Raw genomic sequence first — 287,641 nt, forward strand, 5'->3', positions numbered from 1 at the left:
ACACTGGGGGGTCCTTCATCCTCTCTTGCTGAGGATAGGCTCTGCCTGGATTTCTCTAGCATTGGGAGGGGAGGAATTCCCAGTCCTGAGACAGGATCCTGAGGTGGGAAGAAAGATAAACCTGCTTTTACAGAGGTAGAAAGCCTGATTGCTAGTCTGAAGCTGCTGATGAAAGAGGGCTATTCACTCTGCAATGCCATGCCCCAGGACGCACACAATCAGCTCTTTTATAGCTTCTCAGGTATGGTGTTGTTTTTTTTTATTTGCTCAGTTATTAATTTTTTCCTGCTTCTGAAATCTGACAGTAAGAAAAAAAGGCTGCGGCTGGCTCTGGAGTTGCTGGAGGCATCCAAGAAGGGTGGCCTTGTGCCCACATTGGGTAGGAACTTCCTCTGGTGACACCACAGAGCCAGGAGGTACCTTAACACCCATTCCAACACTCCTACCGCCCGTCAAATACAGAAAGGCACAGCCATTTGGGTTTGGATATTCTGTCCAGTGATTCACAGCACATAGAAAAGAGCCCTATGACAGTGGGTTACGGTCTCCCGTCCCTACCCAACAGCCCATCACTCTGAGGCTGCTGCTCTCAATACAGTAAAATTGCCAATTGTTTTGCTAATCTCCTTTGCCAGTGACTCAGAGGGGTGATGACAGGCGATAAGCATCGAATGACCCACCCAGCCGGCTCAGTTTCACTTTCAGGAGGTTAATATCTAAATTCACCTTCTTAAATTCCCTGCATTCCTCTCCCCACCTGTTCCTACCACCTCCCTCTGTATCTGGGCCCAGCATAATCCAGTCCAGCTCCAGTGATCACCTCTGCTACCTCACTGGGAGGCTCATGTAGGATTGAGTTTTACAGGTCCAAATGCCCTGTTCCCTTCCCCTGCATCACCATGCCAAACTTGGTGAAAATCCACAGGGTGGTTCCAGTCTGAACATCCGGATCCTGGTCACCCTAGCAAGTCCTGAGCTCTGGGGTACAGGAGACCTCTCCCCGCCATCATTTCTGTCTTAATAAAGTCTGTTGTTCATTCTGTCCTGATCTGAGGAAGGGGGTTATAGTTCCTGAAAGCAAGACAAAGCATGTATTATGTTAGTGCAATTACCAGCTATCCTTGTATAGTCTTCCTTTTGTTTGTTTTGGGTTTTTTGTTTTATCCTTCATTTCTCTTAACACTTTCATTGCCCCCAAATCCTGAGGGCAGAGCTTTTTCTCATCCATAACCAATTCGCAGAGTGTTCCGAGACCCTTGAAGACCTTCCACATGGGCAGCCCAGATCTTCTGGAAAGGGGCCAGATTTGGCACCTGAACGTGCTCACACCTGTTTGTTTGTTGTTGTTTTTTTAATATGAAAGGCAGAGAGTTGGTCGGGTAAGTCTCTCCTAACTGTACCCTTCTCCTCTACTGCCAGCTCCAGACTCTGTCTGTTCTATCTTGCTGCACCATAGGCCTGGAGCAGACTACCTGAGTCGCTACGTCACACTCCATCTCTGGCAGTGTTCATATCCAGGCTAAAAGCCCACTTATAAAGCACCCAAGGCTATTTTGTCACTCCTTCTGTAGTTCCCTACCTCAACTATCCTTTTTGATCAGATTGTAAGCTCTGTTGAGCAGGGATTGTCTCTTCCTGGTTAATGTAATGTACAGCGCAAGGTGCATTTGGCAGCGCTATAGAAATGATAACTAGCAGCAGTAGGAGTAGAATTGGCGCTAGCCGGGAAAGACCATTTTTTCACTCTTAGATTTCCCATGATCACAGTTTCCATCATTAGCTACTGTCATAGCTGAATGTCCTCCGAAAGTGAGCCCTTCATCTGGAGGCTGCTTGCCATCTTCCCAGAGTCATGGCTGATCTTTAGGGACCTTCAAGATCCCAACCAGAGCACCTGACAGAGAATGTGTCAGCCAGGAGGACTCAAAAAAAAAAAATCTTATATGCAAATGCATCTTCTCGCCAAAATGTCATGAAGGTCTTTAATCTCAAGTCTGTTGCAAAATTGGACATTCTTTAGCTGTGACTCATTTCAAGGGATTGTTTTCCTCCTCTGTGCTCAAGGAGAAAGCTGCTACTTGCCAGGAAAGTGAAGAGCCCTTCGAACCTCCCAAGGATTGTTATAATCAAGCAGAGTCCACCCAGTTCAAATCCTGGTCACTTTCTAGGATGGGCCTGATGTTAGTGCGACGCAGAAGCCCTGGAGGCTTTGGACTGAGACATCTACATATGCTAGCCCCCGGATAAGAATAGCAAGGGGTGGGGACCAGGCAGGACTGAAGTACGTCACCAGGTCTGCGATGAGGAGAATATCATTACTGGAACAGCAGAGGTTAGGGTAGGCCAGCAGTGAGGGGCGTTGTCAGGTCTGTGATGGGAGAGGAGCTAGTGCAGGGCAGGAGTGAGGAACCCTGCTCCTTTCTCTTGTGGCCTCCACTGCCATTCTGCTATCGGTCAGCATACCTCAAGGCTCTGTTCTGGGACCTCTTTTTTTTCCATCTACACTTCTTCTCTGGGAGCTTTAATCTCCTTCCACGGCTTCCAGTACCATCTAAGTTTCCACGTTTTATTAAGATTTGTTTAAATGCCTATCAAAAATTCTAAGCGTTTTACAGTATTAAATAAATGGGGGGACGTACAATAGACAGGACATAATAAGGACGTACAATAAAACAAAAGGTAAGTTAGGTGAAATACAATATTTAAAAGAAAAGCAGACGTAGAAAGGGAAAAAAGGCAAAATGGTGGCAACGTGTCAGCAGCCAGAAAGCTGTGTTCCGTCGCACCTTACAATCTTAAACTAAACTAAACCTTAGGCTTATATACCGCATCTTCTCTATAACAATAGAGCTCTGCACGGTTTACAAAAATTAGAAAAGAGAACAAGTACAATATGAATTTGGAATCGTATGGAGAGGAGCGGAATTTACAACTTTGAAAATAGCCAGGTTTTCAGAAAAATGAGAAACAAAGATCTGGAAGGTTGGTTCGACACCGAGCTAGGAACAGTGAAACGGGAATTACGAAAACTTGAGAGACAATGGTTGAAATCAGGTGACAGTAAGGAGAGAGCAAATTGGAGACAAAAATTAAAAGAATACAAAAAATCTAATTACAGAAAAACGCACTAATTTCTACGCACAAAAAATTGATTCGCCAAACAGCAACATCAAAAATCTTTTTAAACTAGTCAACAATCTCTATGATATACAGTCCTTTTCCGCCCTACCTTAGACTCTCCACCATCGGCCGATGCGCTGGCTGAGTTTTTCAACAACAAAATTATCAACCTGAGATCCATCCTTTCGGTCACTACAACCAATCATTCGAACTACCCAGTTGCTCAACACATAGTCGAACCTAGGATAGACATGTTCTGGAATAATTTTAACACCCCCACCTGGCTTCAATTCTGCAAATTTTATTCAAAATACACTGACTCCTACTGCAAATTAGACTGTTGCCCACCAAACATTATGAAAGTTGCTCCAGTCACCTTTAAAGCCAAATTACATATTTGGCTTTCCTCTCTACTACTGTCAAGCACTTTTCCTGAAGCCTTAGGCCAAATTCTGATCACTCCGATCGTGAAAACCCCAAGGAATCCATTAAGTTGATCACGAACTACAGACCCACCGCGAGCATTCCGTTTTTTATAAAGTTGATGGAAGGCCTGGTTAACCAGGACTTAGTAACTTACCTGGATAAATTCAGCATACTACACAACAACCAATCAGGTTTACGTCCTGGGTTTAGCACGGAAACAGTTACTGTCTCTCTACTAGATTCCCTCCACAGCTTATTTAGTCAGGGTACAAATGCTCTAGTCCTGCAATTCGACTTAAGTAACGCTTTCGACCTAGTCGATCATGACATCCTCCTACTCGAATGTCTGGAGTCAATTGGCCTTTCAGGTAATGTCCTAAAATGGTTCCAGGGTTTTTTAAGGAAACGTTCATACCAAGTTTATAGTGACAACGATCATTCCTATTGCTGGGTCAACTCATGTGGAGTCCCACAAGGTTCCCCCCTTTCCCCTACACTATTTAACATCTACTTAGGAACCTACTGCAAAGCTTAAAAGTCAAATTTTACATTTATGCAGACGACATCACTTTAGTTTTTCCCCTAACAAACCTATCTCCTGAGACAAAGATCCACCTGGCATCCATATTAAAGCAAATCGATCAATGGATGGCCCAATTCAAACTGAAACTCAACTCAGAAAAACCCAAATTCTTCCTAGCTAGCCCGAATGACAAACTCAAAGACTCTTCAACTTCCTTGAATGGTCAAGTCTACCCTCCATAAAAATTCTGGGAGTATCTCTGGACCGTTACCTTACTCTTGAAGCGCACACTGAGCTATTGATTAGAAAAGGCTTCTCGACTCTATGGAAACTAAGAACCATGAGAAAGTACTTCGATGCAACATCATTCCGTTTATTGGTTCAAGCCTCCATACTAAGCATACTCGACTACTGCAACATCATTTATCTGGGGTCTTTCAAGAAAACCATTCAAAGACTCCGAATCAACCAAAACTCAGCCGTCCGACTGATTTTTGGCATAAAAAAATGGGACCACATAACCCCCTATTACCAAAAACTTTATTGGCTGCCCCTGGAAGCAAGAGTCCTGTTCAAATTTGCCTGTCTTTGTTTTAAATCTATACTTGGCGTGGCCCCCACATACCTGGTCACACATTTCAACTTGGACTGCCCCAGCAGACCTACACGTAGAGTCCACATGTTCACCCATTCATCAATAAAGGCCTGCCGATACAAAAGATACCTAGACAGGACACTTGCTTCACTCTTCATCCTATCTAAGTTTTAGAAAACTAGTAAAAACAATCTTGTTCAACCGATTTGTAACCTAAACGCTCCCTTTGCCCTATCGCTTTACTCCATCTGATGTTTACCATGATCTCTCTTTCCCGCTCTGTTCTCTGCCTACATGTATTGATGACTGTCCAGTGCACCTATTCTCGCAGATTGTTTGCAGCATGTTCCAGCCCTCTTTCCCTGTATCCGCTTCATGTACTTTCAAAGCTTACTTTGTACCTATCTTCGCTGATTGTCCAGCTCCTCCTATTGTAAACTGCCTCAAACTACTATGGCTTTGGCGGTATATAAGAATAAAATTATTATTATTATTATGTTTTCAAAATAGTTGGAAAGAGTCCAGATCGCGCAATTGAACAGAAAAATTCTTCCCCAACTCAGTAATTTTGATAAGTAGAGATTTCCCTAGTTTGCCAATGTAGATAACACCTTTCGAAGTTGGAAAAGGACAATTTAAATTTTTGAGTAGATCTAGTGATGGTACAACTAAGAGGTTTTGTGACATAGAGCGAAGAGATTTAGAGGTAATAATGAGGAGTAAGAAAGAAGTCTGTCGATAAACTCAGGTTGACTGTATGAACGAGTAGTGAAGGTTAATAGTAAAATTTTATAACTAATTCTATGTTCGATAGGCAGACAATGAGCGTCGATTAAAAGTGGAGAGACATGATCGTATTTCTTTGCACCAAAAATGATCTTAATAGCAGTATTTTGTACTATCTGGAGATGTCTTATTTCTTTTTTCGTAATGCCCTTATAAAGGCTTTGTAAACGAGGCCGTTAATCTTAGAGTATTGAATGTCCCTAAATCCTCTACTACTATGCCTATTGAGATGTTTAAAAAACATATCTGATTGAGAATCTAAAATTTCCTATGGATTCAATTCCTCCCATCAGTAAGACTTACTTATCTTCCAAAGAAAGCTGAGATTCCTTTTCTGATATTCAGTCTAAGAGAGACACAACCTATTGACGTACACGATTTAACTGCTATATTGGAAAACTCCCAAGAAGAAATTGAATATCGGGGTACAGTGATATCCTTTGTCTTTGAGCAAGATCTTAATGCAATAATGAGAATATTCTTCCGGCATTCTCAAAGTTTGTTGATATGTCATAGCATTTGGATCTTCCCTGACGTGACAAAATCCACCCAAGACCAGAGGAAGTTGGTTCTTGCCCATGAGGGAAGAAGTGAAAAGTTTGGGAGCTACTTTCCTGCTTAGTTATCCCTGTAAATGTTTGATAAGATACACTGGGATTAAATATGGAATTTTTTTTTTTTTTTTGCTCCCAAGCAGCTTTGTACTTAATTTTAAATGTCAGGCAAAATGGTCGGCCCTCGCGCATGTTCACTTCATCAAGTCTGGCCCTCTTTGAAAAAAGTTTGGACACCACTGGACTACTGCAACATTGTTCATCTTGCTGGTACCCAGAAAAACCTTCGTAGAGTGCGCATAATTCAGAACGCAGCAGTCGGATTGATTTTCAATGTACAGAGGTAGGATCATGTCACTGATTTTTATCGTCGATTGCACTGGCTTCCAGTTGAGGCACGGGTTAAATTTAAGCTCGGCTAAGGGACTGACGGCTCAATTCCTGAGTATCTTATGGAATCTTTTATCATTACAAACTCTGAGCATCCTAGAAAATCTCATTCATTATTTTCATTCCCTTTTGTAAAGGGATGTAAATATAAGAAATTTCAGGAACGACTGCTATCTTTTCAGGCAGCCTTATGGACTAGGGATTTCACTTATATATTCTTTCTAAATTCGTATCAACAGTTTCGACGTGCCTTAAAAACATATCTTTTTGGGGAATCTTTCGGACGTTAGATATTGGATGTTTATTCATTTGTATTACTAGTCTTTGTGAACCGCATAGAGTTTAATGGTATTTGCGGTATGCAAGTGAGTTTTATGTTATGTTATTATTTGTTTAAATTTTATTTTTTAGTTTGGGCGATCGTTTTCTTTTCTACTTACTCTGATTTGACGTAACAAGTGGATTCTTGTGAATTTATTTGAACGTGCATAAATAAAAAAGGGGAGGGGGAAGGGAAGGGCCTCTTTATGGAGACGAAACAACAGAAATGTAAACGGCTGAAAGTGGAGAACATTACTCAAAGGCGTCTTTGAAAAGAAAACATTTTAGGCCTCCTTTGAACTTTTCCAGGTTTTCTTCTGCCCTGGTAGTGAATTCCAGATTATAGGGGCTGTTACAGAGAAGATGGCATCCCGGTGGGTGCCTATGATTTTTAAAGAGGGCACGTGAACAAGATGTTGAGTGGTGGATCTCAGAGCTCTAGGCGGATAGTGGGGAATATTTGTTTTCTGTTCCCTCTCTACCTCTTCTCCCTTTATTTCTCTACATGAGCAGCATATATTGATTCTCATTTTTGTCCTGTGCGTCTGTCGTAATTAGATTGTAAGCTCTTTCAAGCAGGGACCATCTCTTGCATGTTTAACGTACAGCACTATGTTCATCTGGTAGCGCTATAGAAATAATAAAAAGTAGTAGTGTGTCAGGGGACTGGATGCGTGGCCACTGTTTGATGGTTTGTTTAAACAAGACGTCAGATGGAGGACCTTATCGGGTGGGAAATGTGCCAGCACTTCGCACCTTTTTTGTCAACATTTGGAAATCAAGTTCATTTGGACCAGGAAGTTGTGAAAGGTGGAGGGAGAGTCTTGTCTGATGGTACCCTGTGGTTGCCTGTCTACAGTGGAAAGGTGGAAGTCACAGCTGTTTCTGTGCAGTGGATTTCTGTGTATAGATGTTTGTAAATTAACAGAAAGGATGGTGGATGCATGGAACAGTCTCCCAGAGGAGGTGGTGGAGACAGAGACTGTGAATTCAAGAAGGTGTAGGATCTCTTAGAGAGAGAGGAAGAGATAGTTACTGCGGATAGGCAGACTGGATGGGCCATTTGGCCTTTATCTGCCATCATGTTTCTATGTCTCTTTAACCGTAAAGCTCTATGACTTCACAATGCAGGTGTAAAGAGCCTTAGCCAATAGGGAGAGGAGATGCAAATGTTAAGAGCCTTAACCAATAGGGAGAGGAGATGCAAATGTTAAGAGGCTTAGCCAATAGGGAGAGGAGGAGATAGTGAATGTTGCAGATGGGCAGACTGGAAGGGCCATTTGGCCTTTATCTGCCATCATGTTTCTATGTAACTTTGGTCCAATGATAGGTATCAAGACTCAAGGTGAATCCTTCAAATTCAGAACACCCTGGAAAAATGCATGGACAGGACTGGTGCTAGGCAAGCAGGAGCCCAGGGCAGAAAATGGGGAGGGGCCCATGGCATTGTTCTGTTTGCCATTCTCTAAAGCTGACTCTGTTCACTGAGCAGAGACCCAGCCCTGCAGAAGTTGAGATCCAGCCCCTGCTCTTGGAACAAACCCAAGGGCAACTCATAGTATGTAACTTGACTTCTTCACTCATTATCAGACACAGTCCTGCTGCAGCCGTCTCTCTTCTGCAGTTTTCCCTCCCTTCTCTAAGACATTTCACCAGCCTCCACCTCAGCTCTGAAAACAACCCTCCCCCCCTCAGTCTAATGCAATCAAGGACCTACTTGATATGTGTGCTGAGCTCCCCAACAGCATATCACACAAGCATGAAGCCGTGAAGGTCTGTCCACAGCTTGTGTGCATAATTTTATTCACAGGAAGCAAAGTCTGGTGTTAGGCCTCACATCCCACTGCCTCGGGATCTTCTGTCAGTCCCGGGCTTTCCTCTGCCAGGAGGCCCTTTCATGTACCACCCACCTATTTCCATGAAGAAGTATTTTCAGATGCGGCTCCTTGGGAACCTCTTGGCCTGATCTTGTGTTCTAGGCTAGTCTTGGCTCTGAAGAAGGTTTCCTCATGGTATATTACTGTAAGTAAGATTTTTCAGGTAGCTGACCATCTCTGCCAGAGGTAGGCCACTGGAACATTGACCCCCCCTCACCACCACCAAGGTTTTGCCTAACCCAATATCTGCAACTAGGGAGAGCTGGGTAGAGGAGCAGAGCTGGCTGTGTTTGACTCCTGCGGCCCAAAAAGCTGTTGCATTTCCCTGGTCCCTGTGCTCTCTTCAGGGGGATACATAGCTACACTCTTCAGTCTCGTTTTGAAGGAGTCTGGAACTGGTTTTCCTGAGTCTTGAACTAAGTTTTCTCCTTAATAAAATGCTGAATTATGTTTAATTGCAGACCTGACTTCTCTCATGTTCTAGCCTGCCTACATTGGGTGTTGTAGCTTGGACGTTTTAGCTTCTTATGGTTATCTCAGCATACACAGTATTGTATTCCGCCCTCCTGGACATGTAACAGAAAGACTGCAGGGCTTAGATAAGTGACCTGCTTAGGGCCAATGATTGTTAAGAAAAGTAACACATGAGAAGTTTTTTCTAGCATTCGGTTTTTTAGCCAGAAAATGTATAAATATCACTGTAACTTCCTGGTTTCGGGACTTCTGAAGCTGCCAGCTTGGGGCTCAGGAGTCCCCATATGCTGAATAAAACATCTGTGCTTTCTTCAAGTCTTCAAGTTTTGTGGCTGACCAAAGTGACCTTTCAGTCTCACAGGCCTTGTTTTGATCCCCAGTCCTGCACCATTTCGGAACTCTTCTCTGGACTCAGTCTCTGCCAGAGATGGGACTATAACTAGGCCTGGCAACGAGGGAAGCACAGAAACCTGAGTAAGGTAGATCTTTGCGCATTTTGCAAAGCACGGGGATGCACATGAGGAGTTTTTCAACAAGATTTTAGATACTCGTATATAGAGAGAATAAATTTATTTATAGTTACTACAGATCATACATTAAAAGAATTAAAAAAAAAAAAACCTCCTGTACACAATAGGAGTACAAATTGCTGTAAAATAAATACAACAGGCATGTCTTGCTGTACATATTGCATATGATTCAGATGGCCACCTCACCCACATCACGCCAGAGACGGAGGCAATGACGGAGGCATCCTCAACCCACCTCCAGGGGTGACTGGGTTGAGGATCTATGTACAAGCCTGACACATGGCAGATGTTTTCCGTCAGCTCTCCTGCAGCACAAATAACACAAGGCCTGAAACCACTTCCCTGACGGGACTCAGAGGCTGCGCTTCTTGGTTCCTGGCCTAGTCCTTGTAGAGTATAAATATAATCGAACACGTCTCTAGACTTTCTGAGAGTTCTGGCTTTGTTTCCCAAATAAGAAAAGCAGAATTATGAACCAGGCCTAAGAATGGAAGCCCCCTTCCTCCTGACTGGCTCAGTGCCACTCCAGTTGAAGTCCTCCAAGCCTCCAGAGTTTTAACCTAGATGGGCATCTGTTGGCATTTTTGATGGGATCTTCTGCAGTTTCAGCACCTGAGAATCCATGTAATACTTCTAAGCCTCCTGGATATGCCAGCATATCTCTGAGGAATCTCTAATGTGGCCTTCTGGAACATCTCAGGTTGTCGTGGCGCTTAGTTGGCACCTTGTCCAGGTCTAGAGGTGCTTAGCCTTTGTCATTTCAAGAGTCACTGAGACACAGCTGATTTCCACAGTTTCTGAAACCTGCAGGATCCATGGTAGACACAGATGGCCACCTGCAACTTGTAAACTATGGGAATAGGCATACCTTCTGCCCAACTCTAAAAGCTGGACAGTCCAGGAGGGCCTCATCATTCCCGGGATTTCTTCTTAATTCTGCTTTTCTCCTTTCTTAATCTGTGAATCATGTGGTTTCTTCAAATAGCTTAAGATTAAACCATAATATACTGCTTTCTCTGACCATATGAGGAGGAAGAAGACAGGTTCCTTCATGTACCCAGTACTGAAGCACTATTGGTTCCTCCAGATCACTGCCTCTTTCCAAAGAACCAACCAGAACTCATCAAGGAAAACTAGGTTAGGACCAGTCGTTTTATTTAGCAAGGATATGGTCACCTCCTTATTACTGGATCACCTACCACAACACACGAGAGTGCTATTTTAATGACACTGGGAAATGAGGCGTGAAGACATAGCACATCTTACCTCAAGCTCTTGTTTTATCCTTGACAGAGTCTTTTTTGTCTTGATCTAGCACAAATTAAGATGGACATTTGCTAGCATTCAAAAGAAAACCATAGTGAAACATTAGAAGGGTGGCAAAACAGAACGGAAAAAGAAGCCATCACCACCTACAACATAATTTCTAACTGAAGGCCAGCGTTGAGCGTGATTTGGTAAAGTGCTGCTTCAGTTGACGTGTTGAGTCATCGCTGTTAATGAGGATCCATGATGGCGAATGACTGCCCTGAAATGAAGATGTGATCTTGAAGATTAGGCCATGTTTAGGAGGTCTGCAGCTCTTGTGATGCTGAGACACGTTATAAAGGATGAGACAGCCAGTCCTGGCTTTGTCCTGTTGCATTAGTACTTGAAGGCATGTGGTAACCACAGGGATTGTGGGTAGAAATCTTTCTTTAAATGAAGAGAGTTTAAGAACAGTCTGTACATCTTGAGGTTGAAGGTCCTCAGAGTAATTGGTAATGAGTCACATGGTCTAACTTCTCCCTCCATAGACCTGAAAAAATAAGCTTTTTATGTTCATCCTTACTTTGATCATGGGGGATGGATAGGAGGTCAACTGTTTTACATTCTGGTGTGTCAGAGAAACCCACGTAGGTTCCATAGGGGCAGCTTTCTGCAGGTTGTCCAATGAGATTTTTCAACACGTCCCATCTACAGTTTATTGGTGGCCATGGCTGGATTTGAGTAGGAGAACCTGCTGTTGGCACCATTTCCTGAAACCTAAAAGAGAGAGGGAGAAAGATGAGTATTGCTGTTGAGACCATTATCAGGTTTCAAATTTATTTAAAATTTGTTATATCGTCTAATCAGGCTTCTAGGCAGTGTACATTACAACAAAATACATACCGGTACATTTTAGTTAAAATTGACAAATATAGACAGCACAGGGAGCTTATTGTATGATGGAGTAGTACATTTCGGATGTACATAAACATAAGGAAAAAGGGGAGAACTACAATCTTATGAGAAAAGAACATAAAAGGGAGAAAGTAAAGGCATTAAAGAAGTTATAAAGATTTTAAGAAATAAAGCACTATTCTCTACTGAAATTCAAAAGGGCATTTTTACACATGTATTTCTTAATAAAATGCTTCTACAAAGCTACAACTCTCCGCTACAACTACTGCGCAAATCACAAAGCGATCTACGGTGAGAGCTCAGAAGTACCGGTAATATCGGCTGGCATTAAAGGTCCACGTTCCTTCTTCAACTCACATGCTAAGCAACGCTACAAACTGTCCTCCCCATCTCTTCCACAAGTATGGCGAAAGAAGATATTTGAAGCTACCTTCAACTACCAAGGACCTCTCATTTGGAACAAACCACCAATAAGCCTAAGACAACCCAACAACTACCTTGAATTCCGGAAGAAACCTAAGACAAACCTATTTTCACTATAGTCCATTTCCTATCCTTACCCCTTCCTTCTCCTAAACCAATGCTGCTGCAAAGAATGTAACCGATGAACATGTTCTAAATCTTATCGTAAACCGCAGTGATTCCTTGCATCTTCTCTCACATCAGGCTGCTCTATGGGGTAAAGACCTAGAACAACTCTTATTGCCCACCACTTATGAGGTATTCAGGCTGAAATACCTAGACAGCTGACCCACTTCCCTCCTTCCCCTCTCTTGCCCTTTCTCCCCATTGTTCCCACATCCCTTAAGTTAACTCAACTTGTACGTAAACTCAACTTGTACTCCACTAATCTTCTGTAAACCGCATAGAACTTAACGGTATTGCGGTATATAAACTGTTGTTATTATTATTATTATTATATAAGACAGTGTATTATATTGTATTGTGCTGTCCTCTGGGAGGACATTCCACTCATCCACCACTCTTTCCACGGCAAAGTATTTCCTTTGATTTGTCCCGAGTTGACCCTGTTCACGTTCATTTCATGCCTCCTTGTTCCAGAGGTTCCTTTCGATGGAAAGAGGCTTCTGTGCATTATGTCATGAAGGTATTTAAAAGCCTCCCTTCTTACAAAAAAAAAAAAAAAAAAAGTTTGGTATAGAGTGACGCAGAAGAGAACTGTTCTCAGGAACAATAGCTCTCTCCACGCCTGGCTGCTGCCTCAAGATGTACCTGACTTCTTAACTAATTACACTGTGAAAAATATGTCTTGAAGCCCTTCCAAGTCAACCAGAAAGACCTAAAAAAAAGCAGTACTAGGTGGAATTCTCTACTTAAGTCATGTGAACAAAGAGCAGAACTATCCGATGGTGAAAATCAGAGAGACAGTGAATCTCTCTCCCCAAACCCATCAGGGCCCCTATCCTCACCTGAACCCAGGAAAAGCCAAATGAAACCTATCGTTTATTGGATTTGCTAATCTGCACAGGACTAAACAGGGTACAATCTCAAAGCCGAAAAGAAGGGAGCGTCAGATATCAGACAAGAAAGATAAATTCATTTACACAAAGGCTACCTGTTGACTGCTCACTGGACCACTCCCAGGGTGGTGTACCCCAAGCCTAACTCTCACAAAGTTCTAAAAAAAAAAAAAAGTTTCTTAACTAAATAAGTTTTCAACAGTGTCTTGAATTCTGCATGAACAGAAGTAGGGAATAGTTTCCTGGTAGAGGGGGTGGAGACAAAGACTGTGTCTGAATTCAAGAAAGCGTGGGACAGGCAGGTGGGATCTCTTAGGGAGAGGAGGAGATAGTGGATGCTGCGGATGGGCAGACTGGACTCTAGGTGGATATTCAGCTTGGATTAACAAAGCAAGATGGTTGAAGCCTGGTTAGAGCACGCTGACCAGACTGAGAGCGGATACTTGGTGACGTTTAACCTGAGTGCCACTAAATCTCTGCTTGGACTGCCACGGCACTCTCAGGGATGGAGTAGAGGCCAGCAGAGGAGATTTCCAGGCCCTGTAGCCAGATATTTATCTGGTTAACTTATGACAGCTAAATTTTAGCAGTATCGGGTATCTCCCGGCAGCCACCCCATACCTGACTATTCACTGCTAGTAGCTATCCAGGTCAGCATTTAAAAACACCAGTCCCTTTCCCTACCTATTGTTTTACCCCTAAGTGTGCTTTATTCAAATATTGTAGTTCAGTCCCTCTTTCCCAATTGTGTGACGTTAGTATATGTGTTCTACTGTTGAAAGGTCACTTGGACACACAAAGTCAGAGGCGTGAAGAAAGTACAAGAGATTTATTACGGTATACCGGACTCTAGTGCAGTTAATAGCCTGCCTACTAGAGTGTCAGAAACAGGAAATACACGGACTTTTATGCCCTTTTCGCAAACTAATATATGCAAAAACTACAATTTTCATTTGTTACTTCTATAACTTTCTACAATTATTATTGATCCTAAGCTCATACTAGCAGGTCACTTATCTAACTCTTACAGTTCTAAATGTTAAATGTACAGAAGGACAGGGTACCATCATGGCTCAAACTCTTATCTATTTAGCTTACAATGTGGTAAGGCAGGGACATACATTTTAGGCAGATGAAGTCAATAGATTGTAAACTTTCTTCAGCTATTTAGGCCAGAGCAATATTTTAAACAACAGTTAACCATTTCATGACCCTACACTGTAAATGTCTACTAATTTAATACTGTTTTGTATAATTATTTTAACCCTAATTTGTTTTTGTTTTTTTTAAGATATCTCTTTTATTATTGCTGTACACCGCCTAGAAAATTTGAATAAGCGGTATAAAACTTTTTTAATAAACTTGAAACTTCCCCCATGTCTCTCTCAATAACAGACTATGGACTTTTCCTCCAGGAACTTACCCAAACATTAACTGCTGTTACCACGACCTCTGGCGATGCGTTCTAGAGCTTAACTATTCTCTGAGTGGAAACAAAAATTCCTCCTATTGGTTTTAAAAGTATTTACCTGTAACTTCATCGAGTGTCTCCTAGTTTTTGTACTTTTTGACAGTGTGAAAAGTTGCAGCTTGACTAGAAATCCCAAAAGCTCTGCCCTCTGGCACCGTGACCCACAGTCGTGATGCCTCCTCCCTGCTCTGGTCTATGTCTGATGCAGCACAAGTTGCCACGTGTTTGCGGGAGCCCAGCCAGTGATTTCCTGCTGTAATGTTTACCAGGCAGCTCAAGGTCTTCAGTGCCATCTGGAGCCGGTCTTGGTTTTATTAGCAGCCTGCCCTTGGAGAAACAAGTCTGCAAGTGCCCAAGGGCTGAAAGCAGGATGAGCCAGCTGGCCCCATAAACCTGGCATGTGTTGGCACCTTCCCTCTCACCCTGTTTCTGAAATGTGCTATGAGGTGCAAGTTATATCCTGATCCACCTGCCGCATGCCTGCATCCAATCAATAGTACACCTAACTGAGGCTGGTGTGGGGTTTCTAGTGCCCCCTGCTGGCATGGGGAGAGGAAATGGGCTTCTTCTCTATTCTATGTCTGAGTAGGATGGCTTTGAATGCTCCTGAGGCCGCCTTGAAGGATGCTGGCTGGCTGGGCTCCAGCTCTGTACAGGAAGCATCAGGATTGGATGGTTTTACTTGAAGACATGAGATGGGGGTAGACTGACCATTGGGACGAGGGCTGTGCCCGAAGACTTGCAAAATTGGAATGCTCTTCCGGGATATCTTACAGAGGAATCAAATATTGACAAATTTAAAGGTGACATAAAAAAGCTTCTTATTTAAGGACACATTCAGCTTATAATCCGCTATCAATAAAAATATTATCTGCCTTATTCTCCTGGCTCCTATTCAGACCTCCCTCCGATCATTTTTTTTCCCCCTTAAATGTTTTCTTTTCTATAAAAATAATGTATTTCTGCCTCCTTTCCTTATGTCCCGGTCAGTCTCTGTAATGTTGTTACCAGTATTTACGTCCAATTGATTATAGTTCATGTTAACTGATTTTAATTTTTCTGTACATCCGATTAGTAATTTGCGATAAGCGATTGAAGTGTTTTGGAAGTACATCAGGTTGAACTGGGGTCAGAGAAATTTGTCAAAGAAATAAGTTTTTATCGACTTCCTAAATGTTTGGTACCTCAGGGATTCCCCTTAATATTCCAATGCCATCTTTTGAGTCAGTCTATCTGAACTAGGTGTGTCCTTAACCTATGCAGATGAGATTTTGTTCTATATCTAGCATCATCTGATTGTTCTGGGACAGAAATGACTTTTCCCCAACCATTGGACAATTAAGATTTTGGACGAGTCTACCATCTTCCAACCCTTACCAAGCAGCTAAGATCTATAATATGTTCCCATTGACTCTAAGAACCAAGACAAATGACTTCATAATTCGTCGCCTTCAAAAATCTTATCTTCTTACTAGATTCTTAGATGGCTCGGGTATTTAAAAATCTCAAACTTCTAGGGAATCTGTGATGACTTTGTTAAATCACAATTTCTAAGGGCTCCTTTTATCAAGGTGCGCTACGGGGGCTATCGCGTCGGACATTTCATGACCCGCTAACCCCCGCGGCAAGCCAAAAAACTAACGCCTCCTCAATGGAGGCGCGGTATTCCGCGTGTTAAACCCCCCTACCACACCTTGATAAAAGGAGCCCTAAATCACAGCTCTAAATAATTTAATAAAATAAATTAATAAAATAAAACCACCTCTACCAGGCATAGAAAAACACCCCCCCAATTCACTTACCCCCCCAATCAAAGAAGTAAAAAGGAAAAAAATTATACAACGGACTACTGGCCACTCAGGCAGCGAAGATAGACAACCAAGTCTCCAACCTATTGACAACAACCCCAGACGACAAGATGTTCAGAAAGGAAATAAAAACTATACTCTTCAAGAAATCCCTTAATAAAGCTTAATACCATGATAAAGCTTAACCCCCCTCTTACCATCCCCTCCCTAACCCCAGATCCTACTTTTCCCTCTCTTGGAAACCTTCTCTGATCTAACGTTGTAACCCTTCTTCCATAACTCTTTTTGTAATCCGCTTTGAACCGAAAGGCAATGGCGGAATAGAAATCTGTAATGTAATGTAATGTAAAGTGCTCTGGCCAATCCTTGATTTTAAAGTTTTCTCAACTTTGGAACGATCTTCCGTTCCCCATAAGAAGTTCTGGTTCTCTCTTATTTTTTTCGTAAGTTTTTGAAACTACTTTATTCACCAAACACTTTAGAAATTAATGCTTTTCGAAATCTTTCTTTTATGGCTCTCTTTTTTTATTATTATTTTTTAAGTTAACTACTGTAAACCGAGTCGAACTTTCTTAGAATGAAGGCTCGGTATATAAAGCCAAATATTAGATTAGAAGTATGATTAAGCGATTAATCCAATTTTAAATAAAACTTGAAACTTGAACTACCCTCTGTAGTTCTCTACTCCAATGTCCAGTTTGTCTGTCTGATTAGATTGCGAGCTCTGTTGAGCAGGGGTTGTGTCTTCGGGGTTAACGTGCTGCTTGCATCTGGCAGTGCTGTAGAAATGATAAGAGCATGGCTTTTCTTATGTTCCTTTGTTCCTGTCACTTTCACATGTGCTTCTCTCTTTCCTGTGCCGAGAATCAGATGCATTCTATTATGCCAAGTCTTCACGGAAATGAAGGCTCTACAAATATCTACCTGAGCCTTTCGGCAAACATGAGAAACAGAGAAAAGGAAGAGAAGGAAACGGAGGCCAATAAGGACGGACAGACATCGCTCCCATCTACGAGCCGGGGACATCGCCAGCCACTACTGTCTCTAGACTTTGCTCCTCCTTGAAAAAAACTCCCAGGCCTGGTCCTTAACATAAGAACATAAAAATTGCCACTGCTGAGTCAGACCAGTGGTCCATCGTGCCCAGAAGTCTAAGACCAGCGCCCTAACTGAGACTAGCCCTACCAGCGCACGTTCTTGTTCAGCAGAAACTTGTCTAACTTTGTCTTGAATCCTTGGAGGGTGTTTTCCCCTATAACAGCCTCCGGAAGAGCGTTCCAGCTTTCTACCACTCTCTGGGTGAAGAAGAACTTCCTTACGTTCGTACAGAATCTGTCCCCTTTCAACTTTAGAGAGTGCCCTCTCGTTCTCCCTACCTTGAAGAGGGTGAACAACCTGTCCTTATCTACTAAGTCTGTCCCCTTCAGTACCTTGAATGTTTCGATCATGTCCCCTCTCAATCTCCTCTGTTCGAGGGAGAAGAGGCCCAGTTTCTCTAATCTTTCGCTGTACGGCAGCTCCTCCAGCCCCTTAACCATCTTAGTCGCTCTTCTCTGGACCCTTTCGAGTAGTACCGTGTCCTTCTTCATGTACGGCGACCAGTGCTGGACGCAGTACTCCAGGTGAGGGCGTACCATGGCCTGACGCAATATAAAGTATGCTCCTGTTCGTTTTAAAATTATTGAGAGAAACCAAAAAACACTGTGGAGTGACGATGTTCCTGAAATGGACTTTATTGAAAATTTAAAAGTTCCAAAAGTCAACGTGAGTAATCTACATAAAAGTAAAGTAATTTCAAGGACTGTCCCCTCATCTTTGTACTTTTGGAAAGAGTAAACAATTGAATCCCTACGGCGGGCTCCGTCTCTGACCCAGCTAAAAGCCCACCTCTTCAAGACTGCCTTCGACTCCTAACTCTCTTTCCTTGGGTTCCACATCTGTAACCCTATACGTCATGTCTGTCTGTCCAAGTTAGATTGTAAGCTCTTCTGAGCAGGGACCATCTATTAAAAGTCAAACTGTACAGTGTTGCATATGCCTTTCAGCGCTATATAAGTGATAAAGAGTAGTGGTAGATTTACATTTTAGCCAGTCTACTCCACCCAGTATTTTGTGGACCTCATTCACGTCTCCTCTCAGCCGTCTCTTTTCCAACCCGCAAGACCAGCTATTCAGTAGTTGCACCCGCATTATGGAACCGTAGCCCTGAGACAGGAAACTAACCCAAATAACTTCAAGTCCAGCCTCAAAACATTTCTCTTTAAAGACGCCTACGAGATTTAGACAGAGGGTTAAATGCATATGAGATTCAGAAAAAGGGCATATTCTAGATCCTCGCCATTCCCCTTTCTTTTTCTTTTTAAGTCATGTAATCCCAGCCATTTCCCTTTTGTACCATGTCTCGTCAGTAGTATCTTTCTGCAAATCTCATCTCCTGATGTGATCAAAGAATAACTCCTGGCCTGAGTGTTGCATTTTGATTATCCCGGCTGAGGGTTTACATCAGGGCAGGAATACTGTCCACACATCTGATTTTTGGAACAGCCCGCTCAGTCTCGTCCTGTCCAACAGCAGGGACAAAGCCTACGTGGTTTTACCAAAGCTTTCCCTTCCCATCACGCTTTAAGCAACACACGGACAGAAGGAGAAGAGAGCGCAGGAGGGAGATATTTCCAAGGCCTGAGACTGCAGTGATGCATGACAGCACAGTGAACCCCAGACTGTGCCCTGAGAGTTCGCACATACCCAATAAACCTGGTATCGATGGATTCTGGAGACTGATGACTGAGCCCTGGCCTGATGTACAGTGTGGTTCATCCTCTTTCTATTAGCCCGTCAACTCCGACTGGAATCTTCTCCATTACATGAATCCTTCCCTCCTCCCTATATCCATCCTCCCTGCTCAATCTTCCCCTGCCCCCCCCCCCCATCTTCTGCCTGAAACACCCTTCCACCCTACTTTTCTGCCACTAAATCTCATCCCTCCCACTCCCCCTTATCCTTCCCTCCTCCCTATATCCATCCTCCCTGCTCAATCTTCCCCTGCCCCCCCCCATCTTCTGCCTGAAACACCCTTCCACCCTACTTTTCTGCCACTAAATCTCATCCCTCCCACTCCCCCTTATCCTTCCCTCCTCCCTATATCCATCCTCCCTGCTCAATCTTCCCCTGCCCCCCCCCATCTTCTGCCTGAAACACCCTTCCACCCTACTTTTCTGCCACTAAATCTCATCCCTCCCACTCCCCCTTATCCTTCCCTCCCTTGATATACCAGTCTCCAAATCCTACCTGAATCTTCATACCCTTTTCCCAACCCTCCTTCCCTCTTATCGTTCCCTCCAAACCTATTAATTTCAAAGACCAGCATATTCCTGAAAATAAAATATTACCTTCCTATTGTACATTCTTGTATATTCCTGTACATTCCTGTACATTCCTTGTACATTCTTGTATTTTCCTACCAACTTCATTGACCACGACATTCCTAAAATATTAACTCAAATGATCTCTCCGTTGTAATCTTAATTAATTGCTGTGAACCGCCTAGAACTCTCTTGGTATGGCGGTATACAAAATAAAGTTATTATTATTATTTCCCCTTCCCTCTGCTCTCTCTCATCGTTGACCCTTTCTATGTCTCCGAGTCCCTGTTCTCTCCTTTTCTGCACTAAGGCAATGACAGCCCTCTCAGTCTGGGTTCTGGCAACCTTATTTTTTTTTTTTTTAGAATTTCCAGGTTAGAGCAGCAGAAGACAACTTTTAGGAAAAGGGCTGGTTGAGATATCCAAGGGCTGTCACCACTGGCATAGAGCTGACCCAGTGAAGGGACGAACAGGGGGAATGGTGGCCCCCAGTTACACGAATGGCCATCCAGAGACTGTGAGTTTATAGTTACTGGGACTGGCTGAACCTCTGGGTGCTTACGGGCAGCACAAGGTTAGCGCTGTACATGTCTCAGTGACTGGAGGCAGAACATTTGTTTATTCATTCACTTCCTCAGGTTTTTTTTTTTTTTAGCCCGTCCTCCCAAAACAGCCCAGAACAGGTTACAAATCCACATGCACAATATAAATCAACAACAGAATAACACAAACTCTTTACACATGACAGAGAGACAAACGCAATGAATATTGCTGCCCAGTCCCAACTGCGATGACTCCCTCCCTCGCGAAGGTCATAAATTGTCATCGCTGGGGTCTGTCTGTCCTTTCCTCCCACCATCAACACAGTCAGATGCACCCCCCCCCCTTCCCTGCAACCCCTTCTCCCATCGCCAGTTGGAAACGACAGAAGCAGATGAACAATGATGCCTTGGCCCACATAGAACCTGAGGAATGTATTAGATTAATACCTGACAGTTCTGGCTCTGAACTATAGAGGAAGAGACGGAGCAAGCCATCCATGCTCTAATCAGTCTCCTGCCAGATCTGATCAGCCACAGCAGTGGTGGAGCAGTATTGCGCTTTTTATGTAGAACTGTTTTTTTTGGAGGGGGGGGGGGAGAGGGAAGGTGCTAGCTAAGAGGCAGGGAATCCATTGGAGGAGGACACTTCTGTTCTTAGAAACCACCTCATGTGCAAACAGACATGTCTCTGCCCTTTCCTCTTGCTTTGGCCTGGCGGCTGTTTTCACACCAGCTGCCACCGACCTTTCTTCTTCTTCTCGTGTTTAATGATTAACCCAAGGAAGGACAAATAGTGCAGCAGTGAGAAGGGAATCATGGCACAGTCAATGCCAGGCCCGTGTGCCTCTTACCTCATCGTATGGATTGGGTTTGGTGACTGGAGCCATGAACCTTCCGTGTGTATGATAGGTGGGGTAGTCACTCATTGGGTGGTAGGAGCCCCGGGAAGTGAAGATCTCCAGGTTTCCATTTTGTCTCCGTCGACAGGCCATGATTAACTAAAACGGAGAGAATAGGAAGAATAATTCAGTGGCTCAGAGGTTAGGATTGTATCTGGACTTTTAGGAGGACATGGTAAAGGGCAGTCAACACAATGTAAAGTGAAGACAGACAGACAGCTGGGCGAGAAAGACAGAGTGAGAGAAATGCGAGGAGACAGCACTCCACAGGTTTCTTACCAGCAAGATCAGGAAAATGAGGAGGAGGAGGAGGATGATGCAGGCCAAGACCAGTAGACCAATCCCCCAACCAGGCACTGGTGATTCAGACGTTGGACTAGGAGTTGACTGGAAGGTAGACACTGAAAGGCAAAGATTGTCATTGCAGGAGGAACCTGTCTTCTTTCATACAGGGAGAGAGGGGATATACGTAGGAAAGTCCATGCCCGGTGCTGCTGCCGCCCCATTACATGATGGGATTTGTAGTTGTAATTTCTCGAGGGATACCAAGGAACTACAGTACAAGTTCACAGATGCAGTGGGATGATGCCTGAACCAGATGAGGCTGTCGGAGTTCACTTGGATTAGGTGGAGGCCTTAGGAAGATCCCACCTGACTCCAGGTCATGAGAAACCGATGAGTCAGGCCTGGGTTTTCAGGTCTTGTTTCAAAGCAGCCTTTACCCATCTTATTCTTGGGACCTGGAGCCCACTGAGAAATCTTGTACTGATAAATATATTGGACTATGCCACAGAATTATAGGGAATAAGGCAGACAGGAAGTATTGTTGGGATTCCTAGGTCTCAACAAGGAAGAACAAAGCTATGTTCATAGTTTCCTCTACCTAGGGTTGCCAGATTTTCTTTTTGGAAAATCTGGACGCTCCAGCCCCGCTCCCATGGCCGCCTAGTTATGCCCACACTACCCTAATTCTGCCCCAAGCCCCCCCCCCCCCGCTGCCTGCTCTTGTCGGCACGACATCATCTTGTCGGCATGACATCATCGCGTGATGGCCATGCACGTGTGGACTTCCTCCCTGCCCGAGACAACTTTTCAAAACCCGGACAAAGTGTCAGTTTTGAAAATCCCTCCGGGGAAATCCGGACGTCTGATAGCCCTACCTCTATCCTTCTCTCATCAAGCCATGGCAGGGGCATCTTCCCACACCAACAGATGCCATCAAACATGAAGATTAGAACTGCATGCGGGGGGGGGGGGGGGTGTGCTTACCTCTAATGTCATTCAGATCAAGGCCGTTTATGGTATTGCCAACGAGTTTATCCTGAAACTGTTGTGCGAGACTCGGAGCTGATACAGAGGTACTGTTGAAGCTGAGTTTGACCTCTGTGATGACCGATCCTTGGCTGCAATTCAGAGCAAAGCAATATCTCACATTACAGACCTGCCACGTTCCCCATGCCACAGCCCAGCATCGTTTAAGATAATGTACGATTGTACAATAAAAGGAAGCAGAGTGAGGCTGAAACTCGGTCTCCACCCAAAACCATTCATCTTCTCAAGTAGAAGTGTCCCTTTCTGCTTCACAGACAAGCACATTAACGGGCTCTTGCAGTTTAAATGCACAGAATACTAACCCTGACCTAAGTGTTATTTTATATTGGTGCACGTAAGTGGCATTTGTGTAAATAATGCAACGAGAAGTACCTAAGGGAGATGTGGGCGGAGCTCTCACTGACATGCTTAAAGAGGCAAGGGACTTGATATACTGCTTCTTCTTTGTGGTTTACACAATCAAAGTGGTTTACTTGGGGGCAATAAAGTGTGAATGTGACTTGACCAGAGTCACAAGGAGCTGCAGTGGGAATCAAGCTCGCAACCTGAGGATGCTGAGGCAGCTGCTCTAGCCACTAGGCCACGCCTCCATTCCAGAATACTAATTGTTATGGGTGTTCCTGCTGAATTTACACGCCCACTGTAATGGAATCTGGGCACCTATATGCCGCTATAGAGGCTCTCGGAAAAAACCGCAGAGACGATGTGCAAAGTGTCAGGCTCCTTCGTCTCTGCAGTTTTTTTCCTTCGCTTCGCTCGACTGTTCACTGCCGACTGGTTGGATTGTTTTTTTTTTGGTTTTGACTATAGAGGCTCTCACCACATGGCATCAGGCACCTTAATAGACGTGCCCAGTTATAGAACTGCCCCTATTGTGCTACAAACAATGCCTCCATTCTGTTAAGCAGATTTCTGTAGTAATATCTAGAACCTGAAACAATGATGCCCCTAGAACGCAATGTGCTATTGTGGTAATGTCCAGACTGCCCCCTTTCATCCCTGCAGCTTGCTCAAGACATGACCACTGCCTGCCTGACCCTCGACACCTCGGGCTCCTTTTACTAAGCTAGCGGTTTTAGTGCACGCCAAATTGTCGTGCGCGCAAGACGCTAATGCCACCATTGAGCTGGCGTTAGTTTTTGGCGCATAGAGCCGGGTTAGCGCGCGCTAAAAACGCTACCACAGCTTAGTAAAAAGAGCCCTTAGTCAAACTGCAAAAGAAGGACTGTAATATTTTAGCGTTGCTGATTGGTGGTCAGCGGCATTCAATGTTTCTGAAGCAGTGGTGTTTAAAGGATCCAAAGGAGGGACTTGGCCGGTCTGGAAAGCACACAGACTGACCAACAAAAGGTTGCTAGAAATTGCAGAGGCTCTAATATTCAAGATAAAATCAGTCCCAGACTGCCCTGAAGCTCCAAGCGTGACATCTCCATCTCGGGATATTTGTTGCTCAGTGTGGTTACCAGGAGGGTGTGTTCTATGGCAAGTTCTCTCACTTTATCAGGAAATGTTTTTCATGCGATAGCCTTTAAAATTGATATTTCAAGTGTAGACTGGCTAGGCGCTTCACTTCTGACCCTCTATTTTGGTTACAAAATGAATTTTCTGTTGACATGCTCTGTACATCTAGCAGAGTGTTTGAGGGCCGTCTGTCCTATCCAAGATGTTACAATCACAACTGTACCTGAAGACGATCCACTCAATGCCTTGATAGGTATTCTGAGTTGCACATTGTGAACACTTGTAGACCTGGTCACACTGAAAAGAAACAATGAGATTGTGATAAGATTAGGACTTCAACCTTTCTATCCCAATGAATTGCAAAGCATAGGGAAGGCGTTAATAACCCCCCACCCCACCCCCTTCATTCCCAGCATCTGCTTATCACATATTAAGACCTTTCACAGAAACATGACGGCAGATAAAGGCCAAATGGACCATCTAGTCTGCTCATCCGCAGCAACCATTATCTCTTTCTCTCTCCGAGAGATCCCACTTGCCTATCCCAGGCCCTCTTGAATTCAGACACAGTCTCTGTCTCCACCACCTCTTCCGGGAGATTGTCCCACACATATACCACCCTTTCCGTAAAAATGTATTTCCTCAGATTACTCTGGAGCCTATCGCCTCTTAACTTCATCCTATGTCCTCTCATTCCAGAGCTTCCTTTCAAATGAAAGAGGATCGACTCATGTGCACGTAGGTATGTAAACGTCTCTCATAGGTCCCCTCTCCCGCCTTTCCTCCAACGTATACAGATTGAGATCTTCAAGTCTGCCTCCATGCGCCTTTCCTCTACATTAACTCAAATAACATGGCAGCAAGCTCTGGAACTCCCTTCCGCTATATCTGCGCACAGAAAAATTTCTTAAATCATTTAAGTCACACTTGAAAACCTATTATTTCAAACTGGAATTTGACCCTAGTTCTTAACGCTTCAGTTTAGTTCTTCCTTTGCTTTCTTCTTTTTGCATTTTTTTTCCCCTTATCCTCCTGTTTTTACTTTATTTGTTCTTTCCTCTTGATATTGTAAACCTTTCCTGTCCTTGATTGTCATTTTGTGTCTAAATTTTGGGACATAAATCAACCCCTGGTCTTCCGTAGATTTCGTTGATTTAAGTAAAAGTTCTCGCTGGGCATATGTATGCTGATTTTATAACAGGATTTAGATATCCTCATAACGTGAATCTCTGCCATAGAAATTTTGTTTGACGATTATGCCAATAATATGCATTATCAATGACGGGAGAAGCATGGCTACATCCCAAGACTAAAGAAGAAGCTTATACTACTTTCAATACATCATGCACTACAACTAATGTGGTTTACATAATCCGATGTCCCTGCGAGAAGATCTATGTAAGGTGGACATATAGGTCCATTAAAGTGAGGCTTACAGAATATAAATGTAGGGTAAATACCAACACCAAGACTGCACCAATTGCGAACCATTGGAAAAAAATGGATCTAAAATGGAGAATCATAGACACAATACAAGTTGGGAGGGAGGGCAGGAATTACAAAAAAGTATTAAGTATAAAGGAACAAAAATGGATTTTTCATTTGAATTCACTAGCCCTGGGGGGGGGTCTCAATGAAGAAATTGATTGGATGTCGTTGATTGAACAACTGTCCTTATCTCTACTTTGGAGTACATAAGATCTACCATATATTAGTAGGGAGTTTTTCCTCCCTAATTCATTATTTCCCCAGAATGCTTCAACTATTGTGGCGGGAAAATTGACGTTTCAACACTGCCGGCGTCAGCTGTTTAGAAAAAATTAATGTAACCGGAAACTATGTCAGATGCCACCAGTTCTGAACGAACTTCTGTAGAACGCAGTACAAAGCGACAAATCAGTAAGTGCTAGCTAACATTCTGGTTATAATTTCGATTTACTAAAGTTTAAAAGAAGATCCAATTAGGCTGTATGAAAGGACTCTTTACTCTTATATACACATAGAAAACTAAACTTCTATAGGTTATATTTTTAGAATGCTGCAACAGGAGCCTCGACCCTGAAGAAAAAAATAATGAAACACGGTCATGTTGGTGGAGACGCTCTCTAATTAGAATTGTCTACTAAAAAGATAAGATATTATTTTAAGGATTCACTTTAAGATGATAATCACATAAAAAGATATAAATATATATATATTTTAAAAAAAACGATCCAATGAGAGAATAATGGCTTAAGCGATCTCTAAATGAAATGCATAAAAGAGAATATCAAGCCTACAGAGGATCCCAAAAAATTGTTCACACATTAATTGTTGTCTGGGTTTGTTGAATATTGATAGAGAGAATTTATCTCCCAGGCTTTAATAGCCAGATATTACAGATATTTGGTGTACGAATACCAACATGTTAGTGTTCTATAAGGGAAACTGAGCACCCAGAGGCTTTACAGAATTTGCACTTAGTTCCAGCATTTTTGCATTTTTTAAAACACTTCATACCATTGTCCCCTGGGTGGAAAGTGCCAAGCATTCCTTTGCACAACAAAGTTGAGAAATATCCAAGCTTTCCCTTCCCCCTCCGCTCCTGTTGTCCTGATTATCTGCATATTTGAGAAAAAGGAGCCTCCAGCAAATCCAATACAAGTCAATTAATTCCCAATAATAATATTTTTGAGATGATGCGCAGAAATTGACTGAAGACTGAAAAATGTTATTATCATCCTCGTGAAAATCTTAATTTACAAATAACCGGAGGGTATTGGAACAAAATATTTCCCCAAAAATTTTCATCAGGAAGAAGAAACAACATTGCACCCAACACAGAAACTGTAATTTAAAGTAGGAAATGAGGGGGGGGGGGAAACCCCAACTTACCATCACAGTAACTTTATTTTCCATGAATTTGAAGTAGGATGAATTCTTGTTTCTAAGGCTTTCGTTGTAGTTGAAGTTAGTAATACGACAGTGTAGATAAAAATAGCTTACAGCAGGTGCTGTTGGGATGGTGGTAGGTTTGAAGGTATTAGGTGGTTTAGTAATTATGGAACTAGAAGAATTCTGGAAGACAGTTGTGTTTACATTGGAAGTGGTACTAGTGGAGGGTGTAGGAGTGACAGATGTACCATTAGAGGAGATTGTTTGATTGACAGTCGTATTATCAGGAGAAGGTGTAGGGGTGACTGTTGTACCATTTGAGGAGGTTGTATGATTGACAGTCGTATTGTCAGGAGAGGGCGAAGGGGTGACTGTTGTACCATTTGAGGAGGTTGTATGATTGACAGTCGTATTGTCAGGAGAGGGCGAAGGGGTGACTGTTGTACCATTTGAGGAGGTTGTATGATTGACAGTCGTATTGTCAGGAGAGGGCGAAGGGGTGACTGTTGTACCATTTGAGGAGGTTGTATGATTGACAGTCGTATTGTCAGGAGAGGGCGAAGGGGTGACTGTTGTACCATTTGAGGAGGTTGTATGATTGACAGTCGTATTGTCAGGAGAGGGCGAAGGGGTGACGGATGTATCGTTAGAGGAGATTGTATGATTGACAGTCGTATTGTCAGGAGAGGGCGAAGGGGTGACGGATGTATCGTTAGAGGAGATTGTATGATTGACAGTCGTATTGTCAGGAGAGGGTGAAGGGGTGACGGATGTATCGTTAGAGGAGATTGTATGATTGACAGTCGTATTGTCAGGAGAGGGCGAAGGGGTGACGGATGTATCGTTAGAGGAGATTGTATGATTGACAGTCGTATTGTCAGGAGAGGGCGAAGGGGTGACGGATGTATCGTTAGAGGAGATTGTATGATTGACAGTCGTATTGTCAGGAGAGGGCGAAGGGGTGACGGATGTATCGTTAGAGGAGATTGTATGATTGACAGTCGTATTGTCAGGAGAGGGCGAAGGGGTGACGGATGTATCGTTAGAGGAGATTGTATGATTGACAGTCGTATTGTCAGGAGAGGGCGAAGGGGTGACGGATGTATCGTTAGAGGAGATTGTATGATTGACAGTCGTATTGTCAGGAGAGGGCGAAGGGGTGACGGATGTATCGTTAGAGGAGATTGTATGATTGACAGTCGTATTGTCAGGAGAGGGCGAAGGGGTGACGGATGTATCGTTAGAGGAGATTGTATGATTGACAGTCGTATTGTCAGGAGAGGGCGAAGGGGTGACGGATGTATCGTTAGAGGAGATTGTATGATTGACAGTCGTATTGTCAGGAGAGGGCGAAGGGGTGACGGATGTATCGTTAGAGGAGATTGTATGATTGACAGTCGTATTGTCAGGAGAGGGGGAAGGGGTGACGGATGTATCGTTAGAGGAGATTGTATGATTGACAGTCGTATTGTCAGGAGAGGGGGAAGGGGTGACGGATGTATCGTTAGAGGAGATTGTATGATTGACAGTCGTATTGTCAGGAGAGGGCGAAGGGGTGACGGATGTATCGTTAGAGGAGATTGTATGATTGACAGTCGTATTGTCAGGAGAGGGAGAAGGGGTGACGGATGTATCGTTAGAGGAGATTGTATGATTGACAGTCGTATTATCAGGAGAGGGGGAAGGGGTGACGGATGTATCGTTAGAGGAGATTGTATGATTGACAGTCGTATTGTCAGGAGAGGGCGAAGGGGTGACGGATGTATCGTTAGAGGAGATTGTATGATTGACAGTCGTATTGTCAGGAGAGGGGGAAGGGGTGACGGATGTATCGTTAGAGGAGATTGTATGATTGACAGTCGTATTGTCAGGAGAGGGGGAAGGGGTGACGGATGTATCGTTAGAGGAGATTGTATGATTGACAGTTGTATTGTTGTCAGGGGAGGATGTATAAGTGACAGTTGTATTATCAGGGGAGAGTGTAGTAGTGACAGGGCTGTAATTGCTTGAAGCCTCTTGATGTGAAACTTGACCTGAAATGAGATGATTCAGACAAAACAAGATTTTGGTGCGGAAACACAACGCTTCCTGTATGTTTGTTAAAGAATGCAAGTAGAACAGATTTTCTGGTTTTGCGGCTTCCTATCCTTCCTCCCACACCAGTCTCTTCAAGTCCAGCCCAGTCTCATTTCTAGGGCTCTGCCTTTAACACCAGAAATCCCCCCATAGGCCAACAGTTTCTTCGCTGCAGAGGATAAAAGGTCAGAGATGAGCATCATGAAGGTCACATCCCAAACCTTGGTAACTGAGGTAGGTCTCTCTCATCTCCTCCCTTATTGACAGAGTAACACCTTCACAAGAGGGCCTGGGCCTGTGTAGCCATGCCGTGATGTATAACCAGTATCTTCACATCACTCTAGCAGTCAAACTATTACGGGCAAGAGAACATCTATAAAATACTGTACCACACTAGCATTGGGGGGGGGGGGAAGGTGTTTTATTATCATTGGCTGCCAGAGGGGGTCAGAATCATTTTCAAACTTGCATGTTTGTGCTACAAAACACTTACAGGACTTGCTCCCATTTATCTTGTCAGCCATCTTGTATTCTCTACAGACCTTTGACCCATGCGGAGAATTTCTCTATGCTCTTTTCCTGGACAAAACTTTTGCTTACCAGGCTAGCGTCTGAAGAAATACCTTAAGTGCCCTACTTGGGAATTCATTGTCTTATCAAACGTGAAATCTTATTTGTATGACAAATTTGTTTGTGAAATCTCTTTCATATGACAATTTTGGCCAAAGAAACCCAACCATGCACGTTCTATAATTCCATTTGTCTTTCATCTGTCCTGAACTGTTAAGGTATAGCGGGTTATAAATCAATAATAATTATTATCTCAGTGATTCCTACAGACCAATTTTCATGGGAGACCGAGCATCTGATCTAAAGTTTCAAGTTTCAAGTTTATTTAATGGCTTGATTAACCGCCTTAAACAAAGTTTCTAAGCGGTGTACATTTAAAAAGTTACATAGATTGGGTAACAAAACAGTCCATACAATTAATAAATAAACTTATTATGCTAAAAATTAACATTGTTAAACACAAGGTAAGGAGGGATGAAATACAATTTGTAAAGTAAAGAGGAGACATCAAAGGAAAATACAAAAGGGATAATAAGACATTTGAGGGGAATAAAATAAACAAAACAATAAGATAAAAGATTAACTTGCAAATGCATCTCTAAAAAGGAAAGTTTTTAACTCGTTTTTAAATTTTATAAACTCTTTCTCCTCCCGTAAAAACATAGGGAGGGCGTTCCATGTCTGCGGTGCCGTACAAGAGAAGATAAATTGTCTCCTTGTATTGATAATTTTTAGAGAGGGAACAGATAAAAGATTTTGTTTGCTAGATCTCAAGGTTCTCTTTGCAGAATAAGGGATAAGTAATCTAAATAAAAATGCTGGGGTCTTATTATATAAAGTTTTAAAAATAATTGTACATAATTTATGAGTAATTCTATGCATAACGGGAAGTCAGTGAGCCTTTTTAAGGAGTGGTGTTACATGATCAAACTTTTTGGATTTAGATATTAATTTAATTGATGCATTCTGAATAATTTGTAGTCGTTTTATTTCTTGTAAATTAATCCCTTTAAATAGGGAATTACAATAATCGATTTTAGATATCACCAGAGAATGAATAAGTATATTTAGTGCTTTAGGACAGAGAAATTTAGAAATTTGACGTGTCTAAAGTTACGGAGAAATGGATGTTTATGGAGCAGCGTCCACATGGCAAGAACTTTCAATTTTCCAAAAATAAACATCTAGAAAATATCATCAGGATAAAAAGAGGACCATGAATGTCCCTGTGGCAAGTTTTCAAGTTTCAAGTTTTATTTAAAATTTGATATACTGCTTTAAATTTTTTTAATATAAGTCTTTATTGATTTTCCATTACTAACAAAAAGTGCAACACAATATTCATATCAGTAACAACTAAGCCCTAAAATGTGATCAATAGCATTGCAACAATATCAGCCTAAGGAATCACACTAAAGATATATCCCTCCGCCGCCCCCTACCCCCCAAATGTGTTTGAATTATACCAGCAAAAAGAAGGATAAAAGAACTATAACAATTGTACAAAAGACGTCAACCCTAACCCAAAATAAGTTAAATATCTTAGAATGTCCTAGTATGTCGGCATCATTTTCTCGTACCTATAGCTTAAATATAAGCTCGCCCACCAAAAAGAAAAATTAAGTCGATCACAATTTTTCCAATTGCGAGTTATCATCTGCATGGCTACCCCAGTCATAATCAGATTTATAACGGTCCATGGGGGGTTTAATATACAGTAATGTTCCACATATTACTACCTCATAAGTCAATGGAATTGTAGATTCCAATATGAGATTAATCTATCCCCATATAGACTTCCAAAAGTTAAACTGCTTTAAAAAAAATTGCCTAAGCGGTGTACAATGTGATAATTATTAAAAACAAAGGGATAACATTAAAACCAAAAGACGTTAATGACATATAGAGACATAATAATAAGAGGAGAAATACAATCTATGATAGGAAAGGAAGACATAAATGGTGGAGGGGGTCGGGAGATGCTTTTCCTTGTGTCTAAGGTCTGATATCTACTTGTCATAAGCATCCTTAAAGAGAAAGGTCTTTAGATTGGCTTTAAGGGTAATTCCTCCCGAAGATGTAGAGGTAAAGAATTCCATGTTATTGGTGCTGTTACGGAAAAAAATCTTCTTTCTGGTTGTGTCGTAAAATAGGTGTCGTGGGGATGGAATTTCCAGAAGATGCCGGTTACTCAATCGTAGTGTTCTACTTGGACAGTGTGGAATAAGCAGTCTGTCTATGAATCACTTATATGGCACCAGCAGCAAAGAAGACATGCTGTACCTACTGAGAAAAGTCAAAGTCATAATATGGAATTAGAACTGAACATAAAGAAGAGAAAGATCAGAACCACGGAAAATGATGAAGATTTTGAGCTTCAAGGCGATAAAATAAAAGTTGTAAAGGATTTCAATCTCCTGTCTTCTTTCGTAAACAAAGAAGCAACTGAGGAGAAACAAGATGGTGGCAGTGTGATAGCAGCTAGGAACTCAAGTTCCACCTACCTTGCTATTCTATACCATCCTTTCTAGACTGGACTACTGCAACTCCATCTATATAAGCCTAACAAAGAAAAACCTCCATAGACTTCAGCTAATTCAAAACGCCGCGGCCAAGCTTATTTTCGCAAAAGGCAAGTTCGACCACGTTTCCCCACTCCTCTCCAAGCTTCACTGGCTCCCAGTTTACTCCAGAGTCCTCTATAAATGTGCCTGCATAGCCTTCAAGATTCTACATGGCGTCCTTCCTCCTGTTATCCCACTCTTCTGGAACTCCTCAAACCCGCTCTCGACTAGATCCTCCCAAAAACTGAAACTATCTTTCCCTTCTATAAAAGGTATATCCCGCGCAGGAAAACTTGGAACATCCCTCCCCTTTAGAACCACAGAACTCTGGAACAACCTTTCATCCCCGCTCAGAAATTCTAGCTCCTTCCAATCCTTCCGCAAACACTTGAAAACTTGGCTCTTTTCAAAAACCTAATCACCTCCCGTGCTCTAGTATCCTGTCCCCCTCTATCTCCTCAGTCCCTCTCCTATATCCTTTCCTTGTAGTTCCTTTCCTCTCAACCTCTGTAAACCGTGCCGAGCTCTGCGCACGCGGAGATGGTGCGGTATACAAACCTAAGGTTTAGTTTAGTTTAGTTTATTCTTGCTATTCTCAAGTTCCACCTACCTTGCTATTCTTAAGTTCCACCTACCTTGCTATTCTTAAGTTCCACCTACCTTGCTATTCTTGCTATTCTCAAGTTCTACCTACCTTGCTATTCTTAAGTTCCACCTACCTTGCTATTCTTCAGGCTGAGCATTTGCTTGCCAGCTTTTCTCCTTGGGAGATTCTATTATGCAAAAAGTCCATATACAGGAATCTGAGAGGAAACGATCAAATTCTAAGTCCGATACCTCTCTCACAATGATTTCAAAATTTTAACATAGACACTATTTCATTGAACAATTCATTTGCATCAAAAATATCACTGTTACTTACATGCTTCAAATTATGCTAGGGGAGAGCCTAAGATCCCCGTGCGTTACTAATTGATAGAATGGCTTTGGAAAGGGAATAATTCCTCACTGCCCCATACTAAACGCAAGGGGAATGTCCGACCGGACCTTCCTACAACCGGGGGCACTCCGCGATGGACCAGTTCCTGACAAGCTCACCGGCCAGAGAGAGGGGGGGAATAATCCTTGCAGGCGCTCCGGTGGAGGGAGACATTGGAGCCTTAGGACTGGAAACATCTCTTCCCCCCCCCCGCAGCTCGTTGACGGCGGGAACGCTGAGGACCTCACGTACCTGATGCCAACTGGAGAAGGGCCTCACGCAGTCCTAGGAGCCCAGATGACATCGATTGGCGGAGCGGAGGGAACCGACTCCTCGCAGGCAACTTTGTCCAACATATGGAGAACGCTCCAAAAACTAGAAACTGCAGCAACTCAATCAGCTGACCAATTCTCTAAAATAGTGAGTTAATTGGATGAACTTCCTACTTAAAACTGAAACGGACTCTAAATTTGATCAAATGACTAAGGAAATAGCATCCCTACAAAAAATATCTACAACTGTTGTCAAAGATAGAGTCTATTTTCAGAGGAAAATTGAACAATTGGAGAATCACAATTTTCCTAAATTACAATTAACTAATTCTTTAGATTTGTTTAAAAAAATACTTAATGGAAATTATTTACCTAAAAAAAGAGAGAATTCACATGATAATCGACAAGAAATGGAACAACGAATTGACCTGAATAATTTAACTGATTTATTCGAAAATTCTCAGGAGGAAATCGAATATCGAAGAACTTTGGGGATTTCATTGGTTTTTGAGCAGGACCTGAATTTAATTATGAAGGCCTTTTTTCGATTTCCCCAAAGTTTGTTTATGGGACCAAAAATTAGGATATTCCCAGATGTTACAAAAGTAACTCAGAACCGCAGAAAGCTATTTTTAATTATGCGGGAAGAAGCTGTTAAAATAGGAGCAAATTTCTTGTTAAGTTACCCATATAAATGTCAGATAAAATATGTCAACAACAAACAAAAAAGGAACAATATTTAGAGTTATTGAAACTTAACTTGGATGGCGCTCAGAATCCAAAGGTGGAATAAGAAAGCTCAACATGGGGAAAAACCCCTATAGAGACTTTCACAGACTCAATCATTGCACCATCTTGTTAGATAGAAGAAAGTGTTCAAAATAACTTCATGAATAATAAGTGTTTCTTAAATCTCCATATCGTGAAAATAATGTCCAAAGTCTTATAAATACAAAAATGGTGTAAACAAAAAGACTTAACTTGAATGTCTCTGCAGCGGTGATCCAGCGGCATAAAATATGTCGGCATAAAATATGTCTTCTTTGAACCAGAGCAGCTTCAAACTTTATTGGATGCTAAAAAATTAATGCAATAGAACTGTAAAAGAAAGAAAGGCCGGTTTGAATCGCGTTAAGCCTTTTCCCGTATTTAATTTTGTTATTGAAAGAGATCACCTTATCTTTTCCTACTTGTTTCTCCTCAGCGGATGGGGGGTCTAAGGAAGAGTTTTAGATAATATGTTAATGTTCATATGATGTGTTGTTTCTTTTGCTTTTCTTCAAACTTTTTGTTGATAAATCATATATAAGAACATAACATAAGAACATAAGCAATGCCTCCGCTGGGTCAGACCTGAGGTCCATCGTGCCCAGCAGTCCGCTCACGTGGCGCCCCAACAGGTCCAGGACCTGTGCAGTAATCCTCTATCTATACCCCTCTATCCCCTTTTCCAGCAGGAAATTGTCCAATCCTTTCTTAAACCCCAATACTCTGCCCTATTACGTCCTCTGGAAGCACATTCCAGGTGTCCACCACTCGTTGGGTAAAGAAGAACTTCCTAGCATTCGTTTTGAATCTGTCCCCTTTCAACTTTTCCGAATGCCCTCTTGTTCTTTTATTTTTCAAAAGTTTGAAGAATCTGTCCCTCTCTACTCTCTCTATGCCCTTCATGATCTTGTAAGTCTCTATCATATCCCCTCTACGTCTCCTCTTCTCCAGGGAAAAGGGACCCAGTTTCTCCAATCTTTCTCTCTCTCTCTCTCTATTTCTCTCTGTCTCTCTTTCTGTCCCTCTCTACTCTCTCTATGTCCTTCATGATCTTGTAAGTCTCTATCATATCCCCTCTAAGTCTCCTCTTCTCCAGGGAAAAGGGACCCAGTTTCTCCAATCTTTCTCTATCTCTCTCTCTTTCTGTGTCTCTCCCTTTCTCTCTCTCTCTCTATTTCTCTCTGTCTCTCTCTCTTTCTGTCCCTCTCTACTCTCTCTATGCCCTTCATGATCTTGTAAGTCTCTATCATATCCCCTCTAAGTCTCCTCTTCTCCAGGGAAAAGAGACCCAGTTTCTCCAATCTCTCAGCGTATGAGAGGTTTTCCATCCCTTTTATCAAACGTGTCGCTCTCCTCTGAACCCTCTTGAGTAACGCCATATCCTTCTTAAGGTACGGAGACCAATATTGGACGCAGTGTTCTTTAATAATAGTGCTTTGTATTCCTGTAACAAGAGGATTCTTGTATTCAATTTGAAATGCAAATAATTAATTAATTATAAAAGAAGTAACCAGCAGGGATAGAAATGCCCCTCAAGATAGCACTGGGTCGCTCTTCAATGATGGCTCTCGACCAAGTATTCAAAGGCGAACGAAGATCAGACTTGTCCACGTGCTCATTTTCTCAGTGGTCAGTTACGGATTCAAAAGCTGGACAGTACGGAAACAAGATATAGAAGACTGACTCATTTGAGCTTCGGTGCTGGAGAAGTATTTTAGACGTGCCGCAGACCGCCAGAAGAACCAGCAAATCGATTCTGGAAGAGATCAAAGCGGCTATGTCACTTGAAGCCCAAACGATGAAGTTACGACTGTCTTATTTGGGGCACCACCATCAGAAGAGAAAGATCATCGGAGAAGGACATCATGTTTGGGGAAGATCAAAGGAGCCAGGCGAAGAGGGCGGCCTGCAATCAGATGGCTGGACGTGTTGAAAACAACCATGGGGATGACGCTGGAGGACCTTTCCAGACTAGCACAAAACCAATTCCTTTTTAGATTCGCAGTTCATCAAGTCGCTAGGACTCGAGCACCGGGTCGACGGCACCTAACAACAGTGCTGGAAAGCGTAAGCAGCGCTGTACATTTTGACATGTAATAGACAGTCCCTGCTCAGAAGAGCTAACAATCTAACTCGGACAGACGGACGTGACATAGAGGGTTAAAGATGTTGGAACCCAAGGTGAAAGGAGTTAGGCGTCGAAGGCAGTCTTGAAGACGTGTGCTCTTAACTGGGCCCTGAACACTGCCGGCGACGGAGCCCTGCAAACCGGCGCAGAAAGAAAAAGCACTGCCTCACGTGAACAATTTATGTTACGAAATAACAGTACAAATGGAAATGTCAGCCATGGTAGAAACATAAAGGTTCTTTTGTCCAGAAGCTGTCTCCAAGTCCCGTTTCACTTACCAGTTTCTGCTTTCAGGGTAGAAGAGAATGACGGCAGTGCCCTCTACTCCCTCTAGTGGGCGCTGCTCACTAGGAGTGGGTGGCTGAAACCTAGATGTCTCTGGTAGCAGGCGTAATTTTCCATGCCCATCTTTTTGGATATAGATCTTCATTCCCCTCCTGAAATGGGATACGAGTGTCTATGTATTGGGCCTGCCCTAGCCCTACCCATAACAAGCCCAGACCACACCCTGTCCCACTTGGACATTCTTCAGTTACGGACACATATCTCAGCTTTGTAAAACTGGGGATTTAGACATTCACGCACTATGAACATCTAAATGCCAGTTTATGGATGTGTAAAGTGCTTCGTAGAATATTTGGCTAATTACTTCAGGAGAAATTCATTATCCTGTGAAAGAATCACAGGATAGGAAGCATGTCTCCATTCCAAGTCCCCTTGTTGTTTTCACCGCAGTCTCATCTTCTTCCAGTGCTTCGCCCATTCCAGCCTCCCGGGAAACGAAGTCTGCCTCCTCGGGCTGGCTACTCTCCCGTGGAGAGCTAGCACGCTGCGGCTGAGGGGGCGGGGTTCTAGCATCGGGGCTCAGAGTCGACTCCAGCCCAGGGAAGCCCATGGAGCAAGGTTTCCAGAGAGAGAGGACTGCCACTGTAGTGGAAGCTGGGACAATGCAAGCAAGTATATTCTCTGTTCCTAAACCCATGAATGTTACCCTAGACTCAATTTGGGACTTGGTAATTACTCTGGGACAAACATTGTCACCACAAATTAAAGTATTAGAAGAGAAATATTTAGAACAAAGAAATGAAATAAATGGACTTAAACAGGAAAATATATCGATGAAAAATAATGTGGAAAAAATAGATAAAAAGATAATTGAAGTAACTCAAATCCAAACGACACTGATTAAGGATAATCTTAACCTTAGGAGAAAGGTGGAAATGATGGAAAATAATATGCGATTGAATAACCTTAGATTTTTGAACTTTCCAAAGATTCCTTCTTTATCAGCAAAAGAAGTTTTGAAAAAGTACTTTTGTGAAGTTCTTAATGTTCCTAATGATGCCTTTCCTCCCTTTTCCAAAATTTATTATTTGCCAACATCAAAAAATTTGGAAGAACAGCGACCATCAGAACAACAGGGTCAGGGTGAACAAATGGATATAACATTATTATTGGAATCTTCAATGAGGGAGGTAGCTATTCCAGCTACCCTATTAGCTACGGTGGTTTTATCACCAGATAAAAATTGGATATTACAGCTTTACTTTAAGAACAGACATAAAGAATTTCTTGGACATAAAATTCAAATATTTCCAGATGTGACAAGGGAGTCTCAGAAACGAAGGAAAGAATTTTTGCTTCTTAAGCCTGGGGTCACTGCAATGGGGGCATCATTTCTTTTACGATATCCTTGTAAATGCATTGTAAAATATAAATCTTGCAATTATATTTTCTTTGAGCCCTCTCAGTTGACAGGATTTCTCTCTAGGAAGGGCCTTGAAGGGGATAAAAAAGATCTCAATGTATAAATTTACTCTTGGTCCACTCTCATCTGACCGCCTAATTGCAATTTGAATTTATTCTTTTTCTTTTAATAATTCTCACTCAGGAACATCTTGGATCTCAATTTAATTTTGGGACTTTAATTATGATGAGTAAATAGTAATTTTGTCATATAACTGTTACTTCATTTGTTTTATATTATGTTGACTCACTCATATTCTGTACAAGAAGATTATTCTTGATAATATGTTTAAAATTTAAATAAAGATTAAAAAAAAAAAAAAAAAAAAAAAAAAGGAAGCATGTCTTCTTGTGGTTTGCAAACTACCTTTTTGTAGTTACACCTTCAAAGCAGTATTTATTTTGTACCCGGGGCAATGGAGGAGTAAATGATTACAGCTACAGCCTCAGCACCCTGAGGTTGTGGGTTCAAACCCCATGCTGCTCCTTGTGACCATGAGCAAGTCACTTAATCCTCCACTGTCCCCAAGTACATGAGTTAGGCTGTGAGTCCACTGAGACGGAGAGGGGAAAAATGCTTGAGTACATGACCTGAAGCCTGTTCTCAGCTCCTTTGAGAGGATAAGCTAAAACAACAAATTGGTTTACATATTTGGATTGCATTATAAGTCGTCTGTCACGGCATTTTCACTCAGCACAATTGAGTTCTAGAATTTGTCACCAGAGGGTGTATTAAAAGCAGTTTAATATGTCCCGGATTTAAAAAGGGTCTGGACAGGAAGAAAAGTCCATAAATATGCAGTATTATTTAGGTAGATCTGGGCAAGCCGCTGCTTATTCCCGTGGCAAGTTACATGGAGTCTTGCTACTTTAGGGGATTTTGACAGGTACTTGTGACCTGGATTGGCCTCTGTTAAAAACAGGAGACTGTGCTTGATGGACACGGTGCTACTACTTGAAAGGGTCCAGAGAGCATAAGAACATAAGCAATGCCTCTGCTGGGTCAGACCCGAGGTCCGTCGCGCACAGCAGTCCGCTCTCGCGGCGGCCCAACAGGTCCAGGACCTGTGCAGTCATCCTCTATCTATACATCTCTATCCCCTTTTCCAGAAGAGCGACTAAGATGGTTAAGGGGCTGGAGGAGTTGCCGTACGGCGAAAGATTAGAGAAACTGGGCCTCTTCTCCCTCGAACAGAGGAGACTGAGAGGGGACATGATCGAAACATTCAAGGTACTGAAGGGGATAGACTTAGTAGATAAGGACAGGTTGTTCACCCTCTCCCAGGTAGGGAGAACGAGAGGGCACTCTCTAAAGTTGAAAGGGGATCGATTCCGTACGAACGTAAGGAAGTTCTTCTTCACCCAGAGAGTGGTGGAAAACTGGAACGCTCTTCCGGAGGCTGTTATAGGGGAAAACACCCTCCAGGGATTCAAGACAAAGTAGATAAAGACAGGTTGTTCACTCTCTCCAAGGTAGAGAGAACGAGAGGGCACTCTCTAAAGTTGAAAGGGGATCGATTCCGTACAAACGTAAGGAAGTTCTTCTTCACCCAGAGTGGTAGAAAACTGGAACGCTCTTCCGGAGGCTGTTATAGGGGAAAACACCCTCCAGGGATTCAAGACAAAGTAGATAAAGACAGGTTGTTCACTCTCTCCAAGGTAGAGAGAACGAGAGGGCACTCTCTAAAGTTGAAAGGGGATAGATTCCGTACAAACGTAAGGAAGTTCTTCTTCACCCAGAGAGTGGTAGAAAACTGGAACGCTCTTCCGGAGGCTGTTATAGGGGGAAAACACCCTCCAAGGATTCAAGACAAAGTTGGACAAGTTCCTGCTGAACAAGGACATATGCTGATAGGGCTAATCTCGGTTAGGGCGCTGGTCTTTGACCGGAGGGCCGTAGCGTGAGCGGACTGCTGGGCACGATGGACCACTGGTCTGACCCATATGGCAGTTTTTAGGTTTGTATGTACTTTTCAAGCCCTGGCTCCACCCACCTCTTAGGAGCCCAGACATAGGTACTCAGCCTTAGTTAAGTTTCGAGGGGCAAAATTAGATGCCCAAAGCAAGTCTGGCATTGAAACAACGTTGAAAATTGAGTGTTAGAGGGCTGGAAAGTGACGTGTTCTCTATCCTTCTGTGTTTGTGAAAACTGTGCTTTATACTTTCACGCTGTGGCAAAAAACCAGTTTTAGAACTCTCCTTCCCCTGATCTCCTCCCATTCCTGTGTAGCGGGGATGCTGGCTCTGTGCGGATTTCACAGAAAGTGTGACTGTTGCATCCTTGTGACAGAGGATGTTTGCCCCAGGCATTTTCTAGCTCTGACGGCATCACATTTCAGGTGGTTTTTCCAGTTGGTGAATGCAAATCTGGCTTTTATTTCCAGAATATAAATCACCTGACTCCAAGAAAATGTAAAAGATCACCTGAAAAAAAAAACCCACCTTTCCAAACCAGCTTGCCATAGACATAGAAACATGACGGCAGATAAAGGCCAAATAGCCCATCCAGTCTGCCCATCCACAGTAACCATTATCTCTCTCTCTCTCTGAGAGATCCCACGTGCCTATCCCATGCCCTTTTGAATTCAGACACAGTCTCTGTTTCTTCCAGGAAACTGTTCCACCATCTACCACCCTTTCCGTAAAAGGATATTTCCTCAGATTACTCCAGAGCCTATAACAGACTATTAAGACTTAGCCAAAAGGAAAGATTTATAGACTATAAAGAGTTTTACCTCACGCAAAATTGTCATTTCTTTAATTAGACATTAACTAATTTTTCTGAGGCCTTCAAGTACCTCCAAATCCAAAATGTGGCCCTGCAAAGGGTTGGAGTTGGAGACCACTGGCTTAACTGTATCCATGACATCCTGTTTGTCTTTGGGAAGCCGAGCTGAGATTGTGATGTCATAATGCCTCATTCCACCAATAAGAGCCAGCCTCATCAGTGATGTCACAATGGCTTGATTGGCCTGTGCTCCCCTCTGCCCTCCAACCCAGCCAGCAGATTAACTGTTCCCCTTAACTCAGTGGTCTCAAACTCGCGGCCCGCCAGGTCCTATTTTGAGGCCCTCGGTATGTTTATCCTAATCACAAAAGTAAAATAGAACAGCTTCTTGATCATACGTCTCTTTAGCTATAAATTGCAATATTATCAAAAGGAAAAATTTATCAACTATAAAGAGTTTTACCTCACGCAAAATTGTCATTTCTTTAATAAGACATTAACTATTTTTTCTGCGGTCCTCCAAGTACCTACAAATCCAAAATGTGGCCCTGCAAAGGGTTGGAGTTGGAGACCACAGAGCTAGTGGAACATAAAGAGAGAGAGATATATTTATATGCATAGATGCAATTTTGATGTTAATGTGATTTTGTCATTGATTCTCCTATTGTGCTCTATTTTCATGAGTTTATTTTGGGTTTTTTGTGACATTTTTTATGGGTTTTTTAAAAAAAATATGGTTGGTTTGTTTTTTACAACAAGATCAATAAATGATTTGTCAGGAAATCAATTACAGCCCACAGCAGAGAAGGAAGAGAAGCTCACACAAGGAAATAATTGTATGTAAGACCTGGAGACGGACTAAAGCAAGGCATTTCTTTCTTTTACCCGCCTATCTTCACATTTCTTCGCTTCTCTATCTAGTAAGAGTCTTTCTAACTGATCCGGCTCAAAGGCAACTCAGAGTCTGAAATAGTGACGACTCATTTCAATGTTTATCTCCCTCGTCTATGGTTTACTCCTGGCGTAGCTTGAGGGCAAAACAAATGTATTTTTAGGTTTTAGATGTGTGCTTCCTGTAATCTATTCAGCCAGCAGTGAGGACTATATGGCCCAAACTCAGTAAAAAAAAAAAAAAAAAAACGCTGTTAAAACAAAGTTTGTAACCGAGTTTCAAGGCATCTACCGGCACTTAAAATCAGCGCTGGAATCGCACCTTTGTGGGTGCTTCAGGCCGTCTAACGCCACCTTGGGTGTGGCTAAGGCTGGAAAACCCTGGCACCTACCTTTGCTGGAGGTGCGATTCTGCGCCCGGCCACTGTCGCGCGATCAACAGCGCTGGTTACGGAATCCGGGCCTTTTTTAACTAAAATAGACCCCATAGCCAATGCCAGGCTAAGTCCGGGCAGTAGCTTGATACCCAGAAGTTCCGTGGGTTCGACCAACATTCACCCACATATCTAACCGGGCAAAGTTAGAACCAACTGTCCGGTTAGACGTGTAGCCAACAGCATCAAATATCGCTGGTGCCCACAGAACTTCCGGGACCGCCTTAACTCTACCCCGGACTAGGGTTACCATATGGCTTCAGAAAAAAAAGAGGACAGAGTGACACATCCGGGTTTTGCTTTCATTTGGAAGCAAAACCCGGATGTCTCAATCCATCCTCCTTTTTCTGGAGCGATATGGTAACCCTACTGGCCTGGACCACTCTGACACTGCCCAGACAACGCCCCAGCACTCAGGGCTGATGTTCGGCGGCAGTCTCTGGCTAAGTCCTGCGGAATTATGGGCAGCCAGCCAGCTCAGCATGGTTGAAGCAGGCCTGGCCACTTGAACCACGCTAAATATCGATCCTCATATGTATTTGCAGTCCCATCCCGGGCCCGTGCTCTCCCCACTGTACATATAAGCCGGGGTGGTCCCCCAACCCTGTCCTGGAGGACCACCAGGCCAATCGGGTTTTCAGGCATGGAGCAGATTTGCATGCCTGTCACTTCCATTATATGCAAATCACTCTCAAACCCGATTGGCCTGGTGGTCCTCCAGGACAGGGTTGGGGACCAGGTAAAGATTGCCGTTTAAAAATCCATTTCAAAACAAAAATGTGTCTTAGAGTGGCTGAGGTCGAAGTAGGCGTGGAAACGGCCTTTGGCGCCTCTGTAGGCGCAGCTCAACAAAGGCGCTGGGAATGTGCACCCCGAAAGCCCTTGTCTATAGTCTGAGAGGTAACCGTGATTCCGCCAACGGCGCCGTTGCGCGACTGATCCACAAATCTGCGGCCGTCGAATGCCCCTGAGTTTATGAAAATCGCATACACGGACCGTGCATATCGGTATTAGATCCCCTAGTATGTGTCGAATTAGGATAAAACCTGTATGAGAAAAACTTGTAAGAATTGCCGCTGCCGGGTCCGACCCGTGGTCCATCGTGACCAGCAGTCCGCTCACGCGGCGGCCCTCTGGTCAAAGGCCAGCGCCCTAACTGAGACTGGCCCTACCTGCGTACGTTCCGGTTCTGTAACTATGGCAAATTGTAACCTATTAACTGTATAGTATGTTAACCTGTAACCCGTTCCGAGCTTTTTGTGGAGAACAGATGGAAAACAAATGGAATAATAATGAAATATTTGAAAAGTATTTGTCATAAGCTAAGAACAAAACATCCTGACCAAAATACAGCAGAAAGAAAATCCACCGTGTGGTTTCTTCACGGAGACTTAAAAAGACATCTCAACTAACCAAAGAAATCCCCCCCCGCCCCAACCCATCCCCTCTTCCCGCCCCTCCCAGCACTCCACCGACCCACCCCGCCCCTTTTTGACATCCAAATATTTCAAACTTTAACAAAGTAAACAGTTCGTCGTGCCACATTTTAGCAGTAGGCACCTCATCCTGCCTCCACAATAGGAGGATACGTTTCCGAGCCGATAAAGAAGCCTTTTGCAATAACAGGTGGCCCCCACCCCCAGATAAGCCCAAAGCAGTGACCTCTGAGAAAAGCAAAACGGGAATCCTCCTGTGCGTAGAACGCTACAAAAGACCAAAACGTCTGCAAACGCTCAAAGTCCCAAAAACCTATGGAGCAACCCCAAAATGTCTGATTATGGATAACGTCTTCAGATTTCATCAAGAAGCATCTGGCATGCCAAACCTGGCGCTGCCCCTTTAATATCCAGCTGATTGTTTTCCTGTTACTCCTGCAACTCTTAGCCTCCCCCTACGAGCTGCCACCCTAGGCAAGCGCCTGATATGTGGAATGGTTAGCTCTTTGGGGACAACGGCGTAGAAAATGAATTAAATAAATTAACCAGCCCTCAACAGAGAAATCCTGGATTGCAGATCTCAGGCCATCCCTCCCCCATTCCCACCCTTTCCAATAAGAGAAAGAGCAATTTAATATCTCCCCCCCCCCCCATCAGAAAAGAGCAGGGTGGGAGGGAAGGAAGGAAGAGAGTTCAGGAGTAGAGAATGGCACGGGGACAAATTTTTCCCCGTCCCCGCGGGAAATCAGTTTCCCGTCCCATCCCGTCGAGTTATTTTCCTGTCCCTGCCCCATTGCTATAAGCTCAGCCTTAACCACACAAACCTCAAACACTTATGATTTGAAAGTGTTTGAGGCTTGAGCAGACGAGGACGGAGCTTAGGCATTGGTGGAATGAGGCATTATGACATCACAGTCTGAGCTCTAGAATGTTTCTACTTAGGATTTGAAAGGGTTTGAGGCTTGTGCAGACAAGGACGGAGCTTAGGCATTGGTGGAACGAGGCATTATGACATCACAAGCTGAGCTCTAGAATGTTGCTACATAGGATTTGAAAGGGTTTGAGGCTTGTGCAGACGAGGACGGAGCTTAGGCATTGGTGGAACGAGGCATTATGACATCACAGTCTGAGCTCTAGAATGTTGCTACTTATGATTTGAAAGGGTTTGAGGCTTGTGCAGACGAGGACGGAGCTTAGGCATTGGTGGAATGAGGCATTATGACATCACAGTCTGAGCTCTAGAATGTTGCTACTTAGGATTTGAAAGGGTTTGAGGCTTGTGCAGACGAGGACGGAGCTTAGGCATTGGTGGAAGGAGGCATTATGACATCACAGTCTGAGCTCTAGAATGTTGCTACTTAGGATTTGAAAGGGTTTGAGGCTTGTGCAGACGAGGACGGAGCTTAGGCATTGGTGGAACGAGGCATTATGACATCACAGTCTGAGCTCTAGAATGTTGCTTCTTATGATTTTAAAGGGTTTGAGGCTTGGGAACATCTTGCAGAAATGGGGCAGGGACAGAAAAAGAACTTGCGGGGATGGGACGGGAAAATGAATTCTTGCGGGGACGGGAAAAAATTTGTCCCCATGTCATTCTCTATTCAGGAGCAGAGAAACAGGCCAGAGGAGGGCATCTTTCCAAATTAGTAAAGTCTCTGAGTAGTGATCACAACCCCCAGGGTCTCAAGCAGGAAAATTTCTGCACTTGGGTGTTACTTTTGCGTTCATTTGCTAAATGCTAAATTAGGTATACTTGTATTTTCCTTCCTAAAAATAAAGCCTTTTCTAGCCTGTCCAATTAATGGACTTTGCTCCCTTTAATGTAGGTGGGGTTGGGGAGATCTTAATGATCGGTGCTCGAAAGGGGGAATAGAAAACAGGGAAAAGGCAAGAGGCTGGGGTGAGAGGGATCGTGGAAGAGGGGCATGGAGAAGGAATTTCAGGCAGGAGAGAGGGAGGGATCAGAAAGAAGAGATCCTGGATCCGGGAAGAGGATTTGGGGAACAGGAAACGTTCCCTTACAGCCCCTTCTCCATCCCCTTACTCAGCTCTGGCCCAGCACAGCAAGAACTTTAAATCTCTCCCCTTAAGCCCAAAGCCCCCCATCTCCCCCATGCTGATTGAGGGACAGAAAGGACCCCCCCCCCAAACTCCATTTTAATCCTCAAGGGTAGAGGGAGGAGGATGGCCTTTGGGAATAATTCTCAGGACTTTGGTATGACATTGAAGCGAGCAGCAATCACATCTGGAGACTTAAATCTCTGGGGCTGGACCCCCCCCCCCACCCCACTCACCTCCCAGCAGAAGCAGCAGGAGGGCTGCGCTCAAGCCCCGGGCTCCCATCCTGTCCGCGGCTCCAGGCACTGGCTCGCTGCCTCGGTCGCTTTTGGTGCTGTCCAGCAACTGTAGCAGGGTACTGGGAGGCTTCCAGCTCTTGTCTCCAGCTTTATAACGAGAGCACCTGAGAGCAGGTAGAGCCCAGGACACACCCAGGCCCCCTCCCCCCTCCGGAGAAAGGGGCTGGTGTTAAACCTGCCTGTAAATGCGGGCTAGGCACTTTCTTCAGGAGGTGAAGAACTGGTGGTAAGCAGGTGCAGATGGGGAGGGGGGGGGGTGCATTCGTGGCAGGTGGCAAAGCCGCACAATTTGTCAGGAGGTGATAAGGTCTTTTTCACGCTTGTGCCTCTCATTTGCTCATCAACGGGACCTTCCATTGCCCGCAGAGCCATTACTATGGTCCCTAAGAGCAGGACAAAAGGAATGAGGAGCCCCTTCCTGCCCAGTTCACCAGTTGGAGTTAATGCGAGGGGTGACGGAGAGAGAATTTGGGTGCTGGGGGGGGGGGGGAGTGAATACTAAGCTGTTCCAGAGGTGCTCAGGGGATCAGCAAAATTGCTCCAGGGCACAGTGGCTGTAAGCAACCCTCCTCTCCCTCGCTGTTGGCTGGAAACATCTGGCACATCCGGATTCTGCTCTGCTCACTATGTACCCCCCCCCCCCAAATTACAAAAGGAAGAAGGACTGTACACTGAGCCCAGACACAGACTGGGAACCAGTAAGAGCAGAATGATTCTAGGCTCATGGGCAAGTTTGGAGCTTTTCCAGGCTCAAGTGATCAACTTTCCCCTTTTATTAACCTGAACGCCAAGCCCTGAGCCGAAGTCTAACTCTCCCCTTTCCTGAATCCTCAGACAGAACCCTGGAGGCGGAGGAACCCCCCCCCTCCCCGTGCAACTCTGTTACTGGGGGACCCCCAAAATGGCTCATTTCCAGCCCAAAACACCAGCGCTGAGGAGTGAGGCAGGAAATTCATTTTCAGCTATGTTGCTGGATACCGGTGGGATTTGGAGACAGAAAACCTTGGGTCAGAGTTTAAGCCAGCACATCACCGGACTCAAGTGCTGGACATTTCATTTGCACCAGCCTGAGAACCAGGGGAAGCAGCGCCTTGTGACCCTCCATTGCCCCAGGTATAAAATCCTGTACATACCTGTGCTAAAACGTGCTCGGCCCAACCAACTAGCTTCCAAAATTCTGAGCGCTATTTTGCCACTGCAGCTGAAAAGAGGGTTATCTTATTTTCGTTAAGCGCCAATTTACAGAAACGCAATTCTCTGTTTTGACATTTTTTTCAGATCATCGACTGAACCCTATCCACGTCAATCTCTTCTTGGTTGGGCTGAGAACTTTTCGGCAGCCCCTGGTAGAGTGAAGAGCTTCAGTCTCTGGTCACCAGAGCCGATACTGTGATGTCATAATGGCTCATTCCACCAATAAGAGCCAACCTGATCAGTGATGTCACAAGGGCTTCATTGTCCTATACTTGGCTCACTTTTATTACATAGGAGGGGGTGCTGAAAAGTTCTCAGCCCGACCACCCAACTTCCTATATTCTGAGCGTTATTTTGCCACTGTAATTGAAAGGAACGCTATCTTATTTTCGTTAAGTGCCAATCTGCAGAAACCAAATTTTGACATTGTTTCAGATCATCGACTGAACCCTATCCACGCCATTCTCTTCTTGGTTGGGCTGAGAACTTTTCGGCAGCCCCTGGTAGAGTGAAGAGCTTCAGTCTCTGGTCACCAGAGCCGATACTGTGATGTCATAATGCCTCATTCCACCAATAAGAGCCAACCTGATCCGTGATGTCACAAGGGCTTGATTGTCCTATACTTGGCTCACTTTTAGTACATAGGAGGGGGTGCTGAAAAGTTCTCAGCCCAAACTTCCTATATTCTGAGCGTTATTTTGCCACTGGAGCTGAAAAGAGCGATCTCTTATTTCGTTAAGCGCCAATTGGCAGAAACAAAATTCTCTGTTTTGACGTTGTTTCAGATCATTGATTGAACCATATCCACGTCATGCTCTCTTCCATAAAGGCAGTTAATAAAACCCACGAAGTAAGTAATAACTTTACTCTGAAGATTCAGGGACTAAACAAAATCACCAGTGATCATACCAGGTCTAAACAAAACTGAGAAATTATCGGCCTGATACCCAGAGAGCAGCACCTGCTCACTCCGATAACTCAGCCCTGGCCATTTTCAGTAGCATGGGCTGGGTCCCTCCCCTGAGCATCTTCTGTCTGTCTGGGATGTCAGGTGTGCTTCCAGGACCGACCCCCACAGCATCTGCAGCTATTACAAAAGGTCCTCGCCCAGGGTGTGCGCTCAAATGCCAAGCCTGTGGTGCCATCTGCTGGCAAAAGGGGACCATATACCACCTGAAGTAGCCAGGTCTCCTTCCACCAGCCTGTCTCCAGAAACACAGTTAACAAAATCAAATGATTTGAAATGTCCAGTGATCTCAGATATGGACAAAGCTTGTTTTAACAGGACACCCCATTGGCAAAGCAAATGTTGCACTTATCTGAACACTGCTGAGGACACAGTTTAAAACGGGCACGTAAGACTGAATTCTGAAATACTGTAACTCAAAATGAAGCTGGTTAAAGGGTCACTGTTGAAATGATGGTGGATGAAGAGCAGGAAGTCCATCCAGCTTGCCCAATCTAAATTCCTGGTCCCGGAGTCTCTACTACAACTTTGAGTCGATAAGAATCGAAATCCCTACACTGAAACTGGTCAATTACTGTTGTGCAAGGTATAACGTTTTCTTCTAGAAATTTATGTTTTTGTCTGCTGGTTGGGGATTTTTTGCATTTCATCTCACTTTATGGTTTTTGTTTTGTGTATTCTTTATATTGTTTTTATGAGTTCATTTGTCTGTCTATGTTGTTTTGGCTTCATTTTTCTGTTTATATTCTATTCTGTTGTTTTTCTATTGTTTTGTTTCTTTTGGGTTTTCTCCAAAAGCTCAGGGAAGGGATTCAGACTCTAGATTTTTCTGAACTTATCCTTACATACAGGTTTCGTAAATCAGAGGAGTTCAATAAGCGGCTTGAAAGCTGGTGTAAAGAAGAAGGTTTTCGATACACAGGAAGATTAGGCAGTACGGGAAAAAAAATTAGTGGCATAGAGGGGGTAGAAGGCGCCCAGGACCCCTGTGCCCTCCTTGCCCCCATGCCAGGCTCATGCTCCCCATACCTCTTTAAATCTTCACCAGCGGGAGCAGCTTCTCCAGCCTGCTGCTTGCTTTCCCTCTGATGTCACATCCAGAAGTGATTTCAGAGGGAGCCACTAAACTAAACCTTAGGCTTATATTCCGCATCTTCTCTATAACAGTAGAGCACGGTTTACAAGAAATTAGAAAGGAGGACAGATACAATATGGATGGAATAGCATGGAGAGGAGCGGAATTTACAACTAAGATTATGTGCAGACATGGCCGGATTTAGATGAAAAGAGGCCCTAGGCTATTCCACTTACGAGGCCCTTTCACCTCCCATTTTTAAGTTTGTAAATGACATGAGAGATAATAAAATACATCATTACTGTGATATATATCAATATGTTAAATGAAACATGTTGTTATTGGTACTAACCTTTATAAAAAATGTGACACGGAGAATAAATAAAAAAAAAGTCGAGAACACTTATTTGGACATTTATTCTCAGCACCATATATAGTACTTGTAATAATAACTAATCAAACATAACACACAACATTGCCCCTTCCTATGTCCATAGTGCCCCCAGTGCGTCCTTCCTCACCTCACCCCCCCTCCGATGCCCGCCTGCCTCCCATTCCCCTTCCATTGAACACCCCCCCATGCCATCCTGCCTGCCTGCCTTCCATTAAACCCCCCCAACCCCCCTCCGATGACAGCCTGCTTGCCTCCCATCCCCCTTCCCCTGAAACCCCCCACCCCACCCCACCCCGATGCCAGTCTGGGCCGCCCTGTAGTTTCAAGTTTATTAGATTTTAATATACCGACCATCAAGCAAATATCTGGCCGGTTTACATTAGAATTAAAAATGACAGAGAGGAGTAGAACAATTGAAGAATTATTAAGTAATTTAAATAATATATGGTGAACATTAAAGACATTAACAAGACAGACTTGACAGTGAGGAGAGAGGGAATGGATGGGTACAGTTACATTGTAGGTAGAAAAAAGGAGAAAGAAGGGTTGTGAAAAAAACATGTTGGGTGGGAATAAAATATATGGAATGTTTGTAAAGGAGAGAAATTAGATAGGACGGATCCACGTTTTGCCTCTCTCCCCGCAGGGCTGGGCTTTGCCCAGCTCTTTCCGGACTGACGTCTTTCCCTCCCCGATCCTCCTCCCAGGGCGAGAAAAAGAAAGGGAGAAGCCGAGTCGGCGCCCCGTTGCGGTTCCGATCCCGAAGCGTAGAATTTCTCCTTATTTTCGGTTCAGTGTTTTAGTGTTCACTGGTTTTAGAATAGTGTAATTTTAATTTTGCTAACAATTTGAATGTAGGCCCCTCTTGATCTTGAGGCCCTAGGCTGAAGCCTAGTTAGCCTATAGGAAAATCCGGCCCTGTGTGCAGATCTTCTTCTACTACCACTATTTATTATTTCTATAGCGCTGAAAAAGTGTACGCAGCGCTGTGCATTTTAACATACACTAGGCAGTCCCTGCTCAGAAGAGCTTACAATCTGATTTCACTACCGTTTTTAAAAAGATGTTGAAAACCAAGCTGTTTTGTAGACGCTTACTTTCGATCTGCCTCTCCTAACGTTGTTTGGGCATTTTTTTGGGGTAACATTTTTCAAATACGTTACCGAAGAATTTGTAGGTTTTATTTTCAAATGTGTTGATATTATTTTGAAGACTGATTTGTATTGTTTTTTTGCTTTAATGTATGTTTATTTGGAAACCGCTGCGACTCCAGGTGATATATAAAAATTTTTTAATAAATAAATACATACATACATAAATTCAGTCTGTGAAAGGACAGAAGAAGGTTGTTGGAACTCTCTGGGTCTGGCTTTCATAGCGCAGATATCCAGACACGTATCTGCAGCCGGGTACCAAAACTCCACAGTGGCCTGCCATTAAAAAGGTCCGACCACTGCAGGTAAATATTACTCCCAAATGTTTTCTTGCTGTCGCTGTCTCCTAGATCAAGCTGTTTAAATCCATCACTGGGGGCAACACAGTTAACGCAGTATCAAGTCCTGCGTGGTCCATCTAGTCTGCCCGTAAAGTCGACCAGGGCAAAACCTGGGACTCTGTATGCATCATCCCCTTTTGCCACTCACCCGGTGTGAAAGTTAAGTTTTACTGCGCGTAGAAATGTTAACCTTAGCTAAATGGGATACTTCATTACATACATCATTCTCTGAACAATCGTGGCTACCCAGAGGGTCGTGGACACTTGGAATGCGCTACCGGAGGAAGTGATCAGGCAGAATACGGTACAAGGATTCAAACAGGGATTGGATGGATTCCTGAGGGATAAAGGGATCGTGGGATACTGAGGGAGGAGCTGGGATATAACACAAGTATAGGAAGTTACCCAGGTAATGAGTATAAACCAACCAGGTCGTGCATGTGCAAGACCGGAGGGCTAGGACTTCGATAGGAAGGCAGGACTTAAATGGGAAACCAAGGTGGCAAGGGAGCCCCTTCTGATGATTCAGACAGGTCTTGACCTGTTTTGGGCCGCCGCGGGAGCGGACTGCTGGGCAGGATGGACCTGTGGTCTGACCCGGCGGAGGCACTGCTTATGTTCTTATGTTCTTAAGTCTCTTCGTTCAGCCTCCCACATACAACCAGCTATATTCTTATATCACAGGGCCTTTTGGACTCCGGTTAAATCAGCCAAAATAAATCGGTCATATGCTGGATGTTGCTGGACTTGCAGGTCCCCTGATGGCTCCTTACTTCATATGCTCTACTTATGGTCGAATGTCTGGTCTACAATTGCCCGTATCTTACATATCACTGATACTTTCTCCTTTGATTTACTATTTCATGGCTCTTCGATACTTTCTTCCCCTCTTTCCATCCCTCATGAACGATTGTTAATTATACTTTTATTCACTGCTCTCTCCATTATCCTCCACAATTGGAAGGATACCACTAAACTACACGTTACTCAGTGGTGGAACTCTATATGTCTCCTTGTGAAATATGAATGTCATTTTGCTGAATGCAATCATTCCATGTCCACTTATGCGAAAATTTGGTCTCCCGTACTTGAGTATTGTAAAGCAGATCCTTGACTTCTACATTTTTATAATAATATTTGCTGTATCACACCTTACCCTTTATCAACTGATCTCAGGCATCTTTCTGGTTGTCATATATCTCATGTTGTATATACCATTTTCTTTTCTTTTACATTTTATGTTTGGATCAGCATGTCTGTTTACTCTGACTCTGACCCTTTTCTTGAACTATTGTATTCTCATCTTTTTCCTTTTTATGCATTTATTCATTTGTGATTACTTTTTCACTGTGGATGCACTTCACATTTAAGAACATAAGAACATAACATAAGACTTGCCTCTGTCGGGTCAGACCGGAGGTCCATCGTGCCCGGCAGTCCGCTCACGCGGCGGCCCCTCAGGTCCAGGACCTGATAGTGCTCCTACCCTAAAACTCACATATGCTTTTCGCTTTTGTCCTGTAGTGTAACCTTCTATCTATACCCTGTAATCCCCTTCTCTTTCAGGAAGTCATCCAGTCCCTTTTTGAAACCCAGTATTGTACTCTGTCCTATTACCTCCTTTGGAAGCGTGTTCCAGGTGTCCACCACCCTCTGAGTGAAGAAAAACTTCCTTGCATTCGTTTTGAATCTGTCCCCTCTCAGTTTTTCTGAGTGACCTCTTGTTTTTGTTGTCCCCGCTAGTCTGAAGAATCTGTCCCTATCCACCCTCTCTATGCCTTTCATGATTTTATATGTCTGTATCATGTCTCCTCTCAGTCTCCGCTTTTCCAGGGTAAAGAGCCCCAGTTTGTCCAACCTTTCGGCATATGAAAGGTTCTCCATTCCCTTTATCATCCTAGTTGCTCTCCTCTGGACCCTCTCAAGTATCGCCATGCTATTGTTATTCTGTGTTCCTTGTTAGAACACCCATATTGTTGGCTTTGTATTTCTTCTCATATATAAAATCAATAAAACTCTTTGAACTAAAAAAAAAAAAAAAAAGTATGGCTAAAAGACAGAATTAATTCCTTGTGTTTACGTACACTGCTCCTTGTGATCCTGGGCATGTCACTTAATCCCCCACTGCCCCAGGTACATTCGATAGACAGGGAAAAATGCTTGAGCACCTGAATAATTTGGAATCTGCATAGAATTAATTGTAGGATATGCGGAATGTAAACAAATTAAATTTTTAAAATATTCTATGGTAGGACAGGAGGGGCAGGCACATAAGAAGAAATGCAACACAATTTTGCAGTGTTCTTTGTATTTTTGAACTTTTTTTTCCTTTAACCCTAACTTTGAGTTGATCCGATCAGGCTCGGGGCTCTTTCTCCTTTTGATATTTAAACAGGCCATTAGGGTCGATGAGACCACCCTGAGCTGTGAAGGAATAAGAAAAGGCAGATGGGGGGCAGGAGGAGATGGAAAGAAGAGCACTTCCCCTAACGACCCTCAACAGGCCACTAGATGGTGGGAGGAAGGAAGAGTTAGAGAGAGAGAGGGCTGTTGCAAGGAATTGCATGAAAAGGGGAGGCTACAACTTACCAACTAGAGCTTGAGGGGCTGAAGCGCTGGACCGGGGGGAAAGTTTTGATATGTTTGCGCGTCCGTTGGGGGTCTCTGAGGACCAGGTACCTTGGCAGGATGAGCCTCGGCTGCAAAGAAGCAAGATTTGGGGTGACATTCGGGGGCGTCTGGGAGACATGGGGAGAGGGCACTGATGAGCAGGTACCATACCCCCTTTCACTTTTATTTTTTGATGTAATGTAAATCTTTCCCTCCGCCAGCACCTCTCGCATCTATCTTGTCTATGTCTCTGCCCTATCTAGTTTTTTATTTTATATTTTATAACTAAAATTTTAGCATTGTAAATCGACCAGATACTTGTCGATGGCCGGTATATCAAACTATAAAGAAACTTGGAAACTTGCAGGTAGGGAATGATGCCCGATCTGAGGTTTTGGGGTGCTGGGGGGAGGGGCAGAACCCTTTTTTTTTTTTCTTTTGGTAAATGATGGCAAGTGGCTATTTTGGGGATTTGGGGAGAGGGGGAGAGAGTGAGGACATGACATCTCTGTGAACCCCACGAATCCAGCCCTGCAGAGGGGGAGGGGGGGGAGTGCACGCATCCTCTTTAAGAGGGGGACTTCTCTTTCTATTGTGCCGAGAGGCGGGTCCGGCATGGGCTATTCACCCTGGCCAGTCCTATTGTGGCCGGTGTGGGAACAGCAGCAGCAGCAGCAGAGCCAGGACTGGAGCCCCCCGGTGTCGACAGACTCCCACGGAGTCCGGACGAAGCTCAGATAGGTGAGCCAAAGCTCCTTGCAAGTAGGCAAACTTTCGTGCGTGCCTGGGGAGGGGGATATGTTTCCTTTAAACTAATTTGTCAGAGTCCGGGCTCTCTTTGGCACTTTGCCTTCCTCCAGGGGTTATGGGGTGGAGTGCGGACTGGCAAGTGCCGAGCTGGGGGGGGGGTGGATCTCGACCACTTTTTCCCCTTCTCTAGGGAATGGGGTGTGGATGCTGAGTAGTTCCACTCTTCTTTGTGGGCTGGAGGTCGAGGTGGGGAGTGCGCCTTTAGCTCTCGGCTCTCTTCCCTGAGAATTGGGTGGGGGTGAGGGTGGGGAGTGCAACCCCGGGCACTTTGCTCTCTTCCCTGAAGATTGAGAATGGGGGTGCAGGGGATGAATCTTAAATTGTGGGCGATGGGGGTTAAGGACTGGATCCTAGACACATCCCCCCTCCCTTTCCGTGGGGACGGGGCTAGTTGGGAAGTGGACCTGGAACATTTTCACCTCTTCCATCGGGGCAGTGGGGTGGGGGCAGGGAGTGGATCTTGAACACTTTCTCCCCGTTCCTGGGGGTTGAGGATTGGGTAGGGGTGTGCGAGTAGATCTCGAGCGCTCTCCCCTCTTCCTTTGGGGGACGGTTGGATTCAGGCTGGCAGCCCTTCAATGGGTCAGCAGTTTGTTTGGTGGGTGCATTGTGGATGGTATTCAGGGCTGTTGCCAGGACACCGGTTTCCATGACAGCACCCCTCGGCCGCTCTCTAAGCCCTTATTCAGACACTCTCCATGGAGCGGGCCCCCCTCACCCCCCCCCTGCCAAATTCCTTGGTAGGGGTCTCTTCATGCCTCCTGTCCTCACTAGATCCTTCCTACCATCTGTCCTTGCATGTCTCCAGCTCTCTCTCTTATGGGCATCATTCATCTCACATTAGGCCACTTTCTGCCCCCTGTCTCTCAGCCCAAAATTAAGAGCTGATCCGGAAGGCTGGAAAAGCGGAGAGATGGTGTTTCTGTGGCTCAGGTTTTGCACATCATTTTAGGGGTGCACTGTGCGGAAAGGGTGGTTGCATAAAAGCTAGATACCACCCCCCAGCACACAGCTTAATTAAAGTACATCACCTTGAGTGAATTCCTTCAGAAAGGTGGTATATAAATCTTATTAAATAAAGGTTGGGCAGTACAAGGGGGTGCTGGAAAGTTCTCAGCCCAACCAAGAAGAGAATGACATGGATATGGTTCAATCGATGATCTGAAACAACGTCAAAACATAGAATTTCGTTTCTGCCAATTGGCGCTTAATGAAATAAGAGATCGCTCTTTTCAGCTCCAGTGGCAAAATAACGCTCAGAATATAGGAAGTTGGTTGGTCGGGCTGAGAACTTTTCAGCACCCCCTCCTATGTACTAAAAGTGAGCCAAGTATAGGACAATGAAGCCCTTGTGACATCACTGATCAGGTTGGCTCTTATTGGTGGAATGAGGCATTATGACATCACAGTATCGGCTCTGGTGACCAGAGACTGAAACTCTTCACTCTACCAGAGGCTGCCGAAAAGTTCTCAGCCCAACCAAGAAGAGAATGACGTGGATAGGGTTCAGTCGATGATCTGAAACAATGTCAAAACATAGAATTTGGTTTCTGCAAATTGGCGCTTAACGAAAACAAGATAGCGTTCCTTTCGGTTACAGTGGCAAAATAACACTCAGAATTTAGGAAGTTGGTTGGTTGGGCTGAGAACTTGTCAGCACCCCCCTCATACACGTGGAGGGGCATAATTAAAAAAAAAAACGTCTAAGTCCCCTTTTGGCCTAAGGCCTTAAACGTTGAAAGTAGAAGCAGGGAATCCATTATCAAAAAAAACGTCCAAAAGGAGGTTTTTTTTGATAATGGCCTGCCTCTACGTTCAGCTGTTTAAATGCTCAGACCACCACTACGTCTAAACTTATACCATATAAAATAAGCTTAAGTCCCAAACGTCCAAAACAAGGGCTTTTAGGCGAAGGAGGAGCCAGTCCTTTGCCTAAAAGCTCTGTAACCGGTGTCTGTCGAAAACAACATCGGTTACAGAATCCACCCCCTCCCCCAACTTGATGGGGCAAGAGGGAGCCCAAGCCCTCTTGTCCCACGATCCCCAAACCCCCAAACCCCCCCGGGCCGAATCCTTTGGGGCCAGGAGGGAGCCTAAGCCCTCCTGGCCTGGCGTTCTTCCCCCCTCCCCCCCCACCACCACACAATCCGGCCAGGAGGGAGCCCAAGCTCTCCTGGCCTGGCAATCTCCCCTCCTCCCCCCACCACACGATCTGGCCAGGAGGGAGCCCAAGCCCTCCTGACCCGACGACCCCCTCTAATCCCCCACCCCCCACTAAAATACAGGCAGGAGGGATCCCAGGCCCTCCTGCCCTCGACGCAACCCCCCCAATGACTGCCCCCCCAACCCCCAGACCGGCCACCCCCACCGACCCGTGAGCCCCCACCGACCCCCCACGACCCCCCCACCCCCACCCCCTTCCCTGTACCTCAAAAAATGTTGGCCGGATGGACGGGTGCCAAGCCCGCCCGTCTGGCAGGCAAGCCAGCATAGGAATGGGGCCGAATTGGCTCAGGCGGTTCAAACCCTGCACACAGGTGGGGCCTGAGGCACCTGAGCCAACCAGAATAGGCCCGGGAGCCTTAGGCCCCTCCTGTGGGCAGGGCCTTAGGCACATGGACCCAACCCAGCCTCTTGCCCCATCGAGTCGGGGAAGGTCGGGGTGCTGCGGGGCAAGACGGCTTGGGCTCCCTCTTGCCCCGATCGTACTCGGCGGGGCCAGGAGAGCTTGGGCTCTCTCCTGGCCCGATTGGAGGGGTGGATCGCTGCAGGAGAGATGGGTCATCTCTCCTGCCGCTTTAGCGATCCCAAGTGCCGCGTTTGGCGGCACTTGGTGGTATCGCTATTGCGGCAGGAGAGATGACCCATCTCTCCTGCCCCTATGGTTTCGGTGGGGGGGGTGGGTAGGTTGCCGGGCCGCTGAGCTGATCTCACCAGCCGCCATCAGCTCAGCGGCCCCTTTTTCGGCACTTATTTTATTTTATTTTTTTTTTATTTATTCACTTTTCTCTGCCGTTCTCCCAGGGGAGCTCAGAACGGTTTACATGAATTTATTCAGGTACTCAAGCATTTTTCCCTGTCTGTTCCGGCGGGCTCACAATCTACCTTATACCTGTTTTGACTTGGTCTAAGTCAAAACGTACAAGTGCCGACTAGGCAACCTGTCAAAATCTTTGGTTATATGTGTTGTCCGCCTAGGTGTAGGTCGGCCCACCGCCCGCCCTTTCCCCTCCTCTAAAAACGCCTCTTTTCTCTCTGTGCGTTTAGAGGCAGGGGAAAGGCCTAAGCTGGTTTTAGATACGTCTAAAACCAGCTTTGATTATGGGTACTTGCACGATCAGGCTTTGTGATCATCCAAGTAGCCATTTAGGCCACTTTTTAGACGTGTTTTTTTAAAATTATTATTATGGGCCCCTTAGGCTGTAACAGCAAAGAGGAATAAGAAGGTGTCCGTGAGGAGTTAATATCTATTTTTCTTTCTCCTATGAGCATAGGGGACCTAGCTACACTTTCCACGGCCTCCATGAAGAAGATGGGTACAAAAAGACCAGGGGGCGGGGGTCCTGCTGCTTCTGTGCTAAAGGCACCGATAGGAGAGAATATTTTTTTTTCCACTTAATGTACTAGATCAAGTTGCTAGTTCTCGAACACACCTAAATAACTAAGCCCTGGAAAGACATGATAAATGCAGTTAATGCAGCTGGACTTTAAAAAAAAAAAAAAAAAAAGATTTGGACAAATTCCTGGAGGTAGACTTCAGAAAACACACTGCCTATCCCTGGGGTTGGTAGCATGGAATTTGCCACTTTTTGAGACTCCGCCAGGTACTTGTGACCTGAATTGGCCACAGGAAACTAGGCTATTGTAGTTGGACACTTGGTCTGAACCAGGAGGGCAACTTTTCTGTTCTGTTCAGCTGGCTCCCCAACTCAGAAGCAGGCTTCTAGCAGGCAGCTGCCCCGCCATTGCAAATCCACTCTTCTCCCCTGAAGCGGAACTCCTGAATGGCCTCACCCTTAGTTATTGCAGCGTCAGGAAGAGACCCTGTGGATTCACCACAACTTGCAAGTTTGGGGTCTGGCTGGAGGAAGGACTCAACTGACCCACATCCAAACTTGCTACTGACTACACCAGGCCTGAAAGGTTCTGGACTGTTCCACTATTAAAGGGCAGGGAGCTATTGAACTGTTCCCAAAGGAGTCAACTTTTCAGAATGATTGGGGGGTGCTAAATCCACCACAAATTATACCTCCTTAGACAGACTGAACCATTTGCTCAATATTGGGAGGGGGGGGGTGTTTCTCAAACATCTACAACCATAACAGACAACTTTTCGAAACGACTGTGTTATAAACCCAGTGGAAATTATCCCATCACTGGACACATTCATAGAGTTTGCTCAAGCACCCACGGCATCCACAGAGCTGCACCAAGGTGAAGGGAACACTGGACTACAGTATTCTACTGTACCAGGGTACAGGAAATGGTGGACCATTCCACTATATCAGGGTATGGAGATGCTGGATTGTTCCTCTACACCAGGATGGAGGGAGTGTTGGACTGTTCCACTATCCCAGGGTAGGGGAATGCTGGATTGTTTGGCTGGATCAAGACAGTGTGATAGACTATTCCATTGCACCAAATAGGTCATGAAATGGATTAATTGAACGTATCAGAGCTGAGATAATGTATACTTATAAAACAAAACTGTAGGAACATTTAATGTGAAACTGAAAGTCACTCAATAGGAGGCGAACAGATACTATGAGTAAGATTTCTTACGGGCTGAGAGATGTTATTTGCACAGTGATCACTGATTGGTTCTGAGGGGTCAAGTGGTACGGGGTGCTGTGCATTGTTGTCCTATCACCTACCAATATTGCACTCGTCCCGGCCTCCTGCCTCCCTGGATTTCTCTGCAGTAGACTGGACCTTCATGCCACCAAAATAACCCTTCCTAGAGCTCTGGCAATACAGGACCCTCCCACAATCGAATAACCCTCTTCCTTAGAGTTCTCAGCTAATGGAACTCTGAGAATACCAAAGTAACCCTTAGCCATCAAGTCTCTAGGCCATGCGACCCTAGGAATACCTGTGTAACTCTTGGCCATTAAGTTTCCAGGCCTCAGACCCTAAGAATACTAAAGTTACCTTCCACCATGGAGTCTTCAGGCCTCAGCCCCTGAGTAATTCTCCGCCATGAAGTCTCAGACCCTACCAATTCCAGGGTAGCTATTTGTCATTGAGTCTCCAAGCCATGGAATGCTAAGAACACCAAAGTAACCTCTGCCATGGCGTCTCCAGGCCTCAGACCCTAAGAATTCCAGAGTAACTCTTTGCTATGAAGTTTCTAGGCCTCAAAGCCTAAGAACACTAGACTGGCTGATTTTGAGAAAGAGTTATGCATTGGCCTGCAGGTGACAGACACAAAATTCCCTTATCCATCAGTTTTCAGAAATTGTACAGATAATATTGGACAACTATTATCCTTTTAATAAAGGACCTGGTTTGGGATGGGATCAGTACAGAGCCAGTGCAGAGAGCAGATGAAGTTACACACTGGCTGTAGTGTTTGACTTAAGCGATTCACACAGGTAGCAGGGCTGAACACCCAGATAGCACAGTCACCATGCTGGCACTATGGGATAATCCTATAACCATGTGTCTATACTGCCTGCTCTCTAAGGGGAAGATTGATAGCGCGACTAGGTAAATGCTCACATTTGCTGTTAGATGTGAGCAAGGAGGCCGGCTACGGAACTGGTGAAACTGGGCCTAAATGCCAGAGATGCACAAGGAACCGCTTGGGTTCCGGAAGGTTCTGCAGTAAGCGTGGCTCTGCCCACCTGTAAAATACACACTATGGAAGACATGCACGTTCACAGAAAAGCACTCTGGTAGAAACTGGGTGTCTATGCACGTAATTTGTGCTTGTTTTACAGAATCACCTCCTGTCTGTGCTTTTGGCAGGGTTAAACTGAACATTTCAATCGTCTGTTCAGTGGCCGCCGGTGAGCCCACAGCTTGCTGTGAATATCGGTCCATATCTGCTAACGGGCAATATCTGACCGCTAATGGCCCCAATAACGAGCCAATGGCACTCAACGTTTTGCCGATCGCTACCTGCCTTTAACGCGGAAAGTCAGCGCCAGGCCGCTTCCGGGCTTTGGCATTTGAGTTTCTGGATTTGCGGAGCCGTGAAGATATTCCGCACTTCACCGGCTGATGTTTAGGTGGTCCTGTCTATGCAGTTACCTTGGCCAGTTAAGTGAAGCTGAAAATTAGCGGTTCACCCTGCACAGGCAGGAGCTGTTTCTGGCTAGTTAAACCGCTTTAAATATTAACCTGAGAATGAGTAAGTTCTGCTTTTAGTTTGCACTTAATCTGAACAGGAAGTGCTGGTGTGGTTACTGCAACATGCATTTATTCAGTGTGATGAATGTATAAGTTAAGTCCAGCGTCACAGCTGGCACTTTGGATGGGACCGCGCCAACGAACTTGACCCCAGAGTCACCCTATGCTGTGGAGTCCGACCACGACAATCCTCTGATCTTGAGCAACCTCTAGGGCACCTACATATGCTGGCAGGTTGTACATTTGAGTTCAGACTTACCACTGTCGCCCCCTGGAGGACTGTCACTGCCGCACACCTTCCTCCTTCATAGTGTCCGACTGCTGTCTAAGGTGTTTCCTTCCATTCTACGGTTGGGACAGCTGTAATCTGCGTGAGTGTTTCCTCTGGCATTGCACTCGTCCCGGCCAGAGTCAGGAAGGGTTTGAGCCACCGAGTGCACCTGAAATGCCAGCAGCTCCCCTGAAGAAGTCCACCGTGCCAGCAGAGTTCGCCCCCAGCACAGAAGCCGGGGCTACAGAGAAGGATGTGGGGTGGGACGCAGACTGTGGGAACTTCCTCGCAGCACTGCCCTCTCATGCTTCCTCTCTCACTTTCACCTGCTGCTGTAGGTCGACGCGGGCCCGACACTCAGAAGAAAAGCATCGGTGCTCTTCACCTGCTTACTTTAGGAGTGGGGGGGGCCCAAGGATAAGGAAGTCATTAGCGGGGAGAGGGAGGGGACAAATTCAGCTTGAATACCTGCAACATTTGGGAGCTATTGCCTTCTACTCCACATCTCTCCCCCCATGCCTACTCTAAACTATGTCTATAAGAAGATGCAGTCCACCATGCCAGCCCTGGCTGACCTCTAAGATCTGCGGAACATCTCTTATAAGTAGGCTGAGGTTAGAACCCATAAGTGGGTTGGGGTTAGGACTAAAACGCAGCTTCCAGCCTGGATTTGAATGCCACCAGAGACAAAGCCCGACGTACCAACATTGAACTTCTTCATATTTACCATCAACAGAAAGCTTGTGGGACCCAGGCTGCTGGAAGCAGATCTCAGACAAGACAAGACGCTTTCTAATGTCAGATTCAAAAGGGGCATTTTATCATAAGATTCAAAAGGGGCTTTCAGTATCATAAGATGCTCAAATTTAAACAATTGCAGACTGCCTTCCTGATCTGTGTCAAGGATGTCCCAGGTCTTCCACTCTGCCACCTTTCTCCCCTCCAATCCATCCAGAATTTGGCTGCATGACACATATTCCCTGAGAGCCGATATACTCACATTACCCCTCTCCTAAAGTCACTTCATTGGCTTCCCATCCACTTCCGGATACAATTCAAACTCCTCTTACTCTCATAAGAACATAAGAATTGCCACTGCTGGGTCAGACCAGCGGTCCATCCTGTCCAGCAGTCCGCTCACGCGGTGGCCCTCAGGTCAAAGACCAGTGCTCTAAACGAGTCCAGCCTCACCTGCGTACGTTCCTAAAAATGCATTCATTCAGCTGTCCCTCATTATCTCTCGTCACTTCCCTCCTCCTCTGCTCCTCCCCGCAAAGTCCCTCCTATCTGTGCCCTTCTCTTCCTCTGCCAGCTCCAGACTCCGTCCTTTCCGTCTTGCTACGCCGTATGCCTGGAACAAACTGCTTGAATCCCTACGGTGGGCTCCATCTCTGGCAGTGTTCAAGCTAAAAGGCCACCTCTTTGAGACTTCTTTCAACTCCTAACTCATCTCACCTTGGGTTCTGTATCCACAGCCTTCTATGTCATGTCTGTCCAAGTTAGATTGTAAGCTCTACCGAGCAGGGATTGTCTATTTAATGTCAAAATGCACAGCACTGCTTATGCCCTTCAGCGCAATAGAAGTGTTAAATCGTAGTAGTAATATAGCTTGTTAGATATCCCTAATAGGTTGTATGAGACTTCCTGGGCACACCATTAGGTGTGGAGCATTTGGAAACCATGGAGGTAAGATTTTCCAGATGCTTAATCTTCACCAGCTAATGATCTGGAGGTGGTCACTATTGTACACGTCTGCTCTCCTCCAGCAGAATCCATCTTGAAGGCAGCCAGCTTGAACAAACGAAGACCAGTCGTGGGAAGCAGAAGGGACTAGAGAGTTGCACAGGGACCGAAATCCCACCCATCCCCGCCAGGATCCTCTCTGTCCCCACCCGTCCCCACCAGGATCCTCTCCATCCCCACCCATCCCCATCAGGATCCTCTCCGTCCTCACCTGTCCCCGTCAGGATCCTCTCCGTCCTCACCTGTGCCCGTCAGGATCATCTCCATCCCCACTCATCCCCGCCAGGATCCTCTCCGTCCCCACCCATCCCCGCAAGGAATTACCTCCATCTCCGCCCGTCCCCATAAAAAGCAGCAATTACTTCTGACAGGATCATCAGTTCCACAGTTTCTTTTGTGTTTGCGCTGCTGTTTTCCTTGTGGAATCTCTTTGGTGGAACCCTTTTTTTGTTTTCTGTTCAGGTAATTAACTTATAAACCCCCTCTTTTACTAAGGCTGACGTGTCCATTGTATTATATGGACGAACCCTGCTTCCAAAGCCTTTCATCCCCGTGGGAGTCCCGTGGGCCAGAGGGGGTCCCCGTGGGAGTCCCATGGATTAGGGGGGGATTCCCGCGATCCCCGTTCCCGTGCAGACCTCTAGAAAGGCCCAAGGAGACTGCGTTAGCTGTACTGAAGAGAATCACAAATACCTGGGGCAGGGAGAAGAGAATTTAAAAGTGTGCCTGCTCCCCTCATAGAAATGATTCTCGCAGACTAGAAGTCAATCCAGACTTTATGAAAGATAGAAAGAGTGTCCTCAGTACAGAACTAGCACTCATTATTACAGGAACTGGGGACACACAGGAGACAAGTGTACGTACAGGAAATACTAAGTCCCATGGCATTCCCAGTATCGCTCTGGGTGCTGATGTAAATGGATATCCTGATGGGAGAGAGATTAACAAGTTCCAGGGGGATGGATCACTGAAGGCAAAATTCCAATGCGAGGACCTCCAGCCACAAGGCTCCGTGCCCTGCCACCCATCGATCTTCTGCTCTTGTGTCGCTCTTCCTGTGCCCCTCATTCTGCTGGCACCAAAGGGTCAGTGATAGAGACGCAGGGAATGCTTTTTTTCTAAAACTGAATATTTCCTACCTATGCATCCCCGGATTAAATCAGTACTGACCATGCTCCACCATCACCATGTTGGGATGCAGGAGTAGTTCTGGGAGCTGATGGTGAGCATGGATTTAGAGAGAGAGTACGTAACTCAAAGATACCAACTGGGGCTGGGCAGAGCCTTTGGAAGTTGCTGAATGCTGGGTGGTCCACAGAGCAGCAGGAAGAGTGGGAATGGGCCTGCCACCTCCTTCCCAGATCCTGAAAATGATTCCGAAAAAGGAGGATTCATGGCACGCGGTGATTCGGGTCAGTCTTCTGTCCAACTCCCTCTGCCTCACTCCCTCCCTTCCAGCAAGAACCTCCGGTAAGGCTCGAAGTCTTCAGGAATTGTGTCTATACAGGGAAGAAGAGAAAGGAAGATGGGTAGGAAACTCAGATTAGGACAAAACTGGAGGCATGAGATACAACCTCCCACCCTTTGACTCCTTCCGAGTGCCCAGCAATGCAGAGTAGGGTTACCATATGTCCCCGGACGTGTCCTCTTTTTGAGGACACGTCCGGGAGTCTCTCACCATGACCTCAGAGAGAGTTAGCTATTAGACACAAGGGACCGGGGCGTTCACCCTTACACTAGGGTGAGTGTATGCTAGCCAAGAGGGGCTCTCACCGTTACACCGGTACTGCAGGTTGGACCAGATAATGTTCTCCTGAGAGAAGCAGAAGACACCCAGGCGGCCTCCCCTCATGCTGGTGTCGATGATCACCCCGGAATCGGCCACGAGGCTCCGACCCTCGTAGAGCTTCACCCTGCAGACAGAGAAAGGTGTTACCCAGGCTGGGAGGGACCAGGACACTGGGCGAGGAGGAAAAGGCACACTCGCCCTTCACGGGATTCAAACTTTTCACTTTTTTTGTAGGGGGTCAGGCCCCCCCTGTCCTAGGTAATTAGATAAAAGTATTTCATATTATTTACCACACTCAATAAACCAAAACACAAGAATAAAAGCTTGCCAATGCACATAAGGATCTTACAACCTCAAAACATATTAAAAAGACACATTAAAGAAGGCAAAGAAAAATAACAGAGGCAGGAAGACTGCAAGCACTGCTCTTCAGTCGTATCTGGAAACAAGGATAGAGCAGGATTAATACAGCTCAATAAATAAACAGGATGGGGTAGGACCCCCTCTGATGCGACTACAGTGCCGCTGTGCCCAGGCAAAGCCGGGCCGACAATCGCACGCACGATATCAGCGCGCCGGATTTAAACTCAATATGAAAGCGCTCCAAGGGGGGTCGTGTGGGGGGGGGTACCACCGCACTTAACTTAGCAGTGTTGGCGCTGCCGTTGGGGGGGGGAACTCCCATTATAGAGGAAACAGGCTTTTTCCCTATAGTTTAGGGAAAAAGTTCAGTTTCCTCTATAATGTGGGGTTCCCCCCCCCCCAGCCTCCCTTGGAGCGTTTTCAAATTGAGTTAAAAATCCGGCGCGCTGATGTCCTGCGCGCGATTCTCGGCCCGGCTTTGTCCGCGCGCGACTGTCTGGCGTGGTTTTGACGCGTCTCCGAACGCCTCGGCCTCTGTTATCTACTGAGGTTGCTGCCGTCCCCTTCCTTTGAGAGAAAGGGGGTGAGAGTGGTAGTGGTGGGCTAGGAGCACCCCTCTTCGCCCCTTCTCAGGTTATGCGGCAGCTGCGTGTCTTCAGCATGGGCCCCTCCCTGACCTCAGCCGGCAGAAGAAGAGTGGAGGGCACTGGGGAGCTCGAGAAGGAGAGCTCTCAGTCCCCCTGCACCTGGCCTCAGCCCCCAGGCCCCCTCCCCACGTCTGGCGCTTTGTCCCGGCCTTTGCATGAGAAACTCTTTCTGCTCCTCTATGGCATTCCGGGCAGGGATTTTGTTACTATGGCGATGCGAACAATAACGCTCAGGTCTGGCTTTGGCCTATGAAGTCACCAGTGGTATTGTTTTGTATTAATGGGGGATTCTTTTTTCCCCTTTGCTGCTTTCTTTTTAAAATGCTTCTCTCTCTCTGACACAGTCTCAGCCTGTTTTCCTAATTTTTTAATTGGATGCTGGCTTCCTTATGGGTTGATTTGAGTGTTTAGGGGGGGGGGGGAGGTTAGATGGCGCTGGAAGAAACATTCGATAACTGATGTAATCCCAAGTTTGAGTTGCCTGGTTTTGTTCTGCACCACAACAGGAAAACACTGCTAGGGAGACCACAGAATGAACCCACTCAGCTGCCACTACAAAGAGGAAGAGGGTTTAGGATTCACTGTCCCCTCTTTTGTTATCAAAGTTAAGAACATAAGAATAACCTTACTGGTCCATCAAGCCCAGTAGCCCATTCTCACTAGTACCTGGCTAAAACCCAAGGAGTAGCAACATTACGGAGTCCCAAAGAGCAGTAGGGTTCCGGAGTCCCAAAGAGCAGTAGGGTTCCAGAGTCCCAAAGAGCAGCAGGGTTCCGGAGACCCAAAGCGCAGCAGGATTCCAGAGTCCCAATGAGCAGCAACATTCCATGCTACCGATCCAGGGCAAGCAATGTCTTCCCCCATGTCTTTCTCAATAACAGACTATGGACTTTTCCTCCAGGAACTTGTCCAAACTTTCTTTAAAACCAGCTACGCTATCCGCTCTTACCACAACCTCTGGCAAAGCATTCCAAAGCTTAACTATTCTCTGAGTGAAAAAAAAAATGTCCTCCTTTTGGTTTTAAAAGTGTTTCCCTGTAACTTCATCGAGTGTCCCCTTGGCTTTATAATTTTTGACAGAGTGAAAAATCGATCCACTTGTACCCGTTCTACTCCACTCAGGATTTTCTCGACTTCAATCCTGTCTCCCCTCAGCCGTCTCTTTTCCAAGCTGAAGAGCCCCAACCGTTTTAGTCTTTCCTCATACGAGAGGAGTCCCAACCCCTTTATGCTTGGGGCAGTTCACCCAATGAAGAACCGGAAATTCTTTTAAGATGACAGAAATGTTGTGTTCTTCACACCACCCTTAACAACCCTGTCACGGCCTCTGCTGTCGCTCACCTGATGTAGCCCACTTGGGGTCTGTGCATAAGCTGCCAGCGGTACGAAGTCTTGTCCTTCCAGCCAACGTTTCGGGGGTCTTTCCACAGCAGCCTCACCTGTTCTGGAGTATGACCCGAATGCCACAGTGCATTCCGCATCTGCTCCCCAGGACCTGTCTTGGACTTGACAGCCTACAGAAAGGAAGGGACAGGAGGATAAGATCCATGACTGGACTAAAGAGTGGTCAAGGAATCACAACAAGAAAACTATGAATAGTTCACAATTTGTCGGTCAACAGCCATCATCAGTGAGTCATCAACCCATAGACAAAAATCATGAACTATAAACTAGGGCTGCTTTTCGATTAACATTTTTAATCGCGATTAATCGTGCAATTAAAAATGTTAATCTCACAATTACTTGCACAGTTATAGGCGGGGCATTGCCAGCAGTCCATTATGAGGGGCACAGGAGGGAACTGGGGGGGGGGGCATGATTTCCTCACCTTCCTCCCCATATTAGATATAATACCTTTTCTGATGGGGATGCCGAAGCCCCACCAGTCGAAGAAATCCACTGCCAAAGCTGCCTCCTTGTGCTGCCTCAAGAGTGAGGAAGTCAGTAGGGGCCCCCAGATACCAATGCCAGCACACCCTGAGCATGCTCAGTTTATGAACGGACTGAGCATGCTTCGGGAGTGCAAGTGTCAGTGGCTGGAGATATCCCCCCGACTTCTCTGCTCCTGAAGCACTGTGGGAAGGAAAGGGGCAACTCAAGCAGCAGGTTTCTGTAGCTGATGAGGCTTCAGCTACCCCACCAGCCATTGAATGGGTACTAAACCCAAAGGGAGGGGGGGCCAGGTCTCCCAGAGCTGCCTCCCCCCAGGACGTCTCCAGGTTCAACTCCCTCCCTCTACCCCCCAGGTCCAAATCTATCTGTCTTCCCCCCAACCAAATACAACTCCCTCTCTCCCCCAGCTCCTTAGGTCCAACTTCTTCTCTCCTCCCATCCCCTTCGGTCCAACTCCCTCTCCTCCCTGTTCCAGATCTAGATCTCTTCCTCCCCCTCCAGCCCTAACTCCCTCGCCCACCTCCCTCCAGCTCCCAGCCCCAACTCTCTCTTTCCTCCTTCCCCAAGCCCTAGGTCATAGGTCCAATATCCAATTCTCTCTTCTCCCCAGGTCCTAGGTGCTATGTCCAACTTTTTCTCCCCCATCTCCCCCCAGATCCAACCCTCTCTCTTACCCCTCCCCCTCTCTCTTACCCCTCTCCCTAGCCTCCAAGTCCAGCTCTCTCTCTCCCTACCCCTCTACCTCCAAGTCCAACCAACTCCTTCCCTCCCTCCCTCTGGGGCAACTCTCCCTATTTCCCTCCTCCCCTCTTGGCCCAGCCCTGGTTCTCTTAATTCCCTTCCTCCTCCAGCCCAAAGTGGATGTTCATCCCCCCTGATCCAATGAGGCTGTTCTTCCCTCCCCTGGACCCAAGATGGCTGTTTTTTTCTCTTTCTCCCCCTCCCCACAGCTCCCATACCCTTGCCGACCTACCTCTAAATCCAGCCTTCAATCCTGCAGACCAGCAGCAGCCCTAAAAAAGGCTGTCTGAGGCCTGCACCAGGCCTTTCCCTCTGACTCGGTCCACCCCTTCTGATGGAATTTCCTTTTTTCATAAGGGGCAGGCCCAGTCAGAGGGAAAGGCTAGATGCGGGCTGCAGGCAGCCTTTCTGTAGGGCTGCTACTAGCCTGCACAGCCAAAGGCTAGATTTAAAGGTAGGCTGGCTGGGGGAGGAAGGAAAGAGCAACAGCATTAGGTTGGGTGGGGAAAAAAAGGAGAGAGGCCAGACTGTGCAAGCATGCAGGCATGTGGGGAGAGGAAGGAAGGAAGAAAGTGGCTGCACATGATTAATTATTCATCACAATTACATTTTTTAATCATGATTAATAATTAACGTGTTAATCGCAGCATTAACCGCGATTAACATGCAGCCCTATTATAAGCCAATAATTACCAGGCATTGGGTAACCGTCACCAATCAGGACAGATTAGGGTTACCGGGTTTTGAAAAGCCATCCAGACCCCCAGACATGTCCTCAAATGGTAACCCTAGGGCAGATGGAGGACAAATGGAAAGTGTTGCAGCTGCAGAAACTCCTCCCGCCAACCATAACTGACCTTGAGCTGCAGTCCCGGCTCTGCCAGGGCTCGGAAGGGCGTGGCCTGCCAGTACGTCTGCTCCGTCTGCTTCCACATGACCACATAGAAGCTGGCGCTATCTTGGTAGCTAAAGATGAAACCGGCGTAATCGTCATCTGTTATGGTGTTCACGTGGAAGGTGCCCTCAAAGTCTACGCCATTGAAAGCAGTATAGCCTGTGGAAGATGGGAAAGGAGGAGAAGAAGGAGGCAAAGGGATTAGCGAAGACAGCTCAGTAAACATGGGGAGGCAGATCTGGCTATGGGGATGAGGGACACCTGCCTTTGGAGGATGCTCCGAGACCCTCAGCTCAATGTGCAGCGGCGGCTAAGAAAGCAAATAGGAATTATCAGGAAAGGAATGGAAAACAAAGGTGAAAATGTCATAATGCCCTTGTATCGCTTTATGGTATGGCCGCACCTCAAATACTGTGTGCAGTTTTGATCGCCGCATCTCAAAAAAGATACATAGCGGAATTAGAAAAGGTGCAGAGAAGGGTGACGGAAATGATAAAAGGGATGGAACGACGTCCGTATGAGGAAAGGCTAAAGCAGCTGAGGCTTGTCAGCTTAGAGAAGAGGGGCTCAGGGGTGATGTGACAGAGGTCTATACAATCCTGCGGGGAATGGAAAGGGTAGATGTGAATCGCTTGTTTACTCTTTCCAAAAATACTAGGACTAGGGGGGGGCATGCGATGAAGCTACTGAGTAGTAGATTTAAAACAAATCCAGGAAAATAGTTTCTTACTCAACGTGTAATTAAACTCTGGCATTTGTTGCCGGAGAATGTGGTGAAATCAGTTAGTTTAGCAGGGTTTAAAAAAGGTTTGGCTAATTTCCTAAAAGGGCCGTTATTGAGGAAATTCGCTGCTTATTCCTAGGTTAAGCAGCACAAAATCTGTTTTATTGCTTGGGACCTGAGTTAGCCACTGCTGGAAACAGGGTACTGCTCTTGATGGACCTTTGGTCTGTCCCGGTATGTTCTTATGATGTTCCCATTTTAGTAACTTGAGGCAGTGACCACTCTCCATGCTGCTTAACCACAGAAAACACCATCCAATCTCAAGCTGAAGGGAGACAGGGCACTGTCCTTACCTACCGCCAGGCCAGGGTCACTGTTCATCGTCTGGACAATCTCCATCCCCTTGGAGAAGAGGAGAGAATGTGACAATCTGTTAGGAACCACAGAGAAACCCCCCTGCACTCAGGATGGATCATTTTCAGACATCCCATTTCCATAGACACAGGCTCGCTGCATTGGGCAAAATAACATTTTAACCTACAATTGGGGGATGTGCTTCTGGAGGTGGGGATGGGGTTCAGAGGTGCCAGTGGGTCGACCCACTCAGCAGGAGATTCAGGGCTGGCCCGTGGCCCCGCCCAGACCCACCCATTGCTCCGCCCCTGGTATAGAAGAATCTGACAGAAGTTCCACGCTCACCTTAGTAGCGGCCGTGCCTAAATGGAGCAATCAGAGTGGGGTTACCAAACGTCCGGATTACCCCGCACATGTCATCCTTTCGAGGACACGGCCGGCCGTCCGGACGGCTTTTCAAAACCGAGTACTTTGTCCGGGTTTTGAAAAGCTTTCCTGCACATCGGGTCGGGCAGGAGAGCATCCGCGCATGCGCAGATGTCCTGCCCGATGAGAGCAGGCAGCGGGGGGCAGGGATGGGTGGGCCTGGGGGGCCAAATGGAAAATCTGGAAACCCTCGGTCAGGGGCACCTCCGTTCTAGTCCCTGTGCTTCTACCCTCCTCTCCCCACCAACCCCTCCTACGAGCACCTTAGTCCCAGCTTGTTGGTACCTGGTTCAGAACAACCCAGTTCGGATCAATCTGAGCATCTCCCTCGGGGTCCAGTATGACTGTCTGATAGGCCCTGAAGTCTGTGAAGGTGACCTCTGCACTCTCGGGACACACATCCAGGGGGTCAGTCACCGTGTCGTTGTCAAAATCCTCCTCGCAGATATCTCCTACCCCGTCTCCTGCAGGAAAGAGCGGGTGGGAAATTTTTGAGCAGGTGCTCGACAAGCCCCAGAGGAGCCAGGGGAAGCCTCCAAGTGTTTAACCAGGGGAAAGGGTTGAAACCCGCAGTGAGGCACCAATATGGCTTTGGCAGACACTTACACACTGCCATGGTGGCATCTGAGGATCTAAAGGTCAAAACAGGAAGTGGAGGAGGAGCAGGGGAGCTGGGAGTGGGACTCAGGAGCATTTGCATTCTGTACAATTGCAGCTGATCTGCATCCTAGAGGAATGGAAGTAAAACCTGGATTTTCTCAATCCGTCCTCCTTTTTCTGGAGCCATATGGTAACCCTAGGTAAGGCCGCTCCCGAAGGCTGGGATTTGCACAGAATGTGATGCTTAAGAATGGAGGAGAAGGCTCATTGATGGGGAAGGGGGCAGCCTGAGAGGACTTGCCATTTGAATCCTTCTGGTTGGGGTTATGGATTAAACGGCAGTTGTCAGGTCCCGGAGGAATGTAGTCCGGTATCCCATCATTATCATCATCCTCGTCACAGTCGTCTCCCAAACCATCGTTGTCCGAGTCCAACTGGGAACTGTTGGGGATCTGTGGGCAGTTATCCTTTGTGTCCTGGTGACCGTCCCCGTCACTTGGAATAAGAGAGAAAAAAACACAACTCCACAACTATTCACTGCAACCTTTAAGCTCCACATGAAGCCCCCCCTCCCACTGAAACCCCATCCCAGTGTCCCTCACTCCAACACTGCTGAAGCCCTGCTATTCTAACCCTGAGACTCCCCCCCCCCCCCCCCCCGCCTCACACGCACACAGGAATGTTGATGCCCCTCACTCTTGCCCTGCACCACCCACTGCAATTCCAGTCCTGAGACCCCCCCACACACACACTCTGCCAGTGCCCCTCACTCCGGACCTGCACCACCCCCTGCTATTCCAGTCCTCAGAAACCCCACACCCCACACCCCACTCATATAAACAGCTCTGGCAATGCCCTTAAGTGTAAAGACAGATTCCATTGTGAGTTTACTGGTTAGGCATCTGCTGGAGAGGGTGCAGAGACGAGCAACGAAGCTAGTGAAAGGTATGGAGAACCTGGACTACGAGGAACGACTTAGGAGACTGGGGTTGTTCTCCCTTGAGAAGAGGAGACTGCGAGGAGATCTGATTGAGACTTTCAAAATACTGAAAGGATTCGACAAAATGGAGCAGGGAAAGCAGTTTATTTACAATGTCCAATGTGACACGGACAAGAGGACATGGACTGAAGCTAAGGGGGGACAATTCCAGGACAAATATCAGGAATTTCTGTTTCACGCAGCGAGTGGTGGACACCTGGAATGCTCTCCCAGAGGAGGTTATTGCGGAATCCACCGTTCTAGGATTTAAGGGTAAACTAGATGCACATCTCCTTAAGAGTGGCATAGAGTGATATGGGGACTAAAACTATGCCAGGGTACACCTGGCGGGGCCTCCGCGTGTGCGAATCACCGGACTTGATGGACCCAGGGTCTGATCTGTAGATGGCAATTCTTATGTTCTTAATATTTTCATGTCCTCTCCCTATAGGCTAAGGCTCTTTACACCTGCATTATGATGTCATAGAGCCTTATGGTTATATAAACATAGAAACATGATGGCAGCTAAAGGCCAAATGGACCATCCAGTATTCCCATCTGCAGTATCCACTATCTCCTCCTCTCCCTATTGGTTAAGGTTCTTAATCTTTGCATGTCCTCTCCCTATAGGCTAAGGCTCTTTACAACTGCATTATGATGTCATAGAGCCTTATGGTTATAGAAACATGATGGCAGCTAAAGGCCAAATGGACCATCCAGTATTCCCATCTGCAGCATCCACTATCTCCTCCTCTCCCTATTGGTTAAGGTTCTTACTCTTTGCATGTCCTCTCCCTATAGGCTAAGGCTCTTTACACCTGCATTATGATGTCATAGAGCCTTATGGTTATAGAAACATAGAAAGGGTAAATTAGATGCACATCTCCCTTGAGAAGCATACAGGGATATGGGGACTAAAACTAGGCCAGAGTACACCTGGCGGGGCCTCCGCGTGTGCGGATCACTGGACTTGATGGACCCAGGGTCTGATCCGGAGATGGCAATTCTCATGTTCTTATGTTCTCCTGTATATTTTTCTGGTTAAGCTTCACAGACGAAGATGAGGCCTCTCTTTCATAATCCTGCCCAAGGATCCTTCATTTGTCTCTGGATTTTGATTACTTCTCAGGAGGGAACTGTGAGTGCTGGAGCACTGCCCGAGCACTTTGCCACATGGCTGAGCTGCTATAAAAGCTCCCATCAAGGAGAGAATTAGGCCCCGCCCCCCCCCCCTTACATGGCTGCCAGATCACATCAGTTTAGCAAGCTTCCCCTGAAAGCGCTTCCTCCACTTCCCCTCTCCCAGCATCCACTGTTCAGTGCAAATAGACCAGGAAGCTCAAGCTGTGTCTCTCCTCTACCCAGGGAAGGGGATTCATCCATGCTTGGTGTAAAGTCACAAAAGGTTCAAGTTCTGTGGGTCCAGCTGCATCCTAGTGCATCAGACCTGCTGCTCCCACATAACAGGTCTGAGGAATGGTCTTCTAAGTGGTTTTACCCTACCCTGGGGTCTTCCTCATTCTTTGGGATCTTGCACCCAAACCTCTGCCAGTCCCATGGCCTGTCATTGTACCCTCAGCCTCAAGGTGGCATCACTACCTGTCTTCATTAGTGTCACACATGTCTCCCACCAGGTCACTGTCTGCATCTGTCTGGAAGAAAGAGGAGGGTCTTAGATCAATATCCTGCAAATGGAGCTGTGTGTAGCTCAGGAACCACACACTCCCCCAACTCGCCACACGTGCTGTAGAGCTGGCCACACACTCTGAAGCCAGTCACACGTACTCTAGAGCCAGCCACACAATCCCTAAACCAGTCACACACCCTAGAGCTAGCCACGTATATTTTGGGCTGGTCACATGCCCTGGAACCAGGCATACACTACAGAGCCAGACACACACATGCTAGAGAAAACTACATACACTCTAGAGCTAATAACTCACTCTGGAGTTAACCACACACACTCCAGAGCCAGCGACGTACTCTAGACCCAGTCACACACAATCTAGAGTCAATCACACACTCCTGAAACCAGCCACGTACACCTGTCACACGCTCTGAAGACATTCACTCATGCTTCAGTGCCAGTCATATATGTTCTAGAGCAGGGGGTGTCAAAGTCCCTCCTGGAGGGCCGCAATCCAGTTGGGTTTTCAGGATTTCCCCAATGAATATGCATGAGATCTATTTGCATGCACTGCTTTCATTGTATGCTAATAGATCTCATGCATATTCATTGGAGAAATCCTGAAAACCCAACTGGATTGTGGCCCTCGAGGAGGGACTTTGACACCCCTGCTCTAGAGCCATCCACAGACTCCAGATCCAGGCACACAAACTTTAGATCTGGTCACATACTCAAGCCAGCCGCATACTCTGGAGCCAGCCAGCCACACATTCTCTAGAGTCAGCCACACACTCTGAAACCAACCATATGTACTCGAGAGCAAGCCACAACATCTAAAGCCAGCCACACACTCCCTGAACCAGTCACATATGCTTTAGAGCCAGCCACATACTCTGGAGTCAACCACACACACTCTAGAGCCATTCACCTACACTCCAGAGATAGCCAAACGTACTCTAGAGCCAGCTACATACCCCAGAGCCAGTCACACATACAATAGAGCCAGCCACAAGCACCCAGAGCCAGCTGCACTAATCAGAACCAGCAGAGGAGGGGACCTCAGTGAGAGTGTCAAGGTGATTCAGGGCAGTTCAGATCAATAACATTTTAAATGGAGTACGTCAGTTTGCTCTGTCGGTCTCCTCCTCTCAGTGCCACTGGGATGGGGACCTCATGGGTGGGTTTCCTGCTCCTTACCTGAGTTGGGTTACTGATCTCTGGACAGCTGTCGCAGGCATCCCCCACTCCATCCTCATCCCGGTCTGTCTGCAAAGGGTTGGGCACCTTGGCGCAGTTGTCCAGCATGTTAGGTATACCTGCAGGGTTACATCAAGGTTATATCTTGGCCAAATCCCTTTGCAGCATCACCCATCAAGCTCCAGAACCTTATTTGGGGGGCCTGGTTCTAATAAGAGCCTCTCCCTGGCAACTCACACCACAGAGTGATCTCTGCCTCTCTTTAGCTTGGCCCCACTACCAGATCTTGAACATCTACCATAGCGACTCTGATGAAGGATTCACTCAGGACCAGCTGTAGGGTAGGGTGGGCAATGTGGTCGGTACACCCACAGTAGCCCCGACAATTCAGCTCCGTCTAATGTGCGCACGGACAAGTGCACGCATGAAGGGACCAGAATTGTCGGGGTGCAATTTGTAAGTGTATTGGGGGGGTTTGTGGCAATCTTCTAAAGAGCGCATCGGCAAAGCATTGCGCACAAACACCCTGAACGAGAGGGAGAGTGTAGTGGGGGGGTTCCCCCCACACCCCCTCACAGCGCAAACAGGAAAGCAGAGGGCAGCAGAGGGAGTTGTAAGTGTAGTGGGGGGGTTGCTCCCCACATACCCCCTGAATGATAGTGCCAGTGACCCCCCCCCCCACCGCAGAGCGGAAACAAAGTAAAAGGGTGGCGGGCATTTGTCCTGCACCAAATGTCGGGGTGGGATTGTCAGTGCGCCAATGTCCTGCACGCATTTGACGGGTCATCACGTGGTCGCTTGGGGTGCCACATGACAAAGAATGCCACTAGGAGTGCTACACTGCCTCATGCTAACCTAACACACTCAGAGAATAGTTAAGCTCTGGAACATGTTGCCAGAGGGTGTGGTAAGAGCGGATCGCGTAGCTGGTTTTAAGAAAGGTTTGGACAACTTCCTAGAGGAAAAGTCCATAGTCTGTTATTGAGAAAGACATGGGGGAAGCCTTTGCGTGCCCTGGATCGGTAGCATGGAATGTTGTTGCTCTTTGGGATTCCGGAACCCTGCTACTCTTTGGGGTTCTGGAATCTTTTGTTACTCTTTGGGGTTTTGGAATGTAGCTACTCTTTGGGGTTCTGGAATCTTTTGTTACTCTTTGGGGTTCTGGAATGTAGCTACTCTTTGGGGTTCTGGAATCTTTTGTTACTCCTTGGGGTTCCGGAATCCTGCTACTCTTTGGGGTTCTGGAATCTTTTGTTACTCTTTGGGGCTCTGGAATGTAGCTACTCTTTGGGGTTCTGGAATCTTTTGTTACTCTTTGGGGTTCTGGAATGTAGCTACTCTTTGGGGTTCTGGAATCTTTTGTTACTCCTTGGGGTTCCGGAATCCTGCTACTCTTTGGAGTTCTAAAATGTTGCTACTCTTTGGGGTTCTAGAATGCTGCTACTCTTTGGGGTTCTAGAATCTCTTGTTACTCTTTGGGGTTCTGGAATGTTGCTACTCCTTGGGTTTTGGCCAGGTACTAGGGATCTGGATTGGCCACCCTGAGAATGGGCTACTGGGCTTGATGGACCATTGGTCTGACTCAGTAAGGCTGTTCTTATGTTCTTATACCCCAATGGCCCCTAACTGGCCCAACATGCCCTTCTGCCCAAAGAGAGGCACCGCCAGATAAGAGGTGCTCCACTCAACCCAGAATCGATCCTAAATTTGCCACAAAACTGTACTACGAGGTCAGAAGTCTTGTATACCTGAATTCACTATAGTTGCCACGAGTGACAACCCTGAAACCACTCCCCTACCCCCACCTCCAGCCCTTCTTACCATCCCCATCAATGTCGTTGTCACACGTGTCCCCTTCTCCGTTGCTGTCTGTGTCTTTCTGGTCATTGTTGGCAACATTGGGGCAGTTGTCACAGGTATCGCCAAAGGAGTCCGTATCTGAGTTCTGCTGGTCTTTATTTGGGACCAGGCGACAGTTATCCTGTGGGAGATAGAGGACAGGTCCATGTCAGTATCCTTACCAAAGACGTGTGTGCAGCTGGCCCTAGTACAGCTCCCAAAGTGTCTTTGTATTGTTTTCACTCCCTCCCCTCATGGCGTATCATAGATGAAATTATTCCCAGCCTTCTTCCGTTTCCATCATATAAATTGATTATAACTTTGGGTCCCTTATATGTCATCCTCTTCATACCCTCAACATTCCATAGTTCCCATTGTAAACCGATTAACCACTGTTGTACGTAATTTGCAGTATAATAAGTAAACATGAAGTATGACGTGTGAAATGTGAACAGTCAGACATGGCTGCATGCATGGGGCTCTAATTGATCCCTTCCCTGCCCCTATCCACAGTCTCTGGGCAAAAGAAACAGGATACAACCCTAGAAATACAGGGGCACCTCCACATTCCGGATCCCATCCCCGTCTGCGTCCTCATCACACTGGTCCCCGATACCATCATTGTCTGCATCCTCCTGCCCAGAGTTTGGAGTCAGAGGACAGTTATCCTGCAAGGAGGGGGCAAAGAGTGACACAGTATAGGTAACAATAATGAGGGCTTTTGGCAATAGTGGTCATAATATGATCAAACCTGGTTTAATAGGTAGAGGGAGGGTAGGAAGGAAATCTACTGCTTTAACATGTAATTACACTAAGGGTGCTAAAAGGAGTAGCTGCAAAGTGTTTACATTTAAACATAATATCTTAGAAGCCCAGATCAGATATATTCCACACATTAAAAAAGGTGGAAAGAAAGCCAAATAACTGCTAGCATAGTTTAAAAGTGAGGTGAGAGGCTGTTAGTTATAGCCAAAAGAACAACTTTCAAAAAATGGAAGAGATACAAATGAAGAAAACAGGAGACACCTTGAGCACTGACAAGTTAGATGTAAATCATCAGTAAGGCAGGCAAAAAGAGAATTTTAAAAGTAATAACAGCTTTTTCAGATACGTTTGAAGCAAGAAATCTGTGAAGGAATCAGTTGGATCATTAGATGACTGAGGAGTAAATGGAGTACTGAGGGAGAACAAGGCCATGGCAGAGAGACTAATGCATCAATATTTAAATTTTGAGATTGATATTTCTCTTAAATGCTGACCATAGCATTAAAACATACACCTGGATATTCAGTGCCACAGCAGCACTAAATGTCCAGGTATTCTAACTGCCACTGTTATCCGGATGAAAATGACAGATGTAGGTGACACCTTATAGATTAACCAATTTATGAGCTTTCGAGAACCAGAGTTCACTATGGCAAATGCTTGTTATCTGAACCACTTAGGACAGCACTGGGGCGGTTTATATATTTTCAGAAGCATTATCCAGATAATGTTGCTAAAAATCAGTGACTGGCCCTGATCAATGGTATTTATCTAGGCCGCAGGTGCTGATTTAGAAGAACTGAAACAAATATCCAGTGAATCTGGCAGACGTAATAGGGCAAACTAAAATAGCAAATCACCTAGGCCAGATGGTATACATCCCAAAGTACTGAAAGGATTCAATAACCTGAAGTTACAGATTAGTAATTTTTAATATATCATTAAAATTATATTTGAAGAATTGAGAGTGACCAACATAATTACAATTTTTTAATAGGGCTCCTAGTCAATGTAGGAAAACTATATACTGTTGAACCTGATATCAGCAACAGGAAAAAAAACCCCAGCAGAAATGTTTCTAAAATATAAAATTACTGAACACATTGATAGTCATGATTCAGCCAAGAAAAGCCTAGTCTCACTAATCTACTACATTTTGAAAACATGTATAAACACGTGGATAAGCTTGACCCAGTTGAGATCAGAAGCAATTCCCATGAGACACGGGGTCTAGAACGATTTTCTGCTCTGCCACTCCAGCTTGGGGGTTCCATGCTCACCTGCTTGCAGTGTTTGTCATTATCTATGCAGGGCATTGGTTGATCTGGGTATCCGTCGATGTCAGTGTCGTGGCCGCACACATGACCATTCCCTGCCCAGCCCACATTGCACTGCGGTGGGAAGAGAAGAAATAAAGGATCACAGCTGAGCCTAGAGGACCCCCTCCCTCGTTTTGGTCCCAGGAAGTTCTTACCGCGCAAGAGACCTCGCCATTCCGCTCAAACACACAATGTGCATTCACATCACAGGGGTTGAAGGCAGGGCTGACACAGGACTTCTTGGGCATGCAGCCCAGACTCTGGTTCCCAATGAAGCCCGTCCTGCAGGGGCCACACTTAAAGGAGCCCTGCAACCGACACAAGAAGACACAAGCTGCAAGTGGCCACACAGCAAAATAACAAGTCTACAGTTTCTGGACTCTTTCCAGCCCATGATACCTTCAACTGGGCACAATCTTGGAATTACCCCATGAGGAGAACCTGCATGAGGTGCAGGCAGGTCCCTTCCCCAGGACCAGGTCTGCCTCTTACATTTACTTCCGCACAGCAGTGTTTCTGCTACACCAAGTCGTCTGTTTGCTACGCACTGTGTACAATGCTGTAGTGTAGAAAGATGATTAAGGGAAGCAAGAGCGGAAATGGTAGGGCGGGACCAACTATGAGGGTACTATAGAGGTCAATGAGTACTTACCACAGTATTTGTGCAGATGGAGTTCGCAACACAGCCTCCATTATTTCCGTCATTACATTCATCAATATCTGTGCAAATCTATAGCCAGAAAGGAAAAGAAATCAACATCCGTCATCCCTGAGGGAATGAACACATCTGTAAACTTACCTGTCCCAGGTATCTCACCTGAGCTCAGAACCTCACTCATCTTGGGTACCTCGAGTGAGTCCAGAACCTTTCCAAGGTATCTCACCTGGGCTCAGAACCTCACCCATCCCAGATATCTCACCTGAGCTCAGAACCTCACCCATCTTGGGTACCTCGAGTGAGTCCAGAACCTTTCCAAGGTATCTCACCTGGGCTCAGAACCTCACCCATCCCAGATATCTCACCTGAACTCAGAACCTCTCCTCTCCCAGGTATCTCAGCTAAGTCCAGAACTTTATCTGTCCCAAGTAACTCATCTGAGTTCAGGACCTTATCCATCCCAAGCATTTCTACTTGAGTCCAGAACCTTATCTGTCCCAAGTAACTCACCTGAGCTCAGAACCTCACTTGTCCCAGGCATCTCAACTAAGTCAAGAATCTCACCCATCCCGAATATCTTACCTGAGCTCAGAACCTCACTCGTCCCAGGTATCTGACTAGAGTCTAGAACTTCACCCATCCCAAGAATCTCACCTGAGCTCAGAACTTCACCCATCCCAGGTATCTCAACTGAGTCCAGAACTTCACCTGTCCCAAGTATCACACCCAAGCTCAGAATCTCACCTGTCCCAGGTATTTCACCTGAGCTCAGATCCTCGCCTGTTCCAAGAATCTCACCTGAGCTCAGAACTTCACCCATCCCAGGTATCTCACCTGAGCTCAGAACCTCTCCTGTCCCAGGTATCTCAACTAAGTCCAGAACCTTATCTGTCCCAAGTAACTCATCTAAGTTCAGGACCTCATCCATCCCAAGCATTTCTACTTGAGTCCAGAATCTTACTTGTCCCAAGTATCTCACCTGAGGTCAGAACCTCACTTGTCCCAGGCATCTCAACTAAGTCAAGAATCTCACCTATCCCAGATATCTTACCTGAGCTCAGAACTTCACTCATCCCAGGTATCTTACTAGACTAGATTCTAGAACCTCACCTGTCCCAAGTATCTCACCTGAACTCAAAACTTCACCCATCCCAGGTATCTCAACTGAGTCCAGAACTTCACCTGTCCCAAGTATCATACCCAAGCTCAGGATCTCACCTATCCCAGATATTTCACCTGAGCTCAGATCCTCGCCTGTTCCAAGTATCTCACCTGAGCTCAGAATTTCACCCATCCTAGGTATCTCACCTGAGCTAAGAACCTCACATGTTCCAGGTATCTCACCTGCTTGCTAGCTTTGGCATAGTCCACTCCGACTCCAGAAATGATGTTACCCTTGTAGCCCCAAGGGCAGAGCTCACAGCGGAATCCAGGAGCTGTGTTTATGCACTTGGAGCCTGAGAAGCAGGGGTTAGCATGAGAACACTGTAAAACCAAAAACACGAAAGCAAACCAACAGATCTGAGCATCAAGTGTGGGACTGGATAGACAGACAGACGATAGAAACGAGCCTTTACCTCATCAATGTCAGAGCAGTGTGTTCCATTTCCCTTGAAGCCAGGAGGGCAAGGTCCACAGCGGTAACCAGGATATTCATAAGTCTCCATGCAGTCAACGCCATGAAAGCAGGGGTTGGGGTTACAGCGAGACCGATGGTCGTGGAACCCTGTAAAACAGAGAGGGGTCATAGGGTGCAGCAGGGACGCTTGGAGCTAGGCTGGACAGGCAGCAATCCCCTCTGTTACTTACCACACACCTGGCACTCCATGATGGTGTTTCGGATCAAAGACATCTCCTTCACCTGGTCTCTGATATCCTCTCTTAGTTCCATCAGCACCTGGTTGAAGAGGGCCAGCTGCCGGACCAAGGCCTTCGTCTGATCCCCTGAGAGGTGAAAACCCGGATGTGAGATACAGAGACCTTTTCCTGGAGAGATGGGGGAGGGAGGCTGTCCCTTCTGAACCAGAAATATGACTGCAGAATCACAGAGGGATTCTAGCCTGATCTTCAGAGAGAGGGGTGCTGCTAGCCCATGCAACCTGGGAGTGATTGTGGGTTGCTGTACGAGGCTCTGAGCTTCACCCACTCATGCTCCATGTTCTTCTTACTAATTCTGGTCTGCCAACCAAAGACTCAGCTACACCTAGACCCATAGACCCCCTAGCTACACCCCAAGTCCATTGAAACCATGACAGTTTACTTACTGTAACTTAAAAATAAACAGGAAGGTTCTGTTATCAATAATGGATGAGACTTTGATAGACTGCTTGTTCTGTGTGGTTACCGTCAACGCGGTTTACAGATTTTAGACAGGTAATTATTTTGTACCTGGGGCAATGAAGTGTCAAGTGACTTGGCCAGAGTCACGAGGAGCTGCAGTGGGAATCCAGCTCACAACCTCAAGGATGCCGAGGCAGTTCCTCTGACCACAAGGCCACCCCTCCACTCATACTTGTGTAAATGGCATTTCCCTCAATAATCAGCTGTCTGAGACTACCCAAGCTCAAGGCAACCTACACGCTGAAGAATATGTATATACTTTAGCACTGCAACAGGGAGAGATATTCCCTGCTGCAGACAGAAGTATATTGCCCCTTCATACCTTCAAAACTCAACCAGCAGGTGAAAGTGATCACATGATCCTTGCCCCTACATCATGCTTAAAAGGGAACGCCTGCGTGTGTGACCAGCCCTTACAAACTGGTTAAGAGCCTGCGGACAAAACCCCCCGCCCTGCAAGCATTATCCCCCTCAGGACCAAAAGGTTGAGAAATCTCTCGGAAACCTCCCCACAGGCTCTCTGGCGGCAGCATGCTGCTCTCTGGTGGCCAAAGAATATCCTCTCGTTTTTTTTTTGAAGGCATCCCCGATTGGGGCAAACCCACAAACAGTGGCACGTGTGGGACCCCCCCCCCCCCCAAGCCAGCGCAACTGCTACTACCACTTCCGAAGTTGTACATAGCCTCATAGGGTGTAGGCAGCATGCTACAGAAGCTGTAGTTCCTGCTCCCTAGAGCTTACAGACAAGACAAGACAAAAACGTTTAGGGAGAAGGAGGGAGAATATTTCAAGTCTCAAAGATGGTAAATTGGTGCAGCTTAACTGAACACAGGGACCGTTTTATCCAATTGTGGGGTCCTATTATTAAGGTGCGCTAGAATATAACAGGTCTTAGCATTTGGCATGCCTTAATACGAGGACTCCCCCTGTATAAGGATGTGGAAATGGAATCTTTGCACCCCACAAAATAGTGTATCTAAGAGAAAGAACAAATGGGGTGCCCAACACTAGCTCAGACAGTCCGCTGCCCTACAGTCCGGGCTACAGCAAGAAATAATAACCAAACTCACCTAGGATAGAATTGATCACGCCATTCACTGGGAAGAAGAGAGAGAGAGAGAGAGGAGAAACCAGTCATCAAACCAGTTACCAGCGGCTTGCTTCAGCCCAGGCATGGGTAATGTTCAGATCTAGTGGCGGACTCGTGACGTGTGCGCTTGAAAAGTCACACCCTGTGGCATTTCCCTGAGCTCTGCGTGGCATGTGGACAGAAGTGTGTCTTACGCGTTCGGTTAAGTGTGTAAGTTTAACCCCTTGTGTTCTGCATGTCTTTTGTGTAATGAAATTTTACGTAATCTGACGTTACCTGTGTTCTGTATAGATTCATCTTCCTGGAAGGGGCACTCGCTCAAGGCTCCGACCCTAGCCATGGATCCCCCCAGAATTAACTTCATGGACTCTATGGCACCCTAATATAAAGAAAGGACGGGAACGTGACAGTGTGAAGCAGGGAGGACCGGGCAGGGCAGGAGGAAAAGTGAGGGGGCAAAGAGGGCAAAATCGATGATATCACAGGACAAATGATAATGTTCTATGCAAGTATGAGAGCCAACCATCCACTGCAGATAATAATAATAATAACTTTATTTTTGCATACCGCAATACCACAAACAGTTCAGAGCGGTTTACAATGTAAGAGACTGTACAAACACAGCGAAGTGACAATGCAAGGGACCGTACATACAGATCACTTCTGCAGGACCCTCGGCATGGGATATAGAGGAGGAGACTAGGACGTGGAAGATGCAGAAACCAGCAAGCAGAGACATGACTTTTACAACGACTGCTTGGCTTCTTTAAAATTGTTTTTAAATAATAAATCAATTCCAGAGCAGTCCCTGAGTTACAGACTAGAGGTCTGCACGGGAACGGGAATCGTGGGGATCCCGCGGGAATCCCCCCCCCTAACCCACGGGACTCCCACGGGTACACGACCTCTGGCCCAAGGGACTCCCAAGGGGATGGAAGGCTTTGGAAGCAGAGTTTGTCCATAGAATATAATGGACACGTCAGCCTTAGTAAAAGGATTCCACCAAAGAGATTCCACCAGGAAAACAGCAGTGCAAACACAAAAGAAACTGTGGAATTGATGATCCTGTCAGAAGTAACTGCTGCTTTTTATGGGGACGGGCGGGGATGGAGGTAATTCCTTGCGGGGACGGGTGGGGACGGAGAGGATCCTGGTGGGGATGGTTGGGGACAGAGAGGATCCTGGCGGGGACGGGTGGGGACGGAGAGGATCCTGGCGGGGACGGGTGGGGACGGAGAGGATCCTGGTGGGGATGGTTGGGGACAGAGAGGATCCTGGCGGGGACGGGTGGGGACGGAGAGGATCCTGGCGGGGACGGGTGGGGACGGAGAGGATCCTGGTGGGGATGGTTGGGGACAGAGAGGATCCTGGCGGGGACGGGTGGGGACGGAGAGGATCCTGGCGGGGACGGGTGGGGACGGAGAGGATCCTGGCGGGGACGGGTGGGGACGGAGAGGATCCTGACGGGATCGGGTGGGGACGGAGAGGATCCTGACGGGGACGGGTGGGGACGGAGAGGATCCTGGCGGGGACGGGTGGGGACGGAGAGGGTCCTGGCGGGGACAGGCGGGGATGGGTGGCATTTCTGTCCCCACGCAACTCTCTATTACAGACACCCGACTTAAGTACGACTCGTACTTAAGAACGCAGTCGCAGCTTCGTATGATTTCACTGAGCAGTATTTCCAGTGGCAGAGACTCCTGCGCTTCTCCAGCAGCAGATTCAGGAAATGATGCCTGGCCACATTAAGAACAATGTGTTTGCTGTACCTTAGAGGGAACACCGGTAGGGACGGTTGACCCTTTTGTCAGCTGGGAGTAGAGGGAAGCAGCAAGAATCTCAACATCTACAAGTTCTGAGTTGCATACAAATCCGACTTAAGAACAGCTTTAAAAACGTAACTCGTTCTTAACCCTTTCAGGACCATAAGGATCGTAGGCCAATTTTTGTGGTTTTGACGACATTTTTATGGTAAAAAGGGCTTGCAGATGCCAAAAAATTGATTTTTTTTGTGAAATATCATTATTTTTTTTTTAAAAAATCAAACTTCTGGCTTATGGACAGTGTGGCAAGTGAATCTTCTCGTCAATCTGGCACCGACGCTAATGAATGAATGTCGGAACCAGTTTGTTTACATAAAGGCAGTATCCTATGGAATCCGTACATATCAAATTTAGAACTGTAGACTATCCCAATCAAAATTTATAGGATTTTAAAGTTATGGGACAAATATGTCCCTTGGTCCTGAAAGGGTTAACCCGGGGACTGCTTGTAATTAAATTTCTCATTCCTGAAAACAGTACCTAGTTTCTTGTTCAATTCATCAATGGTTGACAGGGCTGGAACACAACCAGGGGTTCTCTCACCTGCATTCTAAGGTATGCTTTGTGACCTGTCCGAATTTCCACAGATTCCACCTCCGCCGGAGGGATAACCATCAGGTCCGGGAGCCCCACACTGGAGTCCACCTGCTTGCAATCCATGTAGAGCTCCAGGGAAAGCGTGTCCCGGCGCAGGCCGCTCATCCGCACGATCAGGCTGTGACTCCGCCCATCCGCCAGGTTGGCATTCTGCAGGCTGACCGCATGGAGTTTGCTGTCTTCCCGCACGTAGCGCAGAAGAACTGCGAGGCAATTGAGGAGGAACGGTCAGCACTCAAAGAGTCTTCTGAACAATATTAATGCTGGAATGAATTACATGTTTCTGCATAGCACTGCTAGAATACACTGCTATTAATTATTTCTATAGCGCTACCAGACGCACGCAGTGCTGCACAGACAAGAAGAAAACAGTCTCTGCTCCAAAGAGCTTACAATCTAAACAGCCAAGACAAACAGGATGTCGTGGGTACAGTTAACGGGAAGGGTTAATCAGCTGGTTGGGTTGGAAGGCAGAGGGGAGTACAGGACAATCAAGCCCTTGTGACCTCACTGATCAGGTTGGCTCTTATTGGTGGAATGAGGCATTATGACATCACAGTATCGGCTCTGGTGACCAGAGACTGAAACTCTTCACTCTACCAGGGGCTGCCGAAAAGTTCTCAGCCCATCCAAGAAGAGAATGACGTGAATAGGGTTCAGTCGATGATCTGAAACAATGTCAAAATTTGGTTTCTGCAGATTGGCACTTAACGAAAATAAGATAGCGTTCCTTTCAATTACAGTGGCAAAATAACGCTCAGAATATAGGAAGTTGGGTGGTTGGGCTGAGAACTTTTCAGCACCCCCTCCTATGTACTAAAAGTGAGCCAAGTATAGGACAATCAAGCCCTTGTGACCTCACTGATCAGGTTGGCTCTTATTGGTGGAATGAGCCATTATGACATCACAGTATCGGCTCTGGTGACCAGAGACTGAAGCTCTTCACTCTACCAGGGGCTGCCGAAAAGTTCTCAGCCCAACCAAGAAGAGAATGACGTGGATAGGGTTCAGTCGATGATCTGAAAAAAATGTCAAAACAGAGAATTGCGTTTCTGTAAATTGGCGCTTAACGAAAATAAGATAACCCTCTTTTCAGCTGCAGTGGCAAAATAGCGCTCAGAATTTTGGAAGCTAGTTGGTTGGGCTGAGACCTTTTCAGCACCCCCCCCCCCCCCCCGTAAAGGCTGTATCTATGCTGTTGTGGCTTTTTGTATTATTTATTAATTTATCTCCCCCCTCCCCCTTTTACAAAACCGTAGCGTAGCTTTTAGCGTCGGCCGTGGCGGTAACATCTCTGACGTTCATCGGAATTCTATGAGTATCGGAGCTGTTACCGCCGCGTCCGGCGCTAAAAACCGTGCTAAGGTTTTGTAAAAGGGGGGGGAGGGGGGTTATTTATTTAAACATGAGTAACATTAAACATAAGACAAAACTTACTAAATCTAAAAAAAGAGGCTAAGAATCCTTGCAGGAAGGTTAGAAAAAAGCCCTTTTAAAAGAAATAACCCCCCTCACACACACACACTTTTACTAAACTGCGATAGCGGTTATTAGCGCAGGGAGCCGCGCTGAAAGCTCCGTGCTACTCCCGGCACTCATAGAGTTCCTATGAGCGTCGGCAGCAGTGCAGAGCATTCAGCGCAGCTCCCTGCGCTAATAACCGCTATCGCGGTTTAGTAAAAGGGGTCAATTGGGTGCATAACCTTTTTCTTTTCGAGATTAAGGCATTGTTTTAATATAAAATTTAAATGCCGTCTTCACTCTTCAATATCAATTGCACAAATTATTTCCTGAAAAGAAAAAAATAAGTTAATCAAATACCGATTAGCACGCACTAATCAAATTAGTGCACAGCAAACACTAACGCATCCATAAACTAACATGCACGCATTAGCGATTAGCCTGAGTTAAATCGGTGAGCGCACCTTAGTCGGAATCGGAGTCGGAGTCCGTACATTTTTTTTTCCAGCTCCAGCAACCCTAGAATTGGTTCCGACTCCACGACTCTGACTCCAAAGTCCTGGCTGGAAGGTTTCACAGATCTCGTGGCGTTCCCTGGACCAGAGAAATTTTTCTTGCTCGAAGAGGGTAAAGCGGACATTGTGATTCTCGCCGAAGATTCCGGCGCATGTATTTCAAACTGATAAAAGACATTTTCTACGCAAATACGTGGCACTGTTACGAGAGCAGAAGGTCAGCTGGTCAGTGGTGACGTTGGGATTTTTCCAGACAATTCCAGTAGAGCGCGGTCTGGTCCCCCCCCACTGGAGGCCAGGGATATGGGTGAGGGGATGATGAAGTTATGTCCTAATGCCGTGGTTCCCAAACATGTCCGAGAGGATACCCATCCAATCTGGTTTTCAGGATATCGACCGTGAATATGTATGCAAATTGCTCCTTACTACTACTGTTATTTAACATTTCTTTATCACTGAACGATGTATGTAGTGCTGTACATTTTGAGATTAGACAGTCCTTGCTCAGAAGAGCTTACAATCTAACTTGGACGGACAGACATGACATAGAGGGTTAGGGATGCAGAACCCAAGGTGAGAAGAGTTAGGAGTTGAAAGCATTCTTAAAGAGGTGGGCTGACATTTATAGACGGTCCCTGCTCTGAAGAGCTTACAATCTCATTTGGACAGACAGAACCCAAGGTGCGAAGAGTTAGGAGTTGAAACCAGAATCCAAGAGGTGAGCTTTTAACTTGGACTTGAACACTGCCAGAGACGGAGCCCGCCCTAGGGATCCAGGCCGTTTGTTCCAGGCATACGGCGCAGCAAGACAGAAGGCGCTGAGTCTGGAGTTGGCGGAGCTCACAGGGGGGAACATGGGAGGGGGGAGAAGTGGAAGAGAGCTAATGAGGGGCAGCTGAGTGAATGCATTTGTAGGAGAGTAAGAGGAGTTTGGATTGTATTCAGAAACGGATGGGAAGCCAAAGAAGTTACTTTAGGAGAGGGGTAACATGAGTATAGCAGCTCTCACGTAATATGAGTCGTGCAGCCAAATTTTGGATGGGTTGGAGGGGGAGAAAGATTGTAGAAAGAAAACCTGAGGGTAGCGAGTTGCAGTAATCTAAGTGGGAAGTTCTGGAAGCCGTGGATGAGAGTTTCAGTAGTGTGCTCATAGAGGAAAGGTCGGATTTTGGTAATATTATAGAGGAAGAAGCGACGAGTTTTAGCGATGTGTTGTATCTGGGCGGAGAAGCAGAGGGAGGAGTCAAAGATGGCCCCCGAGATTGCGAACCGACAAGACAGGGAGGATGAGAGTGTTGTCCACAGAGACAGAGAGCAGGGGAAGCGGGTTTAGGTGAGATATGAGCAGCTCCGTTTTAGCCCTATTCAGTGTTAGTTGGTGATGAGACAGCCAAGCAGCAATGTCGGACAGACAGGCTGAGACTCGGGTCTGGGTCACCTTGTCGTGGATACCCTGAAAACCTGACTGGCTTGGACTCCCCCAAGACAGGTTGGGAGTCCCTGCTTTATTGAGTTCTTATTAAAAAAAATGAAAGTGCTTCAGGTGCAGAGAGATTTCTTTGCTTTTCCTGGGAAGTCCAGATTGCGGTACAATATCAGTATGGAGCAACAAAACAAGGAGAAAAGGGTGGTCCCAACCTAAACTGCAGTAAAAAACCAACCGAGAGCAAACAACAAAACTGCAGATCTGTACAAGACGTAGGCAAAATTTATTGTGACAAAATAATTATATGCAAACCCTTTTACCAATCAAGGGACCCGACACGGTCCGTGTTTCGGACAAACCTTCGTCAGGGGTCCATGGTAAAAATGGGATAACAGAAAAAAAGTCCCAAAAAATTGTAGAGTAGCAGCAAAGGATTGGCCACGTCGGGATTCACCGACTACAATGAACCATCGCGATTGTTGGCTCACAATATCAGTATGGAGCATTTAACCCTCCGTGACTCAGAGACTGAAGAGATACGCGCACCCCCTCCACTGCCACCTTTGTCTCCCAAACACTGCCCCCATCCTCGCCCTTCAGCCTCACCTTTGTTGAGCTTCCCAACGATGGAAACCTCCAACCACTTGGTGTTGTCCTTCTTTGAGTAGAGTCCAAAGAGCAGCCCCCCAAGCTTTGGAGGCAGGCGAAAGGTGCTGATGAGGTACAGGTCATTCACCGCCAGCATTTCGGTTCTGATCTTATCCACCACGCTGGCCATCTGTCTAGCCTCGCTGACGGTAAGGAGGTCTACCACTGCCGAGGTGAAAGGAGGGAAAAGAACATTTTATTTAAGACCTATCTTACAAACAGGATTAAAAAGGATGAGGCGGGGACCCAGAGAAGTGTATGGGTAAAGGGGATGGAGTGGGGTTTAATCTCTATCTCTGAATAACTCCTGTACTGTTACAATATAGGGGGGAAAGAGGAGCAGAGTTCAGGAGGTGACAGGACACCGGGGAACTCCTCTAGTGTTGCAGATCAGGGGATGGGAAGAAGAGGGCAGAACATCTGCAGTCCTTCACGATGGCCATGGAAGAGGACAGCCTTGCGCTGAGAAAATCATTCCCCACAGGGTGGCGCCATTGAGCTGTGCCAGGTGGGAACGGCCCCGCTGTGTCAAAGAAAATCTCTCCACTCGCTGTTAACCCTTTCCCTCCCCCTCCTCACCTGCTGACAAAGGTTGGCTGTGCACATCCAATGCCATGCTTTTATCTGACTGCTCTCTGAAGGAAGTAGCTGCTACAGGAATGCGAGACAGGCTGCATGATCGCTGGTAGTGTATGTGAGACTAAACCCATCTCTACCATACAGCTGAACTAGTAATGTGCCAGTGTGCAAGAGTCCAGGGCTGGACCACCTCCTCCCTCTTCCTTCTCCTCCAAGCATCCCACCTAATCCCCTTTGATTCATCCCCCAGGTCATTCTCTTTTTCTTGTGCCTTCCAGGATCACACCCATGCCCCTCAGGTTTCCCCCTTCTCCTCCCTCAGGTCTGGATTGGTCTACAATTCAGGTAGAATAGTAATTTCTCTGCCCGGGGTTTACAAAGTAGTTATATCACATATAAACCCAGCTGGCTTGGTGTGTCTCCAGAAAAGGGTTGAGAAGCAGCTCAGCCGGACCTGGTGCAATAGAGGGTGAAATGATTCACTCATGCAGCAGGGGTGGCAGAGTGGGATTTGAACTCTGAGCCTGTAGCTCTTAGCTACTAGGCTACTTCTCTTGTTTGCCCGTGTGGAAGCCCCTAAGATCAGCTGCTCTCCTGCAGCTCATTCCCAAACCTCAGCAAAGTCTTATAAAGAAAGGATCGAGCTAAGGAAATGTTCACTTAGTGAAATCCTGAAAAGAGCTGAGAGGACTCTTAAGAACTGCTCCCAGCACAAATCCAGTTCTCTGTGATGTGGAAGAGGGAGAGCAAGCGCCTAAAACTTGCCAGTGAATTGAATTTGAAGACAAAGGAGGCTCCTGTGAGCAGAGGGAGGACTCAGACTTGCCCTACCTTGCAGTTCCTGCCGGGCCGACGTCTCTGGCCACAGAGCCACGAGGAGAATCAGCAGTAGGCGTCCTGGTCCTGATGGCCCCGTATGCTCCATGCTCTTTCGGATCCTCTGTCTAGGGGTAGCAGGTTAAGAGTTGCAGATGAAGGAGGGCACGACCCAGAGCCTGGCAGGAGCAGAATCACAGAGCAGCCCCCCACTCCTGCTACCCCAGGCCGGCAGGTAGCTTTCGAGCTGCCTCTCTGAGATCCCACTGACTGGGGCGATGACACAGGCAGTCAGCTGGGGCTGAACGATCCTCCCTTCCCAGTCAGCTCATGGAGCAGAGCCACAGCCACCCCTCGCCTGCAGGACCTGCTGCAGTTTTGCCAGCTGTCCCCTCCCAGATCCAAAGCCCCAAATGCAGGCTGAGACTATTCAGTAGCTGCCAACAGAGACCTGATACACTTTATTTACACTCAGTGAACTCAGGTTCTCCTGGGCACATGTCACACTCGTCTGAGATACCTCTGTGCACACCTCACACTATTTCTGGCGCACATTCTGATGCCCCCTGTTCACAACTGACACACTATTTCTAGTGCACAGTCTGAGGTTCCCTTCTGCACATCTCAAGCACTATTTCTTGTACACACTCAGGCTCTCCTGTGCACACCTCAAGCACCATCACTAGTGCACACTCAGATATCCCCTGTTCACAATCGACACACTGTGTCTAGTGCACAGTCTGAGGTACCCTGTGCACACCTCAAACTATTTCTGGTGCACACTCAGGTACATACATGACACACTCTTTTTGGTGCACACACTGAGGTTCCCCTGTTCCTCACACACCTTTTCTACTGCACAGACAGAGGTTTTAGGCCCCTTTTATCAAACCACAGTAGAGCTTTTTTACCGCGTGCCGGCAAGATAAATGCTCCGACACTCATAGGAATTGAATAAGCGTCAGAGCATTTACCTCACTGGCCTGCGGTAAAAAGCTCCTCTGCGGTTTGATAAAAGGAGCCCTTAGTTATTTAATCGAAATCATGTCTTACTCTGCTTAATTTAATCAAAAAGACCCTTCAGAGCTGATTTCTTAATAACATCCGGAAACAAATACTTTGAACGCATAAATCGCAAACAAAATATTCTTTAGGCAAGCTAAAATTATACTGTAATTATCGGTAGGTCCTGAAAGTTTGCTGAAAATGCCACCGGTTCAGGTTCACACCTCACATAGTTCAGCTCGGGATCTCGTTCCTGGAGGATTTGGTAACAACAGTTAGCGTAGCTGGGTTTTTTAAAAGTTTGGCGACGTCCATAGTCTGCCGGTGCCAGTATTTCTGTGCCTGTGATTCTCACAAAAGTCTACGTGTAAGAAATGTTTACGAGGCTCAGTTGTGTGCTTCAGTTGACCCAAGACGACCGTGTTTTGGCACAATACCTGCATCAGGAGGTCATAAGCTTTCTCCTGAAGTAGCAAATGCCTTTCTTGCAGCAGATGAGGTCCCAGCAGACATCACTCTTGGGAACATGCTAGCGGGCTTTAGGGTACATGTGGACCACCAGCCTTACGGTTCAGCGGGTGGGATGGCAACCAGTAGTCTGGAGTCAGCAGCCCACCCCACGAGGATTGTTTTGGCAGATACATTACATTACGGATTTCTATTCCGCCTCAACCTTGCAGTTCTGGGCGGATTACAAAAGAGACCACTGGACATTTCCAGGATAATTACAGAGAGAATTCTGGTCCTTTCCAGGAGAAGTTACAAGAATAATGGAGCTGTATATTTCAAGAGCTACAAGATGCTGTACAAATAGGAAATAGTGCAGATCCAGAATATATACTAGGGAAGCAGTTGACATGCTTGATGCTAAAGAGAAGGGAACTGGTGAAGGGGGGAGTTGCGTTGAGGGGGGATGCGTTGATTTTCAGAGGGATCCAAATTGAGGCACGTTTTCATTTGCTGGATTGCCATTCTGATACTGGGTCATGGGGAGCTCAAAAAACCTTATTCCTTGTATATAGCAGGGTAAAACCAGGTCTGGAACAGTTTCTCTGAACTAGGCTAAGTAGTAGCAGGATGGAGAACTAGAACATTGTGAAGAGAAATCGCATGCCAACACAACCCTACCAGGATCCAAGTGCCCAAAAGCGCTCTCCAGCCATGTTGACGTTCTGTTGCCATGATGACAGGGTAGAAACATATGGGTGTGTTTTGGAAACTGAAGCCCCTCACCTGGCACCTGGGAGTGTCTCGTCAAACCATGCATGAAGAGAGATGCCTCCTCCTAAGCCTTCAAAGAGACTCCTCGGGAGCTGCTGTGTCTCTCCCCCCCCCCCCTCTCCAGACTTTACAGCAACTCGGCATGAAAGAATGAAGAGTGTCTTACCCAACCTTCCCTCCCGAGAAATATTCCTCATCTCTGTTGTGTTTCCATGACTACTCGCAGCACAACTCAGACTAACGAGCCACCAGCAAAAAGCTGTACGTCCATATAAACACACAGAAACACACACACTCACACAGAAATCTAAACCCAGACGCACAAGCACACACATATATAACACATCTGATACTCAAATTCTGGAAATCCATTGGAGGGGGGTCAAATTATTACGATATTGGAAGTTCCACTTTCATTATCATATGATATAATATTGTTTGGAACGATACCATTACCCAAGAAACCAATTAATGCCAACCAGAATAAATTGCTCCTCATCATGACAGGAGCAGCCATGCAGCTGATAATGAAAAGTTGGGAATCTTTATGCCAGATTTATAAGTTTGAGAACATCATTCCATTGCAGGGGGGACACCATGATAAATTCAGGGAAATCTGGGGCCCGTTAACAAAATATTGTAAGTTATTAATGTCAAAGATATGAATGTGAATTATTAACATTATTTTCCTTTGATTCATGAAAGATTGTTATACACATCCAGGAGGGGCAGGGAGAGCGTTAGGATGGGGGGGGATTAAACATCTGTATACTATTTGTTGGAATAGAGTGCACTATGTTGTATTAATTCATTGTTCATATGTTTGTACTATGTATTAGATATCAAAAACGATTAAAGAATAATTTTTAAAAAAACATACACATAGATCTAAAAGCAAATATATAAACACATATATGTAGCTACACGCACACAACGTTTGGAAGGAAATTTGAGACATGACAAAACTCACTGCTGATAGCTTCCTAGAGGCCTTGACCAACCCCCATGTGAATGAAAAGTTGATGGCCTTGTCAGAATAGGTTGATACCTGGAATCCACGGTTAGCAATGGCATTAGAAAAACGGCCCCTCTAAAGAAGGTCCTACGCTCTACAAACAAATATTCCCCGTGGTTCTCCCCAGAACGAAGGGTCCTTAAGCGTTGAGGACGTCAACCTGAAAGAAAATGGTGAAAACCTCACCTAGATGAAGACAGGCTCAACTGGAAGAAACACATGGCAGTCTACTGCCAGGCCTTATCAATAGCCAAAAAAACCAATACTTCTCTCAACACATTGAACAAGTTGCAAATGTAAGTCTCTTAGGGTGGGGAGGGTCATTTGGGTGGGCAGACTAGATGGGCCATGGCCCTTATCTGCCGTCTATTTCTATGTTTCTAACCAAGCACTGTCAAAAGCCTTGCTAAAATCTAAATACACCACATCGAGCGCACTCCCTCTATCCAATTCTCTGGTCACCCAGTCAAAGAAATTGATCCGATTTGTCTGACAAGACCTACCTCTAGTGAATCCATGTTGCCTCCAGTCCTGTAATCTACGGGATTCCAGAAACTTCACCACTCTCTGTTTTAAAAGCATTTCCATTAATTTGCTTACCACAGAAGTCAGACTTACCGAACTGTAATTCCCTACTTCTTCCTTACTTCCACTTTTGTAGAGAGGGAGCACATCCACCCTTCTCCAGTCCTCTGGAACCACTCCCGACTCTAGAGACTCATTGAAAGGTCAATCAGCAGAGCCACCAGAACTTCCCTAAGTTCCTTCAGCACCCTCGGATGTACACCATCCGGCCCCATCGCTTTGCCTACCTTTATTTTAGCTAGCTCCTCACGAACACAACCCTCTGAAAATCGATCAGGGTCTACCACCCCTCCATTTCTATTCACATTTGTCTTCTGCAGTTTTGCTCCCGGCGCTTCATATCTGTTAAACAATTCAGCCTTTTCTTTATCAGCTTCTACATTGTTGGGTCTCACAATGCCACTTTTGCACTTCTTCCTTTTACTAATATATCTACAAAATGTCTTGTCTCCCTGTTTTACCGTGTCAGCTATTTTTTTCTTCCATTTGCATTTTTGCTTTCCTAACTACACAACCAGCCTCTCTTAACTTTTCCAGATATTTTTGCCTGTCTTCCTCTTTCTGCGATCTTTTGTAGTTTATGAAAGCACAAGTACAAGGGGGCACTCAGAGAAATTGAAAGGGGGAAGGTTTAGAACAAACGCCAGGAAGTTCTTTTTCACCCAGAGGGTGGTGGATACATGGAACGCGCTACCGGAGGATGTGATAGGCAGAAGCACGCTACAGGGCTTCAAAGAAGGTCTGGACAGGTACCTGGAGGACAAAGGGATTGAGGGGTACAGATAGGAGTAGAGGTAGGTAATAGGGATAGGATTAGAGGATTAGAGGCAGTTACAAAATTAGTCAGGGACACTGTTCAAGCAATTAGGCCTGATGGGCCACCGCGGGAGCGGACCGCTGGGCAGGATGGACCTCTGGTCTGCCTCAGCGGAGGCAACTTCTTATGTTCTTAAAGCTAACCTCTTATTCCTTACCTTCTCAGCTAATACTTTTGAGAACCAAAGTGGCCTTCCTTATGAGGAAAGGTTAAAGTGGCTAGGGTTCTTCAGCTTGGAGAAGAGACATCTCAGGGGCAATAAGACAGAGTGGAGTGCAAAGGGTAGATGTGAATCACTTTTACTCTTTCCAAAAATACTAGGAACATGTGATGAAGCTACTTAGTAGATTTAAAACAAACCGGAGAAAATATTTCTTCATACAATGTGTAATTAAACTGGAATTCATTGCCAAAGACGTGGTGAAATCAGTTAGCTTAACAGGGTTTAAGAAAAGGGTTGGATCATTTCCTAAAAGAGAAATCCATAGATCATTATTGAGATGGCTTGGGGAAACCCACTGCTTATTCCTAGGATAAGCAGCATAAAATCAGTTTACTACTTGGGATCTAGCTAAATAGATCTAGCTACTTGGGACCTGGGTTGGCCACTGTTAGGAACAGGACACTGGGCTTGATGGACCATCGGTCTGTCTCAGTATGGAAAGTCTTATGTTAACTTGATCCTTAATTCCATTCGTGATTTACCGACTTCTATGATGGAGGCTTGAATCGCGGTTATCCCAAAACCAGAGAAAGACTGTTTGGAATATCCTTATCAGCCCATCTCTATACTTAATATTGATGTTAAGATCTTAACCAAGATTTTGGCTAATCGTATGACTGTTTTGATACACCTGGACCAAATAATAATAACAACTTTATTTTGTATACAGCGAATGTTGTACACAGACAGAGAATATTGTCAACGGCATTAGTCGGATATGCAATAAGTATGTCGGAGAATAACAAGGCAGGGAGGAGTCAGAGGAATTTGTCAAAGAGGTAGGTTTTGATTGATTTCCTGAAGGCTTGGTAGGAGGGTTTATTACATCATGTTTTCCACTGTTTCTCCTATTTGCTGGAGGAGCTGTCCAGTTACGGGCACTATGGGTCATCTCTGGTGGTCTTGTCGTAAAGCCCAGGCTTACTGGCGTTTGGTTCACCACCTTTTGCAAATCTGGATTGGACGTCCCATTATTTTCTTTCTCAAGGGACCCTCGGCCACAAGAGGGCACCTGCTCAAACTCAAGGGCGGAAAATTTCATGGCGACACCAGAAAGTATTTCTTCACAGAGAGAATGGTTGATCATTGGAACAAGCTTCCAGTGCAGGTGATCGAGGCAGACAGCGTGCCAGACTTTAAGAATAAATGGGATACCCATGTGGGATCCCTGCGAGGGTCAAGATAAGGAAATTGGGTCATTAGGGCATAGACAGGGGGTGGGTAAGCAGAGTGGGCAGACTTGATGGGCTGTAGCCCTTTTCTGCCGTCATCTTCTATGTGTCTATGTTTCTAAATGGCACCCTGCAATTTTTCTGTTTGGGACTAAATTGCCTGGATTAACTTGCAATCAATCTCTGCTGATTCAACAAGCTTGCCATGCGGCTCGTTTAAACCTCGCCAAGTACTGGAAACAATTTGCTACACCATCCTTGTCGGCCTGTATTACAAAGGTTACCTATCTTAAAACCAAAACTGAGTCTTTGGAGTCATGAATTTGGGAATAGAGTAGTCTTCTCTATCACCTGTGGGATTCTGACAGGCTTCATCTGCAAAGTGCCCGTCTTATCTTTTTAATTTTACATGATAAAAATCCCTTTCTAGTTATTTCTCAATAACCGCTGACGTGCTCAGCCACATGTGTCGCTGACTCTTTCTGCACTTGCTGATCCAGATTCAATGTCCCCGGATGAAGGCAATTGTTTGTGCCAAAACACGGATCCTTGTTGGGACATTTTATCAATAAAGCTGTTACATTGGTTTGATTAGGACATCTCTCTTGCTTTTTTCTTTTGTTTATTTAATCTGTCTTCCAGAAAAGTAACCAGTAGAAGCAGAGATTGTCAATCTGAAAATCTCAGGTTAGGGATTCACATAAATATTGATTATAGCCACAACTTTCCTTTCCCTTGGACATGATAGATGGGGTTAAGAAGTGTGCCCCAGAGGTGATATTTTCAATTTTAAAAAATGTTGCAATGCTGACTGGAGTTGGAAAGGAAGTGGATTCTACTGAATTCTGGGAGGCATGATTAAGTTACAGGGAAACCCTGAGGGAGGTATGATCAAGGTATAGAGCAGGGGTCTCAAAGTCCCTGCTTGAGGGCCGCAATCCAGTCGGGTTTTCAAGATTTCCAATGAATATGCATGAGATCTATGTGCATGCACTGCTTTCAATGCATATTCATTGGGGAAATCCTGAAAACCCGACTGGATTGTGGCCCCTCAAGGAGGGACTTTGAGATCCCTGGTATAGAGACACCCTGTAGGTGACAGCAGAGAATGCTGAACTGCAGAAACCTCCCAGAAAAATTAGAGCTGGGTAGAGTTTATGAGGCAGTGCAATCACAAAGAATGCATTCATTAATTACACAAGACACAACCAAATTGTGCAGTTTCTGGATTTCAGGCAACCCCATCCTGGTGAATTATGGGACCCAGGGCAGGGTTAACCAGTAGGCCAAGTAGGCACGTGCCTAGGGCCCGAAATGGTCAGGGGGGCTCGATGAAGGAGGGCATCAACATTGTTTTTTCCAAACGGCGATGGGCCCCTCCAGCATCAATCGGCAACGCAGCCCCCCCCATCAACAGAAAGAAAGACAAGCAAGCAACGCGGGTAAGTAAAGGCAACGGGAGCTGTAATTGTTCAAGCTTGTCCAAAGCTTCCCTCTGATGCTGCTTCCTGTTTCCGCCTGGGTGCATGGTGGGGTGGGGCAGGAGACCCAGTGTACTTGTGTGCCTAGGGGCCCTCGACGAATTAATCCTGCCCTGATGGGACCTGTAGAGCTGATTTCAATGAGTTAAAATGTCAGGGATTTTTGAAGTTCTGCATCTTTGGGTTGTAAGTTCAAAACCAGGACTGAGCAAATAGTCTTCCTCCTCCAAGTGGGTAGCTTGGCCAGCTATAGAGAGATGTAGGGCAGTGGTTCCCAACCCTGTCCTGGAGGACCACCAGGCCAATCGGGTTTTCAGGCTAGCTCTAATGAATATGCATGAGAGAGATTTGCATATAATGGAAGTGGCAGGCATGCAAATCTGCTCCATGCATATTCATTAGGGCTATCCTGAAAACCCGGTTGGCCTGGTGGTCCTCCAGGACAGGGTTGGGAACCACATGTGCACACCAGCCCCCTTCCCTCAAGGGCCCAACTCTTTCTGCAAAAGGCAAGGGTCAATGCAGTTGGGCGACTTTCCATCCAGCCTCTCCAGATGACTCCATGTCGCCTGGCTCAGTCCCAGCCAGGTTTGGGAACAATGGTTTCTGGGAATTGTAGTCCCTGGCCTCGACACGCAAACCGCCTTAGAAGGAGAGGGGCGTGGCTTCGCCTGGCGCACACGCTTCAGCCGCACTGCAGCAGGGCAGGACGGAGCCGACCAACGAGAATAAATTAAGCGGGAAGTTGCTAGGGGGAGGGATCGTGGTTGCTAGGGGGAGGAGCCCCCCACACACACACTTGGAAGGCTGCGGGGCGGGGCCATTGCTAGGACACGGCCCAATAGGTTGCTAGGGGGCGGCGGCGGCGGCGGTTTCCAGGCTTGTGAGCGTGAGGGCGCGCGGAGGCTGTTGGGAAGAGGGCGTGTTCTGGCGCCGACACCCGGAAGCAGAGGGCGGTTGGTTGCCAGGCGGCGGAGCTAGAGCGGGTCAGGGGGCCAAGATGGCGGCGCCCATGGAGCTGTACTGCTGGAAGGGAGACTGGGGGCTGCCCAGCGTGGACGTGGACTGCCTGGCCGTGCTGGTGAGGGGACGGGGTAGGGGGTTTTAAAGGAAGGACGAGACTTATAGATGGCTTAGACCAGGGGTAGGGAACTCCGTTCCTCGAGAGTCGTATTCCAGTCGGGGTTTCAGGATTTCCCCATGAATATGCATGAGATCTATTTGCATGCACTGGTTTCAATGCATATTCATGGGGGAAATCCTGGACTGGATTGAGGCCCTCGAGGAGGGACTTTGACACCCCTGGGTTAGAGCTAGAGCAGGGGTAGGGAACTCCGGTCCTCGAGAGTCGTATTCCAGTCGGGGTTTCAGGATTTCCCCCATGAATATGCATGAGATCTATTTGCATGCACTGGTTTCAATGCATATTCATGGGGGAAATCTTGGACTGGATTGAGGCCCTCGAGGAGGGACTTTGACACCCCTGGGTTAGAGCTAGAGCAGGGGTAGGGAACTCCGGTCCTCGAGAGCCCTATTCCAGTTGGGTTTTCAGGATTTCCCCCATGAATATGCATGAGATCTATTTGCATGCACTGGTTTCAATGCATATTCATGGGGGAAATCCTGGACTGGATTGCGGTTATAAATTTAGTGTCATCTACTATGTTACTATGTTTAGCTGTCATCTACTATGTTACTATATATTTATGTGTATATATATATATATATGTATATATACATACACACACACACATATAGACATATACAGTACTCCCCCGCTATTCACGAGGGTTCCATTCCAGGAACCCCTGTGAATCATGAAAACCCGCGAATACGGTTTTTTGTGGGGGAGACTGGAGAGGGCAGCTGTATGCTCGCTGTATGCTCCGACCACCTCTTCCTGCACTAAAGTCGGGCCTTACCAATCAGGAGATGCATGTCAAAATATGTACAACACACTACTATATCTATCTATCTATCTATCTATATACACACAGAAGAGGATTATACACCTGTGTATGTATATATCCAGATAGGGAATCATGATATGTCTTATCATTCTCTCTGTAATTCCACCTAAGCACAGTGTATTAATGCACCTTGTCCAGTTTGTCTGGCTTGACTAGACTGTAAACACTTTTGAGCAGGGACTGTCTCATCTGTCGGCTGAAACATGTACATGTCGAGTAATAAAGATCTTCACATTATCAGATGAGTTGGAGGACACTTTTTTAGTGCACATCCTTCTGATTTGGACAATTCCATTTTGGTTTCTCTGCATTTGTGTTTGTGGTTTTGTTTTCCCCTGTTTTGTTCTTTTTTGATATATATAAAAACATTATAAAGGCATCTCCTCCTCTCCTGGCCACAGTATACTGGGCTTGATGGATCTTCAGTTTGTCCAAGTATGGCAATGCTTATGTTCTTAAAGAGATACAACATGTCTATCCCATTCTTTCTTGAATCCAGACAATCTTTGTCTTCACCACCTCTACCCGGAGACTATTTCATACATCTACCATAAGAACATAAGAAGTTGCCTCTGCTGAGTCAGACCAGAGGTCCATCGCGCCCAGCAGTCCGCACCTGCGGTGGCCCATCAGGCCCATGACCTGTACGGTGATCATTGTCTGAACCCTTAAATCCCCTTGGTCTCTATCTAAACTCTCTCTATATCCCATCTCTACCTCTATCTATATCCCATCTCTACCTCTATCTGTATCCCTCAATCCCCCTATCTTTCAGGAATTTATCTAATCCTTCTTTAAAACCCTGGAGTGTACTCTGTCCTATCACAGCCTCCGGCAGCGCATTCCATGTGTCCACTACCCTCTGAGTGAAAAAGAACTTCCTAGCATTGGTTCTAAACCTGTCCCCTTTCAGCTTCTCCGAGTGCCCCCTTTCTGTACCAACCTTCTGTACCAACCTTTCTGTTAAAAAAAAAAAATATTTCCTTAGATTGCTTCTGAGCCTATCACTTTTTAATTTCATTCCAGAGCTTCCTTTCAAATGGAAGAGACTTGCCTCATGTGCATTTATGCCACATAGCTATTTAAACATCTCTATCATATTTCCCCTCTCCCACCTTTCCTCCAAAGTATACATCTTGAGATCCCAAAGTCTGTCCCCATAATGCTTTACGGTGAAGATCAATGACCATTTTAATAACCTTCCGCTGGACCAACTCCATCCTGTTGCTATCCTTTTGAAGACGCAGTCTCCAGAATTGTACACACGGAGAGATTGTATAATGTGTGCATACAAGGGGCCGCTGAAAAGTTCTCAGCCCAACCAAGAAGAGAATGATGTGGAGCCATGAAACTTTCAAGTTATTCCACGCTTCTCTTGATACTTTTAATTTAATGTCTTATCATTGAAACAAAAAGTATCCAGAAAAGTGTGGTTGAAATCTGCCCATACGTTTATGGGTTAGACATTAATATCTCTCATTTTTGATGTCACCCCCTTCCCCCCTCTCCACAGTATTTTTTCCCAGATAGTAAGTCATATGTATAGCAAGTTTGGTTGAAATCTCTCTATGCTGGAACATCATCTCAGTGAGGCTGAAGACTATGGGTTAGACACTAATATCTGTTGTTTTCAATCATTTTTACGTGACCCCCTTCCCACCGCTACAGTATTTTTTCCCAGATAGTAAGTCATATGTATACCAAGTTTGGTTGAAATCTCTGCATGCGTTTCAGAGTTACTATGGATTAGACACTCTGTGGTTTTTATCATTTTTATATGTGGCCCCCTTCCCACCCCCCACAGTATTTTTCCCCCAGATAGTAAGTCATATTGTGATGGGGCCAGGGGTAAGCCTAGTGCTGGCAATTCGGCTCCCGCCCCAGGTGCAAGAATAGCACTCTTTGGAGGACCACTCTGGAAGAAGCACAGCAGAGAAAAAGAAAAGAGGAAAAAAAACTTCCACCAATAATTGCCAGTTCCAAGTTTTATTATCCAGTTCAATTGCTCTGGTTCTAATACAGCCACACTGGCTGATGATGCTTGGAAAAGATTTATCACAAACAAAAGTTCTCTTTTCCAGCAAGTCCTTGCTTCAGTCAGGAAAGACGCCAAAACATTTCCCTTTAAACAGGATTTCTTTCCCATAGTTCTGATGCCATGTCTTGCACAGGCTTGGGCAACATTCTGGTTTCAAGAACTTATATACAAGAGCCCTTGTGGACCAGCAGGCCCTGGGCTTTAGCTCCACGCTTTCTAGGCTTGGCACAATTACTGTATTGAGTCCACTATGTATCTTCAGGAAGTTCTCCCCACCTGATTGCCTGAAGTATGAATATCCCACTGACTCCTCTTATTTCTGGGCAGTGGTCTGGGAACCATCCCCTCCCAAAAGTTCCCACTATCAGGGATGTGAAATGTCGGGTCACTGAAGCCACTCTGGGCTTTATTTCTCCTTCTAAGGTTAGTTAGCATTACCCATCCCCAACTCACTATGCTTTGCTTGCATACAGGGATTCTGGTTTAATTTCTGCTATTTAGGCCATCCTCATTTTCACACATCAAACTCTCATCGAGCTCCATCCCTTTCCTTAACCCTTTCTGTGTCAGATTGCCTGACCAGAGGTTTAACTGGAGAATTAACAGATGGTTTATAAAAGGGATTATAGTGGCTTGGAACAGGCATTCTGTTCTTCTCTGCTATCCCTTCTCTGTTCTGCCCTGCCTGTCTGATCTTAGTACTGGGAACAGTTAATGGGCAGCTTCCTTGGCTTAGGAATAGGCACATTTGCTTTAGTGGCAGGGTTTAAAGCAGATTTTGAACCAGTGACAGAGGCTTCCCTGTCACAATACGTATACCAAATTTGGCTGAAATCTGTCCATGCGTTTCAGAGTTATGCTGGAACATCCAATTTTATATAGATATAGATATATATAGATAAAGTGGTCTATTTGTAGGCAACAATCTGTTTGTTTGTTGAAAATAAACCTTGTCTGCAGTTCGTCCTTGGTTCACCTCATTTTTACTAGACTTGCTGGATTTCCTTTTTCTTGTCGTCGTTCAACCTGAAAGAACTGTATACATTGCAGAGGAAGTAAAACTATGTAAACAAAAACATTTGACATTTCAGCCTTATACACTAATATTCCCCAAAAAGAAGCCATTGAGGTCATTAAGGTTGAACTTCAATCCCAGGAATTACCAGCCAGTAGGGTACAGTTTTTGCTGGATTTAGCTCGGATTGCTCTCAGCATGAACTATTTTCAATTTGATTCGGACTTTTATAAACAGATTAAAGGCACGGCTATGGGGTCCAAAATGGCCCCATCCATAGCCTGCCTGTATGTGTCCCAGTTTGAAAGTCAGTTTTTGTACACCTCTGAGTTTTGGCAATTTTTCCTATTTTGGAAGAGATACATCGATGACGTGCTGGCTGTTTGGATTGGCACTTCAGAGGACCTAGCACGGTTCTATGATTGGCTCAACAGTCGTGACCCTAATTTACAGTTCACTATGACCATGGACATTCATCAAATTGCTTTTTTGGACATTACTATCACATTCACCAATGGACATTTTAATACATCTATTTTCCGTAAGCCTACAGACAGAAACAATCTGTTGCAATATGATAGCTTCCACCCAAAACACTTAAGGAATAATATTCCTACTGGACAGTTTTTACGACTTCGGAGACTGTGCTCAACGGTGGAAGAATATGTATACAGATCGGATGAAATGCAACACAGATTCTTGGAGAAGGGTTATCCTCCTTCTGTCCTTAAAAAAGCTTACAAACGAGCATTATATGCCAATAGGTCTTTGTTATTGCAATCACAACATAGATCTGAAGCCAGTTCATTGGTCTGTGTGATACCTTATTCTATTCACGCTTTCCAGATAAAGAAAATTATCAAACGTCACTGGCCCATTCTACAATATCATGGAGCATTTCAAGAAGTTCCTAGATTTGCTTTTTCCAAAGCTTCTAATTTGAAACAGCGGGTCACACATTCACAATTTTTGAATCCAGCATTTACCAATTTTGCCAGAGGTCAGCACCTACCATGTGGACATTGCAAATATTGCCAGTTTAGTGTGACTTCTTCACAAATGTCTCTACCTCCTTGGTGCAAGTATACTCAGCGTGCGACTGACTGCAACACTCACCATGTTATTTATGCCATTTCATGTCCATGTCAACTTGTGTATGTGGGGAATACCACCCGCAGTTTAAAGTATCGTATTGGGGAACATATGAGCCGCATACGCACCGCAGTGCAAGAAGCTCCCCTGGTGCAGCATTGGCAGAATAACAACCACGCCATTACAGATTTGCGATTTACAGTTCTGGATTGCTACAGTACTACCAGGGGAGGTGATACAGCTCGTATGCTGTGGAGAAAGGAACAGAAATGGATCTACGATCTTAACACTCTTCACCCTTATGGCCTCAATAATGAAATCGAGTGGGTGGCTTTCCTCTGATCACGTCTGATTCCCGTGATCATTTTCTGAAGTTTTTTGCATTGTACTCTGTTTCCAGTGTAATAGTGATGTCATCACGTTTGCCACGTTTATTTTTCCCGCCTTTCTCAGGTTTAAATACCGCAGTGGGGGCGGGTACACTATGTAGCACAAAGAATTTTTTCATCTGCTGAACGGTACGTACATTTTTGTGCTCCTGTCCTGTTGGCTAGTCGCAAGCCTTATTAAGTTATGCATGGTTTTGGGGCTATCAGAAGGTATCAGCCCATCTCTATTGCATCTTTTGATTCTGTTTTTTGCATTTCAGATCTTTTTTCAAATGTTACATGGTTGTCAATTTGTAAGCAAGCTAATCAGCCAGACGGGGTCTCCTGAAGTAGACACCGAAACGGGGCCACGTCGGGACCCTGACAAGTACCTTTTTTGAGCATTTACTATATGAATGCAAAAATTGTTTAGTGCTTACCTGAATGCAGAAATTCTGATTATCTTTTGAAAAATGTTTTGAATGCATATTGCATCATTAGCAAGACATATATACCTTACAATCATTCAAACCTTTGAGTTGGACTCGTTTGTTATGAAGCAATGATTGGAAAATAAACTCTTTTTCCTAAGAGGGGGTTACCTCCTCCTCTTTAGAGTTTTATACCTCTGAGCTGAATTTTAACACAACGGGTCCTCCTCGTTGGTTGAGTTACCATTATAGAGTCGGTTTGTTTTTGTTTACACAGTATCTTTTCTGACTCTTAGTTTTGTTACATTGTCCCTGTTGATAGTGGAAACGAGGAAGTAAAACTAGGCAATCTTGAATGGACCAGTCTTTCTTTTAGATTTTTGCATTTTGAATGTGCAATAATAAGCTTTTTGGATCTAATAATCTTCTGAATATCTTTTGAAAGATGTATCTCAAGGTACAGACGATATCTGGAGAAGTTTTGGACGTGCCTTATTGTAGCCCTCTTGGATTGCGGCTATAGGGGACCCCATTGTCTGAATCTTTCAGCCATGTTGAATGCATTCACTTGAAAATCTTTGAAATCCGTGCAGATGTTTTTTAATCTAAGGAATTGAGAGTGAGAGAATTGTAAGTTTTTCTTAAGTGATGGATTACGATGGCTTGAACAGTGAAGAAATGCATTACGACCCATTGGTTTTCTGTATAGGGTAGTGGTAAGATGGTAATAGTTCTTGCGTATCAAGATCTCAAGAAAGCTTATTTCTCTGTCCTTGAAATTTATCTTGAAGGTAAGATGAGAATCTCTAATATTCAACCATTTGAAGAATAGATCTAATTGTTCTTCATTGCCTCGTCATAGAATTAAAATAGTATCAATGTAGCGTTTGTATAAGTGGATATTATCTTTGAAAAGGTGTTTTTGTAGATAAATTTGCAATGCCGGGTACCATGACTGCTCCCATGGCTATGCCTGTGATTTGTTGATACTACTTATCTTGGAATTCATAATAATTTTCAGTCAATGCAATTGTGGCAAGTTCAAGAATAAACCTATTAGGTATTCCTTGGTCATAATCTCTTCCATGTAGTGTATTCTCTATAATGGCCAATGCAGATGTTTGCGGAATATTTGTATACATGGCATCAATGCCCAGTGTGACCAAGAATGATGTCCGATAAGTCCCCATCAAGAGAGTCAAGAATTGTAATTAAATGTGCTGAGTCTCTTATGTATGAATTGATTTTGGGTATATATGGCCTGAGAAAATGATCAACAAAAACTGACAAAGGTTCCAAAACTGATTACCTGAAACTATAGGTCTACCTGGTGGGTGTGTCAGGGATTTATGAATTTTTGGTAACACGTAGATCGTAGATCTGACAGGATGAGGTACTTTTTTAAAAAATCCCTTTCTTTCTGGGTAAGAGAGCCAGCTCCTTAAGATATATCGATAAGTTCATCAATTTCTTCCTCGAGTCGAGTTGTGGAGTTTTCGTTCAAAGGTAAATAGGAATGTTGATCGTTGAGTTGTCTCAGAACTTCCTGTCTGTAATCTGACCTGATAATGACAATGTGAGGATTATCTGAAAGTGACCGTATTAGAAACATTGACTTGTACTCTTGTAAAATTTTGGCGTACATATTTCGTTTTGCTTTCTAATTTTGCAATATCATTTAAGACACGTGGAAAATGCCTCTATGAGAGGATCTTTCAGACATGGAGGGATCCACTTCGATGGTCTCTTAACAATGGATCGATCATTGTAAGAAGAGGATGTGTTGGAGAATGGGTGAATAATCTGTAGTTTAAATGTAAACTGATCAAAATCTACTTTAGTCTGAAACGCGTTATAATGACAGGAACAAAACTAAGACTCCTCCAAGATCCCCCACTGGCGAAGTGACAGGTTTAGGGACGGAGCCAGGATCTCAACGTGATAGCATCACATGTGTGTGACATCATCAAGTCAACATCCGCACACTTCCGGATGCCTTCTGGCCGCGGCATTGGGTTTAGTGTGCCCTGGCACCAAAACGTTTGCGGGACACTGATCTAGACAGTTGGGTAATGTCCTCATGGCCGCGTGCCATTTGCAGAAGGAATCCACTCCGGATCTTTTTTGTCTCTGCTGTACTTCACTGGGCTCCTTTAGCTCAGCCTACAGTTTTTCCCTTCTGCACAGGTGCCAGCAGGAGTGTGTTTGTTCAGCGCTCCACATTTTATGATTTTATTTGGTGTGTTTTTCGTCCCTTTTTGGGTGTTTCTGGTGCTTGGAGCGATTATTCAGCTCTGCCTGCATTGAGATCACGCAGACTTCGGTCAATCCCTGGTGGTACCTGTCAGCCGGCCTGCATTTGCTTCCCAGGGGCTCGGGGCCATCCCCATCTTTCCCCTGCAGAACAAAGGTTTGAACACAGGCTATTTGGCATCCATTGGAGACTCGGCAGTGTCTCATAGGTTGCAAGCTAAGTCTTCTCACCTCTACTCGTCCATGAGCATGCCTATCGGTCTGCAGGGGTGGAGGTATAGTCAGGCATAGGGTCTGACTGGCAGAGAAGGGCAGACAGACTTGCTCAGTCCAGTCCTTGGGGCACCCGCAGCCAGTCAGGTTTTCGAGATACCCTACTGAATATGCATGGGGCAGATCTGCATTTTTATCATCTTCATTACATGCAAATCTCTTTCATGCATATTCATTAGGGCTATCCTGAAAACCCGACTGGCTGGTGGTCCTCCAGGACTGCTTTATAGGATTCCTCTGTGTTTGACATGCTTTTCTGAATTTTGTCACAGTTTTTGTTCCCATCCCCGCCACCCTCTCTGTTTCCTGAAGGTGCTGCTGTCTACCTCCCTGGCCTTGATTTATAATGTCTAGTTGTACTGCTTCCCTGTCTCTGAAAAAGATCGGCTTGCATATTAATGCCCTTCAGGTATTTAAACATCTGTAATATATTCCCCCACCCCCATCCCTCCTTTCCTCTCTAGGATATTCAGTTCTTCAAGTTTCCTCTTATACATCTCTTGGTCCATGAGTAATTGAGCTAGCGCTCAGAGTTAATTGTGCATGTGATCTTTGTATACATGTTGGAAATCTGCTGGACTTTGGGGGCTCTGATGTCTAATTCATATCTGATGCTGAACAGGAAGGCGGTATCGGATTTTGTTCCAAAGCAGTGGGACAGACTGTCGCTGCCTGCTCAGTACACTGGTACATTCAGGGGATGCATATATCTCTGGGGAGAGGATGCTGGGCGCCCGCAAAAGGTTTCCATTTGCCTGTGGTGAAAGGTTTTAGGAATGAAATGGTCAGGCAGGAGGCAGCTTCTGGGTAGACTTCCTTTAAGCTGTCAGTATCAATAGAGTCCACTGTGCAGAGCCGCAGAGCACATGGGAGCATGGAAAGAAATTGTATTTAAAAAGATATTTCAATAAATAAAAGAACAGGCCTAGTTTCCTCTGAGGTTCAGGAAAATATTTCAAAGAGCAGCCAGTTTTACCTCGCTTGTGAGAATAGCAGACCCACCCAAGCGACCGAGGTATCGTACTGGCAATCATTTTTGGGTATGCTAAGAAGATTATTGGAAAACACTGTATACGTGGTTACACAGATGTTGCCCTGGCAGCCGGTCTTAAGCAGAAGTTATTCTGGGTACTCTTATAAAATGTGGGGATTCACGTTATAGAATTTCACAGCTACATATCTGGTGCGGAAAGCCTGTACTTTGTTTTACATGTTCCCGGGCAGGACGGAAGCGGAGCTGCCATGTTTGTATGTTGTACAACATGCAAGTACATGCTTCAGAACACGTGGAATGTGGGTGTTGCATTTGTGCATTTTTGGAGCTACCTTATACGGCAGTGGTGTGCTTATGTTATCATGTTTAAAAAAAAAAAAAATCCAGCAGCATGGAATCAAATCCCTTGAACCCAACAAAGCTTACCTGGATGATCCATTTGCCAGATTCACTGGAGGCCACAAACCTCTGCCCACCCCCCCTCCGCCAAATCCACAGCAGCCAGGGGTTACTGGGAAGGAGAGTGGTTTTCAGCTGTTATTCAACAGTGACACCTAGTGGCCATATTGTCAGGACATGCTAGCCAGGGCTCTGGAAGGAGCTGTGATTAATGCAGTAAATTATGAATGGCATCTAAACCCAGAGAGGCCAGATGTGATTGAGTTGAGGCCCAGAAGAGACGGGTGCTCTGATAATTCCATTGTCTCTTGTCCTACTAATGACAGCCTTGTTTGATGGCAGATATAATTTACTGACACTAAACCATCCCATCTTTCCATGTGCTTTTATATAAAACCTCTAAGCCCTTTTACTGAGGTGCAGAATGTTAACTTCTCGGGTCCCAGAGACGGCAACTACACCTTCATTTAGAAAGGGGTCTTGTTCCCCCTTCTGAGCTCAAACCCGTCAGATTCAGAGATCGTAATACCTCTCGTGGCGAGCAGCCTGTCACACAGGCCACAATTCATCCATCTTCTGTTAGGGAGATCCTGCTTCTATGATGTTTCTTGTAAATATTCTCACCGAGAACCACAAAATAAACATGTGCTCTTTCTTCAGTAAGAATGCTTCATGGTTTTGCTTAGCCTGCAGCCGTTTCTAATGAAAACCATGAGCTCATGTTGGAGCATTCACTAGCTGCATTTCACATGGGCTCCAGCTCTGTAAACAGTTCCAGCCTGCCCTTGAATGGCTCCTTTCCCTACCCTCCTCTCTGCTGCAATGTCTTTCCTGCTCTGCAAGATGATTTTAGAAACATGATGGCAGATAAAGGCCAAATAGCCCATCCAGTCTGCCCATCCGCAGTAACCATTATCTCTTTCTCTCTCCGAGAGATCCCACGTGCCCATCACATGCCCTTTTAAATTCAGACACAGTCTCTGTCTCCACCTCTTCCTGGAGACAGTTCCATGCATCTACCACTCTTTCTGTAAAAAAGTATTTCCTTAGATTACTCCGGAGCCTATCACCTCTTAACTTCATCCCATGACCTCTCATTGCAGAGTTTCCTTTCAAATTAAAGAGACTCGACTCATGCGCATTTACATTAACATAGAAACATAGAAATTGACGGCAGAAAAGGGCCATAGCCCATCGAGTCTGCCCATACCAATGACCCACTCCCTGATTCTTACTCCCTTATAGATCCTATTCAAACGTCACCACCACTTAGCTAATAACATTTTTTCATAATTTGTGATTTAAACGTCTCTATCATATCTCCCCTCTCCCGCCTTTCCTCCAAAGTCTACAGATTGAGATCTTTAAGTCTGTCCCGATACGCCTTATGACGAAGACCACATACCATTTTAGTAGCTTTCCTCTGGACCGACTCCATCCTTTTTATATCTTTTTGAAGGTGCAGCATCCAGAATTGTACACAATATTCTAAACGAGGTCTCATCAAAGTCTTATACACAGGCATCAATACCTCCTTTTTCCTACTGGCCAAACCTCTCCCTATGCACCCTAGCATCCTTCTAGCTTTCGCTGTCACCTTTTCAACCTGTTTGGCTACCTTAAGATCATCACATACAATCACACCCAAGTCCTTTGAACCTGTCAGGACCATAAGAAAGAGAGGAAGATGTGAAGACAGCCCTGGGAATTCACACAAAAACAGAGAAAGAAGCCAACAACCTAGTATCTTGGTGCAGCCTTCTGCAAGATTTGTCCATTCCTTTAATCTACTAGAAACAGGTCTAAACCACCTGGTGAAATTTTCTGTAACCTTTCTTAACTTCCTTCAGTAAGCCTTTGCAATATCGCTGAAAATATTACATATTCACCCCTTCTCACTTCTGTAACCCAGCCTGTACCACCTAAGAACATAAGAATTGCCATACTGGGACTAAAGATCCATCAGTGGTCAACCCAGATTCCTCCTGCTCCAATGTGCTTATGTTGCCACCAACATCGTAAAGCTATCCCTTGTTGGTTTTCCCTCTGGCCTCTGCATTCGCTGGTTCTCCTTCCAGCCTCCACCCCGCTCTCACCAGTTCCCAGCAGCCCTCTGTACCTTTTTCTGGATATGTACAAAAACTCTGTATTGCCATGTAAACGTTGACAAGCATCCAAGAGATTTTATCTAACATGTATCTACCGTAAATTATCCTGTGAAGTCTCGCAGGGGGTGTGGGTGGAATGCCATTTTTACAAGGGACGAAATCCAGGGCTGACGATTGTATTTAGTGAACAGTTATGACAAGCTGAAGATGTTCCTGATTGCAAAAAGTCTTTGTGAAGAGGACTTTCCCAGATACTGTTGCAGTCGCAACTCCCTGGCCAGTAAGTGTTGCCATTGAACAATGACTGGGACTCTCTCCTTCCCTAGGGGTCATTAACACTCCCTCTGTAACGTCCCAGCCAACCCAGGGAGTAGGAACCTGCCCTGGGTTGCCCACCTGGCAATGTTTGATACTATCCCTAAGGTATCAGAGTGGCCCATTAGCTCTGCTTAGGATTGGAGCAGAAGAGTGTCCCTGATGAGGCCCTAAGAACATTTCTGCCCTACCCTCTCTCTCTCTCTGCTGCTTCCACAGAGTCTGCAGATCTTTGCAGCTCAGGCTGTAATTACACACACGATTTCACAGATGCACCAAGATTATGCAAACCACAGAATTCCCTGTTTCCTGGGCTGGGAATCTCTGCCTGGAACCATATGAAGTAATCCCACAAGGCTGCCAGCCCTAGCATCTTTGTTTCCATTGGCAAGTTCAAAAGCTGCATTCATGTCTGCTGCTGCACCCTTACCCACCGCACAACCCCAGAGAAGGCTTCCACCCCACTGGCATCACTTGTCACATAACTCTGTAGGATTATTTGGAAGGGGGGGGGGTGTTGAGTAGTTACTATCTTTTTGAGAGGTGTTTAGTGTGTTAATTTCTACCTGTGTTGGGTTGGACCTGTGGGATCAAGAGACGATGTTAGAACATCTGGCTACCAAGAGCCTTGTAAAACATTTGCCTTTGCAATTCAGGGCATAAGGTGGGGTGCTGTGTTTTCCTGGAACTTTGCTCCCAGTTTGTGGGGTGGGAATTCTCCAGCTTTCTGCAAAGCTGTCACAAGTCGTCTCAGCAGCCCCTCTCTCTCTTTTCTTCTTGCAGACTTACGCCAGATTCTCTGGAGCTCCTCTCAAAGTGCACAAGATCACAAATCCTTGGAAAAGCCCATCAGGTAAAGGGTCTTCAGATGCCAGGCGATGTATTTGGAATCAATGAGTAGAGGGAAGAGGAAGCGTACATACATGTTAGGAAAAGCAAGAGATCATAACTCAAAAAGAGCCAAAACAGAAGTGCGTCTCTCCTAGTAGTAACTGATAACGCAGGTTATATCACAGAAAAAAAAATGTGAAAATTTTAGTGTCTAAAGCTATATCCCTCCAGTGCTTTAGGAAATAGGGTTGCTAGTTTTGGAGAGTGTAAATAAAACCATGCAAGAAGGTGCAACTCGAACATTAAAACAAGGAGGTGCGGTGAAAGAATCGGGTGAATGTGGCAAAGGATCTTATTTGCTGCCTCTCACAGAACTCTTTCCGTTTATGTGCAGGAAGCCTTCCGGCCCTGAGGACGGAGGAGAACGGGGTGATCTCTCAGACGCACCAGATCATCACGCATCTTCGCAAGCAGGTGAGCTCCTGGAATACTGAGCCCACTGGATCGCCCCATTTTCAATCCAGCGCACATGGGCTAAAGTGCTTCCCGAGGCCTGTGGCGTGACACGTAATTCAGTGATTTAGTGCTCCGTCTTCGGAAGGGTGAGCTGATCATATGTTATACTTTGATGAGCTTTACCCAGGAGGAACATATATTTCTTGTCTCCTCCAAGTGTGATGAGGCCTCAGGCTTGTTTGCGCGTTAGAGTAAGGTCTGGAGATATTCCGTTGAATAAAATGACTGGTAGCTTGCCTGCCTTAGTTTTCCCTGGCAAAAGTGAGAGTTTGCTGTGCCCTGTGTGCGTTAAAAGGGTCAGTGAGACTTCTAAGTAACAGGTTGAAACCCTGACCCGAAAGAACCCACAGAAGTAATAGCATGCATATGTGGAAACCCGGGGACCCACCCATGAAAGATACGTCCTTCCCCAGAAGTAGCTAAAATGTCATTGAAAACAGTTGCACAATGAAATTAATTCAAACCATGACTGCTGCAGAGGTCATGTATCCCATAGAGCCCGCAGGAAGTCTGGCTCTGGGCTCTGGAGACCGTCTGAGACTTTATGGTGATTCCTGCAGGCCACCTGGACTCAGATGCCAGTAAAGAATTGAAACCAGCCTTGTTTATCAGGACAGCATCTGTCCAGCTGCGCTGATAAATGGAATATTTTGGAACGGTCTTGAGCAGCAGGAATGTACCATTACATAAAGTCTGCTTCCTTGGGAGGAGAGTGAGTGCAGCCAGGTGTGTGCTGGGGAGGGGACACCAGCTGTTGCCTTGTACCTCCTCTCCCTACCCCAGCTCTCAGCAGAACGCATGCAGATTATTAGAGGCAATGCATGGAAGAACAGGCCAGCCAGCGCAGCTGAAAGACACTCTCCAGCTGCCCAGTAAAACTGACCCGTCCCCGGGACTCTGATTGCACGGGCTTGGCTTGTGCGTCAGTGTGAGACAGGGAGAGGATACAGCTGTTAAAAGGGAGAAATGTGAAGCTAATGGGTTTGGCGGGATGAGAGGCTCCATTACAATTCCTTAGTGTCTGACATGAACTCAGAGCACACTTCATCTGTGAATCACGCGTGTTTGCTAAAGAGGGATAGGGGAAAGGAGATAGGGGGGGTGAGAATTGATCCAGTTCTAAGCAGATAACATCCTGGCATTGCATTCCCTCCTCCCCACTACTGTTTTAGAAATGCTTGTCTTTTATACAAGGCTGGGTAAACCTTTTGGCCGGGGGCCACACAGAGATCTGAGATGCCAGTGTGGTTGGAGAGATGAGGGTCCCTGCTGAGTCATCCAGTGGGAGGCACTGGCTTCCACATTTAATGTGAGTTTCTCCATGTCCTTTGCTGACCCTGCTGTTTGTGGGGGTTTTTTTTTTTTAATGTAGAAACCTTGGATTTCTTGTGGGTATCAGTAAGTGCACTTTGACCCATAGCATACGGATGTAATCACACATGCAGAGCAACCGAACTTGCTCCTTATCTGTGGCAGGGGTTCTGCAATTGACGGAGCAATTAAAAACTTGCAAGATTGGCTAAACTAGGCCGGGCCAGCTATTTTATTTCACATATTTAAGAATTTCTAATATACTGCAACTTTACAACTCTAAGTCGCATCAACGACAAACAGCACCATAACCATAAAACAGTCCAGACCAAAGAGGGCATCAGTGACCATCACCCTGCAATCAACAGTCTCCAGTTAAACAATCTCAGACCCTATATTTCATCTGACAGAATAAGTGCCTTTTAAGTGATTTCTTGAAATTCTGTATATTCTGCTGTTGACGAACATACTCGGGGAGGTTGTTCCGTTCCCTGGGACCAATGCAATGGAAGATACTATCCCCGGATGACGTTAACCTCAAATCCCGCACCGATGGAATTTGCAGATCCAAATTCCATTTGGCCTTTCTATTGCAAATGCAAGCAGTGTCTCACTTCCGGCTCACCACACAATTGTTTCCCACGTATTCACCTTTATAGGATCACCAGGGACCCCTGAAGAAGACTTTTTGTCGAAACGTGGACCGTGTTGGGTCCTGTATCCCTAGCGGACTAGGTCCTTTAAGGCTCTTATGTGGATGATTTCAGTGGATCTTTGGAACTTTTGACACTTTCAAATAAAGTCCATTTAGGAACATCGTCACTCCACAGAGTTTTTTTTTTTGGTTTAATCTAACAGAAGTCCATATTACATATTTGATTACAAAAAATAGTGATTGTTTCATGGAGGCAGATTGACATCGGATGCTAGGCGTAATCTAAATGCCTTCCTCAGGTTACAATTGTAAAACAACTCACTGAACGCGCTGAAAAGCGGAGTCACATAGTAAAAAGTTTGACGCAGGTGAGCAATTTGGCCTGACCTAATTTAGCCGGGTTTTAATTGCTCCATCAATTCTAGAACCTCTGCCACAGATAAAGAGCAAGTTCCGTTCTGGCTTCCGTCTCTGTTCCAAGATGGACAAAGAGCTTTGATGTTTCTGATTATGGGGAGATGACCTGGCCCCTCTGCTTTGCTCTGCCTTTCCCATGCGCTGCTCATTCCACTCTCTCTCTTTCTCAGAAATATAATGCAGATTATGACCTGTCAGCCAGGCAGGGGGCTGACACGTTGGCGTTCATGTCTCTGCTGGAGGAGAAGCTGCTCCCAGCCCTGGTGAGTAGTCTCTGCACCACCGCTTGCTCAGTTCTTATTGCAGAATCTGCATGCTGAATGCCTCTGTAGGAAAGCCGAAGGGTTAATTATATGCCTGTTAGATCCTGCCTGTGCCATCGCTGCTCTTAGTGGGCCTTGAACTGCTGTTATATGGGTGGGAAGCTTGCCCCATTTTCAATTGTACTATTGCTTATTAAATTTTTGATGGCATGCCTTTTTGTAACACGTAAATCAAGGCGATGTACGGTAAAAACCCCCCCACAAATTTACAATATCAGTTAAGTCATTTATATTCCTCTGTAGCCAAAAGTTCATAACAAATAACATCACAAGAGAGATGAAATCAGTAAATCTAGGATAGACATATGATAACTCAGTTTACAGCTACAACCTAGTATTTAGGTTGTCTGCTCTAAATTTCTCATTAATCGATTACAGTTGGCTCAAGATTAATATTTGGTTTATGGAAATTTGAGCATCTGCAACCCTATTACAGTAGACTTTGGAAGCTAGAATAAAATTCATGATAGGGGACTACAATTTATAAGATCTTAACAGGTAATGTTCCTGATTATCCGACAAATCTAGTGTCCCTTATCATATAACCCTCTTTCTAAGGGCTCCTTTTACTACCGTGCGGTACGCTTCTAGAATAACGCTGGCGTTCAGGTCTAACACACGTGGCAATTTAGTTAAGGCCCTAACGCACCTTTGTAAAAGCAGCCCTAAGTGTCAAATGAGAAATTGTTTTCAATTGAAATTTCCTACGGTTATAACAATTTCAAAAAAATTTGGGGACCATTGATAACATATTGTAATGAATAGGCACCTTTATACACTAAAGGATAATTAGAATAATGGGTAAGGGGGGGATATATCGATTCATTATTGGTTTATTATTATTTTGGACACATTACATGTACGATACGTTTGATTTGCATTATTTGTGGAGAGGGTGGGTGTGGGAGGGATTTAAAATATGTATTGAAATAAATAATATGGAATAATTTTCAAGTGATGTATAGGAATTAAATGATGTAATATTGTTCACTTGATGTAAGATGAAAAAATGAATAAAGAATTGGGAAAAAAAAAAAAAATTTCCTACGGTTAAGAATGTAAAAAGCCTATTCAACAATTTTCTTTGTCAATTCGTGATCAATTGGTTCGTTTTTGGAACCAACTTCCTTTGGGATTTACACGTCTGTTGGGATTATCTTCGGTTCAGAAAACTTTTAAAATCTGTTTCCATCACGATTGATTTAAATTGGGCTTAATCATGCTATGCTAGTTGTTTGTTTTTTTTTTATCTGGCCTAGTTCTTTTATTTCTGTTATCCGTCCTTGAACTATTTAGGTAAAGGCGGAATAGAAAAAAAAAATGTGTTAAGATAAAACAATACAGATGAACATCATCCTACTGGAATCAACAGAGATTATATTTTTGCGCCTTTTAAAATGCACTAAAATTTGATATAGATCGTAAATAAGATGGGAGCAACGTGATAAGAAAACAATGTAGTAACCAGCTTTTTTGAAATAGTCACCTTGAGGCTAGGGAAACTGCACGGGGACACCAGGAAATTCTTTTTCACTGAAAGGGTGGTTGATCGCTGGAATAGTCTTCCACTTCAGGTTATTGAGGCCAGCAGCGTGCCTGATTTTAAGGCCAAATGGGATAGACACGTGGGATCTATTCACAGAGAAAGGTAGGGGAGGGTCATTGGGGTGGGCAGACTAGATGGGCCGTGGCCCTTATCTGCCGTCTGTTTCTATGACATTATAATACCGACTAGGTAGGGGTCACATGCTGGCAGCGAACTAGCCAGACGTCTCCTGCCTGAGCTCTGCGCCTCACCCTAACAAAACCCCCGTAAATCACTTGCTAGCAGAGGCAAGGTGGTAGTTTTCTGCTCCTACTTATTTTTCTGAGTGGTCGTGGCTGAACGGAGGGCGAGATTCGGTTTGTCACTATATTCCCTGCATGGATTGCCGATAAGGACACCACGGCCTGGCAAGAAGCCCGTAAAAACCCCAACATGGCGACGGCAAGTACGGCTACGGAGGGCTTGCAGGCGCATGAGTTCAGCATGCAGGAATCAGTGCGCCATTTATCGCAATTACTGGATGAATAACTATCCAAATTACATACTGGGTTGGAGGAGGCGCAGGATAGTATCGCGGGCCACGCTGCTCGTATACAAAGAGTAGAAGAGAAAATTTCGGAATCAGAGGATTGGGCGGTGGCAGCGGATCACTTCATTCGAGTCCCAAGTTAAAAACACTGGAAGAGCGCACTGAGGATGCCAAGAACAGAAGTAGACGGAACAACATACTCCTCGTAGACATTCTGGAAACTGTTCGGGATTCAGAGCTAGTGGACATCACGGAGCAGCGGTTGCCCCAAGCCTTGGGCCTGGCGCCGTCCTTCAGACCAGCATATGTGGAGAGGGTCCGCAGAATTGGAGGGCGGCGGGGGCTCAGCCATGTTCAGTCATAGCCCGCTTCTTGAATTATGCCACTAAAGCAAAGATTTTGGAACTTTATCAACAAACACTGGGATAACAGCTGGCATAGCAGTGTGTCCCGTAATCCAGCATACTGTAGTCTTTTGGGGATTCAGGACTAAACATTTTTGAAGCGGAATTGGATCAGACAAGCTGCTAGATGCATAATGAACAATTTAAAATGTCATCTACATAGAAACATATACTCAGATGGAAAGATTGTTTTACTGAGGCTGACGGACTATGGTAGAGGAAAGAGAATTGGGAACAAAATACAATAGACTGCTGTGGGACCCTACAGGAAAGGAAACAATTCGATTGACTATTATCCCCAGCTACTCTAAATTTCTGGTTACGAAAACCAGAAAACCATTTGTGAGCTGTGCCAGTTATGCCAATAGGAGACAGTCTATCCAGCCATATTTTATGTTTAATATAACATCGGACAGTAAGGGCTACCACTCCACTCTCCAGTTTGCCTACAGATTCATGTTTGTTCCCTTTCCAGATTCATACCTTCTGGATCGATGCCAAGAACTATGTGGAACACACCAGGAAGTGGTACGCAGAGTCCATCCCCTTTCCTCTGAATTTCTTTCTTCCAAACCGGATGCACAGGCAGCATGTGGAGAGACTGCGGATGATCCGCGGAGATACTTGGATCGAGGATGAGGAGGAGCTGGAGAAAGAGGTAACCCTGGAATATGGGAGGGAGGGAGGTTTTCACCCACAATCATCATAAACAGGGGTGAGTCACAGGGCCGCCTGTGTGGCTGGCTCTGCCCTTTTCTCCTTTTCATCTTCAATCCACAACATTTTTATTAGACAAGACGGGTTTCTGATGGTTTTGTGCTGTCCATGGTGAGCCTGGCCTTCATTTAAAAGTCACTTCTCCATTTACCCTGATTGCTTATAGATTGCGTACCTCATAGACAAATGTTTTGATATTTTAAAGAGTTTTTACCACTTTGTTGCTGCTTGTCTTTCTCTGAGAGAAGATGGCTCAGTGGGGCAACGTCTGAACAGAACTGCTTCTCTCTCTTTCTCACAGCTGTACAAAGATGCTCAGGAGTGCCTGTCCCTCCTGTCCCAGAGGCTGGGAACGCAGAAATTCTTCTTCGGAGATTTGTGAGTAGCATTAGGAAGTTGCCTGATGTGGGAGCAGAGGATAATGGGGCATGGAAGCAGCTTATGTCTGCCAGCCCAGAGCTTACCCCCGCCATGCAGCCGAACCCCCGCCGACCCTTCCATCTCTCCCTCCCATTAGAACACCGCCAAACGCAAGACCGATATACCTTGCAAACGGCAGCGTCAGCAAAAATCTAATCAGGCTGCTTCACGGCCTTCTCCCGCTGGGACGTTCCTCTGCCGCATCACTGATGATGTCATCAGCAATGCAGCACATGGAACGCCCCGGCGGGAAAAGGCTGCAAAGCAGCCTGATTAGATTTTTGCCGACACTGCCGTTTGCAAGGTATATCGGTCTTGCGGTTGGCGGCGTTCTAATGGGAGGGAGAGATGGAAGTGTCAGTGGGGGTTCAGCTGCTTGGTGGGGGTAAGCAGTGCTGCCGGCGACTAGAGTTATTTTCGAGGGAGGGATTATATTAAGACCTACCCCGAAAATCATGCTAGGTCTTATTTTCGGGGAAACACGGTATAAAAGCAGACAAGTACAACATGCATGATGAGCCTAGGCCCTCCCTCCCTGTCTCACACACCAAGAACGCTGCAGGGATCCGTGTTCCAGACCAGGAAGCAAAAATGTGTCGTTCTAATCCCGGTTCTGCTACCTGTTTGATCTCCTTGTCCATCTATGTACCTGTGTTAGGGCAGAACGAGTGGTGTGTTTGCTGGTCCTAACATGGACTCTGGCCCTAGCAGCAAGAAAGGCAGTGCTTAAAGCAAAACAGCTGGTCTGCTGTATGCAGCCGGGATCCAGGAGGATCCCTGCACGTCTTGACGGCTGCATGTGATTATCTGGAGCACTACTCCCTCCTCGTCTTTTTGTGATAAGTGTGCCTCTGCTGTTTTAGCATTTTATAGGGGATGGTGGGGTGACTCATGGGTCCCATGATTCGAAGCATTACTGTATTCCTGTGTGAGTCGGACCAGCAGGGGGAGCGGTTTGGACTAGCAAACTGTACCAACGCCTTTTCTTTAGCGGCTCCATAATGTCTGAGCCTATGCACTTAATGTTCAGTTGAATGAGTTACTTCCTGCCTGCAGAAGACTTGGAATCGGATTTCTTTAGTCAGACATTACAGAGGAGTTTCCAGCTGCCTTCCTTGGCCTCATCTGCTCTCTTAGCACCTGCAGCCTATAGCACCTCCGCTGGGAGAGGCTGGGACTGCAATCCCCGAGTTCCCCTTCAGACAGCAAATCCACACCATCCCCGTCAGTGCCTCCTCTGGCACAGACTGGGACTGCAGGACCCGGGCGGTCCACCTTAGACAGCATGCTCACAATTATTCCGGTAAGCAAAGCCAGTACCAGGCAGACTTCTACAGTCTGTGCCCCGATGAAATGGGGCTCAGAGGACAGCTTCAGCAGTTAGAGAACAAGGCTAGAGCTGGGCAGTCTTCTACGGTCTGTGCCCTGAAAATGGCAAGGACAAGTCATGATCAAGTATGAATATGTAGCATCGCATCCTACCTTCTGCTAGCCATTGTGTTTTTGAAGACTGGATGGACTGTGTTGTTATATGTTACAGTGCCACCTGTGGGAAACACTGGGATTGCAGGACATGTGAATTCCCCACACACACACCATTTCTTCGAGTGCCTTCTCTGAGAAAGACTGGGCCTGCAGCCTGTGTCCCCTCTTAGACAGTAGGCCTACAACATTCCCTACAGCGAGACCGAGACTAGAGAACCTGTGAGTTTTCCCCACTGCTTGTGCGCCTCTTGCTGGCAGGGACAGGGACTGCAGCATCCATGAGCTCCCTTTTGCGTTGCATTGCTTTCAGTGACTTCACAGGCCCACTCATTGCTCTTTAACTGCAGTAGAGCTGTGATCTGTGCTTTCTCTTGCAGCCCAGCCTCCTTGGATGCTCATATCTTCAGCCACCTGGCACTCCTCCTGAAAGCAAAGCTGCCCAGCAGTAAATTACAGCAGCATTTGAAGACCTTGGACAATCTATGTAACTACTGTGTCTCCATCCTCGGCATGTATTTCGCCTGGGATACAGGTAAGTACCTCCCCATGCCCAACTGCAGCCGTGAACAGGCCACAGAGGTAATACTTTCACCGCCTCTCTTCTCTTTCCTGGCAGTGGCTTCCCAGTCCACATCCCCAAAGAAGCCTCAGGCCGAGTCACAAGATGGAGATGAGGAACCTCATAAGCGGCGAAATCAGATTCTGTCAGTGGCGGTGGGGCTGATAGCTATGATCGGATACGCTCTTCTGAGTGGGATAGTCTCCATCCAACGGGGATCGGCTGGCAATGCTGTAGCCAGCCGGGCAGCCATGGAAGAGGAAGATGAGGAGGACTGAACCTGAACTTTAAACTGCTCCAGATTTGGAGAGAGGACATAATTTGAACTGTTTGTCTTTTCACAATAATGCTGGATCCTGTACAGCCCTGATTCAAATCTGTAAAGTAAAAACTCTCCCTTGAAATGGTCCCTGATTTGGCTTATACAACGGGAAGTTAGAGGAACTAGAATCGGAGATCGAGAGGCGTTATACGCAACCGGCATTTCAGATCAGGCGCATGACCCTTTGGCTGTAGAGCTGACATGAAGGTACAAAGCTCTTTCTGCCTGCGACCCTTTTCTTCACCTCGTGGCAGGGAGGTACGTGGCCTGGTGTCACGAACTGAGTCCAGAGAGGACAGGTTCAGAGATTCAACTTGCCTAGGAAAAGCGCTGTAACATTCTAGCTGGTTGATATTTTTTTTTAGCTATTGTCTGCTGAGGGTAATGGAGGGTTAAATTACTTGTCCAAGATCAGTGGCATTTCCACAAGAGGGCCCCCTCCAAAATTGTGGCAACAGTTGCCAGGGATCCCAAACCCCACCAGCCAAAGTGGTTTGCTGCCCACACTCCAGCTCCTGCCATCTAAGAAGCCTAAGACCTCTGTAGTATGCTTCAGCCACTGATGCCGGCAATCCAGCTCATTCTTGATTCATGCTGGTGCATCCCTGCCACAAGGAGGAAATGCCTGCCCCCATCCCCTCCAGACTGGGCTTTTAGCAACACCTCTGCCAAAAAGCAGTGGGACCACAAATGTGCACCCTAGCAGCGAGACACACAAGTGCCCAGTCACTGCTCTCTTCGCTTGCACATGTTAGCCCTAAGCCACCGCAGTCTTAGGCAATGCCAGATGGAGACCTGGTGCTTGGGCTGCGGCTGCTCTAAGTGTGAGAGATTTCCTGCAGCAGAAACATTCCAGCAGCCGGAAGATTAATCACAGCCTTGTCAAGCCACGGTAATGCACACTTAGGCTGAAGAAGGGTTTCCAGGACAGAAGCGCATTCAGGCAGGCTGAGGTCAGACTTTGTACTGCTGCCAGCAAAGGAGAAACGTGACCCCTCCGGGGAAAACACTGCCACTCAGGCAGTCACGTTGGCTTCCTCTCTACTGCCGGCAGCCTGGGCCTTTCGCTTGCATTTGCCAAGGTCATCTCCCACTCAAGCTGCAGACAGAAAAACTAAGATGGGCTCGTTCACCAGGTGCTAGCATTCTGCGTAGCCCAGGCAGCTGTGCTAACCCCTGCCTAGTATAAACCTCCTGGCAGTTGACGAGAGTTTCTGCCCCAGTGAGCGAGTGAGTCATGGCACTGCTGCCAAATTCACTCCCCCCCCCCCACTAAACATTAAGTTCACATTGATACAAAAACAAGCTTGATGTCGGAGAAAAAGAGGCACAGGCTGTCCAGTACGGCCAGGGGAAGAAGAGTCGTTTCTGCTTCCTCTTTCCTGGGCAGCATCACATCAGTTTCCCCTGCCTGCCACTCTTTTTCTTATCCAGAGCCTACTTCCCTTTTCCCATCCCCCCCATAACAGGATTTAGCCCCTCTATGAACCAGAACCTCATCTTACCCCTACACAAGACCCAGAAGCTGCAGCTAAAAAGAGGGAGGTGACCTTTCAGCCCAAAGACTGCAGGGTGCTTAACATCTGGCCAATTCTCTCCTTTTACAAACCCACAAGTAAACATTGGACACCAGAACAAAATAAGAAAACAGGAAAGAAAATCTAACATGAAGCCAAGTCTCTAGGAGCTCTTTAAAGGACCTTAACAGACATGCTACGGTGACAGGGAAGCCAGGTAGTTTTGGGGTGGTGGGTTGTAGCCAGAAAAGGGAATGGGGCTGCATTCCCCTCAGATCTAGCCTTTCACCCTACTGTAGGGATCTCAAAGTCCCTCCCCAAGGGCCGCAATCCAGTCGGGTTTTCAGGATTTCCCCAATGAATATGCATGAGATCTATGTGCATGCACTGCTTTCAATGCATATTCTTTGGGGAAATCCTGAAAACCCGACTGGATTGCGGCCCTCAAGGAGGGACTTTGAGATCCCTGCCCTACTGCGAGAACACGGTTTGAGCACAGGCAGCCTGCCGCTCTTTCCCTACGCAAAGCAGTATGTTACATAAAAATGAACCCTGAACTGGGGTATCAAACAGCCCATGTGAGAAAGCAGGTCCTTAGTGCGTCTTGGACAGCCAGTGTTACACATTAGGGCAGGCGTGACAGCTGTGCCCTGAAGCCTCATGAGGTCTTTAGCTATGGGAAAGGCTACTTCTGAAGCATGTCCTCCGACCTACCCGCATCATTCCTGGGTCAGTGCGCCCCCTTGTGCAAGAAACAAGTACTGCAGAAGCTTCTGAAGAGAAATTCTAAACCTCCCCAAGTTTGTGTGTCCTGACACCATGATAGTGCTAGTTTTACACAGTTCTATCTCTGAACCTTCCTCCCACTCTAGGAAACAGAAAGAAATGGAACAAGGGGATAAGTAGTTGTTTAAAAAAAAAAAAAAAAATCAGATCAGCACACTGCAGTCAGAGGAGCTAGACTGGGCCACTTTACTACTGGTACAGCCGCTTTTGAAATGTGCAAAACACAGGAAAGAGAGGTAAAAAGTCTGGTTCCCCTGGCTAGTTAGTAAATGTGGTCCTAGTAAGGTGTGCAATAGTCACGCCTCTGCCCTGCTTCTCGTGACACAACTGCACCGTGCAATTCACAAAGCTCCACATTCTTTGGGTGGCAGATGGGGGATCTCTCATTTGCCCTGTCGACTCTCCACGGCTTCCAGGGCTCACGCTCGCTTCCACAGATATGTCTGGATTGAGTTGGCAGGTGACGTGGCCTGAATGTGCCCCAGCTCTGGGTCAGAAATTTCAAAGGTGATATTCTCCGGGGTCCTAGTGCAAAGCGGGACAAGAGAGAGATTAAAGAAAGGCAAACGAGCGAGGGAAAGGAGAGATTGTTTCTAGGGAAAGCATCCTGCAAAAACATCACACCTCCCCCCTAGCCCGCTTCATTCGATTAAAGCAGCAGCTGAACCCTGCCATAGCCAGATCCCCCAAGACACTCACCTGTTTAGGGTCACCAGCACTGCCACCCCGTCTGGGCGCAGGAAGGCTATAGACTCCAGCTCGTTCTCTGCACTGACCTCCAGTCCAACACGCCGAGAGCCTTCCACGATGAACTTGCTGCTCAAACACAGGAAGAGGGAAGAGGATTATTACCAGGGAGGTGGCCGGAGGGGGGGGGGGGGGGGAGTAGCATAAAATAAAGCCTCTGTTTTCACCTGAAGTGGGCTATGTGGTAAAACATAGGCTGCTTATAGAACAGGTCCTTGGTCACATCGATGATAATGGGACTGTCTGCAAAGTTCTCCACCCAGTTGGGACCTCCCTTCAGGTTCAGCGCTAGGTTCCAGTCAGTCCAACCCACAACATACTGGTTCAAATCCTGCAGCCATGAGAGCGGAGAAAAGGCTCTTCAGGGAGAGAGAAGTCTAGTGCCAATAATACAGACACACACTGAACGCACAAGTGCATGCAACTGTTTCGATACAAAATCCAACATGTCAGCGCTTTGTTCTCCCTCCATCCGGAGCCTCAGGCATGCCAGTGTGGGGAAGGGGGAATTCTGCAGGGATGAGTGGCAGCTGTTGAAGGGTTACCTTCCCTTTTCCACTCTCTCTCACTTCCTTCTTTTCATTATTCCCTTCCATCCCCCCCTGTGGGCACAATCATGGCACAGGGTGCTGCTGATTTGTTCGTCAGGGCGGCCACGGCTGGTAGGTCTTTTGTTCTTGCCACAGGACTCGGATCCCTACGGCACAGTTTGCTAATTTATTCACTGCAGCCGCTGACCACCACCCCATTAATTCCTCCCAGCTCCATGTTATGGGGACAGACTTTTGTCAATAAGTGCTACCGCTGGAGGGGAACATTCCTCAACACTCCATGTATACAACTAGAGCTTCTGCTTGTAGGTTTTAACCAATCAACGCTACAGAAACGCTGTCTATCCAAAATACCAATCCCCATGGGTGCCGGATAACAGATTCTACTGTAGTTGAGTGTCCCTCCTGACTGGCACAGACGGATGGGTTTACGCTACTCTGCCAGCAGTAGAGAATGAGCACAAACTGACTTCTGGTAATAGCGTAAGTGAGCTGCGCAGTCCCTGTAGAAAAGTGGTCTCCAACTCCAACCCTTTGCAGGGCCACATTTTGGATTTGGAGGTACTTGGAAGGCCTCAGAAAAAATAGCTAATGTCTTATTAAAGAAATGACAATTTTGCATGAGGTAAAACTCTTTATAGTCTATAAATCTTTCCTTTTGGCTAAGTCTTAATAATAATATTGTCATTTATAGCTAAAGAGACATACGATCAAGAAACGGTTTTATTTTACTTTTGGGATTATGATAAACTTACCGAGGGCCTCAAAATAGGACCTGGCGGGCCGCAAGTTTGAGACCACTGAGTTAAGGGAAACAGTTAATCTGCTGGCTGGGTTGGAGGGCCATTGTGACATCACTGATGAGGTTGGCTCTTATTGGTGGAATGAGGCATTATGACATCACAATCTCAGCTCTGCTTCCCAAAGACAAACAGGATGTCATAGTTACAGTTAAGCCAGTGGTCTCCAACTCAAACCCTTTGCAGGGCCACATTTTGGGATTTGTCAGTACTTGGAGGGCCGCAGAAAAAATAGTTAATGTCTTATTAAAGAAATGACAATTTTGCATGAGCTAAAATTCTTTATAGTTTCTAAATCTTTCCTTTTGGCTAAGTCTTAATAATAATATTGTCATTTATAGCTAAAGAGACATACGATCAAGAAACTGTTTTATTTTACTTTTGTGATTATGATAAACATACCGAGGGCCTCAAAATAGGACCTGGCGGGCCGCATGTGGTTTGAGACCACTGCTGTGTAGAGGCAAAATTCAGTTTGTCAAGTGTCGCTGTCACACATTCGTAACAAAAACACACTCTGTAGTCAACTTCTTAAAGTACCTGCAGCATAATCTGCCGATCATTAGCTCGCTTTTGTTAAAGTTTGTGGTTGTGACACTCTACAAATAGAATTTTGCCCACGTCGGGCATTTTTAGGATTTTTTGAAATAAAAGAATTACTTTTATTACACCAGGGATCCCCTCTTCATTCCTTCTTATACCTCCAGCCCAGTTCCAGCCTCAAAAAGAATCTCGATGATAAGCAGACATTGATGCACAGAAACAAATTATAGTAGGAAACATTTATGTCCAAAGTCAGGTAGGAAGTTAGCCCCATGTTGCCACAACCTGTGTCCAGGGCAGCTTACTTGGATGATACTGTGGCTGTACTGGGTGCCCCTGTTCCAGCAGCCCAGGCGAACCCCCTTCTCCCAGGGCAGGAAACCTATGCTGGCCTCTGTGGCAATGAGGAAGTAATCTGGGTATTGGTGATGGGTGTTTCCCAAGGTCACGTCACTTGGAGTCAAGCTGTCGAAATACCAGTGAACACCAATGCCATTGATATACTGGGCCGCCTGTAAGTCACTCAGCACCTGAGGAGAGAGAAGAGGGGGGGATTTTCGATTAGTAAAGTCATCTGTTGTGTAGTGCAAATGCATCCACCGATTGGGATCCTCCCCACGCACCAACTACGTACTACCAGTACTTCCTCTAAGGGAGTGGGAGTCTAGAGCCCATGGTCTTACTGGTGGTTGGGTGCTGCTCCTGCTGGCCCCATGCGATCAATCCAGCAAAATGCCATAGTCTGTTTGATGGTGGTGGACCCTAGTGCAGCTTGAGGGAACATTGCCACTGATCCCCATCTTTATAGACAACTGATTTATCAAATAAGTGGGGAACCCCTGCCCCCCCAAAACCAAACAGCCCTTCCGGGACAACAGCTGCAGGTTTTATTGACCTTAAAAAGGATTAGAAACATAGAATATGACGGCAGAAAAGGGCCGACGGCCCAACAGGTCTGCCCACTCAAGGACCCTTCCTCCCTGGAGAATCTATTGATTGAGCATAACTCTGTAGTACTCCCACCTGCTTGTCCCATCGTCCCTTGAAGTCGAGCACGCTACTGGCCTCGACGACCTGGCAGGGAAGATCACTCCATCGATCAATCACCCGTTCGGTGAAGAAGTATTTCCTGGTGTCACCATGAAATCTTCCCCCCCCTTAAGTTTTAGTGGATGCACCCCAGCCTCCATCTTAAACGAGTACAAACTGGAAATGGGGAGGGGGTGAGGAGGGAAACCTATGATCTAATTAAATTATTACATTCATCCATCAGGTATAAGTGAGAATGAACATGTGGACAGACAGCTTCAGATCAAAAGAGGGGGGTGAAACAAGGACGTAGCCCGAGACCCTCATCAAATCTCTTCCCACAGAAATCCTCAGCCCCAAGACCCAGCGATCAAACGCAAAGAGCCGCTTTCACTACATGCTCTGGCAACAAATTCCAGAGTTTAACTGCACGTTGAGTGAAAAAATATTTTCTCCAGTTTGTTTCAAATCTACTACTTGGCAGCTTCATCGCCTGCCCTTCCTTAGTCCTAGTATTTGGAGAAAGAGCGAACAAGCGATTCACGTCTGCCTTTTCCAACCCACTCGGTATTGTACAGATATGTTTTCTAATGCATGGAAAGGGGGTATTAAGAGCATAAGAAGTCGCCTCCGCTGAGTCAGACCAGAGGTCCATCGCGCCCAGCGGTCCGCTCCCGCGGCGGCCCATCGGGCCCACTGCCTGAGCAGTGGTCCTTGACTATTTTTATAACCTATCTCTACTCCTATCCCTATAACCTCACCTCAATCCTTATCTGTACCCCTCAATTCCCTCGTTCTCCAGGAACCTATCCAAACCTTCTTTGAAGCCCTGTAACTTGGTTCTGGCCTATCACAGCCTCTGGAAGTGCGTTCCACGTATCCACCACCCTCTGGGTGAAAAAGTACTTCCTGGCGTTTGTTCTAAACCTGTCCCCTTTCAATTTCTCTAAGTGTGTGGGGAGGTGATGCCAAGCAGCGTCCGGGCACCAGATTCTTTTACAGAATTGTGGCATAACCCGCTCCTGGCACGCCTGAGATTCAGATGCCCTTGGCACACTTAGACGAGTGTAATTGCGGCTTCCGCCTGCCGCAATTTACTGTATTCCATCCGTTGTGCTTGAAAAGTGGTGGCCCTGACTGTGCCCCTCCCCACGTCAACGCCCCTCGCATTTACAGGCATCCCGACAGAACGGCGCTTAGGGGTTTAGCAGCTTCCGTGCAGTGGTCTGAGACCCTGGGGAGCCGGGTTCAATTAAGGATTTGAAACCAGACGTAAGTGGAACAATGTCAGACTAAAACTAGACCTCCAATATTCACTCCATTCAATCTTATATACCGTTAAGAACATAAGAACATAAGCAGTGCCTCCGCCGGGTCAGACCACAGGTCCATCCCGCCCAGCAGTCCGCTCCCGCGGCGGCCCAAAACAGGTCAAGACCTGTCTGAATCACCAGAAGGGGCTCCCCTGCCACCCTGGTTTCCCATTTAAGTCCTTCCTTCCCATCGAAGTCCTAGCCCTCCGGTCTTGCACATGCACGACCAGGTTAGTTTATACTCATTACCTGATTTACTTCCTATACTTGTGTTACCTCCCAGCTCCTCCCTCAGTATCCCACGATCCCTTTATCCCTCAGGAATCCATCCAATCCCTGTTTGAATCCTTGTACCGTATTCTGCCTGATCACTTCCTCCGGTAGCGCATTCCAAGTGTCCACGACCCTCTGGGTGAAAAAAAACTTCCTTGCATTTGTTTTGAACCTATCTCCCTTCAGTTTCTCAGAATGTCCCCTCGTATTTGCTGTCCCCTTCAGTCTAAAGAATCTGTCCCTATCCACCTTCTCTATGCCCCTCATGATCTTGAAAGTCTCTATCATATCTCCCCTGAGCCTCCTTTTCTCCAGAGAGCTCCGAACGGTTCACGTGAATTTATTCAGGTACTCAAGCATTTTTCCCTGTCCGTCCCGGAGGGCTCACAATCGATCTAATGTACCTGGGGCAATGGGGGGGGATTAAGTGATTTGCCCAGGGTCACAAGGAGCAGCGGGGGTTTGAACCCAGAACCTCAGGGGAGCTTTAATCACTGCGCCACACTCTCTAAATAAGAGCATAAGGAGTAGCCTTACTGGGTCAGTCCAATGATCCATCTGGCCTAGTATTCCGTGTTCATGGAGGCCAATCCAGGTCACAAGTACCTGGCAGAAACCCAAACAGTAGCAATATTCCATGCCGCCAATCCCAGGGCAAACAGCATACTATGGACTTTTCCTCCAGGAACCTGTCCAAACCTTTTTTAAAACCAGCTACATTAACCGCTCTTACCACAACCTCTGGCAACGCCTTCCAGAGCTTCACTATTCTCCGAGTGAAAAATAATGTCCTCCTATTGGTTTTAAAAGTATTTCCCTGTAACTTCATCGACTGTCCCCTCTAGTCTTTGCAATTTCTGACGGAGTGAAAAATCGATCCACTTGTCCCCGTTCTACTCCACTCAGGATTTTGTAGACTTCAATCCTATCTCCCCCCCAACCGTCTCTTTTCCAAGCTGAAGAGCCCTAACCTTTTTTAGTCTTTCCTCATACGAGAATGAATTTTTAAAAAACCACTTCAGCCCCTTTTTATGAAGCTGCGTTAGTTGTTTTTTTTCGCCCATTAAATCCTTACCCCTGCGGTAACAGTTCTGACGCTTACAGAATTCCTATGAGCAATCTGATTTTAAAAAAAACTAACGCAGCTTCATAAAAAGAGGCCCAAGTGGTTTTTTTTTAATTCATTCTTTAAAAAAAAAAAAAAAAAATGTTAACATGATGATAGTTTTCATATGTTTAGTATAAAACATTTTATATTCAAAACTATTTATTGGTCAAAAAACACAATCCAAAATCAAAAAACAACAAACACAGACCAAATTTTTCAGAAGGCAAAAAGACCCCACCCCCTCCCCCCACCTAAAACATATTTTATTGATGTCAGCCCTTTTATATATAAATTATTAGTGGATGCTGCAGATGGGCAGACTGGATGGGCCATTTGGCCTTTATTTGCCATTGTGTTTCTACATTCCTTTTGTTATTTTATCATTTGATTGTTTTACAATCTCAGTTAACTGGTATTCAATTAACCAGCAAAAAAAAAAACCCCAAAAACTCTGTCTGTCTCCCATGCTCCTCGGACAATATCCAAAGTGGTACTCCTAAGCCTACAACCCACATCCCTCCCTCTTAATTTTTGGATAAGCAAATAAGTAGACGTTTCTAGTTTCTCTTGATGGTCTATGCAACACAAAATGAGGAAAAAGGTAAGCTGGAGACAATCCCGATATCAGCGTAAAGCAGATACAGGAAAATTTGAATAATACTTTTGCCTCCGAAGTAAGCGATAATATGGACTAAAATGGTTGTTCTTTTTTAAACCAAAAATCAATCGAAAAGCTGTATTCTGAATTATCCTTAATTTCCTTAGAATTTTTAGATATTTAGGGCTCCTTTTACAAAGCCACAGTAGTGATTTTCCCCCCAGCAAAAGCACCAAAGTAGGCAGGAATTGAATGGGCTTCAATGCCTTTGCCATGGGGGAACTGGTACTACTGCGGCTTTGTAAAACTAAACATGTAGCTAACTTGAATGTTCCCTGTGAATCCCCAGGACTATGAAAAGGAGAAGCAAAAGTGCCTCGACTTTCTGAACTCACGACTTTGGCCCAGTAGGGGAGCAGCAGACGGTTGTCATCGAGAATCAGAAGCTGGACACGACTGTGGTTACTGCCTTTCAGGGCTGGGCCGAGATCCAACGCAATAAAATCTCTCTGGTGTTCAGCTGTGAAGCCCAGGGTCTGGAACTTATACCCATATATCAGGCCAGACGTCGGCTCATTCTGTGCCGTCACAGCCCAGAACGTCAAATTGTATTTGGAATATTCATCCAAAAATCTGTAGAAAGGGAGATTGTAAATGATTAATCCGACCCAATAATCTGTCATTGTTATGAAAAAAAAAATTAATAAAAATAAAAAAATCCCACCCATTAAAACCTTTAGCTCCTACCCCTGAGGACCAGGTGAGACCAACATCCAACACACGGCCTCCCTATCTACCTTTTCCCCCATTGGGCTATGACTGATATAGTTTAAATGTTGGCCTGTAACTTCTAAGTGGGTTTTTGGGTCAGAGCCAGGGAAATATGGCTAAATTGTTTAGGTGGTTTTTTTGTTTTTTTTAATAGATCTTACAAAGTTAAAATGCTCTCTATGACAGTATTCTTCAACCTTTTTATACCTATGAACCGGCAGAAATAAAAGAATTATTTTGTGGACCGGCATCGGTCCGCAGACAGGCGGTTGAAGAACACTGAGCTAAGTCGTGGGCCGGACCCCGCCCATCTCTACCCCAGACCCTGCCCCCATAGTCCTAATTGTAACTATTTTTTCCATTCATTTTTCATACATACACCTACCATAATCTTATTAACAACGCATCGATCGCACCGCGGACCAGCAGTTGAAGAACACAGTTTTGGGCCTGATGCACATGTCGGCCCTGTGGACCGGCAGGAAATTTCTGTGGACCGGCACCGGTCCATGGACCGGTCGTTGAAGAACACTGCTCTATGATATTAGACAACTGGCAGCCTGCATATGGGGTCCCACAAGGTCTCCCCATCCCCCTCTCTGTTTAATGTATTTTTATATTTCTTGGGTTATAAACTCGAGAAGTTTTAATTATACTGTGTTCATCTATACAGATGATACTACGGCGTTGATACCGTTTTCAAATCATTTAGAGCAGGGGTGCCCAAATGGTCGATCGCAAAGGCTACGAGAATCGATCGCCGTAGCCTTTGCGATCTTTTTCTCCCTGCTGCCTCCCCGAGCCAGGCCTGGCGCGTACACGCAGCTCCTGACTGGTGTAGCCCGACTTTAGTACAGGAAAAGGCGGTCGGATAATACCGCGAATGAGTGAAACTGCGAACCGCAAATTCACGGGTGAACACTGTAATGAGTAAACCATCCTCATTTAGGATCCTATGAAAGTTCCTTGAAGATCGATAATGTAGATTAGAGTGGATTCATCTTAGGGGTGCATTTTGACATTAATTTGTCATTGGCTCTACATTAGAGAATGACAATGGGACACATTTTTTCCCCGTGGGAACTCATTTTCCTGTCCTGATGAGTCCTTCTCCTCTCCCTGCCCCATTCCTGTAAACTCTGGCCTCATCTGGACAAGCCTCAAACTCTTAAAATCATACGTGTTTAAGGCTTGTGCAGTTAAAGCAGAGCTTACAGGAATGGGGCAGAGACAGGAACAGTGACAAAACTTGGGAGGATGGGACAGGGAAATTGAGTTCCTGCGGAGACGGGGGGAAAAAAAAAATCTGTCCCCGTGTCATTCTCTATTTCTGATCTCTGCTGGTGTCTCCCTTCCAGAGCTTCACCCTCACCTCACAAAGTAATTGGCCCAGGTCTTGTGGTACTTGTTTCCAGGCTGTCCTTTCAAGGTACCTTTGCCGTATGGCAATTCATTGGTCTTTAACCAGGACGGCGAAGTCCAAGGGCTGGCAAACAGAGAGAGAGGTTTTCTGGATATTGCTTCCACCTTCTGGATAAGGGGGATCTGAAAGGAAAATGAATCCACAGCAGCAGAGATGTGGGAAATCCAGGCCAAAGCCTTTCAACCAGCAGAACTCCTACTGGGGAGCCTCTTTGTGACAACCATTGGAACAGTAATTTCAGGCAGTCTATAGATGGGAGGGAAGGTGGTGGATGAATGGATGGCGACAGATCCATATACCCAATTCTAACAAATTGAAGGTAAGGACATTTTTCATTCCGAAAGGGGCTTCATTAAAAAAAAAAAAAAAAAAATAGCCGAAATTATATTCACCAGGAAAATGAACAGTTCATGCAAGTAGAATTGGCGTAGCTAGTGTCGTAGGTTGGATATTCGTTTTCACACTCGTAGGTTGCTCTCTTCTTCCCACTTACTTTCATCAGTGTGTCCTCAAGCTGCAGGCTGAAATTCTTCAGTTCAAAGTCATCTGACGTGTCATCGTATGTATAAACCCGGGTGGAAAAATCGCAGCTGGCCATGGGAACCCGGAGTAGGTTGTACTCAAGGCCTGTGTGAAAGGATGACATGACAATGAAATAAGAACATAAGCATAGCCTTATAGGGTCAGCTCAATGGTGCCATCGAGCCCAGTAGCCCGTTCTCATGGTGGCCAATCCAGGTCCCTAGTACCTGGCCAAAACCCAAGGAATAGCAACATTCCAGAACCCCAAATAATAGCAACATTCTAGAACCTCAAAGAGTAGCAACATTCTAGAACCTCAAAGAGTAGCAACATTCTAGAACCCCAAAAAGTAGCAACATTCTAGAACCCCAAAGAGTAGCAACATTCCAGAACCCCAAAGAGTAGCAACATTCCAGAACCCCAAAGAGTAGCAGGGTTCTGGAATCCCAAAGAGCAACAACATTCCATGCTACCAATCCAAGATAAGCAGTGGCTTCCCTCATGTCTTTAATAACAGACTATGGACTTTTCCTCCAGGAAATTGTCCAAACCTTTCTAAAAAAACCAGCTACGTTATCCGCTCTAACCACAACCTCTGGCAACGCGTTCTAGAGCTTAACTATTCTCCGAGTGAAAAAATATTTCCTCCTATTGGTTTAAAAAGTATTACTTTGTAACTTCATCAAGTGTCCCTCCCCCTAGTCTTTGTAAATATTGATGCAGTAAAAAAAAAAAAAAAAATCAATCCACTTGTACCCATTCTACACTACTCAGGATTTTGTAGACTTCAGTCCTATCTCCCCCCCCCCTCAGCCGTCTCTTTTCCAAGCTGAAGAGCCTCTTTAGTCTTTCCTCATACGAGAAGAGTTCCATTCCCTTTATCATCTTGGTCGCTCTTCTTTGAACCTTTTCTATTGCCGCTATATCTTTCCCAAGGAACAGTGAAAAGGAACAGGCCCCCACGCTCCGGGGATAGCGGCAGAGCTTACAGACAAGGCCACGGATGATCCTAGGAGTGGGACTCCAGTTTTAGGGGGTGAAAAGCTAGAACTTGAGGTAAGGTTTTAATTACATGAGCTCTAAGGTCTCTCCCAGGCTAAGCTTTACATGGTTCCATCCAAGCTGCAGTATTTTCTGTTCTGAATTTAACAGAAGCCAGACCAGCAATCCTCGGTGACAAGAGGGTGCTACGAGGCACCAGCTGAGCCATCTTACCCTCCTCCGAGAAGTAGGAATTTAGCAGGTGCCGTTGTGTGGCTTCGGACAGCGTCAGGATGTTCAGGGCCGCGGCGTCCGTCATCGCCCCACCAAATCCCTTAATCCTCTGATACTTCTTCGCCGTGTTCAATTTCAGCACCAGCCCTGCAAGGAACGGAACATGTTCCAGAGCTCAGCGAGAGACTCTGTAGGCAGTCCAAGAAATCACAAGAGTAAAGGCACGTACGACACAAGCCATTTATACATATCACCAGTAGCACATGCCTGGCGGCCTATGGCTATCCTTAACCCTCAATACTGCACGACTGGTAACCCTCCCAAAAGCACAAACTCACTGGCATATGCTTACCACATAAACCGCATGCCCACACTTACTGCTAGTTATCATTTCCATAGTGCTTGCACATTAAAACGTTCAAGAGACAGTCCCTGCTCCGTAGAGCTGACAATCTAATCAAACAGACAAACAGGACAAGTAGAGGGTCAGGGAGTTTCTCAGGCATGACCTGACAGCATACGCCTTTTCCCAATGCACCGTTCCCCCAACAGTAAACATGTGGCGACTTGCGCCCGCCTCCACCGTCTCCCTGGCAGTCTGCTCTTACCTGCACCTGTGGACGTGTGATCTTTCAGGATTGCTCCTTCACTGCTCTGCAGGCGTTTCCCGTCCAGGCTGCTCTCGTACTTGCTGTAATTGCCCAGGGCAGGAACCGTGAGTGGATCCAAGGTGTCGCAGTAGGTGGCATTACAGACACAAACCACAGAGCTGTGTCCGAAGTTCATTGGCACACAAGGGTGCCCACCTTGGGAGGAAGAGAAGACGCAGAGGGAAGAGTTATCACTATGTCCCTGCCTCTCTCTAGCATGACTTCATAATCTACTCAGATGGCTGCTTCTGTCCAGTCACTGGTGCTGTCTATGGTCAATCAAAGTTTAATGCGCAGCCAGGTTCCCGCCACTTGGAAACATAGTGGTGCATCTAGTATTAATGAACTGAGTTTTGACCCCCCTTATCTTAGGGCATTATAGGCCTATTTCGACTTTACCACTATTTGCAAAATTAGTAGAAAGAGCAGTGGTACAGCAACTTACTGATTTTGTGAAAGAGAGTACTTTGCTTCATCCGAGACAAGCAGCATTTAGGGTACCGAGATTGAGAGGAGATTGATTACATTTGGGGGTGATCTGGCCTTGGTGGTGTCATTGGATTTAGCCTCGGCTTTTGGCACGGTTATTGCGTAGATTACAGTATACTGCCATTGCTTCTCAAGTTCTAACATGGAGTAGTATAATAAGGAGGGAGTCCATTAAGAGAAGATGTAATCAAGTAGCATTGCTAGCCAGATGTGGCAAAGGGTAGGCGTTGCAGCATGAATCCTGCTGAATGATAAGAATTATTAGGAAAGAGAGAGTAAATAAGAACATAAGATTCATGCGGCAAAACTACTTTATTACATCTTCTCTTATTGGACCCCTGAGGAAGGTGTTGCACCGAAACGCAGCCCGTGTTTGGTCCATGAAACACAAATGTGGATAGCGTTTCTAGCTTCTTCTTTTTTTTTTTTGAAGAAATAAAAAGAAGCTTTTTGAACATTGCTAGTTTCTGCACTTTTTGGTTTTCGTTTGGTTTGACTTCCGGTAAGACAGAATGCACCGCTGTGACACTTCTTCCATATGGAATTTTGTCTGTGATGATGATGCCTTCATGAACCTAAGCAAAAATCATCATTTGTTTGACTTTTGATTGAGCTCGTTGAAATTTTTTGGGTCGTGGGGAAGATGGAGCTCTGCACTCGTTGATTTCAGCTCTGGCTCAAAGTGTCTGGCCCACGTTTCACCAATAGCAACAATGCGATTCAAGAATGCCTGACCTTTTTCCAAAGTTGAAACAACCTATGCATGGACATCAGTTTGCATCTCTGGAAGAGCTTTCTTCCGCCGTTACCCGAGCCATCCGGCAACTGAACAAAAACAGTGGGTTGGGACACGGTCATTGCAAAACGGGGAGACTATATTGAAGGATTGCAAAGAAAAACTTGAAAAAAAAAATAAAACATGTAAATTTTTAAAAAAATAGTGTACATTATTTATGAAATGACCCTTAGCACTAAGGACTGGACTAGAATTCTAAATGCTGAGTGAGGCATCAAAGCAAGATCTTAGCCTGCACAACTTCCACAATATGAAAAAGCACTTACGGACCCCCCCCCCCCTTCTTCACATAAGTTCATGTAATCCTTTTTTCTTCCTCTCTACCTACTATTTTAAGTTCTTGTAAACCGTGTCGAGCTCCATACTCATGGAGATGATGCGGTATATAAACTTAAGGTTTAGATTAGATTAGATTAGATTATCAACTTGTAGTCCAGGGTAATACCTAGTATTTTTATTGTAAGGTGAACTTTATAGATATTGTTGAGTCAGAAGGTAACTGTCGTGCAGAAGCAAAGACAAATTTTTTTTTTGTCCATGTATTTCTTAATCGTCAATGGGTTCTCACAGCAAGAACTCTGAAGCGCACTAAAGCAATTAATTTCACCGTCTAATCTAATTTATAATGTGAAAGCGGCGTGCCCTCAGTGCGAGAGTCAGCGAGAAGGAGAAATTACTCCAGCGCTTAACGCAAATGGTAAGTGAGCAATAAGAAAACCCACTTCACCTGCACACCATCATCGGGCACGTCACGTGTGTGCAAATATATCAAACTATAAGTGATACAGATTTTAATATACAGTACTTGTGCGTTCAATAAAGGCAACAGAGAAATTTGCCATCCCCAGGATAAAACTCGGCACTTAGCTTAGGTCTTCATCCGGATAGCCTCAAGGGAAATGAGATGATATCCTTCAGGAAAACCTCGTTTATAAGGTCCAGCCAAGTCCGGTCGCTGACTCCTCACTCTGAGGGCACGCCGCTTTCACATTATAAATTAGATTAGACTGTGAAATTAATTGCTTTAGTGCGCTTCAGAGTTCTTGCTGTGAGAACCCATTGACGATTAAGAAATACACGTAACAATTTTTTTTTTAATCAAGTCCCAATTCTTTGGAATGCTCTGCCTTCTTATTTGCGGGAAAAGAGTTTTCAAAAACAGCTTAAGGCACATTTATTTCAGCAGGCCTTCTTCCCAGGTTCACCATTCAAATTGGTTGTTTAGAGGTTTTTGTTTTTTAGTTTTATATATTGTGTATTTGGATGGGCTGTTGGTGGGGACTTTCCTATCTAGCATACAGAGTTCTTTTCCAATATGTGATTGTATTAGATTGCATTGTAAGTTTGTGGTATATCAGATTTAATAAATCTGTAAAGAATGGCACAGTACTCGGATCAGCTGAATCAGAATCTCACATCTGACACCATAAGAGACAAAACTGCTACTCACCCAAGACTGAGTGCAATGCACTGATAATCACAAGAAGTTCCGAGATTCCCACGTGCTTTGGCTCCATGGTGCGACTTCCCTCTCTTCTTCGGTTCTTTGTTAAAAGAGTCTTCTCCAGAATCCCTAACCATAGAGGACACAGCTGGGAAGAGAAGAGCCAAGGAAAATTGTTGGAGCAAACAGAGTGGGGGGGGGGTAAATCTTTAAAAAACGCTACTATTTCAGAAGTCATTAATAGATTCTCCTAATTTACATTAGAAGATTATAAATGCTGTACATTCTATTGGTCTACGGAGAAAGGTCTTGTCCTTCAAGCATACGTCTCTTCCTCCCATCCACTTCACCCTTTCTGATGTAAGCTTGGGTAAAGGAGCAGAGCAGGAGAAAAAGCCAGAAGGATGTTTCCAGGAGCCGCCACTGCCCCCCCCCCCAGGCAATTGCATTGAAGAACACCGCTTTATCATTTTGGTAATAATAGCTTCCTTTATCTCACCTTTTAACCATGTTGTCTTTTGGTTATTTTTCTGCCCTTAATACTTTTGGGGAGCAATGTAGGTTCCTTGATTTTTGAGGGATTACACCTGTCACACACTATAAGTTGCTTTCTCCATGATTTCAGTTTGGGGGGGGATGAGTGAATGCCCTGGGTCTAGGGTTAGTGCTGAGCTGTCACGGTTTAATCCGCAGAGCTCTTATCCTTTGATTTTATCTACAGGCAGTTCCCAAGTTACAGACACCCAGCTTAAGTACAATGTGTACTTAAGAACATGGGTGCGGATTTATCTGATTTCACTGAGCAGTATTTCCAGTGGCAGAGATTCCTGCACTTCTCCTGCAGCAGATCCATGAATGATGCATGGCCACATTAAGAATAGTGTGTGGTCGTGCATTGCTGTACCTTAGAGGGAACACTGGACAGTTGGCCCTTTTGACAGCTGGGAGCAGAGGGAAGCAGCAAGAATCTGAAAATCTACAAGTTCTGACTTAAGAACAGCTTTAAAAACATAACTCGTTCTTAACTCGGGGACTGCCTGTAGGAATAATCAAGCCTTTGTGACATCACTGATGAAGTTGGCTCTTAGGCATTGGTGGAATGAGGCATTATGACATCACAATCTCAGCTCAGGACTGTTGCTACTTAAGAATGCGGTTGTGGCTTCATTTGATTTCACTGAGCGGTATTTCCAGTGGCATAGACTCCTAGGCTTCTCCTGCAGCATATCCATGAATGATGCATGGCCACATTAAGAATAGTGTGTGGTTGTGCATTGCTGTACCTTAGAGCAGTGTTCTTCAACCTTTTGACACCTATGGACCAGCAGAAATAAAAGAATTACACTTCATAGTAACATAGTAACATAGTAGATGACGGCAGATAAAGACCCGAATGGTCCATCCAGTCTGCCCAACCTGATTCAACTTCCCCCTCCCTATTCGCGGTTTCGACATTCGCAATTTTTTTTCCCCAACCCTGAGAATCGCTCGTTGGCAGCCCGCATCGAAAAAAAAAAAAAACGGCCCCGGGACTTGGATCAGGGCAAGGAGGGAGTCGGTCGGAGGAGGAGGGAGGTGAGCAGCCGTCCCAGGGGCACGTACCTTACCTGGCGGTGGCGCAGGGCAGGAGCAATCTTTCTACACTCCTGCCCCGTGCAGAGCCATGCTGAGTTCCTGTGGTCTCGCGAGACTATAACAGGGAGATTGCTCCTGTCCCGTGTCACCGCTAGACCACCAGGTAAGATCCGGGGATACAGGAGGGAGGCGGGTGTGGATTATTTATGATTTTTCGCACTTCACGGGCCTGGCTCTGCACCTAAGCCCCATGAATACGGATGGAGTGCTGTAATTGTAATATCATTTTTTCCATTCATTTTTCATATATACACACATAATATAATCTTATTAACAACACATAATGGTTAACCACATAATTAAACTATGCAAAGCACACTGTATGTTTCTCAATATTCGTTCCTACCAGAACACGTGGCCTTGGTCACACATGCAGAACGCAGATAACCCCTATGCAAATACAGGAGCACAAACTAAAAGTGCTAATATATACAAACAAAACCCTAAGATGCCAGACTCTGCATGCAGTACAACCCCCAGAGAAATAGAAACAAATGCATTTCTTCCTGAACAGATATAATTTCTCAAAACTGACACAATTCATTCCCCCACCCCTACCTTTGTCGTCTCCCTCCCTCCAGGCTGTGCCTCACCTTCTGGCCTGCTCCCGCCCCCCCAGGTGCTGTCTTCGCGTCTCATCCGGAAGCCTTCCCTCTGACGACGGATTTGTACGTAACTCAGGACGGGCAGATTTGAAGATTTCTTGCTGCTCTTCCCTCTAAGGCGGTGTTCTTTCAGCCGCGAGGCGCTTGCGGGCACCGGCTCCTGCGCGCGATCGTCCCCTGAACCCTTCCCTCTGATGTCATAGTAACAGTAACATAGTAGATGACAGCAGATAAAGACCCGAATGGTCCATCCAGTCTGCCCAACCTGATTCAATTTAAATTTTTTTCTTCTTAGCTATTTCTGGGCAAGAATCCAAAGCTTTACCCGGTACTGTGCTTGGGTTCTAACAGAGATTTCGGCAGTTGGAACCCAAGCACAGTACTGGGTAAAGCTTTGGATTCTTGCCCAGAAATAGCTAAGAAGAAAAAAAATGAAAAAATTTAAATTGAATCAGGTTGGGCAGACTGGATGGACCATTCGGGTCTTTATCTGCCGTCATCTACTATGTTACTATGAAATCAGAGGGAAGGGTTCAGGGGACGATCGCACACAGGAGCCGGTGCCCGCGAGCACCCCGCGGCTGAAAGAACACCGCCTTTGAGCAGGGATCTCAATGTCCCTCCTTGAGGGCCACAATCCAGTTGGGTTTTCAGGATTTCCCCAATGAATCTGCATTGAAAGCAGTGCATGCACATAGATCTCATGCATATTCATTGGGGAAATCCTGAAAACCCGATTGGATTGTGGCCCTTGAGGAGGGACTTTGAGATCCCTGTGCTATGGCTAGTCTAGGGCTGGGCAACTCCGGTCCTCGAAGGCCGGAATCCAGTCGGATTTTCAGGATTTCCCCAATGAATCTGCATTGAAAGCAGTGCATGCAAATAGATCTCATGCATATTCATTGGGGAAATCCTGAAAACCCGAATGGATTGCGGCCCTCAAGGAGGGACTTTGAGACCCCTGCTGCAGAGGGAAGAGCGGCAAGAAATCTTCAAATCTGCCCGTCCTGAGTTACGTACAAATCCGACTTAAGAACAGCTTTTATAAAACGTACCTCGTTCTTAACCCGGGGACTGCCTCTGTCTGACAGCAGCCGCTCATTTTACGACTTCTCTTACTGCTTATTTTCGATTTCTTTCCCAAATGCAATTTTCGGAGAAATTTCCAGCCCTGCACTTGCTCTCATCTCTCTTTTCGGTCCCTGCCCTCTCACTTACCAGCGCCGGCTCGTTGCAGAGCCGTCGATCGTCAGCTGACTGTCGCCCCCTTCCGGAAGACGCCCCGCCTGCCCGTCCGCAGGCACGCGGGAAAACCCGGGCTGGCTGCGTTCGGATCGTCGGAAGGGCATCTTTCAAAGGCGATTTGGAGAACTTTTGTCACCTTCCGGGCAATTTTAATCTGCAATTCTTTGTCTTTAGTGTGAGGATCTGAGCAGAATGATTTAAAGGTCAAAAAAAAAATTGCTTTAGACTTTGCTGTTTAAAGAAATTTCTTAGCTAGATGGTCTCTTGCTAATAACTAGAATTATATCATGTAAGGCCTGGGTGATAAGACTCTTGCAATCCGCAATGCAGAGTCTAAATCCAGCACCCAGCCTACTCAACTTGGCTTTGATGAACTGCTTTTCAGCCATCTGTGCTGTATCCATGAGTGTATTAGTGGCACCTCCATGACATTCAAATAAAGATCTACTCTTCAGCTGCCCCCACTCTCTGTTCAAGTTGTACATGGATCACTTCATCAACCTCTCATGAACATCTAATCCTCAACTGTCTGTTCCAGTTTCATGATTTATACCTGGACAAGGAAAGGGGCTGGGACTTGATATATGGCCCTTTCTGTGATTACAATCAAAGTAGTTGGTAGTTATTTTGTACCTGGGGGCAATTGGAGGTTAAGTGACCTGCCCAGGGAGATGGAGTGGGAATCAGCTATCAAACTGTGCTGAAGATCTGTTCTTCAGCTGTTTGTGCTGTAGGTTTCCATTATGTCAGGGGTGTCCAATGTCGGTCCTCGAGGGCCGCAATCCAGTCGGGTTTTCAGGATTTCCCCAATGAATATGCATTGAAGCAGTGAATGCACATAGATCTCATGCATATTCATTGGGGAAATCCTGAAAACCCGACTGGATTGCGGCCCTCGAGGACCGACATTGGACACCCCTGCATTATGTGGACTTGGGGGCCCTCTGCATTGAGCTCTGATGAAGATCTGCTCGTCAGCTGTCTGTGCTGTACTCATGAGTTATATGAGCAGGGCAGGGGTCTCAAAGTCCCTTCTTAAGGGCCGCAATCCAGTTGGGTTTTCAGGATTTCCCCAATGAATATGCATGAGATCTATGTGCATGCACTGCTTTCAATGCATATTCATTGGGGAAATCCTGAAAACCCGACTGGATTGCAGCCCTCAAGGAGGGATTTTGAGATCCCTGGATTAGGGTGACTGTCTATATCAGGGGTGTCCAATGTCGGTCCTCGAGGGCCGCAGTCCAGTCGGGTTTTCAGGATTTCCCCAATGAATATGCATGAGATCTATTTGCATGCACTGCTTTCAATGTATATTCATTGGAGAAATCCTGAAAACCCGACTGGACTGCGGCCCTCGAGGACAGACATTGGACACCCCTGGTCTATATTGAGCTATAATGAAGATCTGCTGTTCAGATGTCTGCTTTATTCGGATTGGGGGGGGGGGGGGCTCTGCATTGAGCTCTGAGGATCTGTTCTTCAGCGGTTTGTGCTGTATTCATGCTTTACGTGGATTGGAGAGGTCACCTGCACTGAGCTGTGATGAAAATCTGCTCTTCGGCCGTCTGTGCTGTATTCATGCGTTATGTGTATGGAGTGACAGCTGCATCTTGCTTTATGTGAATGAGGGTGACATCTGCAGTAAGCTCTGATGAAGATCCACTTCTCAACTGCCTGTGCTGTCAGATTCATGCTTTATTTGGTTTAAATGTGATGCTTTTTTACTTTTGTTTGAGATTTGGAGGTTAGGCGATTGTCTAGAACAGTGTTTTTCAACCTTTTTTTGGGCAAAGGCACACTTGTTTCATGAAAAAAATCACGAGGCACACCATCATTAGAAAATGTTAAAAAATGTAACTCTGTGCCTATATTGACTATATATAAAGTAATTCTCTTGAATAGGAATCAAATAAACACAAAGAAAGTATTTTATAATTACTTTATTATGAAATATTAAGTAAACAGAATAGTGAAAAATTATAAAATACTTTATTCAGTGCGAAACCTGGGCCTGTTTGGCTGGAATCGAAGAAAGACACACACGTAGCTCTTCGTCAACAGCTCTCAGTCTCTCTCTGTATTTGGTTTTTATAGCATACAAAAACAGACAAATATACCCTCCATCCTTTTTATTAAACCACAATAGCAGTTTTTAGCGCAGGGAGCTGCGCTGAATGCCCAGCGCTGCTCTTGACGCTCATAGGCTCCCTGCGCTAAAAACCACTATTGCGGTTTAGTAAAAGGTGACCATATTGTAAAATATAGACAGCAGATATAAATTCAGAACTGTGCATAGTAAGTGAAGGGAAGTTTTCATCTCTGGGAATTTACCCAGTTAACTATTAAGTTATTTGGGCAAATTCCTTTGAAAACTGTGGTAATACTGCCTCCACTTTGCTAAATTTAAAATTAAATCATTTTTCCTACCTTGTCTGGTGATTTCTGGTTGCATTTTCTTCTTCTGACTGTGCATCCAATCTTTCTTCCCTTCTATCAGCCTGTATGCTTTCTCTCCTCCACACCTCATTCCCTCCCCCAACTTTTTCTTCCTCTCTCCCTGACCTTTCTTTCTTTTTTTCTGTTTCTCTTCTTTCCTTCTGTTTCCCTGCCTGCCCCCTTTCTTTCTTTCTCCCTGCCATTCCCCAAGCCACTGCCACTGCCGCTGCCATCGGGGAACAGGACCCACCAATGGATAACAGGCCCCAAAGCCGACGCCGACGCATGCTCTCCCTGACGTCAATTCTGCAATCGGAGAGGAAGTTCCGCCCAGCCAGGCAGCGATTGGCTGGCCCGAACTTCCTCTCCGACTGCAGAATTGACGTCGGGGAGAAGAAGACTTATCGGCTCGATAGATTAGATCGCCAAGACAAAGTGAGTCCTGGGTGATCGACTCACTTTGCCTTGGCGAGCTACTGGCGCCCCTGCCTCGGGCCCCCTGTCGGCTCCGGGCCCCTGAATGCAGGACTGGTAGTACTGCCCTGATGGCGGCCCTGCGGCACACCAGGCAACATCTCGCGGCACACTAGTGTGCCGCGGAACAGCGGTTGAAAAACACTGGTCTAGAACAGTGGTTCCCAACCCTGTCCTGGAGGAACACCAGGCCAATTGGGTTTTCAGGCTAGCCCTAATGAATATGCATGAAGCAAATTTGCATGCCTATCACTTCCATCATATGCAAATCTCTCTCATGCATATTCATTAGGGCTAGCCTGAAAACCCGATTGGCCTGGTGTTCCTCCAGGACAGGGTTGGGAATCACTGGTCTAGAAAAACTTGTCTTTTTATGGAAGTTTGGGTTCCGTATATTCAAAACCTTTCACCTAGAGCAGGGGTAGAGAACTCCAGTCCTTGAGAGCCGTATTCCAGTCGGGTTTTCATGATTTCCCCAATGAATATGCATTGAAAGCAGTGCATGCAAATAGATCTCATGCATATTCATTGGGGAAATCCTGAAAACCCGACTGGAATACGGCTCTTGAGGACCGGAGTTCCCTACCCCTGACCTAGAGCAAGAAGTTTAATTCTCAATTATTTATGTTGAAGCTAAGGTTGTTTAAATTACATTCCAGTTCTTTATTTTTCTTTATTTTTGTCAGCTTTCATCCGGGGAGGGGGAATTGATTATGGCAGTGGTTCCCAAACCTGTCCTGGGGGACCCCCAGCCAGTCAGGTTTTCAAGATATCCCTAATGAATATGCATGAGAGAGATTTGCATACCTGTCACTTCCATTATATGCAAATCTCTCTCATGCATATTCATTAGGGATATCTTGAAAACCTGACTGGCTGAGGGTCCCCCAGGATAGGTTTGGGAACCACTGGATTATGGGATAGAAGTTTTTATAATATATAGATTAGAATTTTAACAATTGTGAATTATTTATTATTTGTAAATATCTTTTTGTATAATTTATATGTATTTTTACTCTATTCCTTTAATAAAATGTTTGAACATAAATAAGGGGGAGAGGGAATGGAGAAGGGGGGATGAGGAACGGAGGAATGGGAATGGGGTGAATGTATAGAGGTGGGTAATATGGAAATATATTTTGGAGGAATGATAGAAATATGTATGAAAATTAGTATTGTGAATATAACATCTTATTGTATTGTATTATTGTATACGCATTTGATTCCTTCAATAAAATGTTATAAACCTACAGGTGATGCTTCAGTGTGGATATGGGTGTCTAAGAGCATCCTATCATACTTACAGCAAGATTCTCAAAACTTTAACGCGGTCGCTAAGCAGTTTTCCGGCGGTTCAGCCTGCACGCATTTTAGCGGCGGATTATCAAAATGGATTATCTCTGTCTTTAGCGCGGTTTCTAGCAGCCTCCGGTAATGGCATACAATTGGGCTCTTTAACATTCCGGTGGATTCTTAAAAATCGTCGAGGCATTTTTGAAGAGCGGCGTCGGATTTTGGCGACAGAAAGCAGCGACTGGTCTGGGGGTGCCGTTAAAGTGCCAGCACTTGTGTTTTGACTGTGACTAATGAAAAAAAAAAAATTCTATCTAGATATTTTTAGTGGAGGGTAGTAAAATCACGCTTCTTTTGAGTTCTGGAGAGAGAGGCGTGATTCATGTGCGCTTGTTAAAAGCCAACGTTTCACCTTGAGCGCGTGCATGATACCCTTGTCTTGTGTGTTTCTGGCTGTGGGTCTTTTGATTAAATACAAATTACAAGATTTACCTGAATTATAAGTTTGTTGGTTTTTGGGTTTTGTTTTTTTTTTGAGAGAAAGGCATATTTTATGCGCGATTGAAAAAAGTCAACATTGCTTCTCCCTTCCATTCGTCCAATAGTGCAGAAGGAGAGTGTGTGTGTGTGGGGGGGGGGGATTACGGCATTTTTCTGCACATGTGCCCTTCAGTGATGGGCACATGCAAATGTAGGAAGTCTTCACTGCTGTCCGTCAATCTTATTTGCATGCGCGATTTTGTAAGACTGTCTCGGGTTTTTAGATTCGCTATCAAAACGGCTGTGGTAGCAGACCGTCGCTTTTTCACGCGGGTGTTTGAAAATCCTGCCCTTAGTGGGGTTAAAGATTCCACAAACTTTAAAGACTTATTTATCTGATAAATAAGACAAAACACTGCATTTTAGATAGAAGAGCTGTATTTCTGCTCCCTGACAGCTGCTGCATTACAATTATTAATATCTTTTATTTAGCAAATTTAGAGTGAACTGACTGTGGCTGGGAGAGCCCAGCCTGAGAACTTGAGGAAGGGAATGTTAGCATAATTAGAACCAAGACAAAACAAAAACTTGAGCCCCGTATTCTCATCTGCAGAAAAGTTCCTCTCTCAGAAAGACAAAATATTCTCAGCATGCTGTATAAAGAGTTACACTGACAGTAAAAAATAGAGTTCTTCCCTCCTATCACCCCCCACTCCCCACCCTGCCATCTACATCACCTCCTGCAAAAGACATGAGTGAGTCCTTCTCATGCACGTTAGGATAGAGGCCTTTCTCCCCAAAATGCTGGCTGTTCCCCTGCTGAATCCTAGGAGGTGTGTGGACACGTGTCACAGTACGTGACACGTGATGTGAATGAGCAAAAGAATTTGAGAAGTGAATCTTACAACATATAAAATGAAGGCAGACTTGCCGAAATACACTTCGTGTCTTCAGCTGTATAAGAGAGAATTATATTGAACTTTGCTGTTGTTTACATTTATTAAAATTGACTTTGAATCCTGATTTCCTACAAACCCCACTTTGCTTGCTCCTTTTCTTTCGTTCAAAAGAGTCTGAGGACACATGGGGAAAGAAGGACCCTAGGAAGTATGTGTGATGAGAGCACAGTTTGTGGGAAGGAATGAGAGTCCTAGGAAGTGGGTGTGAGGAGACGTGAAGGAAAAATCTTACGGAGAGAGTGCTAGGAGGAGTGTGTGAGGAGACGTGAAGGAAAAGACTTACTGAGAGAGTGCTAGGAGGAGTGTGTGAAGAGACATGAGTCTTGCGGAGAGAGTGCTAGGAGGAGTGTGTGAAGAGACATGAGTCTTGCGGAGAGAGTGCTAGGAGGTGTGTGTGAGGAGACGTGAAGGAAAAGTCTTACGGAGAGAGTGCTAGGAGGAGTGTGTGAGGAGACGTGAAGGAAAAGTCTTACGGAGAGAGTGCTAGGAGGAGTGTGTGAAGAGACGTGAAGGAAAAGTCTTACGGAGAGAGTGCTAGGAGGAGTGTGTGAGGAGACGTGAAGGAAAAGTCTTACGGAGAGAGTACTAGGAGGAGTGTGTGAAGAGACATGAGTCTTATGGAGAGAGTGCTAGGAGGAGTGTGTGAGGAGACCTGAAAGAAAAGTCTTACGGCGAGAGTCCTAGGAAGAGGGTGTGAGGGAAGCACAGTTCCAGGAAATGTTTGAGGAAGAAGGCATGAGGAGAGCGCAGGTCTCCTCATGGAGTGAGAACCAATGCTCTAATAACCATACAGAATCACAAATTTCCAGCACAGTTGGTGATCAAGCAAATGTATTGTCATGTTCCGTCTTTCTCTGCTATGGTGGCTATGTCATTCTGTCCATCCGCAAAAGGTCTGTGGCCCCAGCAGTTGTCCTGAGCGAAGCCTGAATAATTTTAAAGTCGTTTCTCCCTCTCTGGGCCTTTCTCCTCCTGGAGGATTCCTGATGAAAGTGCTTCAGTGGAAGGCCCCTGAGGTGCTGGAGAAAGCTGCAGCTTCAATCTTGGCTCAGAGAACGTTCTCCTTGTAAACCAAGCTGAGGCTATGGGGTCTTGTGCGTTCCAGTCTCCTACCGGACAGGAGCCGCCGCAGGGGCGAAGTGGAGCTGAGGTCGCCGCAGCTCCTTAGGTGGATTCCCTCTCGAGTTGGGAGGTGGCCTATCTGCCAGGGTCCTCCTGGGACCTACAACCAGAAAAGGGAGAGTAAAAAGTGGAAGAAAGCCAATCGTACAGACACTCGGAGGCAGGAAAAGAAGAATCACAGCCCCAAATGGCAGCTAGCCCTCCCCACGGGTCCCCTATCACTACACCATAACATCTCCTCAAGATCCTCCCAACCACAGAAACATTCAGGACCTCCAGCACTGCCACGTGATGTCTGCTCAGGTCAGTCTTTCACTATAAAACGGCAGTTTTTGAGGGCGAGCATAAGAATTAGCCAGATTTATTGATTTCAAACTTTCCATACCACTTTTGCTAACGTCTAGCACAGGCCTGACCCAACCTTTTTCTATCAGGGGCCACATTTTGTACTTTGTAACATTCCGAGGACCAAAACATTCACTGTTGGATTTTTGCCACATGCCTTATCAAACAGTGACTAAATACAGTGCACTGCTCCCCTCCCCAGCCCTACACTCTCTTTCTTATGTATGCCCTGAGCCTTCACACAGTCTCTCTTGCTCTCCATCATGTCCCCTCCCTCAGTCTCTTTCCCCCCCCCTCACTTGGCTTTAGCTGCAGAAGAAACAGTGGGATTCTTACTACCACATGGCTCTCTGCAAACTTGTGCCTCATGGTGCCGGAAGTTCAGGTTGATTTTGTGGTTTCAAGTTTCACAAAGACTCAGACTGCAAGATCAGTCTGAACTGGCACCACATGACTCAAGCTTACAAAGAACCGAGTCATGGTGGGGAGCAGAAATCCTGCTGTAAGCAGTGAGCACTATTAGAGAATGGCATTTACCCGCGGGTAACCCACCGAAACGGTGGGGGGGGGGGGGAAGTGCTCACGGCGGGCACGGGGACAAGGCCATCCACCACCCCGTGGAGTGGGGAATGGCTTTGTTCCCGCAGTTAAGGGAGGGAAGGCGCGCGGTCACCTACCTCCGGCCAAATCTATCTCCCTCTTACCTTCGCGGCGCTTTAGAAAAGAAACTGAAGCCGGCGAAGCCTGCCTGTGCCGCCCTGCAGTCGCGCGTGTGTGGGCAGAAGCTTCTGGTTGCGTCAGAGAAGAAGCTTCCGCCCACACACACGCGACTGCAGGGCGGCACAGGCAGACTTTGCCGGCTTCAGTTTCTTTTCTAAAGCACCGGGAAGGTAAGGGAGAGGGAGATAGATTTGGCCGGAGGGAAGGGACTGCGCGCCTTCCCTCCCTTAAGTTTCTTTACGCCGCGAAGGTAAGGGGGAGGGAGGGAGATTTTCAGGCCGCTGAAGAGCGGCGAGGTGGCGAGAGGGAAGGGTGGGTGCTGCGGGGATGGGGCGGTGAAGGGGATGGTGGTCTGGTGACGGGGACAGATTTTTTTCCCCCATGTCATTCTCTAAGCACTACAAGAATGATCAAGCTTCCAGGGGTCAGCAAAAAAGCACTTAGTGGACCAGATTTTTGCCCATGGGCCATAGGTTGAACATAAGAATTGCCACTGCTGGGTCAGACCAGCTGTGCATCGTGCCCAGCAGTCTGCTCACGCGGCGGCCGTTAGGTCAAAGACCAGTGCCTTAGGTCAAAGGCCAAGCCTGATGTAGGACAAAGCGGTTTATGAACCAGTAAAATGGGGGAGAAAAGGATCTACAGCTTACACAGAAAGTATTCAATCATCTGGACCAGGAAGATCCTGATAATCAGTCGATGACGTGTAGTGTAGCAAAAGATTAACTCAAGGCTCTAAGCCGAAGTTCCATAGGCCTGATAAAAAAAAAGCCAGGTCTTAACAGCTCTTTTAAGCTGTTTCAGAGATAATTCATTTTTGGTAGACGGTTCCACAAAGACAGAGCAGTGAAGTAGAAAGCTCTGGGTCTAATAAATTCACATATAGCTTCCATAGGGCCGGGAAGGAACATGCAGTAGGGTCATCTAGTGATCTCAGTATACATAACGGCCGCATAAGGGATCGTAAGAAAAGACAGGTAGTGTGGAGTTCCCAAACAAAATGCTCAGACTGTGAGAAGTAGGATCTTAAATTTTATGCGGAACTCTACTGGAAGCCAATTATGGCTTTTCAAAGAAAATATGATGCGGGCCGATTTATGTAGACGAAAAAGCAAACACATCGTTGTGTTACAGAAGGGTCCCATCCAATTGTTCTTCCCTTTATTGCAGGGATGTCCAACCTTTTGGGCCGCATTGGCCCAAAAAAATGTTCCTGGGGCCGTGCAAACGCTGCAGGAAGACAGAGGAGGGAGCTGGCAAGACGATAAACAACCGGGGGCAGCAGAGGAAAACACTGCATCGCCCTCGACCGGGGCCGCACAAAATACTTCACTGGGCCGCAGGTTGGACATCCCTGCTTTATTGTCTCTCTTTTCTATAGGTTATGTAGTTCTACCCCTCTTTCCTAGTGTACCAGTTTGTTAATTCGTTATATCATTCGTGTCCCCCAGATTTTATTTTTAGTGTAACTTTTCTTGTACTCCAAATTCGATAAGCGGAATATGAAATTTTTAATAAAACTTGAAAACTTTTGTTAAAATCTATATCTTTCTTAAGGCCGATTTGGGTATCCCACTATAGACAATATTACAAAGTTAATCCCAGTAATGTGGAACGGTAGTATATAAGAATGAAAAGTACAGTCAGATCGAAATTATCGATTCGTCACACAAGCATAAGCCAGAGAAACTTGTCATTCCTACATCAGAACTAGGCGTTTGGTCTCTTACCTGCTTCTGGTTCCCGGCCTGTTCTAGTCCCAGGGTGAGGTTGCGTTTGGACCTCTGGAGGATCCTGGCCACCAGGACTCTGGTGTTTCGGCACACCTTGAGGTCCCCCAGGGAGCGGGTCCCGCTTCGCGACAGCCTCTGCACCACTCGCTTGGTCACCTGGAACTTGTTCCGTCCAAAAGACATGGCCCTAAATAGCTGCGGGGAGTCACACTGGGAGCCACGGAGGAGGCAGACCTCTGAGCACAACACTGCCAGAGAGATCAGAGCAAAGCGAGTTATACAGAGATTCTACATCATATGCACAGATCCTGGTAGTTATTACTCTGAACCAGGTTTCTGGACCTATCAGATAACATCTATGCAAGCTAAGCAGTTACGGCACCTTGTATACAAAAATTGTGGTTCTAGGACCTGTCAGATAATAATAATAATTAATAATAATAACTTTATTTTTGTATACCGCAGTACCAGAATAGTTCAAAGCGGTTTACATGACAAGAGACTGTACATCTACAGCGAAATTTACAAATAAGTCAATCAATCAATATAACTTAGCGAGTCGGGAGCAGGCAAGAAGGAGATAGAGAGGTTATAAACAAGTCAATTGGCGTGGCTTAGGAAGTCAGGTGCAGGTAGGTGGGAGGTGCAGGTAGGGAGAAGGCAGGTAGGTGGGAGGTACAAGGCATAGTTAAAAGTAGAGTTACAAGGAGGGCGGGAGTCAGAGATATTTGTCAAAGAGATAAGTTTTGATTGACTTCCTGAAAGTTTGGTAGGAGGGAGAATTAGAGATGAGAGTGGATAGACATTTGTTCCATTTGCATGCCTGGAACGCCAGGGATCTGTCGAGGAATCTCTTGTAGATGCAGCACTTTAGGGACGGGAAGGCAAACAAGTGGGCGTTACGTGTGCGCAGACTACATGAGGCTCCAGGACCTGACGGATAACATCTGAGTCTTCTCAAGGAACTTTCTGAAGCTCAGATTTACTGGTGCTGCATTTGGCTGTTTCTTTAGAACCTATAAATCCTCACCTGGATCTCCGGAGGAAGTGGATACTTCATTACGAAGAACTTTGCTGTATAGAGGATCCCTGAATTCATCTGGAAGGGGAGACAGAACATTAACCCCATGCGACACCCATGATAAAAACAAAAAAGCTGCACTGGGTTGCCAGTGCCATTCCATGTGAACTACAAAGTATTACGCTTAATCTATCAGAGCTCGTAGTCTTTGTCGATGCCTTTATGCCATACGTACAGATGGAACACTGACCTATGGGATGACGTAGTGGATGCAGTGAGAACTCCAGCTTGACAACTATGAAATGTAAATGGGGAGTGTGTAGTGCAGTGGTTAAAGCTCCAGCCTCAGCACCCTGGAGGTTGTGGGTTCACACCCCCGCTGCTCCTTGTGACCCTGGGCAAGTCACTTAATCCCCCCCATTGCCCCAGGTACATTAGATAGATTGTGAAAAGTTTCAGCCTCTGGTAACCAGAGCTGATATTGTGACATCATAATGCCTCATTCCACCAATAAGAGCCAACCTCATCAGTGATGTCACAATGGCTTCATTGACCTTTACTTGGCTCATTTTTGCTACATTTTGATTTCCAGAGTGGTGCAGTGGTTAAAGCTACAGCCTCGTCACCCTGAGGTTGTGGGTTCAAACCCCCGCTGCTCCTTGTGACCCTGGGCAAGTCACTTAATCCCCCCCATTGCCCCAGGTACATTAGGTAGATTGTGAGCCCCCCAGGACAGAGAGGGAAAAATGCTGGAGTACCTGAATAAATTCATGGAAACCGTTCTGAGCTCCCCTGGGAGAACAGTATAGAAAATTGAATAAAAAAATAAATATTTTGTCTATTTTATGGATATTTGGTGTGTCTTAATAATATGTATGTTGTTTTGTATATCGCTTTGATTGTAAGTCAGGGGTGTCCAATGTCGGTCCTCGAGGGCCTCAGTCCAGTCGGATTTTCAGGATTTCCCCAATGAATATACATGAGGTCTATTTGCATGCACTGCTTTCATTGTATGCTAATAGATCTCATGCATATTCATTGGGGAAATCCTGAAAACCCGACTGGATTGCGGCCCTCGAGGACCGACATTGGACACCCCTGTTGTAAGTGGTTTACACTTTTTTTATTTTTTATTTTTTTAAATAAATAAATTGTGTGGCTCCAGCTTTTCTAAAGAATGCCATTCAATTCTATACAGCAAGACATGCGTTGAGAGTAAATGAGGAGAGAAGGGTAGCGATGTCAGATTTGCTGTGACCCGCCATGGTTGTCTCTCAATACTAAGCCCCAAATTGTGGAACACTCTCCCTGAATACCGGCACGGTTGCAATTCTTTCTAGCAGTTTAAAAAGCAGCTGAAAACATATTTGCTTGTAAAGGCATTTTTTTAAGGATCTGATGGAGCATCTTGCCTATAAGGGCTGCTTCTTGTAAATATTACCTGTGCAATGGGTGTTTCATGTTGTTTTAACTATTATGTATGTTTTAAATTGTCAGCTGCTTAGTTGTAAGGGGGGTTATAAATCTGAAAAATAAATCACCCACTGGAGCCTTCCCCCTCCTCTCCGAAAGCCACAAGCCTAGCGATACCATGCCCGGATTGATGTGGACATGTCCGGGTGTCTGGATTGTAGGGAGTTTGTCTGGGTTTTGGACTCAATCTCTCCAGTCCAGCCCCCACCTTGGAGTTGGGGACGGCTCTCGTGAGTCTCCTATGTAACCCCCTCTAGGGCTGCAATTTCAAAACTCTGGGCAGCCAGCAGCATTAGCGAGTGATCCTGCTGCTGTCGGCCTGCCCCGGAAGCCTTCGCTCTGCTTCACCCGCCTATATGGGAACAGGAAGTGCTGCAGAGTGAAGGCTTCTGGGGCAGGCCGACGGCAGCAGGATCATTCGTTAACGCTGCTGGCTGCCCAAAGGTTTTAAATAGCAGCACCGGAGGACGTATGTGATGACAGGGGGAGACCTAAAAAGCAATCTGTGACTCCGGGGTGGCCCAGGTGTGGGGCTAGAGAGAGAGGCTGTGCTGGGGTGGGGAGGGGGGAGCGGTTTAGAGGTAAAACTAGAGGAAGTGGTGTAGAACAGGTACAAGTGGATCGATTTTTTGCTGCTTCAAGATTTACGACTAGGGGGGGACGACACTCGATGAAGTTACAAGGAAATACTTTTAAAACCAATCGGAGGAAATATTTTTTCACTCAGAGAATCGTTAAGCTCTGGAATGCGTTGCCAGAGGATGTGGTAAGAGCGGTTAATGTAGCCATTTTTTTAAAAAAGGTTTGGACACGTTCCAGGAGGAAAAGTCTATAGTCTGCTGTCGAGACAGACTATGGACTTAGCCACTGCTTGCCCTGGATCGGTAGCCTGGAATGCTGCTACTAATTGAGTTTTTGCCAGGCACTCGTGACTTGGATTGGCCTCCATGAAGACAGGATATTAGGTTAAATGGACCATTGGTTAAATGGTCCCAGTAAGGCTATTTTGATGAGGCAGGGGTGGGGCGGAGAATGGGCAGGTTGAGGGGGGCGGGGTCTGGCATCCTCTTTTTTGACTTACCAAATCTGAGAACCCTACACCTGCCAGATCCTGTGACGAGGATGCTGGAGAAATCAGGAAAACTTTGGAAAAGCTTTCTTATACAATCAACTTGTTACATTTTCCCCCGGATACATGCATTCATTTCAAACACAAACACAATACAGTGCTCTTTCTATACTTTGTGGTTCACACTTGTTAATTGCAATCGCACACATTAACCGATGTTAAATGAAACAGAACTTAGCTGGCATTCATCCCTTGTTCTCTGTCTCTTCAGAAGTTACGGTTTCTGATTCTCTCTGGCCCAGCACAATGTATCTCTCTGGTCCTCTCACTTTTCCACTATCTTTCCTTCCCTATGACACTCGTTTCCCACATTCATCTGCTTGAGTTCAATGTGGCTTAAAATTATTGTCAAAATATCGGCAGAAAATAACTAATACAACTTCAGTGTGGAAACAAAAAAAAAAAAGGGGCTAATACACCCCAGAAATTGCAAGAAATTAATCTAAGAAGTAACCAAGAGAGAATCCAACTGGAATGACAGTTTTACTCACCAGTACCATTGGAAAGGGAAATAGCTGGGTCGCTGTGTGATCTAGCCAGTGGCTGAAGAGAGCGCCCCCTGCTGGGGGTCTGGAGATGTGAGCTTTCACTGCACCGTCTCTGGGAGCGCTCTGAGGCTTGATGCGAAGAACTCACTGTCCCTTGTCCAAGTATGGCTATTTTCCCTTTCACCCGAACCTCTGGGAGGCAGGGTCCCAAAGACCGCCCAATAGCTTCTAGTCTGTTACAGCTGTGGGTCATGGCGCCCCCAGTCTCGGGAAGATTTTCGCAGCACGCGCTAGGAGTTGAGCAGGAATACGACCGTTCGCTCCTAACCCTGGGGCGTGGGCACTCTTCGAAAGGTCCTTGAAGGCCCAGGGTGGGGCTCTGCAGGTGGTGACCACATTGCACGCAGTCCACGCTCAGGCAGTAGTCTGCCCGACTCCGCTGAATGGAGCGGAAGAGCACATAATCCACAGATTTCATTGAACCCTGTAATTCCAGCAGACAGGAGTCCTCCGAGGGGCTGCTGTCATTGGGCATGTCGATAATCTCCGACATCACCAGGGATCCACTGTCCATGGACGCTGCAATTTAGAAAGAGTCACCGTTAAGACACTGGAGCACACAAGAATCACATCACCAGAGAACCGCTTGACACAAGTGTCGTCACAAATACCACAACGCGGCATCAGATTGTCGGAAATCCACTGTCCGGATCATCGCACGAGCCTGACGTTAAATCTCGCTCTCCAGCGGGGTGAGAGATCTTCTTACCTTCAACACTTAGTGCAGCTGAGTTGATCCTGTTACGGGCGCCTGTGTGAGGCATTTCATTAACATGAGGGTCGAACAACGTTGCCTGAAAGGAAATAGATTAATGACAATCTGCATTCCCACACCAAATATATACAAAAATGGCATGCAGGTCCCTCGGAAGCTAATCTCGGTGTAAACTGGTAACCTCTGGCCAGCTCCACCAAGACCTTTCCTGTCCCACCACCTCTGATGTAACTTCAGAAGATAAGAACTGCCATACAGACCGAAGGGTCCATCATGCCCAGTATCCTGTTTCTAGCAATGGCCAACCCAGGTCCCAAGTACCTGGCAGAAACCCAAAGAGTAGTAACATTCCAGAGCCGAGATTGTGATGTCATAATGCCTAAGAGCCAACCTCATCAGTGATGTCACAATGGCTCGATTGTCCTATACTGGGCTCACATAAGAACATAAGAGTTGCCATACTGGGACAGACCGAAGGGTCCATCATGCCCAGTATCCTGTTTCTAGCAATGGCCAACCCAGGTCCCAAGTACCTGGCAGAAACCCAAAGAGTAGTAACATTCCAGAGCCGAGATTGTGATGTCATAATGCCTAAGAGCCAACCTCATCAGTGATGTCACAATGGCTCGATTGTCCTATACTGGGCTCACATAAGAACATAAGAGTTGCCATACTGGGACAGACCGAAGGGTCCATCATGCCCAGTATCCTGTTTCTAGCAATGGCCAACCCAGGTCCCAAGTACCTGGCAGAAACCCAAAGAGTAGTAACATTCCAGAGCTGAGATTGTGATGTCATAATGCCTAAGTGCCAACCTCATCAGTGATGTCATAATGGCTCGACTGTCCTATACTGGGCTCACATAAGAACATAAGAGTTGCCATACTGGGACAGACCGAAGGGTCCATCATGCCCAGTATCCCGTTTCCAACAGTGGCTAACCCAGGTCCTGAGCACCTACCTAGATCCCAAGTAATAAAACAGATTTGATTCTGCTTATCCTCAGAATAAGCAGAGGCTTTCCCCATTTATATCACTACTGCTATGAGTTTGCGGGAAGTGGGGGAGGCAGACACCAGACCCAGAACAAGGAGAGGTAGGGGGGGAGATGCTGGACAACAGGTGGTCCCCTACCACTGGGCAGCCCTGGTATTTTTGCCAGGCTTGCTCGATGGTAGTTATGCTCCTGATTTGTGCCTCCTTAGCTCCATTCCTTACCTGACTGTCTCCCCGGAGTCCCATGACGGTTTCATAAGATGGTGGGTAGTCCGTGGGATACAAAGGAACGGGGCTATCCATGGATCCATTATAAGTGATGCTGTCAAAGGAAAGATTTGAAGCATCAGCCAGTATCTCTTTAGCCAGAAATTTTGCCAGATACCTGAAGTTTTAGTTTTTTTCCCTACCCCATCCCTTTTTGCTTCTGGATCTCTGGGCAATGTCTAGGGAACGCACCAAAGGTCTTCCCCCCCCTGCCCACTTCGGAGCTCTGATCTGTAGTACCAGACCTCAATCGGGTTCATACTCACATAAGCATCACTGGAAGATGTTCCAGTGTCAGGTGCTAATAGTCAGGAGAAGTGGAGTCAAGCTCTGCTACACATAGACACTCTTCTTCCCTGCATGACACATTGGCTTTCCACATGACAATGTCAAGTTATCAGATAGCTTCACGTGATAAGGGTCAAATTGAGTCAGTGGCTGGTCTTGCCCTCAGTGCATCTAGGATCTCGTGCTTCCAATTTCTCCAAGTTACACAGGGATGCAAATCCCTACAGATCTACCGGGGCAGTGTCAGGATAGGTTCAGTCTGTGGCTGATGCCCTGGTAACCCCCAGGGCCTGCTCTAGCATTAGGCAAAGTAGATGCCCACCTACGGGAGCACAGTTCCGGCGACAACAGCAGCAACAGCGCCGTGTGAAACAGATGTCACTGACTTTCAGGAGTCAGAGCCAGTGAGAGTGCCTACCCTCCCACCCCGATCACGGTTTACGGAGCTACTGCCAGCAATCTGAAAGCTAGCACTTTTCCTCCGCCTCCAGGCAGCCCTGCCTCTCATGAGCTCTCATCTCCAGCACCCAATCCCCAGTAAATGACATCACATGTAGCCACCATGCTAGTAACAGGAAGGGGTTAATGCATGGCTCTGTGTGACGGAAAGTGACTCTCTGATTGTAGAGTCCTCTTGGGTACAGCATAGCAAAGACTGCACAGGAGCAAAGCAGGCAGATTTGGCACTGGCATCATGGTCCTAGACTCCTAGCAGAGACACTAGAGAAGTATATATATGCATCAGTCTGATCTGGAACCGAGGACAAAGGAACACCGCAGTAGAGGTTGAAACTGCAGAGGTTCAGAGGCCATAGTGGTAGAGAGGACACTGAAGATGAGGGGAGGGGGAGGCTATGAGTGCTAAAACAGGCTGCCTGCTGGAGCTGAAGGGGAAAAGAGGGGGCTGGGATTGGAAATCAGAGGCTGAGGAGGACCAGGAGTGAAAACTGAAGACTGAGGGGAAAGAAAGGGGGCTGGGAGTAGAAACCAGAGGCTGAGGAAAAAGAGAAGGGGCTGGGAGTGAAAATTGGAAGCTGCTGGTATGGGGGGGGGGAGAAGAGTGGGAGCTGAGGGGGAAAAGCGAGGGGGCTGAAGAAGGAAGAGGAGGGAGTGAAGAAAGAAGGGCCCGAGAGCAAGTGGGAAGGGTAGACTCAGCTAGAGGTCATTTAGCCTTGGGCTAAGCCTGGTGATCATCCTCTAGGGAGAATGAGAAGTTGCCCCAGTGCCCATCTAGTCCCAAGTGTCTTGCATCCCCTTGGCATCAGCGTTATCTCCTCACCTCTGAGCATCCGTCTCCGAGCTGCAGGTGTACTCTGGGGGGTAATATGGAGGAGGTGGCACCGGAGGCACAAACTCCTCGCTCTCCACCAGGTTCTGCAGGAAGACATCCTGAGGGGACAGGCACTCCAGGTTGACAGAGGTGGACCTCTGAGGAATCAGCTGAAAGAGGTAAAGAAGAAAGTGTGAAAAGATGGCAGACAGCTGACAAGGCTGTTACCGATGGTCTTTGGACCACACAGAAGCAAATGAGGACACTGGCTGAGGTGTGTGCATGAACAGGGCATCCTTGAAGGAGAACTATCATCACATCTGCTCCAAAAACATGTCCGCCGGTTGCCCCATCATCTTTAGATGCCAGAATGTCCCCAAGCCTCTCATCCCCTCCAAAACTGCCACACAGCCCACTCCAGCTCCGATGGGGGCAGACCCAGAACCGACAACTGCCATGTCCTCAGCACGGGGCAGGGGTCCGATAGTTCAGCCTTAAGGGAGGGGGAGAGGGCAGGGCTACTGGGAGAATGGGAAAGAGGGGGGGACGGAGGCCCACTTACAACATGGATAACATCTTGGGAAAAGATATGAATGCAGCAGATGACAGCAGACAGGATGCAGATGATGGTGGAGAGAATGGTGAGACCACAGACACTGAAGAGAAGATCCTAGGACACATAGAGAGCAGATGGCATCAGTGCCAAGAAGCATCTATCCCCGCCCCCAGGCCCCCTAGTTCCGACTATCCCCACCCCCAGGCCCCCTAGTTCCGCCTATCCCCACCCCCGAGCCCGCCTTAGCCCCACCCCCTGCCTCCTGCTCTTGTTGGGCAGGAAGTCCACAGCCACGCACGCACGGACTTCCTCCCTGCCTGACACAGGTTTTCAAAACCCGGACATAGTCTGGTAACCCTATTCCACAGGTATCATTCCCGGATTTCTAGCCCTGACCCTAATAGTCCTGCTCACTGATTCTACCCAACCTTCTAACTCCACCCTCCACCTTTGATATCCCTGCTCACTAACATCTTAAGCCGTTCCCTGTGATCCCTGCCAAAGCCCCCCTCTGAGGCCCCCCCCCATTGCACTTTTCCCCTTCCCGCTACCTGCTCCCTGGCCCCTCCAGCTCCCTCTGAGCCCACTGACCATCCCCTCCTTTGTTACCTTCAGGATGGTGCGGATACCCCGACAGTCTGGGTTCGGGTACATCATCAGGGTCTCATCCTTGTTGCTGCAGGACGACGGAAGGGGCTGCTCCAACAGGGTCTTGCAGCAGAAACACCAATCCCGCTCCTCAAAGCCAGGACCAGGATGAAGGCGGAAGGCAGAAGCAAAAGTCACAAGCGTGCACAAAACCGTCCAGTAACACAGCGCACACTGCACAGCCACAAAGCTTCTACTACTGGTGTATTTGGGTGCCAGGGTCAGGTATGGGAGGTAGTTAGTGTGGTTTCACCCCAAGGCAAACTTTGTGCCCTCCCCACGTACAGGGTTTCCAGATGCCACCCTCAACGGGCTTCTGCAGGGTCACTCTGTTCACAAAGTGCCGACTTTCTCATTAAAAGTGATCATTAAATAAATCTGCCCTCACTGGGGCATGGGGAAGAGAAGAAAAGTCTTTTTGGTGCAAAGCTTATATCATTGGTTAAAAAAAAAAAAAAAAATGTATACTTAATCATTGGCTAAAGGATCTTCCTCTGACCTTCTGGTACTGAAGGAATAAACTCCCCACACTGATATGGGAATCTTACGGGGCCTGTCTTCACTCGGAAAGGTATAAACAAATTCTATTGGTTTGGGAACTATATTTAAGTTTTTTTTATCCCAAACCCAAGCAGGGTCAGGCCTGACTAGTACCTAGATGGGGGACCACTGGGGAACACCAGGTGCTGTAGGCTGCACAGCCCCATGTTGGGCAGAGCAACACAGTGGAGCACTGGAGGAGAAGGTAATGACAAACCACTCTTGTACTCTGCCTTAAAACATCAGAGGGAGGATTCCTCTCTGTGCATGCAGCCATGGGTCGGTGGTCAACGCAAAGGCCTAGACACACATCCCAACCTAGAGTTACCAGACATCTGGATTTGTCGAGACAGCTTTTCAAAACCCAGCGCTTTGTCCGAGTTTTGAAAATCTTCTAGCTCAGGAGCTGAATCGGGAGGGCATATGCACAGATGTTACACAGTGACATCATACCGTGCACACATGCATGTGACATCATCACATCACACCTGCAGGTTAACACAGAAGCCCCAGCTGGTTAACATGATTGCCCTTTGGGGATCCAGTCCAGCCCATTCTGTGCAACACAAGGCAGTGAGGGGGAAAAAAGCCTTCATCAGACACTTCTGCAAGGAACTGTGTCCATTTCTGAAACCAGCTCAAGTCCCTGGAATCAGCTGCCCCTCGACCTCTCCTGCCGTGTCAGATTATTCCATTAAGGGTGTGCAGTTTATCTGCTCAGCCTTCGTCTTGCACCCTCACGCTCTCAGCACTAGGCAGAACCCATATGACGTGTTGGAATGGAGCCCAGCGGTACCCCAGAACATCTTTACTGAGTTACTGTATGTGGCAATCAGCGCTCAGAGCTGTGAACCAGCCAACCACAAATCCATTCTCCTCAGTATGCGACAAAGCTACTTACCTCCCCTGTACGGAGCTTGGGTCAGGGGCATCAAGATGGGAGCGAGAGGCACTTCCAGGCCTGGCTTCCACCCATTCCATGCTGGGACTTGTAGTTCCAATTTCTTAAGTGCCAGGAACTACATGTCCCAGAAGGGAATGGGCAGATGCAGGAAAACAGGCTCAGCCTCATTGCTGTTACAAACCCAGCAGGGTGTGGGTGCGGCGTTGTTTCTCTCTCTCATCTATCTCTATATATACAAACACACACAAATTAGGTTAGCAGAGTAAATGTCCATCAGGGTGACAGACCTGCAGGTAACTATTTGTGTAAAACCTCTTGGACTGGGAATAGCTCTGTAACCTTTGGCAAGTCTCATAGGATTTCACCAGCTGAGCAGTCTGGCAGGACAGGATGGAGCCGACCAAGTTGAGCATGACGGAGAGCGCAGAGAGCAGGGTGAAGAACGTGATCTAAAAGACAGACAGACAGAAGGTCAGGACACAGGCGGTGGTGGCCCTCCAGTCACGTCTTGCCACCTCCCTGGAATGCGGGGGACACCTACCACCAGTGTAAACGGCCGTCTCCAGGACACAATCCCGACCAGACCCGAGAGGGCTAGCTAAGAACAGAGAGGAGAAGAAACATGAGCATGACACTTCTCAGGCTGAACTGCGCTAAACCATGAAAGCCACATATTAGAAACGCTGATTATATGACTGGGGGCAAACCAGAGGCACAGATAAAATCGCCCTTCTTTTCAGATAATTCCTATCCCCACCTGTGGCAGGCTGGACTGAACATTTCTACACATTCTCCACAATGAATCCAATATCTTTCTCCTGGGTGGCGACTCCTAATAGAGAATGATACAGGGACAAATTTTTCCCCATCCTGTTCCCATAAGTTTTGTCGCTGTCCCTGTCCCATTCCTGTAAGCTCAGTCTTATCCACACAAACCTCAAACACTTATGATTTTAAAGTGTTTGAGGCTTGTGCACATGAGGACGGAGCTTAGGCATTGGTGGAATGAGGCATTATGACATCACAATCTCAGCTCTAGAATGTTGCTACTTAGGATTTTAAAGGGTTTGAGGCAGATGAGGATGGAGCTTAGGCATTGGTGGAACGAGGCATTATGACATCACAAGCTGAGCTCTAAAATGTTGCTACTTAGGATTTGAAAGGGTTTGAGGCTTGTGCAGATGAGGACGGAGCTTAGGCATTGGTGGAACGAGGCATTATGACATCACAAGCTGAGCTCTAGAATGTTGCGACTTATAATTTTTAAGTGCTTGAGGCTTGGAAGGATCATTCAAAACCTTTAGGTTCCTTTTGAAAATCTGGCTCTTTGAACAAATCTACGCTTCCTAAGCAGATTTTGGGCTGTTGCGTGAGGCTCACCAGTTCCCCAATTTGCAACTTGGTATGAATGTAATTTCTGTCCTTTGCACATGACGGACTTCCTTTTCCTACTTGATTTTAGTTTGTAAACCACTGATTTCTGCCTGTCAGTTTTTAGCACTATAGTAAATTCCAGATAAATATCCCCCCTTTTACAAAACCACGAGTTTTTTAGCGCTTCATAGAGTTCCTATGGGCAAGCAGCGCAGAGCATTCAGCGTGCTGGCTGGCGCTAAAAAACTCTTTCGTTATTTTGTAAAAAAAAGGGGGAGGGAAATAAATAAATATATCAGTCTTTCAAAGAATTACTTATTTACAATACAACCTTTACAAAACATGGCCTTCCGAGATCCTTGCACTTATGACTGCAAGAACTTAATTTAAAGATTGATGCCTAGTATTTCAAACTTGATGCGGTCACAGTCCACTGTACCAGGGCTACTTTGACACCTGAAAACAGCTTGCAATTCCAGTCAAACAACTCGAGTTAATCAGTTACAGTTTCCGGCACTGAAATCCTCGAAATTAAAATCCCAACTCTCTAGTTTTGCTGCTGTAATTCTACGGAATTCTCTCTCTTCAGAAATGACAGTTAAATCATTTCTATTCTGCTATTGACAACAAATAGTTCACAGTGAATTACATATAAAGAAACATCAATTCGACTATTATACGGTTCATAGACAACGGCGCGAAAGACAAAAGCGCGTGCCGACAATTGAGCGCAGCGCGGAGGTGCGTGCCGCACAAAATTACAGTTTTTAGGGGCTCCGACGGGGGGTTTTGTTGGGGAACCCCCCCAGTTTACTTAATAGACATCGCGCCGGCGTTATGGGGGGTTTGGGGGGTTGTAACCCTCCACATTTTACTGTAAACTGAACTTTTTCCCTAAAAACAGGGAAAAAGTTAAGTTTTCAGTAAAATGTGGGGGGTTACAACCCCCCACAACGCGGTGCGATGTCTATTAAGTAAAGTGGGGGGGTTCCTCCCCACGCCCCCCGTCGGAGCCCTAAAAACAGTAATTTAGAGCGCCATGTGCCTCTGCGCTGCGCTCAATTGTCTGGGCGTGCCTTTGTCCTGGCGCGCTTTTGACCTGACACCCTATTATACGAGGGATGTTCAATCATTTATCTACCTCGGTAGGAAAGAAAGAATTTTCAAACACCGCTATCTACGGAGAGATTTCTTCAACACTCGGAACAGGACATAATCCGAGGGAGCCAGTTCAGGACTGTAGGGTGGATGGTTCAGCTGCTGAAACCCACATTCGCGGATGGCAGCCTGCGATTGTCAGGACATTCTTGTCGTGAAGAAGCAACACGCCTGCTGCGAGTTTTCCTCATCTTTTCTCCTCGACTCCCGCAAAGCAATCATTGTGTTGGCGTAACTCTCCCCGGTTATGGTTGGTCTTGTGTGGCATGAACTCCAGAAGCAAAAGTCCATCATCATTTCAGAAGACAGTTGCCGTGACTTTGTCTGCAGATTTTTCCGTCTTGAACTTTTTTGGGGCCAGGGATAACTTGTGCTTCCACTGCATTGACTCCATTTTGGACTCAGGATCTGTGTGATAGACCCAAGTCTCACCTCCAGTCACCAAATGATTAAAAAAAAATTCACTTGGCCTTCACAGAGCATTTTCAAGTTTTCCTGACAGTACCGGAGCCTTGTGGCCTTCTGACATGGCTTCCGCATTCTTGCACTAACCTTGGACGTGCCCAACTTTTCATGAATTATTTTCCAAACTGTACCCGCCAAGATGCCCATTTCTTCAGCTATTCAGGAAACCTTAATTCGTCTGTCTGACAAAATTAGATCCTCAACTTTCTCGCGCATTTCTGTGGAAGTGGCATCCACAGGCTGTCCAGGGTGAAGGCCACCCTCAATGGACTCTCGACCCCACTTAAATTGCTTGCTCCAAACTTTTACTCTGTAGGATGATGGGGAAGACTCACCATAAACTGCAGTCATGCATTCATGGATCTCCTTTGGCTTTTCCCCTTCTTTTGTTAGAAATGTCATCATTGAACGGTGCTCAAAATCTAGCAGTTTTTACTTGATTTGCATGAGGACTTTCCTGACATCCTGTCTCTTGGAATGTTAGACTCGCACTGAGCCGCAACTGTGCATGAGTAACCTTGAGACGTGACAGGTCAAAAGCGCGCACCGACAACCCAGCGCAGACAACTGAGCACAAGGCGGAAGTGCGCCGAAGAAAAACAGTATTTTAAGGGGCTCCGACGGGGGGTGTTGGTGGGGAACCCCCCCATTATACTGAAAACTTCACTTTTTCCCTAAAAAAAGAGAGAAAAAGTTAAGTTTCCAGTAAATGAGGGGGTTTACAACCCCCCAGACTCCCCCCCCAATGCCGGCGCAATCTGTTAAGTGAAGTGTGGGGGGTTCCCCACCAACACCCCCCATCGGAGCCCCTTAAAATACTGTTTTTCTTTGGCGCGCTTCCACCTTGCGCTCAGTTGTCTGCGCTGGGTTGTCGGCGCGCCTTTGTCGTCGCACGCTTTTGTCTATGAACCCCTTGAGACATATTATAACATGCAGACTTATTTCAACACTCTTGCTACTTTCTTTCATACTCAAGTAAATGATTGAACGCCCCTCGTATACATAGGTAACAAGACATCATCCCATTATTAACTGATAAGATTACATTTCTAAAACAAAAATGTTTAAAAAAAAATAGTAAGAGTTACTAATAGATCATATTTGACTTGGCAAGATTGACCATACAAAGGCAGCCTGATAAGGAAAGGAGATAGTAAAGTCTTTTATATATAAATCCTTTTAAACTTGGAAATTGTAATGTTAAAGTATTACAAACATTATAATATTGACCTATCAATGACCTGCAACTATTAGACTTGAACAAAATTACTTACGCTTTTGAAAGTTACCGAAGTCCTGTCTTTTTAAGAAGTTCTTGAATATCTAATTTTGTGCATTTTATTCAACTTATCTAAGAGTTTTGTTCTTTCCTTCCTGTTCAATCTCTATTAAAGGACACCCATTGCAAGCTGTACAAAAAACCAAAATACTCGGTGTAATTTTGGACCATAAACTTACTTTTCATGATCACATCAGCAGTGTTATTAAGTCTTCATTTTTCAGACTGAGACAGATACGCTCTATCTCTCAGCTATTCAGTAACGACTCATTGAAAATTCTCATCCATTCTCTTGTAATTTCAAAATTAGATTATTGCAATGCTTTATTTAATGGTCTAGATTATACTAACTTAATTTTGGAGGCCGTAGATTTAATGAGCTTATTTAATGGTATAGCACAAAAAGAAATCAGACGTCTTCAGATTATTCAGAATACAGCCATCAGACTTATTACAAAAGCTAAAAAATTCGACCATATAACTCCTCTTCTTAAGGAAGCTCACTGGCTTCCACAAACTTTGTCTGCTCACATTTAAATCTCTCCTGTTTAAAACTCCTGCCTTTATTCATAAACTATTAATTCCTTATTCCTCTAATAGAACTCTAAGATCAGATCAACAGCATTTACTAATGATTCCCTCATTAAAAATAATAAATACACGCCGTCAGTATATTTTCTCGGTGACGGCACCCCAAACTTGGAATTCTCTGCCTATCTATTTACGTGAAGAAATCAATTTAGACAAATTTAAAAAAAAACTGAAAACTTTCTTATTTAACGATGCATTTGTTATTTAATTTTATTGGTTTCTTTTAATCAATACTTAAAATTTTGGATTCTACTGTTCTTTTCTTCACACATTCAATGATTTTTTATCCCATCCTCTTGTGTTTTCCTTATTTGGCTTCCCACTCTACTCAATTACATTGTAACTTCTTCCCCTACCTTCCTCTTGTTTCCAGTTTGTCTAGTAATCGTCTGTGTCTAGTTAGTTTTTAATTCTTTTAAATTCTTATTATTTTATATCTTTTTATCCATATGTAAATCGCCTTGAATATTGACAAGGCGATTAATCAAATAAATATTAAACTTGAAACTTGAAACTTGAGATCTGCAAACCAGTTCTGAACTATTGGTTGAAATGGCATATAAATATCCTTAGGTTATGTTCTGTAAGACTCAACTTTGCCGAACCCATGCTGGCTCAATTCCATGAATCATGTCTAATGCGCCGACAGGTTGAAATTAAAAAGCAAAACACTTGAAAAAGGCAGCCATTTTATATCTACTTTCATGTAAGGAATGATTTCTATTTGTACAGATAAGAGATGGAAGTGGGCAAGAAATGTCATGAAGATTCAGCTTATTGTAATGTTGATTTTATGTTATGTATGTTTTATATGGAATAGAGAGAGAGAGCAAGTAGGCACTAGATATTAGGAATTTTTTGAATAAGCACAAAAGTATTAAAGTCAATTCAAATAATGCTTATTCACCAAAATTAAAGATGAAAAAATCCTCTTTTTGTCAGAATTTTTTTTTTTTTTTTACCGTTTCCAAGGACTTGAGGTGACATTCACAAGACCATGACTGTTTGGCATAGATCAGTGTTCTTCAACCACCGGTCCGTGGACCGGTGCCGGTCCACAGAAATTTCCTGCCGGTCCACAGGGCCAGCATGTGCATCAGGCCCAAAACAGTGTTCTTCAACCGCCGGTTCACGGTGCAATCGATGCGGTCTTATCTTCGAGCCATCTCCCTCTTCCTCACTGATTCATTGCACAAAGCCACGGGCAGCAGCTCCTACGTGCGTCCGCTCAAACTCAGGGGAGGGAAGTTTCGTGGAAACGTCAGGAAGTACTTCTTCACGGAACGAGTGATAGAGCATTGGAACAAGCTTCCAGTACAGGTGATCGAGGCTCGCAGTATCCCAGACTTCAAGAATAAATGGGATACCTATGTGGGATCACTGCAAGAGTCATACCAATGAATAGGGTCACTAGGATATAGACTTAATAGAGCAGGTCAGTAGAGTTAAGGGGGCCAGTAGACTTAAAAGGGGGTCAATGGTATGGGCAGACTTGATGGGCTGTAGCCCTTATCTGCCGTCATCTTTCTATGTTTCTATGTCCTGTGCCTGAACCGGAAGCCTTCTCTCTGACGTTGCAACGTCAGAGGGAAGGCTTCCAGATGAGGCACGGGACACGCAAGGCGCTGCTGCTCGCAGATTTGTGCACTGCATCAGTGACGAAGAGGGAGCTGGCCTGAAGATAATACCGGGGGCGGCATAAAATGGCCAGGTGGGAGCAGGCCAGAAGGTAAAGCAAAGCATGGAGGAAGGGAAACAAGAAAGGTAGGGGGGGAATGATTTTATTTTTGAATTTAGTAATTGAATTATGTCAATTTTGAGAATTTACATCTGCTGTCAGTGTGCTTTATGTAGTTTAATTTTGTGCTAATAAGATTATATTCTGTATCCATGAAAAATGAATGGAAAAAATAGTGTTTCAATTAGTACTATTATGGGGGCGGGGTCTGGGATGGAAATTGGGTAGAGATGGGCGGGGTTTGGCCCACAACTTAGCCCAGTGTTCTTTAACCGCCGCTCCTCGGACCAATGCCGGTCCACAAAATAATTATTTTATTTCTGCCGGTCCATAGGTATAAAAAGGTTGAAGAACCCTGGCATAGATAACTACCATATTTCATTAGTTCATGTTTTTTTAAGTAGTATATCAATAAAGGGCTTAGTGGAAGCACACGTAAAGTTTAAGTTCGCCTGCTTCTGCTTCAAAGTACTATATGGACTAGCAGGGGTCTCAAAAGTCCCTCCTTGAGGTTTTCAGGATTTCCCCAATGACTATGCATGAGATCTGTGTGCATGTACTGCTTTCAATGCATATTCATTGGGGAAATCCAGAAAACTCAACTGGATTGCGGCCCTCAAGGAGGGACTTTGAGACCCCTGGACTAGCCTCTAAATACATAACTGACTTTTTCTCCTTCTCAGCCAACAGACACAAGAGAAGCTCACATTCGAACTCTGTTTCCCTCCCAGTTAAAGGAAAAAACACCATGAACACCTTCTCTCACATCAGGCAGCATTATGGGGTAAAGATCTAGAACAATTACTCTCGCCCACTACTTACGAGGAATTCAGAAAGTTCCTAAAGTATCTAGACAACTGACCCAATCATCTCTCTCTCCTCAACGGTTCTTTTGACCTATTACCACTTTCTTTCTTTCACCTCTTTTAAGTTCAATCAATTTGTACCTTCTAGTCTTTTGTAAACCGCATAGAACTTCACGGTACTGCGGTATATAAGCTGTTATTATTAGTTTGTCTATCTTAGCACCTTTACACTTTAAACAAACATGGACTAATGATGAGACATGGTGGTTATCTACTCCAAACAGACACGTGGTCTTGCGTCACCTCTGAAGTCCTTAGAAACAGTTAAAAAAAAATTGACAAAAAGATATTTTTTCATCTTTAATTTTGGAGAATAATCATTATTTGTTTTATAAGGAAACCATCTAGATATAGATGGTATATACATTTTAAAAATAAATATCTCTAGAGGGACAGGGGAGATATGATACAGACATTTAAATACTCAGAAGGTATGAATATAGAAATAAATATTTTCCAGAGAAAGGAAAATGGTAAAACTAGAGGGTGTGAATTGAGGTTGCAGAGTGGCAAACTTAGGGAGTAACATTAGGAAAAAATGTTTCGTAGATGGCTGGAATGGCCTCCTGAGGGAGGTAATGGAGATGAAAACCATGAGAGAATTAGAAGCACACCCCTTGGGACAAACACAGAGGATCTCTAGAAAATGAAAGCCTGCAAGGTCTGTGTCCCATATATGGTGATTTAGAATATAAGAAGTTGCCTCCACCGGATCAGACCAGAGGTCCATCGCGCCCAGCGGTCCGCACCCGCGGCGGCCCATCAGGTCCATAACCTGCCAAGTGGTTCCTGCCTCATCCTAAAAAACCTATCTCTACTTCTATCCGTATCCCTCAATCCCCTTATCCTTCGGGAATTTATCCAAACCTTTTTTGAATCCCTGTAGCGTCTTCTGTCCTATTTGGTTTAGGATAAGCTGAAGAGGGCTTTGATAGAAGCTCCAGTGACAGGATGGTTTGCGTAGTCTGGGTGGACTTCTATGGCCTATTGCCCAGAAATCTTAAAGATAATTTAACCATGAATGTATAGCGAGCGAGACCACTGGGCATTCAGATCTTTATCGGCTGTCGTTTACTACGTTGCTATGTTGGTATATGGTAATTTTGGGTTTTTTTCAGTATAACATCATTCATTTTGCCCAACACACTTACCAATGACTCAAAATAGTTCCCACCTGCTCTTTCATCCACCAGATGCTTTGGAGTTCAGTCAGCTTCTTGGGTCCTCTGCATGGAACGGAGAGCGTCCAGTGTTTGAATAGGACAGACTGGAGGGGCTGATTGCCTTCCCATAAATCGAGAGCCAGAACTGCTTCTCTTCCCCTGATCCAGGGCTGCCGAGTTGCCTGGTTCCAGACTTTTGGGCTCTTGCACTTGCCTCCCAACACCCTGTGAGATGTGTAGTCCCTTAACTGAAATCAAAACTATAGGCCCCATAATGCAGCAGGCTGGGACTGTCAGAAATCCAGGACTGGCTTAGAATCTCAATTCTGGAGCAGACAACGTGGCAGCTCTGTTTATTCAGGAAGCAGACACACACTGAGATATTAGATAAAATTCAGTGCACATTTCATTATATATCTACATTAAGAAATGCCCTACTGGGACAGACCCAAGGTCCATTAAGCCCAGTATCCTGTTTCCAACAGTGGCCAACCCAGGTCCCAAGTACCTAGCTAGATCCCCAAGTAGTAAAACAGTTTTTATGCTGCTTATCCTTATGCCCAGCCCGGAGTAATGTAATGTAATGTAATTTATTTCTTAGACCCTGAAAAACCCCCAAAATGGAATCCTAGAAGGTAAGAGGGTATTTTCTATTCCATTCTCCCCAATAAGCTCAGACTGGGTTAGAATTAAATTACCCTGATGTTTAACTTGTATCAAAGCTCACTGCAAAGGCCAGGATTTCATTACCCATAGGAAAAAAAATCTTCCCCACCCCGCAATATCTCATCTAAAAACCTGTCCCCTTGCCTCCTCTCAGAGGCCTGGTTTACTGATCCAGAGCATAGCACACTGTAACAAGATGTCCACTCCAGAGACATTTGAGCGCAGCCCTTCAGCTAATGGACCTGCCTCGCGCCAAAGAAGAAACAGCAGCTGGCAGGGAAGCAAAGAAGCAATTAAGTGGCTCTGAGCTGGGAGTCTGAGAGTGTATGAACGAGTTCAGGGGGCACCTGAGAGACGAAGCATGAGCCCTACGCTAGTGAAAAGGCAACAAGTCCCACCTCTACATCTCATGGTCCTCCTCATCCATCTTCTGTACCAAGATGCTGGGGAGAAAGAGTCAACAGTATTTATTAACTGCCTTTATGAAGAGATTCACTCAAGGCAGTGTACAGCAGATATTGATTGCCCATGAAGTGATACAGAGCTCCCAGGCATAACATGGAAGGGGGGGGGGGGGGCAGCAGCTGGAATAAGCCTTTGTAATGTCCCATGTTTCTTGTACATTTGATCTGAGATTTTTTGCAACCACAGACTGCAAAAAGAAAGGGGACTTGGCTATAGTAGGATTTTTTCCACTCTGTGTGGCAGCCTTGGTACATGGCATTAATTGTTAAGTTACTACATTTCAGAGCTCTTTTAGGCAAATTTATGTTAAATTATGGATCTGGAAAGGGGCTTATAACCAGGGGAAAAATCCATGTATGTTATGGACCAGAGAACCTTTAGCACCATAAATCAGTACCATAAAGTTCCAAGCCATTAACACAACCTGCCATTAACACAATCTGCAAAGAATTTCAGAGCGAAAATGAGAAAATCTACTTAGTGTGAGGTATTTAAATGGTCCAATCCCATTTCATCAGCCATCACTTACCGAAAAGCCAGCCCAAGAGGGACACGACTGCTTGATCTTAAGGGACGGCGTGGTGGTGATTGCCACCAAACTGAAAGTGACAATCAGGATTCCCAGGGTGACCTGGACGAAGCCCACCGCCAGAAGAATCTGAGACCAGGCTCTCTGCATCCTGAGATGGGAGAGGCTACGGGATGCCCTGGCAGTTAGGGAAAGACTGGAGTCCGATGAAGAAGGCATGGCTTCCCAGCAAGAGCAGAGAAAGGTCCAATGAAGGCTGCAAACAATCACCCTCATGAGAAGTAGACAACCATTACCAAGACCCAGAGAACTTTTCTGCCCGCTATTAGCAGCATTTTGAGTGTGTAAACAACACTCTAATCTTTGGAAGGTCTTTCCAGTGTGAAGAGGGTGCAATTCCCGTATGTGCAGGGCCCTTGTTGTAACTCAAGGTCCTGCACCGGAGGCTAAAGTGTAAGGAAGGTCGATCGATTGTCCTCAGACAAAAGGCTAAAAAAGACAAATTGTTATTTAAATAAAAGCCAGTCCATTTTTCTGTAAAAAACATCAAGGAAGCTTGACTCCCTAATAATACGGCACTGAATCTTTGGTTTCTGCTAAAGTTATTTTTTTAAGGGGGACCCCCCCCCCCAATCTATTTGTAATAGATTTCCAAGTGCTGCAGCCTGAAGAGAGGTTTTTCAATCCTCATGGTAAACAAGAAAAAAAAGCAGCAGAGATCGACAGAATTGTGGCCAAATCTCTGTGAAAGACCAGAACCAGGCTGGAAGAGTTCCGCGGCTGGACCTGGACCACGTAGAACTCAGAATCTCTGCCTAAGGTCCTTTTTAGACTTCTGATAAAGTGCACTTTTCATACTGTACAGTCAGATTTCAAACCCAAAAATAAGTCACCAAATGCACAGTGGCTGCATCGATCCACCAATTCCTCGGTCACTTGATCCACTCAGGCATGTGGGAGGAGGGGAGATTTGTTCTTCTATATATAGTACCTCAAAGGCAATTCTTCAGGTTCAGTCCCTGGAAAGGAGGCAAACGTACTAGAAAGCATCAAGCAGAGCAGAGAGATGGACATTGGCAGAAAGCAGCCCAGGGCTTACCTTACAGTACAGAGGAAAAGGGGGGGGGGGGTGAATGGGGGCCAAAGGGAGAGGTGTCCTCTTGTCCTTATCTTCCGATCCTCGTCTGCATCCTGCAGCTCTCTTCCACCTGGGGTCTCACAGCTGGAAATGCCTCAGAGGTCCAGAACTGATCCATTTTTGGAAGGTGCTGCCCCCCGGTGTAAAACTGCTGCTAAGGAAGACGACGACTAGAAGCTGGAGGGAACCAAGAACCAGCAACTTGCTTGACTTTTGCAAGCCCAACCCTGGAATGCAGGGTGCAGGACTACTGCCAGATGTGCTTCCCTGGCTCTTCTTGTCCCTAGGGCAGCCTCCCCCCTGCAGACATATGGTACCTGCCCTCCCATCCCTGCAGCTCCAAGAGGATGCTGAGACAGCACTGAAGATCATCCATAGCCCACCCTCTCCATGACATCATACCACACTGCACCATGGGACTTGGGGTCCAAACAAGTGGCTTGCAAGGAGTGCTTACTGAAAGGCAAGAGAAGAGCTCTTCCAGCTCCTCCTCCCCCCCCCCTCCCCATTGAAATCAGTCTCCGTTTGTAGGCATTAATGGCATGTTTTCATAGAACAATTTGCTCCTTACCCCACCAAATCAACCTCTCTATAAAAATACATCTAGAAACTGTGCATCAACCTTTTCCTGTTTAGTGGTGGGATTGGAACCTAGAGCTCAGCATTCCACAGCTCCAAGCACAAGATGCTTCTGGCTTATTTTATCTGACTGTGCTGAGCTAGCCTTCAAAATCTTCTGCATATTATCAGAAACTGAGTAATTTAGTAGATTTTAACATTTTATCTCCAGGGCATCTTTTCATTTCCCCCTCCTCCCTTAAGATTGAAGCAGGGTGGGATGGGAATGTTTTCAGATCCTAATCCCTTCCCCCAGTATTCCCGGCTAGGCTAATGCCTCCTCTATCATCAACTTGTCTTTCATCGAGGCCCCTTGGGCATTACGCTTGTTCTTAACTGCCTTAATGGAAATTCTTGCTTTCAAGATACTGGAAGGAGCATTCAACCACAGGCTCATTTCAGTCAGCACAATAACATCACAAAGAAAAAAAAAAGGGGGATCTATTTTTAATCTCATCGCTTCAGCAGCTTACAAGCAGCAGTCCCTCACTGCTGGGTCTTGCATTCAGGAGCCTCAGCCCTTAGGGAGAAGATGGGGAGAAAGGGGTTTGCAACGCCAGGCAAGGATTAGCACTTATTTTTTCCAGGAATCTAGTTCTTTTTAGCTCACAAACAGCTGAGCATTTTTCAGTGACATGGTGCTGCACGCTGTAATGATCAGAAACTGCCCACCAGGCTCCTGCTCGTAGCCATTGAAAAGTTAGTAATAAGAAAGAGCTGATGGATCCAAGGAACGGCAGAGACATAAAGGCCTAGATTCACTAAACTTACCGTTCGTGTACTGATGGTTTTGCGATCATTCCCCGACCCGATTCTCTAAACAGCTGTGCGATCAATCTCCGATCCGCACATGCAAATGAGGGGAAATTGCCTGCATAAGTAGGAAGGCAGCGATTCACTAAGCAGAAGAAGGAACACCGATCCAAAAAGAAGCAACTTCTGAGGACCAGTCGCCTACAGTCCAGCCGACTTTCCTGCTCTCTGCCGCCCTGAAATTTGTCCCTGCAGTGCAAACCTGTGGTTTTAACTCGCAGGTTAAAAGTGTGTTCTGTTCTATTAAATTGCAGCCACCCCCCTCCCCCCCCTTTGTTTTGACCTCACATGCGGGGATCGCATCTATAGGCAAAGAGGACGGTCTGCAGCAATCCATGGGGTCGCTGTGGGGCGTGTGCCCAATCACATTCATTTGCATGAGGACTCGGAGTGAATCAGTCACCTGGCAAGACTCAGCCACGGATCGCTCAGATCGGTGAGTTCAGTGAATCTAGGCCAAAGTTACCTGGTCGCAAAACGCTCTCCATGAAAATGCTGCGAGAGACAAAACACTAATACAAGAATCGACACCGCTTCAGCTCTGTAACTCTGAGCCACTCTCCACGCTAAACAAAAGACACCAAGGCAAACCACCTTTATTCTTCAAATCAAAATTGGATTTGCAGTTTTTGGCACAGCAACAATGATGATAATAAAACAAAACCCCTGAAAAGTTATTTCCAGTTAGCCACAGGATTTAGCCTGGCAGTAAGAAAAAAAAAAAATAATAATCCAAAGATCACATTCCCATATTAGATATATTAGCAGGATGCATGGGAGCAGTACATTGCTAACTGATTAAAGACTTTCCTCTCTCAACACCTGCCAAGTATTGTTTCCAGCAGTGCTAAAAAGTGCAGGTACTTCTCCTCTCCCTCATTGTTCCTGATTGCCTCCCCTGTATCTATAAGGACTCACTTCAGCTACAAATCTAACCCCCCCTCCAGGTGCCCAGCGTTTCAGAAGAATTGTCAGTCCCCAAATTATGACCCCAGACAACTCTAACATGAAAGAAAAAAAAAGGGCAAGATTTTTTAGTAGCTCACTTCGCAAATTCACTTTTTTGCATTAACAGAAGAGTGGGAGCCCAGCAAGGTGGTAGGGGAAGGTCAGAGGCAGCAAGAGACACTGGCAGAGCAGCAGTCTGTGGACCTAATTTAGCTAAGGACCCTACAGGTTACGGTCCAGGGCAGCTCTGGAAGGCAGTGTGGCACCCTCAGCCCAGGCTAACACTGAAAAATCAGGGTTAGTGGAAACCTGCAGTTCTAACTCCGATATAGACAGTACGGTAGCAAAGAACCAACGACATAAAACCCAATACAGACTCCTTTGTGCTGGGCTAACAACGTTGGGACTCCTTCCAGCCCTGCATCAGCCCTTTAAAAGGCCAGTGGGTTCTGCCAAAGGGCCCTTTGAACGGCCCTTCAAAAGGACCAAGCAGGAAACCATGCCCGATATTCATCAAAGTTTCCACAAACCCTCGGATCAGAAGGTAAAAAAGATCCTATACATAGATAAATTAAAAGAAAAAACCCCCAAATCTTCAACAACTGGAAGGCCTTTTGTGGAGTATCCCAAGGCCCTCCACTTTCCCCAATTTTGTTCAATTTATGAGTTCATTAGGCAATATCCGCCTTGAACCGCAAGGTAATAGCGGAATAGAAATCTCTAATGTAATGTAATATCAAATTCAACGACAATGAATGCATACTATCCTACATAGATGACATCCTTCTCCTCAACCCACTAACCACCAACTGATCTGATATAACTCAAAAAAATCTCAGACAACATAGACAAAATACAAACCTGGGCTACAATCAACAAACTCAAACTAAACACATCAAAGACCAATATTCTCTGGTTTCATATACCACTAAAACCAGCTCCAACAAATATCATCCTCTCTTCAGGAAACACCCTTGCGATAGAAAAATCCTCCAAAGTGCTAAGTGTCATTCTAGACTCCACACTATCTCTTGAACCGAAAGTCTCCAACCTCTGGAAGAAGGCCATCTTCACTATGAAAGAATTGACCATACTTACATCAACCATACTTCCATCAACAACCATTTGCCATACCTGTGCAGATGCTAATCCTAATTTTCTCAATTATACTGGTTACCCATCTCATCTTGAATAAATTTCAAAAACATCCTGCATCATGTACCGCATACTTCATGGAAAATCCGCTGAACCATTTAATTCTCCTCAGCTTGGCCCTCTCTACACAGAAATCTTGTCAGAATACAGCTGAACCTCCCCTCAACAAAAAATCTCAAATATCTTTTTCAACACGTTTACATTCTCTGGCACGAAACTATGGAATGATCTCCCAACAATCATCAGATCTGAACCTAAATTCCTTACATTTCGCAAAAAACTAAAGACCTTCCTCTTTGACTCCGGATAGACTAACAAGAACTAAATCCCACAATCATCAGGGTGAACCAGACTTGGTCATAACACACTCAAGGAAACCGACTCGCGTAACCACTCTTCACTTCATCGCCACATTGGTACCAAGTACACCATCAACCGCCAGCTTGTAACTTTAGCAGACACTATCTACCTCATGACATCTTGCATCAACTGTAATAGCTCTTCTCACTGTGTTATATGTAATGTAACTGTAGGCAAGGTAATCTTCTTGTAACATTTCTGAACCCAATTTATCTCGTTGGCCGCATGATATAACAATCTTCACGTCATAGAATCACATGGTTCTATAATGCTCCTCTTCTACTTTGTTACTTTGCACTAAACTGTATTGCCAAATTTGTTCCGTAAGTCACCTTGAACCTATTCAGGCATAGTGCGACTCATAAATCCTGGATTAGATTTAGATGGTGTAGGGGCTGAAGATCGGTGCGCTCCCGCAATCGGTTCAGTGCAGTCTCAGAAATGGATCTTTCTCTCATTAGAGATATCTAACTAACTCTAGCGCCATAACATGTTATTACACCTGCTGCATTGGCTTTGATGTGGATTTAATACGGTCTTTGCTACCCTACTGGTCGGAAACCAAGTTGGTACTTGTGGCTTTGCACACCTGAGATTTTATCTCTTACTACTGCTATGGTTTTCCCTTTTTTGTGACTCCTTACTAGGAGTTAATTCCCAGCCCTTATGGAGAAATCTCCAGGGCGAAGCCTAGGCATGTTTCTCCATTCCAAAAAATAATACAGAGCCCAAAGGGTGGTGGAGAAAGGAGGGAGAGAAGATAGCACAGCACAAGGACTTGGTTTGACTAATACAGTACACTTACACAGGGCTAAGCGCTCCTCCTACTGGGTCAGAAGTGGGCTACAGATTAGCAGAGAATATTAGCATGCAAGACCCTGGGGCTCACCCTTGGCACAGAGCCACTCAGTGCCAGCCTCAGACAAACCTGTGCAAGGGGCACTAGGAAAGTAAGAAACCTGTGTAATTTGACTTTCCCAGTTTACGCATTGAATTTATTTATTTGTGTGAAGAGGCAGATGCCATCATGTGATAAATATACAGATAAAAACAGAGATGACTCCAAAGGATTAAAAGGTCTGGGCATAGCAAAGGCCACACCACATTGGAGGTGCAAAGCTGGTCATTTTAACAGGCTGCTCTCAAACTGGGCCAGGAGAGAAGGAAGCAGCCCTCTCTCTTCCAGCACAGACTATGCAAATATTCAAAATGTGAAGGGAGGGGGGGGTCACCTTTCCTTTCCTGGCAGGTTCAGTAGAATCCATGGCACATAGAGAAATGTGAAGCAGACACTCTAGTATTAACCAGCAGTCAAAAAGCAGGGCCTAGGGCAAACAGCAAGCACAGGGACCCTCCTGCCATTAACAGTGTGCCGTGGTTCCTGCCCAGAACCCCTCAGGTGTGGGAGGTAGGGGCAGAGGGGTATACAGGTGCAATTTGAAACCAACAGTAGGTCCTTCTGGTAAGAATGAATCCAATTCTCTGGAGCATTATGGTTATACCACACAATGAAGGGTAAAGCAAACCCACCTCCTCTTCCTTCCCCTCCAAATTAGCAGCATAGAAAGCCCTCCTCACCCAAGTTCAGCTAGTTCTTAAATACATTTCGATTTCTTTCCTTTGAATCAACATTTCTAAAATATTAAATAGTCCAAGTACTGAAAGGACAGCTGTTTCTTCCATCATTACAAAAAAAAAGTAAACTGTACAAAAAGAACACAAAGAGCAATGCATAGCCAAATCTGCACCAATACAGGTCAGCCACAGGTCCTTCAGCTGGTGTCGGGGACAGCACCTCCTGCCTCAGGCACTCGGCACCAGCAGAGCCTCTGCACCCTCTGGCTAGGTTACAGACAGTAAGTGCTTCTATTACACAGGCAGGTGAAGCTGGAAGCTGCTTTCAGTTTGGTTAATACAGCATTATGTCATCCAATGAATGTGAGTGCCCCATATGCTCTCTTCAAAGAAGAGAGAAAAAAAAAAAGGGTGAGGAGAAGGGAGACAGCTTGAATGAAAGCAATCTCAAGACCATTATTCATTATGCATATAAATATAAAACATGTCCCGTTCAGCCTCCAGACACACCCCTGCTATGGCTGCATTGTACTGCGGGCGGCTCCTGCTGCCGCATTCCGCACAGCCTGACTGGAGAACACTCCCGTGGTAAACTCCTCCTGTGCTTTCTGGAAGCTGGCGCCCGTCCGGCGGTACATAGAATGGATCTGAAAGTAGAGGAAGGCAAAATGGAATCAAACGGGCTTCTGGGTGCTGAGCTGCGCCACTCTCTCGGGGCAGCGCCAAAGAACCACAGAACCTGAGCCACGAAAAGCATACACAGAGTGCCCAGTTTGCTTCCTTTAGTTAAATGGTTCCAGCGCTCGGTTTCAAGCGCCGTTAGTATTCGGTTCCAGCACAGCACAAGTCACTCGCTCACACAAACCCATCCTGGTACAGGACAGAGAAAAGGCTGGCAGTGGTTTGTGCGTTATTAGCTTTTGTCTGCATGGGGGAGGGGGGTGACCCTACCCCTGAGAAATACTTACTCTCTTCAGCATGACAATGCCTAGGACTGAAGTGGCTGTGAAAAACAAAGCCACAATCATCATAATAATAGCTACAGCCAGGTTCTTCTTGATGGCGGCGAGACTTGCTATCCAGCCACTAGAAGAAAGAATAAGAAAATAATATATTTGTTTTAAAAGAGGATCCTGTACCAAGCATCACCCGCTCCCTCCCTGACTGAAGCCTTGGGTGGGGAGGGGGTTCTCTCAAACTGGCTTAGGGCATCAGAGAGTAACAAAAATGACAAAGACTAGGGGGACACTCGATGAAGTTAAAGGGAAATACTTTTAAAACCAACAGGAGATTTTTTTTTTCACTCCGAAAATAGTTAAGCTCTAGAACGCATTTGCCAGGGGTTGTGGTAAGAGTGGATAGCGTAGCTGGTTTTAAGAAAGGTTTGGACAAGTTCCTGGAGGAAAAGTCCATAGTCTGTTATTGAGAAAGACATGGGGGAAGCCACTGCTTGCCCTGGATCGGTAGCATGGAATATTGCTACTCCTTGGGTTTTGGCCAGGTACTAGTGGCCTGGATTGGCCACCGTGAGAACAGGCTACTGGGCTTGATGGACCATTGGTCTGACCCAGTAAGGCTATTCTTATGCTCTTAGCATAGGGAGGGGCAGGAAATTAGCCCCTCACACCTCTCTGACAACAGTAGAGAACACAAGGGAAGAGCAGCCACAGGGTTCTCTGCATCTGGCATGAACACAAAAGGACAGGGGTCAGTGAATGGAACATCCTGCCAGCCCCTCACCTGAAGCCCCAGCCTGGGATCCCAATGGTCTGAAGCACATAAATTATGTCCTGAACGAAGAAGATAAAAAAGAATACAAAGAAGTTGAAGGAACTGTCACTCCTGTGTTAAAAGAGAGAGAGAGAGAGAAAAAAAAAATAATGAATGTGGGAATCATAGGTTCACTGCATGAGTGTCAGATGGCTCTGATTTAACAGGGGGGGGAATCGCTGTGAAGCAAGTTATCAAAACAAGGAAAATTAGCTGCACAGACTGGACATCCCCCACCTCTAAAAATGGCAAATGCCTTGCCCAGGGTTCTGAGGGTTTTCCCAGCAACCTGCATTCATACTGAGATCACTGCAGAACCATGGAAGCAGCCCCCCAATACCCCCACTCCCGATGTCCTGCTCCTGGAGTTTTGCTGGCTGAAACATGGAGCACTTGCAGTGTTAAATGTTCACTGCTGTAATCAATTTTGCAGAACACCCGAGATCTTGTGGGCAATTAGTCCTGGTAGGCAGCCCACTGGAGTGGTAACATCACTCAACTGAGCACCCCCAAAAGGGGAGGGGGAGCAGGGAAGGCAGCTTAGAGGCACAAGAGCCTGTGACAGATTTCCCTCATCTCGCCTCCCTCCCTCCTTCAAGTTTTCCCGTTCTAGTACGGTACATACCTAACAGCTTTGTACAGTGGCCTGTACCAACAGACAAAGGAGCAAGGGGTGAAGAGGAGTGCCCAGAGGATGGAGAGGCCGAAGCTAGAGCCCATAGAGCTGTCCACACAGAACCAGGCCAGAGAGGCGAGGAAGTTCAGGAAGAGGGTGGCTGCACTGACTGAAAGAGAACCAGGGACATCTTAGTATACCTTATGCAACCAGTTCAACCAGTCATTCCTGTCCATACTGCTCTAGGATGGACCCCAGCATCCAGAGCTACAAACCAGACCCCAGCAGGCTGCCCCCACCCCCCAACACACACACACACACACATCTAGGTTAACACTAGAAACCAGTCTCCAGCAGGCTGTTCCCCACCCCCAGGTCAGCTTTTGTCTGTCTCTCTTTTTAGATGAGCACACATCTCACACCCAGCTCTCCTCGTCTCCTCTTAGGCTTTTTTTAACCTTGCAAGCTGGTACCAGATCACCACTAGTCTCCTGGCATGGCTCTAGTTGATTTCAGAGCTTTTAACCTGTTGGTATCAGTCCCTTTAACTCTGATCTCCAGAATCCTTTATTTTTTTCCCCTCAATCTCCAAGAGAGTAAAGCATGTGTTTGGAGAAGAGTGAGCGGTTTTGCCTTCAGTAATGCAGTCTCCCCTCCCTACTCCCACTACTGACCCGTAGAGCTGTCCCCAGCGCATTTCAATGTTCCTTCGGCATCCACCACTTTCTCAGTAAAGATGTACTTCCTCCTGCCCTTCACAAAGTTTCTTTCATAGTCTCCTCTTCCCTCCTCTCTCAGACCCAGCCCTGAAAGCATCTCATGGGAGACCTGTATAAGGGCAGTATTCCTGCTGCAGGTCCTGAGTTTTCCTCGCCACTTTGTGAAACCATCTTGCTCCCTGCATCAAACAAGGCAGACTAAGGAGTCGCCTTCTCTGAACATCTGACCAATATGTGCCAAGGGAGTTTTGCATCCAGATGCAGGATGTTACATGGAAGTTTGACGAGCTTTCTACTCAAAAGAGGCCAGACAAGTTTTATTAATAAAATAAGCATTTCCAAAACTGTGACTCTTCATGCATTGCGTACATATCCCCTGTTGTATAGCTACTGTTTCAATTGCAGACAGACAGACTAGTCCCTATACAAAGGGATCAAGGCTGACACCATACAAAGAAAGCAGGCACCCTCTCTCCCCGAACCCACACTCACATGTCCACAGATAGTACATTGTGAAAACCGTTTTCTGGAATTCTTGTGGGATCTCCACTGAAATGTCCTGGTAAAAGCAGGGCTGAATAGGACAGAAGGATGGCAATGGAGGCCAATTATTCTGCCGAACTGCAAAAGTACAGACAAGGGGTTACAAAGGAAATCTGCAACCACAATCCTAGGGTTTCTCCTAGCAAACATAGGTGGTACCCCTCCACCCCATCACAGCTAAGCAGAGTGATCTTTCAACCCCATGCTCAACCCCCAAATCAGCTCCTAGACGGGACTTGTCTTCCACTTTTTAAGTACAGCATTTATAAAGCAAGGCTAGGCAAAACACCGGCCTTCAGTCGGAGCAGAGAATGAAGACAAAAGGCCTGAGTTTTTCCTGCCTCCCAGGAATTGATGCCCAGATTGTAACCAGCCCCCAATTCTTATGCCTCTTCTGCTATTCTCATTCACCAGCAGCTTTAGACTACATCACTGCCCGAGCAGCAGTCGGTCTCGGGACAGAACAGCTCCTTCTCATATACAAGAATACATGCTTATTTCTGGGGTAGGCTGACTCTAGATACTTATGGTGGTTCCTTGGTCACATGATCCTGCGATCTGTTGGTATCTGGCTGGATATTAGGCAATGGACGTCATACCTGCAGCATTTCCGAGTGTGGCGCTCTGGAGCTCCCGCTCCCTCCTGTCCAGTTCCGCTGCTTTCCTATTAAGCTCTTCCTGCTTCCGTAATAAATCTGCCGTGGCAGCAGCTGTGGCCTCCTATCTCAATACAAGTGGAGCAAAAAAAGAGCACTTAGTATATGCCTTTCGCTGTTTTATAAACCCTCTTCACCCACATTAGCTCAACTTTAGAGCTCAAGGGGTGCTTTACTAATAAAATTCAGCTGGTTAACCTCTCCCCTCCCCTCCCCCCAAAAAACCCTCTACTGCAGGGGTGTCCAACCTGTGGCCCTGTGAAGTATTTTGTGTGGCCCTGGTCGAGGGCAATGCAGTGTTTTCCTCTGCTGCCCCCTGGTGTTTACCATCTTGCCGGCTCCCTCCTCTGTCTTGCTGCAGCGTTTGTGCGGCCCCAAGAAATATTTTTCCAGCCAATGCGGCCCAGGGAAGCCAAAAGGTTGGACACCCCTGCTCTACTGCATCCTCTGCATATTCTCACTAGGTATTCTGCACAGCTGCAACTAGCCACCCAGGGCAGGATGGTTTAGCAGAGGATGGCATGGAAGAGAAAGCCAGAGGAGACAGCCCCCTCCTTTGCTCAGCAGAGAAGGGGCAGAACTTCTCTTCCTACAGTATACCCTGTGCTTTCACTCTCGCAGATAGGTCTTCCCAATCTGTGAAACAGTCCTCACATTTCCCGTGTCTGGGTAACATCTGCTCCCTAAATACTGCTCTCATGTCCCCTTCAGTCATACAGAAATCCGATGATTGCTTTCCCAGCTGCCCTCTAATTCAAACAGAAAGGAATCCGTATACTACCGACACCTTTGCTTGTCTCATTCAAACTCTATGAAGAATGTGAATAAAGAGGCCCTCCGGTGGTGTACCTGACTTCCATAGGAGCCATAGTTCTTGGGCTCATTGGCACTGGGTTTCCTGGGGGGCTGCACAGTTTCAGTAGGTGGCTGAGGCATGTTAGTCGGTGGCTGGTAAGGTGGTGGAGGTTGCTATGGAGTAAATGAAAAAAAGCGCTATTAAGGCACAAATGCACCAGCACACAGACCTGAAGCTTTGAAAGTGCCAGACAGCCAAGTCACCTGCATGTCTCTCCTTTCCCCTTGACTATCAAAAGGATTGTAAACATCCAGTGTGGCATACTGTGAACTCGGCTTCTGTTCCATCACTGAAGGATCCTATAGCAGAAAGAAGGATTAATATGACCCCAGCGTGTTCTGGGTGAACTGGCTCTATTTCACCTCTAGAGGGAGCATGTATTATAAGAGCTGCTTTCTACCCCCCCCCCCCAAGCATCTTGATATCATCTAAGGAATTTCTAGTACCATGCATGCAGTGTGCTTTATGCATGCAATGTCTGAAACCAAGTTCTAATAACCGACAACAATAAAATATGAGCCCTGGGATGGAGGAGCCTCAAGCCACTCGGGGACAAGAACAGGGTTGAAAGTAATGTCCGAGGAGTAATGAAAGTTAGGATCGAGAAGCAGCCTGATCCTCAGCGTGGGAAGGAGATAATGGTTCAAGCCCTGCTCTGGGGGAACATGTGTGAGGATCACCCTATGGTTTCCTTTCAGGTGCTACTGATCAGATTGGAAGAGAAGTTAAGGAGGGGTCGTCGTCACATAGATTCTGATAAAAGTAATGTGACTTTGATCAGAGGGTATAGATGTGCTGGCAGCAAGCTCCGATTCAGATCAGACGACTGTTGGGTGGAATAAGGTACTGTGGCCCCAGAGCTGGCCATTATAAGACCCTGGAGTACAGATTAGTGGTAGAGAGCATATCGTACTTTGATTACTGCAACACTTATTGATAGGCTGGGTGAAATCTTTACAGATAGCATAGAATATTGTAGCACGAACAGTTCTGGGGCAATCCAGGAAGGGTCCCATTATACCTATGCTTCAGACTTTGCACTGGCTGCCTACTGAATTTTAGAATTTGCTATAAGATTATAATGCTGGTATTAAAAACCATACTTAACAAGATATCCCCAGCGGTTGTGGCTACTTGGCACTTACATCAGCCTTCCCACTCATTGCTACCTTAACGGACATGCCTTCATTTCAAATGATATGCCTTGAACACAACATAACACCCGATATCTAGACCACATAACCATAAGTTCGATGCAGTTTACAAAAGATTATCAATAAAGAAAATTACACAAGTCACAATGATATCTATTCAGTCAGGTGTTTAGAAAAGAGAAATGATTTCTAAAATGTTCAAAAGAGCAAGATGTAAACAATATCAATCTAAATTCTGCTTGGTATGAAAGTGTATGATCAAGAAATTCTTACTTTTGCAATCCTGCACCGATGGAAAGATAAAAAGGGCATGTGATCTCCTACTATTTTTATTAGCTAAATAAAGACAGCCCAACTTGAAATGACACGAGCCTCCACAGGAAGCCAATGCAACGCACGATAAAAAGGTGTCACATGATCATATTTCTTCAGGCCATAGATCGGTCTTCTATTTTTTTATATATATAGCTGGTCCAATACTTTGGAACACAGTGTCTTCTAACGTACGAGCACAGATAAGACATTAAAAAAAAGTAAAATCAAATTGAAAACTGGATAGACAGTCTATAGATGTTTTGATCCAATATTGCAAACAGTGCAGGTCATCATTTTATTTTGCATTTGTTGTTGTATGTGCTCCTAGTTTGTTATATTTTCAATGGAAATGTATGTGATCCACCTAGAATGGTAGAGAGTGCGAAACAGGAACAAAAACACTGTGGAGACGACAATGTCCAAGATCCTCACTATCAAAGCCTTATGTAGCTCAGATCCAAAAGACTATCTCTCTTTGCTTGTCGACTGCTTAGATTTAAAATTATCCCTATCTAAGGTAGCAACATAATGTTGCCACTGACTATATGCATACAGTGTTCCTAGATTTGTTCCAACCCCCAAATCAGGTAAGTGTACCATAGCACCATCTGCTTGTAGAATGTGTTCCAATCTAGTGATCTCCTTCCTTTCCCATTCTCTAAAAGTGGCATTGTCCATACTCTGTAAGAATTGAGTATTGCCCCAAATAGGCAATAAATCCAAACAGCTACAGGCCACTCCCCAATATCTAGTTAGATCTTTCCAGTTTGCATAGGGGGGTGTATCAAAACACTCCTCCATAAGTGCGCAGATCTACAGGGGCCTGTAGAAGAAAAACAATGTATTGCAAGGGTCAAAACTATCCATTTCAATCTTTCTAAGAAGTATAATCCTGCCTTTCCATAATTCAGTTGCCCAGATGTCAAAGCAAACAGGCCTGATATATTTTTTTAGACCTAACTGCAGGTAGTTTCAAAGGATTTGGTTTTCAATAGCTTACAGTACAAAGAACATAAGAACATAAGCAGTGCCTCCGCCGGGTCAGACCATAGGTCCATCCTGCCCGGCAGTCCGCTCCCGCGGCGGCCCGAACAGGTCACGGCCTGTCTGAGTCACCATAAGGGGCCCCCTTGCCACCTTGGTTTCCCATTGAGTTCTATCTTCCCATCGAAGTCCTAACCCTCCGGTCTTGCACATGCACGACCAGAGCAGGCCGCATGTATCAGGGATTTCTATTTACAACCTCTGTGTGAAGTGCTGGAAAGAGTAAGACTGGATTTTAGGATCTATACTATGCAAATGATATTATGTTTTCTTTGCTTTTTCAGCTACGGCATTGGTAACGAGTGCTTTTCGGATTTCAGAATGGCAAGGCTTAATCATTTTAGGTAAAAGTGTGATGTTCGTTCCTGATGCGATCAACACATTTGGAACAATTTTACCCAGGTATGTGAGCAAGTTTAATATTCAAGGATAATGCTGCAATGCCAAATCAACTTTAAAGCCACAGGAAAAATCTGCAGTTTAAAAATCGCTGCATGTTATGAATAAAAGACTTCCGAGACACTCAAAGATTGGGTGACTCGTTAGCTTTTATACTATCTAATTAGGCCTAGTTATATTTTAGTATCTTTTGTCATTTTGTACACCGTATCATACCCTATAGTTCAGAAGGGTTTACAAATCAATACATTTCCTAAATAAAATTGATCCGAAACTATCAAAAAATTTTTACCAGGTACTTGTAACCTTCACTGCTGGAAAAAGGACATTGGGGTAGATGAATGCAACCCTTATGGTCTTTGCGTCTCCCTGAGCCTCCTCTTCTTCAGGGTATTGCATATGACATTTATATGTTATTAAGCCAGTATTGGCATCTTTAGCTACAGCAATGAATAAATGGAGTGGTTAAACAATCAACTCTAACAATAATAATAACTACATCAAGGCCATGATGGCATCTAGCAAATCAAATTTAGATCAATCAATGCTAGAAATATATTCGTAAGAATAGTAATATTAAATCACAATCCCTATTGAGTATTTAAAGAAAACAATAATAATAATAGTTAATTAAAATTAGTGATAACAATAATTTCAGGGAATAAAACTAAGCAGATTAATATATTTATTGGTAGGGGGTGGTGGACGTAGATGATTACAACAACATACAAGACAGGAACTTGTAATGGTATATATCATAAGAGGTTCCAAAGACTGAAGTCTGTATAATTTATGATATGTCCACCACTGTTAAACATAGAAATAGACGGCAGATAAGGGCCACGGCCCATCTAGTCTGCCCAATAGGGATTGTGATTTAATATTACTATTCTTACGAATATATTTTTAGCATCGATTGATCTAAATTTGATTTGCTAGATGCCATCATGGCCTTGATGTAGTTATTAATATTCTTAGAGTTGATTGTTTAACCACTCCATTTATACATTGCATTATCTTCCCTCTCATCTCTTTTCGTTAACAATTACTTGATCTATAGGATTGATATATACTTAAGGCCTTACTATATATTATCTCTAGCTACAGCAGCACACAAAGTTTAAAGTACTAGTGATGCTATATAAATGGACTGACTAGGAGAGATAGTCCTGTCTTTAGTTATACCTATATCAAAATAACTGGTGTTGTGCAATTCCCAATCTGTCTTTGGAACTGTTGGTGATCCCCAGCAGTTAAGCATGTTTGATTTTCAGATTGTGTATATGGCATTCTCTACCTGTTTATTCATGATTGTCATTCTTCAATCTTCAAACTCTTCATAAAATTTTTAATTTACAGAATTTTATGCCACGTTAATGTTTTTGACAATGTGTATGTGGGTATATACATTTCTGTCATAAGTTTTTATTGTGAGCTATCTAGAATATATAATCCAGTATATATAAATTTGAATTAAATAAATTAATAACCCTGGATGTGGAGATGGGGTTTAAAATTATGGTCCTGATTCTATGGGCCAGGGTGAGGTGGTGGTAAGTTTACAGAATTATAACTGATTTGAGAGAAAGAGGGTGTATGTATGTGTGTGTGTGTGTGTGTGTATATAATACATTTAGAACCATGACTCTTGGGGTGGGAGGGGTAATATGTTTATGGTTCAGATTATAATCGTTTTTGTGTGTTTAGGGTTGGGTTAGGGACAGTAAAGGCTATGATGGTCCCTATAATAACCACAGTTAGGCGTTATAATCTAATTTATGGTTATGTGGTCTGAGCACTTTACTACTAGACTATACATGTTTAGATGTATAGTGATTAATCATTAGAAGAGCTGTGATAGGTTGGTGTGCTGTGTATGGTTCAGATAGAACATTTTTTTTTTACTTAAATAGGGACAAGCCTCAGATTATGGAGTGAATTTTCCCATTTTGGGATTTCTTCCAAGAGAAAGAAGGCTTGTCCCTTAATCTGAGGCTTGTCCCTGTTTGTTTAAGTAAAAAATAAAAATAAAAAATGTTCTACAGCTCATTCTGACTTTTTTAATGGTATATATATATATATATATATTTTTTTTTTTTAATCAATAGATAACCACTTAGCTTTTAGTTTCTTACGGTTCAGATAGCACATAATAGGGCTATAATTCAGATGAGGGGAAGGCATAATAGGATTCTGGTCTTGATTTGGGGTGGGGGGGGGGTAAGGATAGGTAATAGGGCCCTGCTTCTGTTTAAGAGGTTTTGCTCTTGCTGGGGGATGGGTGGGTGAGGGGTTCTGCTCCTGTGATGGGGGCAACGGAAGGAGGTGTTGCCAGGGTCTCTCTCTCCCCCCCCCCTTACCTGGAACGGGTTTTCCATACCCTCAGGCTCCACGAACGGGTTCAGGTCCCGCTCAGCCATACCAGTTCTACTTCCGGTCCCGCTGCCGCCACTTCCGGGACCGCGAGCAGAGCCGGACCTCAGCAGCCACTTTCCGTTACAGCTAGGCGCAGCCGGCTCCGCCCCCCTCCCCTTCCCCAAGTCACGCGCCCGATATAGCATCACGTGAGCCCCTCTCGCCCAACCCCCGGCCGCTGAGGGCGCGCTCCAGGCGGAAGGACGCGGCGGAAGTGGCGTCATCCCGGCGCACGCCACGCACACGCTCCCCAGAGCGCTGCGCGGTTAGGTTGCACTGTGCAAATGTAACCCAGCAGAGAGGCAAGCGGTTAGGTTGCACTGTGCAAATGTAACCCAGCAGAGAGGCAAGCGGTTAGGTTGCACTGTGCAAATGTAACCCAGCAGAGGCAAGAACAATGTAGCCATTGCACAAAGGCCGGGGAGGGGGGGATCATGGATTGAGGCTCCTTCAGGAACCCTGCAATCTAGCAACCCCCCACCTCGAGGGCAGCTGCCAGAGCTCTTCCAGGGCACCTGAGGCAGGGAAGGTGCAGCTTGGAAATGTTATTAAAAACCCATTTTTTTCCTCAACAGGCCTTTGGGAATCATGCTCTCAAACTGAGGGTCTGTTATGTATTTAAGAGTGTAATAATCTATCCTAAAATGTCATTCTTCTCCTTGCTCCATTCAATTTTTAATCTGGACCTGCTAAAGCAGAATGCCAAGGGCTTGAAACTTAAGAAACACCATCTCAGGCAATATCTACTAAAACTCTCAGCTATTCTAACCCCTGAAAGGGAACCAAATGGCTCTGGCTGAGTTCACCCCCCATGCCAAGAGCTGAGGTACATGGGAGGTGGCAGAGGGGAGAAGTGAAGGGCCACTACTTGGAGTGGAGGGTCACGATTGGTGTTCCGCAGGGGTCGGTGCTATTCAATGTATTTATAAATGATCTAGAAACAGGGACGAAGTGCGATGTAATAAAAATGGCAGACGACACCACACTATTTAATGGGGCTAGGACTAAAGAGGGCTGCAAAGAATTACAAAGGGACCTGAACAAACTAGGGGAGTGGGCGACGAGATGGCAGATGAAGTTCAATGTAGAGAAATGTAAAGTCTTGCATGTAGGAAACAAAAATCCAAGGTACAACTACACAATGGGAGGGCAGGTAATGGGAGAAAGTAGCCAAGAGAAGGACTTGGGGGGTACTGGTAGATAAGACAATGAAACCGTCAGCACAGTGCACAGCGGCCTCTAAGAAGGCAAATAGAATGCTAGGTATTATCAAGAAAGGTATTACGAAAGAAGTTATCCTGCCGTTGTATCGGGCGATGGTGCGCCCGCATCTGGAGTACTGCGTCCAATATTGGTCGCCGTACCTTAAGAAGGATATGGCAATACTCGGGATGGTTCAGAAAACAGCAGCGAGATTGATAAAAGGTATGGAAAACCTTTCATATGCTGAAAGATTGGAGAAACTGGGGCTTTTTTCCCTGGAAAAGCAGAGGCTTAGACTTACAAGATCATGAAGGGCGTAGAGAAAATGGAGAGGGACAGATTCTTCAAACTTTTGAAGACTACAAGAACGAGAGGGCATTTGGATAAATTAAGAGGAGACAGATTCAGAACCAATGCTAGGAAGTTCTTCACCCAGGGGGTGGCGGACATCTGGAATGCACTTCCAGAGGGCGTGGTAGGACAGAGTACAGTATTGAGTTTCAAGAAAGGATTAGATGTTTTCCTGAAGGAAAAGGGGATTGAAGGGTATAGATAAGAGGATTAATATGCAGGTCCTGGACCTGATGGGCCACCACATGAGCAGACTGCTGGATATGATGGACCTCTGGTCTGACCCAGCAGAGGCACTGCTTATGTTAAGAACATAAGAAGCGCCATCTCCGGATCAGACCTTCGGTCCATCAAGTCCGGCGATCCACACACGCGGAGGCCCTGCTAGGTATACACCTGTTCTTATGTTCCTTCGCCGAGTTGGCCTTGATTTGTCAATCAAAGTAGGATACACTATGATATCCTAGAAAGCAATGTTACTTACCGTAACAGTTGTTATCCAGGGACAGCAGGCAGCTATTCTCACTAGTGGGTGATGTCATCAGACAGAGCCCCGGTACGGACGTCTCACAAGCACGTGTTGCTTGTAGAAACTTAAAGTTTCTAGATGCCCGCACCGCGCATGCGCCGGTGCCTTCCTACCCGGAGATCCGGGCGTGTCTCCTCAGTTCAGGTAGCTAGCCTGAGAAGCCAACCCAGGGGAGGTGGGTGGGACGTGAGAATAGCTGCCTGCTGTCCCTGGATAACAACTGTTACGGTAAGTAACATTGCTTTATCCCAGGACAAGCAGGCAGGTATTCTCACTAGTGGGTGACCTCCAAGCTAACCTCAGTGGGATGGAGGGGGAGTTGGCGACTTAAGAGAATAAATTTTTCAATACTGTTTGGCCAAACTGTCCATCCCGTCTGGAGAGGGTATCCAGACAATAATGTGAGGTGAATGTGTGAACCGAGGACCAGGTGGCAGCCTTGCAAATTTCCTCGATTGGTGTTGATCTGAGGAATGCTACTGAGGCTGCCATTGCTCTGACCTTATGGGCTGTGACCTTACAAGGAAGTGATAATCCAGCCTGGGCATAGCAGGAAGAGATACAAGCCGCCATCCAATTAGAGATGGTGCGCTTTGATACGGGTCTTCCCAACTTGTTAGGGTCGAAGGAGACAAAAAGTTGAGGAGTGGTTCTGTGTGGCTTGGTGCGATTCAGGTAGAAAGCCAAGGCACGTTTGCAGTCTAGAGTGTGAAGGGCCGATTCTCCGTGGTGAGAATGAGGCTTAGGGAAGAATACTGGAAGTACAATGGATTGGTTGAGATGAAATTCGGAGACCACCTTAGGCAGGAATTTCGGGTGAGTGCGGAGGACCACCTTGTCATGGTGGAATACTGTGAATGGTGGGTCCGCCATCAATGCCTGGAGTTCGCTGACTCTGCGAGCGGACGTAAGGGCTACAAGGAAAAGCACTTTCCAGGTGAGATACTTCAGAGGGGCCCTGTTGAGTGGTTCAAACGGGGGCTTCATGAGGTGGGAAAGGACTACATTGAGGTCCCAAACTACTGGGGGTGGTTTGAGAGGAGGGTTAACATGGAAGAGTCCTTTCATAAATCTGGCGACCACCGGATGGGCCGAGAGGGGTTTCCCTTGTAGGGGCTGGTGGAACGCCGCAATAGCGCTCAGATGGACTCGTATGGATGTGGACTTGAGCCCAGATTGAGATAGGTGTAGGAGATAGTCCAGCACGGAGGATAAGGAAGCTCGCTGAGGTTCCGTTGACTTAGAAACACACCATGAGGAGAATCTGGTCCATTTTTGGGAGTAGCATTGTCGAGTGGCGGGCTTCCTGGAAGCTTCCAAGACCTCCCTCACTTCTTGTGAGAATTGGTGGGGGGTTACGTTGAGAGGAACCAAGCTGTCAGGTGGAGAGACTGCAGGTTGGGATGAAGTAGTGATCCTTGATGTTGAGTAAGCAGTGAAGGAAACACTGGAAGTGGTACTGGTTCCCTGCTGCTGAGTTGAAGTAGGAGGGAGAACCAAGGTTGTCTGGGCCACCGAGGAGCTATTAGAATCATGGTGGCCCGTTCGAGTTTCAGCTTGACCAGAGTCTTCTGGATCAGCGGGAATGGTGGGAACGCATATAGAAATTGTTTCCCCCAGTTCAGTAGAAAAGCATCTGCCTCGAGGCGATGAGGAGTGTAGATCCTGGAGCAAAACTGAGGCAGTTTGGCGTTGTGGGGAGCCGCAAAGAGGTCTATCTGAGGCGTCCCCCATTGCGTGAAGATTTGGTGAAGGGGGCTGGAATGGAGAGTCCATTCGTGCGGTTGTAGCAGACGGCTTAGTTTGTCTGCTAAGACGTTGTTCTCCCCCTGGATGTATACTGCTCTGAGTAGGGTGTTGTGGCGCACCGCCCAGTCCCAGACTCGTAGAGCTTCCTGGCAAAGGAGGGCCGAGCCCGTGCCTCCTTGCTTGTTGATATAATACATGGCGGCCTGATTGTCTGTGCGAATGAGGATTACCATGTCGTGGAGTAGGTGTTGGAAAGCTTGGAGCGCATTGAAGATGGCTCTGAGTTCCAGTAGATTGATTTGGTGTAGTCTTTCCGCACTGGTCCAGAATCCTTGGGTGCGGAGACCCTCCAGGTGGGCCCCCCATGCGTAGTTCGACGAATCGGTTGTGAGAACTTTCTGATGGGGGGGAGAGTGCATCAGCAAACCTCTGGATAGATTCGAAGAGGTCATCCACCAAAGTAGAGACTGCCGAAGGGCAGGTGTGACTAAGATGCGTTTGGATAGTGGATCGGACGTTTGATTCCACTGTGATGCCAGGGTCCACTGGGGGATCCTGAGGTGGAGTCTGGCAAAGGGTGTCACATGTACTGTGGAGGCCATATGGCCCAGGAGCACCATCAGTTGTCTCGCCGGTAGGGTTTGGCGAGTAGACACCGACTGGCTGAGATGAAGAAGAGACTCCATGCGTTGCCGAGGCAGGAATGCTCGGAGTCGGGTGGTGTCCAGGACCGCTCCGATGAAGGGGAGGGACTGGGTGGGTTGTAGATGAGACTTGGAGAAGTTGATCTCGAAGCCCAAATTCTGGAGGAAGTAGGTTGTAGCCAAGGCCGCCGAAGTGACCTCTGGGGCTGACGGGGCCTTGATGAGCCAGTCGTCGAGGTATGGGAATACCTGTAGACCCCTGTCCCGGAGTGCTGCGGCCACTACCACCAGGCACTTTGTGAAGACTCTGGGGGACGAAGATAGGCCGAATGGTAGCACTCGATACTGTAGGTGCAGATTTCCCACCCGAAATCTGAGGAACTTTCGGGAGGCCGGGTGAATGGGGATGTGAGTGTAGGCCTCCTTGAGATCCAGGGAGCATAACCAGTCGTTCTGCTCGAGGAGGGGGTATAGAGAAGCCAAAGTCAACATGCGAAACTTCTCTTTGACCAGGAACTTGTTGAGGGCTCGAAGGTCTAAAATGGGTCGCAGGTCGCCCGTTTTCTTCGGGACGAGGAAGTACCGGGAGTAAAACCCTCGGTTCAATTGGTCTGACGGGACCGGCTCGACAGCCCGAAGCTGAAGTAAGGTTTGGACTTCCTGAAGAAGCAGGGCGGTCTGCGTCGAGCTTGAAGGATACTCTCTTGGAGGATGGTCCGGGGGGACCCGGTGGAATTGAAGAGAGTATCCTTCTCTTATGATGGTGAGGACCCATAGGTCCGTGGTTATGGCCTCCCATCGATGGTAAAAAAGATGGAGGCGGCCCCCTATGGGAGAGGCCGAGGTTATGCTCCCGGGGGGGGGGCGTCAAAAGGGCTGGGGAGCCTTAGGTACAGCCGGTGGCTGAGGTTTTTGATGAGACTTCTGGGGAGGTTGTCTCTTCGCAGGCTGTCTCGCAGCAGGCGTTTGTCTGGGCATGTAACGCCGCTGGTAAATCAGGGGTGGCCTGGAAGGTCGAGACTGTTGAGGTTTGGGTTTGGGCCGCAGGATGGATTGAAAGGATTTTTCATGATCCGACAGCTTCTTGGTAACAGTTTCGATAGACTCATCGAACAGGTCAGCTCCAGCACATGGTACGTTGGCGAGTCTGTCCTGTAGGTTGGGATCCATATCGATAGTACGGAGCCATGCCAGGCGACGCATAGCTACCGCGCTTGCGGCGGCGCGTGCCGAGAGTTCGAATGCATCGAAGGAGGATTGCATCAGCTGGAGGCGTAATTGGGAGAGGGAGGCTACCACTTCCTCGAACTCGAATCGAGCTTGGTTGTCTATGAACGGAGTGAACTTGCGGAGCACCGGCAAGAAGAACTCCAGATAGGAAGAGAAAAAGAAGTTGTAGTTTAGCACCCGTGACGCCATCATGGAGTTTTGGTAGAATTTTCTACCAAATTTGTCCATCGTTCTCCCCTCTCGGCCCGGCGGTACAGAGGCGTAGACCTGGGAGGGATGAGAGCGTTTAAGGGAGGACTCGACCAGTAGGGATTGGTGGGAGAGTTGAGGGCCCTCGAACCCTTTATGGTGCACGATGCGGTATCGAGCATCGAGTTTGCTGGGGATCGCCGGTATGGAATACGGCGTTTCGAAGCACTGCATGAAGGTCTGGTCCAGTAATTTATGCAAGGGGAGCCGAAGCGACTCCGTTGGAGGGTTAGGTAAATGCATGGTGTCCAGATACTCTTTGGAGTATCGGGAGCCCGTGTCAAGGGTCACATCCAGATCCTCCGCCATTTGTCGGAGGAATGATGAGAAGGACAATTGTTCCGCCAGCGTCGGTCTGTGGGACGGGCTGGAGGAGGAGGAGGCCTCCAGGTCCGTGGACATCGGGGAGTGACAAGGAGAATCGGGCACCAGTGTCTCCTCGTACTCCGGGCCCCTCGGGGGGGACACCTCTGATGAGGAGTATCCCCTACGTTGCAGTTTTTTCTGCGGTGACACCTCCGAATGGCGTGAGGAGTGCCAGGATGAGTGTCTCGATCGGTGCCCGTCTCGGTGGCGGGACGGGGATCGGGATCGTCTGTGCATCGCATGGTCTCCCGAGGCCCCCAAGTGGATAGGGCTGGAAGCAGTGGATCGCAACTGGGTTTGCGATGCGGGTTCTTGCGATGCTACCCAAGTCTGGTAAGGAGTACGGAAGAACTCTTCCTGACTATGCCCAGGGCTTCGAGTATCGATCGGAGGTCTGGTCCCATGTTGGCGCGGAGGCGTAATGGGTTCTAATGGCGGCATATCGGTAAGCGAGGCTTGCCGCGTGGGCATCGCCGCCCTCCCCCGTTCGTCCTCGTCGGTTGTCGAGGTCGAACGGTGTGGGGGAGGGGGAGGGGGCGGACCGCCCCTTTGGACCGGTACCGGGAGGTCACCCTGTATGGCAGCGATGAGCCCGGGTCCGATGGTCTGCATGAGCTCAACGAATTGAGCTTCCAGCACGGACCGTAGCGAAGCCGATAAGGAGGGATCCGCACCGAAAGGGGGTCCTCCTGCACGGACATCGCGCTCCTTCGAGGCCGAGTGCTTCTGCTTAGTAGCTTTCGGCACTTTGATGACCATTGGTGGCACTGTGGAAGGAAGAGGTACCTGAACCGAGGAGACCGGGGCAGGCACCGACGTCGAGCTCGTGGATGGTGTCGGGGTGAGCGATGCCGGTTTCACCACACTCGATGCAGGAGTGGTCGATGCCGGTTTCGCCCGAACCGGGGAGGTATCAGATGAAGTGGATGCTGAGGGATCCTTAGCTGCGTCCATCTTGAACATCAATTCCCACAATAGGCAACGCCGCTTGAATGAGCGTGCCGTAAGGGTAGAGCAAGGCCCGCACGATTTCGGGATGTGGTCAGGGCCCAAACACTGCAAACAGCGCCAGTGAGGGTCCGTGAGTGAAATCGCGCGTTGGCACTTGCTGCACTTTTTAAACCCGGTGATTGGCCGGGACATAGGCCGGAAAATCTCCGCCGCTAGGTCGAAGCCAGTGGGCCTGAGCCACGTGGCCGGCCCGTTCGACCTGCCGGAGGAAATAATCTTCTTTTTTTTTTTTTTTTTTTGAAAAAGAAAAGAACTGTTAACTGTAATTAAAAGAAAACGAAAACGCGGACAAGGAAGGCAAATTTAACTGAATTCAGCTAGCGCATGAAGAAGTTGAACTTCTCAGCTCCGCGGAAAAGAAAGAACTGAGGAGACACGCCCGGATCTCCGGGTAGGAAGGCACCGGCGCATGCGCGGTGCGGGCATCTAGAAACTTTAAGTTTCTACAAGCAACACGTGCTTGTGAGACGTCCGTACCGGGGCTCTGTCTGATGACATCACCCACTAGTGAGAATACCTGCCTGCTTGTCCTGGGATAAATAAAGATTAGGTTCTTACCTTGGTAATCTTCTTTCTTGTAGATGTGTCTAGTGGTCCTGAACACTAGGGTCTTATATCCTAGCCAGAACTTTGACAAGTTTTCTGCAAGCATGTTTTCCAACCCCTCCTCTGTCCCAGGGAGCTACTCCTGCCTCCACAGTTTGTACAAAAGCAATCGAGTAGCACTGATGGACACAATCTGATGAGGACCAGGCAGCACGGCTTCAGCAAAGCAAGATCTTGCTTGACAAACTTGCTGCACTTCTTCGAAGGAGTAAACAGGCATATAGACAAGGGTAACCCGGTTAACATTGTATATCTAGATTTTCAGAAGGCGTTTGACAAGGTTCCACATGAATGACTATTTTGAAAAATTGCGAGCCATGGAATCGAGGGTGAAATACTCATGTGGATTAAAATCTGGCTGACAGGAAACAAGAGTGGGGGTAAATGGACAATACTCGGACTGGAAAAGCATCATGTATGGAGTGCCAAAGGGTTCGGTGCTTGGACCCGTATTCTTCAACATATTTATAAACGACCTAGAAATTGGTACAAGTGAGGTGATTAAATTTGCAGACGATACAAACTTATTCAGAGTAGTTAAGACGGAGGATTGCGAAGACCTGCAATGTGATATAACACGCTTGAGAAATGGGCCACGACATGACAAATGAGATTTAACATGAATAAGTGTAAGGTGATGCATGTCGGTAACAAAAATCTTAAACACGAATACAGGATGTCCGGTGCAGTACTTGGAGAGAACCCCCCCCCCCCCCCCAGGAAAGAGACTTGGGAGTACTGGTCGACAAGTCAATGAAGCTGTCTGTGCAGTGGCGGCGAAAAGGGCAAACAGAATACTAGGAATGATTAAGAAGGGGATCACGAATAGATCAGAGAAGATTATCATGCCGCTGTACTGGGCCATAGTACACCCTCACCTGGAATACTGCATCCAGCACTGGTCGCCATTCATGAAAGGCTACTCGAAAGGATCCAGAGAAGAGCGACTAAAATGGTTAAAGGGCTAGAGGAGTTGCCGTACAGTGAGAGATTAGAGAAACTGGGCCTCTTCTCCCTTGAAAAGAGGAGACAGAGGGGACATGATAGAAACATTCAAGATAATGAACTGTTCACCCTCTCCTAGGTAGAGAGAACAAGAGGGCACTCTCTAAAGTTAAAAGGGGATAGATTCTGTACAAATGTAAGGAAGTTCTTCTTCACCAAGAGTGGTAGAAAACTGGAACGTTCTGTTAAAAGGGGAAAACACCCTCCAGGGATTCAAGACAAAGTTAGACAAGTTCCTGCTGAACCAGAACGTACGCAGGTAAGGCTAGTCTGTTAGGGCACTGGTCTTTGACCGAAGGGCCGCCGCGTGAGCAGACTGCTGGGCACAATGGACCACTGGTCTGACCCAGCAGCGGCAATTCTTATGTTCTTATAATAGGAAGGCGTAAAATGGGGAAATATCCCCAATACCACAATTTTGTTCTAATCTGTAACAATCCTAGGAAACAAAGACATTATTAGAACATTATAAAAGCCAAACTTATGCAACTAGCACAATGTACAGAGTTTGTATGGTCATGAGGAAATACTGAAAAATTATCTTTCTTTTGTTCTCAGATCCTCAGAAACAGAAATTCTTTAAATTCAGATTGATCCTAAGACAGAAGGGCAGGCAAAGCCTATACACAGGGCGGGGCGTCAGAACCACAAGACGCATCCTACAAGAAAGGTTACCGAAGTAAGAACCTTTCTAGTGCAACTTGTTTAGTAGTCCTGAATGTCAGGGACTTACCAAAACAGTCTCCAGAGTCTAGGATGATCCCGCTGCACCTGCCTTTAAGACGGAAGCCCCAAAGGTGGCATTCTTCCCAGTTGCTACATCCATCCTATAGAACCTGGTGAAGGTATGAAGGGTAGACCATGTAGACATTCCTAGTCAGCCCAAGAGGCAGCAACTCCTCTAGTGGAATGTGCTTTCAATGTGATCAGTGGTTGTTTACCACAGCCCACATACGTGGAAGAAATAGCCATTTTAATCCATCTGGAAATCGAGGCTTGAGACATCGGCCTCCCTTTTCTTGGCATGACTTGAGAGAACATAAACTTGATCCAAAAGGTGACTCAGTGGTAACTTTAAGGTACCAAAGAAGCACTTGCTTGACATCCAGCAAATACAACGCTTTATCCTTTTTCTTAGGCCCCATAGAATGAAAAGCAGGCAAACTAACTTCCTAACTGACATGGAAGACTGAGACTACCTTCGGTAAGAAAGACAGGACCGTGCATAGGGAGAGCCAAAGGAGGGAAGCCTGACTCTTTGCAGGAAGTGGAATCATCTTGGCAAGAGACTGATGCCAATGATCCCAGTACTTTAGGTGCCACTGTAAAGGCCTCATGTGGAGTCTTGTTTTTGACACTAGAGATATCTATGCTGCCATGTGACCCAAGAAATGTAAAATAATGCGAGCTGGCAAGGCTGGCAAATGCCTGAAGTGGTCCACCAGAGTGATGATGGATTGATGTCTGTCTCAAGAAAGATACGCCCTTGCAGTATTTGTGTCCAGAAGAGCTACGATAACATGAGGGAGCGAGTTGAGTCAGATTGGACTTTTGTTTCTGTACCTGTGGAGTTTGTTGAGCAATCCGTTGACGCTCCCAGCTGCAAGTTCCAACAACGCTCTTTCACTTTCCTTATTCAGTATCCCCTAATGCCAAAACTTGGATCCTTGTTGGGACCCTTTTCATAAATAAAGGTTATATATTTAAATAACATAAGAATAGCCTTACTGGGTCAGACTAATGGTCCATCAAGCTCAGTAGCACTGTGACCAATCCAGGTCCCTGGTACCTGGCTAAAACCCAAAGAGTAGCAACATTCCATGCTACCGATCCAGGGCAAGCAGTGGCTTCCCCCATGTCTTTCTCAATCAGACAATGGATTTTTCTTCCAGGAAATTGTCCAAACCCTTCTTAAAACCAGCTATGCTATCCGCTCTTACCACAAGCTTAACTATTCTGAGTGAAAAAATATTTCCTCCTATTGGTTTTTAAAGTATTTCCCTGTAATTTCATCGAGTGGCCCATAGTCTTTCTAATTTTTGACAGTGAAAAATCAATCCACTTGTACCCGTTCAACTCCACTCAGGATTTTATAGACTTCAATCATCATATCTCCCCTCAGCCGTCTCTTTTCCAAGCTGAAGAGCCCTAACCTTTTTAGTTTTTCCTCATACGAGAAGAGTTCCAACCCCTTTGCCATCTTGGTCGCTCTTCTTTGAACCTTTTCTAGTGCTGCTATATCTTTCTTTAGCTAAAGAGACCAGAATTGAATGCAATACTCCAGATGAGGTTGCACCATGGAGCGATAGAGGGGCATTATAACATTCTTAGTCTTGTTAACCATCCCTTTTTTAATAATTCCTAGCATCCTATTTGCTTTTTTGGGTGCTGCCGCACATTGGACGGTAGGTTTCATCGTATCGTCTATGACACCCAAATCCTTTTCTTGGGCGCTAACCCCCCAAGGTGGACCCTAGCATCCGGTAACTGTGATTTGTGTTATTCTTCCCAATCTGCATCACTTTGAATTTGTCCACATTAAATTTCATCTGCCACTTGGGACGTCCAGTCTTCCAATTTCCTACGGTCTGCCTGCAATTTTTTACAAACCGCAAAAGTTTTAAAAACTTTGAACAGTTTAGTGTCATCTGCAAATTTAATCACCTCCCTCGTCATTCAAATTTCCAAATCATTTATAAATAAGTTAAATAGCACCGGTATTACAGATTCCTGCGGCACACCACTATTTACTCTCCTCCATTGAGAAAAATGACCATTTAACCCTACCCTCCATTTCCTATCCGATAAATTCCTAATCCACAACTGAATCTTGCCGCCTATCCCATGACTTTAATTTTCTCAGAAGCCTTTCATGAGGAACTTTATCAACAGCTCTCTGAAAATCTAGATACACTATATCAACTGGCTCACCTTTATCCACACCTTCAAAGAAGTCAAACAAATTGGTGAGGCAAGATCTCCCTCGGCTGAACCCATGCTGACTCTCATCAAATCATGTTTGTCTATGTGTTCCACAATTTTATTTTTTATAATTGTTTCTACCATTTTGTCCGGCACTGAAGTCAGGCTTACTGGTCTGTAATTTCCCGATCTCCCCTGGAACCCTTTTAAAAAAATTGGCCAACATTGGCCACCCTCCAATCTTCAGGTACTAGACAGACAATTTTAGCAACAGGTTACACATCACTAACAGCAGGTCAGCAATTTCATGTCTGAGTTCTTTTAGTACCCCTGGGATGTATACCATCCAGTCCAAGTGATTTATCACATTTTAGCTTGTCGATTTGGCTCAGTACATCTTCCAGATTCACCGAGATTTTTCAGTTCCTCCATATCACCCCTCTTGAAAACCATTTCCGTTTCAAGTAGCTCTCTTACATCATCTTCCGTAAAAACCGAAGCAAATAATTAATTCTGTCTCTCCGCTATGGCCTTATCCTCCCTGAGCGCCCCTTTTGCTCCTTGATCATGCAACGGTCCCATGGATTCCCTCATAGGTTTTCTGCTTCTGATGTACCTACAAAAATTGTTAAGAGTTTTTGACCCTTTTGCAAATTTCTCTTCATATTCTTTCTTAGGTTTATCAATGGTTTGCATCTAACTTGCCAGTGCTTGTGCTTGTGTCTCTTCTTTCTTTGTTTTGTTTGCCTGTTTGTACAAGGCAAGTACTCTGTTTGTTTTGAGAATGTTAATGAGAAAGATGGGGATGTGTGAATTAGGGAAGAGGAATCTGATTTAACATGCTTTCCAGATACTGAACAAATGCAGTGAGAATAGAAGTCTGTAATCTAAAGCTTGCTAATGTCAATAAGAACTCTGCTTTAAAACTGCTGATAAGCAAAGCTAAGGCATTTTCCAAACGTTTCACTTTTCACACTAAAGAGACTATTTTGGGGGAAAGGAACTCCTTTCTTCTTAATTAAAGCATAAGTTCAGCCATGCTAAGCCAGGAGTTAAAAGCAAGCTAAGAACTGTTTGTGCCAAACCACTGGCTAAAGTGTGCTTAAAGACTACATAAAGAATCCAGAATTATTGGAGTTACTAAAAGAATCCAGGAAAGAATTCTATTTTGTGACTTTGATTTCATGAACTTGAACTGACTGGATGTGAAGTGATAACACCGTGTTTGTTTTGCTTGCATATCCCTGGAATTGGGACTGGATAAAAAAGCTTTATTTTTTAACCTAATGTTTTGATTTTTATTTTCAAATTATGCAATTATCATTCTGACCACTCTAGAGAACCGCTCGGCTGGGTAGTGATGAGGATTGAGGCCTGCCTATTGCTGACCTCAACTCCCTGCCACAATATATAAGAATCAGACTCGTATTCAATTATTTAACTGTTGTCCCCGACACAGGTGCGGCGTCACCGAAACATGTTGGAACATTATGTATAATTTGATTTTGAATTCTGGATATAGATATATTTGGAAAATTATTTTGAGTCTTACTCCTCCTTTTCTTCTTCTGTGTTCCAGGAGTGCACGTTTACTGTGCCCAATATTTAGAAGCAAAGCTAGAATTTATTAACTGACACAGGAAGTCACATTCTCATGTTTATTTTCACAAAGACTGTACAAAATGTTTATAAAACACTGGTGTGGGTAGATACATGGCATCCAATCCCCCCCAAGGACCCCCGACTTGACACTATGCAGAAAAAAATATGATCTGCAGGGGCAGTGTCCAGGCCTGATGGCAGCAGAGGTTCACACATACACAGAACAAGGTCAGTTCTTCAGGTATATTTACAACATGTTCACGTTTTCAAAATGGCAAGAAATTTTCATCTTTACATAATATGAATTTATATATCTCACATATTAACAGCTATACAAGGCAGCAGGTTTTTCTTCTTCCTTTGTATATAAACATATTTATATATATATAAAAAGCACCATAATCATACCACCAGCTGCCCCCTCCCATAGGTACAGCAGCTCTCTAGTCTTTTCCTTCATGAACACAGCCCAGCCAGTTTCTCTGGCCTGGCTTACTGCAGGCTCCTGGAGCTGGGGAAAGGCAACGTCACCGGCTGATGTCCCGGTTACCATCCCAAATCTTTGTGCTTGATTCCATTTTTAACGAGTCAAAGAAAGGGTGTTTCAATGATTCGGCCAGTGTGATGCGCCTGGAGGGCTCATACTCCAGCATGCCCTCAATCAGATCGAAGAGTTGGTGGTGCTCCTCTGCCTCTGACATCAGATACCTCTGCAAGGAGAGAGAAAGCAATGTTACTTACCGTAACAGTTGTTATCCAGGGACAGCAGGCAGCTATTCTCACTAGTGGGTGATGTCATCCGACAGAGCCCCGATACGGACATCTTGCAAGCATGTCTTGCTTGAAGAAACTCAGAAGTTTCGAGATGCCCGCACCGCGCATGCGCCAGTGCCTTCCCGCCCGATGTACCGGGCGCATCTCCTCAGTTCAGGTAGCTAGCCTGAGAAGCCAACCCAGGGGAGGTGGGTGGGACGTGAGAATAGCTGCCTGCTGTCCCTGGATAACAACTGTTACGGTAAGTAACATTGCTTTATCCCAGGACAAGCAGGCAGGTATTCTCACTAGTGGGTGACCTCCAAGCTAACCCCAATGGGATGGTGGGAGAGTTGGCAACTTAAGAGAACAAATTTTGTAACACTGTTTGGCCAAACTGTCCATCCCGTCTGGAGAAAGTATCCAGACAATAATGAGAGGTGAATGTATGAACCGAGGACCAAGTGGCAGCCTTACAAATCTCCTCAATCGGTGTCGATCTGAGGAAGGCTACAGAGGCTGCCATTGCTCTGACCTTATGGGCTGTGACCTTACAGGGAAGGGATAATCCAGCCTGGGCATAGCAGGAAGAGATACAAGCCGCCATCCAGTTGGAGATGGTGCGCTTCGATACCGGTCGTCCCAACTTGTTTGGATCAAAGGAGACGAAAAGTTGAGGAGCAGTTCTGTGTGGCTTTGTGCGATCCAAGTAGAAAGCTAGAGCACGTTTACAGTCCAGAGTGTGCAAAGCAGATTCCCCAGGATGAGAATGAGGCTTTGGAAAGAACACCGGAAGCACGATGGATTGGTTGATGTGAAATTCAGAGACCACTTTAGGTAAGAATTTTGGATGAGTACGGAGAACCACCTTGTCATGATGGAATACGGTGAACGGTGGATCCGCCACTAGGGCCTGAAGCTCACTGACCCGACGAGCTGACGTGAGGGCCACTAGAAAAACCACCTTCCAGGTGAGATACTTGAGTGGAGCCGTGTTGAGAGGTTTAAACGGAGGCTTCATAAGATGAGACAGGACAACATTGAGATCCCAAACCACAGGAGGAGGTTTGAGAGGAGGGTTGACATGAAAAAGTCCTTTCATAAATTTGGAAACCACAGGATGAGCAGACAAAGGTTTCCCTTGTAGAGGCTGATGGAAAGCCGCAATAGCACTCAGGTGGACTCGTATAGAGGTAGACTTGAGGCCAGACTGGGACAGGTGTAGAAGATAATCCAATACAGAAGATAGGGAAGCTCGCTGAGGTTCCGTGGCATTGGAAATACACCAGGAAGAGAATCTAGTCCATTTTTGGGAATAGCATTGTCGAGTAGCAGGCTTCCTGGAAGCCTCCAAGACCTCCCTCACTGCTTGAGAGAACTGGTGAGGAGTTATGTTGAAAGGAACCAAGCTGTCAGGTGGAGGGACTGCAGATTGGGATGAAGTAGTGAACCTTGATGTTGAGTGAGTAGTGAAGGAAACACTGGAAGAAGTACTGGCTCCCTGCTGCTGAGTTGAAGTAGAAGGGAGAACCAAGGTTGTCTGGGCCACCGAGGAGCAATCAGAATCATGGTGGCATGGTCTAATCTCAATTTGACTAGAGTCTTTTGAATGAGAGGAAAAGGAGGAAACGCATATAGGAAACGTTTGCTCCAATCCAGCAGAAAAGCATCTGCCTCTAGGCGATGAGGAGTGTAGATCCTGGAGCAAAATTGAGGCAGCTTGAAGTTGTGGGGGGCTGCAAAGAGGTCTATCTGAGGTGTCCCCCACTGAGCAAAGATCTGATGAAGGGGGTCGGAGTGGAGCGTCCATTCGTGAGGTTGAAGTAGACGACTCAATTTGTCTGCCAAGACGTTGTCCTTCCCCTGAATGTAGACTGCTCTGAGGAAGGTGTTGTGGCGAACCGCCCAATCCCAGACTCGAAGAGCTTCCTGACAAAGAGGGGCCGAGCCCGTGCCCCCTTGTTTGTTGACATAATACATGGCGACCTGATTGTCTGTGCGAATAAGGACCACCATGTCGTGAAGCAGATGTTGAAAAGCTTGGAGAGCATTGAAGATGGCCCTGAGCTCCAGAAGATTGATTTGATGGAGTCGTTCCGCACTGGTCCAGAACCCCTGAGTGCGAAGACCATCCAGATGGGCCCCCCATGCATAGTTCGATGAATCGGTCGTTAGAACTTTCTGATGGGGAGGAGAATGAAACAGCAAACCTCTGGATAGATTCGAAGAGGTCATCCACCAGAGAAGAGACTGCCGTAGAGCAGGAGTGACCACAATGTGACGAGATAACGGGTCGGACACCTGAGTCCACTGAGATGCCAGAGTCCATTGAGGGATCCTGAGATGTAGTCTGGCAAAAGGCGTCACATGAACTGTAGATGCCATGTGGCCTAAAAGGACCATCATGTGTCTCGCTGAGATGGATTGGCGAGAAGACACTGACTGGCAGAGTAGAAGGAGAGCATGTAAGCGTGGAGGAGGAAGGAATGCTCGAAGTTGAATGGTATCCAGGACAGCCCCTATGAAGGGGAGAGACTGGGTGGGCTGAAGATGGGACTTTGGAAAGTTGATCTCGAAGCCCAAGCTCTGCAGAAAACAAATGGTAGTCAAGGTCGCCGAAATGACCTTGGGAGCGGACGGGGCCTTGATGAGCCAGTCGTCGAGGTATGGGAACACCTGGAGACCCATGTTCCGGAGTGCAGCGGCCACCACTACCAGACACTTCGTGAAGACTCTGGGCGACGAAGATAGGCCGAAGGGAAGCACTCGATACTGCAGATGCAGATGTCCCACCCGGAATCTGAGGAACTTGCGGGAGGCCGGATGAATCGGGATGTGAGTGTAGGCCTCCTTGAGATCCAGAGAGCATAACCAATCGTTCTGCTCGATTAGGGGATAAAGAGAGGCAAGGGTCAGCATGCGGAACCGTTCCCTGACCAAAAACTTGTTGAGGACCCGAAGGTCCAAAATGGGACGCAGATCGCCCGTCTTCTTCGGGACCAGGAAGTACCGGGAGTAAAACCCCTGGTTTTGTTGATCCACCGGTACCGGCTCGACGGCCCGAAGCCGGAGCAAAGCCTGAGCTTCCTGGAGAAGAAGAGCGGTCTGTGTGGAGTTGGAAGGATACTCTCTTGGAGGATGGTCCGGGGGGACCCGTTGGAAATGAAGAGAGTATCCCTCTCTTACGATGGAGAGGACCCAGAGGTCCGTGGTGATCGCCTCCCATCGATGACAAAAATGATGGAGGCGACCCCCTATGGGAAAATATGGGGTAGACAGAACGAGATCGGTTATGCTCCCTGGAGGAGAGTCAAAAAGGCTGAGTAGCCTTGGGAGCAGCCGGCATCTGAGGCTTTTGCTGAGTCTTCTGAGGCGGCTGTCGCTTTGCAGGCTGTCTCGCAGGAGGGGCCTGCCTCGGTTGATAACGCCTTTGGTAGATTATAGGCGGTCTAGAAGGACGAGACTGTTGTGGTTTAGGCTTAGGCCTCATGATAGACTGGAAAGATTTTTCGTGGTCTGACAGTTTTTTAGTAACAGTCTCGACAGACTCATCGAACAGATCCGCTCCCGCACAAGGCACATTTGCAAGTCTGTCTTGGAGATTCGGATCCATATCAATGGTGCGAAGCCAAGCCAGTCGACGCATGGCGACCGAGCAGGCCGCAGCACGAGCCGAGAGCTCGAAAGCATCATAGGAGGATTGCATCAATTGGAGGCGCAACTGGGACAGGGTCGCCACCACCTCCTCAAACTCAAACCGAGCCTCAGCATCGATGAAAGGTGTGAACTTGCGGAGTACCGGCAAGAAAAAATCCAAATAGGACGAGAAGAAAAAATTGTAATTGAGCACTCGAGTCGCCATCATTGAATTTTGATAGATACGTCTACCAAACTTATCCATCGTTCTCCCTTCCCTGCCAGGAGGCACGGAAGCGTAGACTTGGGAGGGGTGCGAACGTTTAAGGGAAGACTCGACTAGGAGGGACTGATGAGAGAGTTGAGCTCCCTCAAACCCCTTGTGGTGCACGATGCGGTATCGAGCATCCAACTTGCTAGGTACCGCAGGTATGGAATACGGTGTCTCCAAACACCGCATGAGAGTCTGGTCAAGTAACTTATGCAGGGGAAGCCGAAGTGTCTCCGCCGGAGGATGAGGTAAATGCATGGTGTCCAGATACTCCTTAGAGTACTTCGACCCAGTATCTAAGGTCACATCCAAGTCATCCGCCATCTGTCTGAGAAAGGATGAAAAGGAAAGTTGGTCCGCCAAGGCCGGCCGGCGAGACGGACTAGAAGACGTGGAAGCCTCCGGTTCCAGGGAGAGCTGGGAGCGGCATGGAGAGTATGAGGTAGATGGTTCTTCATACTCCGGTCCCTCTGGCTGGGATAAATCTGAGGATGAGTATCCCATACGCTGCATTTTCTTCTGTGGAGACACCTCTGAATGACGCGAGGAGTGTCTAGAAGAATGTCGAGATCGATGCCCCTCCCGATGCCGGGATGGGGAACGTGATCTTCGATGCATCGATCGATCCCTTGAAGCCTCGAAGGAATGGATTGGACTCGATGCAGTGGAGCGCATGGGAGGCAACGATGCCGACTCACGCAGTGCCACCCAAGTCTGGTATGGAGTGCGAAAGAACTCCTCCTGCGATGCAGTATGCCCAGGACTCCGATTATCAGGGGCCGATGTAGTACCCTGGTGACGTGGAGGTGTAATGGGCTCTAAAGGCGGCATGTCAGAAAGGGAAGCCCGCCTAGTGGGTTCCGCCGCCCTCCGCCGCTCCCCCTCGTCGAGCAGGGAAATCGAACGACGAGGAGGAGGAGGAGGGGGCGGACCGCTCTCCGGGACCGGGACCGTAGTATCGCCCTGAATATTAGCGATAAGCCTCGGTCCCATCGTCCGCATGAGCTCAACAAATTGAGCTTCGAGCAGGGATTTAAGCGATGCCGATATGGAGGGATCCGCACCGAAAGGGGGTCCTCCTGCACGGTCATCGCGTTCCTTCGTGGTCGAGTGCTTCTGCTTGGTAGCTTTGGGCACTTTTATGACCACGGGAGGAACAGTGGAAGGCGGTACCTGAACCGAGGAGACGGGAGCAGGAACCGATGCTGAACTCGATGCAGAAGCCGGTGTGAACGATGCTGGCTTCACGATACTCGATGCATGAGTCGCAGATGCAGGCTTCGAACAGACCGGTGAAACATCTGTCGAGGTCGAAGCAGATGGCTCCTTAGAAGACTCCATCTTAAACATGGACTCCCAAAGTAAGCAGCGCCGTTTAAAAGAGCGCGCTGTGAGCGTGGAACAAGGCCGGCACGATTTCGGAACGTGTTCTGGACCAAGACACTGAAGACAGCGCCGGTGTGGGTCCGTCAACGAAATCGCACGCTGGCACTTGCTGCACTTTTTAAAACCGGTGATAGGCCGGGACATAGGCCGGAAAAGTGACGTTGCTAGGTCGAAGGAGCTAGGTCGCAGCCACGAGGCCGGCCCGGCCGAACCGCCGGACGAAATAATTGTAACTTTTTTTTTTTTTTTTTTTTAAATAGAAATAAAAGTCAAAGAAAGTAAGTAAAACAATAAAACGCGGGGAAAGAAGGCAAAATACTGAAATTTCAGTCAGCGCAGAATTGAAGAGAACTTCTCAGCTCCGCGGAAAGAAAAGAACTGAGGAGACGCGCCCGGTACATCGGGCGGGAAGGCACTGGCGCATGCGCGGTGCGGGCATCTCGAAACTTCTGAGTTTCTTCAAGCAAGACATGCTTGCAAGATGTCCGTATCGGGGCTCTGTCGGATGACATCACCCACTAGTGAGAATACCTGCCTGCTTGTCCTGGGATAAGGGATTAACAGTCCTGAGGGGCAAAGCAATCATACATGCTCATGGTATAGTGATTCAGCCCCTCAAGCATCAAAGAGAAAGGATACTAAAAAAAAAACCCCAAATGACTGCTTCAGGTGCAATCTGACAAACTCTGGAAAGTTTGAAGCTTAATATCAATATCTAAATTTCACCAATCCTACATTACGTAGGTATTTAAACGTCTCTATCATATCTCCCCCTCTCCCGCTTAATAAGAACATAAGCAATGCCTCCGCTGGGTCAGACCCGAGGTCCATCGTGCCCAGCAGTCCGCTCACGCGGCGGCCCAACAGGTCTAGGACCTGCACAGTAATCTTCTATCTATACCCTTCTATCCCCTTTTCCAGCAGGAAAATGTCCAATCCTTTCTTGAACCCCAGTACTGTATTCTGCCCTATTACGTCCTCTGGAAGCGCATTCCAGGTGTCAACCACACGTTGGGTAAAGAACTTCCTAGCATTTGTTTTGAGTCTGTCCCCTTTCAACTTCTCCGAATGCCCTCTTGTTCTTTTATTTTTCGAAAGTTTGAAGAATTTGTCCCTCTCTACTCTCTCTATGCCCTTCAAGATCTTGTACGTCTCTATCATATCCCCTCTAAGTCTCCTCTTCTCCAGGGAAAAGAGTCCTCCAAAGCTTCCTCCAAAGTATACAGGTTGAGATCTTTAAGTCTGTCCCTATACGCCTTTTCATGAAGACCACATACCATTTTAGTAGCCTTCCTCTGGACCGACTCCATCCTTTTTATATCTTTTTGAAGGTGCGGCCTCCAGAATTGTACACAATATTCTAAATGAGGTCTCATCAAAGTCTTATACAGGGGCATCAATGCCTCCTTTTTCCTACTGGCCATACCACTGAACACTGGGTTACCCAAAACCAATATTTCTCACCTCAACCCCAAACTTCCTAACTGATCCTGGTCTAAGTGGCCTCCCTACCCAGTGTCAGGACCTCACCCAGAATGCACAAAAGAATGGAATGCAGCTATACTGGACTGAGCACTGGTACCAGCCCCCGTCTCCACTCTACAGATGAGAAACTTGCCCCTAGCACAGTGCGCAGTCCTTTCACCAAAGATACTTACCCGCAAGGGCTTACAGTTCTCTCGTACATATCTGCCTGCAGAAGTGTTCTCATCCCAGTCCAAACGGCAATGATAGAAATATTTCTGTTTCCTGTTGAGGAAGAAAAAGAGTCCATGATTTTCAAAAGAAGGAAGTAAAAGGGGGGAGGGCAGTAAAAGCCTGCCGTCACCCATCTGCAACAACAGATTCAATTTTTAAACAAAAGCTTTTCCATTTCTGCAAGATTAAACAAATTCATCAGCAGGATGGAAACTAGCCACACACTCACCTCGTCTTCCGAATCATTCGGGATGGAATGGGACCCAGAATTCTTTCCATCATGGCCAGATGCTCCCTGTTATCGTGGGTCTGAAAAAGAAGGTGAAAGCATGGAAGGTTGGTGCTACCCTCTCAATGTGCGTCATGCAAAGAGGTCAAGGAATGTGCTATGTCTAGGCTTCATTGCCTCCCGGCAGAATAACACCACAAAAAGCATACACTGACCACACCAGGTAGCAGGAAACAATGGATTTGAGAAACAGGTCACAGATCAAGGAGTCGAACCGAAAACTTCAGGGAAGACAGCGAGACTCAAGAAAGCAAGAACATTCTGAACAGAGACTCACCTGAAATAGGGTAAAACCGACATAATATTCAAATACAATGCAGCCGATGCTCCACACATCACACGGCTGTGCCCATCCCAACTCTGCAAGAAAGAAAATAAATAAAAGCCTGCATGTCTACTCAAGAATATACTCAGCTCCTGAGAATCACTCCAAGCATCAGTGGCACTGGTGTTCTTTCTGAAGCTGAGGAACCCAAAAAGGGCTCTGCCCAACACAGTCCATAGCTATGGTATCAGTTCTGGGGCCCTGGACTCTGCATCAGCTTTAGCAACGTACCCAGGATAACCTCAGGAGCTCTGTAGTGCCTTGTAGACACGATTGTGCTGTGATGCTCATGATCAAATGTGGCACTTCCAAAATCCACCACTCTGACAGCTGTGTTCTTCACATTCCGCTCATCTTTCTTCTTGCAGGCAGTGGAGGGGAGGGGAGGAAAGAGAACATAAGAGCGTAAGAGTTGCCATACTGGGACAGGTACCGTTCCAGCAGTGGCCAACCCAGGTCCCAAAAGTACCTAGCTAGATCCCAAGTAGTAAAAACACATTTTATGCTGCTTATCCTAGGAATAAGCAGTGGATTTCCCCAAGCCATCTCAATGGCTTATACACTTTTGTTTTAGGAAATTATCTAAACCTTTTTGAAACCTTGCTAAGCTAACTGCTTTCACCACATTCTCCGGCAACAAATTCCAGAGTTTAATTAAAACGCTGACTGAAAAAATATTCTCTCCATTTTGTTTCAAATCTACTACTACTTATTTCTATAGCACTACCAGACACATGCAGCACTGTACATTAAACCCACAAGAGAGAGTCCCTGCTCAAAAGAGCTTACAATCTAATTATGACAGGAAAACAGGACAAAAAAGGTGAATCTATACATGCTGCTCAGGTAGGGAATGACAAACAGATATATATGGGTGCTTTGCGGACTGGAGTTAGGATTTGAAAGCAGCTTCAAGAAAGTAGGCTTTAAGCATGGATTTGAATATGGCCAGAGATGGAGCCTGATGTACCGAGTCAGGCAGTTTGTTCTAGACCAGGGCTGCCCAAGTCTGGTCCTCGAGATCTACAGGCAGGCCACATTTTCAGTATATCCACAATGAATTTGCATGAGAGAGATTTGCCTGCCCTGCCTTCTTGGTATGCAAATCTCTCTCATGCATGTTCACTGTGGATTTCCTGAAAACCTGGCCTGCCAGTAGATCTCGAGGACCGGACTTGGGCAGCCCTGTTCTAGACATATGGCACAGCAAAGTAGAAAGGATGGAGTCAGGAGTTGACAGTAGAGAAGTATACAGATAAGAGAGTCTAATTTGATGAGCGGAGTGCCTGGGTGGGAGGAGGGGAAAGATGAGAGATACCGAAGTGCTGTGGAGCGAATATACTTGTAAGTCAGTAAGAGGAGTTTGAACTGTATGCAGAAATGAATAAGGAGCCAATGAAGTGCCTTGAGGGAAGGGGTAATGTGGGCATAGCGACATTGGTGGAATGTGAGGCAAACAGCAGAGTTCTGAACAGATTGAAGGGGAAAGAGATGGTTTAGTGGAAGACCTGTAAGAAGCAAGTTGATTACAGGAATGAGCATATCAGTCCAGTGCTGAAATGATTACACTGGTTGCCGATTGAAATGAGGATGGAGTATAAGGTTTTGATGAATGTGCACCAGGTGATCTATGGGGTGGCCCCCCTAGTACCTAACTCAAGTGTTGAAACACGATCTCAACTACCACGACCCCCCCCCCATCTGCCCAGACCGCCTATCAATACTGTATCTTCCCCGAGCCATCTCTTCTCCAAGATGAAGAGTCCTAGCCACTTTAGCCTTTCCTCATAGGGAAGTCGTCCCATCCCTTTTAACATTTTCATTGCCCTTCTCTGTACCTTTTTTGATATACAGCGACCAAAATTGCACACAGTGGCCACACCATAGAGCGCTATAAAGGCATTATAACATTCTCATCTCTGTTTGCCATTCCTTTCCTGATAATTCCTAACATTCTATTTGCTTTCTTAGCCGCTGCACACTGAGCTGAGGGTTTCAACGTATGCTTCATGCAAAGCAGGCGATGGAGAACCAACGTACTCACATATCACACTTTTATCAACTGCTGAAGTACTATAGTGAACATTAACAGAACATTTCAGAGACTATGATCATACACCATATACCCTGGCTTAGGGGTGAGGTTCATTACTGTCATGGTATGCATTTGGAGGGAACAGGGAGCCCTATTCTGGACAGAAAGCTGCAGTAGCTCACCTTTTCCATGCTGTAGGTCAGCTGGTAATCAGCGCTCACAAATAAGATATTTTCCGGTTTGAGGTCTGTATGAGTCAGCTTGTTGTCATGAAGAACTAGAGATGGCAGTCAAAAAAATGAGAGCGGGCACGTGAGTATTAACCCTGGTCCACTTGCATCAACACCAAAACAAAGTGAAGAGAGAAACCTTCACACTTACACTTCACGGCCTGGCACAGTTGATATGCCATGTGCCGTACTTGGTGGAGGGGGTAAGGCAGGTAGTTGTTATCTTTCAGAAAGTCGAAAGTGCTGAGGCCTAACAGCTCAAAAGAGATGCACATGTGGCCGTGGTAATCAAACCAGTCAAACATCTTCACACACAAGCTGATGGATGTGAGGGAATAAGAGGGGAAGAGAGAAAGCAGACATATAACTGAGGTCAGGTTGTGGTTACAAATTTCACTGTATCTTATCTCAGCCTAGCAGAATTTTTCATATTCCAACAATATTGCACAATTTGAATGGAGAGGGGCCCAAGACTCAATTCCACTTGCACCATCCACTACATTCTCTTTACACCCTAGGTAATTATTTGGTCACTCTGGCCATTGCAAGGACTGCCCCCTGGAAAACATCTTCCAAACTGACCATTTTCTCTCTCTCTCTCACAAATGCCCCAGATTTCACTGGGGCCTGACATTTTTGTCAAGTCCCTCCCCTCCCACATCTCTACAAAATATGCCAGAGAATAAAATAGTACAACATAGAAACATGATAGCAGATAAAGGCCAAATGGTCCATCTAGTCTGCCCAACCACAGCATTCACTATCTCCTCTCCCTAAGAGATCCCACGTGCCAATCCCAGCCCCTTTTGAATTCAGACACAGTTTTGTCTTCACCACCTCTTCTGGGAAACTGTTCCATGTATCTACCATCCTTTTTGTAAAAAAGTATTTCCTTAGATTATTCTTGAGCCTATTACCTCTCAACTACATCCTATGCCCTCTCATTCCGGAGCTTTCTTTCAAATGAAAGACTCGCCTCATGCGCAGATCAGGTAGTCTCTTGTATAAGTCAAGGACATTCTAAACCTTGTACTGACATATGCAAAGAGAGTCTGCCCTTAGATCAACCTCTCAAAAATAAAACCGATTCTGGAGAACTGTCACTTACTGCTTGTTATCAGGATCCTTCTCGTTGATTTTCTCCAATACGTTGATCTCGAGACGAGCGGCCTCCTTGTACTTCTCCACATTTTTGATAATTTTTAAGGCTACTCTTGCACCACTTCTGAATGGAGTCAGGGGGGAGATAAATAACAGGCATATTCCATATCAGTGAAGTATAGTGGAAGAGTGCTTTAAGTCTCTCACAGGACAATCATAGGATTATGCACCATGATCAGTGAAATACACCTGTGTTTTAATGGTGCAGCAATCATTCCACAGAGGAATGGGACGATTCATGGCGGCCGTTTCATCACGGCTGCGATGTAACAGCCACAATGAATTATCCCATTATAGGGAGGCTGGGTTTCAGAGACACCCCAGCCATGCGTCAAGCTGCAGAAAGCTGTCAGTTCTTTCCCCCTTCCAAGGGCCTGGGCTTCTTACCAGTCACCACCGCAGTGATGCCCCAGCTCCAGCCCTCTCCCTGGGTCCGCCAGCCACAATACAGCAGCTCCAGCAGTTTCTCTCCTCAGGACCCAGGATCCCCACCAGTCACCGTCACCTGCTTTCTAGCCTTGCCCAACGGCCTGCTGCTCTGGAGCCGATGCTTGGAGATCTAATTTTTTTGGGGGTGGTGTCAATTGCTCCCCAAAACGCTGAATCAGATTCAGCGAGGCCAATTCATTGCACTGAAATGGCTGCAATGAATCGTCCTAGACCCATTCCACAGCCCCAGGAATCATATGGTGACAAGTATATGGGATTGGAGGTTGAAGAACAAATTAAAAATCACACTTTACACCAAAAATTATAAAGGTCTCCTTCAGGTAAAAGAAATTAGGAACAGTGCTACTGAAGACAAGCCCATGAGATAATCTGTGCCCAGCTCTGTTGAGGAGCCAGAGATGGGCTAAAATGGCCCCATCAAAGCAAGAGGACCTGGATTGGCCATTGTAAAGATGAGACCATTGGTCTGACCCAGTAAGACTATTTTTATGTTCTTATGGCCAGTGAGGCAACAAAAACAAGACACTGGGCAGTACTTCCAAGGCTGTAACATTTGCCAGTACTGATACAGATGTGGGACTCAAAGCCAAGAGCAAAGTGTAGCTTTTCGGAGAAGCTGTTGCTCTGGCTCACCATTAGTCTTCCACTGTAGAAGTGGAGAAGCAAAATGGAAATAAAATCCAGCCCCACCCCCTCCCATTAGTGCAATCACACACAAAATTGCCTTTGGCTTACTTCTCCGAACTGGCCCAGGGAATACTGCTATACCTTCCCCCTGGCTTACCTGCGGTGGTCTATACATTGAACTACTCTTCCAAACGTCCCTTCCCCAAGGGTGCTAACAATTTCATCTGAGAAAGAAAAAAAGGGAAGAGAATGAAAGACTGTCTTAGTGGAAGAAACCTGAAAGTGGCTATAAAAAAAATTAAAATGAAAAAATAAAATAAAATAAAATTATATATATGGAAAAAAAAAAAAAAAAAAAAAAAAAGGTCAAAGGTTTCTAAAGCAGCACCCAACAATGTCAAAAGTCATGGCTGCCAGTGACATAAAGGTACATCTCAAGCAGAGGGTACAAAAAGAGAAAAAAAGCCATCTGCCGAGATAACTGCTCAACATTTTCCTTTACCTAGCACAGAATGCAAATATTACAAAACAAGGTATTCTTAAAGAAAAAAAGGAAAGGAGAGGAGGGAGGAAGAAGGGGCTGTACTGAAGTTTTATATATATATATATATATTAAAAAAAAAGAAAAAAAACAAAATGGAAAGAAACTACAGACAGGTCTGAAACTTTCTTTTGCATTTTTTTGGGATCTTAACTAAAGAGCTAAATTAATGTTACGATTTGGCTGTGTACATCTTTCTTGTAGACAGTCGCCGATGTGATACACCAGATGACCTTCTTCGTCGTCTTCCACACTCTTGACCCTCCTGCTGCTCTGCCGACTCCGCTGTTGGTCCCCCGGGAGCCCCCCATCATTCCAGGCAAAACAGGACATTCGGCAATCGCCAGCCAATCAGATTTTCAAAACCAGCGCCGTAGCCAGTGGTCACGTTTGGTTGGTTTGGAAATTCACATGGTTGTTTGAGGAAGAGGAGGGTGTGCAGTTGATTCCCAGCCAATTCATACGGCACATAGGAATACATAACGATAGGGATATTGCAAGGGAACAGGTCAAGATACAGTACACTAACTCAGAAATTAAAAAAACCGAAAAAGAAACAAAAACAAAGAAAAGAAAAACAATGCTGCCTAACCAAAAAATCAAACAAAATAAAGGAACGAAGCCTATCGAGGGCCCACCCCAACTCGCTGCAGAAAGGATTATCTGTATTACAGGGTGATGCCTCCCCCCGTGATCCATATCAGCCGGAGGAGAGGACTCCTTGTTAAGGCGTACCTAGCACTCACGTGCACAGTGGCACACCAAGAAGTTCTGCAAGGGTTCCACAATAAGCCCCACAAATGCCAAGGGGCTTCTAATGGTAATGAGCCATTCAGTCAATGGCATCTCCCCATCTCTTACTGTGGAGCATTGGGGGTGCAGCTGGACCCTGTGGGCAGGGGCAGAAGAGCCTTTTTTTATTTTTGTTTTAAGAATTCTAATTAAGTAGCTAGAAATATTTAACCTGCGATGCCTCCGATTGCCTGGCACTATATACATCATGTATGTTTGGCACATTGTCCCTCATAAGAGACCTGCCAACAACCCATATAAAACCTCAAAATAGCACCTGACACCACAGGAGGGAGCAAAATGCATCACCTTGTGTGTGGTCAACATGCAGCAGATAATAACTATCTACTATCAAACCCTTTTACTAGAAACTTCTCCCTATCAGCACCCAAGGCATAAGGTCCCCTAGCCAAATAACCCAATGAATGTTAAAGGAGGTAACCTGGATCTAGTCTACTGTCTCCAACTGACGGTGGAGGATCTAGCCCACTTGTCTGACATGGATAAGGAATGTAGATTTTAGCAGACTTGAGCCAATACAGGATCTAAACTTAAAGAGGCCCAGATCGAGGACCCAATACTGCACATGTAAGCTATGACCCCCTAAAACTTCTTCTGATGCCCAGGCAGTGCACAACACAGGCTACATCTCTTTCCCTATCACAAGGGCCATATTTAGTATGCAAAGGGTTGCAGAGGTACATGGAAACGGGGGTTTATTCTTCTTAAAGGAACAGCTCTTGGATGCATCACTAAGTATTCCGGAGCCCGATAAACCACTAAAACCACCACTCAAGAAACTCAAGTCACAGTATTCAAATTCACATGCAGCAACATTTGTCAAAACTTCTTTGAAACATTTCACAAGTTTGTAACAAAAATACAAAGAGAGAGAGAGAAAAAAAAAATTGTGTGTTTAACTTACCAAGTCTTCAAGAACCTTTGACAGAAAAGTGACTTATCGTTAAGGTGCAATTGGGCTGAATACTCACCGATGAGGACAGGCTAAATGACCTGGTTCTTTGCCTTCGCCGCCTGTGCTTACGCCGGCTGCTTTTGCAGCTCCTGTAGCTGTCATCCCGGCCACGCCGGTGCTCTGCTTCGTAGTAGGCGTCACCCTGGTTGCGGCTGTACTCATCCCGTCGATAGCCATCACAGAAGCGTCTATCACGTGCCCTCCTGTCCGACGAGTGGCCATCACAGCTGAAACCAGAAGAAGCCGATCACTACAAAGAGATCCCAGTGCCAATGCTAGCGGCAGCAGAACCTGTCCAGTGTGACAACCTGTTCATTTTTTCCTCCAACAGAATTATGTATCATTTGTGTCTATCTCTTCTACTTTTCTGTGAAAAATCCCCACAATCTGTACTTATATGCCTTCTACAGATACTTGCAGCCTGCCAAACACTGCTGGGATTCCTTTGCATCAAATAAACTGCCAGCACCATAAACTAGGAAACAGCCTTGTTTCTACATAAGGAAGCAATGCTGTTCTTGAGATCCCACATCGAGCACAGGGTTGTTGTTTTTGGATAGTAGGAAAACTGAAGAAGTTCAGGAAAGAGCTACCAAAAGGATACAAGATCACTCAAAACATACTTGACAAAGGGTATTCAATAGAAACATTGAAGTAAGAGAGAGCTGCAAGTCTTGCTACCCCTCTCTTCTTCTGCTCTTCCACAATCACAACCACGAGTTTCACAAGGCCAGTCCGATTTCTACTGCAGCTGTCCTCATGCTCTTTTCAAGACTATCATCTCTCTCCTGCATCTAAGGCTTTCCCATCCTACAATGCCTCTATCCTTTCTTTATCTTCTCTTGAGAATACGTGGCAATCTAAAATATTATCTTTACACCAGTCGTTCTCATCTTCATTTGCTAGTACATCAATACCTGCTTCACCTATAAGCCCCACACCTCCTTCGGTCACTCATATGTCCTCTTGGACCACCTTCCATCTTTCTATGTGGACCTCACTCGCATACTCCAATCATTGAATCCCTCATCCTCTTCTCTGGATATCTGGCCTGCCTTCTTAGTCAAAACATTTTTCCTCAATACTCTCTCTTCTTCTTTTGCTCATTTACCCTGGTATCTCAGAGGCTTCTGTACCCTCAAGTCTAGAAGCATGCCGTAGTCACATCTCTGTTGAAAAAGCCCCATCTGGACCCCGCAGTCCCTACTAACATTCACCCTAACTCCATCCTCCCTTTCTTCGATGAAGTAATTGAGAAATTAGTTCTTCACCCTGCAGTCCCTATCCACAACCTCCTCCTCTTTTTTTTGAGAATGTGATGACCCAAAGGACATCCATTTATTATCATACAATTTTCAAAAAACAATAAGAATAGATGTACAAGCCTCTATCTAGCCCACATTATTGGTGGATTTGCCTTAAACTGCAGACAAGTTTCACAATAAATAAAGCTCAAGTAAAAAAGTTTACAATCTAATTTCAAAATAAGATTAAGAGGAAAAAATTAGAAACAACAAATACTTGAGCTAAGCTTTCCTGGTACTTTTAATCTCTCCTCTTCAAAATCAGCCTAAATCGCTCAAATTGATTAAACTAAACAATTATTTTTACTCCTTTTTTCCTACTATTTAGAAATTGTTGTAGCTGAATGGGATCCCAAAATGTAAATTCCTTTTCGTGTAACTTGATTATACACTTGCAAGGAAACTAAGAAAAATGTAGCTTCAAGGGCCAAATCTCTGGATTTTAATAAAAGAAATTCCTTTCTCCTCAATTGAGTGGTTCTGGCCACATCAGGAAATACTAATTCTCCAAAGAATTTGGCAGATTCATTTTTAAAGTGCATTTTCATAATTAAATTTTTATCCAATTCACTCAAAGAAGTCAAGAAAAGGGTAGCCCAGGTCTGGATAACGCCCTGGGAATCTTCTAGAAAGCCTGTAAGGTCAAAATCGACTGGAACCAGTAGGTCTGCCCCTTGTTCAGCAACTGTCGAATATAATAGCAATTAAATGAGACATTGGAAAATTAAGCATTCTCCATTAATTCTAATTTAGAATGAATAATAAGAGGTTTTTTTATTGCATAAGTTGAAACTTGCTGCAGTCTTGAAATTTGCATTTCCATTACAGTCAATTTTCTATCTAGAATTCCTAAACTGGAATCAACATTTTCAAGCTTTGGAACAACCTCATGAGAAAAAGTTATTGACTGTTTAACGGCTGATTTTAGCAATCCTTCCACTCTTCTATTTATCAACCACAAGTCCTTTAAAGACAAAGGAATTGAGGGGTACAGATAAGAGTAGAGGTAGATTATAGGGATGGGATTAGAGGTAAGTTACAAAATTAATCAGGCACTAGGCCTGATGGGCCGCCGCGGGAGCGGACCGCTGAGCAAGATGGACCTCTGGTCTGACTCAGCGGGGGCAACTTCTTATGTTCTTATATATTCTCCTTTTCTTCACTACACCCCTTTAAAGCTGGCAAAACTTTAGGCAAAGACATTAAAACTGGTTTAGAGACAGGAGGTGAAACCCCCTTAAGATTACCTACTAAAATGTACATATTACATTTTCGCTCAGCAAATTGTCTTTCTATACTATTGCCTCCTGAGGTCTCTGATCTCTCTATTTCCTCTGAATATCTACTTATTGTATTTCGCTGAATGTCCAGCACTCTTGATTGTAAACCGCCTAGAAATCACAAGATTGTGGCGGTATAGAAGAATAAAGTTATTATTATTATTAAGATTTAGACACACTGGAGAGAAAGTGTGTTTTGGGAATGGCCACCTGGACATGACTAGTAAGACATCCAAGTGCTTGTCTTTTGGACATCTATCTTTTTTTAAAATAAGCCTCTTTAGACTGTAAACTCACTTGGGACACTTTCTATATCTGCAATGTAACTTGCCTTAAACTAGTGAAAAGGCACGAGTGAAACCTAAAATTACATGACTCAGAATACTTAACACAGAATCCTCAGAGGCTGCAAAACAGCTGGATCTGGAGAAGGATTGGGAATGCTTGAAGTAGAAGAGAAACGCTAAAGGGCCAAATTCTCCAAGACAGCATCCTGAAGTTACGCAGCAGGAGTCCTACCGCCGTCTAACAAACAAATCAGGACGCACATTTTCTTAAAAAAAAAAAAAAAATGCAGGCACCATTTTTAGGCACCTGCCTCACACCTACAGAGGCATAAAGGGACACCTACAGATGCCTATGGCCAGCATGGGCGTGGTTTGCGCTGGAAGTGGCCTTAGGTGGGTTCATAGACAACCCCGCGAAAGACAAAGGCGCGCGCCGAAGAAAATTAGTTTTTAGGGGCTCCGACGGGGGTTTTTATTGGGGAGCCCCCCCCCAGTTTACTTAATAGAGATCGCGCCGGCGTTGTGGGGGGTTGTAACCTTCCACATTTTACTGTAAACTTAACTTTTTCCCTAAAAATAGGGAAAAAGTGATGTTTTCAGTAAAATGTGGGGGCGCGATCTCTATTAAGTAAAGTGGGGGGGGTTCCCCCCCCCGCGTCAGAGCTGTAAAAACTGTAATTTTGTGCGGCGCACATCTCCGCACTGCGCTCAATTGTCTGCACGCGCCTTTGTCCCGGCGCGCTTTTGACCTGACACCCCTTAGGTGTCCATATGCGTTAAGACCGGCACCTTAAAAGTAAGCCTTTAAAATATTTGCTTACATTTAAGGCGCCTACGTTAAAAAAAAAAAGACGCAATTCTGGACACAGCACCTGCCGGTGATTACATGTTGGCAGGTGCCCATTTTGCAGGCGCTTCTTCAAGAATCAGGCCCTAAGAGCTAACGGGACATTTCCACAAGTAATTCAAAACACAAAATTACTTTCCAAATGTGGAGCTAAAGGCCCCCAAAAAGGTACCAAGTTTGCACAGATACTATTTCCCCCCCCTCGCTACCAAAATACTCTGCCTTTTCTCACCTCCGGGAACGGATGTGGTAACTATCCTCATGCCTGTGACGACGGTCCCGGTCTCTGTCACTGCTGCTCGACCGAGACCGGCTTCTTCGACGCTTGTGCTTGCGGTTTCTGTAATGTTCATGATAGCTACCTCTGCTGCCACGCTCCGAAGAGCGGTACCTTCTTGAGTGAGGCATCTGAAAGATGAGGACCACATGTAAATAAAATTCAAAGTACGACAAACATTAATCCTGCCTGAGAAAATCTTTACACCACTCGTAAGAGAAATGTTAAATATGCTTCTTGAAGTGCGACACAATGGCACATGCCTCTCTACTTCCTTCATATACTAAGACATGTCCATATAGGGGCTGTATGCCTATTGGTAGGGAAAGGGAGGGGAAAGGAGAGAATTGGTATGTAAGTTTCTCTCTCCCTTCCCTGACTCCTGTATTCCTCCTCCCTTCCCTCTTGTATTTTCTTGTCTCTCTATACTGTCCCTCCCCTCTAATCCCACCCCTACCTTTATGCTCATCACGCCACCCCCTCAGCCCCAATCTTCACTGGCTCTTCATCACCTCTCTTTGTGCTGACTAGACCTGGGGACTCCTGCCAGCTCTTCATTTGCCACTCTTCTAGTGAAGCACTAGCAAACTGATACATAGGGCATGTGCAAACACACAGATGCAAACAGGACAAACACATTCTTCCAGAGGTATTCTACATGGTCAGCTGCCAAGCAGGATATATGGGACAGATTAATACCTATGCAGCAAACAGAGCAGGCTCTTCCACCTTCCAACTAGCTCTGCAACATCTTTGGGGGGTGATGTTATTCAGAAGCAAATGAAAGGTCAAAGCTGTAAGTTTCTAGCTGCACAAGCTTGCTTTGTCCTGCATACAGTATTTTCCTGCAAAGACAGCTGCTGTGTGAGATGCCCATCACATCACACCCGCTGTATTCATTGTTAGAAACATTCAAAATTAATTGGCCTTGCACCCAAAAGAATGGCAAAGTGCCTTGGTAGTCAGAACAGCAGGCTAAGATCCGGAGCTCAACCCTGCAGCTGCCACTGATAATCCTCATGACCTTTGACAATTCACGTTATCTTCCACTGCTTCAGGTTCAAACAGACTGCAAGCTACCTGGGGCAAGAGAATACCTACAATACCTAGATATAAACCTGTGCTGAGCTTGGGCTTGGATTTACTTATCCTTCCAAATCCAACCAATCACACTGGACCTCTATCCCTTGTACCCCACACTGGACTGAAGGTATGTCAAACTCATGGATTAGCCACTGTGAGAATGGGCTACTGGGCTTGATGGACCATTGGTCTGACCCAGTAAGGTTATTCTGGCGGAGTGTGTGGCGCAGTGGTTGGATCTACAGCTTCAGCACCCTGGGGTTGTGGGTTCAAACCCCGCGCTGCTCCTTGTGACCCTGGGAAAGTCACTTAATCCTCCATAGCTCCAGGTACGTTAGATAGATTGTGAGCCCACCGGGACAGAGAGGGAAAATGCTTGAGTACCTGATTGTAAAACCGCTTAGATAACCTTGATAGGCGGTATATAAAATCCTAATAAACTTGAAACTTGATTCTTATGATCTTAAGAGGGGTCATTAGGAAAGCCACATACATATTCATCGATGGGCCACAATAAAATATTGTCCTTCCTATTATCCCCATTACAATTACTTAGGAGCCAAGTTTACATTATGTAATAGAACCCACTGCCGAGGATTTTCAGCAATATTCAGAAGATGTGAGTCTGCCCCATTTGACAGAAGAGGAGATAGCAAACTATCCAGAACAATAGACTTAGATGAGGCTCAATGGGCTGTAAATGACCTTCCCAATGGAAGAGTTCTAGGACCCGATGGATTTAAAAATAAATTCTACAAAATACTTGGGAAAATGACGGAGTCTTTGCTACTCAAGGAATTTTCATATTTGGAAGAAAGGGAGGCATTGCCGGCAATAACTGTTATCCCAAAGGCAACAAAGGTAATGATGTCCTTCTGGTGCTGCTGGATCTCGGCGCGGCCTTTGACACTATTGACCATCCTCTCCTCATTGAGCGACTGTCTAAAATTGGAATCCAAGACTTTGCGCTACGATGGTTCTCATCTTTCCTAAATAACAAATCCCAAAGCGTTCTGCTCAACGACATGCTATCGAAACCAATCAAATACGGTGTTCCGCAGGGGGCTCTGCTATCCTCCCTACTATTCAATCTCTATGTTAAACCTGTCCTAGAGATAACCTGCAAATATCAAATACGGATTCATTCCTTTGCAGATGACATCCAACTGTACCTACCGCTAGGAGAAACCCGTGATGCCCAGATTGTGAAACTCCTAACCTGCCTCTCGAAAATCAAAAACTGGATGTCAGTCAACAAATTGCAACGGAATGCCTCCAAGATGGAACTCCTTTGGAGCCACAAAGGATGCTGCGACTACACCCGTCCCTTGCTGTGCTTGGACTCGATTACTGTAACTATGAAAGACCAAGTACGCAGCTTAGGAATACTCCTTGATTGCAACCTTTTGCTTTTTGACCATATCTCTCAGGTGGTATCTTCCTCATTTTATTATCCACGAGAACTACAAAAAATAAGGAACTGGTTTTCAGAATCCAACTACCCAACTACTCTATGCCTTAGTACTCTCTAGCATGGAGTACTACAATGCGCTATTCAATGTTCTCACGGTGAAGAATGTACGACGTCTCCAGTGTGTTCAAAAAGTGGTGATCAAGCTTCTAAAAAGCATCCGTGCCCGTGACCCTGTCTCCCAGGCTCTAACGTTGGCCCATTGGCTGCCCGTAGCCAAACATTGTGTCTTCAAGGGCCTGATGCTAGCATTCAAATCCTTGCCATGACATGGCGCCAGCCTACATGACGACTAAGCTTCCTCCATATGTGCTGAACCAGTCCCTCCGCTCCCAGGATGAAATATGCCTCAAAATGTCTCCTGGTCATGCTCCTCAACTGCAAACCGCAAAGCAACGGTCCTACTCCCACTTCATACCGAGCCCCCGCAGATCAGATCGTTAGGCACGACCTTCCCTTACAGAATCCGTGCTGGCTTGTTCTCAGTAGGCCATTTCTCTCAATGTGCTCGCAAATGCGGTCCTTGATCATATCTTCCACCATCTTCCCTATAATTGAAGTCAGGCTCACCGGCCTGTAGTTCCCGGGGTCACCCCTCGATCCCTTCTTGAAGATAGGTGTGACATTCGCCAATTTCCAGTCCTCTGGTACCTCACCAGTTTTCAAGGATAGGTTGCAAACATGCTGGTTTGTGCCCGCTATTTCTTGTCTTAGTTCCTTCAGAACCCTTGGGTGGATCCCGCCGGGCCCGGTGATTTGCCGCATTTTAACCTGTCTATCTGTTTCAGGACATCCTCCTTACTTACCTCTATGTGATCCAATTTTTCTGCCTGTTCCCCACTCATGAGCTCCTGAGTCCGGTATATTAGATGTGTCTTCGCTCGTGAAAACCGACGAGAAGAACGTGTTCAACCTCTCAGCTACCTCTTTATCCTCCTTAATCACTCCCTTCCTATCCCCATTGTCCAACGGCCCCACCTCCTCTCTCGTTGGTCGCTTCCCCTTTATGTAACTGAAGAATGCCTTGAAGTTTTTCACCTCCCTGGCCAGCCCCTCTTCGTATTCCCCTTTTGCTTTTCTAACCTCTCGGTGGCATTCCTTTTGGCATTTCCTGTGCGCCTGGTGATTTTCCTCCGTTGGGTCCTTTTTCCATCTCTGGAAGGATACCAACTCCACAGTCCTACTAAATTCTCTCTGGCTCAGAACCTAAGAATAGCCATACTGGGTCAGACCAATGGTCTATCTAGCAAAGTATCTTGTTTCCAACAGTGATCCAAATAGTAGCAACGTTCCACGCTATCGATCCCGGTGGTAGGTAGGCAGTGGCTTCTCTCATGTCTGTCTCAATAGCAGACTTGGGACTTTTCCTCCAGGGACTAGTCCAAACCTTTTTTAAACCCCAGCTACACTAATCACCGTTAAAGAGCTTAACTACTGTATTTGTTGAAGTAAAAACTATTTCCTCCTTTCTGTTACTTCATCCACTGCTCCCTAGACTTTGTAATTTTTGAAAATATCTAACTATTACAAGTTCTCAAGCTCAGTTGCAAGAATACGTCCTCTTCCGATGGGCGAGGAAATTCATTAGATATCTGAGGATCAATTTGACAGGATCACTGAAGAGTCTGTATGAGGCAAATTTTCTTAATTATTGCTAGAACTGGAGACATAGGAGGATTTAACTATATCCTGGCTAGGATATAGAAATGCTGTTGAAATAATGCAACCTAAATCGTTTTATTTGCTTATGGCATTGCTTAGTCCCCAAAACTTTTAAAATCATGTTAATAGAACAATCTTTTCATACATATGAAAGAATGCCCACCTAGGGTACATAAAAGACACACTATGCCAATCAAAAATTAGTGGAATGGAAGTATCTGACTTTGGATTTTATTATAAATCAGCACAGCTACAAATTATAGCAGACTAGCTTAAGACACCAGACAAAATATAGCTGCAAACCGAGCAACAGAGGGTGGGTAATATACCACTATGAGGCATTCCCTGGCTTCCAGACAGAGATTAAGACTATATTGAAAAAGATACAAAAAAAAAAAAAAAATGGCTTCCCATTATTAATACTGCAATACTTGTTATGATCCTGGATTTTTACAAGAATAGACTTCACCTCTGCACTGTGGGCAAGTCAAGGGCTTTGCCTCTTGGGCAAATATGGGAAGATGGTGAACTCGTATCCTTTGAAGAACCGCAAGGAATATAATCTTACAAAACAAGATGAGTTTCGCAATAGACAAATCAAAGATTACATTCAATGAAGGGCCAAGTATGATCTAGTCCTCAGGTAACGAACTTGAAACAAGCAACAGGAGGTGGTGGTGGAAGAGGTTGTATTTCACATCTATATAAGTGCTCTTCTGACATGTCTCTCCAATAAGGATCTACACTGCCATATGGGAAGCAGATCTAGGCACTGGAGGAATGGAAAATATCTTTTAAGTATCTATAGCAAATAACTTGGTTGAAAATAGTTACAAAATTTTGTATAGATAGTGCTATAAGTCTATGAGATTGTTAGAAATTTAGAAACACTGGAGGGAGTGTGGTGCACTTGGAGACATTTATTTGGTGGCCATATAAGAACATAAGAATTGCCACTGCTGAGTCAGACCAATGGTCCATCCTGCCCAGCAGTCCGCTCATGCGGCAGACCCAAGGTCCAGACCAGTGCTCCGAATGAGTCCAGTCTCACCAGTTCAGCAGGAACTTGTCCAACTTTGTCTTGAAACCCTGGAGGGTGTTTTCCCCTATAACAGACTCCGGAAGAACGTTCCAGTTTTCCACCACTCTCTGGGTGAAGAAGAACTTCCTTACGTTTGTTTAGAATCTATCTCCTTTCAATTTTAGAGAGTGTCCTCTCGTTCTCCCTACCTTGGAGAGGGTGAACAGTCTGTCTTTCTCTACTTTGTCTTGAATCCCTGGAGGGTGTTTTCCCCTATAACAGACTCCGGAAGAACGTTCCAATTTTCCACCACTCTCTGGGTGAAGAAGAACTTCCTTACGTTTGTTTAGAATCTATCTCCTTTCAATTTTAGAGAGTGTCCTCTCGTTCTCCCTACCTTGGAGAGGGTGAACAGTCTGTCTTTCTCTACTAAGTCTATTCCCTTCAGTATTTTGAATGTTTCGATCATGTCCACTCTCAGTCTCCTCTTTTCAAAGGGAGAAGAGGCCCAGCTTCTCCAATCTCTCACTGTACAGCAACTCCTCCATCTCCTTAATCATTTTAGTCGTTCTTCTCTGGACTCTTTCGAGTAGTACCGTGTCCTAAGCTGCAGTCCTTTTGGGACACAGTGCTCCAAGCAACAAGTAAACTTTCTCTGGGGCAGCCTGGAAATAATCCTCAGTACCTACTATGAGTCATGGTATTGCAGAAATTGGACTTTTTCCACAAAGGACTAAACTCACCACTTTGTGACATGGATACAGGTAAATTTCAGAAGATATGGGAAGTATATAAAACTCAGAGAGCCCTTGAGAGAAGACACACTCTCAACACTGAAATGGTTGATCGTTACTGGTTGTGTATGATTTCAGATCTGTTAAAATAGGCAACTTAGACATGATTAGTACTAAAGGCACTCCTGGAGAAGGGGAGGATGGGAGGGAGGAAAAGAGGTTGAAAAAATGTAAGCTATGTGTGCTTGATCATTAAAGTATTGCATTGTAATGGGTTACGTTTGCATGACAAAAATATCTGGTATTTGATAACTTTAAAAAAATTGGTATTAATAATTCTCCATTATAGTTATTACAGGATGACTCAGTGTGAAATACTGAAAAACTGCAATCCATTTTTCCTTCTTCAGAGGGGTATTCTTTGTTTGCAGAAATGTTTATATACCCTTTCCCAGTTACTCAGCTTTTCTCATAAGAACTTAAAGAGTTGCCATATTGGGACAAACCAAAGGTTCATCAAGCCTAGTATCCTGTTCCAAATAGTGGTGAACCCAGGTCCCAAGTACCTAGCTAGATCCCAAGTAGTAAAATAGATTTAATGCTGCTTATCCTAGGGATAAGCAGTAGATTTCCCCAAGCCACCACAACAATGGCCTATGGACTTCTTGTTTAAGAAATTATACAAACCTTTTTTGAACCTCGCTAAGCTGATTTCACCACATTCTCTGGCAACAGAGAATAACTACACTTTGTGTAAAGAAATATTTTCTCCAGTTTGCTTTAAATCTACTACTTAGTAGCTTCATTGCATACCCCCTAGTCCTAGGATTTTTGGAAAAAGTAAACGAGTGATTCACATATATGCTTTCCACTCCACTCAGCAATTTGCAGACCTCCGTGAATAGGGTCTTGCCCCTTCATTGTTACTCTCCAGGAAAGCTGGATTTCTTTTTATCTTCTTTTACACTTATGTCTGGGTTGGGATTAATTTAGCTGGAGTATAGGGATCCCACAGCTCACTCCTTCCAATTCTGAAAATAGAGTAGAAGACTCACAAGCCATATGGTGAAAAGGTATCCCTTCCAGTTTGGGATTTGGGGGTGGGGTCCTCTTTAAGAACGTAAGAATAGATTTACTGGGTCAGACCAATGGTCCATTAAGCCCAGTAGCCCATTCTCACGGTGGCCAATCCAGGTCCCTTTTACCTGGCCAAAACCCAAGGAGTAGCAACATTCCATGCTGATCCAGGGCAAGCAGTGGCTTCCCCCATGTCTTTCTCCAGGAAATTGTCCAAACCTTTCTAAAAAACCAGCTATGATGCAGGCGTTGTTTATTATACCGTTAATAAAATGCAGTGAATATACAACCTTATTACCAACCAAGGGACCAGACACGGTCTGTGTTTCGGACAACACGCCTTCCTCAGAGGTCCATGGTGGATAAGGTATTGAAACAAACCGCATATTCATTTTCATTTTTATCTTTAGCATCGGACTCGAATAGGCGTTTGTTTGATACCCCTTTTTTTGCGGTTTGTTTCAATGCCTTATCCACCATGGACCCCTGAGGAAGGCGTGTTGTCCGAAACACAGACCGTGTCTGGTCCCATTCCTCAGATCAGCTGCTCTTAGCGCTACCCTTCTCCTCCACTGCCAATTCCAGACTTTGTTCCTTTCATCTAGCTGCCCCACCTATGCCTGGAATAAATGACCCGAGTTTGTCCGTCAATCCCCTTCCCTAGTTTAAAAGCAGCCTGAAAACACACCTTTTTGATATAGCCTTCAACCCATAACCCTACTCCCCACTGACCACCAACCCAACCAGCTGATTAACCGTTCCCCTTAACTCAGGCATCTCAAAGTCCCTCCTCGAGGGCTGCAAGTCAGTCATAAGAACATAAGCAGTGCCTCCGCCGGGTCAGACCATAGGTCCATCCTGCCCAGCAGTCCGCTCCCGCGGCGGCCCAAACAGGTCACGACCTGTCTGAATCACCAGAAGGGGCTCCCTTGCCACCTTGGTTTCTCATTGAAGTCCTATCTTCCCATCGAAGTCCTAACCCTCCGGTCTTGCACATGCACGACCTGGTTGGGTTTCTATACTTATTACCTGGTTAGCTTTCTATACTTGTGTTACATCCCAGCTCCTCCCTCAGTATCCCACGATCCCTTTATCAGGAATCCGTCCAATCCCTGTTTGAATCCCTGTACCGTACTCTGCCTGATCACTTCCTCCGGTAGCGCATTCCAAGTGTCGGGTTTTCAGGATTTCCCCAATAAATATGCACGAGATCTATTAGCATACCATGAAAGCAGTGCATGCAAATAGATCTCTTGCATATTCATTGGGGAAATCCTGAAAACCCGACTGGATTGTGGCCCTCGAGGAAGGATTTTGACACCCCTGATCTAAAATGAAGATGTTGGTGTCCTCTTATATCAGGGATCTCAAAGTCCCTCCTCGAGGGCCGCAATCCAGTCGGGTTTTCAGGATTTCCCCAATGACTATGCATGAGATCTGTGTGCATGAACTGCTTTCAATGCATATTCATTGGGGGAATCCTGAAAAGCCGACTGGATTGCGGCCCTCGAGGAGGGACTTTGAGACCCTCAACTGCCATCCAAGACATCCCATTTGTGCGTTTGGATTGTAAGCTCTTCGGAGCAGGGACTGTCTTCTTTGTGACTCCGTCCAGCGCTATAGAAATAATTCATAGGAGTCCCCGGCCACGGTCATTGGTGGAGGGGAAGCGAGCGCACAACATGGCCCCCTCCCTCTGTCCTCGCCGCCGCCATTTTGGGAGCCGGGGCCTGCGGCCTCCTCGCGCCGCCTCTGCGCCTGCTCTTACCGTTCTCGCAGCGAGGCCCGTCCTCTTGTCCCACAGGAAGTCCGTCTTGGCGGCGGTTGGGTCCCGGCCTCGCCGCTGCCGCTCCAGGACCGAGTCTCTCTCTTCGCCGTCCCCTGACGCTCACCAGCTCGCTCCCGCTCAGCACTGCGCACGCGCCCACGTCCAGCGCGCCCCGCCTTCGGCGTCCGGTCGCAGGCCCCGCCCGCGCAGCACGCGTCACAAGGCGGCCGACGCCGGCCATTAGCTCGCTCCGACTTGTGGCGTCACAAAGCCGCCGCCATTAGCCCCGCCCATTCCCGCGCGTCACAAAGCCGCTCGGCCTTAAGGTCCCGCCTCCACTACGCCCAGGCCGCATGATTGACATCGGGAGGGGCGGGACTGCGGGCATCAAGGCTGCCCGGGTTGGTCGAGGACTGAGGAAATGACGTCGGTGTACTCTAACCCAGGACTGGGCAATGCTTCTTCCACCCAGGGGTTCTTAACCGAATCCTCCACTTTACCCACAATGAATATGCATGCAACTCTATCTCATCTATATTCAGCAGGCATAGCCTGACTAGTAAATGCCAAGGACTGGACTATAGGTCACCCTCCACCCCTTCCCTTCTACTCTATATCATTCATATAGCACTGCTCTCTGCCCCTCCTGCCACACTCACAGCCTCCATGCCACACACCCCCAGCTGTCCAAAACCCAGCAGTATGTCCAGGTTTTGGAAGTCCCCTACCTCAGGGCCCTATCTGGAGGGCTGCCCATGCAGACATCAATGTGATGTCATATGCATGTGTGTGTGCATATGATGTCATCACATTGACGTCCACGCAGACAAGGTCCCAATCATAGGAAGGTTTATGTGGCAGAATGGGATGTCATAGTGGCACCAGATGTCTTCTTTTTTTTAATAGAGGAAATCTGGCAATCCTATCTGTACCTCTTTAACTCTTCTCCAGAACAAGCAGCTTCTCCGGCCTAATGCTCGTTTTGGCATTGGCTTTCCTTAGGACATCACTTCCTGACCCTACGACACAAAAGTTATTTCAGAGAGAAGCTAAGCCAGCGCAAGCAGCAAGCCGAAGTTGCTTGCACTGGCAAAGATTTTAACAGGTTTTAGGGTGGGTGAGAGCACAAGCATGACGTAGGGTGGTGGAGAGGTACCGGTACCCCCACCAAGATGGCACCTGCAGTGGTCCACCCCCCTTACTATGCCACTGTGCAGCACTGTACATTAAAAGATTCAACAGACAGTCCCTGCTCAGTATAGCTTACAATCTAATCAAACAGACAAAACAGGACAAGTGTGTGTGTATGTGTGTGGGGGGGGGGGGGGGTAGGGAATTTCTCAGGCATGGGCGCTTTACAAGCGAGCAGGGGTTAGGAGTTAAAAGCAACCTCAAAAAGATGGGCTTTAGTCTGGATTTTAATACTGCCAGAGATGGAGCTTGACCTATGGACTCAGGTTTCAGGAGTGAAGTTCAGTCTCTGATAATATTCACACACACACACTGGAGATTCATTGTCTGCAAATGGATCTCCTGCCTCTTCACTGTGAATATCTTAAAAATGACTTACTAGGTGTATCCCAACTGGATTGAGACCCCCATGCCCTAACTCCGGCCCTGATCCTCCACCACACTTACACACTGACTGGAGACCCATTGTCCGCAAATCTAGTTCATGCATATTCATTTTGGTACTGAAAACCCCTTTCCCTAGGTGTGCCTCTAGGAGAGAATTTAGAACCACTAATGTATCAGGTTACCATGACTTGCTCTGTATACTATGTGGCCACATGGGGCACAAGGGATGTGTGGGCATCAAAACAGTTCGCCATATTCATTGCCTCCTCTGTTTAGCTGCGTCACAGTGGGCAAGGTGGGGCACCAGTGGCATGCTATACAGACTGCAGTTCCAGCTATGGTCCTGCTATATCTACGGTGCTCCCCAGACTTTTGTACCTATGTATTTCAGCAGAAAATTCCATAGAGAAGTGCATGCCAAGCTTGATTTTGTAAAGGAAATCCCCAGGGATCACACTAGCCAGGCTTTCTAAGTCTTAAAACATGTAGTGCTATTTGTGGAATTGCCAGAGTTTAAAATAAGATTATTTAGCTGCTAGATTCAATTTTGTTAGAAATTGGCTCTATTTGGATGCTCCCCAGTTCTGGGTGACGCTTGAGAAACACCAAACTGGGGCGCATAATTTCATGACTCCATGAAATATGCCTCCTAAAAATTTTGCCATTGAGAAAGTCTGTGGGTGGCAGCCGATTATTGCCCAGCATGCAGCTTGTAAATTACTTTGTAAACCAACATGAGGGTGATCCATTCCCTTTGAAAATTGCCAGGAGAGAGGACCTGTAGAGATCTGTTCTGTGAAAAGCTACAGTTGCAGGCTTAAAAAATTTGCCATGCACACATCTCTCCCCTGCCTACATCTGGCCAGGGAAAGGATGAGCAATTTTCAGACAATTTCTTTACTTGACTAAGGGTGAAGAGCCAGCGCATGTGTAAATTGCCTCAATAAACAACAAGGATGCGTTTCGATCGCACTTACACCGACCAGTGGAATCGCTATAGGGCGTGCGTCCGATCAGATCATTTGCGTGTAGAATCCGTAGTGAATCGGTCGCTCGGCAAAACTCGGCCAAGAATCGCTCAACAACGATCCAGATCGGTAAGTTTAGTGAATCTAGGCCTATGTTCCTTCTCTCTTGCTGAACAAACAAATTATGCACCTGGAACAGACTTCCCGAGTCAGTACATCAAGCTCCGTCCCTGGCAGTATTCAAATCCAGGCTACAAGCCCACTTTTTTTTTTGAGGTTGCTTTTAACTCCTCACCCCCACTCACTTGTACATTTGCCCATGCCTGAGAAATTCCCTAACCCCCCTATTTGTCCTGTTTCTCTGTTTGATTAGATTGTAAGCTCTACTGAGCAGGGACTGTCTCTTGAATGTTTTAATGTACAGCGCTGTGTACATCTAGCAGCGCTGTAGAAGTGATAAGTAGCAGGTGCATCAAAGTGCGAGGGCCCTCTTCTGTAAGTTATGTACATAACAGAGTCCTTCCTCTGCTCTTGTATTTGCGCGTTCCATCACTTCCATGTTTTGTTACAGAACAAGGGCTCCGCCGCCACTTTCACAGGCAGGCGATAGACACTTACCCACAGACGTGCAAGTACTCCACACAAGTACTTACACAAGAGCTGTGCAAATAGCTTATAGGTTTAGCCTTTAGATGGTATTTGCACACTACACTGGGGGACACAGTAAGATTCTGTTGTAGAAAGGTTCAGGGGCCTGTGTTGTCTTTTGGATTCCTGTTCTGAAATCCTCCCTCTTCGTTTCCAAACTGCTCACCTAGCTGTTGTCTGCAGCACCAGCTGTCACATAATATCACCTCGCCCGTTATCAAAGTAAAGAGTTCTCACAACGTCTATTTTCTCAAAATCCCTTTTTATTATTTATTTTTCGTCCTCACCTGCACTGGCCTAGAAACACCTCCATTACACTACATCTGAAAATCGTTCACACAGATGGCACAATTTCCAGATAGCTGATTGCGCTCCTGCACTCCCTCCCTCCCCCCAAGTTTTATTTATTAAGGTGAATTGAGGAATAGATTCGCCGGGGCAGCGTATAGCAGGAATCAACTTCACATCCAGGGGGACATAAGCTGGGTCCGATGAAGTAAAGTACAACATTCAAAGGCACCAGAGTCAATTGACAAATAAATGTTCCTTGTTTTACTTAAAAGCCTACGATTAGGCACTGAAATTTAGGAAGATTTTCAGATGAATTTAAGAACCTCAGTCAGCTCTAGCAAATTTTCCCAGGGCTTAATTTAGGAACGAAGCTCCCTCGGTAAGGCACTTCAACCCTTTGAATATTGACTGCATGACAACCTCACAGACCAGGACTGTTGCATTTGTAGCCATCAAGGCACATTTGGTGTATTCATACACTGATCGATGGAGGTTTATGTAGTCGGTTAAAGAGCTAAGAGACACCATGTCTTATACTTAATAAATCAAACACCTGACATCAAAATACCAAAGTTCTGCACATCAGAGGTCATTGCTCCGGGGGAAACAAGTCACTATGATGGCAGAGTGTTTCACGCTTTATATTAATCACGTACCAGCTGTCTGCCAGATCTAATTCCTTTCTACTGCTTACACAGAACAGCTACGCATCTGCTTCCCTTGCAAAATCTCATTAACAAAGTTGAAACCATTTGCTTTCAATACTCCAAGCTCCGAGTAGAAATAAATATCAAACCTAGCTGCCTCATATAGAAAGTAAAGAGGAGACCAGCCCGGTGGCAACACTGGAACATCTGTCCACATCAGGGTTGCACAGCTATGGCTGAACCCAATTGAAATGACCCGACCCTTGCATTTCATGGTACACCAACAAATCTGTGCCCCGACAAGTGCGTGCAGGACAATTGCGGGCCTAAGTGAAGGCCGTGATTTGCTGACACTCCTCAGGCCCCGTCCCTTGGGAGGTTCTTGAGGCGCCAAGCCCCTCCTAAGGAACGGGGCTTGAGGAGTGTCAGCAAATCAGTGCCTTCGTGTTAGGGTATGGTTTATATAATGATTAGGGTTCCCATAATCATGATATAAACCTTACCCTAACACTAGATAGCAAGTGAATCTTTAAAGTGTAGTAGGGGGGAGTCCCCCCCTAAAAGAGGGTTATTTTGTAACCCTCAAAAAGACAAAATAGTATCCACCACTGCAGTTGTCCATGCGCATTTGTTGGATTGCAATTGTCCTATGCTCATTTCACGAGTCACCGCCATTTCACAGATGCATGCAAGAGCTCATTTGTCCCCGGCCCCTTCGCTGGCTCAACTTAGCAGGGCCCACTTGGCTTTCCTGTGCTTAGTCGTGGAAAGAATGCCAGTGTTGGACACCCATCAGCAGCTGTGGGTACGTTGAGGAAGGCAGAGAGAGGAGACTTATTGTCACATGGTGCTGCTCCCAGCTGGCTCTTGTAGGGTCTAGGGGTCATTCGCTAGAGGTCCCGGCCCGGTGCTCCCGCCGCCTCTGGTACTGTATCAGCTCGTCACTATTTTCCATCCATGAGCACTGAAAGGTGAGAGGAGAGAGAGGTCAGTGCTGAGTGATGTTCATTACCCACAACCATTAAGGACCAATAAATAAGAGCAATTTTCAAAAGTGCTTGTGTGTAAACCCTGTATGTTCTGTCTGCCTGCAGATGTGCATCATTTTTCAAAGGGAACAGTTTTCTTGGAAACGTGCCTCTGGAAAGGTATACCCACTATTTTTCCAGAAAAGCTTATGCATAAACCACTGGAAGGACAAAAGTATGCATTTTGTGCTCCTGGGAACACCGCCCAGAGATGCACATAAGTTTTGGGCAATTTTCAGAAATGCTTTTCAAGTTACCTTCAGAAAGCCAACCAGGCCCAGTTTCAGGGACTGACAAGCACACAGCACATGGACAACAAATGAAATCACCGTCCAGTTTGCATTGCTTGTACATGCCAACTCATTCTGAGCAGTTTCCAGAGAAAAACATACCATCTGGAGATTTCTCTCTATCTCTCTGTTTTGCACTGAGTAGACTTGTGTGGGCTGGCCCTGTGCTTAGAGCTCTGTGTTTCTGCACAGAAGCTTGGGAGCAATGGCAAATTTCTGAGCTCCAAAGGCCACAGGTGTGGCACATAAACCAAGCCACACTTTCCTGCACTACGGGGTTAGGGGTAGGGGAGGCTGGAGTCCTGTTAGCTGAAAGTAGCTCAAAGGCACATTCAAGTGGCAACTGACAGCTTCAAAAGGGTCAATAAAAAATATATATAATACTAAGAATTGGAATACAACTATTTTTTTTAAATACCACATTTTTTTTTTAAGTACTACATTTAATATCACTGAGGGCTAGATGCACTAAAGAGGATCAGTAAGAATATTTGGGTCTGCTCCAATCTGATATTTGACCAATTCAAAAAGAGCTATTGATGCACTAAAAAGTTTGCATGCAAATGATACATGCGGAGGTTCATTGTAATCCCTATTTCTCCCGTCTGATTGATGGCTATGAGAGCAACTCTCACACATGGGCAGAGCCAGCAGGGGAAGCCCCAAAAGCAGCCTCCTGCCAGTCAGCTGTTTGGGACAGGAGGGATGCCCACTCCCTCCTGCCACTGAAGGCTCACCCCCATGCCAGACACCCCCCAAACATCCCCTTCCGCTGACCTTCTCCCTCTCCCCCCCCAAAAAAAAGGCAGGAGGGATGCCCACTAAGTCCTGAGCGACTGCCCTAAAGCTTTTCCTCTGACGTACTTCCTGTTTCCGCCTGGGCGGCTTGCATCAGAGGAGGAGCTTTGGGACAGCGTTACCATCAGTGGCCATTGGATTCGCCACCTGCTCAAGGGGGCGGCGGCTGGTCCTCAACGCCCCCTCAATATGACTTGGACACAAAATGCCCCCCTCAGACTTCTCAGCGCCCACCGGTGGGCGGTAGCGCCCCCATTGGGAACCACTGTCCTAGAGATACAGAAGACGACAATTGTGCCTTTTTGCGGGGGATGGAAGTATTTGTAGATCAGTGGAAGAGGAAGGTACAGGGGCTGTTCCATCCAGCACCAGGGATGATCTGGATCAATCTTGAATCCGGAGGGGTGAGACTGATTCTAGGGGATATCTTCTTACAGGTTGAGGGCAGCAGGAGCTCCTTACCAGCACTTTGGTCACTCGGAACACAGAAGCCTGGTACTTGGTCACTGCCTCCAGATTCCCGGAGAGCTGGCGCAGCTCAGTTTCCAGCTCCTGCACTGCACCCTCCAAATCTGGGAGAAATCAAAGTTTTATTTTATTAAGACATTTATCTTTCACCAATCCAAGTAAAAAAAAAAAGCTTTCCCTTTGCAAATTACAATGATTTTATGGTGAGAATATAAAAAGGAAATTTTAAGACAATCCAAGACCTTTGAAATTAAAATGATGAAATATTTGGACACCTACCAGACAGGACTTAGGCCTAGATTCACTAACCTCTCCGTTGTTGGGCGATCCGTGGCCAAGTCTTGCTGGGCGACTGATTCATGCGACGGACTCTGCATGCAAATGTTGTGAACGGATGCACGCCCTATAGCGATCCCACGGATTGCTGTAGAGCGATTGAGACGCATGCACAGACCATCCTCATTGGCTGTAGATGCGATCCGCGCTTGCTCTCCGCACAAGCGAGGTCAAAACAAAGAGGGAGGGGTGGCTGTAGTTTACTTGCATGGACATTTCAATGGAACAGAACACGCTTTAGCCAAGATTATGGAACAGAACATGCTTTAATCCCACGGATTAAAACCATGGGCTCGCAGGGCGGCAGAGAGCAGGAGAGTCGGCAGAGGCAAACTGGGATTTCAGTGTAGCAGAGAGCAGGAGAGTTTGCAGGAACAGTAACTGCATTTACACTGTTCCCAGTTCCCCACCCCTGCAAGGCACTTAAATCTTCCATTGCCCCAGATACAGAACTGAGGCCAGGATTTTCAAAAACCTGCATTAAAAAAAGCAATGGTCTGCTACCGCAGCCGTTTTGATACCGAATCCAAAAACCCGAGACATTCTTTAAATATCGCACATGCAAATAAGATCGGCGGACAGCAGTGAAGATTTCCTACATTTGCATGTGCCCATCACGGATGGGCACATGTGCAGAAAAACGCCTTTAAAAAAAACCCCAAAACCAAAAACACACTGTCCTGCTACATTATTGGATGAATGGAAGGGAGGGGAAGGAAGGGAGAAGCAACGTTGGCTTTTTTCAATCGCGCATAAAACATGCCTTTCTCCCCAAAAAACTACTATAATTCAGGTAAATCTTGTAATTTGTTTTTAATGTAAAATTTAATCAAGACCCACAGCCAGAAAAAAACATAATACAAGGGTATCATACATGCGCTCAAGAAGAAACGTCGGCTTTTAACAAGCACGCATGAAACATGCCCGTCTCTCCCCAAAACTCCAAAGAAGCGTGATTTTACTACCCTCCACTAAAAATATACAGTATAGATACTTTTTTTTTTTTCATTAGCCACAGTCAAAACACAAGTGCTGGAACTGTAATGGCACCCCCGGACCAGTCGCTGCTGTTTGCTGCCAAAAGCCGACGAAAATGGCTCGGCGATTTTTAAGAATCCACCGGAGGGCTCATTTCAATGTTAAAAGAGCCCGTTTGCATGCCATTGCCGGAGACTGCTAGAAACCTCGCTAAAGACAGAGATAATCCATTTTGATAATCCACCGCTAAAATGCGCGCAGGCTGAACTGCTGGAAAACTGCTTAGCGACCGCGTTAAAGTTTTGAGAATCTTGAGCCTGCTGCCGCTTTTACTCTTTGACCCTTTTATCTTAGCCTGCCTCCTTAGTGTTTTCTTGGGGGTCTCTTAGCTTCTGTTGCTGTCTGCGTCCCTCTGTGCCTTCATTGAGCTCTGTGTGAATCCACATACTTAGCAAGGCTGAAACAGATCTCAGGGCTGGGCATGGTAATGGATACAGCAGGGCTTATATATATAGAAAGGCTGGGGCTCTTCTCCCTGGAAAAGCGGAGACTCAGAGGAGACATGATAGTGACTTTCAAGATCATGAAAGGCATCGAGAAGGTAGACAGGGACAGATTCTTCAGACTTTTGGGGACCACAAGTACAAGGGGGCACTCGGAGAAGCTGAAAGGGGACAGGTTTAGAACCAATGCTAGGAAGTTCTTTTTCACTCAGAGGGTGGTGGACACCTGGAACGCGCTGCCGGAGGTTGTGATAGGACAGAGTACACTACGGGGTTTTAAAGAAGGATTGGATAAATTCCTGAAAGATAGGGGGATTGAGGGATACAGATAGAGGTAGAGATGGGATATAGAGAGAGACCAAGGGGGATTTAAGGGTTCAGACAAAGATCACCATGCAGGTCATGGGCTTGATGGGCCGCCGCAAGTGCGGACTGCAGGGCACTATGGACCTCTGGTCTGACCCAGCAGAGGCAACTTCTTATATATATATAAAGAAAAACAGGCACTAAAGATGAAAAAGAAATGAGGTTCCGCATACCTAAGCATTTCTCTCAGCCACAGAATGTCCCTTCAAGTTAATGGGCTCCTCTCATTCACTTGCCCAAAGGGAGATAGACATGTGTCTAGAAAAATGAAAAGAGTTGGCAGATCTTGGGATATTCTAGAGAATACATTCTACTAGGGCGGGGAGGACCTGTGCCCTGGGCATTTGCCAGCCATCAGTAAAAAAAAATAAAAATCTATAAACAAAAGACCTGGGAGAAAATGGCAGGTCCGGGACAAGGTAAGACGGTGCAAAATCAACAAGGGTTGCAAGAGAGAGAGAGGGCCTGAAAAGCCCTACAAATGACCTTATTTGATTTCGGGGGGGGGGGGGAGTATTTGGAAGATACGAGGTTGTGTAAAGCCTGTGCCAATAAAAATCTGCCTGCAAAATTGTGTTAGAGACGAAGGATCAAGGCAAGATGCTCTTTGGTGACCCTCCACCTTGCCCAGGTGGGCTCCGGGGTGGCACCGTGCATGCCCCCCTGGCAGCCTCTGGAGGGCAGCAGTGCTGCCGCTGCCAGCCTGCCGCCGAGAGCCGAGCGGCACTACTCGCTGCCTCTTCCTCTCCTTCCCCTCCAGCCACCGGAGCCGCCGCCGCCGCCGCTCCCGCTACCCTGGGCTGGAACCGAGGGGGGGGGGGTGCGGAAGGCCCTGGCACTCGCCGCAAGAGACTGGCACGGCCGGGGGCAGCTGCGATCTGCTCGCACACCTCAGCCCAGCCCCGGGAGCCCAGGTGAACCTTGTGCCCAAGGCTGAGGACAGGATCTCGGCTGCCACCCTCCCACCTCGGCCCGCTGTGCCCTCCTACCCCGGCCGGGGCGGGGATGCCATGGCACCAGGGATGGTGAGGGAGACCTACGGGCAAGGACGTTTGAAGGAAAAATGATGCCACCCCGAGCAGGTGCTTTCCTGTGAACCCCTTACAAGAGACAAGGTGGTGGGGGGGGGGGCAGGATGGACCCCGAGGCGGGCAAGGATCGCAAGCCCAGCATCCCCAGGGATGCCCGCAGGTTAAAGGGCAGCCTGCCGTCGTTGGCCAAGAGGAGCTCCCAGGACAGCGAGCTGGAGAAGCAGCTGATGGTGGACGGCGAGGCCACCCTGCCCGGGGAGGACGCGGCCACCATGGCCAGCGACAGGAGCTCGGCGTCCGGCCCGGCCGGCTCGCCCGCCCAGCAGAAGGCGGCGGAGCCGGAAGACCCCCGGGCCACCTTCCTGCAGAGGCAGTTCGGGGCTCTGCTGCAGCCGGCCGTCAACAAGTTCTCCCTGCGGATGTTCGGGAGCCACAAGGCGGTGCAGATCGAGCAGCAAAGGGTTAAATCGGCCGGCTTCTGGATCATCCACCCCTACAGCGATTTCAGGTAAGACGCGGGGCTTTGCCCCCTCCACTCCTATGCCCTGGCTTTTCATCTGCTCCCGTGGGGTTTTGTGGTTCCACTCGTGATTTTGGGGGCCCGAGAAGAGACAGAAGTGAGCCCAGATCATTGGGGGGGGGGGGGAGTGTTCTTAAACCCCACCTCCCCTGCAGCTTTCTTCACTCTGGGGGCTTGGGGGTGCAATTTCTCCCCCTGCTGAAACTCACCAACTCGGTCCCACTGCTCTCCTTCCCCTCCAAAGAGAAAAGCAACTGGTGCTGAAATGTTTGAAATCGCAGCGAGGGAGAGGCCTGTCTTCTCTTTCATTTCTTTTCTTTGCAGGCCACATAATAAAAAAACCACACAAAAAAATGGAGGCTTTCCAGTGTGGTACATCCCGGTATCCCATGCCAGAAACTAGCTTCTTCTGTGACTTAGGAAACCCAGCCCTCAGTGCCCCACTGAATGAGTGACCCCCATTAGTACCTAGAATGCCTATAATGCCCCACTGAATGAGTGACCCCCATTAGTACCTAGAATGCCTATAATGCCCCACTGAATGAGTGACCCCCATTAGTACCTAGAATGCCTATAATGCCTCACTGTATGAGTGACCCCCATTAGTACCTAGAATGCCTATAATGCCCCACTGAATGAGTGACCCCCATTAGTACCTAGAATGCCTATAATGCCCCTGTATGAGTGACCCCCATTAGTACCTAGAATGCCTATAATGCCCCACTGAATGAGTGACCCACATTAGTACCTAGAATGCCTATAATGCCCCACTGAATGAGTGACCCCCCCATTAGTACCTAGAATGCCTATAATGCCCCACTGAATGAGTGACCCCCCATTAGTACCTAGAATGCCTATAATGCCCCACTGAATGAGTGACCCCCATTAGTACCTAGAATGCCTATAATGCCCCACTGTATGAGTGACCCCTATTAGTACCTAGAATGCCTATAATGCCCCACTGAATGAGTGACCCCCATTATTTCCTAGAATGCCTATAATGCCCCACTGTATGAGTGGCACCCTTTGTCTCCAGTGAGGAGACAGAGGAGGTTTTGCAGAAGCTCTCCAAGGTGCTGAAATGTTTCTGAAGGGCGGCCCTCCTTGCTCTGAGCAGGGAAGGAGAGACATGCAGTAAATCCTCCAGGGTTGAAGCAGCAGACATTGGTAGGGAAGAGATACTGCAGTTGGCCTTTGATGCCCTGGGATGCAAGAGGCCCTGGGAAATTGTCGGGCTCTCCAGGGACATATCTCTTTTACCAGTGTGTGAAAAGGCATGCCAGTTTGTGGGAGGAGAGGGGAAGTATAGCCAGAGAGCAGATGCCAGCTTGGTTCTCCCCACGGAAACTCTTCTGGCTGTGATTGGATCTGGGGGTCTCATTGGGGTAACTGGGCACAGGTGGAAATGGCTTCCTGCGGGATTGTCTGAAAATATGGATTCCACTTAATGTGGGGTAATTCAAACAGAGCAACCTGCACTCAGCTCACATTTCTGCTTACTCCTTATATACTGCTCAGCTTTGCTTTCATGGTCAGTTAGGAACACGTTCTGTGTGATATAAGTATTATACATAAACACACAGAAAATCACATTCATGCATATTAAAAGTGAAAATCACAGTGGCTTTCAAAGAGTTTGAGGAGAAATCAAAGTATTACACCAATCAGATCAGCAGTATTCTGTTAGTGGTTAACCAAACCCAAAGCAATGGCCATCAAACTTGGACTTGGTCAGCTTTTTGTATCATATTGTACCTTGGAATAGATTTTGGAGGACAGATAATCCAACAGAAGTAAACAAAACTATCTTTTGATGGTTCTCTGCCACGTCCCACTGTGCAGGGACCCATTAGACACTGGCCGTAGATTACCACTGTGAAGGAACATGCTGTGCCAGGTGATATCCTCCAGAGGTGGTGATATTTAATGGCAGCCCAACCCCACCCATCTGCAGGATGCAGATTTGTAGCTGCTCCATTGTATTGATATGCGACTGGTTGTAATTATAGTCGTAGCTTATTTCTTGATATGCCACCATTCAAAAAAAATATCACCACAGCGTACAGTGCTATGACTTGCAATTTAAAAAATTATTGTTACAAATCAAACAAAAATAATTAGCATCAAAATACAAAATAAAAACCAAAGCGCACATCAACAACAGAATCATTAAAAAAAAAAGAGATCCAAATTCATGAGAAAATAGCTTCCTAAAATGAAGATATGGCAGTTAAAAACTCTAGGCCTGTTTCAGCATGCTGGTTAACCTATTTAAAGGCTGAAAAGGAAGCAAGGGAATTTGATGAGTTTCTTTGAGATATATAAATATAGCCACTGATCACTTAGGCTTACAAGAGCTTTGGCAGGTGGTGGGGGAATGCTTGCCTACAAGGGCACAAGAAGGATGAGGGTTTAGGATACGGCCTGCAACCGCCTGAAAAAAAGTGTAATGAGTTAACTTGCTCTTCTGCCTTCAGACTTGAGGGGAGAAAGCAAACCAGGAAGTTTTATTCTCCCAGTAAAGAGTGCTTTGAATGTTACACGTCTTTGTAGCCAACTAATAAAGCTATCAAGGGTTTTCCAATCATTATCCAGTGTCACTTAATTACTGCCAAATCCCATCTGAGCACACTTTCTTCTCACCGGTATACTGGCACAGGACAGAAGGGAGACATTTGTGAGGAGTTTTATCAGGTGAGAACCAGATGTACAGCACGAATGTGGCCAAATGCATGTCCTAAGCTAATCACCAGAGCCCTGTCCCTGCCCCAGGAAAGCAAAGTTCAAGAGACCTGTAGTCTATTCATGCCTAACCTTCTACAAGGTCACACAGAGAATAGCAGAGATGAAGAGAGGGTGTGTGAGGCCTTGTCCTTGGGTGCTGATGTCCCGAGGGAGATGCTTAAGGAGCACTAGGTAGGCACAGATTTTTGGAGTCATTCAGGTGCTCAGGTTCCTGCCAGAACCCCACCCTGTTCTTCCTGCACCAGTGTCTCTGTAGAATAACAGACAGGAGCAAACAGAAAACATGAACTGTGAATGGCATGGGCAGGAAAGGCACTCGAACAGGAAGGGGGTCTGGGATTTGATAGGTACAAACAAAGTGGTTTATATATATTATTTGCAGGTACTTTCTCTCTCCCTATCGGTCTTACAATCTAAGTTTGTGTACCTGGTGCAATGGAGGACTGAGTGACTTGCCCAGAGTCACAAGGAGATATAGTGGGAATCAAACCCAGCTCCCCAGTTCTCAGCCCACTGCACTAACCAATCAGTTACTCTTCCACTTGTGTACCAGTGGACGAGCAGGTTAGAGAAACACTGGGCCCATTGCACCTCCAGGGATTCAAGATAAAGTTGGACAAGTTCCTGCTGAACCAGAACGTACGCAGGTAAAGCTAGTCTCAGTTAGGACACTGGTCTTTGACCAAAGGGCCGCTGAGTGAGTGGACTGCTGGGCACGATGGACCACTGGTCTGACCCAGCAGTGGCAATTCTTATGTTCTTATGTAATAAGGTCTGGTCCTATTCGGCCTGCTTTTTTACACCAATGTGGGTTTCTGCCAGTATTCTATAAAGGAAACAGGTCCCCGATGCTGTTAGAGATAGGTCCTCCCTGTGCTGTACAGGAGTGCCTAAAAGGAGGCCATGTTATAGAATTACCTCCTAAAGAAGCAGCATTTAGTGGCAATGAACCCTGGCTTCCTAAGGATTTTTTTTAACTGCCTTTATGGAGGGATTGTTCTCAGGACCCTGCTGAAGTTGACCTTGAAAATCAACTTGTATATGGAACTTCAATTGGAAAACCACCCGCTTGTGGCCACAACTAGGTGCGCTGCTGGAGATTTACCCCTTCATGGGAACTCTGTATGGTCTTGGGACCTGGGCTGGCCACTGTTGGAAACAGGATGCTGGGCTTGATGGACCTTCGGTCTGTCAGCTCTTATGTTCTTATGTGAGCCAAGTCTAGGACATTTGTACCACTGTGACATCACTGATGAGGTTGGCTCTTAGGCACTGGTGGAATGAGGCATTATGACATCACAATCTCAGCTCTGGAATGTTGCTACTCTTTGGGTTTCTGCCAGGTACTTGGGACCTGGGTCGGCCACTGTTGGGCTTGAAGGACCTTTGGTCTGTCCCAATAGGGCAATTCTTATGTTCTTGCTTCTGAACCTTCTAGATCCTCGAACTGTAGATGTTATGATCTAGGCTCAGAATTTATTAGAGATGTCTTTAGCTAACGCCAGACTGTTTGTGAATGGATTTGCCTGACATTGCATCTGAGTAGGAGGGGTGAAGACACTCACAGTGTTGTGAGACAAACTTGAATCTCATTGGGGTTGAAATAATCAGCTCTTTTACAGCGAGGCAGCTTGGCTGAGGCTGGTTTGGATCTCAGTGTGAGGAGTTTACCTTGTCTTCTGCATCCTTCCAACAGATGCTTGTTTGCAAGGGAACACATGTTCAGTCATAAACACCTACCAGCCGGAGAATATGTTCCGTGCTAAAATCTGCACGCTTTCCAGCTCTTTGATTTCAACATACTGTATTTCATTACCTCCCTGTCTTTCCTCTTTATGGAAGTTCCTAAGGGTACCACTGGAAAAACTTTGGGGGGAGAGTGTTGATGGCTAGACTACCAGGTAAGGTCTGGAGAGGTCCAGGATGCAGAAGGGAGGCAAGGGTGGGTCAGAGTTGGCCATAAAAGTTATTCGCGATTTTCCATATTCGCGGGCCGACTCTGCCCCTAACCCCCGCGAATACGGAGGGAGAAGTGTACAAGTGCCTTCAGGAGTCTGTAGATATATTCAAGATAAGCACATTAATTGTCCAATAATAGGAATTTCACACTACGTTTTGATAAAAACATATATGCAAATAGAAATAACAGTGAACGCCAAGCTGCAGGAACCTGTCTGGCCAAGCAGTAGAAAGCATATACATTTTTATCCCTAATAAAGGTCCCTTTTGGAGACATCTCTTCCTTCCCACTTGTTTGTTTGTCTATTTTTTGTCACGTGTGGACTCTGTGCCCCTTTTGTGGTATTGTCTTGACTCCAAAATGGGCCATGACTAGAAATGTCTTTCTGGGTATATCAAATGATTCAACCACCCTCTTCCGGCCTTGACCCCCAGGAAGTGATGGTACTTCATGATTCATGGTTACTCATTTCATAAGCTCAGGGCTTATGAAAGGATTACTCCTCTTGAAGAAGCCATTTTGGTGAAACTCAGGACTGAGTTGAGGAGAAGAAAAAAAAGTAACACTGTTTCACAAATTATCACATGGTGAAGGATTCCTGTGGAGCCGAATTGGAGTATAAACTGTGGGGCTTGAATAAAAGAAAACAGCATTCATGAGATAAGTGCCTCTCCCAACCTATTATAAATTAGTCTGTTAAAGAAGTTGCAGGAACTACTCCATTGTGTCCCCAAGACTGGGTTGGGAGCTCTTGCTGTAATGTGATGGCTGGAGGTCAAGTCTAGCCTTATTTTTTTTTTTTTTTAATGGTTTTCTGATACTTCTACAGACTGCCCAATCTGATGATCAAATTCTTTACCCAGCAAGTTATAAAGAAGCCTTTGCTGGATTTTAGCAAGAAACAGAGAAACATAATGGCAGATAAAGGCCAAATGGCCCATCCGCGGTAACCATTATCTCTTCCTCTCCCTATTGGCTAAGGCTCTTAACATTTGCATCTCCTCTTCCTATAGGCTAAGGCTCTTTACACCTGTATTGTGATGTCATAGAACTTTTTGGTTAAAGAAACATAGAAGCATGATGGCAGATAGAGGCCAAATGGCCCATCTAGTCGGCCCATCCACAGTAACCATTATCTCTTCCTCTCTTTAAGAGATCCCATGTGCCTATCCCAGGCTTTCTTGAATTCAGACACAGTCTCTGTCTCCACCATCTCTACCGGGAGACTGTTCCATGTATCTACCACCCTTTCTGTAAAAAATGTATTTCCTTAGATTACTCCACAGCTTATCACCTCTTAACTTCATCCTATGCCCTCTCATTCCAGAGCTTCCTTTCAAATCAAGTAAGATATCTCCTCATTTCTCTCCAAACTGAATCCCCCCCCTAAACTCACACTACTAATAACAAACTCATCTCTAAGCAAATGAGTCTTGTTGGCACAACATTACGATTTATGCATTAGATAATTCTGGCTTCTTCCTGTCCATCTTCAAAAAATGAAGGAGCAGCTACACTGAGAAAGCTAATGAGAGGCTTTTGGAGGTACATTGGGCCTGTTGGTACCTGTCCTGGCAATGATAGGCAGAGGAGATAGCTAGCGGGAAACAGATAAGCCAGGGAAATTGCATTGAACTAAATGTGTAAAAAGGAACGCAGTCGGATAAATGAATTATTTCTGTAACCCCTGCTGTGTCAGGGTGCTGCCAAGACAAGAATGTTCCATGGGAGTATAACCAAGTTCTGATGTGAACACTGAGGGTCTCTCTAGTAGATGATGGCAGATAAAGACCTGCATGGCCCATTTAGTCTGCCCAATAGGATAACTTTTAGTATCTATGGTATGATAACACATGTATAGTTCATCTTGAGCTGTCCTTGCCATTTATGTTAATCAGGTTTTCTGTTCCATCTTTACCTATTCAGTTCAAGGTCGGATTACATTACAAGAGGTTGGGTCAGTTACCCAGGAAATTACAATGGACAGTTTGACACAGACATTCAGTATGGTTGCTGATACAGGTAGATCAGTACAACTATTAATACAATTAGGTCAAAGTTACAAATACAAGTAGGTCATCGTTGGCTCTTTGTTTTGTCCCAGGAGTTGCATTAGACAGTTTTAGAAATAGAATTTACAATTACCATTTTAGTTACTTCAGGGTTGGCTTCCTGTCTTGGTACGAAAAGTGTCAAGGCAAGTGTGGAATAACTTGTACGTTTCTTGGCTTTACATTATTCTCTTCTTGGCTGTGCTGAGAATGTTTCAGCGGCCCATCGTACCTTTTAGGTGCCAATACAGTCATGTGGACCAGGCATTACAGCTGGGAAAAAGGTTTTACACAACTGCCCTTGTAGAGTTCAACCTGTAATCTACATGTGTTCTTTTCCTCCCATAACCTAACCCCTCTTCACTTAATACATAAGTCTGTGCATTTTGGAACGATGCATTTACTTGTGACTGCATTGGGGGAGAGAGGTTTCCAGACAGCTAATTTATACAGTACTATAACTGTTTACCTACACCCCCCTCCCCCCGCGGTTTATGAATACCTGCCGTTTTGGATTATGGTGAGACCCTGAGCTAATCCCCTCTTCACTGCAATGATCTCATACTTCAGAGTGTCGCTCCCTCTGCTTCTCTGTCTAGTTCCCTGAACAGTTTAGTCAATGCATCTACTGATTTGAGATTAAATCATTTCACGTCTAATAAATTACTGCACTTGCTGTGTTAGTCCATTAAATGCAAAGACATAAAGCTTAAGAAATAACCTAATTTTTCATTAGACTAGCTTGATATATTTTTGACCGGCTTTTGGGAGCTAAAGCCCAGCCCCCTTTTTTTATTATTCTTTGTCTTTGCTAATCTTGATCTCCATCATTTTAGCCATTTAACTAACTGAACTTTTGCATGGAGGACTGTGTAAGTTACCGGTACTCTCTTGTGGTTTAAGAGGGCCTGATGGAGTTAAGGATGGGTGAAGACTATGGCTGAGGGGCCCTGCGCTGGCATCAGCCAGGCTGCATAAGGATGTAAACGTGCTTTTGTGCCCACGCAGGGTGTCTGCACATGCGTTCGCGTCTTCAGAGGAGAGTGCACACCTGCATGGGTCAGTGAACTGATGAATGTAAAATAATTAAACTGTGAAAAGCAGAATAAGAAAATCCAATATTCCACAGAAAAAGGAGGAGACTGCGAGGGGATATGATAGAGACTTTTAAAATATTAAAAGGATTTGACAAAATAGACCAAGAAACAGCATTATTCACTTTTTCAGATGTGACACGGACAAGAGGTCATAGACTGAAACTGAGGGGCAGCAGGTCCAGGACAAATGTCAGGAAGTTCTGTTTCGCACAGAGAGTGGTGGGTGCTTGGAATGCTCTCCCGGAGGAGGTTGTGACGGAGACTACCGTTCTGGAATTCAAGCGCAAGTTGGATGCATACCTTCTTGCAAATCACATCGAGGGATACGGGAAATCAGGGTTTCCAACAGGGAGCACCTAGCTTGGCCTCCGTGTGTGCGGGTCGCCGGACTAGATGGACCTAGTGTCTGATCCGGTGAAGGCGTTTCTTATGTTCTTATGTTCAATCCAAATCGGAACAAACTGTGGAAAACACAATGTCCTTGACTTTCCTTTTATTTCTTCCCAAAGTCTTCAAACAGTATATAAAAACATTCACATTAAACATATAAAAGTCTAACGGACCCAACACGGGCCGTGTTTCGGCTGACGAGACCTTCCTCAAGGTTCCAATCATAAATGATGTGTTTTTGAATTGTGGAGCTAATTTTCCAGACCACAGCAGTTTAACTGTGCATTAGTGACTAGTTCCCGACTTCTTTCTCCACATTGTGTTTTTGAGATTTTAGAAGCAGGGTGGTCACCTGCTTCCAGTGTTTAGCCAGGGTGACTTTAGCTGCTTGAATATATGTATCACTCATTTTTGTATTTCTCAACATGGTTTTTCTTTTTTTTTTTAACTTCTCCAAAGCTCTTTTAAACCAAGTTACGCTACTGGCATGGGGCGGTGATTTTAAAGCTCTAAATTCTCATTGTCTGCCCATAATTTCTTCTTGTCTCTGTTTTCTTTCCTTTAACCTACTTCCCTCTTCCCATCACTTCCATTATGTTTTTGCTTCTTCTCATTCTCTGTCTTTTCTGCCCTCCCTGCTCTCAATTTCTCCTCCATCATCTCTCTCTTCTCTTCCCTCTTTGGTTTCACTTTCGCTTCTCTTCTCACCTCTCCCCCTCCTCCTGCTCCTGTAGGTTTTACTGGGATCTGATTATGCTTCTACTGATGGTTGGAAACCTCATTATCCTCCCTGTGGGAATTACCTTTTTCAAAGATGAGAATACTCCTCCCTGGATTGTCTTCAATGTTCTCTCAGACACTTTTTTCCTGGCTGACCTGGTACTGAACTTTCGGACTGGCATCGTGGTGGAAGACAATACTGAGATCATCCTGGACCCTCATACCATCAAGATGAAATACTTGAAGAGCTGGTTCCTGGTGGATTTCGTCTCCTCCATCCCAGTGGATTACATCTTCCTGATTGTGGATCTGGAGACCCAGGTGGACTCAGAGGTGTACAAGACAGCCAGAGCACTGCGTATTGTGAGGTTTACTAAAATCCTGAGCTTGCTAAGGCTGCTCCGGCTCTCTCGGCTCATCCGCTACATTCACCAGTGGGAGGAGGTAAGAGGCATGTTCCCGTACCATATCAGAATCAACTACTTTTATTAGTTCTAATCATTTTAAAATAGGTTTCAATAAACTAATATGATTAGCTGTGTTGATTGCATAGTCCGAAGCAAGGCGAAGCCGATGTCACAATACAACATAAGGGATTTTTTTTGAAGTTCCTGGTTTCGGCAGAACACTGCCTTCCTCAGGGGACATACCAAACTGATAACATACTTTTTTTACTACACACTTTCGATTCTCTCTGAGAGTTCCTTGACAAGTTTCTTTAGAAGTTTGGCTGTCAGTACTTCTTTCAGTACGTTCCTAAAAGTCTTTTTCAAGACTACCTGAAATAGAGATCCCACTGTAACATCCTGTTATCAGTTTGGTATGTCCCCTGAGGAAGGCAGTGTTCTGCCAAAACCAGGATCCTAGTTGGGATTTCCCATAGGAACTTTCGATAAAATCCCTTGTGTTGTATTGTGACATCGGCTTTGTCTTTCTTTTGTTTTGCTTCTCGCTGTGCTGGGCAAAGGAAGACTCTTCTTTTTCTGTTGAGTTGATTGCATAGTCCAACATAGAATGACCTGACTAGGCAGGCACATGGTCAGATATTTGTGTTTTCGCATCGACAGTAGTTAGATCACTTTATGGACAGTTGCACTCATGAGGACTCAGTTTCAGAGGCTGAGTCCGTGGGACATGGATTCACAAGGCCAGACTTGTAGCCATAGAGAGAGATGTAGAGTCTGCAAATGAAATTTACTGGACAGTCTTGCAGTTGGATGAAGGGGAAGTTTGTGCCCCTGCTAATTCCTCTGGTGTCTGGTTTTTCTAATTGGCTAGATTTTCCACATGACCTATGACCTAGCTAGCGCTGTGGTGAGGATCTTTAACCTCATCGGAATGATGCTGCTGCTGTGCCATTGGGATGGCTGCCTCCAGTTCCTCGTCCCGATGCTGCAGGATTTTCCTGAGGACTGCTGGGTCTCCATCAACCAGATGGTGGTGAGTGGGATCCACGCCCAAGTGCCCTTAAATCCCTTCAGTGCATCAGGCAAGAGTTCCCCAGAATCAGGAAAAGTTTGGGGTGTATCTGAACTCCCCAGTGCTAATGAAGAAAATCCTTAGATAGTACATAGTACAGGATGCAAATTTTAAAGAAATAAATACAAAAGAGATCGGGTGGTAGCAAAAGACCAAAGCAGGAGCTAGAAGGACTGGTGGGGGGGGGGGGGGGAGAGGGGGTGCAGAGATGAGGGAGCAGCTGTCGAGGGCTGCGGGCTGAGGAGATAGATCAGTTATGAAGCTGCCAGGGACAAGGGCTGAATTTATAACACTTACACAGAGTAGATTTCACAAAATAATTGAGCACGAACGAGATATTCTATAAAGACAAAGTTGGTTGCTGAAGTCATTAGAGAACGCTAGCATAAATCAGTATATAGAAACGTAGAAAAACAAAGGCAGATAAAGACCATATGTAGGATTACCATATTTGAAGAAGTAGAAACCCAGACGTATGGCCATGACCCATTCTGTCCGAGCCGAGCCCCATTCTGCCCTATTCCGCCTCCAAAAGCCACATCTCTTTTTTTTTTCTGACCTCCTGTCGCGTCATGAAAACTTTTAATAGCTGTCTGCAGTGTTCAAAATGCAGCGCCGCCAACCACCACCGCCGCGGTGGTGCATTTTGAACAATGCAGACAGCTATTAAAAGTTTTCATGACGCCGTGCTGTTCAGACAGGTGAAAAAATATATAAAGATATAAGTTAAATACATAACAAAGCACTTTAAAATCACTTATTTAATTTAAATACGTGCGCTGATGAGGAAGCCCAGCAGCAAAGAAACTCTATAAACCATTCACTTAGAGTGCTGCTTCTGATGGCTCTAGTAATGTGTCAGTTACAATGATGGATAAACAATTATGAGAAGATTGAGAAAAGAATTGCGTTATTTCCTATATTAATAACATGAGAATGATTCTTTGGGTGCATATAATTGACAGCATAGTGGATACGTAACTGACACTCCCCTAACCTGTGCATGCCCCTCCCATGTTTCCACCCCTTTGTGATCACACGCTGTAGAACGTAGGCGCTAAGTTTGCATAATGGGACATTAGCGTCACATAACCCCACTTAAAGGGTCATTATTGTCAATTAAAGCTAATTTGTCCCCACTTAAACAGTTAAGCTAGGCGGTTTTCTGCTACCTGAGCACCCATGCTAGTGGCAAAATTGTTTGCCCAAGTTTGTAGAATTAGAGGCCTCTGCAACAGGGCTGAAGGGGTGCGACCCTGCAGATTCCTGGAACAGAGAATCAGTGGACCTGACCTTGCAGAGCTCCAGGTAGGGCTCCTGAGCACAAATACTACATTGTTAATTAACATTAAATGCTTCTGGAGCAATGAGACAAGGCGATTTTCAGACCTTTAGCTTCTGTAAAAAGCCATTTCCCCTTAGGAAAGTAACAGTAATCCAAAAGCAGGTTACTTACAATAACTGTCTGTTTTTGTTGAGTTTTCAGAGTTTTTTTTTTTTTTTCTGGAGTTGTGACTTTTTAAGGATATTTTTAGAAGCAGCCACTCACCAGAATAGCTCTGATAATTAATGCTTTCCCTGTGACATCCTGTGATAGTATTAACTCTATCCACAAGTTCTGGGAAGAGAGGATTGCAGCACATGCTGGGAGTGAGTTGCATTCTGGGAAATGCAGTTCCAAAGAGGGCAGGACTCCACCAGTCACTCAGGCAGAGGTATAGAGTCTTAAAGAACCCCATGGTGCTTCTCTGGTCCTGTTTCAGACTCCCACACCAACAGGCGGATGTCCTGGAATGGGGCTGCCAATTGATGCATTTTGACAGGCCAGGTTGCCCCAGCCCTGGTCGTACCCTTCGCCTTGCACTGTTTTAGGGATATTGGAACTATAAACAGTGGTGCATGCAGAGGGTAAACCAGTATTGGATCAATCTTGCCAACCTCCTCTTCCCCCCCTCAAAAAAAAAAAAAAAAAAGCAAAAGACAATAGCGCCATTTGGTTCTCATTCTTGAAACAGAAAGGGCTTGTTCCACTGAGGCCTATCACTATGAAATTCCTTTGCAGAACGTAGGGTTACCATATGGCTCCAGAAAAAGGAGGATGGGATTGAGACATCCGGATTTTACTTCCATTGCTTTCAGTAGAGGTAAAACCAAGCTGTCTCAATCCATCCTCCTTCTTCTGGAGCCATATGGTATCCCTGTAAGGCCACTTTAGTCAACAACAGACTTTAAGGAGGTATCTTCTAATGTAAGTAAGAATTAACCAGACACATTTTTTAAACCTCAGGTACTCAGAGGTTGTTGCCCCTCCTAATGCCAACTCTAGGTATCGTAACATGTTCTCATTGCAAGATGTTCCTGGTGCATGCAACAACTGAGAGCTGCCAGCGCATGCTTGAACAGACCCCAAAGGTAGAGGGCACAAGAGGGCTCTGTGCCCTAGGACCGTGTCCAGAGCCAGAGAGCATGTTTAATGGGAGAGGGAAGCACTTGATGTCTTGGGGCCACTGTGCATGGCACGCCACCCCAGAAACCCTGAATGCATGCCACGTGGCTCTAGGAGCATGCCTGCCCTTGTATGTGAGGAGTTTCAGGGTAAGGGAGGTTGAGAAGTGGGAATTGGCATAGGGGGAGAGGAAGAACCACTCTGGCATCTCACAGTGCTGTGGAAAACCACAAGGAAGAGGGGGAACCGGTTATCTTCAAGCACAGGGGACTCATCCAAAACCTCCTTTCCCACCTAACAATTCTTCACCTTGCAACGGCTTAAGGTGTATGCATGAAAGATAGTATCCTGTCACTGCACTGGGAGCATGTGGGGAGGGAGGGCTCATTGGATTGACCTCTCACCTCTAAGCCACCAAGTGGGCATTGCACAGATCTGGGCTTTCTGAGCTAAGCTCTTGCTTTATGAATGAATCTGATGTATTAACTGCATAGCCGCTGCGTCACAGCTAAAGACCTCACTGTAGGGAGATCAAGGGGTAAGTGATGCCAGGAGAGGCAGGTTGAAGGGTATAATAGGTTTCAAAGCTCAAAATGTGTCCCATATCATGTAGAACTTTCCAGAAAGCTTTGGAGGTTTCAAAGAACTCAGAATGAAACCTCTTTGGGTCCTCACACAGCAAAGTAGGGATGGGCTAGGGTTGGACTCAGGAGCCCTCTGGACTTTCAGCAGGGTGGATTGAGATGTAGGCCTGTTTCTCTCCCCAGTTCCTGATGCCATGGCAGCCATGCTGGTACCTGAGAGGAGCTCACTTACACTCTTGCAAGCTCCAAGGGCGGGATATATTTGATGAGCACTGCTTGTACTCCCACTGTGTAAATGAGATGAGGCAAGATGACTCTCTTAAATCTCCCTTCTCGGTGGATGCATCTGTGCAGGAGGAAGCTTCTCTCTCTCTCTCTCTTTCTCTCTCTCTTTCTGTCTGCCTGCTTAGGCTTGTACACATTGTCCCTGCTGGCTCCTTTTATTCTGGGACATATTCTAGGAAACGTCTCTAGAGTCCTTTGTGCTCAGCTCACGCCTCCTGCTTTGGAGGAGGAGAGGCTGCAGCAAGATGCCTGCCAGATTCATGGGTGGTACTGCCTACTAGAGCTGGCATCTCCTCACCAGGAATAGGTGGGTGAGTGGGTAGGTGGAGCCCTAATTCCTGAGGATGCCCCTAGTCACGGGCCACGAGAAGCTCTAGAATGGGTGATGCACAGGAGAATCACTAAGGCTGTGCTGTCACCAGTTCCCCATGTCTCAACACTGAGTTTCTGAACATTACACTTTGTAGTAGTGATCTAAAAGGATTTTTTTTGTTTACAGGTGGGTAATGTTCTCTGCTATCTGTCCTCTTCACTTAATGTTTATGGTACAATTACCAGTTCTTCTATTTGGCCATTACAAGATGGTGGGATTTGGGATTTAGCTCAATTGTGTGTCAAAGCAAGTTGCATTCATGAAGGGCTCATAATCTTAAGTTTGTTCCTGAGGCCATGGAGGGTTAAGTGATTTGTCTAAAATCATAAGAAGTCACAGTGGGATTTGCAAGACCCTGGGCCTCACTGGGAAGTGGCTTTTCCTTTGGTGGCTCCTGTCATGGAGGCAATCACCAGACAGTGTTGCTAGTAATCGGAACTGCTACATTACCCAGTTCCAGGAGGGACATTTCAGGCCAGTCCTGAATTTCTGTTACATTAAGGAGACTGCAGAACCAATTTCAGTGGGTTGAACCAGGGCCTGCCACTCTGCTTTGCGATGTAAGTTCTAAAACAGGTCTGGTCAGAAAGTCTCCCTTCTGGGATGGGGATTTTGGCAGTTCTGAGTGTGTGTGTGTGTGTGTGGGGGGGGGGGGGGATCAAGATGGCCAATTACCTCTATACCCTCCACTCTGCTTGTTACAAGCATCTGCTCATTGCTGAGTGGCTTGCCTGTTTTTGTAATAATGGGGGTAGAATGGAAAGGGAGGGTTCCTCTCTCGCTTGCCAGTTTGCAAAGGCGAAAGCGAGCAGCCTGCAGAGGAAACTGGCGCTGAAGGTGTAGGATTGGTGAGGACCCTGGCATTGACCATTCTGCTAGCTTCCCCCTCCTTGCCTGTAGAATCTCAGAAATCAGTGCTATGTGTAGCCGTACTTGTGTCTCTCTCTTCTCTCTGTCTCCGTCTTCTCCAGAATGAGTCCTGGGGGAAACAGTACTCCCACGCTCTCTTCAAAGCCATGAGTCACATGCTGTGCATTGGTTATGGCCAACAGGCTCCAGAAGGGATGACTGACGTATGGCTAACCATGCTTAGCATGATCGTGGGAGCCACCTGCTACGCCATGTTCATTGGGCATGCAACGGCCCTCATCCAGTCACTGGACTCATCTCGACGTCAGTATCAGGAAAAGGTGAGCAAGAGTAGCTTATGATGACCTAAGACCTGAAACGCATCCAGGTAAAACAAGACATTTGGCCTAGAAGGGTGACAGGATACGTTGCTGCCTTTCTCAGATTTTAGAGGGATAATGCTTTAGTGAAGTGTACTTCAATAGTCCTCTTGAGTTGGTGGAGATAAAAAGGCCTCTAGTCACGTCTACTGCTTCAGATTTGAAATTTCTGGTTTTTTTCAATAGCTCTACAGAGATTCTAATATATTTAACATGCTGAAGACACCAGAGATTAATAAATTACTAGCATGGTGAGAGGGACGCTTGTCCTTCAGGGAGGGTTTCAGCACTGACAAGAAGAGCGTGTTAAAAGCTGAGAAAACTAAACCTACTAACGTTCCTGATTCAATTCACCACATGGCCTAGAGTCCCTGTGTTGATAACTTCTCTGTATCTTTCCGGCAGTACAAGCAAGTGGAGCAGTACATGTCCTTCCACAAGCTGCCTGCAGACACCCGCCAGCGTATCCATGAGTACTATGAACACCGGTATCAGGGCAAGATGTTCGATGAAGAGAATATTCTTGGTGAGCTCAGTGAGCCTCTGAAGGAGGTAAGTGCTGGGGCCAGATGGTTATCCAAGGACTGGAAAAAGAATTGCTTGGGACACGCTCACACTTTAGTCTGATTAATTTAGGACACTGAGATCTGGAGTTGTATTATAGTTTTGTTTGATTTTGTTATGGTGACGAGGGAAAGGATGGGGTATAGCCCAATATCCTGGCACTTGGGGTCTATCTTATAAGCTTTGTCTTAGATGGGTTTGGATAAGACACTCTTGATGAGTTTTTGAAACTTTTGCAGCAGGTTATGGCAGTGGCGTAGCGAGGGTGAGAGGTGCCCGGGGCAGTGGCGTCCCTGCCCTGCCCCCCACCCCTACATACTCCTTCCCTACCTCCCCCACTGCCGCACACAGGTGCCGCTTCCCTTCTCCCATACCTTCGTGACATTCCTGGTGCAAGCAGAAACCTCCTCAACCTGATTTCACGCCTACGTGGGCTCTCCCTCTGATGTCACTTCCCAGGCACAGGTCCAGGATGTGACATCAGAAGAAGAGCTGACTCAGGTGCGACAGCAGGTTGGGGGGGGTGCTTCTCGCGCTAGGAATGTTACGGAGATACGGGGCAAGGGAAGCGGCGTGTGTGGCAGTGGGGGTTGGGGAAGGAGCAGGGGAGAGGCAGAGAGGACAGGTGCCAGGCTCCTACAAAGGCGGTGCTGTGTGGATCCCTCCTCACTACGCCACTGGGTCATGGTTATGTCAGAGAGTTCTGTAGCAGCCGTTTATTTCAAGACGCATATCAAAATTCAGGATAAGATCCTTTTTCCATCCATCTTTAACGGTTAAGAGAACTGCTTTTAAGAAGCGACCCCCCCTCTCTTATTCACCCTCTTCCTTCCCCTTCTTACCTCCCTTTTATTTTTATTTTGACTTCGATGTAATTTGGAATCTTCCCCTTCCCCAGTACCTATTGTATCAACTTTGTCTGTATCTTTATCTTTGTCCTGTCATTATGTTGCCCTATTTTTATTTTTTTTAATTACTTCTTTTAAAACTCCAATTTTAGGAATTGTAAACCAACCAGATATTTGTTTGATGGTCGGTCTATCAAACTGTAAATAAACTTGGAAACTTGTACCATGAGTCTCATACCCAGAATATATGGGACTCTCTAATCCTTCATTTGTCCTGTTTGTCTGTCCTGAGTAGCTGTTAAGTAATGTGCAAGACTTGGAAGGCGCAAATAGCACTGAAGGAATAGCAGGGCGTGACAGAGACCTTTCTAGTCCTAGAGGTTTGCTTAGTAAGGACTGTCTTTTCCTTGTTTTGTGTACAGCGTTGCATACATCTAGTTGAGCAACAGAAAGAGAAGAGTCCTGGCGTCAATGCCTAAATCTCTTGTTAATGTCTCCCCAGGAAATCATTAACTTCAACTGCCGGAACCTGGTGGCCAACATGCCACTCTTTGCCAACGCAGACCCCAATTTTGTGACTGCAATGCTGACGAAGCTACGCTTCGAGGTGTTCCAGCCAGCAGACTACATCATTCGTGAGGGCACTGTGGGCAAGAAGATGTACTTTATCCAGCATGGTGTGGTCAGTATCCTTACAAAGGGCAACAAGGAAACCAAGCTGTCTGATGGCTCCTACTTTGGAGGTGAGTTGTGCAGGACAGAGGCAGGTCCAGCCTTTCAGGGTGTTAATATGCACAGGGCCAGGTTATTTATTAGGTAAACTAAGGGCTAGATTCACTAAGCCCACCGATCGTGTAGGCGATTGTGTACTGACCCGATTTTCCTCCAGCCTGATTCACTAACCTTTGTGCCGATCATCCTCTGATCCCGATCTGCGCATTCAAATGAGGGGAAACAGCATGCAAAGTAGACAGGCAGCAATTCACGAAAACAAATCTGGAACACCGACTGGGCTGGCCAATCAACAAAAGAAGCGACTGCTGAGGACCAGTCGCTCACGTCCTTTCCGACTGTCCTCACCCTGAAATCCCAGCCTGCAGCCCATCAAACCATCAAAAAAGCCCCCAGCTCTCTGCCCCGAAAGATGGCAAACAGGGATACATTGCCACACTTCCAGCCCTTCAAGAGCCCTATTCTTGCCACCCCGACTCTCCTGCTCTCTGCCACTCTTCCCCCAAACAACAGGGCTCCAAATTAGGCAAACCACCATAAGACAAAACCCCATAAACCTCCCGTTTCAATATCTTTATTAAAAAAAAACTGCTCAAAACATTTTTGTTTAAGAAATTTAATCTTAGAAGTAAATAATAGGATAATGTTTTATCTCCTTTTTTGTCAATATCGTACTATATCCTAGATCTACTAATCTAGCTTCTTAATATGCAGGGGAGATCCTATAATGAGGCCAACCAAGGCAGCGGCCTCAGGTGTAGCACTGTTGAGGGAGTGGCATCTTGCTGCCGGCTCTCTCTGCCACTCCCCTTCCCAGGAATCTAATGGACTTGGTGGAGGGAAAAATTGGGGGGGGAGAGAGAGATAGACTTTGTGGCGGGGGAAATCAGGGGGAGAGAGAGAGATGGATTTGGTGGGGGGGAAATCGAGAAGGGAGAGAGAGAGAAAGAGATGGATTTGGTGGAGGCGTTGGCTTTTCCTTAGATGTCACTTCCTGGCCCCACGACCAGGAAGTGATTTCAGAGGGGAGCCAGGCCGGCATGAGCAGCGGACCTGAGAAATTGCTCACGCTGGTGAAGATTTAAAGAGCTACGGGGGAGGGGGAATGGAGGGTGCGAGCATGGCATGGGGGCAGAGAAGTGCCAGCACCCCCAGGGACAGCACCCAGGGTGGTTCACCCCCTCTTTCTACGCCACTGGTCTAATGCACACTCTGTCCTTTTCTCCTTTAGAATTGTAAACCGCCTTCAAGGTTTTTTCCGTGTGTGCGGTGTAATAAACCCGAATAAACTCGAAATGTTTTGATCAAACAAATGCTATACTTCTCTAATCTGTCATAGTTTAAAAGAGGTGGCACTTTAACCTACTGTACTACTGTGATAATATCCGGGATTATTCGACAAAAGTTTGGGGTACTATCTGTAACTTGCTGAGAATTAAAGAACCACTAATATTGAATTGGGTCGTGTTGGGTTTCGGCAGCCAATATCTGATGATCATTCTAAGTTACTAAGAATTTTGCTTAATTTGGCCATTAAAATCATCTTAAAGCATTGGAAGGATGCATCAGTGGTAGAATATATAACCTGGTGGAATACTGTTTGTATAACTGTTAAATTTGAACGTGTTGCTGCAGAAAGATTAAGGGGTCCTTTTACTAAGGCCCGTCAAATGCTAACACGTCCATTATATTCTATGGACATGTAAATGCGTTAAATTTAATAAAATATGGGAGCCATTAGAACATTACACTCATGCGCCTGTTAAACCATGATGATTTGTTTGAACGAGGTGTACATCCAGACGGTATTAATGAGTCAACGTTAATTGTTGTTTGTAATGTTTCTTCTTTCTCTCTTTTATATGTACCTATGACTCATGTTATAAGGTATTGTTCTGCATTTTGTGCAAATACTAATAAAAAAATATTGAACTAAAAGAGAGATTAGGCTCCATCAGTACACCCAGAACCTTGGTTGTATCGTTGTAAGAGGAAGTATGATAGATGGCGGCTGACCCCTATTAAATACCTCACAGTGTGTTTTGTGGACATAGTAGTAGATGACGGCAGATAAAGACCCGAATGGTCCATCCAGTCTGCCCAACCTGATTCAATTTAAATTTTTTTTTTTTTTCTTCTTAGCTATTTCTGGGCGATAATCCAAAGCTTTACCCGGTACTGTGCTTGGGTTCCAACTGCCGAAATCTCTGTTAAGACTTACTCCAGCCCATCTACACCCTCCCAGCCATTGAAGCCCTCCCCTGCCCATCCTCCTCCAAACGGCCATACACAGACACAGACCGTGCAAGTCTGCCCAGTAACTGGCCTAGTTCAATCTTTAATATTATTTTCTGATTCTAAATCTTCTGTGTTCATCCCACGCTTCTTTGAACTCAGTCACAGTTTTACTCTCCACCACCTCTCTTGGGACAGACAGGGAAAATGCTTGAGTACCTGAATAAATTCATGTAAACTGTTTTGAGCACCCTTGGGAGAACGGTATAGAAAACTGAATAAATAAATAAAGTGACCAGTTGGAAAGATCGAAGCATAACCAAGGCAATATTGTGTGGATATCACTATTGTCATTAAATGTGACAGAAGCAGTTCGTAATCCACTATTTCAAATGCTGCAGTAAGGTCCAAGGGTAGTAGACAAATACATTTATTATTGACTAGTGTTGTTTGTATTTTATAGAAATTGCGCTGTCCCTGATGTACGAGTATTTTATAGAAAGTGTGAATACTGTATATCACACCTCTGCCAGGGTTCTTCCCAAAATATGTGTAAAAAAGTGGCCATGGTCTGGTGGGGGCGTCTGCTTTTTACGCCCTTTTACCTGCATGAAATATTCAGAAGAGCCTTTTCCCCTGGGTAAAGCTTTGAAGCAAGGAGACTGCTAGGCTATTTCTCACTCTCTCCCACATATATGAAGCACAGAGAGGGAGCCTGGCTCAGTGTCCATTATAGAGGCCTAAATGGTGAGCTGTGTTCTGTCTCCTCAGAGATCTGTCTATTGACCCGTGGGAGGAGGACTGCGAGTGTTCGGGCTGACACCTACTGCCGTCTCTACTCTCTCTCTGTGGACAACTTTAATGAGGTGCTGGAGGAGTATCCCATGATGCGAAGGGCCTTCGAGACCGTGGCCATGGATCGCCTGGACAGGATAGGTGAGGCCAGCATGACTCCGCCTGTTTGAGAGACCTACAGGGGGCTAGTGGCAGACATGCTGGGGCCCAGAGCAGAAATTTGGGAGAGTGCACCAAATGGGGCTCCTAAGTATGGAGTCCAGGGCCATCACCCTCTTTGGAAACCCCCCCCCCCACCCTTAATGCTGGCCCTGTACTCAAAGGTGATTTCTCTTCTCCTGCTCCAGAAATCAGAACTTTCTTATCTATACTTCAGAGCCCAGAAATACTTTACTTCCCTTTCCATATTATCCGTCTCGTCACATCTTGCAGGCTTCCCATACGATAACCATAATACCATGGAGACCCAAATGTAGAAAAGCACCTGTATAGTACAGCTCCTCCGATGGCTGTTTATGGGGTCACCCCCTCCTTTCTCTTTATGGGGTTGTCACTTTTAGGGTTACCAGATTTTACTTTAGTAAAATCCAGACCCCTAGCTCCGTCCCCAGTCCTACCCAGTTCCATTCATCCCCGCCCCATTATGCTCCAGTCCCTCCCTAGCACCGCCCCCTGCTCTCATCAGGCAGGAGGGCATGTGCGGATGCCTTCCTGCTCGCCGCAGGACATCTCCAGGGAAATCTCCAGGACATCTCCAGGGAAATCTAGACATCTAGTAACCCTAGTCACTTTAGCATTGCGCCCTTTGTATCTCTATAATACTTGTTCTGTGATGGGGGGGGGGGAATCTCAGCAGAAACCCTTCATATCCTCCTGCCATCCTCTTCCCATTCCACTCCTATCATCACCAGACCCATTGCTATATGGACCAGCCACCTTTGGCAAGACCATTCTGCTACTGGGCCAGCAGAAAGCAGACGAGGTAACCCAGGGCCACATTTTTATTTTTACTTCTTGCTGTGTGTTTTTCCCCTCTAAATATTAGCCCATGCCTTTTACATCTCCCAGAAGATGATTATAATTATCGGTTCCACTCTGACCTGTCTCTGTTATCTCCTCTCTTCTAGGGAAGAAAAATTCCATCCTTCTCCGCAAAAGGAAAGAAAACAGCACAGGATCAGTGAATAACGAAATTGTTCAACAGATTGTGAAGCATGACCGTGACACGGCCCACCACATTCATGACTTCCAGCAGGCATTGCCAGCTGGCCGGGAGATTGGCCAGAAACCGGTTATCTGGGAGCCTCTGGTGCATGCGCCCCTTCAGACTGCAGCTGCCACCACAAACGTAGCCATCGCTTTGACCCATCAGCAAAGCCTGCAGTCTCGTGTCTTCCTGCCCCCTTCTTCGCTCTGCAGCCCGATATCACCTGAGGCCATCTTGCTCACTCGACCAGTCAGGAGATCCCAGCCCAGCCTAGCAGGTTCTAGACCCTCTTCTGTCAGCTCTCCCTCAGGAGCCCAGTCTCACTTGCAGACTCCTGTTGCTGGGTCCCCTTCATCTCCAATGGTTCAGTATCAACTATTACCAGAACTTGGGAACCAGAGACAAAGCAATATGGGACTGTCCCTCCAAGGCTCAGCAGGCATGAGCCAAGCAACCCAAAGAATGGACCTGCCAGTGCTAGCAAAGCCACCTCTGGCCACCTCCCAACCACAGCTCTCAAAATCTCGGGGCACATCGGCATCGACCTCCGTGCTGCAGCAGCATTCAGGGGTTCCAGCTTCAAGTGCTGAGCAAGGACCAAGTCACATGCCCAAGAGGACATTGCACTACAGCTTGTCCAGAGCCACGGGCTCCCACATCTCTCTGCTGATGCAGCAAGTGTCTGGCGCCCCCCAGCAGCTGGCAAAGCACAAGAGCACCCAAGGGCTGCCCGTTGGGAGGTTAACACAAGACATCCGCCTCATGTCTGCCTCTCAGCCCTCTTTGCCCAACAAGGTCGCTCAGCAGCTAGAGCGATATCCTTCCCAACAGGTTATGGAGTCTTCAGGTAGCATCACCCATAAATCTACTCCCTCAGTGCCTGGGCTCCTAGCCAAGCCATCTACCGCTGTCCCGGGACCCTCATCCCTTCCACAGCGAATGCCTTCAGGATCCCTGGCTCTCTCCACCAGACCTTTAAGTGGAACAGCTATGCCACAATCTCCTGTCTCCTCCTCCAGGCACATCACCTCCTCCCGAAAGGGATCTGTGGTTTTCAGCCCTGACTTGGACGTTGGGAAACCAAAACTCCCTTCTAATATGTGAGCCATGAGTAGAGAGAGAGCGAGAAGAATGGCTTTCCTTGCATAAGAACCTTTGCATCTCAAGAACTTACCCAAGACTCAGGTAGTGAGTGCCCAAGGGGAATTATTGGGCAGGAATCGGAGATGTTAGCATGCAAAATGGGGCAATGGAGATTGAATCTGCATGGGAGATTGTTAAAGCTGAGTGGAAGGGTCCTGTCCACATACAGATGCCTAGAATCATTATGCTTGACACATTATTTAATTTGATGGCTGCACCTAGGGGTGATAACTGCTTCCCTTTTTTCCCCTTCCGCATCTCAGTGTTACCATGGATAGAACTATTTGGGGCAGACAGAAAACAAATAAGAAATGTTGCTCTGTTTTTCCTCTTACCCTTGGCAAATGAAGGACCCTTTAGCAGGTTCCAGGGGTTCCTGCTAGCTGGTTCAGAGGATATATCCTGCCTCAAGCTTTGAGGAATGGCTGCCACCCCCCCCAGTGCACAGGTTTCCTGTATAAACGTCATGCTGAATCACCACAGTTATATTAGGGCTGGTGCAAGCATTTCTCTGGATCCATGGGTACTTAGGAAGAACTTTATTGGATGCCATTGTTAACGAGGTCTTGAATATCTCGATCAGAAGCCAAGAGAGACGCCTGGAATTCCAACTGTCCGCATAGCAGGGATGCCACGCACAATCATCAATTCCTTAGAGAGTACCGGAAACCTAGACAGAGCACAGGGAAGCAGGAGCTGAACAGAGGAGGCCTGGGCTTTGTTGTGGCACATCCAAAGATGAGGCACTTCTATTGTTGTAAACCAGCAAGTAGGCAGGCACATTGGCCTTTAAAAAAAAAAAAAAAAAATGCTCACCTCTGAACCTCCTTACAGCCCTCGCTCTTCTTCCACCTCGATAAAACCCCGAGGACATCAAGATGAGGAGATCTTTCTGGAAAGCCAAGTCATGCTCTTTTGGGTTCGGAACTACAGGGTCAGATATAAATGGGGCAGCTACTCTCTCTCGCTTCCTCACATGTGAGATGTATCTTGTCACAGGGTCAACATATTAGTGTCTGGGCTCCATCTCCCACTCCCCAAGAGCCCAGAACATTCACTGCCAAGCATGGACACATTCCAGTGAGCTTCCTCTACTTCCCTGGAAACGGTGACTGCCGTCCCCTTTCACAGGACTGCTAGTCTTGTTACAGATCAACTGTTTTACTTAGTGATTTTAAAAGGATTCTGCAATAAGACGTGACGTGCGCCCAGCAGGAGTGTATGTGATGGCAAAGACACCAAGTCCTGGGAGGAAAGGTTAAAACAAGAGCACTAGCTAGTCCAGGACTTTTGCCTGCCGTATGCTGTATGTCTGTAGACTCATGTTCTCACTTTCTCCAGGAAAGGTGGCAGAAAGCACACATCCATCAATGTATGAGGGGACTGGATTAGATTCCAAGTCCACACTCAAGGTTAAAAGTCTCATACAGTTGGCCCTTCCTCTGGCGGCTTATAGTCTATGTGGCACCTAAGTCGATTGAAGGTTAAGTGACTGTCCAATATCACAAGGTGTGGTGGTAGGGGTTCAACTTTGGCTTCCTGGGTTCCGGTCAGCTGCTCTGACTACTCTACTCATCTACCCCATGACCTGAAGTTCTCTGGTGACCTTAAACTTTGGAATTCCCAACCCCAACTCAGGAACTCCACCCCACCCCATTCCCTTAAGGAAGGAATCCCATCCACCATTCTATCTCCCTAGAGAACACCATTCCCATCCCATTACCCTAAGGAAGAACCTCACTTCCATCCCTTTACCCTAAGGAAGGAACCCATCCCTATCCCATTTCCCTAAGAAACCCTGCCTTCTAAAGCTAGATGACATGGAGCCTTCTGCTGGCCCCAGTCTACGAGATAAAACGTGTCATATGAGTGCCTCGAGTGGGATGAGACTGCCAATTTTAATGGCTGCACAATGCCATGAGTTGGTACCTAAAGCCTGCCTATTGTACATAACTTTGAAACTAATTGGTAGCCTGGTCAGCTGCTGTTGCCCATATAAACACAGTCTGTCCTCTTAGCTACCGCGTCCAGTTTCTCCTTTTCTGAGACCCACACGGCAAAACTCTTTGGAAAGAAGAATTTTAACTAGAGTTACCATATGGCTCCAGAAAAAGGAGTTCAGATTGAGATATCTGGGTTTTATTTCCAAATGGAAGTAAAACCCAGATGTCTCAATCTGTCCTCCAAACTTCCATTGCTTTCAATGGAAGTATAACCCGAATGTCTCAATCCAACCTTCTTTTTCTGGAGCTGTATGGTAACTCTAGGGGCGCACATCAAAGGAGTGATCTCTACCCAACTTGGAACCTGAGAACAGGAGATGGAGATGCTGATTGCTGAATTAATGATTCAAGGACCTTTAAGTACCAGGAGTAATTAGCAGGCACCCAGAAGCTTCATGGGGTTACTTGTAAGGCAGGCCTGTCTTTAGGAAAGGAAAGGTAGAGTGTGAAGGGACCTCAGAGTGCTCTCTTCAAGATTAAGGGAAAGTGCTCACCCTTAACCTTGTCTTGGAGGACAGGATCCCATGTCTCCACTCTTTTCCTTCCTGTCTCTCAGGAGTACAACTTTTTCCTTCAAGACTCGCCAACCCACGCCAGCCTCTGGTAGGATGAGTCCCCTCTCATCTAGCTCGTAGCTCTGTTCCCAAACTTGCTGTTTTCCAGATCCTTGATGATTCAGGGATGATGAATTCACCAGTTATCCTTATACCTTTCCATTCCTTTCCTTTTTCAAGGAAAAGAAAATCCTCTTCTACTCTGATATTGATATTGCTGAGGTGGCCAGAAAAATGGACGTTGATACTGCAAGTACTTAGAAATAGATTATATAACCTAGGGAATATTAACCGTAGAACCCTTTCTAACCATAAGTGTTTGTGTAGGGTGTTCTTGGACTACAGTAATGCTTAGGATGAAAACAAATAAATTAGCTTCTCAGCTCTCGTCTGGGTTAGTTAGACTTGGGCTAGTGGGGATTCAGTCTATGTTACAAGCCGAAGGCGGTGGAAACCTAATGTTGTTCATCGCTTAGGCGTAGGGATCTGTGTCTTCCATGTCTGGCATGGAGATATGTGAGCACCAGGGGTACACACAGAAAATATTTTCAGTTTGTTTTTTTCCCCAATTTCTGGACAATCTTTACAGTTTGTTTTTTTTTAGTAGAAATATTTCATCGTGCAGAGATTGAGCACACAAGTGAATTCCATTTCTCACACACTCCCTTGAGTAGGCACTTAACCAACCAAATGTGCCCTAACGAATCCACATTCCTTCCTGAGGATGGTCTTCTGGCTTCTGCCTTCCTTCAGCACCCTACCCCCTCACTCTTTCCTGAATCTTTCTCTATCTCCTCCCTGCTCAAACTGTAGGAACTCGTGCTAGCATAGCCCTGAAGAGAAACACCAGGTTTTGGGTCTGCTATAAATTCATTTTCTCTTGAAGGCCCTGTTTGCTAAGCTGGCAATGTTGGGGGGTTTTATGAGAACAGATCAGCATAGCCTGAATTCACAGTCTTGCTGTCATAAGAACATAAGAACATAAGTAGTGCCTCTGCTGGGTCAGACCACAGGTCCATCACGCCCAGCAGTCCGCTCCCGCGGCGGCCCAACAGGCCTGTCTGAATCACCCCTTGGTTTCTCATCGAAGTCCTATCTTCCCATCAAATTCTTGACCCTTTGTCCCCACACCCCTTTCAGTACCCTACGATCCCTTTGTCCCTCAGGAATCTGTCCAATCCCTGTTTGAATCCCTGTACTGTATTCTGCCTGATCACTTCCTCCGGGAGCGCATTCCATGTGTCCACGATCCTTTGGGTGAAGAAAAACTTCCTTGCATTTGTCTTGAACCTATCCCCCTTCAGTTTCTCCAAGTGCCCCCTCGTACCCGTTGTCCCTCTCAGTCTGAAGAACCTGTCCCTATCCACCCTCTCTATGCCTCTCAGGATTTTGAAGGTCTCTATCATATCTCCCCTGAGCCTCCTCTTTTCCAGAGAGAAGAGACCCAGCTTATCCAGCCTTTCAGCGTATGGGCAGTTTTCCAGCCCTCTTACCAGCTTCGTTGCTCTTCTTTGGACTCTCTCAAGTACCGCCATGTCCTTCTTGAGGTGCGGCGACCAATACTGAACGCAGTATTCCAGATGCGGGCGCACCATCGCCCGATATAGTGGCATGATGACTTCCCGCGTCCTGGTTGTGATACCCTTCTTTATGATGCCCAGCATCCTGTTGGCTTTTTTCGCTGCTGCTGCACACTGTGCGGATGGCTTCATTGATGCATCCACTAGCACACCCAAGTCTCTCTCAAGTCCGCTGTCTCCCAGCAGTGCCCCCCCCATTTTGTAGTTGAACAACGGGTTCTTATTTCCTATATGCATGACCTTGCATTTCTCAACGTTAAAGCGCATTTGCCATTTGTTTGCCCAGTCTTCCAGCTTGTCCAGGTCCCTTTGCAGGTCCTCACACTCCTCCCTGGTCCTAACTCTTCCGCAGAGTTTGGTATCGTCCGCAAATTTTATAACCTCACATTTTGCCTCCGTTTCCAGGTCATTGATAAATATGTTGAAGAGTAGCGGCCCTAGCACCGATCCCTACGGCACACCGCTCGTGACTCCCCGCCAGTCTGAATATTGGCCCTTCACTCCGACCCTCTGCAGTCTACCTGACAGCCAGTGCTTGATCCATCTGTATACATCCCCGCCCACCCCGTGGTTCCACAGCTTCTTAAGCAGCCTTTCATGTGGCACCTTATCAAAAGCCTTTTGAAAATCGAGGTAAATGATGTCCATGGGTTCCCCTTTGTCCACCTGACTGCTTATTCCCTCAAAGAAGTACAGTAGGTTCGTAAGGCATGACCTTCCCTTACAGAATCTGTGCTGGCTTGTTCTCAGTAAGTCATTTTTCTCGATGTGTTCGCAAATGTTGTCCTTGATCATCGCTTCCACCATCTTCCCTATAACTGAAGTCAGGCTCACCGGCCTGTAGTTCCCTGTCACTGGAGACCTGTCACTGGAGACCTTTCTCGTGCTAGAACTGGCTACCCATGCCTGAATTATTTATGGAGGGGGTGAGGGTCTCTGCTTGTCCTGACATGGTGGGTGGCCACGGCTCTTCTCAGCTGTTCCAGCTGGCAGGGTTAGAACCTTGGAATAGCCCCCACCAGATGTTTCCAGCATCTCTCCCATAGCATCCCACTGTGGCTCTAGAACCCTGGAAAGAGTTCTAGATCAGAGCAGAACCTGCTGTCTCTCTCCTCTCCCTGCTCCTCTGGTAGGAGCTGTTATTTATTACCCATTCCACATATCCACAAATTGCTGATGGCTGTACAGATAATCTGAGGAGCTCAAGAAGAAAGCTACTCCTCAGAGAACTTCACTGGGGAGTAAATAATTTGTCCCCTTCTGATGAGAGAGACGTAAGGAGTGCGACTGTGCACAGGAATAAGCATGCTCAGATGTGTGCGGGGCACAGATGTCTATGAGTAATGGGAGCAGGCGTGTGTGCGTGACTGCAGCCTTGTGGATGTAATATGAAATGTGTTTTAACGTGTGTGTGGGGCTATCTAGCGAGACCAAGTGCATTTGAATGTGTGCGCGTGTCACTGGTTTCCTACAAAGGGGAGCGTGAGCGTGTGGCATGCAGTATGCCTGTGCCTAGCCACCAAAAGACCGTGTTCCCTCCTCCCTTGCACTTACGATCTTTTAGGTGGACAATACATAGCTTCTAGTTTTTCATATTGCAAAGACTTGAATGGGATTTTTTTTATTTCAATTGTATAGAATTGGATTTAACAACAAAGAACCCTAAATTTGTTTGTAACTTCAGATGTGTAAATAAAAGCACAAATGAGAGGGGAGAGTTTGGGTTGCGATCTGGTGCTCTTGGCTGACATCTTGGGTCACCTCCTGGGGCGGGATGGGGAGATATTTGGAAGTGTCTGTCTCATATATAGTATTTGTGACATGCTGCACACAGAAATTTGATGACAAAGCTCAGGATGTGTTCTCTCTGACTGAGGTTGCCACAGAATGTGTCCTATCTTCCTGATCTACAGATAATTGCATCACCTGCCAAAGCCTTGTCTCCGTGGACAGCATAAACGGATATCCAGAGTAGAGAATTTGTCACCGTTCCCGTCCCCGCAGATAACCGCGGGAAATAATCCCATGTCATTTTCTAGTGTCTATTTCAACCTCGGTCCTTCTACACCAGCATTCTTCAAAGCAAAGCTTGCGGGTCAGTGGTTGTGGCCATTCATACTCTGATTCTTCCCTCTCTCTTTAAAGAATGACATGAAGATGGTTTCCCGCGGGGAAGGGAACGGTGAGGAATTTTGTCACCGTGTCATTCTCTAATCCAGAGCCCCACTGCACTGCTGGATGACATAAGGTTACCATATGGCTCCAGAAAAAGGAGGACGGATTGAGACATCCTGGTTTTACTTCTATTGTTTTCAATGGAAATAAAGCCCAGATGTCTCTATCTGTCCTTTTTACTTCCATTGCTTTCAACAGAAGTAAAACCCAGATGTCTCAATCCGTCCTCCCTTTTCTGGAGCCATATGGTAACCCTAGGATGACATATTAGGGCCCATCGTAGATACAAGGGTTACTTGGTGTGGGACTCTGATTTTTCTACTTTCTTTCCCTTCTGTGCACCGACAACCCTGAAATGATGATTTTACTCGCAATTGCCTCTCTGCCTTGCAACTTTAAAAACCAAGTGAGGAAGAGGAACAGCATCCAGGATTCGCTGGGTATGTAGTCAGTGATTCTTGCATGTATCTAGCACACACTTGCGCATCTTCTCCCTTCTCCCCTCCTTCACATGCCTGGCCCACACTGCTGAGATGGAGGTAAACAAGTGCTGCATTTGCCAAGCACTCTATCGGTGCCAGCCCAGCAGTGCCCTGTCAGCACGAGCTTCCTTCAGTGCAGTGTCCTGGGGGTGCCAGCTGGATTTCTGGAATAGGTTTTTCCTCAGCAGACATTGGGGCTTTGTCTTGCTCCCCCCCCCTCCTTTTAGCTCTGCACTGATATTCTGGTCTTACTCAGTGATCGGAAGGGCAGGGGAAGAGAAGGGATTTGGGATTTAGCTCACACTTTTTTTTTCCACTCGTAGCTCAAGAGGATTACATTCAGGTTTTTCTTGTCCTGAGGAATTACAATCCTAAATTTTTAACTGAGGCAAGAGTCTGTGTACCTTCTGAAGCAGTGTGTGTTTGGATTATGTGGGAGACTGAATGAAGAACAGCTAACCCCAGAACCCGGGGTTCACAGGAGGCAGTGCAAGGAGTATAATCGGGACTGGTCAAAACATCTCCTGCAACCCCCACCCCCGGATCAGTTGGCAGCTTTTGGCCCAAGCAAAGCAACCTACACCCTGGGAGATATTTTCCCCATATTGGAGAATGGCAATGATGTCATTTGTCACCTCCTCTCGCTCCCAGTATCACCATAGCTCCAGCACATTGATTTCCAGACTGGTATCAAATCAAACAGACTGAGAGCAGGCAAAGGACAGGAAAGTCTCTCTTGCACCCGTTCCCTGCTTCTCTCCACTTACATAAATCCTTGCACGGGATTTAGGGAGGAGGAGGGGGGTAAAAGCAGAACTGTATCAGCCCATTTCTTCCAAATTGGAGCTGGTTGGCATGCGAAGCGCAGTTAATTTGCTGACAGAGCCAAGAGCTGGTAGGAGGACCAGCTCACAGTGCCTGGCAGGGGAAGCGGCACAGGTGGCTACCAAGTGAACTGAAGGATGAGGAGTTTCCGGTCCCTGTACGGCCAAGCAGCTTACCCCCTGGGCACAGCAGATGCAGAGGCACTGGCGCTCTGGAATCCAGAGGAGACAGCTGGCCAACAGAGTAGTCCGGAGATAGGGGGAGATGGTCTTTAATTTGGCTTTAGTGCAGCGACTAAGAAGCAAATAGAATGTTAGGAATTATCAGGAAATGAATGGAAAACAAAGATGAAAATGTTATAATGTCCTTGTATTGCTCTATGGTACAGCCACACAATTCTGGTCGCCGTATCTCAAAAAAGATAGAGCGGAATTAGAAAAGATACAGAGAAGGGCGACAAAAATGATAAAAGGGATTGGGACGACGTCCCTGTGAGGAAAGGCTAAAGCGGCTTGAAGAGACAGCTACTACGAGTGTTCTTCAAAAAGTTTCTGCACTTTCATATTTTCATGAAAAATGATTGGCGTGGGAGAAGTGGTAAGGAGGCATATCATAGAACGTCATGTGACTTGTCAATCAGGCAAGCCGGCTCACCTTGATATAATTTGCTTTAGAGATATTTAATAAATAGTGTTTAAAAATATAAAAGTGAGGAAGTAAATTTAAAACAAACTGGGGAAAATATTTCTTCACACAACATGTAATACAACTCTGGAATTCGTTGCCAGAGAATGTGGTGAAATCAGTTAGCTTTAGCAGGGTTTAAAAAAGGTTTGGATAATTTCCTAAAATAATAATAATAATAATAATAACTTTATTTTTCTATACCGCCATAGTCAGGCGACTTCTAGGCGGTTTACATTGTAAGAAGGCTGGACATTCAGCGAATAACAAAAGGTCTTAATACAATACAATAAGTCTACTTACAAAAGAGAAGTCCATAGGCCTTTATTGAGATGGCTTGGGGAAATCCACTGCTTATTCCTAGGATAAGCAGCATAAAATCTGTTTTATTACTTGGGATCTAGATAGGTACTTGAGATCTGGGTTGGCCACTGTTGGAGACAGGATACCGGACTTGATGGACCTTTTTGTGAGGCAAATAAGTAAAAAGAAGAGGAAAAGAAGGCCACTTTGGTTCTCAAAAGTAGTAGCTGAGAAGGTAAGGAATAGGGGGTTAGCTTTCACTAGCTACAAAAGGTCGTTGAAAGAGGAAAACAGGCAAAAATATCTGGAAAAGATAAGAGAGGCTGGTTGAGTAGTCAGGAAAGCAAAGATGCAAATGGAAAAAAAATAGCTGACATGGTATATTATTATTATTATTATTATTATTATTATGTTCTTATATCCCGCCATACCCAAAGAGTTCTAGGCGGTTTACATCCATTACATTAGGATCCGGTCTGAACCCGGATTTACAAAAATTTTGTCGGAATTGCAGGTAGCGTGGAAGGAAGCAAAGTAGTTTTAGCACAGGTTTATCGTAGTTGGGTGAGAAGATAAAATGGAGGGTGTGGGAAACCAGCGGAGGGGGGGGAGCGGGATGTGGGGGTGGGGGGGTTGGAGTGTATGCGGGGGGTGAGGATTAAGGGTCTTGTTCGCGGAAGAGGTGTGTTTTGAGAAGTTTTCTGAAGTCTAGGTAGGTCGGGGCCTCTAGCATCATTTGGGCTAGCCAAGGGTTCAGCTTGGCCGCCTGGAAGGCGAAGGTTTTGTCGATGAATCTTTTGAGCTGGCATGATTTTATGGAGGGGAAGGTAAACAACTGGATTCTGCGGGATTTCTTGTTGGTGCAATACATGTTGAAATGTGGGGAGAGGTATTTTGGTGAGAGACCAAATACTGTCTTGTAACAGATGCAGGCGAACTTGAAGAGGACTCGGGATTCGAAGGGTAGCCAGTGCAGTTGGTGGTAGAAGGGGGTGATGTGTTCCCATTTGTTCAGGCCGAAAATTAGGCGGACAGCTGTGTTTTGAATCAGTTTTAGTCTTCTGGTGATTTTCTTTGTGGAGCTTAGGTAGATGATATTGCAATAATCCAGTATGCTGAGGATAGAGGATTGAACTAATAGTCGAAATGCAGTGTCATCGAAGTATTTCTTTATGGTACGGAGTTTCCAGAGTGCTGAAAGGCCTTTCTTGACAGTGAGGTCTGTGTGATTTTCTAGGGATAGATGTTTGTCAAGCGTGACTCCTAGTATTTTTAATGTTTGTTCGAGTGGGAAAACCAATCCTTTCACCTGGATTGTGGTGTCTTTGATTTTGTCTTTGGGGGTGGCTAGAAAGAATTTTGTTTTGTCTGGGTTGAGCTTTAGTTTGAAGGAGAGCATCCAGAGTTCTATCTGGCTGAGTATGCTAGTTATGTAGTTGAGAAGATCCTGGGATAGACTGGTTAGAGGGATGACAATTGTGATGTCATCTGCATAGATGAAGAATTTGAGCTTAAGTTTGTGAAGGAGGTTACTGAGGGAGGCGAGGTAGATATTGAATAGGGTGGGGGATAAGGGGGAGCCTTGTGGTACACCGCAGGAGTTCACCCAGCTGTAGGAGAGGTTGTCATTTTTGTGTACCCTGTAGGATCTGTTTCGTAGGAACCCTTGGAACCAGCTGAGTACCCGGTCGGAGATTCCAATGTGGGCCAGGCATTCCAGGAGAATAGTGTGGTCAACTAGGTCAAACGCACTGCTTAGATCAAATTGTAAGATCAGGGCGCTGGAGCCCCGACTGAAGAGTATGTGCAGGTGGTCTAGTAAGGAGGCGATGATGGTCTCTGTGCTGTGGTCCGTGCGGAAGCCCGATTGATTGTCGCTTAGGATATTGAATTTTTCCAGGTATGCGGAGAGTTCTGCTTTTACTGCCCCTTCCGCGATTTTGGTGAATAGTGGTATGTTAGCTATTGGTCTGTAATTGGAAGGTGCGTTGGAAGAGTCCTTTATGCTTTTTATGATTGGGGTTATTAAGATATGTCCTTGTTCTGGAGGGAAGTTTCCTGCGGATAGTAGGGAGTTGACCCATAGTAGCATGTTAGCTTTGAAGTAGATCGGAGCCGTTTTCATCACATTTGGGGGGCAAGTATCTAGTTTGCAGAAGGATTTGGTGTATTTGTTGTAATATTTGTTGAAGGTTTTCCAGTCGATTGTGGTAAGTTGGTTCCAGTTTAGGTCGGATCTAGACCCTTGGTCTGGTTTAGCTATGTCGATGTCAGGGGAGACAAAACATTTTTTTGATATATCAGTAAAAGGAAGAAGTGCAAAAGTGACATTGTGAGACTCAAAATGAAGGGGAGAAATATATAGTAGCTGATAAAGAAAAGGCTGAATTGCTTAACAAATATTTCTGTTTTGGGTTCATGGCTGAAGTGCTGGGAGCAGGACCACAGAAAACAAATGCAAATAGGGATGGAGGCGTGGTAGGCCCTGGTCGATTTTCAGAGGGCTGTGTTCTTGAGGAGCTAGGGAAGTTCCAGAAGCTCCACTGCCAACCTTTTCAATGAGTCTCTAGAGTCAGGAGTGGTTCCGGAGGAATGGAGAAGGGTGGATGTAGTCCCTCTCCACAAAAGTGCAAGTAAGGAAGAAGTAGGGAATTACAAGCCAGTAAGTCTGACTTCTGTGGTAAGCAAATTAATGGAAACGCTTTTAAAACAGAGAATGGTGAAGTTTCTGGAATCCGGAGGAATACCAGATCAGAGGCAACATGGATTCACTAGAGGTAGGTCTTGTCAGACAAATCTGACCAATTTCTTTGACTGGGTGATCAGAGAATTGGATAGAGGATGTGCGTTAGATGTGGTGTATTTAGATTTTAGCAAAGCCTTTGACAGTGTTCCACACAGATGTCTGATATATAAACTGAGTGCCCTTGGGATGGGTCCCAAAGTGACGGGCTGGGTCAAGACCTGGTTGAGTGGAAGGTGACAGAAGGTAGTGGTCAATGGAGATCGCTCTGAGGAAAGGGATATTATAATGGGAGTGCTTCAAGGTTCTGTTCTTGGGCCTGTTCTTTTTAACATTTTTATAAATGATATTGCTGAAGATTTGGCTGTCAGGTAAGATTTGACTCTTTGTGGATGATACCAAAATCTGCAGTAGAGTAGACACCCCGGATGGTATGAATAACATGAAGAAAGACCTAGCGAAGCTTGAAGAATAGTCTAAAATTCAGCAGCTAAAATTTAATGCTACGAAATGCAAGGTCATGCATTTGGCCGGCAAAATCCCAAAGGAACGGTACAGTTTACGGGGTGAAGAACTTATGTGCATGACAGAAGAGCAGGACTTGAGTGTGATTGTATGTGATAATCTTAAGGTGGCCAAACAGGTTGAAAAGGTGACAGCCAAAGCTAGAAGGATGCTAGGGTGCATAGGGAGAGGTATGGCCAGTATAAGACTCTGGTAAGACCTCATTTAGAATATTGTGTACAATTCTGGAGGCCGCATCTTCAAAAAGATATAAAAAGGATGGAGTTGGTCCACAGGAAGGCTACTAAAATGGTGTGTGGTCTTCGTCATAAGGCACATGGGGACAGACTTAAAGATCTCAATATGTATACTTTTAAGAAAAGGTAGGAGAGGGGAGATATGATAGAGCCGTTTAAATACCTATGTGGTGTAAATGTGCCTGAGTAGGGAAGTAGGGAAACTGATAGGAACTGCAAAATATTTGCTCTTCTGGATCTATTGTGATTAATTTCTCATGTTTACATACATTAAATAATTGTACTCAGTTCTTTAAAAAGATAAGAAGTCCTGAATGGAGGGTGAGAGAGAGAGACACCCAAGGGGGCAGGGCACTGGTAAGATAACTAGCTCTCTGTCTTGACAGGTGCTTGTCCTCCACTGCCACCCCCCCCCCCACACACACACACCCGTCTCCTGGTTACCTTCCACCATGTCAGGCCCCTACTGAATCACTCACATCCCAAGTGGCATCATGCAGGAAGAAGGATGGATCACATGTTCCCACTGCAGGGATGTGGAGAGCCAGGAGGTGCACAGGCAGAACAAGATTTTGTGATTTTCCACTCAGCTGAACTCCAGGATCCCAATCTGCTGGAGGCTCTAGGGAGGGGATTTGGGCTCCTACATGCAAGGAAGGTCAGGATGTGCCCACATCCGTCTGCAGCAGGACGAATACCTGTGCTTGTGGGGTTGGATGCAAGTCTTGCAGGAAGGTAGGATGCTCAGAGGTGAAAGTGAGTGCATGAAGTCAGGAAATCATGCCTAGGTGTAGTTGTGGGGCACAGGATTGTGGGTGCTGTATCACTGGGAGGGGGGGTGTCCAGAAAAGGTCAGCTACTCTGCAGTCTGCACACCGGAGTCTGAATGAAGGGCAGCTCTCTGGACTGTTTCAAGTTTTCGGCTTTTATTGGTCTAAAGTGAGAACAATAAACATGAGCAGAAGCAGCAGCAAGATCCCCTCCCCTCGTTGTAACATAGTACATGATGGCAGATAAAGACCTGAACAGTCCATCCAGTCTGCCCATTAGCTATACCCATTAAAAATATATGATTAATTTAACTTGTCTCTTCTTTGATATTTCTGGGCCATAGACTGTAAAGTCTGGTATTGTCCTAGGTTCCAAATGCTGAAGTTGCCATCTAATCAAGCCATTGTGACATCACTGCTGAGGTTGGCTCTTAGGCATTGGTGGAATGAGGCATTATGACATCACAATCTCAGCTCTGGAATGTTGCTGCTCTTTGGGACCTGGGTTGGCCACTGTTGGAAAGAGAATAATGGGCTTGATGGACCTTTGGTCTGTCCCAGTATGGCAACTCTTATGTGAGCCAAGTATAGGATATTAAGCCATTGTGACATCACTGACGAGGTTGGCTCTTAGGCATTGGTGGAATGAGGCATTATGACATCACAATCTCAGCTCTGGAATGTTGCTTCTCTTTGGGGTTCTGCCAGATAACATAGTAAATGACGGTAGATAAAGACCTGAACGGTTCATCCAGTCTGCCCATTAGTTATACCCATTAAAAAAATACATCTAGATTAACTTGTCTCTTCTTTGATATTTCTGGGCCGTAGACTGTAAAGTCCACCTGGTATTGTATGAGGTTCCAAATGCTGAAGTTGCCGTCCAAGCTCACTCCAGCCTATCCAACCATCCTGTTTGCAGGATATCTACCGTAAAGTCTGGCCAGTAATATCTTCATATTCCAAGTTAGTAGAGTTCCCGTTGATGCCCTCATCTCAGAACAGGTGGAGGTATCACTCAACATCCCCCAAAACTGCCAAGTGACCCAGTTCAAAGCCCAGTCCTGGATTTCTGTCAACCTCCCCCCCCCCCTGCCAACATTACGTTCTCAGCAGCACAAAGCAGGACTGCAAATCCCACAATGCACTAGGCTGCAAATGAAACACCTGGCTTAAGCTTCTCTCGTTAGATTTGGTCAATGAGCAGCTTGGAGATACACAGTGTGGGGGTCAGGGGTATGAAATTCCAAATTCAGCTAGCCAGTTTTTCCTGGAGTGTCAGCCTCCAGTAAGAAAGTACAAGGGAGACAGATCAACCCCAGATTCCTGTAATCTGTCCTGGGAACCCTCAAGGCAGCTGGGTTTTCAGGAAATCCACAGAGAATTTATATGAGATTACCTTGCATATACTGGGTCTCACACAGATCCATTGTGGATATCCTAAAAACTATTCCAGCTATGGGAAGCCCTGATCTCCATACAGACAATGGATCAGCAAATAGCCCGGGTATGCAAACAAATCTCATGAATATTCGTGTTGCATATTCTGAAATTCAGACCTGGCCCTGGCAGCCTGGAGTTGACACCTTTTTCCCCCTCCTCCTCTCCCCCCCCCCCCGTGAAGAAGGGTCCTTTTGGGGTGATTTCAGAACAGAGTGCCATAAATTAGGTATCTTGATGCAATGCTCCGAGCACTAGTTCTTTCTCGGCATCTGGGTAATGATAAGACACTGCGATATCTTATCATCAGCCCGTAATAAAAGACCTCGTGACAGCGACAGTTACAATAAGATAGGTTTATTAGTAATAAGCAAAAGGCAACTCACATGAAATAGCAAAGTAGAGCATATTGGCTACAAAGGATAGCATACATACGAAATAGCAATTTGATGTTCTTTTGGGTCTGACTCCTCTCGCTTCTCTCCTCCCTCCTCTCTCTTATGCTAGCCAGCATAACATTTATACACTTTTGCTCAGTAGTCCCAGATACAGATTACACAATTGCTTTTCTATTGGCTATATGGTGTAAACGGTCATCATGGAGCCATACTGAAACGTGACGCCACCTGGTGCCAAAACTGACCTTCCTATATTTCCCTGAAAAGTGCATTTCCAATAATAAGGCTAATAACACCAGAGAACAAACCCCCCACTGTCCTTCGCTAGTACTTCTTAGGAGAACATCATATCATGTCCCAAAACAATAATGCCACAGTCAGGACTGCTGGTTTCTGGAGCAAAGGTGAATGCTTGCATCATCTTCCGCCTACATTTTCATGCAGGTCTTATTCCTGATTCTCCTCTGATTCGTCCTCAGTGCCTGGATTACGTTAGAGAATACTAGTTTAAGGCACATTTCTGTACCTACATTCAGGGGTGTCTGCTTAAGCCAAGTGTACAGAGGCATTAATGCACGGGCCTAAATGTGTTACATTCAGCACTGCATGAAGGCAGGAGACATGCCCACAGCCCACTGATGCTCCTCCCCCTGCGAACCCTCTTGGCGATATACACGTAACTATTATAGTTGCATGCCTGTTATAGAATGAGGGATTCATGTCTCAGAGGCCTGACCTGTGACCTGGGGCATTTTTATGGTGAGGATTTGGCCCCTTCGCTGGCTCTTCTATGCAGGCTGCACTGCCTGGGACATTGCTGTGCCCCTGTCCAAGTGAAGAAGCAGGAGCAGTTCCCGCAGGGTAGGAGGTGGGGTGCGCCTCGAAGGTGCAGGAATGGCGCAGTCTCGGGAGGGTGCGTGAAAGTGGAGGAAGTGGCACTAGCGGCTGCGATGATGGACAGTCACATTGTCGGCTGATGACTTCTCCCGTTCTATGGCACCTTTACCACCTGCATGATGTTGGTAAAACCAGAGCCAGGCCTCCAGCCGGTCACAATAATAACAATGTCTTCAGGATGCAGAAATCCTCGGACTTTGCCTGAGGAAAAGAAGAACAGAAGGATGCATGAAGCAAAGCTGAAGCTGGACAGGATGGGAAATAGGAAGGGTGCAGGGGTTGTCAGGAGGAGGGGAGGAAGGTATAGGGTGGTGAAGGTGGGAGAGGGAGTGGGGGTGGTTGGGAGGAGTAGAGGAAGACATAGGATGGTGAAGGTGGGGGTGGGAAGAGTATGGTGGTGTTCGGAGGAGGAGAGGAAGTTGTAGGCTGGTGAAGATAGGGGAGGGTGTGGAGGTGGTTAGAGGAGAGGGATACTGAAAGAGAAGGGAAGGGTGGGGATGGTTCAGAGGAGGAGAAAAAGGGTAGGATAGTGAATTTGGGGGAGGGTGTAGGGGGTGTCAGGAGGTGAGTAGAATGGTGAATGTGGGGGAAGGTGTGGGGTGGTAGGGAAGATGTAGGGCAGTGAAGGTGGGGGAATAGTGGTGGTGTTGAGAAGAGAAGAGAAAGTGGTGAGAGTGCCCAGGGGAAGTTGGGGAACAGGGATGGGCAGGATGGTGAAATGGGGAAGGAGGGCTGTACATCAGATGACCTGAGCCCAAAAACTTACCAATCTCAATACCAAAATGGACCCTGCGGTCTACATCATCAGCCCAGACCTCTTGCTGAGCTTCGCGGTACAAGATGGGGAAGACCCCCCGACAGAGGTGAACCTGACGTGCCACCTGCTCATTTCTGGTGACAGCGATGATGGGAGCCCGAGGCCGATAACGGGAGAGCAACTGAGCTGACCTGCAGGTGAGAGAGAGGGATCAGAAAGCAGGAGTGAAGGCCATGGAGAGGGGTTCTGGATCAGTGGCTCTGAAAATTCAGAGACTCTCCAGATTGCAATGGGGTCTTTGCCAGCAGAAAGGACCCAGGAAGCCCCGGGGAGGAGGCAAAGAACCTCACCTGAAGAACAGTTTGGGTGAAGGAGCACTTTGATAAAAATTACATTTCTCCTCCCAGTTCAGTCATAGCCAGAGCTGGGGACTGGTATTATCTACAATCACCTGGGGGATTTTGTTTATAGACCTTGCCTCGCTCTTTTCCTACCCAGCTCAGTGCTTCTCAAATTTATGTCACAGCTCTAAATCCAAAAACCAGACCACAATTCTCTGCCTGTCCCATTGAGGGGCTGCGAGTGCCACCTCTGCAGTGTTCAATGCAGAGGACCTGATCTAGGAATGAAACCAGAGGACTTCAGCAAGGCAGCCCGGAGACACAGGGTCAGCCGGGGAAGGGGATTTTTGTTATATCTTTACCATTCAGTAATTGTTTTTTTCAGGTACTTTAGCTAAATTGTGAGCCTTGGGGACAGTTAGGAAGTCCTAAGTACCTCATTTTATTTTATTGTAACCCATTCTGGGCTCCTGGGGAGGATGGGCTATAAAAATGAATGAATGAATCAATAAATAAAATAAGAACAGTGAATAGGAAAATGGGGATTTTTCATATCCTTTCTTCCCAACTCATCCTGCAGCTCATCTTTGACAGTATGGCTTTGTTTCTTAGAAGGACTTCGGTGGAAAAGTTCAAATGTTACCATTTATACATGGACTCCACTACCTGACACATTCCATTTGCCCTTCATGCCATAGGCAGCGGAACGCTTTTTTGTTTGGGGGGAGGGGCCCCACAAGCTCCGCCCCAGACCCCGCCCCCCATAATAGTACTACTGTGTTTCCCCGAAAATAAGACCTATCCCGAAAACAAACCTTAGCATGATTTTCAGGGTAGGTCATAATATAAGCCCTACCCCAAAAATAAGCCCTAATTGAAGCGCTTGGATTCACCGGTAGCAGCGCTTATCCTCCCTCCCCCCCCCCCGCTGACTCTTCCATTCAATTAGTTTTATTATTTATTTATTAAATTATAATATGTCATGATGGAAAAACAGATTCCTACTTTATGTAAGCACGATGGTTTAAATTATTTTCTAAGTTCTTGTAGCTGAGAAAAGTCAGGCTTGAAATGCATTTTTGTCCCTTACAGTGGGATACCAGAAGTAGAGGGAGGGTAGACAATTGGTAGGGAACGTGGGCTGGCTGGCGCACAGAAAAGTTGTAACGAGGTGCTCTGTTCCTGTGACATGGCTGTGGTGCAGGCAGACGCTATCGGTGGCTGCATTTTTCTAGTGTTTTTTTCGGTCTGCTGTCCACAATTAAACGCCACGCTATGCTCAACTTCTTCACTATCTTCGGTAAGGGTGAAATCGTGCTATGGTTCTTCCAAGGAGCACCTAGCTCTTTCATCGGCCCTGTCAACGCGCTTATTCGTTCAGTCATACGGCACTTAAGTAGGGGGAACCTTGGTTAGGGAGAGGGCCTTGAGGCATGCTGGGGTCGGGGAAGATATGTGGAGTAATTTGTGGCTAGACAGTATAGTCAAGGTTAGTAACATAACTTGGGTTTAAAGAAATTTGGAACTCGGGTCCATTAGCGGCTATTACCATGTTTCCCTAAAAATAAGACCTAATGCGTTTTTTGGGCCCAAAATTAATATAAGACAGTGTCTTATTTTGGGGGGAACACGGTAATTGTAATATCATTTTTTCCATTCATTTTTCATATATACACACACAATATAATCTTATTAACAACACATAATGGTTAACCACATAATTAAACTATGCAAAGCACACTGTATGTTTCTCAACATTCATTCCTACCAGAACACGTGGCCTTGGTCACACATGCAGAACGCAGATAACCCCTATGCAAATACAGGAGCACAAACTAAAAGTGCTAATATATACAAACAAAACCCTAAGATGCCAGACTCTGCATGCAGTACAACCCCCAGAGAAATAGAAACAAATGCATTTCTTCCTGAACAGATATAATTTCTCAAAACTGACACAATTCAATCACTAAATTGAAAATAAAATCATTTCCCCTACCTTTGTTGCCTGGTGATTTGGGTTTTCCAACCATCTTTCCCAGTCTCTGGCTGCACTTCCTTCTGCCTGTGCTCTTAACTGTATATCCAGGGCCACCTTATCCATTTGCTGTTTTTCTCTCCTTCACTTTCTGCCATACATTGGTCTTTAGCATTAACTTTTAACATTCAACTTTCTTCCATTTTTCTTTCTTCTCAAAATCTACTTTTCCATGCCTTCCCTTCCTATCTATCCATGTGTAACCATCTCCTCCCTCTTTCTTCTCCCCTACTCCCCTCTATCCATAAGAAGTGTTTCTTCTTATCTCTTCCCTGACGCACCCATCCCTATGCACCATCTCATCCCTCTCCCATGGTCAGACATCTCTGTCTTCCCCCCTCATATGGTCTAGCATCTTTCTCCTCTCCTTCCCATAGCCTAGAATCTCTCTCCTCTCCCATGGTCTGGCATCTCTCTCTTCTTCCCTCCCTCTTCCCAAGGTCTAACATCTCTCTCCTCTCCTTCCCTTCCATTCTGTGGTCTGGCATCTCTCTCTCTCTCCTTCCCATTGCAGTAGTCTGACATCTCTCCTCCCTCACAGTGTAACATTTCTCTCTCCCTCTTCTCCACCACTATCATATCCAACAATTCTCCCTCTTTCTTCCTTTCCCCATATACATCATCTTTCCTTCCCTCTCACGCCACACACCTATGTCCAACAATTCTCCGTTCCTTTTCCCTCCCTCACTGGCAGCATTTCTTTCTCTCCGTTCCCACTACTCCACCTGTGCAGTATCTCTCTTTTCTTCCTTTCCTAACCCCCCCAGCCCCTGTATTTGTCCTTCCCAACCCTCTCCCAGTATGTGCAGTATCTGTCTTTCACAACCCCCTGAGCATCTGTCCTCCCTGCCTTCCCAACTCCCTACCCCCTGCACCCAGCATCTCCCTGTCAGCTTTGCACCCAGCCCCCTCCTTCCCTGTCAGACTCTGCTCCCAGCCACCCCCATGTCAGACTCTGCCTCCAACCACCCCCATGTCAGACTCTGCTCCCTGCCACCTCCCTATCACTCTGCTCCAAGCCACCTCCCATGTCAGACTCTTACCCCCCCGTCAGACTCTGCTCCCTGCCACCCCCGTCAGACTCTGCACCCCCTCAGACTCTACTCCCAGCCACCCCCCTGTCAGACTCTGCTCCCTGCCACCTCCCTGTCACTCTGCTCCAAGCCACCTCCCATGTCAGACTCTGCCTCCAACCACCCCCATGTCAGACTCTGCACCCCCCGTCAGACTCTGCTCCCAGCCACCCCCCATGTCAGACTCTGCCTCCAACCACCCCCATGTCAGACTCTGCTCCCAGCCACCCCCCTGTCAGACTCTGCACCCCCTCAGACTCTACTCCCAGCCACCCCCCTGTCAGACTCTGCACCCCCCTCAGACTCTGCTCCCTGCCACCTCCCTGTCACTCTGCTCCAAGCCACCTCCCATGTCAGACTCTGCCCCCAACCACCCCCATGTCAGACTCTGCACCCCCCTCAGACTCTGCTCCCTGCCACCTCCCTGTCACTCTGCTCCAAGCCACCTCCCATGTCAGACTCTGCCTCCAACCACCCCCATGTCAGACTCTGCACCCCCCTCAGACTCTGCTCCCTGCCACCTCCCTGTCACTCTGCTCCAAGCCACCTCCCATGTCAGACTCTGCCTCCAACCACCCCCATGTCAGACTCTGCACCCCCCTCAGACTCTGCTCCCTGCCACCTCCCTGTCACTCTGCTCCAAGCCACCTCCCATGTCAGACTCTGCCTCCAACCACCCCCATGTCAGACTCTGCACCCCCCTCAGACTCTGCTCCCTGCCACCTCCCTGTCACTCTGCTCCCAGCCACCCCCCGTCAGACTCTGCTCCCAGCCCCCTTCCCTCGCACGCGCTCGCTCAGCACCCTGCCCCTGCTGGTTTCTTGAGCCGCTGAGCGGCAACGCGCCTGGGCGCTCAGCGGCTTCTTTGACCGGTTCCCGCCAATTCTCGGGAGCCAGTCAAAGAGGCCGCCGAGCGCCTGAGGCGCGCTCCCGCTCGTTTGCCGCTCAGCGCCTGAAGAAAGCAGCCGCGACCGAGCGACCGCTGCACCTCAGGACCGCCAGGGATAAAAGTAAGTGGCCGTTCTGGAGGGGGGGGGGAGAGGCCACGGTCCCCCCCCCCTTCACCCCGTTTCGACGCCGATCAATCCATGTCTGTCCCACACCAATCCTTAGCCCCCCCCAGTCAGTTCGAATAGATTTGCCCAGGACCGTTTGGCTCCCTGCGCGCGCGGTGAAGAGTAACTGAAGGCGAACGTCCGTCCTTCCGGGAGGAATTTCATTCTTCATCAATCTTACCAGTAGGTTGCCAAATTATCCTTTATTTTATTTCAACTGTTCTTCCCTAAATGTTTCTTTTCTTTCTTTAAAAATTGTAGTTCATCCCCCTTGCCTTTTGTACCAGTTTGTATTAGAACGTATAATAATTTCAGGGCAGGATTAACCAGTAGGCACGTGCCTAGGGCCTGAAATAGTTAGGGGGGGCTCCCCCCCCCCAATGAAGGAGGGCATCAACATTGTTTTTTCCAAACGGCGATGGACCCCTCCAGCATCGATCGGTAAAGCGGTCCCCCCCCTCGGCAACGCGGTCCCCCCCCCTCGACGGAAAGTAAGACAAGCAAGCAACGCGGGTAAGAAAGGCAACGGGAACTGTAATTGCGCAAGCGGTGCTGCTTGCCCAGAGCTTCCCTCTGACGCGGCTTCCTGTTTCCGCCTGGGCGCATGGTGGAGTGAGGCGGGGCAGGGGGGCCCAGTGTAATAATAATAATAACAACAGTTTATATACCGCAATACCGTTAAGTTCTATGCGGTTTACAATAGATTAAAAGAGGTACAAATTGATTTAATTTAAGAGGGGGGAAGAGGAGAGTTAATAGGACCGGAAATGCGTTGTTGAGGAGAAAGAGATTAATAGGAGGAGAAAGAAGATGAGTGGGTCAGTTGTCTAGATACTTTAGGAACAGTTGCGTTTTTTAGACGTTTTCTGAATTCCTCATAAGTAGTGGGCGAAAGCAGTTGATCTACGTCTTTACCCCACATAGGTATAGAGCATTGCAATAATCTAATTTCTGTAGTATACTTGTGTGTGCCTAGGGGCCCTCGACGAATTAATCCTGCCCTGTATAATTTGTATACAATGTCTTGTTTTGCCCTCCCCTTTTTAAAAAAAAATAAATTGTTATACGCATTGAAATACATGATATTGCATAGATAACAAATCTTAATAAACTTGAACTTGATAAGGCGAAGACGAGGACCCCTTAGTGCCACAGAAAATGCAAGTCCAACGAGAACAAAAACTCTGTGGAGATGGGCGATGGCCAAGATGCGGGCTTCGTTCAAACAAATACACATTCATAATCCACATGAAATCTATATGTCTAGGTATGAGTCCTAGATATATATTTTATGTGGATTGTGAATGTGTATGTCTTTGAACGAAGCCCGCATCTCGGGCATCGCCATCTCCACAGAGTTTTTGTTCTCGTTGGACTTGCATTTTCTATGGCACTAAGAGGTCTTCGTCTTATCAAGTTCAAGTTTCAAGTTTATTAAGATTTGTTATCTATGCAATATCATATATTTCAATGCGTATAACATGCGTTGTCCACAGATAACATGCAATTGGGTTTTTTAATTTTATTTTTATAAAGTGGCGCAGTGGTTAAAGCTACAGCCTCAGCACCCTGAGGTTTTGGGTTCAAACCCCAACTGCTCCTTGTGACCCTGGTCAAGTCACTTAATCCCCCCCATTGCCCCAGGTATATTAGATAGATAGACAGGGAAAAATGCTTGAGTACCCAAATAAATTCATGTAAACTGTTCTGAGGTCAATATAGAAAACTGAATAAATAAATATTAATTGTAAATGACCTCAGACTGTGTTCAGCTTTCTGGGGGGTAATGTTCAGCCTGCGGCGGTCAGTAGTTTTTAAGCTTCTGACAGCCGCAGGCTGAATTAATCCCCGACAGTCAGTGCCATGTCCGGACTTCCTGCCACCTGGTAATTAAAGAAGCACCAGCCGATATCGGACCAGTGCTCAGCTCACCCAGCCTTTTTGCAGGCAGAATTCCTGGACCACCCCAGCACTGACCGGACCACGCCTTGGCAGCGAGACGCAATGTTCAGGAGCACCATCCATCTCAGCGGGATTTAACCAGACCCGTTTGAATATCGAGCCCTTTGTGTTTAAGATGAAGGGTTGTGATGACAATCGCATTGGAGGAGGTCATCCATATCTTTCAATTCTGAGAAACGAGACACATCCTGACCCAAATACGTAATCCCTGTTGTATCCCATTTATCGAAGACTCCTGGGAGCAGCTTTGTTAAATTTCTCAGGGAAAGTTTAGAGGTACACACTTTGATCATTCCCCAGGGCACTGACTTGCGAGACCCATCCCGCCCTCACCTGCCAGAGGTGGTCAGCACGATAATGGCTCCAGCACAGCACTTGAAGGAGGCCTCGACAGCACCAATGGCGGTCACCTCGGTGGGGTCCTGGGACAGTGGGGTGACGCGACGTAGCTCCTCAAACAGCTGCTGGTTATATATTGCCGCTTCAGCTTCCCGGGCAATCTGTAATGAGAAAAGGCTGCCGAGTCCATACGGTCACTACAAGCCCAGAAATAAAATCCCACTGGAAGCCATATCCTTCCTTATTCTCCATGTTGTAGGAAGAGGGTGGGACTGCAGGCACTATGAGCTTCCCTATCCCCAGAGTTCCTGTACCATACCATTTCCTACAGCGTCTCCTGCTGGAAGAGGGTGGAACTACAGGCTCTATGAGCTTTCCTATCCCCAGAACTCCTGTACCATACCATTCCCTAGGGTCGCCTGCTGGAAGAAGAGGAACTATAGGCACTATCAGCCTCCCTATCCCCAGAGCTCCTGTACCATACCATTCCCTGAAAGAGGGTGGAACTGCAGGCTCTATGAGCTTCCCTATCTCCAGAGC

The 287,641-nt window shown here is 46.1% G+C and overlaps 7 protein-coding genes across 17 annotated transcripts in view; 2 read left to right on the plus strand and 5 right to left on the minus strand.

Annotated features, from left to right (window-relative positions):
• Window positions 1-9,968: 9,968 nt before the first annotated feature.
• MUC1 (mucin 1, cell surface associated) lies at window positions 9,969-63,118 on the minus strand. The gene is made up of 8 exons (XM_033923400.1): window positions 63,094-63,118; window positions 45,876-46,025; window positions 26,990-29,022; window positions 24,339-24,412; window positions 22,592-22,725; window positions 21,602-21,723; window positions 21,275-21,421; window positions 9,969-11,621 (listed from the first exon to the last, which is right to left on the minus strand). Exons 1-8 carry the CDS (start codon window positions 63,116-63,118, stop codon window positions 11,553-11,555), a joined length of 2,754 nt encoding a protein of 917 aa, XP_033779291.1. The 3' UTR covers window positions 9,969-11,552.
• A 491-nt stretch (window positions 63,119-63,609) lies between these two features.
• Window positions 63,610-91,304, minus strand: THBS3 (thrombospondin 3). Its single transcript, XM_033925322.1, has 22 exons — window positions 90,978-91,304; window positions 89,526-89,732; window positions 85,464-85,720; window positions 83,374-83,476; window positions 83,078-83,104; window positions 81,477-81,611; window positions 81,245-81,393; window positions 81,012-81,152; window positions 79,662-79,739; window positions 79,165-79,317; window positions 78,971-79,081; window positions 77,486-77,593; window positions 76,908-77,067; window positions 75,087-75,205; window positions 73,862-73,914; window positions 71,585-71,778; window positions 70,969-71,147; window positions 70,257-70,305; window positions 69,142-69,338; window positions 66,992-67,164; window positions 64,625-64,764; window positions 63,610-64,350 (listed from the first exon to the last, which is right to left on the minus strand). The coding sequence occupies exons 1-22, from the start codon at window positions 91,069-91,071 to the stop codon at window positions 64,292-64,294; spliced, it is 2,886 nt and encodes a 961-aa protein (XP_033781213.1). The 5' UTR covers window positions 91,072-91,304; the 3' UTR covers window positions 63,610-64,291.
• Window positions 91,305-99,350: 8,046 nt separating this feature from the next.
• Window positions 99,351-123,609, plus strand: MTX1 (metaxin 1). Its single transcript, XM_033924389.1, has 8 exons — window positions 99,351-99,562; window positions 112,521-112,590; window positions 112,963-113,042; window positions 115,638-115,730; window positions 118,745-118,927; window positions 119,288-119,364; window positions 121,269-121,423; window positions 121,508-123,609. The coding sequence occupies exons 1-8, from the start codon at window positions 99,482-99,484 to the stop codon at window positions 121,726-121,728; spliced, it is 960 nt and encodes a 319-aa protein (XP_033780280.1). The 5' UTR covers window positions 99,351-99,481; the 3' UTR covers window positions 121,729-123,609.
• Window positions 123,610-124,237: 628 nt separating this feature from the next.
• Window positions 124,238-147,901, minus strand: GBA (glucosylceramidase beta). Of its 3 annotated transcripts, XM_033924385.1 has the most exons (13): window positions 147,256-147,901; window positions 141,806-142,015; window positions 139,631-139,661; window positions 138,354-138,495; window positions 135,577-135,774; window positions 134,969-135,115; window positions 133,725-133,858; window positions 133,181-133,353; window positions 131,433-131,670; window positions 127,022-127,246; window positions 124,990-125,153; window positions 124,775-124,891; window positions 124,238-124,600 (listed from the first exon to the last, which is right to left on the minus strand). In XM_033924385.1, the coding sequence occupies exons 2-13, from the start codon at window positions 141,934-141,936 to the stop codon at window positions 124,495-124,497; spliced, it is 1,806 nt and encodes a 601-aa protein (XP_033780276.1). In that variant the 5' UTR covers window positions 141,937-142,015; window positions 147,256-147,901; the 3' UTR covers window positions 124,238-124,494. The 3 variants fall into 3 exon arrangements, with proteins under 3 accessions (XP_033780276.1, XP_033780277.1, XP_033780278.1); XM_033924386.1 differs by lacking the exons at window positions 141,806-142,015; window positions 147,256-147,901 and adding an exon at window positions 141,643-141,797; XM_033924387.1 differs by lacking the exons at window positions 139,631-139,661; window positions 141,806-142,015; window positions 147,256-147,901 and adding an exon at window positions 141,643-141,779.
• A 126-nt stretch (window positions 147,902-148,027) lies between these two features.
• Window positions 148,028-230,806, minus strand: LOC117350234 (dual specificity protein kinase CLK2). 8 transcript variants are annotated; one of them, XM_033924377.1, is made up of 19 exons: window positions 189,086-189,265; window positions 184,017-184,112; window positions 183,807-183,926; window positions 182,901-183,021; window positions 182,251-182,379; window positions 181,049-181,208; window positions 180,394-180,495; window positions 179,622-179,739; window positions 162,294-162,350; window positions 162,040-162,201; window positions 160,270-160,398; window positions 159,667-159,774; window positions 159,114-159,274; window positions 157,502-157,601; window positions 156,278-156,362; window positions 155,512-156,087; window positions 152,428-152,496; window positions 151,395-151,645; window positions 148,028-148,699 (listed from the first exon to the last, which is right to left on the minus strand). In XM_033924377.1, exons 1-19 carry the CDS (start codon window positions 189,143-189,145, stop codon window positions 148,526-148,528), a joined length of 2,778 nt encoding a protein of 925 aa, XP_033780268.1. In that variant the 5' UTR covers window positions 189,146-189,265; the 3' UTR covers window positions 148,028-148,525. The 8 variants fall into 8 exon arrangements, with proteins under 8 accessions (XP_033780268.1, XP_033780269.1, XP_033780270.1 ...); XM_033924378.1 differs by having other exon boundaries at window positions 189,106-189,243; XM_033924379.1 differs by lacking the exon at window positions 159,667-159,774.
• Window positions 230,807-240,922: 10,116 nt separating this feature from the next.
• On the plus strand, window positions 240,923-264,075 carry HCN3 (hyperpolarization activated cyclic nucleotide gated potassium channel 3). The gene is made up of 8 exons (XM_033925424.1): window positions 240,923-241,026; window positions 250,016-250,445; window positions 251,280-251,441; window positions 256,140-256,358; window positions 256,803-256,949; window positions 258,312-258,552; window positions 261,548-261,712; window positions 262,699-264,075. Exons 1-8 carry the CDS (start codon window positions 240,938-240,940, stop codon window positions 263,880-263,882), a joined length of 2,637 nt encoding a protein of 878 aa, XP_033781315.1. The 5' UTR covers window positions 240,923-240,937; the 3' UTR covers window positions 263,883-264,075.
• Window positions 264,076-278,582: 14,507 nt separating this feature from the next.
• PKLR (pyruvate kinase L/R) overlaps window positions 278,583-287,641 on the minus strand; it is a 19,389-nt gene continuing 10,330 nt past the window's right edge. For both annotated transcript variants that reach the window (XM_033924281.1, XM_033924280.1), the window contains exons 9-11: window positions 287,096-287,262; window positions 280,303-280,484; window positions 278,583-279,737 (exon numbers count right to left, since the gene is read on the minus strand). In XM_033924281.1, the coding sequence (XP_033780172.1) occupies window positions 279,631-279,737; window positions 280,303-280,484; window positions 287,096-287,262 (456 nt within the window). In that variant the 3' untranslated portion in view covers window positions 278,583-279,630. The remainder of the gene's footprint in view (window positions 279,738-280,302; window positions 280,485-287,095; window positions 287,263-287,641) is intronic.

Source organism: Geotrypetes seraphini, chromosome 16 (genome assembly GCF_902459505.1).
Source record: "Geotrypetes seraphini chromosome 16, aGeoSer1.1, whole genome shotgun sequence".
NCBI lineage: Eukaryota > Metazoa > Chordata > Amphibia > Gymnophiona > Dermophiidae > Geotrypetes > Geotrypetes seraphini.

What these genes read in the sequence shown, in the direction of transcription:
- MUC1 (XM_033923400.1), bottom strand. Translation starts at nt 63,118, where the DNA reads ATGGAGATGATCCTGACGGGCACAG. An exon ending in GATGATCCTGACGGGCACAG is followed by an intron (nt 46,026 to 63,093) that starts GTGAGGACGGAG and finishes CTCGTTATAAAG; the next exon opens with CTGGAGACAAGAGCTGGAAG. An exon ending in AAAATAAAGTTACTGTGATG is followed by an intron (nt 24,413 to 26,989) that starts GTAAGTTGGGGT and finishes GTTTCTTTTCAG; the next exon opens with TGTGACCAGGTCTACAAGTG.
- THBS3 (XM_033925322.1), bottom strand. Translation starts at nt 91,071, where the DNA reads ATGGAGCATACGGGGCCATCAGGACCAGGACGCCTACTGCTGATTCTC. An exon ending in ACTGCTCTGACATTGATGAG is followed by an intron (nt 81,153 to 81,244) that starts GTAAAGGCTCGT and finishes TTGGTTTTACAG; the next exon opens with TGTTCTCATGCTAACCCCTG. An exon ending in AGCCGGGACTGCAGCTCAAG is followed by an intron (nt 67,165 to 69,141) that starts GTCAGTTATGGT and finishes TCCTTTCTGTAG; the next exon opens with GCTGTCAAGTCCAAGACAGG.
- MTX1 (XM_033924389.1), top strand. Translation starts at nt 99,482, where the DNA reads ATGGCGGCGCCCATGGAGCTGTACTGCTGGAAGGGAGACTGGGGGCTG. An exon ending in AGGAGGAGCTGGAGAAAGAG is followed by an intron (nt 118,928 to 119,287) that starts GTAACCCTGGAA and finishes TCTTTCTCACAG; the next exon opens with CTGTACAAAGATGCTCAGGA. An exon ending in GTATTTCGCCTGGGATACAG is followed by an intron (nt 121,424 to 121,507) that starts GTAAGTACCTCC and finishes CTTTCCTGGCAG; the next exon opens with TGGCTTCCCAGTCCACATCC.
- GBA (XM_033924385.1), bottom strand. Translation starts at nt 141,936, where the DNA reads ATGCCCTTCCGACGATCCGAACGCAGCCAGCCCGGGTTTTCCCGCGTG. An exon ending in TCACACGTCCACAGGTGCAG is followed by an intron (nt 135,116 to 135,576) that starts GTAAGAGCAGAC and finishes CGTTCCTTGCAG; the next exon opens with GGCTGGTGCTGAAATTGAAC. An exon ending in TTCCTACTTCTCGGAGGAGG is followed by an intron (nt 133,859 to 134,968) that starts GTAAGATGGCTC and finishes CCTTTCACACAG; the next exon opens with GCCTTGAGTACAACCTACTC.
- LOC117350234 (XM_033924377.1), bottom strand. Translation starts at nt 189,145, where the DNA reads ATGGCTGAGCGGGACCTGAACCCGTTCGTGGAGCCTGAGGGTATGGAA. An exon ending in GTATGGAAAACCCGTTCCAG is followed by an intron (nt 184,113 to 189,085) that starts GTAAGGGGGGGG and finishes TTTCTGCTATAG; the next exon opens with GATCCTTCAGTGATGGAACA. An exon ending in ATGGCTCCTATGGAAGTCAG is followed by an intron (nt 183,022 to 183,806) that starts GTACACCACCGG and finishes GTATTGAGATAG; the next exon opens with GAGGCCACAGCTGCTGCCAC.
- HCN3 (XM_033925424.1), top strand. Translation starts at nt 240,938, where the DNA reads ATGTTCGGGAGCCACAAGGCGGTGCAGATCGAGCAGCAAAGGGTTAAA. An exon ending in CACCCCTACAGCGATTTCAG is followed by an intron (nt 241,027 to 250,015) that starts GTAAGACGCGGG and finishes CTGCTCCTGTAG; the next exon opens with GTTTTACTGGGATCTGATTA. An exon ending in GGATCGCCTGGACAGGATAG is followed by an intron (nt 261,713 to 262,698) that starts GTGAGGCCAGCA and finishes CCTCTCTTCTAG; the next exon opens with GGAAGAAAAATTCCATCCTT.